At 37.3% G+C, this 288,358-nt stretch overlaps 7 protein-coding genes and 1 long non-coding RNA gene across 13 annotated transcripts in view; 5 read left to right on the top strand and 3 right to left on the bottom strand.

Moving 5' to 3' along the window:
- The window catches only part of csmd2 (CUB and Sushi multiple domains 2), a 410,157-nt gene extending 387,723 nt beyond the window's left edge, over positions 1–22,434 (bottom strand). For 4 of the 5 annotated variants that reach the window (XR_016147450.1, XR_016147451.1, XR_016147449.1 and 1 more), the window contains exon 1: positions 21,802–22,434. Coding sequence is in view for 2 of the 5 variants with exons in the window: in XM_089123227.1 (XP_088979353.1) it covers positions 21,802–21,985 (184 nt within the window). In the remaining 3 variants the exon portion in view is untranslated. The remainder of the gene's footprint in view (positions 1–21,801) is intronic. The other variant, XM_039681202.2, reaches the window with a different exon arrangement.
- On the top strand, positions 22,167–31,564 carry c19h1orf94 (chromosome 19 C1orf94 homolog). The gene is given in 7 exon segments (XM_089122658.1): positions 22,167–22,244; positions 23,205–23,267; positions 23,270–23,445; positions 24,840–24,987; positions 24,989–25,493; positions 31,126–31,299; positions 31,389–31,564. Coding segments are annotated over 7 exon segments (1,320 nt in total).
- Positions 31,565–134,281: 102,717 nt separating this feature from the next.
- On the bottom strand, positions 134,282–251,099 carry LOC148970991 (uncharacterized). Of its 2 annotated transcripts, XR_016147444.1 has the most exons (5): positions 250,971–251,099; positions 249,169–249,341; positions 136,173–136,277; positions 134,700–135,136; positions 134,282–134,602 (listed from the first exon to the last, which is right to left on the bottom strand). It is a non-coding gene; the product is annotated as an uncharacterized LOC148970991 (long non-coding RNA). The 2 variants fall into 2 exon arrangements; XR_016147445.1 differs by lacking the exons at positions 134,282–134,602; positions 134,700–135,136; positions 136,173–136,277 and adding an exon at positions 231,911–232,994 and having other exon boundaries at positions 250,971–251,095.
- gjb9b (gap junction protein beta 9b) lies at positions 244,706–247,745 on the top strand. Its single transcript, XM_039680496.2, has 2 exons — positions 244,706–244,820; positions 246,484–247,745. The coding sequence occupies exon 2, from the start codon at positions 246,520–246,522 to the stop codon at positions 247,297–247,299; it is 780 nt and encodes a 259-aa protein (XP_039536430.2). The 5' UTR covers positions 244,706–244,820; positions 246,484–246,519; the 3' UTR covers positions 247,300–247,745.
- A 36-nt stretch (positions 251,100–251,135) lies between the features above and the next one.
- pef1 (penta-EF-hand domain containing 1) lies at positions 251,136–256,601 on the top strand. Its single transcript, XM_039680920.2, has 5 exons — positions 251,136–251,223; positions 252,245–252,506; positions 254,455–254,610; positions 254,780–254,923; positions 256,264–256,601. Exons 1-5 carry the CDS (start codon positions 251,206–251,208, stop codon positions 256,491–256,493), a joined length of 810 nt encoding a protein of 269 aa, XP_039536854.1. The 5' UTR covers positions 251,136–251,205; the 3' UTR covers positions 256,494–256,601.
- A 635-nt stretch (positions 256,602–257,236) lies between these two features.
- On the top strand, positions 257,237–258,934 carry smim12 (small integral membrane protein 12). Its single transcript, XM_039680921.2, has 2 exons — positions 257,237–257,331; positions 257,789–258,934. Exon 2 carries the CDS (start codon positions 257,811–257,813, stop codon positions 258,084–258,086), a length of 276 nt encoding a protein of 91 aa, XP_039536855.1. The 5' UTR covers positions 257,237–257,331; positions 257,789–257,810; the 3' UTR covers positions 258,087–258,934.
- Positions 258,935–266,790: 7,856 nt separating this feature from the next.
- gja4 (gap junction protein alpha 4) lies at positions 266,791–270,701 on the bottom strand. The gene is made up of 2 exons (XM_039681247.2): positions 270,613–270,701; positions 266,791–268,557 (listed from the first exon to the last, which is right to left on the bottom strand). Exon 2 carries the CDS (start codon positions 268,552–268,554, stop codon positions 267,478–267,480), a length of 1,077 nt encoding a protein of 358 aa, XP_039537181.2. The 5' UTR covers positions 268,555–268,557; positions 270,613–270,701; the 3' UTR covers positions 266,791–267,477.
- A 14,101-nt stretch (positions 270,702–284,802) lies between these two features.
- The window catches only part of dlgap3 (DLG associated protein 3), a 169,112-nt gene continuing 165,556 nt past the window's right edge, over positions 284,803–288,358 (top strand). Inside the window, exon 1 of the mRNA XM_039680683.2 lies at positions 284,803–285,052. The gene's annotated coding sequence lies outside the window, so the exon portion shown is untranslated. The remainder of the gene's footprint in view (positions 285,053–288,358) is intronic.

Below are 288,358 nucleotides of genomic sequence, written 5' to 3'. Positions count from 1 at the left end.
ATGATCTTGTCTGTCTACTTTGTGGTTTTAATATGGTTGAAGAGAAATGACCAAATTATAACAAGTCAACACCATTGCATTGGTGCAGTGGATTGAGTACTTTTACTCCATAAGACTGCAGTGTACCATCTAAAAATACCAGCTGGGCTCTGTGCAAGTAGGGCTGGCGGTATATCGATATATATATATATAAAATCGATATATATATATATAAAAAAGATAAGGCAATACCGTTTATCATACATTACGATAGAGTTAGCTGCTGCAGTGAAAGTACATAACCCAAATAATCCTAAACATAAGGCATTTTTTTTTTTTATATTAAGGGTTTAAAATAACTCGTAAGATATAGGCCTTGTTAAAACGAAGGCCTTCACGGCTTCCCTGTCAGATGCTCTTACACTGACAGATACATACTAGTGCTGACAGATGGGCTAATTACTTTGCATTTAAGATGAGGCGTTTTCCTCAGCGCATAACTTACATTTTACAGGCATATTCTCCAACTGTAAACGTTAGAAAGACATGCAAATATTTCCATTTTGCTATCAGGAGTGGTCGAGCCTTTAAGCAAGCGAGTCTCTGCGCAAACATGTGAACAAGCGCTGCTGCGCACCAAAGAGACAGAGCTCAAAGAATACACGTGCCATAATTCTGACTAAAATATAGCTACACTTTGGTAAAATATTTGTTACTTTGCATTAAATGTACTATTGTATATGTGGAATTTTAAAACTACAAATAAGTATGTTTATGATAGCAGTAGGCTAAACAGTAAAATTATGTTGTGTTCATAAGTTAACATTTTTGTGTTTATATAGTTTCATTTTTAATGTTATGATTCTAACTTCTGCTTCAAAACACTTTTCCTGTTTAAAGTACTTTTTGTTTTTTGCACATAAAGCATGTCTAACCATCTAGAGTCTGGTTACATTTTATAGCCTATTTGTTTCCACAGCCTTCAACATGAACACTGTTTGTAGGATAACATTGGGCTGCATGTGAAATTACATTGTTAAATAAATAGGCAACAGATTTTTTTTTTTTTTTTTTTTTTAACCAAGTAGAAACGGTATAATATTGATATGGTATATATATATATATATATATATATATATATATATATATATGTCTGAATTGCATTATGCGGTTGACCATATCAATATTATACCTTTTCTACTTGGTTAAAAAAAAAAAAAAAAACAAATCTGTTGCCTATTTATTTAACAATGTAATTTCACATGCAGCCCCTTTGGATAAAAGCATATATTTGGATAAAAGCATATAATCCAGGTTTAAACATTAGCAATACATTATTATCTATTTGATAACTTAGTCATGCCAAAGGCTGAGAGATACATAAAACACTTTTAAATAGGCCATTCTGATTATTAAAAGATGAGTTTTAAGGGATGTAATTATTGACTGCAAGGGGGACTTTAAGGTACCACTGCATTCAAAGGACAAATCCATTTTTAAAACTGCATGCTGTTATTAGTCTAAACGATCCTGAAAATGAAATTGTATATTTTGGAACAAAAAAATGTCAACAGGAAAATGTCAACATGTATTTCTTATTAGTAAGTTGGCGTAGGACATTTGCAAACAATGATTTTGTGATTTACAACCTTCAGAAATTACGAATATGTTCATTTGCCAGTTTGCTCTGTGCTTTAGAAGGATTCATTTACATTAATTAATGTGTTGTTTGATCTGACAGGTCATTTAATCATTGGCTAGTAGGCTACAATAAAATGCTTCCATATTAAACTCCTTATAATGTCCATGTAATTATGTAAGCGTTTACTCAAGGTGCATATAATGAGACCAGCTAAAATGACTAATATTTATCTGTTTTTACCCTGCATGTAAAGTCCTAGAGCAATAATATTCAATTTCAAGAGCCAATTAAATTAGCATTTGGTCTAGTACATGGATACTGTTAGCTGCCCTTGCTATTGCCACAGCTTTATCAGTGGTCAATAAGAAGTTTCCACAGAAATTCTAAGAAGGAGGAAAGAGTAGAAATGATACCACCCTTGGTTATTAATTAGACTAATTTTAATAACTCCATATCGCCTGCAGCTCAGGCTGCACTCCTCAGCATTAATTGCATTTCTCTTTTGCATACTTGTCAGCGACATCTTATAAAATATTGCACTCAATCTGAAATTTTAATAACTGTGTGTGGCTCCATCCATCAGTGAAAAGCCTGGCCTAAATTACTAGTTCTGGACAGGTCCGTAGCCACACCTTTAATTAATTGTCCCTTCTTGCTTTAATAATCGTTAATGTTCTCCGAATTTCCTTCACTTTTTTTTTTATTTTATTTATTTTTTTATTTTTTTATTCCATCCTCTCCAGGAAACTTGCATATCTGCTACAGTCACACAGAACCCGATGGCATGGTCCAACTACTCCCTGCAGTTAAAATAGAACAAAATAAATAAATAAATAAAATAAATGAATAAAAAATAAAGAATTTAGTCAGACAAACATGTTTACACTAAAAATAAAGGAGTTTATACCTGTGGCTAATTTCATTATCTGCCAAATGACTACAAAGGCCTCCCTCTGAGTTCTACAATTATATATATATATATATATATATATATATATATATATATATATATATATATATATATATATATATAGAATAACTTGCTTGCAAAGAATTTTTTTTTAGGTAAATGTTTGCACATTAAGTGAGAAGTTGCATATGACTGTGATTCTACCACTGTAAGATGTAAGCTTAACTCTTTCCTCACCACTGTCATTTACCTTTCTAGCAAACCATGTTTTCATATGCTAGGGGGCTCTGTCCCAGATTTTCTAAGTAAAGACCCCGATATACTTAAACCAAAATCAAAAAACAAACTGATGGGACGTCATTTCAAACAAAATCAGGTCAAAATGAAATTAATTTTGTGTGACTTCCAGGAGTTCGGAACAACTTGCCAAAGCTGCCAGGTAAGCCCCTTTGAATTACCATTGGTCCATGGCGATTAATGGGCAATAAGTAGATGTGCTCTTAGGCTCCGCCTTCTTTGACATGAAAAGTCGCTTTATAGTAGAAAATGTAGTTGTAATTATAGTTGAAAGACACTGACAATGTTTTCATGTTTAATACTGTAAAGTTGATTGCTTTTAATCAATTTATTGAATAAAGTGGTAGGCAGGGCCGGATTCAGCCAGCCCCACTAGGGGGTGCAGGTAGAATATCAGGGGGGGCAGCAAGTATTTATTTATTTATTTATTTTTTTTTTTTGGGGGGGGGGGATTGTATCATTTCACAATATATATAAAAAAATATATATTGTGAAATGAAAAAATCCTATATCGTCCAGCTCTAATCTATCAGCTCATTTGATCCATTTGATTTTATGTTGGATGCCCTTCCTGACACTACCCTCTGCATTTATCCGGGCTTGGGACCGGCACAAATAGGACACTGTCTTGTGCGCTGTTGAGGCTGCATTTATCTTTCTTTTTTTCTTTCTTTTTTTGTCATCTGTCTGTCTGTCTGTCTTGTCTGTCTGTCTGTCTGTCTGTCCTTTCGTTTTTTATCTCAATCTTTTTTATTTATTTATTTATTTTTTTTTTTTGTTTTAATTTCTTTAGCAGCTTATATCAGTCATTAGCATCAGTCGTCTGCTTTTCTGTGCAAAAGTCCTAACAAATGCGTCCATATTTAGACCTGTTGTTATGGGGTCTCGTGCTCTTTGAGAGATCAAAATTAAGAGCTTCAACCCATGAACTGCTCCTTAAACAAAGATAAAGAACTGATTTGTATCATGACAATAAAGAGGGCTCAAACATTAAGGGCTCAAACATTATTAATTATGAGAGTCTCAGTCTACACATTACATTATCAATGGTGTTTTAGGATGCCAAAAAATTATTATAATAATGTAATAACGATTTAAATATAATTATTCCTATGACGTAAAATCCATATATAGCCTATTATTTAGGCTACTATATGAAAATGTATATTTTAGTCTGCATTACACTATAATATAGGAAAATTAAAATACTTTTGTCCTTATTACTACACTTGCAAGAAATAAACCTTAAACTTGTATTTAGGGGGAAACAAACACCAGCTGATCGCGTGAGCAAAGTGCACACGTTTCTCTAAATACCCAGCACAAACAGAATGCATATTCTTAAAGTCTTGTGCTCTTTTATGAAAACAAAAAGCCATATCATGGTTTCGATTTTAGTTCATTGGCAAAATATAACGCTAGAGACCTTCATGTCAGTTTATACATTTTAAGTCTCATGTTCAGCAAAAGGCGGATTCGAACTCGAGTCCGAGCGCAAAAACTCATTCACGAACGACACGCTCTACCATATACGCCACTGTCGCTGTTCCGTGACGTGCGTGTTTTGTTAAAAATTTACATCGCTACCGGCCTTTGCGAGATTGCGACCAGTAGCTAATTTGAATGAGGGATAGAGAGCAGAGAGCGCTCACTCTGACCATTTTTCTTGAAATATTTTTTAAATTTCGGATCTTTGCATGCCATCACGTTTGGGGGGGCAGTCACGGCATTTGGGGGGGCATTGCCCCTCCTTGCCCATGCCTATATCCGGCCCTGGTGGTAGGCCTACATAAATGAACGTGACTGGAATGCCGAAATGCAGAGCTGGTGCAAACGTCCACATCGCCAGGATCAGATGCTTTCTGGTAACAGTATTGCTAATGTAACGGAGGCCAGCTAGTAGTTGCTGTGCAAGTAAACCTCACTCTGATCTCAATAAGCGCTCTAGCTACAGACACTACAGTCTTTAGGCTCCTTGTTGGAGCACCTGACTCTCATGCCAGTGACCCAGGTTCAAGGCCTATTCGGAGCGGGTCAAGTAGGATGGTAACAGTATACATCTGCTCACATATTTCAAACTTTGTTTTACCCAAAGTGAAAGAATGAAAAATAACTTGGCAGTGAGTATATCGGGGCCTTAAATAAGAAGAACCCGCATAGGTGTTTACATGCAAATAAGCTAATATGATCACCAACATAAAAACAAAACAAAAAAACTAACACACACAAAATCAAAAGCTAAACCAATGTAAACGTATACCTAATCCTACAGTTTATCCATTTATTTGATTCTTAAATGGAATTTCTGTGGGGTTAGGTGATTAAAACAGCATTAGGAATGCATAATTAGGGGACATCTGTTATCACCAAAGCCCATATTCCTTGAAAAAAAATAACCAACACCCGCTAACAAATGAGAACCCAGCATGTCCGCATATAGCACATGTTTGTCTAACATATCAGAGTGGAGATTACACTGAGATTACGCTTAATGAAAAACCAAGCTCGCTCAGCATGTCACATATGCACAAATTTTCTAAACATTTACCGAAAGCAAACACAGCGTGTCATAAACTCATATAAAGTTTCCAATGCAAAGATCCTAAATGTTCAACATAGAATATAATCATGTAAGAAAAAAAAATAAAATAAATACATTTTCTCATTCAGTTTGCATACACTTTGAAGGATTTTGTAGGATAACTTCCGAGCACAACTGGGATTTGGATTTCTTAAGGCGGAAAGCGTTGCCTGCCAGCACAGAATTTTAATAATTAAGTGAAAATGTATCTGAGAAAGGAAAAACCTGAGGTGCTTTTTTTAAGCTAAGTATTTCTCAAACAACTGGAAAACAGTTGAGTGGTATTCAGATAATCCGCTCTTGGGCAGTGGCCACATTTAGTGTGGTTTTCCAAATGATAGTGGAACAGACCGTTTAGGATTTGGAGGATGTCTTTCTTTGAGTTTAAAAGGCATGGTGCCTGTGCTAAAAGCACTCGACACAAATTATTTAGGCTAGACGTGTCACAAAATAAACTGCTAAGCAGAGAAAGCCAGGATTCATTTGGGAGCTAAGATGTTTGTGGCTCTTCACGATTCATTTCAAGCCTGTTTGCTTGACTCATATTCTAACCATACTACAGTAGATTAGCATAAAACTTGAAACCGTGTACTTATTTTGAGAAGGTAGAATGTGCAAGGGAAGGAAACGATCCATCATTTTTGATCTCAATTCAATAGAAATGTTTGTGTGAGGTTGTGCCAGCATGAACCATTGTGAAAAAAACACTTGACCTCTGGATACAGACTCTTTTATGGCTCTGTGGGGTTTTGAGGTCTTCTGTGAACCACAAAAATGTCATTTCACCATTGAGAGGAATGCTGGCCAAAAATGAAGAGATTCATTCATTCTAAAATATCAAGAATCTCTGTCCAACAAAGATCAAGAACAAAATGGACACACTGCTCCAGGGGGACAGATGTGTATAAAATGAGATTCTTCCATAATTAACCTTCTAATAAGCAATGCATGGTTTTGTATGCAAAAGCTGCATTTTCTCTCTGCATCTGTTGTAAGGACAAAGAATATACATTGTCCAATTAGTACGAAACATCCTGGTCAATATACAGTAGGTCTACGATTCTTTAATTCACAACCTTTATCACAGAAGAATAGCCAATAGTTTAATGTTTTAAATGTTGTGTTTGTGAATTTTGTTTAATTTTGTCTTCTCTGCGTATGATCTTTGACGTGTACCCCCTAAACCTGCATTATATGACTGACGGACAACAACGGTTTGAGCGAAAAATGTCAAAATTGAAAATACTGTGGAAACAAAGACACCTACATCTTGGATACCCTTGAGGTAAGCTAAAACATTTAAAAAAAATAATTTGAAAGTGAACTATCCCTTTTAAGGTGCATTATACTAAAATAAGGTTTACGTTGATGGATAAATTGAAAAAATATGAAACATGTTTTCTACAAGGCATGGCATCCTAAGAAAATATTTAGACCAAAAAGGTAAAAATTTGTTGAGAAACATATAACGTATGCTTATACAAACGTAACAAGTATGGTATTTTTTTTTACAAATACAGATACCTTTGTCACATTTTAGAGCAACATCAAGTAACCTTTCCTCTGCGGACGCCCTACAGGTTAGAAGCGGAATTGTCCATTACCGCAGCTTACCGCATCCTACTGTCGCACACAAACTCGTTGTTTATCCAGCACCGGCTTTGAAATGAACGATGTCCACAGAATAGGTAGAGTGTGTTGCATGATTTCATGAAAGTATTATGTATTGCGACATCAAAAAATGAAGAAAAACAAAATAATGACTATTGTAACGCTTGACGTAAAGCAAGTCAAATTTGAAGTTTTCTCATGTCTCATTAGAACTACAAAAACTCCTGGCGATCTTACATAGCGTGGTTATAGCAGATATAGGACCGCAAAGCGAATCCACAAGTGCCTTTCACCCGGTTATGACTTAATGAACCACTGAAACAATTTTGGTTCATTATTTTATGGTAGAAAATCTTACTTAGTGTTGCTTTAAGTGAACTTAAGGAAGTTCAATTGTTCAATTGAATTTATCGAGCTGAAAGGAAAAAGGAAAAGCATAATGTAACCTTATGTAATTTCTTGCCTTGAGCCTACAGTACATTTACAAATGCATTATGAAAGTAACAATTGAATATAAGTGACATGCAGTGCTGCATAAATCTCCAAGAGGCAAAAAACCTCCATAGTACTTTCTTTTGAAGAATCAAGGAAGCATTTGTGAATAGTCCCACACAGTCAAATAATCATGTGTTCTATATAGGGCTCTTTGCATCTGTTTAGTGTTTCCCCAGCATATTGGTGGAGTGAAGTGAAAACGAAGAGAGAGCTTTGACCTTGTTTAGCATGACTGCAGAGACCACCTCCAGAGTCAACCAATGTTTGTTTTGCCTCCGCTGTTGTTTTGCTGCTACGGGGCTGCAGCGCCTCGGCATGACACTTTGATAAATCGATCGCTGCCGTGTCGTACTACGGCAGGACAGCAATCCTTCAGAGTGCCCGCAATCAGTGATCTTAGGAGGGAAGGGGAGTGGGTGAAAGCAAGAGGAGGGGGGAATTCTGTACGAACAGCTGGACTGTACTTCGTTCACCTTTTTAACTAGAAGTCAACATACAATCACACTTCCACCACCGCTGTTCCGAACCCTATAAGTGGCCTCCAAAGTAGCATTTTAAGCCACAATGGCTGTTCCAATTCCATCCAATGTGGCGGTAAAAGCAATAGAAATAAATATTCTTAAAGGTGCACTGTGGTATTTTTAGCAGCATCTAGTGGTGAGGTTGCGAATTGTAAACGTTAGAAGTTGCGGTGTCTGAAAGGCTAAGATGTTATCATCTGAGACAGCATAGTAGCCAGTTAAGCAGTGATGTTTCTTTACAAACATAAATTAAGAAATTAGGTTTATTTAATTATTCAGTAAAACGATATGTTATTGCGAATATTATTGTTACTTGTTCTTCATTGTGTCAGTGTTTTATTTGCTGCTTCTTTGCACAAAGAACAACATAGTGACGAAATGTTTGTCCGTTTCGGGCTACTGTAGAAACATGTCGGCACATTTCAATGTAAGGGGACCCGTAGATCGAAATCGCTCATTCTAAGGTAATAATGTATTCATGCACCTTTAAATACTTTGAGAAAATTGGATGTTGATCATGCTGATTTACGATTTGTGACTGGTATAAGTGTGTGTACACATCACTGTAACATACCCAGTCTTACTGGGTAAATTACCACAGTATACATCTAGTTTATTCAAATACTGTGGTAGTATCTATAATACTAGATCAACAATCAAACTTTTACTCAAGAATCCAATTTTCCATACAGAAATACGTAGATAGATCAGGCTTTTCTAGACTATGGAATGAGCTTCAGGGTATATCACCTATGAAATATGTAGCATCTCTCGCTTCATTTAAAAATATCTTAAAGGAGCAGTTAACTTAAAAAAAAAAAAAAAAAAAATTGCTGATTTACTCACCCCCATGTCATCCAAGATATCCATGTCCTTCTTTCTTCAGTCGAAAAGAAATTAAGGTTTTTGATGAAAACATTCCAGGATGTTTCTCCATATAATGGACTTCAATGGGAACCAAACAGTTGACTGAACAAACTGCAAACTGTTCAAAGTGCTTTAAATGATTCCAGATGGTGAATGAGGGTCTTACTGTTCGAACTAGTTTATCAAAATGAACAAATCTTTTTTCGTGTCATTTGGTTCATTCAACGAACGAAATGAACTAATTGACTCGGAAAAAGGATTCGTTCATTTTGATAAATGAGTTCGGACAGGAGAAATATGGAGAAAAATCCTGAAATGTTTTCATCAAAAAACTTAATATCTTTTCAAATGAATAAAGAAAGACATGGACATCTTGGATGACATGGGGTGAGTAAATTATCAGCAAAAGTTTTTTTTTTTTTTTTTTTTTTTAGTGAACTACTCCTTTAAAGTCAGTTTTTATAGAACGGTGTAAATATTTTAACAGTTGATTAGGATTTGTATTGTTTCTCAGATATGGGTACTTCTGCTCATTTACTATGTTGTGTTATGTACTACTTTGTACTTTTTTGTTTGTGCTGCCTATTGTCACGGTGTGGGTCTTGTCTGTCACATGATCCTGCCTTGTGTCTTGTCATTTTGTTAATTTTTTGATTGTTTGCTCATTGCAAACCACTATATGTGCACACTGAGACGAGAGAGGTATATATCAAATCGTCTTAATTAAGGGAATAACATATTTTAATAAGAAAAAACAATAACAACAAAAAAAAAAAAACGGTGGAGTATCCCTTTAAAGTAGTGCTTTCTATTGGATTCTCTCTCCGCTTCATTCCTGCCTCTACATCACACCTATCTTGACCAGGAATCCCAGGTAGAAGAGATATTGTATCTCAATAGTACCTTTCTGGTAAAATAAAAGATAAAAAATGAAATGAAAACATAACGGTTCATTGAGTAAGGTTGTTATGTATATAATATTGCATTTCTGTCAACAGATCCTCCTAAATATTACACAATGCACCTTTAAATATACTTGTTGTACATTTCAAATCTAATTACATATAAATGTACAAATACAATAAATTCATGAAGTTAATAGAATTATTTAAATAATCTAAATTATGTCACCCAAAATGTCTGTGTACAGTGTATATTTATAGTAATTGGAGTGCCACATAGTTTATCTTGCTTGCATCCTATATATTGTAATAAATTGCACAAAAAGTGTGCTTGTGTGTGAGGAACGCTATTACGCGATTCCATTCCAGTTTAGATGACTAGGCAGTATGCAAGGTTTTGGTACAGAACTCATGACACTCAATGTAAGATAACGCCAGTCTGTGTCATTGGCAGAAAATTTTGGTTTCTTTGAACTATTATTGCATAAAGCTTTTGATGTGATTGTGAATACATGACATCAGCAATCGCTGCCAAAGCACAGCTTTAGAACATACATTGGAATCAGTCTTTGAATGACATTGTTTGGCAAAAACATAATATCCATAATAGAAAATTCAATTTCTATGCCTGTTACCTGCACTACAGACTAAACATGCTGTTCTGCATTCACCCTCTCTTCTTCCTAACTTTTCTCTTGCTTCCAGCAGACCGGACTGACGTGGACTGGATTGGAAGATCTTTACCAAAGGCTAGATGGATATACAGACCGATGTCATTTTACTATTTCTCTATTATCTGGTAAATCTCATTAGATCTTTATAAGGGACAAGGTAACACAACGTAAAAATGTTAACTTAAATTCTTCAAGTACACTTTCTTTTCCAGGTTAATTTAGTGAGTGTTAAAAACGCATCCAAGTAAGAAAGCATAACGCAACGCTTGAAGTTGGTTTTTGTTTTAAATCATAAACAGTTTTGAATAAGAAATGGTATGTTTTTAAGTTTCATCTAATAACGTGCTTTTGTAAAGAAATTAAGTGATTTAGATTCAATGGAATTTTATTATGTACTAAAAGGATGAGCACAGTAAATAGCATATGTCTTGCTTACGGCATGATTGCCTCTTATTAGCATGTGCTTTGAAACGTGCTGTACATTGTGAATTAGGTTGGTACTAATTTCATCTGTTCTTCCTGCACCTGTCAAATGTATACATCCGGAAAAGGGAGACGTGGAATGTACGGTATAGCAAACACATCCAGGTGAAACCTCCCACTTCTGACAGAGTTAAAAGTGAGGCTAATTCTCCGCAAGCCATAGCAGATAATCTTTACAATCTCTGGAAATGCATTCCTTTTAGCTTTTCTGCCATAGCTCTGCTGTAAATTGGGCACCTAAGAGACAAATGGGTCTGACTCACCAGTTTTCATAAGCACTTCAAATCGATCATATTTCCTTTTTTTTTTCAATGACCAGTGGAAAATGCCATTAGGGCCTGAGTTCAGTTACACCACCAACAAGGCAGATGTGAATGGGGATTTCAAAAATGCCAGCACAAGAGGAAAAACAACCTTCTTAGTCCCACAAATCTCTCTATGTACAAGCAGCTGCCTTCTAATGTGTCAAAGCATTGGCTCCAGGCTCCATCATATCCGCATTAACCGAAGAATGCCCGCTATTACAATGGAAATCAGCAACCTCAGCTTTCCTTGGTAAATCCATATATTACGCTAATGTTTGCACAATGTTATTGCGGAGACCATTATTTGAAAGGCAAATGCTGTGGAAAGAGGAGAAAATTGTCTCTACTTTAGCACCACAGTGGGTCAACACAGTAGCGGTCCATGTGACAATCGACACAGCTTTGTTTAGTCAGTGTGACACTTTCAGGTGTGAATGATTTGTCTCTGATGTTTCCAATATCGCATGTTTATCAGTACAAGCACACAGATTGCTTGTTGATCTGAGGAGATGTTGTCATAGAAATTAGCCGGGCATTTGGTAGAACAGTCAAAGGACACATTTTATCAATTTATTTATGCATTTCACTTAATGCTATGTGCCATATTTCCATGATCTATGTTGGAGCTACAGCATTCCATTAGTGTGTTTGCCATCAAAACAGTGTGTGGAAGTTTCATGAATATTTAATGAGGTAAACTCTGATGCAGTTTATGACTGGCTGTGTTGCTAAATAACGCATAATTTTGTATAATCTTGTGGCACCGCAATTTTGGAGTCCAATTTTCAGTGTCCAAACCAGACATGATACGATAAGAAGAGCATGTGTTACACAATTTTAGCATTGTTAAAAATACATAGGGCAGGTATGTATGTAGCGGCGTCGTATTGCGTGTGGTTGTAAGTGGCTTTAAAAAAGGTATTTAGAGTTAAATATAAATGAAGCTCAATCTCAGCCTAATGTCAATAACCTCTTGATTACACTACCTGTAGTCTTTTCTTTAATAGAAGCAAAAAAAATTTTTTTTTTTTTAAATATGGGTTACAGCTAGCCCCAATGGAAGTGAATTGGGCCAATCTGTAAATGTTTACACATTCAAGTATTGCCAACAATATTATGTGTGATAACATAATTAAAGTAAGTATAAATGTTAAAGGGATACTCCACTTTTTTTGGAAATGGGCTCATTTTACAACTCCCCCAGAGTTTTACCGTTTTCGAATTCAGACGATTTTCTGATATTTAGAAGAATATCAGTAACCAGGCAGTTTCTGGTCTCATTGACTTCCATAGTAGGAAAAATATATATATACTATGGAAGTCAATGAAACTAGAAACGGTCAGGTTACTGATATTCTTCTAAATATCAGAAAATCAGCTGAATGGATTTGAAAACGGTAAAACTCAACTGTTTCACTCTGGGGAGGTTGTAAAATGAGCCTATTTCCAAAAAAAAATTGTAGTATCCCACTACACTATAAAATTGTAGTGGAGTATCCCTTTAACACACTCAAGTATTGCCAACAATATTATGTGTGATAAAATAATTGAAACGATAATCCAACTTTACCACTTTGTAGCCATGACAGCAAATATCATAAAAGGACCATAAAAAGGACGAAAACAACTTTATTGCCCAAACATAATACAGATGTTTTAGCAGTGGAATAAATGTGATTTACTTCCATTTACTTCCATTGAAAGTGACTCACTGCAACCTTGAATTTATTTATTTATTTTTTGAAAAGAAAAGATTTTATTGAACTTGTATTGAACCAAGAATATTGCTTTAAGAAGATTCAGAGTCATGCACAGTAACAAAACAAAAAACACACACGCTTGATTGCAATAGTCGCTTCAATAAAAGCCTTTTATCATCATGGGCATCAGTTCCAACACCACCGTATTAGGTTCACATTAAATATGCATTCACAGTGTCTATAGTGACTACTAAGATATGCTGTTGTGTTTGCATGAGGTGAATGTTTTAATTCAGCCCGGAGCGCAAAATGATGTCGACCTGCATGTTAAAGTGACTTAGATATTCATTACATTATGAATATTACAGGTTTGTGTTTTGTTTCTTTGCCATGAGCAACGAATGCTCGAAAATGGACCGGATGGCCTCAATAGCTCAGCGTTTCAAAGAGATGCTCCAAACTGAGCAGAGAGCTCACATAAGCAGTGCAGTTCAGGCAGAATTTAGTGCACTTTCAGCCCCATTATGGAGCCACAATGGCCCAGTGTTCAGATCTAACATGGGCCTTCAATGAAACTGGATTCAGTGGGCTCCAGTTAATCTCTCTGCCTCCTCCTTCTAGCACACAGGCAACAATTGAGGGCCAAACCACCGAGGAATTACCGAATTACTCATGCTGTTTCTTTTTCAGGGCTTAAAACTGCATAGCTAAGCATTTCATTTCTTCTCTCCGTGATTGAAGTTGTGTCTGCAATCAAGTTTGTTTAGATTCTCTTTAAATAAGCCTACAGTTCCTTTAGTCTGTGTCTGAATGAGGGGTTAAGAGGGAATGAATGTGGCCCTGTTTGTTTATTGTGCACTCAGACCGAGGCGGTATGAAGGTGTCCCCATGCCAACGGCCAACACACGATTGAGACAGAGGATGGACTTTTAATGAAGAACTCTGTCGCCCCCCATTCTGATAAATCTGCCCTTCTCTCTTCAAGGCTGTAATTAATGGGTTGAAATGATTCCAGGAGACCGCAGGTCCAAAGGGGCCCATAAAAACAACCACTGAATTGATGGAGGAGGATGAAGTATAATGAAATGAATGTATTTTATGTCAAACAAACAAATAGGTTTGGTAAATAAAAACATGTTGTACTTTGTGAGAGAAAAATGTAATATTTAATAAATATGTGCTCAGAAAATTATATGAAATGGGATTGAGTAGGGGTCCAAAAAAAATCCCAAGAGCAGGATCCAGTACAATTTACTTCAGATTCATGCATTTTACATTTTGTTGTATTTTTTTATTATCTACAATTCAAAATTGCACAGTGAAGAATGATTCATATTTATTGGTCAGTGTAGTTAAATTGATTCATTTTACAACTTTCTTACAGTACATCTCTACAGCGGGATGCTACTTAACACCGAGCTTTGTTTGCCTTTCACGTGTCACTGGATCGATGCTGTTTTAGTAATAGAATAATTGAAGTTCTAAAATGATCATTTACAGAATGCTATTGATTCTCTCATATGGATGAGGGTAATGACTCCTGCTTATAGTTTAATGATTTGTTCCAATTGTTCCTTGAGCTCAAATTGGCTTAGAGTGAATACGCACTCCTACAGTAAGTCAGCATGACATCACTTCCTGAATGTACACTCAGTCTGTAATCAATAAAAAAATCTGACATAATTGACTCTGTCATGTTGTTTCAAACTTGTATAACTTGTTCTTCTTCGGAGGAACACAAAAGATGATATTTTGAATATTATTGTTAGGGAAGTATGCTTTTTCGGATGTAGCCAGAATGAATACGCACTCCTAAATCAGCATGACATCACTTCATGAATGCATACTCAGTCCATATACCTTTAAAGGGATGGCTACCAATCATTTACTCACCCTCATGTTAGTCCAAAACTGTCAAAAGATTTTTTGAAGAATGTTGGTAAACAAACAGTTTTGGTTCCCATTAACTTTCATTGTATCTTTTTGTTGCATATTAGTCAATGGAACCAATATTTCTTCAAAATACCTTCTTTTATGTTTGACAGAAGAAAGAAAATCACACAACCCTGGAACAACGTTGAGGGTGAGCAAAAGATGATATTAATTTTGGGGTGAATATCCCCTTAATGAAATGTTTCTGTTGCTTACTTTTTGACCTGCTACACTGAATTGTTAAAGGAGTAGTTCACTTAAAAATAAATAAATAAATAAATAAATAAATAAAAATAAAAAAAAACTTTTGCTGATAATTTACTCACCCCCATGTCATCCAAGATATCCATGTCATTCTTTCTTCAGTGGGAACCAAACGGTTCAAGGTCCAAAAGACAGTTTCAGTGCAAACTTTAGGGCTTTAAACGATTCCAGACGATGAATAAGGGTCTTATCAAGTGAAACGATCGCTCATTTAAAAAAAAAAAAAATAAATAATAACAAAGTTTAAGTTTTGAAAGCTCAAATTGTCGCCTTGCTCTGTTCTGACTCTGAGATTGTGACTTTCCTGTTCGAACTCATGAACAAATCTTTTCCCGAGTCAATTTGTTCATTTCGTTCGTTGAATGAACCAAATGACACGAAAAAAGATTTGTTCATTTTGATAAACGTGTTCAAACAGGAGAGTCACGAACGCGCATCACACCCTAACAGAGCAAGGCGAACATTTGAGCTTATTAAACTTAAACTTTGTTCCAGTTTAATGAGCGATCGATTCGCTTGATAAGACCCTTATTCATCGTCTGAAATCGTTTAAAGCCCTTTGAACAGTTTGCAGTTTGCACTGAAACTGTCTTTTGGACCTTGAACTGTTTGGTTCCCAATGAAGTCCATTATATGGAGAAAAATCCTGGAATGTTTGCATCAAAAACCTTAATTTCTTTTCGAGTGAAGAAAGAATGACATGGATTTGAGCTTATAAAACTTAAAATTTGTTATTTTATTTTATTAAATGAGTGATCGTTTCGCTTGATAAGACCCTTATTCATCGTCTGAAATTGTTTAAAGCCCTCTGAACAGTTTGTAGTTTGCACTGAAACTGTCTTTTGGACCTTGAACCGTTTGGTTACCATTTAAGTCCATTATATGGACAAAAATACAGGAATTTTTTTTTTTTTTTAATTGAACTACTCCTTTAACATAAACTTTTGGGGCATTGGCTACTAAGAAGTTAAAAGAGAGAAAAAAAAATAAACATTGATAAACTATAAAAAGTATACCAACCGGTCAGAGTCTTTACAGTCAGCCATGGCACCCCAATAAAGCCTCAAATTATTGCCTCTTCCAATGTATCCTTGAGTTTTCCTCCCAGACATGGAACAAGCACCGGCTGACAGGTGTGTTGCAGTGACAGCACCGCCGCACTGACACGGATTAGAGCGGATAACAGGCTGCGGGAGCCGGCGCACTACGACCTGACGGCTGTCCGCCTCACTCAGATCTGTGTGTCTCTAAACCTCCATGCCTATACCTCACTCTTGTTCTCTGTCCTGAGCTAATTTCCCGCTCTTTATCTCTCGGTGTTATCTTTTGGCATCAGTCCACTTAACTCGCTACTTGGTTGTGTGTGTTAAAAGACTGGGTGAATATTACATTCTATATGAGGAGAAAAGCTGGAGGTAGTCTGCAGCAACTAATGGCACCCCTCGGTGGAGCTCTGCCAAATAAAATCAAATTGCAGTCCTTTGACTGTGATGTTTCGTGCCAAGGAGGGACGGAGTATGGAAGGGCATGAGAGCCAGTGTAATGGAGAGAAAGAGAGGGAGAAGAGAAACAATGCAGTTTTGGGTGCACATAAATCAATTAACTGTAATCCAATCACAGCAGATAAAAGATAAGAAAAGACTATATCAATGTTCTGAAGAGAACCTGGAAGTGACAGGCAGCAAGGCAAAGGGAATCTCCATTGTCAATCTACAACATAGAGGTCACTGGATGACCGGTAGAGACCTACACATTTAATTTTGCTCAATATATATTCTATCATAATTTAGGCTCAGAAAACTGTTACAAGGTTAAAACGTTTCAACAACAACAACAAAATCTATTTTAAAAGATGTTGAGCAGCAATCCATGAACTTATTCATGGCTCTACTTGAAGGCTCTACTTCTCATATACACTACGGTTTAATAGTTTAGGGTAAGTAAGATGTTTGTGAAATAGGGTTTCTATGCTCACCAAGATTTCATTTATTTGGTTACAAAAACAGTGACATTACAATTTAATATAATGCAAATATTTTCCTTTCAAATATATTTTAAAATACTATTCATTCCCGTTATGGCAAAGTTTCATTACTCCAGTCTTCAGTGTCACATGATCCTTCAGAAATCATTTCAATAGGATGATTTGGTGCTCAAGAAACATTTCTTAAGTATTATCAATGTTGGAAACAGATTTTTTTTTTTCATTAATATTATTATTGGCAATTTAAAAGAGACACATTTATTTGAAATAGCAATATTTTATAACACTTTAAATCCATTCATGTCATTTTTGATCAACTTAAAGGAGTAGTTCACCATTAAAAAAAAAAATAAATAAATAAAAAAATAAAACTTTTGCTGATAATTTACTCATCCCCATGTCATCCAAGATATCCATGTCGGTCTTTCTTCAGTCGAAAAGTAATTAAGGTTTTTGATGAAAATATTCCAGGATTTTTCTCCATTTAACGCACTTTACTGGGCACAAAAAGGTTCAAGGTCCAAAAGACAGTTTCAGTGCAAACTGCAAACTGTTCAAAGGGCTTTAAATGATTCCAGACGATGAATAAGGGTCTTATCAAGCGAATTTAAAAAAATAAAATAAATAAATAACAAAATTTAAGTTTTATAAGCTCAAATGGTCGCCTTGCTCTGTTCTGTGATGCGCGTTTGTGACTGTCCTGTTCGAACTCATTCATGAAAATTAACAAATCTTTTTCCGTGTCATTTGGTTCATTCAACGAATGAATTGACTAGGAAAAAAAATTGTTAATTTTGAACCCATCCTGGAAAGTTTTCATCAGAAACCTTCATTTCTTTTCAACTGAAGAAAGAAAGCATGGACATCTTGGATGACATGGGTGAGTAAATTATAAGCAAAAGTTGTTTTTTTTTTTTTTGTTGTTGTTTTTTGTTTAAGTAAACTACAAAAAAAAAAAAAAAAAAAACTTTCTGACCCCAAATTTTTGAACAGTAGAATATTTGTGTGCTCTTCCAGTCACCATTACTCAGAAAATCCAACAAAAAAAACATTACAATGATGGGCCCATTTGTCTCAATATGCTCCAAATCATGTTTGACCTTGAGTCACACTTTGCCCAAAAACCCCAATGCACTCCAAAGTACACTAATGAAAAAAAGACATCTGACAGCTGAACACTATCACTTCATTCATGCCATGCTGCAATGGCTTCAGCTGCAAATGTCAGATACATATTGACTACTCTTTTAAACCAGGTCTTATGTGTACCATGATGGAAGCCGACTAAAAACCTCTCGAGGCGCAATAATTGTAATATTTGCATTTCTATATCTATGTAAATGTATCTGAGAGGCAATATATGTGCATTTCAAAGTTTTAAACTCAAAAAAGAGGGATGGAAATGCAAAAAAATTGCTACAAAGAAAATAAAGTCACCCATGTTTGCTCTATTTTACATATAGAAGGTTTCACATTCCATACTTCATGTATTCTTTTTATATAAAAATTTTGTCAATGTTCTTCAATCAGAAGCATTTATATCTCCAGTGAACCCCGTCTAAGCCTTTCACATGACAAATAAAGAACCATTTCATTATTTACTCACCCACATTTTGTTCAAGATATCCATGACTTTCTTCTGTGAAAGAATATATTTTGAAAAATTTGGAATCCATTGACTTTTCAATTCTGTTCTGCAGAAGATAGAAAGTCATAGAGGTTTGCAACAACACGAGGGTGAGTAAATTACATAGAAATCAAGTCACACGCTCATCTTAGCCACTTTATTTTAAGGATCTGATGTCAAACACTGCATTCAAAGGAGGGAAACTTTTGGTGTATGCAGCTGTATAAACAAATCCACTCACTCCTTGCCAAAGGCATCCTTCAGCCCTTTGGGAGTTGCATGCAAACAGACCTGTTTTGTAGTCTTTGCCTATAAAGTCTAAGCAAACAGACTGACAGGTGTTAATTTTCTTGGAACAAGTTATTATGGAAGGAAGAGATGAATAAGCAATGGTGTGAGAAAAACAAATGTTAGCAGGTACACACAACACTATTTGAGTGTAAGTGCTGTCTCGTTTTGAGAGAACCAGCTTGTGCTGAATTCTCTGGTGGGAGCTGTCCATGGTCCTAATTGGACCACAGCTGGGGATTACAACTCTAAGAGTCAAAGAAGAGCCAGACTATTACAGTCAGACTAAACATGTAATGTTCCTTTGTTCCCTCAGCACAAAATATGTCTAAAAGCCTTTGTTTGCTAAGGCGGATTTGGAGTCGTTTGTGAAGGCAAGCAGCGGAAAAGACGCAATGAGCAGAACTCGAGGGGAGCTGTCCGTGGTGCTGAAGTCTCACAGTACTGCGCTATCCACAATCTGCTATAAGCGATTCCTTCGAGTCTTCTTAAAACACCTGTTGCAGCTTAGCTTACATATAGCACTGGACCTCAGCTTAATAAAGTGGTAGCTAAAAAGAGACAAGACTGTTTCAAAATATTTGCTTGAGTTTTGAGGGAGCTTGAAAAGTTCTCCCTAGCATTACAACATGTTATATGTTCAAACAACCAAAGGGATTGTCCAAAACTGAACTTAACATGCGTCACGCTCGCTTAAGCATGATGAAAAGATTTCTCTGCATGCTTTCAAATTCTCATGTTCAATGGAGCCTTACACCAACTTGCATCATGGAAATGCATCTGTTTTGTGACTCTGATCGACTATAAAAGATTCTGGGCAAGGAAAATGGGATTGAGCCAAATTAGAAAAATTCCATGATGAAGAGTTGTTAGTCATTATCTTTGGCTAAAATATGAAAAGCATTTCATCTCCAGAGCTTCTGAGGTTGAGCAAGAGTACATGATTACTGGCACCCGGAATGACATTGACATATTTATTCCACATTAACTAGTTATCTATCTATCTATCTATCTATCTATCTATCTATCTATCTATCTATCTATCTATCTATCTATCTATCTATCTATCTATCTATCTATCTATCTATCTATCTATCTATCTATCTATCTATCCATCCATCCATCCATCCATCCATCCATCTATCGTAAGGTGACTAAGAGTAAACCTTTTTCACTGATGCATTGTACATTTTCCCCATTAAAACATTTACAATTTTCGAACATTTCGTGCAAGTTAACCCTCTCTTCAATCAGCAATTTGGCAATACAGTGACCATAGAGCCTATGATAAGCTCAGCCATGCCCCAGTAGCTGAAGAGGCATTAAATTTGCATTTCCTCCCATCTAGAAAAAAAGGCCCGTTTTATTTCACCAGTCATAGCTTATGCGCTTACACGAAAACTCTAAAAGGCTTCCAAGATATACTCGGTTTATTAATGAAGCATGAGAGACTCCACACTGTGGAAACGCAGCTATTCTGAAGCTTTAGTGCCGCTCAATGGAAAAAGTGGGAAACTGCTTGACGGCTTCGCGAGCGCTTGACTGGCTTATTCAAACACGTTTCATTCTGCTCGTGATATTACTTATTCACGGTATTAAGGGGAAACACATACAATGTCGACCGGGTCTTTTGATTCGTTTACCAGCTTTCATTATCATGTGCCAACTAACATCAACTCCGAGCGAGGAAAACAATGCAGTTGAATCACAGTATCGAGACTGTTGATTATGCTGCTGAATTAAAGGGATAGTTCAGTTAAAAAAAAAAAAAAAAGTATCCTATATAGATTAACAAAAATTTGTGTCATATTTGCTCACCCTAATCTTGTTTCGAACCTGTGTGACTATTTGCTTGCTTACTGGAATATAAAAAGGAGATGCTAGAGTGACAGTAAAAAGGGACACTAATTCTTTTTAATACGTCATGACACTTGTTATTAGCTAAATTCGAGTTGACACCAGTAGTACGTTACTCTGACTACAACTTCTATTCAAGGCAAATGGATGTATTTGGTTGGAAACGCCACCGTATCAAGAAACGCAACAAATGACGATCCCTGGTATGATGACTTGGCTGTTGGAATAGAATGTTTTACATGAAACGTTATGGAAAAATTACTGTTTAAAATAGCGCAGAGTCAAAGACCTGTTTTGTTGGCATGAAATCCCCCCCCCCCTATCTCCAGCCTCCACATACGCCCCCCTTCCTCCCAAACTCACTCATTCACTCTTGGCTCCCACACTCACGAAATCTTGCGCCACACACATACACACACATTTTCGAAAATGGTTCTTCGACATGTTTATACATTAACCCAATTATTCCTTGAAACCAAAAGTACCATGTTTTGCCCACCCATCCGAAAAGCCAATATGAGGTAGCCTACATGTTTTTTAAAGCATAATGCAACATATTATGCCTACATGGGGCAGACCAGGGTTGGCAAAAATAACACCAAATGCGCCTTGAAAAGTACACAAGGCTCTTTTACATTTATATACATTTACGCACAAATAAAGGATAAACTTGGCTACTGTGTTGACTTGTATGTTTCTAGTGAGTCTGCACCTTTGATGCATAGATCCACATCAATGAAACGTAAGATCCAACATTAAACGGCACATAATTGACAATAAGAGCACTCCATCCACATGTCACGCGTAAAAGGGTCGTATGTAGCCTCCAAGAGTGTCGCGCGCACGGCAACAAGACCACATTCAGCATAACGGGAAACTCACCCTTAACCGATGCAGCCAGCAGCCCCATATAGAAGAACAGCACCCGGCTCCAGTGATGCGCCTGTACTCCCACCTTCATTAGCGCAAAAATCCGTATACCATCCAGTTTCCTCGTCCCGTTATATGTACATCTGCAGTCTGTCCTCACGAGTCCCGTTCTGTCAGGATTCAAAGAGGCGCTCATGGTGGGCTTTTTCACGGTTATCAGATGGTTTTAAAAGGAAGATTCACTTGGTGTCGGCGCTGAGAAAAATCCCAGTGCATGGAGACTGGACCCTCGCAGCTGGACTGAACCATCTCAAGCGAGCCGCGGGGTGAGCCGATTCTAATAGACGCGTTTTCTCCTAAAAGCTGAAGAGCTGATAATGAGAACTGTATCTGGTCTCTTCGAGCTCACATTAGCGTTACAAACGGACAAAGTCTGCAACCGATTCAAATGGATGGTGAGACATATAGGCTATACGCCTGTGCACTCCCTCGCGCGCGCGTATAAGTTTGATTTCTAGTAACTACAACGCTGATAATCCACGTTTCTGTCTTTCTCCCAATGAGTCACTATGAAAGGACAGCTAGGATACACTCACTGTCACCGCCCACTCGTGGAAGTGTGCAGCCTTCATCACTGTCTGAATCATTTCCAGGCGTGGAAATAATCGTTTAGGGATTTCCACCTCTGGCTCACTGTTTCAAGACTTAAGCTAATGAAAAGAAGAGCGCGACTGCAGTATACAAGCTCACAGCATTTCTCTCTCTCTCTATCTCCCCCTCTCCAAATAGCTCGCTCGCTCCATCACTCTCTCACCTTTGCAAGGTGTGCCAACAACACAAACACTCTAAAGTTTATGATTGTAAAAAATAATAACAATATAGGCTAATATATTTAATAGAATTAAGATAATATAGTATAAGCTAGGTGAAATCAGCGTCACTTTACCCAAAAAAAACGAGATGCTTGGAAATAAAAAAAAAAAAAATACGTTTTGTATTTAATAAAACGACTGTGAATATCAAAACCTCAGCGGTTATCATGCTGACAACTTGATTTGCATTTAAACATGATGAACTATTGCAGAACTCCAAACTATTTCAAATTGATTTAAATAGGCCAAAAATTCTGCATAGCATGTTTTAATTATTTTGTTTTGTTTGTTGGTTTGGTTGGCCACGTATTCACGCGCAAACACATCTGGCGTCACGTTTCCCACATACATTTTCTTGACTCCCGTTCAGGTGACGTAAATGAATTAAAGCTGTTTGCATAATTGTTTTTGTTTATATTTGAAATTCGATTCTAAACATTCCAAGTAAGGCCATAAAAACAAGAAAATCACGATCAGAAGAAATTGAAATATATCTAATTTTTGTTAAATAAATTTAAAACGTCTTCAAGATCTTTTGATGAGTCATCTAAAACGAAACGTTTTTGGGACGCATTAGGGCCATTTCCCAGGTCAACGTGGATTCATCCCCACACACACCAGAGGACAATCTGGACAGAGCCTGCGGTAGAGTGTTGAAGCGCTCGATTTTGGCCATCAAAGGAGTTTGGCCGCATTTACCAGAAAATGCGCACGTGTTTGTGGATGAGAATGCTGGTTTCCGGAGCTACACAAAACACATAAAGACAGCCCCACACAGTAAGTTGTATGACGTATTATATGCCAATATGCGGGAGTTAAATCTGTGTCTCCAATGCAGCACACCAGAGGACGTTCAGGTGCCACTTCGGAGTAAATTATGCAATATTGGCATTACAATATATTAAGAAATCAACTTTTATTCATCATCGTTGCATTAAATTTATGAAAGAAAGAAAAATACAGTAAAAGCTTTAATATAATGTTACAAAAAATATATCAAATTGATGCGGTTCTTGTTTCTTTTACAGCACTGTAGTGAACAGTTGACTTAACTTAAATTGTGGAAAACCGTTGGCTTAATTATTATTATTATTATTATTTATTTAAATATTTATTATTTATTTATTTATTACTGAAAATTATTATAAAAACTTAAAGGAGTAGTTCACTTTTCAAAAAACTTTTGCTGATAATTTACTCACACCCATGTCATCCAAGATGTCCATGTCTTTCTTTCTTCAATCGAAAAGAAATTGAATGTTTTCATCAAAAACCTTTAGCATTTTTCTCCATATAATGCCCTTCAGTGGGAACCAAGCGGTTCAAGCTTCCAAAATACAGTTGGAATGAGCCAAATGACTCGGAAAAGGATTCTGAAGGATCATGTGACACTGGAGTAATGGTGCTGAAAATTCAGCTTTGCCATCACTGGAATAAGTGACATTTTAAAATATAATACAATAGAAAACAGTTATTTCGTATTGTAATAATATTACTGTTTTAACTGTATTTTTGAGCAAATAAGCCTTGGATAAGCATAAGAGACTTCTATCTAAAACAAAAAGAAAAACTTACCGACCTTAAAGTTTTTTTTTTTTTTTTTTTTTTTCAAACAGAAAAGTTTAAGGCTGCACTGATCATGCATTTAAATAAAGTGGCGTCATCATGGCGAAACCCTTAAGTCAGTAATAAATTGGATTGAAGATGGGAAAAGTTTTTTACAAACTAAAGAGACAGCTTCCCTATTGTGTGAATTAGCACATGCAACATCTCGACATGGTATCCCATGCTAATAGTTCTGCCATCTGTCCCTGGTGGTCCATGGAAACACCTACCTCATCTATTTTAGACCACATTGCAATGGAAAGATCTCCTTCTGGTGTTCATTTGAACCTCACAAACAAAGCACTGTGCCAATGAAAATCATGAAATATTCATACCTGGAGACACATGCCCCATTTACTGCAGCAACATGCAAAGAAAATGGTCATAAAGTTCATGTTTGGCTAATGGAGGGCTTGTTTACTTTTTTTTTACATAAAACTATGTTGCACTTTTAGGGCTTTCAATGCATTCATCTTCACAACAATCATTTTGGCATGCCAACGGTGTAACGCGAATTCAAAATGCACTTGCAGTTTGAAATAATGCATGCTCCTACTTTTTCAGGAGAGTGAGGCATCAAAAGTCAGACAAGGTCATGTTAATGACTCAGCATAACATGACCCAGACTCCTCTGCAAGGGCATGTCGATGCCGCGTGTCCACATTTTCCTGATGATAGACACAACCATGGTCATGAACCTGACAAGACTAAAGAGATCATATATAAGCCAGAAGGATGCTGACAGAAGCAAAACTGAGAAGTTTCTTAAACAAATTCAACTACCTAACCTGGCCACACTGAAAGACATCCCAGAGAGGCCCTCAAACGAAGACTTTCCTCCACTTCCCACTCTTGCCTCAACACAGGTGGACAGGCCACCACAGCAAGCTCCTGCCAGCAAAAGAGCCTCCTATAATGCTACTCTGCTAAAGGGAAGCCCAAACATCCAATTGCATTGTGGGAAACCACAGAGGGCTCAAAAACAAAATCAAAAAGAACATCCAAGTGTCAAAACTTATACCTCAGCCAAAGCAACCACAAAGATAGAAACACAAACAGCTCAGGGCACCATTGCCCAACCTGGTCCCCCCCGAACAGAAAGTGCATGCAGAGAAAAAGTTGTCCTGAATGGACAAAGTTCATTGCCAAGGTGTCTCTATCTACCAGTGTCTTCACAGCTCCAAAAGGCAGAGGGGCAGATAATACCTAAAGATCATACCTTTAAAGGTAAATCCGCACCATGCTCATCCGCCATGTCTAGTAAAACTACAATCTAGACTCAAAAAAAAAAAAAAAAAAAATGAACTAGGAAGGTTGTGCACTTTACATATTTATAGTTTACTTATAATAATTGTGTTTTTTTTACTTTAAATGGGTTTTTTTTTCTATTAAAGGTCCATGTAATTGTGTCTCAGCTTAACAGTACAAAATCCTAATGTGTTGTCTAAACACAAACCATTTATGTTAAGTAAAACAATGTGTACATCCAGAGGGTGGCAGTATGGTGCGAGCCGACTGCCATTTTGCCCGAACTTAATTTTATTGTGTTTAATCTCCTTAAATCTATGAACAACTTAAGTTTACTTAATCCGTTTTTGTCGGATTACATGATTGATTTGTGTTGCATTAACTGAAACTGGGCAGCACTTTTAGTTCCCAGCATGCTTTGCATATGTTTGAATTAAGAGAAAATGCATGTTAAAATTAAGTGTTATTTTATGTTTTTGTTGAGAAATGTAGAAAAGGGGAAGACTTGATAGTGTGTAATAGTGTTTAATGTTAAATTATTGGAATTATTAAACCATTTAAAACCATTGTGGGTTACCATTGTGGAGAAGAGTGGAGCATTTTGTTTGGCTGTCGACTGATTTCATTATTTTATATTGCTTTGGAAGAAGGAGCATGTCAAACTTAGCATTAAAGATGCTAATATGTGCTACTGCTAACAAATAACTAGCTAAAGCCTATCAATTTAATTAAATGTCACTGAATCAAATGAAACATAAATGGATGAATGAATATAATAAAATGCCTTTGAATCATGTCAGGAAGCCTTTAAAACTTAAATTGGGTAATTTAAAATTATAGAATTTCATTATTTTGAAGTTACATGAACAAATTATGTTTGTTTAACGTAATCCAGTTATGTGGAACCTGTTGACGAAAAAAAAATAAATAAAAATTATAATAATAATTAAAGCCAACATATATTTTTTTTGAGTGTAATTCAAAACTAAATCTTAAACCTTAAAATTTTCATTCATGAATGGTTGATTCTGATTGGTTGACCAGTGTTCCAAGGTGTGCAATTATTTTCCAGTAAACGCACATTACAGTTCCAAATCAATAGGCCGGTTTATTTCCATTATTTCAAAGGTCATTACAGCCTACAGCAGCAAAAGAAACAAAACCCCCAAAGTAAATAGATTGAACAATTAACAAACAATATGATTCAAGTCGACAACCTATCCATGTTTCTAAAAATTGTTTAATTCATTATCTATGGAAAGCACACTCTGTTTCTCCCGCTCTCACTCCCAGACAAACACACACACGTTTACAGTATAGACTCACACATACACTTACGCACACACTGTTGAGAATCACAATGGCCCATAGTAAATTATTCCTTATAATAACTTTTCAGACTAAATAAAACGAGCTCTGGAAAAAGATCCACACCATAACCGTTGCAGCACCACATGACACAGTATAGCGTTTTGTTCCAAAAAGAAGCAGCATTTTTAAATGAATCAGTTGAGAGATTAAATGTTTCACTTTTAAAAACTGTCTTTTTTTGTTTATGCATCAGTGGATGTGTCCAAAATCTCACACTCTCGAGTAGAAGTAATTTCTTAGTGACTGCTAATGTGTGTATGAATGTAATCTGGACCTACAACATTATGTTATCTATATTGTCCTTATGACCTACCAGCATTCGTTGCGTTGCATCATTCACAAATCTCTCCTGTGGCCTCATGGAATAGTAAAGTGTCCATCGTAAGCACACTTCAGAATCTTGCTAGAAGAAATAGGTCATCCAGGTTTTTGCATATAGGCCTACTCTTTTCTGAGTACTGTGAATTCAGACATACTTCTTTGTAAGGCTGGTGTTTGGTTGAGCTCTTTGTTTCATGCCATGTGATTCCCACGTTTCCATTGTGTTCATGTCATGTGCTTTTGTTTTCAGTTGTGTTACATTCTCATTGGTTTATTGTTTCATTGCATTCAGGTGTTGCTCATTTGCAGTCTGTGTAGCCCTCATTTTGCCACGTGTCTTGGTGTAGTTTTGTCTTCTTTTGATGCAGTAGTACACTGTTGTGAGTTTCATGTCCATGTCATGCTTTATCTAGTCATCTAGTAGTTATCTAGTATGTTTGAGTTATGCTTATTTGCAAGTTATTTCTTAGTAGGGTCTAGCTTTTTGGGGCCTGTACAAGTTGAACAAACTCAGGGTTGCAGAATTAGTTTCGAGTTGACAAAACCAAACCAATCAAACCAGGCTTTGTTGGGATCATAATGCTGATCATCAACTTTCTGTGTCAACTCAGGCTTTGGAGTTTAGGAGTTTAGGTGTGACATCCAATCAGCCAATCACATGCTGAGAAAGAGTGAACTCAAAACTCATTGAAATTAATTTCTCACGAGAGAAGCAGTGCAATTCACTTATTAAATAAAAGTATTAAAATATTAAGAATTTAAACAAATTTACACAGCAAGAAGAAAATAGCTGTCGTTGAAAGAGGACAACTAAACTGCATATCAGTGCAAGTAAAAGTTGTGAAGTTAGTTTATACAGTTGAGAAAGGTATTGAGAGAATTGAACATTTAAGCTCACATGTCATTTTATTGATTCTAAAATGTATTTATATTACCTTTATTTACGTATTCATTTAAAATCTGCATAATAATAAGTGATGAACTGAAAGTGTACATGTGAAATCGTTTTAGGGTATAACAATTACAGAAATAATATCTAAATCATACACATTTATTTACTAAAAGCCACGATTTTGTCTTTTAAAATCATTTGCTGTGGAGTGACCTTTAATTTGGAGTGGAAACAGGTGGAGTGACTTTATTGCCTCATACATGTGTCACTTTGCTCACAGCTGATTGGTCCAAGTTCGGTTTGCAACCTCTCACATAGAACACAACCTGCCCCGGACCAGGTTAGCATTGGAGCGCAAGTTACTATGGAGATGAACACTGCTAAAAGTCAAACCACATTTGTGGTACCTAAATCCCAGGGTTGGCACAATCTAAACTGAAACATAACTGGCTAGCCACCTAAACCGGCTTCATGGTATAGGCCCCAAGAATAGTTCCACTAAAGTTATGTCAGTTCTCTAAGCTCAAATGCAGTTTGTTCCATAATTCAAAAAGTGTTTAAACAAAGCAAGAACTTTAAAACAAACATAAGCTTTACTAGATAAAGCATGAAATGGACATGGAACTCACAACAGAGGACTACAGCATCAAAAGATGACAAAACTAGACAAATACACATGGCAAAATGAGGGCTATGTATACACAGACTGATGAGCAAATGAGCAACACCTGAACACAATGAAACAATTACCTATGTGAACGCAACACAACTGAAAACAAAAGCACATGACATAAACACAATGGAAAGGTGGGAATCAAAGAGCCCAACCAAACACCAGCCTTACAATCCTTTGTGACCTACTGTTTTTTGCCTACTGCAGGGTTCCCCAAACTAGGTCCTGGAGGGCCACTGTCCCTGCAGAGTTTAGCTCCAACCCTGATCAAACACACTTGAGCAAGCTAATCAAGGCCGGGATCAGTAGAAACTCACATGTAGGTGTGTTTGATTAACACAGTCTCATCCCAAAAAGTCATATAACTGACGTCTTGGGACGTCTTTTGACCATACGTCAATATCCGCCTTTTTAGGGCCCCCTTAAACGTCGGTAGATGGCGACGCATTTTCAAAATGCATTCTGGGATACATTGAGTGGACTATATAGGGTATAATAATCATCATTATACATTCGGACAGCAAAATGGCAAGCTCACTATATAGTCCACTATAGATTTCGACACAGCCAGTGATTTTGAACGAATCGATTAAATGAATAATTGAAATAACTCACTCATAATGACACTTGTCGCCACCTGCTGGTGTAAAAAATGTAACCTGTAAAAAGTCGCTGAAATATTCTTGCCTCTATCGCACAAATGCTCTCTCATGAACAATCAAACCTTTGCACAAAGACATTTACATTCCCACAACACACGTAAGGCATCACACTGCAGCTGATCTGTGTATAAAAAAGATTATAAGCTGCATAACGTGTGTGTGTGTTGGGGGTTAATGCGATGACTAAAGAATAGATACCACCAGAGTGAGATCAACCTCCTTTCCAACTTATTGTCCTGTGCTGCTGTGAGTTGTACATATTGCAAAATGACAAGTTTCTCAGTACAAGTAGTTTTCATCTTACGGACATAAACAGATCCGCTACTCGTTTCGGTGTATTGAGTCTTGGTAGTTTATTCCAGAACAGCAATCATAGAAACACCATTTAAGGTAAGGGTTCCATAGCGATAACAATCAACCGCATACCGTCTTGTCGGTTTGGGAGTCTTTGGTGGTGTCACTGCATGGCACTGATATATGACTTGCATTAGCTCAGAGGGAAAGTGTTGTTTTTGTTTGCCAGGATGGCTATGGATGGTACTCAGTCAACTCTCTCCTCGGGGTACGAAAGGAGCTGCTCAATCCCAAAAAGCCACTCATTATTTTGAAAATGAAAAAACTCAAATAAAACAAACATACAAAAAAAAAACATAAAGAAGAGAGCATTGGCCCAAATCAATATATCCATTTCCTCTTCGTAATGGAATCCGTTTGTAATAGCAGTCTAAACACAATCGATTTGCAATCTTCATGTTTTTCTTTCTTCTCTCTCCTATCTTTCTCTTATTACTTTTTTTGTTTGATAATTCTTCTGCCTCCTAAAGGGCAAAGGGTGCAGATTTAGATTCTAATTTGTGAAAATTGCATATGGAAGTAAAGTGTTTAATTTGAATAAAGTAGTGTTTTCTTTTATGCTCACTAAAAATTACAGTAAAAAAAAAACAGTAATGTTGTGAGATATGATTACAATTTTTTAAAAAAAATGTCTATTTCAATGTATTTTAATGTATTAAATAAAATATTTAACAGTTATTAATACTTAATAATTTAAAGTACCACTTTACTTGAAGGGGTGTGCATAAGACTGACATGACATCTTCATAACCATGACATGACATATGTCATGAATATGAAATAGGGTTTATGCATGTTTATGACAACTGTCATTAAGTGTCTTTCGCTCAATAATGACATTTTGAATGCAAATATGACATTGTTTAAGATGTCTTTGTTATGATATCTTGACATTAAATGGTTTTGACATTGGCTGTTATGAGGCCATTATAACTGAATATAACCATTATAACCCCTCGAAGTAGTGTTACCTTTTTTTTGTCTTAATTTTTTTGTCTTTACTTTACTTAATTTTTAAATGTCTTTACTGTAATTTTTGACCAATTTAATGTGTCCTTGCTGAATACAAGTAAACAAAAAAATAAATAAAATCTTTGAATGACAGTGTATTTATATGGAATAAATATAAAATAAAAAAATGCATCTTTATTATTGATTCATTGATTAGTTAACCTTTACTTAAGCATTCAAAGACACATGATGTTGACATAGTATTTCTTTTTTTGTTATTATTATTATTATTATTATTATTTTTTAAATGGCATATGGCATTTAAAACGGCACTTTGGATTTGCCTAGTGTTCTCATCTGTTAATCCTGTCACCTGTTCTTCCTAAGGTGGATATGTGGAACTGGGCAGGAGTGCAGATGGTACCCACATGGCCCAGACCCTGGCTGGCAGCAGTACCGGGAGCGTGAAGAATGCAGCTGGCCCTCTTGATAATGCCCAATGCCATATATACCACAAGAACACCACTGTCACAAAGACAGAGACCACAGGTCCAGGCCCTGGTGAAGATGATTAACTTACCTTACGCTCTTATTTGTTCATTCTGTTTCTCTCTGTTTACTAAGTGCATTCTCTGTGTTTGTGGTTACAGACATATCTTTGCCAGAAAATATGGATGGAATCCAGCCTTGGAACAGCAGGGGAAGGTGTCCCCTACAAAGCGCCCCGTTCATTACAGGCATGGGTCATGGCCCTCAGAGCCCGTGGTTGTTGCCGGCCAACAGTTTCCTGCGGTTTTCTGAGGTGCAACCCAAATCTAAGCATTAACCTGCTGATTTTCAGTTTATTACAATGGTTTTGCAAATGCTATGAATGCGGGATGAGGTTGTACTGGACACACACTCTAATAAGCAAAGCTTAACATTAGTGGTCGGCCTAAGAAAACTGACATCTTCACCCTTTATTCAAATGATGTTTCATTAAGAAAGTTCGGGAAGAACTATTTTTTTTTTTTTTTTTTTTTGTACATAGCCGACTCACCTAGTTCCTCAACAGTTTTCTACTCCTCACTCTCAGCTGGTTCCTATCCTAGCCAGGGATACGGGGGAGCACTTTGGATTCGGACAGAACGCCAAATAATCATTCTCTTTTATCTGATTATTTGTAAGTAAACTTGTGAAATTTTATTAAAAATTTGTTAAAGATTTTGTAAGCATCTTGCGTAGTTTGCTTGGAGTTGGATAACGCAATGAAGCATGCTAAATTGTGCAGACAATAATTTTTGAGCAGGCTGTCACAACAAAATTAAATTATGGGAAGAAATTATGAACACATGCAAAACCAAGAGAGAACCAACAAAAAATTATAACTGATTATGTTGTAGTCTGTGCTTTTTTTTCCTGTGAGCTTTTTCTTTTTCTATGTATTCTTCTTGCAAAGGAAAATTAGACCTGTAGCTGTAATTTGCCTTAAACCTTAAAAAAGTGTAGTGTATATATATATATATATATATATATATATATATATATATATATATATATATAACCAATCACATGGCAGTTGCTTCAATGCATTTGGCCTTGGTCAAAACAATCTCCTGAATTCCAAACTGAATGTCAGAAAGGGAAAGAAAGGTGATGGTGCCAGACGGGCCGGTCTGAGTATCTGCTCAGTTACTGCGATTTTCACACACAACCATTTTTAGGGTTTACAAATAATGGTGTGAAAAGGGAAAACATCCAGTATGCGGCAGTCCTGTGGGCGAAAATACCATGTTGATGCTAGAGGTCAGAGGAGAATGGGCCGACTGATTCAAGCTGATAGAAGAGCAACTTTGACTGAAATAACCACTCGTTACAACCGAGGTATTCATCAACGCATTTGTGAAGCCACAACACACACAACCTTGAGGCGGATGGGCTACAACAGCAGAAGACCCCACCGGGTACCACTCATCTCTCTAAAATAAGAAAAAGAGGCTACAATCTGCAAGAGCTCACCAAAATTGGACAGTTGAAGACTGGAAAAATGCCTGGTCAGATGAGTCTCGATTTCTGCTGAGACATTCAGATGGTAGAGTAAGAATTTGGCGTAAACAGAATGAGAATATGGATCCATTATACCTTGTTACCACTGTGCAGGCTGGTGGTGGTGGTGCAATGGTGTGGGGGATGTTTTCTTGGCACACTTTAGCGTTTAAATGCCACAGCCTACCTGAGCATTGTTTCTGACCATGACCCCTGGCTCAATGACTCAACTCGGGTTGCCAGGCGTCAGTGTAGACAGGCTGAACGTAAATGGAACAAGGATAGGCTGCAGGCGTCACTGGAAATGTTTAGAGACAGTCTTGCCACCTATCAGTGAAGTAATCTAAAGGACAGTATAGATTCAATGTATTGAAATGTATTCAAAGATTACTTTTTGGACAAGGTTTTGACCGTCAGACAAACCATCACACAAGCCCCTGCTGCCTTGTCCACCCGAGCGGCGCAATGTGTGTTTGAGAACTTTGAGGCTGTTTCTCATGCGGACCTTATAAAAGCTGTCAATGAGTTGAAGCCTACCACCTGCACTCTAGATGCTGTTTCTGCTAAGATTTTGAAGCAGGCTAGTGACATCATAGGTCCCTCCCTTGTCCCCTTCATAAACACCTGTCTAAGTTTGGGTACTGTGCCCGATGCTCTCAAACACACCATTGTTAGAAATAAACCCAACCTTGATCCTGATGTGCTATCCAACTTTCGCCCAACATCTCACCTGTCATTTCTGTCTAAGTTAATGAAGAAGCTGGTTTCCTCCCAGCTTCAGTCTCATCTCCAATGACACGACATTGGTGACAAATTTCAATCCGGTTTCAGATCTAGACATAGCACCAAATCAGCACTGCTGAGGGTCAATAATGACATTCTGGGGGCCCTGGAGTGTAAAAGCTCTGTGGTTTTGATGTTACTGAACCTGACCACTGCATTTGACACCATGGATCATGCCATTCTCATCTCCCGTCTTCAACATGTTGTCGGTCTGCAGGGCGCAGTGGTTAATTCATATCTCACCAACAGAAACTTTTTCAGTAATGCTAAATGACTTTTCCTCATCACCTGCTCCTCTGTCCTCCGGTGTGCCTCAAGGATCCATTCTCGGTCCGATTCTATTTTCTTTGTACATGTTGCCACTTGGTCAACTCATTTCCAATCACAACGTTAATTTCCATTTCTATGCTGACGACCTCCAGATTTACCTTTCTGTGATTCTGAGTAATCGTTTTGCGCTGGTTCCTCGCCATAACGGTCTTCTGGACATCAAACAGTGGCTTTCCCAGAATTTCCTTCATTTGAATTAAGGAAACCACTGGATGGAATGTTATCATTAAATTATGGTTGTTTACAGGCACTGACAATACAATAATGTGCATGTACCATTATATGACCCCTTTAAACATGAAAGCAATGCCAAAAGTGAAGTCATTTATGTGTATATAGAACATTTTTACCTTTAAAATTGAGTCAAGGAACTTACTCTATTTAGAATTTTCTAAGAGTGGATAATCTTATTTTGCTGACTGTATGACCTTATCACTTTCCCTCAGGATGATTAGTTGCATGGTGGTGTCTGAATGAGTTTGTGTACAAGTAAAGTGAGAGATGTTTGTTACAGAATTTAGCACAGTAGCAGGAGGCCAATTAAACTGCCATCTTTGATGCCAGTCCAAGTTGATTCAACATTTGTAGCAAGCAGTGACTTTTAATTGATAGGTTTGTGCTTTTTATTAATATTATGATTATTCTATTTTTTTTTTTCTCTCAAAATGAGGTGTTACATGTTGCTTGTTGAGACTTACAAAGAGTTTAAAGAAACTTTCTTTTTGCTTCGTGACCAGCCCCGAAGAGTGTTTACATGAACAGGCTGTGTGCTTTAAAACCAGGCTGTTGCTAGGCTACACAGGTTTCTTGTTCTTAGGCAATTAGATTTTTCATCTGATTTCAGGAAAACCATTATTTCATCATATAGGCATACTTTAATACTGGACAATCGTCCTTGTTGAATTTCTCCATCTTAAATTATTTATTTGGTTGAAAAGGGATGAGATTTCCGATACTGTTAAAATCTGAAATGAAATTGCTTCGGGCACTGGGCTGATGTTCTCCTATTTAGTCATAGTTCAGAGGACTGATGGAAGTGCTATAGAAAAAGAGGAAGTGGAGGAGATAAAGAGAGAACTTTTCCTTTAAGTTACAAGATTTGAATGAGTTTTGAACTTTTTCAACTTAATAATATGTTGACAAGCAGATAGATGAAGAAAAGTATTGTTAACAAGCTAAAAGGATCATCAAGATGTTGCTAAGCTACTGCCATGCTGAACACAGAAAAAATAATTGATGACACAACTCAGAACTTTTGTACAAGAGAGTTTATTATGCAGTTTGACTAAATGGTTTACATAACCTTTCAAATAAAATACATATTAAAATATTACATTATTTTGCAATTTTTAGAAATATATGTGACTACCAAAAAGCACAAATCTAAACCAACATATTAGAGGGGTCCTATTATGCATATTTTCAGCTTTTTTAGCATGTAATGCTGTTTGAGAATGACGTACACATCACAAAATTCCTCATTTAAATAATTCCCACCCAAGGTATATTTAAAAAATAATAATAATTGGTCGAGGCTTGGCTGATTTGTGTCAGTAGTGTGTTGAAACTGACAAACTTGCAGTTATAGTAAGGGGCGTGACAATTTTTAAATATGCTCGATACGGTTGACCAAGCACAGCACACGGGTCTAGCCGACCAATCAGACCACATCGCGCTTTTCAGTAGGAGGAGACAGAAAAAAAAGGTGCTGCAACAATATCAAAATGTGAAAAATAATGCTTTTTGAACATTTAAGCATGGAAACTTATTTTAGTCAACCAAAAAAAAAAAAAAAAAACTTTTGATGATAATTTACTCACCCCCATGTCATCCAAGATGTCCATGTCTTTCTTTCTTCAGTTGAAAAGAAATTAAGGTTTTTGATGAAAACATTCCAGGATTTTTCTCCATATAATGCATTTTACTGGTAACCAAACAGTTCAAGGTCCAAAAGACAGTTTCAGTGCAAACTGCAAACTGTTCAAAGGGCTTTAAACGATTCCAGGTTAAGTTTTATAAGCTCAAATGGTCACCTTGCTCTGTTCTGTGATGTGTGTTCGTGACTTTCCTGTTCAAACTCATGAAGAATTTTTTTTCCCGAGTTCATTTCGTTCGTTGAATGAACCAAATGACACAAAAAAGATTTGTTCATTTTGATGAACGAGTTCGAACAGGAGAGTCACGAACCCGCATCACAGAACAGAGCAAGGCGAGCATTTGAGCTTATAGAACAACCCGGTCTCATCCCAAGACGTCATATAACTGACGTTTTGGGACGTCTTTTGACCATACGTCAATATTCGCCTTTTTAGGGCCCCCTTAAACGTCGGTAGATGAGGTTATGGGATCCTAACTCTACCCCAGACCTAAACCTAACCCTAAACCTAACCCGTCACCTAACTGACGTTAAAGGTAAAGCATCAGTTGTATGACGGCCCGGGATCGCCATCTACCAATGTTTAAGGGGGCCCTAAAAAGGCGGATATTGACGTATGGTCAAAAGACGTCCCAAAACGTCAGTTATATGACGTCTTGGGATGAGACTGTGTTATATAGAACGTAAACTTTGTAATTTATTTTTTTAAACGAGCGATCGTTTTGCTTGATAAGACCCTTATTCATCATCTGGAATCGTTTAAAGCCCTTGCAGTTTGCAATTTTTGTAAGTGCATTATATGGAGAAAAATCCTGGAATGTTTTCAACAAAAACCTTAATTTATTTTCGGCTGAAGATAAAAAAGACATGGACATCTTGGATGACATGGGGGTGAGTAAATTATCAGCAATTTTTTATTTATTTATTTATTTTTTTAAAGTTAACTGCTCCTTTAAAGCTTTTGGTAACTATACTTACCTGAGTTAAATTGGTTTGTTTATATTGTCTCATCTTCTCCGAGATAGAGATCAAGGCAGTCTAAAAACAAAATTGGAAAAGTTTACCGCAAATTTGGAGAAAAATTATGCGACAAACCTTTTCAGACAAACTTTAAAGTCAAAAATGATGCAGAATGCAGAATAATGGAAAGCTTTATATTCCAAAAAAGAGGCACATAATGATCCAACAGAGAGATGTGTATTCAATGGGTGATGTAAACAGTGTTAAGTTTTGGTCTTATTACCATTGTAATAAATGGTACCATTGCACTATTAGCAAATTAGTATAGTGCTATGAAAGTGTGCATATTTGCGTAACATTAAAAAAAAAAAAAAATGTTGCACAGTTCTCATAAATATGTACTTGCAAGATGTATGTAACAAACATTCAGATAACTATCTCTTCAGTCTGCATAGCCTATCAGAGATATAAAACATTTAGCATTAGTATTCAGTTCAAGTCAGTTGATTTTATATTGTACCTAAATGTTGAATGTCATCACTTCATGGATGGCCACCCTTGGGCTGGGTCTATAATTTTTATCAGACTCAAAACAAAAATTGTTTTTTTTTTTTCTTCTTTAATGCTTTAAATGGATTGCTAATGTGCAATATAAGTTGTTTATTTTTATACCTTTTTTGTTTTTCAAAATGAATCAGGAACTTTTAAAGAAGCCTCTTGACAGCTCCATCTTGAAACAAGTTCAAAATAAATTATTGTTAGCATGGTGGTTTGATCTATTTCAGTGTATTTTCACATCGTCTGCTTAATATATGATGTAGCTATCAGGATAACACTTAATAAAGCAACCCAGTTCAAATATTTATTTATGTACCAAGCCAGAAACATGTCACAGTGTCCCGGTTCCAAACAAGGCATCAGAATATCTCTGCCTGGCGTTACATTGGCATTTTCTTGGCTCTACTCATTGGCCATTGATTTTACTCTCCTTTTCTATATTCATATTCTCTATAATTTATCCTCCTCTTGATTCTTTATGCTGCTAGAGTTCACTATGATCACATTAAGCATTGCGAAAAGGATAGTCGAATTAAAAAAATCTTGTTGAACAAGTTTATTTTAAAAATAAGTAGTTTTTTTCTTGTGGGACTGGAAGAAAACCAAGTAAAACATATTTTCCTGTGTTTGCATTGTAATCGTTCCTCACATCTTTCCAGTGATTACAAGTGTTTACACGTTAATCATCATTTGAAAAATCAAATATTTCTTTTTCAAAATAAAAGGGTAAAATATTAAAACTGTGTTATTTTATTTTTTAAGCTATAGGCCTGTATTAAAGAGAGATATTTACATATATAACATTTTTTTCTTCTTCATAAGTGTATCCCAAAATGGTTAAAGGAGTAGTTAAAAGACTTTTGCTGAAAGTTTACTCACCCCCATGTCATCCAAGATGTCCATGTCTTTCTTTCTTCAGTCGAAAAGAAATTAAGGTTTTTGATGAAAACATTCCAGGATGGGTTCAAAATGAACGGATCTTTTCCCGAGTCAATTCGTTCATTTCGTTCATTGAATAAACCAAATGACTCGAAAAACGATTCGTTTATTTTGATGAACGAGTTCGAACAGGAGAGTCACGAACGCACATCACAAAACAGAGCAAGGCGACCATTTGAACTTCTAAAGCGTAAACTTTGTTATTTATTTTTTAAACGAGCGATCGATTCGCTAGATAAGACCCTTATTCATGGTCTGGAATCGTGTAAAGCCCTTTGAACAGTTTGCAATTTGCACTGAAACTGTCTTTAGGACCTTGAACCATTTGGTTCCCACTGACGTCCATTCTATGGAGAAAAATCCTGGAATGTTTTCATCAAAAAACTTAATTTCTTTTCGACTGAAGAAAGAATGACATGAACATCTTGGATGACATTATCAGCAAAAGTTTTCTTAAAAGTGAACTACTCCTTTAATAATGTATTTTTGCATAAATGTACAGTATGTCACGTCACTGACCCCGTGTGCCAATATATCCATTAGACAGACGGTCGATGTGCTATTGTTTTACCTTGTGTGACAACTGCAAAGTTACATTCCCAAAATACTCTGCTGTCATGAGAACGGCTTCTTTACGTGTCAAACCCTTCACAACCTTACCTTACGGAACAATGGTCACAGATGTGAGGATGAATAGATTCGGAAGACAGAAGTGAAGGGCAGATGGATGAGCATTAGGGTACCGCGTGAGCGTGAGCGTACCGGTAGACGCACATGTAACCTGCGCTGCGAGGGGAACTAATTGAATATGGGAGATGCTATTTGTATGACTGTCTCTGGTGATGGATGCCCCTCATAAGAGCCTTGAAATTCGAGATCATTCTTCAATCTTCAATCTTCAGTTATCTGCACTTGCTTCCTCTTTCATTCCCTGCAAGCGTTTTGTACCATTTGTTTTCACTCTCCCTTTATCATACTTCGCGTTTTATCATGTGATCATTAATCACATGCTGATGACATGAATGGAACATGAGCGCTTGTTTCTGTCCTCCGATGGCGTGCAAGGGTGAAATGAGGGCAGAGGTTCGAATTAGCTATGCATTATGGGAAGACGGCCCAAAAGCCTTTTGGGAGGAGACAATAATTGTGGACACCTCTGCCCTAAGCACCTGTGGAGGTGCGTGTATGACCGGCTGTATCGTGGCCTTGAGGCCCGAGGCTGCCTGAACGAATAAGCACTTTGCAGTAATATGATGATATTATTTAGTGAGGCGTTTGGCTTGGCTGATAGTAGTTAAGTCACGCTGGTTATTGTGAATTATGAACCCATTTCTTTGACTCGCACACAGCCATTTGTATTCATAATTTGCATTCATTCATCACACCTAAAACTTTGTGGGCTGTGTAAGTACTAGGTGTGTGTGACTGAGAGTCACTGTGAGTGTGTATGTGCCTGCACTCTAAAAAATGCTGGGTTGTTTTAACCCAACTTTGGGTCAAATATGGACTAACCCAGCCGTTGGGTTAAATTTTTACATTACATTTTTAACCCAACATTTCGGGTTTGTCCATATTTGACCCAAAATTGGGTTAAAACAACCCAGCATTTTTTAGAGTGTGTAGACTTGGTTTATAAAGATATATTATATGTATCTGAAAAGAGGCGAAGGGAAGATTGGGGTAAAAGTCATTTGGACACTAATTGAAGATCATTTCTGAGACACAGGTTCTCTGAGCGATACTGGGTGTTGACGTTCGGAATATTTTCAAACAAATCGGAGGCTAGCTAGACCCTCCCTCCTCCGCATCTCATCTCCTCCCCCTCCCTTCCGTCCTTCCTGAAATAATTGTGAACGTGCATTTCTAGCTAATTATATCCTTGTGTGGGTTTGGCGAACATAAGCGTCAATTTAGAAGAAAAAAAAAACAATTTAACGTTACCCGGACTGTAAGCCCTTCTGCCGCCGGAGTTCTCGCCATCGTTCTAAAGCTTTGCTACCGATGTAAATTCGGAACTTCGCACGTTCTTTATCCGACTCTTTCCTCTTTTTAATTTGTTCCTCAGAACGACGTCTCTTTGGTCGTGTTTCGGCCATTTTTCAAACTTCCCTCTTATGCTTCTCTCTCCTTCACACACACACACACACACCCTTCATGTGCACGCGCACTAACCCCCCAGACCCACCCTCAAACACTTCTTGCCAGTGATTGGCTGGAACACTGTTTGTTAGGTTTCGTGGTCCGGGTGAGACATGATTGTTTTTGTTGCCGTTTTTGGAGCCTGTGGTGTCTACAGAGACCGCGTTTTTTTTACAGTGTGTTTAGGGGACAGGCAGCTAGCCGACAGTGAGGAGACGTTTGATGTATGTGACAAAAAAATGTTTTGGCCCCACATCGCTTATAGAACCTTTAATAGATAATAAAGAAGTGTTGGCTCTGACTTTTAAAGGGTAACTAAACCCCTGATCAGAGCCTCACTCCACCCACTGGCAATATTTGAAAAATGCTGAAAAAATGGGCAGACCCTAGCGGAGATAGAGAGGACGAACTGAGGGCGGGGCTGAGTGGGGGGGCGTGCACCTGAGACAAGCAGTGAGTGACAGCTGCTGTCAGACTCTAAAATGGAGAACGACTGGAGTGACGAAAGTACACTCTAAACAATGCTGGGTTATTTTAACCCAATTTTGGGTCAAACATGGACAAACCTGTTGGGTTAAATTTATAAATTACATTTTTTAATCCAACAATTGGGTTTGTCCATATTTGAGTGTAGCTTTGCAAAGGCTCAATAAAAGTTTCTAAAACTGTGTAATGTGCCTTTAAGATACCAATAACAATAATTGCATTAGAACAATCAAACCCTGGGACATAATTGTGTCTGAAGTTGAAGAAACATCCATATATATTTGTTAACGGACAACGCATTCTCACCCCAAGGCGTCACCTTTGACCATGCTTCAATATTTGACGTTTTAGGCGCCCTTTAGCGTCACTTACATGACGCGATCCTACGGCGTCATCTAACTGACGCTAAAGGAAAGCGTCAGTTAGAGGACTCGGTTAGGTTTAGGTGTGGGGTGGGGGTAGGGTACACGCGATCCTAGGGCGTCATCTAACTGACGCTAAAGGGCGCCTAAAGCGTCAGATATTGAAGCATGTCCAAATGCTTCCCAAGGCGTCAGTTAAAGGACAACTCCGGCGCGAAATGAACCTTTAGTCTAATTACACATTGTTGCCTAGTCAACCGATATCAGAGATTTGTTTTCATGATTGCCGAATGTAAATAGTTTTATCTCTAAAAACAGTTTAGCCTATAACGCTAGTATAATGCTAGTATATAGGGCATAGAGTAATGACAAATAAAAATTGCTTGTTATTACCACTAACAAGGCTCAAAATAGCCCCACACCAACACGACAGCATAACAAGGGTCCCTAAATTCAAACCGAAGCATTGAGAACTTTGTCAGTGTCCATACAGTTTAATAAGAAGATATTTCATACACACAGTAAACTTCGCGAATACAGGAAGAAGCCATCTTGGAAAAATAGTCTCTACCAGTCGATCTACGAACGCCGATAACGGTTGATTAGGTAACAATGTGTAATTAGACCAAAGGTTCATTTTGCGCCGGAGTTGTCCTTTAAGTGACGCCTTGGGGGTGAGAATGGGCTGTAACGGAGGTGGGATGTTACACATTTTCCTCATAATGTGTAACATTAAACGATCTGCGCATCCCTAAAGAAGAACATGAATTTGATTTACTATAAGACCAAGATTACGTTGTTGTAGACTGTTGTTTTTTAGATGGCAGAAATGTTGAGGCCTGCTGTTTCAGCCTCCCTGAAATGCCACTCAAAACAGCATAAGTTTTCAACAGTTGTAAAGATAGATTTAAAATAAACATGTTTGCTCTTTCCACTACCTCTGAACTTGTATGCGTACAGCTGAATCATTTATGAACGGCTCTGTTTTTGTGCGGGCGAATCCCGTTTTTGAGAAAACAGATACAAAGGAGTGTCTGTGTGAGTCTCAGATCAGCTGAGGAGTAACAGCTGAAGTCTCTGATGATCTAACAACAGGAAGTAACTGTATTACCTCAACGACACTGTCACATTCATGTGAATACAATATATGTCTCTGACGATATTTATGAGATGGGGAAACCAAAAGGGAGGTATAGGGTGCTTAGATCAAGCCGCTTTGATGTCATGTCACGACTGTGAATCTGTGGTCTTATGCATCTGAGGAGCCAAGAAAAAAGAAAACGATCACCCTTTCTCACATAGATGGGAAACATGAAGGTGGTTATCTTCTCTTTATGCTTATTTTACCGAAACAGTGACATGAAACAGTGGATGAAAACCAGAAAATGGTTGAGAGATTCTGTGAGAGAGGTTTGAAGTACCTCGGTTGATGTAAATATTCACCCCCACCACCTCCATTGTTATACGGACCAGATAAACTCCAAAACAACCCCACAATGCATTAAATGTACTGAAGATTCAGATTGATTAATGTCACTGCTGAATAGAAACCATAATTACAGGCATTCAAACCATGATAGGAAGGGTGAGGGTTCATGTAAAAACTCAAGCCTATCCATAAACAACTGATGCAGCAAGACATCTATGAAGCTTTTGTTTATCCAACGACGATCATACTACACATCTCTATTGTTGAATCAGTGTTAATTCTTCCTATCATCTTATACCCTCAGTGTCATCTTTTTCCAGTCAATTCAAATCAGTCGGCGGCGGGCAGACAGTGCTTCACGTGCCGGTAGAACGGGAAGGTTGATTTGCTCTGTTCTTTGAGGGGGAAATTGTAGCACGGTCTGCATCACTGAGAAGGTGAGGTGAAGTGTGCTACATCATATTTCACGGGTCATCTGCGCTCCACAATGAAGCCCTCGCCAAGCAAAAGCACGCTTGCTCAAGTATGAGAATGTGCACGGTGACGTTTGTAACCTTCCATTGTCTTTTTTAAAGTGTGACTGGGGGCTAATTCCACTCGCGAGATGCGCCGCATTATGAATGACACATGCGATTTTGTTGCTTTTAAAGCCTTTCAACTCAGCACTTATGCGTTTATCCAAGATAAAAAAAAAATCCTAATTCTGCTTGTTTAGAGATGAAAGCCATAAAATGCTCTGCCTCTGTGTTTCTACGGGCTTGCAATAAAGATAATGGGGCAACATTTTAGGGGAAACTTCGCTGAAGATATTGTGCCGAAAAGTGAGTCATGTTTTCTTTTTTACACTAAAATTAGAGAAACAAGTCAACAAACATTTATTGCAAAAAGCTGAAATGGAATGCTCACTGAAAATGCCATTGGTAAAAGCAACAGATACATAACAACATATTTGGAATAATATCAACTCAAAGGATGATTGTCATGGCCATGAAAACAAGTTTGTAGTCATCTTATCCCCAAGCTTTTATATGACCGCTTTCTTTGTCAGTCTCAGCAATCAAGGTTGACTCACTTGAGCACAGCAAGAATGATCTGTGATATAGCCAACACGAATCCCTTGGTTTATGTGTTTGGCTTGTCAAAGACCATTCTTTCTTTGACATAAAGAAACACAGTAGCTGTGTGTCGAGTTCAGGTTAAACTTCAGAACTTTTCACCCAGACTCCAGAGAGGCCATCCCTCTACAATGCGGCAAGGAATCACAAAAGGAATTTTGACAAGGCCAAATCAGGATGAGAAAAAAAATAATATACAGTATACCACAAAACAATAAGATGAAATGAAAACTCAAGACGTTGGTTGATATCTTTATGCCGTTGCATTGCTTCAGTATGCTTCAATACGCCGTACAGTATGGTCCTGATTATTACGCCAGCGAGGAACACAAGAGCCTGTCTATCACCATCAGTTTTATGATGAGTCACTACCAGTGAGATTTCTGCCTCTTCATGGTATCTGCTGCCAAGTGCTGCATCTGTGATTTCACATTTTTTTGGGCCGCATTATAAAGCTGTAAATGTCCTTTCAACAGGCAGCCATAGGATGAGAATGATTACACTGCCAACAATTAGTCACTAGTGATTATCTGGAATCAGTTACAGTAATTATTACAATAGTAATTATATTATGCAGGATCAGGGTGGGCTTTTTGAAACGGTGATGATCCGGGGGCCTCAGCATTTGAAAATCAAGGCCCGGCATACAGTGTGAGCTTACAACTAAAGCCTCGGGTCCCTTCGGACATATAGCGCTAACTGACTACCCTTGCCACATACTTTACTATTCAAAGGTTTAAAAAGTGGGACCCTTTATTTTAAGGTGATGTAGTTATATGTTACTACATGTACTTACAGTAAAGTATGCATAATTACAAGTAACTAAGCCTAAACCAAACCCTAACCGGAACTCTATAAGTACACTTAGTTTATTAATATTACTTTGTTCTTTTTTTTTTTGAGTAAGTACAATGAATAACAAAGTGTAACTAAATATTATAGCAAAAAAAAAAAAAAAAAAATAGTCAATGCCTATTTTTATGTGTAAAGGCCAATTTACTCCTGTATCATTATTTATTTACGTAGCATTCACGCTGCCTTTATCCAAAATATTATAAATATGTTTCAAACATGATCAGGATTAATTAAAAAATAAGTTTTTTTTTTTTTTATGTGAAGTTGATACTAGTTGATTATTTCAGTTTTTTTTTAAATAAATAAATAAATATTGAACTATTATATAAAACCATTGAAGTACATAACATAATTCTCACAACATTTATATCTTTAAATCTCATGTTTAAGACCAGAAATGAAATGATAATGTAAAATTGAGTACTTGTTTAATGGTATTATTATTATATATATTTCTCATAATATTAGTCAAATTTAAAGATCAAATATAATATCGTTATCAAAAAGTAATGAATAATAATATTATATAATAATATTTATTATGTAAAAATAGTAGTTTATGGTTAAGATATGATCCAAAGGATCCCAAGGGTCTAGTTGCCAATAATAATAATAATAATAATAATAATAATAATAATAATAATTCCCAGTTACCACTTTATTAATCCCATAAGTGGCAATGATATATATATATATATATATATATATATATATATATATATATATATATATATATATATATATATATAATATGTTTAAAATTTTTGTGATAATTGTAGTAATATATCTATGTGTTTTTCTCATTATGATATATAACTGTATTAGTATTATTGAAAAATTTTATGATATAAAGAAATGTTCTATTTGAAAACCATTTATGGGCAGGTGGCTACAAAATCAAGTGCCCACTATGTGGCCCTGAGCAGGACAACATCATGTCACAATGTGAAGTAGCATCTTTTCAGACTAAGTGCCCTTTCGGCCATTCTTTTTGCGAGTTTCCCTCTGAACAAAAATTTCATCATCATGCACTCAAAACTTGATCGCTCCATCTGCAGCAGGGACACTAATAACCTGGAGCGCAGATGCGCACCTGAACAGCGGCCGTGACGAGCTGAGCGTGCGATCAATCAATAATACAGCGCCCTTGCAGTGCTACTCAGATCATCTTCCCCCTGCCCTCCAGTGTCTGAAATATTTAAAGCGCTTGACATCAAATGAATACATTAATTTTAATTGTGCACATATCAGCTCTCGATCAGAGCAAGCTGCAAGATCTCGTAAGGGACGCTGCTTTTCTCTGCATATTGGTGGAAAGTGTGTAAATAACACACAATCATTAGCACATGTTGCTTTGACCTCTTCAGGCTAGAAGCCTGCACACACCTCCAAGTGGAACAAAGCTTACTTGCACTCCCCATGTTCTCAGCCCATGTGGGACGGTTAGATATTAGGAGCCTCCAGCCTCATATAAAACATATAAACCAGCAAATAGAATTACATTGCATCAGAACAAGGAAAAGATTACAACTACAAAATGTACCCTCTCAAAATGGTATCATTTTGTATCAATTGATAATTATAAGGAAATGAATAGAAATGTAATCTGTGAATTACCTTTTGAAATAGTACTACATGGATGTTAAGTTGTGTCATATTGAACAGGTGATTTTTGTTGAATGAACAAATGATCTAATTGTGTATTGTATCCAAGAAATTGAGAAAATTGTTAGAGTTTTGAAATATGTGCATTTTGATTATTGGTTGTGAGTTTTGTGAGTCGTGAAAAATGACATCAAGGTTCTGAAAATAGTAACAAAGTGATTGTAAAAAAAAAAACAACTGTAATACACAGATTTTCAGCGAAAAATAACAAATGTTTAAAAACGGGAGGGTAATCTCACCATGGAAACTGCTTACCAATATAGTCATTTCTGCAGGCACACTTTGGAGGATGGAGCAGATGCAAAGCCTGAGAGGGGAAGAGATAAAGAGAAAAGGGAGAAAGAAAAAAAATAAGAGTGATGTGTTTTGGCCTATATGCCTTTATCAGCATTGCCCACTCAGTATCCCTGCTCCTGTGGCCTCATAAAAGCATTAGATGGTGTGAGTGAAAATATGTGTTAGGCTCCGCTCTTTTCAATCATAACTCATCAGAGATCGGCCTCAAAAACAAGAGCAAGAGCAAGCATGCGGTGCAGAGAACAGAGCGGCGTTGGACAGGCTCGGGAGAGAGAGAGAGAGAGCGGGCCGAGGTGAAAAGCTTGAGACTGTAGAGAGCATTCAATTAAGACCTGAACTGCAGGCTTCATTAAGCGTGAGAAGGCAATGAAAATGACCATCCATCAAAGCGAAGTGCCGGGGCCAAGGCAGCCTGCAGATACAGCCTCTGTGATATGCTTTTATGACAATTCGCTGCGGCCAGCTCACAGAATGCACAGTGTAGTACACTGCCACCACACAGCTCTTCACCACGGACTCTCTCTCTCTCGTTCTCATGTTTACACAGTTATAATCCTTCTTCTTTTCTCTCTGTGGGAAGTAGTTGTCCCACAGACAGAAAAAAATAATCTTTTACTCACCTTAATGTTATTTCAAACCCAACCTGATTTGACCAAGTGCAACGTGCTACTATATCAACGTTCCATTTGACCAATCAGATTTGAAGGACAAGTTTACTGTAAAAAATATTTTCAAGATTTGTTATCACAACATATTTTCTTTTGTCAAAACAACTTTATAATAATTTATTTAGTTGAGATAACTTATTATTTTGAGTTTTTGATGGTTAAATTAATCTACTTCATTGTATTAACTCACTTTTTACAGTTCAGGCAACTTAAAATTTTAAGGCAACCCAGGTTACTTACTTTTTTAAGTTAAACTAACAATATATTTTTTTTTAAAGTGTAGTAATCACAACATTTTTTTCTTTTGTCAAATCAACTTAAATAATTTATTTAGTTCAGATAACATATCATTTTGAGTTTCTGATGGTTAAATTAATCTCCTTCATTGTATTAACTCATTTTTTCCAGTTCAATGAACTTAAAATTTTAAGGCAACCAGGTTACTTACTTTTTTTAAGTTAAACCATCAATATTCTTTACAGTGTGTATGTCAAGTTTAGGCTTACAACCAGGGTTAGGTGCCTCTACATCAGTGTTGTTCATTTCCCTCTGAATTTAGGGATAATTTATGGGGAGGTTTAGGGATAGGGATATGGTTAGGATTAAATGTGATAATCTACTAAACATGTTGACAAGGCATCTGGACGTGCCACTCGTAGGGTTTGTTTACTTGGCATGTTTGGTCCGATTAAAATAAACCCTTGTGGGATTCATTTGAATAAGTGTGAAAACAGCCATCCGAAACCTGTACACCAAACAAGTGGACTGAGATTCCTGAAAAAGTGGGTTTCCTGCTTCCAACGCTTATTTCTGTTTAGTACAGGCATCAGAACTACATCTTCTTATCTAAATGAATCAAATCAGATCAGAATGATTTGTTTAAGAAAACCTCACTACACGCCAAGGAGCGCAACTGCAGAATTTATGTTTATTCTTTTTTTTTTATACCATTCCTCACACAATGCTATCGAATGGCTTTAGAAAACTTGCAGTGCAACATTTTTTTTTTTTATATTGACCATTTTGATTATATATTAATAGTGCTTTTTGGTTATTTTGACAGTTTGTCCTTGACAATTTTTCAAACGATCACCTTTTGTGTTCCACAGAATAAAAAGAGAAAGTCTTCTGGGAACCGACAAAAGAAAAAGGTGACTTTATTATTAGTATTACTATTTTGTGAACATTTTCCTCTCCATTCTAAGTCTCTACACTTTTTGATTCCCACTCTTTTTTTCTTACTCATATTTCCAATGCTTAAAATTTTAACTAAAAGCACCAGTGATGGATTCAGTCGAAATACAGAAACCATGAGACATTATTGAGAAATTTTAATGAACTTATACATGATTCTCTTTATTCACATCGGCAAATAAGAGCGTGTTTCACCATGGGAAACTGTGTCTAATGCAGTAACAGAACTGCGCGAGGTGGTCGCAGAACATCAAGCGTTTTCTCGACATGAACCTGAACACAAACGTAGTGATCAAAAGTTGAGCCTGGATCACAGGCCTGATTACTCGCAGATGGAGAGCGCTCGCGGGTGTGTGTCTGACTGTAATGCTTTTCTCATTCTGGAATGACTGATGGAGTTACTTTACCTCCCTCAATGCCTCCTGCCATCTGACATGCACAACTCTGACACGCAGGGAGCGTACAGCCTTCTGTCATTTAAATCTTCACGTGAGCCTCCAGCTCTTCACAAATGCAATACCACAACTCACTGTGACACGATACACCATATCAAAATCAGGGGCGCCTGCAGAATTTCATCTTGGGGTAAGCACATATAATAACAGGGGCACTTTTCTCAAAGCCAACTATGGTCGCAAGTTCTGTCTTTAACAATAGAGTTCAGTGGAAATTGAGATCATAGATGGCCACCAATGCTTTTGGGAAACACACTCCAGCGCATCATTTTATTGTGTTGCAGTGTAATTAAAATTTCACAGCACAGCACAGCAGTAGTTTTCAAGCAGATGTACATAATTGCCATTTTATCCATATGTGATGGATATCTCCATAGCTCTGTCTTAATGCTTTTCAAAATGTCTGTACTTTTTATGTAATTTTTTGTTAAGTGTTTATGCATTGGTTTAATATGGAAGCATTTTTTTTTTTGCTGTTTTTTTTTTTATTTATTAATGACTTGATTATCTCTCGAAATAAAAATTATGAGTATTCATAAAAACAGAGTAAAAAAATGTTTTTCAAGAAAAATATATTTCATGATTCTGAGATAACTCATTAATTCAGAAAAACAGAGCAAAAACCTTTTTTTCCATGAAAAATTATCTTGTAAATCTGAGATAATTAACTTGTTTAACAATTTTTTTCCCGTAGTTTAGCATCAAATTTCTTTAAATTTTCTAGATATAGAAACGGCTGATCAAATGCTTCATCGATATACACAGCTTTCTTTGTAGTGTAGACACATTTTAGATGTCAAAATATTTTGACAAACTACATCTAGACTAAACCTATGATCTTATGTAGTTTTGGGTTGGTAAGTAAGTTTTAAAAAAAAAAAATCATGTTTTTTTTTTTTTTTTTTTTTTTTTTTAAAGACATCGATCTCACCAAAGCTGCATTTATTTGATCAAAAACATGTTAAAAACAGAAATATTGTTAAATGTGTTTACAGATTAAAATAAACTGTTTTCACTGACTGTTACTGTTTTCTATTTTCACATATTTTCAAATGCAATTTATTCCTGTGTCGGCAAAGCAGGATTTTCAGCATCTTCAGTGTCACATGATCCTTCAGAAATCATTCTAATATGCTGATTTGCTGCTCAAGAAATTATTATTATTATCTATTCTGAAACTGATTTTTTTTTTTTTTTTTAATTCAGGATTCTTCAAAGTTCAAAAGAACAAAATTCGTTTAAAATAGTTTGTAACTGTATTTACTATCACTTTGGTCAGTTTAATGTGTTCTCACTGTATAAAATATTATTTTCTTTAAAATACTGACCCCAAACTATTGGTTTATTTAATTATTGAACAACCTTACTTGAGTTATTGTCCCTTGCTGCTTATTAGTAAATAAACAGACAATCCAAATATAGCAAACCTTTCTTTTTAAATGGATGTGGTATAGATTTCCAAAGCTGGACAGAGAGAAGGAGACAGACAGCGGGAAGCTAATGACTCATTACTGCAGCATTTAGATGTCCCATATCCATAGGACTACCAGGAACCTGTGGAGCCTCATATAATAACTTCACAAGAAGCTCATTATAGCCAAGGCTAATAAGCAAAACCAAACAATCAAACCATTCAGATCAATAAACTCCACGGATTCCCATGGGTAAGCTTGACCCCGCAGGACAGAGTCACATAAGCAAAGTGTCTGACCTCAGGGTCACAGTTTTCACTTCACTCGGTTCAGTTGCTTGGTCACACAATTACACACACACACACCACTCAAACAAACAAACAAACAAACAAATGGATTTCTCACGATAAACAAACTCAAATGATCACTATGCCCATCTCAGACTGAATCCAGGTGTGTCTAGGAGTGGATTTGATTTAGATAAATGAGTCCAAAGGATCTGTTTTCCCTTACTGATACTTTCCCAATATACTCTCTTGCACTGGCTGCTCACAGCCATCTGTTTCTCTCGCTGTCGTCGCGCACAATGTGAAGAGGTGCACAGGTGTTGTTTCTTATAAAACGCTCATTGAGAGTGACTCTTCCCACAGCCATCTCTGTCAATCAACGCCTTCAGAGGATATTTTTGTCTCCAGATTTATCTGAGTAATACTTGTTTGACAAGATTTACATCGAGTTTCTTCAAAATATATTCAGCTTAACCATGTTGTCCTCACAAAAAAAAATTCACTTGAGTAAAGCTGAAATGAGACTCTTCGCTGGCACATCCCCAGTACAGCGTATATTATATATCCACTGGTGACTGGAGGAAAGCTGTAAATCCGGGAGCAATCTTTTGGGGTTTGTTTTTAGAGTTAATGGATGAAATAGCACACATTTCACACAGCCCTGTGAGCATTTGAGTGCATGCTGCATTCTGGATGAATAATGAAATACCTACACACCTTAACGTGCAGTCCACATTAGATTGTGAACTCTCCTGCAGCCAGGTTAAAATACAAACTGCACAAAAAGTGTCGTAGATAATGATTTGCAGGCTTTTACCTATTTAGTAAATTGAAGATAGAAATACTATTTATTCTATACTACTGTTTTTGATTTTTAATAGTAAATATAAAATTGAATATACCGCTACGCCATTTCATGTTCGATAATCAGCTGATTTTAAAGGTACTCTACAGTAGTAATATTTCTTACATGCAGTCAAACGTGACACTCAACAAACCTAAAATATTGTTTTCTTATATATTTTTACTTTTAGTTTTAACGTTAAGGCGGGAATACACTGTGCGATTTTCGTCCCATTTTGAGCCGAATTCTGACTCGTGCGACTCTTTTTCGTGTCGGGACGATTTCCAGCTTTGTCGTGCGTCGTTTGTCGTGCAGTGTTCGTGCAGTGTACAGGGAGAAACGAGAGGCGATTAACCTCTCACGATCGACAATCGGATGGTCGGATGAATTTCTGGCATGTCAGAAATTTTGGTCGCTCCTCGTGACTATATCGCACAGTTGAAGCAAAGCTACGAACCGATTGCCCTAAACTCAGTGTTTTTTCCTTCACTGCACCTGCGCGAAAACAGAAGTTTAACCATTTCATCTACAGCAAAAATGAAATTAAAATAAAAACGAAAAGAGGGAGATCTTTAAGTTCTGTAGTTCAAACTAGCAACAAATTACTATTGCTTCCCTCCAGTTCGTGTTGCAAAATGAATAATATTAACATTACCCACCGTCTTCCAAGCCACCTGCGATGTAACACCTCTTATTAATTTGTAAAACAATGTTTTTGAAATAAACCTTTTTTTAATTTTCATTCATGATTAATTATGGCAATGTTCGGACATATTATAGACTGTTAATAGTTATTTTATATGTCTATAATTCATTGTAATCGACCTAAATGTTTTATACAATTTTTAATGAGGAGTAAGATTATGTAATATTTTATTATCCTCACAGCACGTTGGTTATGTGCTGTGAAAATATTGCGTGGCAAATTAATTATAATAGCCTAGCGGATCAATTTAATAATAAAATTAGCCTGTCGTCCCCTAATAATGATAATACAATAATACTAATAATAATTAAATGCATAAATTGAAAATGCTAAATCATCTTGATACTGATAGCAGATGCTTGTTTTGACAATATCTGGATACATACACGTAAATAGGTGCAATCCAGGGGGTTATCGCAGATATTACACGTATAGTGTGAGAGCAGTGAAGTCGCAGCTCGACAATCGGACCGTACAGTGTGAGCACATAAATCCTGAACTTGGGCTTTGCATCGCATGCGATTTACTCGTTGAGTGTGAGTAGGTACCTTGTTGAAATCGTACAGACATCGTACAGTGTATGCCCGCCTTTAGCACTATCGTCTCTCTTTCGTTTCGCCATTTTTGAAAGTTGTGTACGGAAAAGCTTGTTGCTGCTATTGGTCAACCTCATACAAGTGATGGAACCGTCGTGGATGACCGTTAAAAAAATTAAACATGCAAGTCTTTTTGTTTCGTGATATTGTGAAGCACCGCAGACGCGACATAGGTTTTCACCCACTATGACACCCTATGCGAGATGATACGATCGAATCTTGGGTCCAGACGCCAGTTGTCGTTTACGAATCTCCACGACACCCTACGTCAAACAGATCGTGCCAAAATCGGGCTAAAATCGTGTAATCTGAACCAGGCATAAGACAACACCTGTTTCGCAGATTTGCTATTCAGGGGGTTGAATCGTTTTTAGACTGCAGAAGTCATTAACATGCAGAAGGCATTTTCAGATGAATTTGGGGAAACCATTTAAAACATTGTGTTGATCAATTTCAATTAATTTTGTTTTATGTGTTCATTGCAAAAATTGTAAATTTTGCCAATAAACCTGTATTTAACTAACTGTATTTAACTTTTGGCCCTCTAGCAGTTAAAAAACAAAACAAAAAAACATGCATTTTGCAGAAGAACATTGTTTTGGTTGTGCTTGAGCGTTGTGTGACTGTGTGGCTGAATAAGGTTCATTCTCATAACTAAAAAGAGAGGGATATTATCCTACCTCTAATAAAACATTCAATCCTTGGCTTAAGAGTTATAAGAAGTTTATTTGGAAATGACTTCACAATAGATAATGCTTTACAATGAACTCTGTTAGAGAGCAACAGCATTTATCTTTTCAATAAAATATCTTACTCGTTGAGTAATAAAACAACGGCATCTCCTTTTACAACATTTCGCTTTTACAACATTTCAAATCCTTCAGCTCTTGGTATCTCCGAAAACCCAAGCCAATGTTGATTGATTGAAGATTGAGAGAGGCCTGGACTATTTTAATGTTTTGTATTATTGTGTGGCGGCAGTCAACCGTGAGGGACTGCCATCTTTACTTACATTTTTGTTCACATTACATGACCTAAATTGTACAGGAAAAAAAAATTGATAGGTTGTTGTGTTATTAATGTTAGGCTATTACGAAATCTCCCTTCCATAAACTTTTTTTTAGGTCCATTTGCATACTTGACTTGAATATCTATCCTACTGTTCAGTTGTTTTATATAAATGAGACTTGAAAAGTTTTCTTTCATTTCACTTAACACAAAGGAGATATTCAAATCATTTATCGTTTCTGACACAGAGTACATTATGTCTTTGGTGTGTGTGTGTGTGCGAGAAGGAATTGTTCTGTTAATCTCTGTGTCTTTTCGCTCCGCTTAAACAACTTGCAGAGAAGAATGACATTTTAATACTTTTTGCTCCTATTAACATAGATTGTTTTCTGAGCGGACGAAAAATTCATCTTTCAACCTTGCTGTTTCTTTTCGCATTATCAGAGTTGTAGCCGTGGCACAATTTGGTGCAAGGATTACATTAGACAAGCTAAATGATAACTATTCCAAACAATTCTTCAATATAATATATATATGTATGTATGTATACCATATACAAATGTTATTATAATGTAGGAATATAAATACGTAGACAGTGCACAGTGAACCTAAAAAGAGCACTAAAGGTAATCTTCTGGTCGTTGCATTAAATCATCAAATCATATATTGTTTACTTTGCAAGCATTAGTTAAGCTCTAGCAAAATTAAACATTAACCATCCCTTTTCAGAGACCATATTTGAGGGGGAAATCATTATTATTTAATGTACATGACTGGCTCTTTGGCATGATTCAATACACACGGATAGACCTTTTCATCTGGTGGCTGTCGAGGTGTGTTAAGAAAGTGCCAGACGATGCCCTGAGGAGCTCTTAACATTTGAACACAAACATGAAGCGCAGGCATATATTTTATACATTAGCCACGGTAATGCTGACTTACGGGATCTCTAAAACTCCTGACATTAAACATATAAAATGAAAGCAGCTGAAGGAATAAAATGAACAAATATATGCTCAAGTGTCTCCTTTTTTTCTTGAACTCCTTTTAGTCCACCTTCGCCATAGATGTGCACCTTTTTTATTATGTCACTCTCCTTTTCGTGCCCCCAATCTTCCTTTATTCGCTTTTTTTTAACCTGTAAGAACTCATCTTGCTCTCTTCAACCATCCTTATTGGGCTTCCCATCCTCTCAGCCTGGCCTAGTTTGAAGGACTCAGTCAGTACTATAAAGATTTCCCTGCGAGTGCTCGCCCCATGGGAACGCCATCAATCTGCACCCACTGCCCTCTCTTCATCTTCCCATGCCTTCCAAAAAATAGTTCAGGCTAATATAACACACGCTGTGGCAACTGCTCGCAGGCTTGTTGTTCCACCCCAAAACACAACCTTCAATTTCAATACCGGCCGCCCTAATGCACTCAGCAGCGGTTCAGACTGGAATTACTTTTGCATGGATATCATCAAAATGCTATATGGGTTTTCCTCAGCGCTGCAACATCTGAAATTCACTTAAACTCTCTGGCTGAGAAGATTTCATCAATGAGTGAGGGATTACTGTTTAGTTTGATCTCAATGGCAGAAGAAATATCAATCGTGGTTGAATGGAGAAAAAAACGGTAACACTTTATAGATCTACTTTAGACATTCTGCTAACTATACTGTAAGTAACTTTGCAACTACATGTTAACTGAATCTACTAAACAGAAACACCTAACCCTAACTTAAAAGTCTACTAATAGTTTTCTACTAATACTGACAGTCTACTAGTAGCCTACTACTATTGCAACGCATTCTCATCCTTTAGCGTCATATAGAACGCTATATGACAAAAACGGCGCTACTACGCACATGGCACCCGTTATCGTTAATATAACATGCGCTGTGATGGTTAGGTTTAGGTGTGGGGTAGGGTTGTCTCATATTACGCTAAAGGATTTATGACGCCTTGGTTTCGCGTAAATATTAACGATAAAGGGTGCCATGTGCGTAGTATAGCGCCGTTTTTTCATATAGCGTTCTATGTGACGCTAAAGGATGAGAACGGGTTGACTATTGAGAGTAAGTTGACATGTAGTAGTTGCAAAGTTACTTAGTAGAATGTCAAATGCATGGTTCAGATTACACGATTTAGCCCGATTTTGGCACGATCTGTTTGACGTAGGGTGTCGTGGGGATCCGTAAACCACAACGGGCGTCGGGACGCAAGATTCGATCGTATCATCTCGTATAGTGTGCCATAGTGGGCGACAACCTACTATTTTTTTTTAACGGTCATCCACGACGGTTCCGTCACATGGATGAGGTTGACCAATAGGAGCACAAGCTTTTACATTCACAACTTTCAAAAATGGCGAAACGAAAGAGAGACAATGGTGCCAATGTTAAAACTAAAAGTAAAAATATATAAGAAAACAATATTTTACCTCAAGTTCTCTTTGGAGGATTGATAGCCCATACTGTCCTCTTCGAGCAATCCAGGAACGTGTCCATTGTCGGGATTTTTTGTTTTTTTACTTTTTTTCTGAACACAGGACAGCCAATACAACACTCACCGCTTCATCCATTGTTTGTTTACGTTTGTTTCCGGAAGTCACTCGCTACTAGTTTCGCTAGCAGACAAAAAAAATAAATAAATCGAATCAGGCATTAAGTGGACCATCGAAATAAAGTAAGGCTGAAAACCTGTGCTGAAAGAGAGAAGAAAAAAGAAAGCTTTTGGCACTAGAGAATTGATTTACTTAAACATTTTCTAACTAAACTATCTGTATGTGATTGATTAGCTCTGAAAAACGATTCAGTCTATGAATGGTTTTCTGTTTGTGAGCCTTTATCACGATAAGACCTAAATAAATAAATAACGGTTGGGGACACATCACTTTCAGGCTGATAACGATGTCTTTAGCAGGAAAGGTAAATAATTTGGATAAACGTCTGATTTCATTGCAGGACAAAGCCTCTTCCAATGCCGCTCTGTCCGATATTGATTCGGTTCTTCTGGTCATTCCATCAAGCCCAATACGGTTCACATCTAAAGGACTCCAACCCTTTTCTCAATGTCCCACCCTTATCCCTCTGGAGACAGGGGAGCTCCATCCATCACTGCCCTGGAAGAGTGCACCTCCACCAGCTATCGGTCTGACCCATCAGCCCTGACTAGGAGTCTGTCTGATAAACACAATGATATGCTGTCACCCTTCTGATTTGGTGTCCCAAAACTGATCCTGCTCTAAACACACACATACTATTTTCTTACTGTCCTCTGGCCACGTGTCTGCACTCACTGTCACTTTGTCTTCGCTTTTTGCTTTCCCTTAATCTGTTTCCCTATAACCAGGCCCCTTTCAAAAGCATTCACTGTTTACGCATGTGTGTGTTTATATTCACAGTATGCCATTTGGTGGATTTACCTGTTTTTTCTGTGCATATACTTGTCAGTGCAGATCACATGAGTCTGTCAGTGTCAAAGTCAAAGTGTAAAGGCCATTGCACACCGAGTCCGAAATTCGCATCCGAAATTTTCGCACGTTAAAAAAAAAATTCGACCTCACGTTATGTCAATCACGCTTACACACCGCCTCCGAAACTTTCGTCCGTCATAAAATTAATCGGATCGGGTTCGATTTTCTGCGTTTTTCACATCCAGAGCCAGCATTTTGAGAGGTCTTTTGACAATTCAGGGCCGGAGGGAGCTCGTCCTTAAAATCATTGCACATATGCGCTGTGCTTTCAGTTTCGGTTTTCAATTCGATCAAGTGTTTATGTTCTTTTCTCTATATTGGATTATGAAATTAATAAACCCCCCCTTTCAATCAGATTGAAATTTAGGATCGAATTTAGGTGTGATTGAGCAGCCTATTCGATAACTAATGTATTATTTGGGCACAATATACACAATAACAGCCTAGCTGTTCTGTCTGCCCAGCGCTTCCAACGGGCCGCGCGCGGGTGTGTGTGTTTACCGTGTGTCCATACCTGGTCCATTTCAGACTGACACACTGCCAGTCTCCGTTCAGAATCGATTGGTTCACGGAAATTGGTGGTCTTGTTTTTAATATGTGGCTCCAGGATCGCTAGCAAAGCATCGAACTGTCCCACTGACATTCTGAGGTAAATTTTGAATCGCTCAGGATAAATTCGCAACTCCTTGATAAGCAACTCGACTTCCTCTCGGCGCAATTTCAGGATTGGATGGACGTAATATTTTCTCTTTCTTCTCTTTTCAATAAGAGAGAGGGCAAAAATCATCCTCACTGCTTGACGAATCCATTTGGTATTTTTGCGTTTTTTCCCGCAAAGGTTTAAGAAATATGCAACGGACTCGGTGTGCAAGGTTTCTATGCGTGACGAATTTTTGGGCTGACGAACACGAAAATACGCATACGAATATTTCGTACTCTGTGTGCAATGGCCTTAAAACTTGCCACAACCAAATGGCATTGTCATATTGGCATAGTCATCGTTGACAAAAATTTTAAGGTGGTAAAATATAAACTGAGGGAAAAGAAAAAATGAACACACATCTGTTAACCATATTTGTATCTATTAGAGTCATTTATTTCACTGTGTGTCGGTCAGACTATCATTGTGTAAGAGGAAAATAAAGAGATAAGTAGAGAGGAAGGGACACATTTAGAGGACAAAGTGGATAAATGGAAGACAAACTGACTTTTCAGACCTGCTGCTGGACAAGACGGATCTCCAGTTACTGTGAAATACATCACCCTTCTCCAATGTGGTGATTCTGTTTCATATTAAATAAATAATTGTTTGTATGTTTCCTTGAGACTTAACACTAGGTCATGTCTATTGTTGAGTAACTAAATTTGACTAAACCTTTGGGGACATAAAATGGCATTCTCAATTACATACCAAATAACGGAAGAAAAAGATTATGAGATTAGAGATGAAAAAAAGCCTGCGTAAGGCACATGAAGTTGCAGTCCACATGCCAGAGAAGCTCTAAAATTCCAGCCACACATCAGTAAAAGACTCACTTTCTCTAGTTCCCTGCTTTTTCCTCTTCTCCATCCACATTCATTCTTACCTGTTTCGTGAATCTTACCTTTGTGGGTTTAAAGTTTGTCCAGATTAAATTTTAATTTCTCCTTCGCCAGTCAGTAAAATCAATTCCTGGGTAAACTAAAATGGGAAAAAAAGAGAATAGAAACCATGCAAGACATCAAAAACAAGAGCATATGGGATTATCCCTATAACAACCACCACCATTGCATCATCCAGACAGTTGTAATTGTGAACATAGCGGGTTGAGGGAAGTACACAAAGGGCATTTAGGTGTAAATAAATGAAAACCACCATGATTACCCCAAAAATGACCCCCTTTCCATCCCCATCCTACTAAACAGCATTGTGGTCCCCAGCTGCAAAGTACTAGGCAGATCACACAGCGTTTGTCAGCCATTCCCACACGTAATGGCCTTTTATTGGGTCTAGATTGGTATACATGGCATGTGGGGCCAAAGAACATGAGATGTTAGTATTCATTCCCATGTTGCTCTTTCTTCTACTTTGCTAAGGGATTAGTATCAGTACCAGCTTATCTGTGGTTATGAGTCACTAAATGACATCATCCCCGGATTCTCCTTATTGGCTGAAATGAGAAAAGCTGGCAAAGTGTCAGCCCCTGTAATTGGAAACTTAAAGAGCAGGTCACATTCTGCACCACAGAGTGTTTTGGAAGATAAACTGATGAATTTGTGCATTTTTCAATGTATGAAATACATATTAGTTCCTGCCTTACTGTGAGTGTGATGTTGCTCTACACCAGTTCAACAAGTTCAGTAATACAGTGTAAAGTAACACTGAGTAACTTACAGTACATATTAATTAATAGAAACAATCCTACGACTTACGTTATGTATTTTACTCTGCCAGTGACAGTAATATGGAAGCCCATTTCTGCCATAGAAGAAAAAAAAAAACAACAACAACATTTTTTCATAATTATGCAATAAAAAATCAAAATGTCTTATTGTCAATTTGTGACTTTTTATCTAAAAATTGTGACTGTCATAATATCATTTTTACCATTTTTTTTTCTTGTGTGGTGTAAATGGGCTTCAATACAATAATTTCAATCAAGAGTGTCCATGCAACACACAAAAGTAGTGTTTCATTCCTGAATTAATCTGTTTATTAACAAATTGGTTGAATGAATGATTCAAATAATCACTCATAAAGCAGTCATTTGTCACTGTTTGGAAGTAGTTTTCAATAAATGCCATTTGAGTGTTGATGGGATGCCAAAAACTTGGATAAAACCTAAATGTTTACAACATTAACAACATGTTAATGTGAAAATTTGTTTTCTCTTTGCCACTGCTTCCTTAATTTTGAGTTCCTTGAACGGATAATGCAAGAATTCATCCTGTAGGCCATTCTTAATTGGAAGTCTATACACCTCCTTTCATTGCCTGCTGGTTTGACAGAATTAGCTGAAAGTTAAATAGCACAAAACTGTAAGTTTGTAGACTTCTGGAATTAAAAAGCTGAGAATAAAACAAGCCTTCTATTTTAATGAAGTCATTATGCAGGCTCTTACAAAGTCGATTGTCTAGTCGTTTTTGAAAACATAACCTGTCAAAGAAGAGAGTTCTTCACAAAGTCTAATCTGCCCCTGTCGTAGCTCACTTTGCACCCATCAAAAGGTGTGCATGTGTTATAATGCTTAAATGAGAACCAAAAGAAGACAGAACAAAATATGTTGGTTTCTATAACTAAATGCATTTAAATGAGGCTCGAGTAATTGGAGTAAAGCCTGCATTAACTGAAATCTAGCATTAAATGACAATGATAAATGATAAAGTTTGAAATGCAACCATAGCATCGCTCAACAATGAGTGATTGTCTTTTGGTGGATTTGAATTCTTACCTCTGACCTCATTGCAAGAGCCATTAGTATAATACAATGATGAACCTGTCGTCTTATTGCATTCTATCCACTCGTTCTCTTAGCGACTCATTTGGTTTCATCCTCCTCTACGTGTTATTGATTCCATTGATCACTGCAGACGATGGCAGAGTATTGTTTGCTGTGAGATAATTGTCCCATCTTTGGTCCTTTGATGAGATTTTGAGTTCTCTCCATTACAGTCTCACCTGACCTGCTAGGGTGACTACTAAAACAGAAAAACTGTTGTGGCATTTTTTGACACACACTCACACACACTACATCTACAAAATGTGTAGTAACCACAACAAAAACAGTTTAGCTTGTAATGCTCAGAAGCCTTTCAGTGCAAACACACCATTTCTATGTAAATTAGGCAAACCGGGCTTTGCTCACAAAATTCAGCACAGTTTGGATGTAACTAGCATTACACAAAGCTCGTATGATTTGCAAATTTCCTTTGAATCGGACGATGAACAAAGGAGAAAAAAGGTTCAAAAGGGTTCTTGACTCATTTGTAAAGAACAATTTCTGCCAAAAGGTTTCTATAGGAGAAATGTCTTAAAGGGAAAGTTCACTACATGGCGATCCCGGGCCGTCATGCAACTGACGCTTTACCTTTAACGTCGTTTAGGTGACGGGGTAGGGTTAGGTCTGGGGTAGGGTTAGGATTCGATAACGTCATCTAACCGACGTTTAAGGGTACCCTAAAAAGGCGGATGTTGACGTATGGTCAAAAGACGTCCCAAGACGAGACTGCACTGTAACACGATGGATATAACCAAACAGTTTTGTTGTGTTGCATATTCATCATCGTCTTGCTGCTCCCTTCCCGTTCTGTGATTGGTTCTCTATTTCAGTGGAAAATTTGGTTCATGGTGTCCAGGCTGCCTAGTAGCGTGAATAAAATCGCACCCATAGGGAAACCCAGGCTATACTCACCCTCAAGTTGTTCCAAACCTGTATGAGTTTCTTTATTTTGTTGAAGACAAAAGATATTTTTAAGAATGTTGGTACCCAGACAGTTGACGGCACACATTGACTTCCATAGGAAAAACATAAATAAGTCAGTGGGTGCCGTCAACTGTCTAGGTACCAACATTCTTTAAAATATCTTCTTTTGTGTTCAGTCAAATCGAACAAATTTAAAAAGTTTTAGTGTTGTTTTCTCTTTGCACCATCTTGCCAATTAACCAACATATTTTTGACTAATAAATTATATTCTACTCCAGCTATAACTGACAAAAAATAATAAATATGACATGACAAAATATTGACTTAATTGCAAAGATATTTCTGTCAAAACAGAAAACAAACAAAAAAAAATGTGTAAAAAAAAAAAAAAGAACACATTTCTCAACGCAGCAGCAGCCTGTAATCAATTATGATAATTCACTTACACAGTCTGTTACACAGCCACTGGGCGTGGGAGTAGGTGTTACAGGCCCTTTGTTTTGTGATCCCAGAGTTCTGCTCTATGTGTGGACGGCTTTGCCTTCCCCTAAGCCGGGCCTGATGAGCCGGAAGGCAGTTGTCATGAAAATGAGTGTGGCTCATCATTAACTTGTGTCGCCTTCACTGAAACGCATTTGCTTTCGCGATTCAGCATGAAGATGGTTCACCTCTTCAATTAATCTTTACTTCTACTTTCAACATTAAGTATCCACCACCCCCTGCCCACATTAAAATGACACACGATCAGAGGATGCGTTCAGGGCATTGATTGGCTTATTGATGTATCAATGGGATGAGGTCAAAACCTACAGTAAGAAGAAAAATCCAAAATGTGAACTTGTCCTTCTCCTTGGATTTCACATTCTTGTTATTGAAGGGCTGAAAATTGAGAAATCTGAATGACAAATCTTTCAAAAAGGACACGAAGTGTACACCACTAAAAATATAATAAAAGTATGTTTATTATAAGACTAAAATCAAAGACTGTATGATTTTCTAAGTCTTCTGACGCCATATGAGAGCTTTGTGTAAGTGACAATTTATCCTAACTAGTCTTTCTTCACTTAATTGGAAGAAAGAAAGTCTGGAATGACATGAGGATGAATAAATGATGGCAGAATGTGAGCAAACTATCCCTTTAAGCCATTCACATTCACACTCATTTGTTTGCCACCATAATGAGTCGTAATTACTTTGACTATTAAGGGGGGAAGAAAAATGTTTGGAAATTTTCAAGGCATTTGGTGGAAGACATTCTTCACCTCTTTTCGCAGACAGTTGAATCTGACATTGGATTTAACTTTCTCAAACGTGTCACCAAAAAAAATTTAATCAGGAGGCGATCACGGCACATATCAAACAGAGACGACGTGTCGACAATGACACCCAAAGAGAGGAAGCAGTTTCTAAAACAAATTGCTAGATTGGCAAAGGATTGTTCCATGTCACAGCACACTTGGATTCAATCCTACTATAAATTATTCACATTTTAAAGCCGCTTTAAACTAACATTGGAATCTATTATTAAGATGGAAAGGAAAAGCTAGTCTTCACCCACGTCACACGAGACAGCACGTGTCTTCATGCATATATATGAAGAAATGCAAATACCTTTAGAATAAGGTTTCTCAATGGTTCCCATTACAAAACCTGTTGAAAAGAACTTAAAGGGATTGTTCACCCAAAAATGTACCTTCAAAGTCAATGGCTACCCTATACCATCACTTTGATTGACATTAATACAGGTCAACACATATGGTTTAATTTTAATGGCATCCTGGATTGTCTGAGGATTATATGTTTGTTTGGAGCATATGACTGCAGATTGTTCTAAATGAGGCACTTTCTTGCAAGAAACGTCTAATTTACGCTGAAATTGGTGAAAAACTGTTTCAGGGTTGTTTTATTTTCCCATTATACTTTTATTTCCCAAGGGACAGTTTTGAGTTGAGCAACGGCTCACAGAGAGACTGTAATGACAGAGAACCAGAAAAATGTGTTTGTTTTAGAGGCACTTGATTACTCCTTGTCCCGCTGTCCCTTTTTTTTTTTTTTTTTTTTTTTTGCTGAAGTACTGAGCAGTCCAACTGTGTTTATTGAAAGTGTATACAAAACCACTGGCCCAGCAGTGCTGGATTAGTTACACAGAAACTTTGCATCTGATGTCTTGGCCTGAGATCTGTGAAGCTGGGTCGGGGTGAGACAGTCTGTGTTGAGATCACTGGGCTTGATGTGAAGGCAGTGCCATACCTGTCATGCCATCTGTGCCACCCAGCCCGCGGCATGCGTGATGCCACCTGCCACTGGAAAGCCCTGGATGAACTTGTCCTCTAAGGAATATCTATTAGGTGAGGTCAGAAAAGACTGAAAGGAGATTTTAAGTGGGATAATTGACAATAACAATAACAAACTACAATCATCTGATCAATTCCAATTGGACAAAAGCAAGTCCCGCCCTAAATGTATTTATTGTTCGAGAAGACATTTGACTCTGATTTACGTCAAAATAGACCAATAATGACGATCGCAACTGCTTCTTCATGACGAGTTCAAAATAGTCATTTCCGCTTCTCAATTTTGATTGGCGGAGTTTTGGAACGAAAACCATTTCAATGTCATCCCAAACCTGTATATTGTTTTTTTTTTTCTTTTGTTGAACATAAAAGTAAATATTTTGAGAAATATTATTTGGGACATGCAATAGAACGTAAAACTATCAATTTATATGGCTCTTTCAGCAGGTTACATTACGTCATTACCGCAGTAGGCGGTGATGTGTTTATGAGCGATTTTTTTTTTTAATCGTTCAGGAATGAAAAAAAAAAGGTGGCTGCATCGGAAATTGCATACTCATCAGATGCACAATTTAGAATTTTGGGAAACACTTTATTTGAAGGGGTGTGCATAAGACTAACATGACACTGTCATAAACATGACATAACACCTGTCATGAACATGAAGGAGTCTTTATGAATGTTTATGACTGTTGTCATTAAGTGTCATTCAGTAAATTATGGCACTTTTAATGCAAAGTTGACATTGTTTAAAATGTCATTTTTGATGACAACTTGACATTAACAAAGACAAAAATGTCTTTGTTATGACAACTTTAGAAATATAGAAATTATTCATTGATCATTAACAAAGTATGAAAACACTATTATTAAACGCATTATAAATATGCTTATAAATCAAGAAAAAAAGCATTTATAGCTGAATTAATAAACTACTTATTAATGTCTATTAATGCTGATGAATTAACCATTTACTCATGCTTAACAAATGATTAATAGCGTGCAGTTATTATAAAGTGTTGCCCATGAATATGAACTTTTTGCACATCCCTTGAAATTATACTGTTGATCTGAATATCATAACTTCTTAAATTGTACTCAGAGAACATAACTTGAATCTCATTTGCAAATAGTCCACCCCCCCCCCCCACCCCCTGATTTAAAGCATAAATCTAAATTGATTTAGGCTTTAAACAAGAAAAAGCTATTTGCCTGGGACCTAAGAAAAATAACCCAAATTCAACATCTGAAAGTTATTCTTAATATCCCATGCAGTTTAGACTTTTGAATATCCTTATTTATATTTTAGATATTTCTGTATTCTTAAGTGGATCACTTGTCAAACGAGACGCTCTCTCTTTCACAGACGTCCTGTTTTATTTTGCGGCAGTGACATTGTTATTATAGGTTTGCTGCGAAGTGTTCAGTAGTGCCCGTACCAATGTCAGCATTTTTTTCCCTTACTGAGCCGGTTACTGCCCCCTTGGGGACCCCTGATGAGTTTCTTAAGTGAGATGCTCCGCATTGTCACAACGTTTTCACAAAGCTACATTAGTCGAGCCTGAGAGCTCCTTTCATCACGGTTGTGTCTAAATGAGGCTTGTCAGGTTTGATAATGTGTGGTGCTTTCGTTGCCTGCATAGGCTGTTCATCTTTTTCTCACTCTTTCTTTCTCGCTCTCTGTAATTTTGCATGTTCTCTTTGGCTCTGGCTTGAGTTGCTTACAGAAATTGGTAACAATTTGAGGGTATACACAAGAGCTTTGTGTGCTCTCTATTGCACAAGCTCTGAATAATGAGCCAAACGTAATGTTGCTTTATTTACTACAGCTAAATCAGGACAAAACAACAGACAAGAGTGGATATGGGTATATGTATATTAACGTTGGGTTAGTAGTTATCAACTTTTTAAGTCAGTATGGTTATTTGACATCCCATGGTTTTTGGAAATTGCTAATGTGATATGCTAAACTCAGTCTAAAACTAATTCAAATTATGATTGAAACTTATAGTTGTTTTTGTTTGTTTTTTGGTCTCTCAATTATCACAAGGTCACATTTTTTTTGTAGAATGCAGTAAATATTTGTGCTACTTTTGAATGGTAGTTTGTTCAACATTCAAAATAAAAGCCTCTGTGAATGCATCATAAATCCAGTAATGCATTTATGTTTATAAGGCTAATAACCATTTTGCAAACACTTATAATAATAATAATATGCCATTGAATAACTGCTTAATTTATCGAAAGTCAGAACACTCTCATTTATGGTGGGTGATGGATCACTTGTTGGACTGTGTAAATCAAGGGGAGTTTGTATACTTGTACTGCCAGCATGACATAAAGAGCTTTTGATATAGTGATGGTAATGATGATAGCTATCATAACAGGCAACACTTAGAGAGTCAGCATTTGTTTTTGAGGCCTAATTTACACTCCAGGAGGGAGAGAGTCGACAGGCCACATGCTCCCTTTCATCTCTTTTATATTTTAATCCAGGGGCTCATTAAAAAAAAGATTCGGAAATAACAACAAAAAATGACAAACCTCAAGAGTGGCAATAAACATATGCATGGTTTTGTTAAAAGTAAAGAAATAAGAGAGAGAGAGAGAGAGAGAAAAGAGGGTTGGACAGCACCTGTGCATATTCTCTTTGGCAATTGCAACCAAAGTCTAAAACTGTGAATAGACCTTGAAAAATTCTTTATTGTCAGGTAAACAAAGGATGTGTTTTGACAAAGAGGTCAAGGTTTTGGTGGTCAGCATGACCCAGTTAACCCCTGCTGGTAGATGACGAAACTACACCATCTGGACCAAAATCCTTACCATTTATTCTGACGAAATAATTGTTTTTGTGCATGCAAAGTATAAATCATAAATAAATCAAATATAGACAATGCTTTGCCAGAAACCAATGTTGGAAGTCTCTTAAACGTATGAATTGGATGGGCATTTTGATATTTTTCCTTGTCTGCTGTCACTCTGAAATTGTGATGTCACATCCTTGTGGTATTCAATGACCATTAACCTATCAACGTCAAGTTTATGTTTTATCTTCTTTTTATATTGCTTTCATGATGACAAAAATTAAAAAGTTTGCTCACCCAATTTAGCCTTTTCGCACCAATAACACAATTTTCCGTCATTTATGACACAGCGAATTCCTCTGCAATTCATGTTTTTTTCTTTACTATTATACAATAAGGGGTGCTATTACACTTCTTTTGAAATAGTACAGAATCTCCAGATCTAGAAACAAATGAAAAAGAAGCAGAAACAACTGATATGCTGCTTCCAGTTACACGCATCCTGTGACTGTAAACTGGCCTGTCAATCACAGTCTTTCATGGGAGAATTTTCTTCATGTGATAATTGTGATTCATAATTACACATTTAAAAGTGAATGGCCAACCGGATCTTTATAAAAGACCACATTGTTTTTGCAGATGAAATACAAAATGGATAACATAAAAAACAATAATAATAAAATATTAAATGATTATCATTAGTCACTCAAACCCCTTTATCTAAACCTCTCAATTTAACAGTTGCATTCGCCATGTTTGTAGTTTTAACACTTTTGATTTCCTCCGATTTTGTTGCAACATGCAAGTACTGGAAAAAAAAATGCATGAAGCTAGAATATTTTTTTTTTTTTTTGTTTGTTTGTTTTTTTCTTAATTTGAGGTATTGTTCAGATATTCATACAACAAAATATTCTGGGGACCATTAAAGTTTTGCAAAAATTAAAAATGCTGAAACTTGCTGGGGGCTTAAAAAATACTGGTGGGTAAAGAGTTAACACTATCCAAATATTCATCAAATTATTTCAATGGAGTGTATCTTGTTTCTCATATTTTCTCCCATTTTCTTCACTTCTAATGCATATTAGCCTCCTTTACATACAGTAGTGGTTTGTAAAGAAAGGATATTCCAGAAACCATTTTTAAATGATCATATTTCTTATTTGATCAAATTCCTTTCATTTCGACCATTCTACTAGTACAGGAAAAAAAAAAAATCATTATCTATTAAAAAATAAACAAAAGTCATAACAAATGCTTCAATTCTGTGCGAGAGCCGTTGATGGTCAGGATGCTGCAGTTATGAAATGAGTCTGAATATGGACAATACATCTGTCATCTCATCAGTAAGCCATTAGGAGACCGTAAGCTCTGTGTATCAGAAACAACCGGGTTCACGGCCACAAGTCCCAACGTTTCCGTTTCTCTCCGAGTGCTCCTTATCTTTGATGGTGTTCGGGCATTTTTGGGGGGTAAGACATTAATCCCTCTGGTGTCTTGGTCTGATCTCTCCCTACACACCTATCTCTCAGGACTCCAGCCAGGCTTTTCCCAAACACAAGATTAAAGAGATTACACTTCTACGGGATACAAACACCCTCCCATTCTTCCAGTGGCAGTCTTTACCTTCCAAAATACCTAACTGCACGTCTTTCCTAACCCAGACTGTGAGAAGCCATCCATATTCCCATGGGAAGGATGCTCTTGTTTTTGTCTTCTGAGTCAAAGGCAAAGTCATTTGTGTAGATGTGAAAGAAGACATGTTTTCTTAATATTTTCAAGGGATTCTAGCATCACCAGCCGTGTTACATATTATTGCGGTGATAATGAAATGCAAGACGCTAGATTTCCGGTGTTCAGGGAATACTACGCTCACCGTTCAACCCCAAAGCAGCGGTAGGTTTGACACTTGAGTTTAATAAAAGAGCTAAAATCGTAAAGTACGGTAGCAGAGATGGGGTGTAATGGTCAGTGGTGAGTCTCTCAGGGGGGATTTGATGAAACACTTAACACAGGCTGAAAACTGAACAAACTGTTAAGACAAACCGAAAATCAAGAGAAGAGGCGGGGTGATTCCTTTGAGTATAATGCTGGCATTGACCATATGGGGAAAGATCTTTGTGTTTGTCAACTATTTGTTATGGAACTAAGTTGATGGGAGCTAACCTTGCCATCCACAGAAAGGACGGAGAGAGGAGAAAACAGCTCTTACCAGAAATGATGCTGGTTTATTTTTAGAGTGCAGGGCCTTGGTTTACAATGACTTTATATTTCACAAACAGGACACAGTAGTGCGAGGGACCTTTAGAAATTTTTGCCGTAGTTTTTCTGTATTTGGTTATTAAAGACAAAGGGATTAAATGAAAAGTCTGTCATCGTTTACTGTCATTTCACCTCAAACATTTAGGACTTTCTTTCCTCAAGAAAACAAGGAAGGAGAATTAGTTCTGGACTTTTTACATTACAATAAAATAGATGTAAAATATAATAAAATATACAGATATAAGATGATACACAAAATAATAGATAGAACATAAAACAAATTACTGACACATCCAGAGCGGTATCATCTACTATCACGGAAACCTGAAGCAACGATCGGAAATTTAGGAAATATCCTTTCAAAAATTGGGCCTGAAATGCAAACAAACAAACAATCAGACAAACAAACAAATGGCAGCCTACAGAGGTAAAACTAAAGTTAAGCTATTTTATTATTTATTTATTACATTTTTGCAATCTTATTACCAAACTAGGAGTTTATTTAACCAATTAAACATTAAATAAACATTAAAATTAAATAGGCAAAATGTAAATTTAATAAAATAAAAAAATAAAAAAATAAATCATTTGTATGTGTGTGTGTGCTTTTTGTTATTTCAAAACAGCCCAGTTTGCATTTACTTTAATTATTAGGTTATATGGAAAAGATTGTCCTGGATATCATATTTTGTGTTCCACTAAAGAAAGTCATGCAGACTATTCTTGGCTATAAAAGACACACACACACACACAGAGCCCGGCAGTACCACAGGGCTAGTTCTACTACAAAAGATCACAGGAACATTCTATTATGGCTGCATTTAGCCTTGTACAGCATGACAAGTTTTTGATTGCTAGGTAAGATGGAGAGGGTAATTGCTGGAGACGAAATGAGAGAGCTCTACACTGACTGCTATCTCAACGTGCACAGACAGAGGCAGGATGATTTTGTCACAAGGCCTTTTCATTACATTGTGTTTATGTTTGTTTGAATACACTTTTTAATCAGGTTCTTTTGTGCTCAAATTCTCTCTCAATGTGCAACGTACTGTAAGCTAAGCAAAATGAGCTAAATCAACACAAAATTCAGATTCAAAAGTAAGATAGGGTGCATTTATTCAGAAACCAAAAGCTTGACAATTGACTTTTAAGAAGAACAGAACAAAACAAAACAGCAAGGCAGTAATACAGAGTTTTTACACTGGACAAACATTCTGGAACTTCACCTCACAGACTGTAATATTATTTTTGTATTTATTTGTAATTTTCAGACAAAATTTTTAGATGGACATCCACAATCGCCCAAGAAAACATCCCGGTTACGTATGTAACCCTCGTTCACTGAAGGAGGGAACGGAGACGTAGTCGACGTGTCATCTGATTGGGATCTTGCTTAGGAAGCCTGTCAACTTTGAGTAGTGGTAAAACGAGCCAATGCACATTGGAGTGCGAGAATTGCATCATACACTCCGCCCCACAGTGCAGGTATAAATACGGAAGTGGATGCACGCACCAGTTGTTCCCTTTCAAAAGGGAACTCGCACTGTGTCGAATGACGCTTTGGGGAACGCCTCAGGCATGACGTGTCGGAAATCACCAACATGACATCATGACTTTTGCGTAAACATACACGCCAATTTCAAGTCAAGTGCCGTGTTATCTATACGCATTTTGAGCTATCCGCATGTATCCGTGTATGCGTGTATGTCTACACCATTAATGTCCGAGTGATTCCGCGTGTATGTACACGCCGTCAAATGTCCGAGCGAAATTAAGCAAAATGTAGATCTACATCCGATATTTTTTTTTCCCAAGGATGGTAGGGAAACACTCATAAATGCTATTAACCCCAGTGATGGGTAGGTTTAGGGACTGGGTTGAGGTAGGTCATATATTTTTATATACAGTAATAACGTTAAGTCAACAGCATTCATAAACACGCTGAAAAGCGATTATGCTGCTGATAGCACGCCAAAAATGGAAACACGAATTGGCGTGTCATAAACATGCAAGTTCATGAGATTAGTCTGGAAATCACAATCAAATCACGGCAATCAGACCTGCGGTAGCCCGTGAATCGTTAGCTTGAATGATTAACATGCGACCTGGAAGTATAAAAGGGCACCTTGCAAACATGACAATATGTTTTTCATCTTCAGGAACTGTTTTGTCTGCAAAACACTAAAAGATTACGGGTAAGAAATAATTAAAAGCACAGCGAAACCTGAGTGTTTTCTTAAGTGTGTCGACCTGTGCCCAAGGTTTTTGACACCGGATGACACACATGAACCGTATGTGGTAGGCCTGACGATCGGTTTCTCCTCGGCCATAGGCCACCAGCTCAGGTGAACCTTCCGTTCCTTCCTGATCTTCAAACAGAGATCGAGAGGGCATTGAAGAACCCGAACAAAACGGCTGGTCGGTCCACTACCAGGTACCAGTGAGCTAATCGGGGGGGCTCCACCGGCTGCGGATCAAAAGAGGAGTGAGGGATCCATGGGGCTTTAACGAGCGGATTATCCCTCACTGTAAACCTCAGGTCACCCAACCCACATGGCACTTTAGCCTTCTTCTGGGAAGTTGGCCAAGAAGAAACACTAGAGCAGGGCATGGGAGTGTGGACTCCCATCCCACTTCGCAAACTTTTTTTTTTCATTTTAAACTATGTTATTCACTTAACACATATTACACATATTCACTTAACTCAATCAGTTGACATGTTGACTAACTACATTGAACATGAGACACTGAAAGGAAACTGATAACCCTTGCATGATTTTGTTACTTGTGTACTTAATAAGACCTAAATTAAACCTTACAATTTTGCTCCAAGTAAAATACTAACGTAATGAAATTAAGATATGCTTCTGATTTTTTTTTTTTTTTTCCCAACACAATCAAAGAGCATTTCCAAATTTACACGTTAAAAAAGTCATGCCATAATATTTTGGCTTCACAGACCTTTAATCAGAAGTAATTGCTTCAAGATGTCCTTGTATTATAAAGACAGGAAGCAGTTTGCTTTTGAAATTGTGCCACATTGGGAATAGGTCAGTGTGATAGTTTTCACCGGAGTGCGAGTGAGATTTGAATTCATGACCTTTGGGAAATTGCTCATTAGTCTGTGGTGTGCAGAATGTATTTAATAAACAGCATGTGCAGTCACTGCAGTGGCCAATCAGACATTTCATGTCCAAAAAAAAAAAAAAAAAAAAGTGACAGTCTGATTATCAAAGGTTGCAAAAAGCGTCAGTTAGATGACGTCTTGGGATAAGAATATGTTGAAGTATCACAGTAACACTCTTGGAAACACACGAATGATATAATTTGGAAAGTTGTTGGAGAGGAATCACAGGAACTGGCCTCCTAGTGGAGATCGCTGATGTGTCTGTGTCGTCTTTTGTGAAAACTACAGATTACACTTCTGTATTTTTTTTTTCTATCCCCATGCACAGACAGTTGGATCGACAAAGGGTTATTAACAAAACAATTAGAGTAGGTTCATCACTAAAAAATAGTTTCGGACTATGTCTAATCTTTAAACAGCATCATGGTAAAAATGGAACCCTATGGCAACAGCTCTTAAGTGACAGGGTTTTTCTTTGGGAGGTTGGAAGATGGCAGTTTATTTCCCCCTCCATGCATATTCTAAAAAAACACACGTATTCTTATGTATGTATGTCGATCATATACAGCAAATTAGACACAGTTCGTTAATCCAGACATCTAGAAACATCTGAGTGATTTTCACCTCCAATAATTCCGTCTGACAAATTGCCTACATGCTGGTGTAAATGCCAGTGCCTTGAGTCAAACACAAATGAATGCCCCCAATGAGAACTGCTTTAAGAAAGAATTTACTACAAAATAATCTCCTCCAACATTAAAAGCATCTCATACTTGTAATATTTATGCTCAAAACTAAAAATATCACATGGATGGTGCTATGGAAGCTTTTTCCACCACAGAAAATAAATAAATAAATAAATAAATAAAAAGGTAATTGTGAGTTTTTATCTCACAATTCTGACTTTTTTTCTGAGAACTTTATAACACGTGACTGGCAGACATAAAGTCAGAATTGCATGACATAAAGTCGCTATTGCCTGTTATAAAGTCAGAATTGTGTAACACAGTCTCATCCCAAAAAGTCATATAATTGACGTTTTGGGACGTCTTTTGACCATACGTCAATATCCGCCTTTTTAGGGCCCCCTTAAACGTTGGTAGATGGCGATCCCGGGCCGTCATACAACTGACGCTTTACCTTTAATGTCAGTTAGGTGACGGGTTAGGTTTAGGGTTAGGTTTAGGTCTGGGGTAGAGTTAGGATCCCATAACCTCATCTACCGACGTTTAAGGGGGCCCTAAAAAGGCGAATATTGACGTATGGTCAAAAGACGTCCCAAAACGTCAGTTATATGACGTCTTGGGATGAGACCGGGTTGAATTGTGATGTATAAACATTTTTTTTTCTCTTTTTCTCCATTGAATTGAACTTTATAACTCGCAGTTTTGAGTTTATATCTTACAATTCTGAGGAAAAACATCAGAATTTTGAAAGAAACTCACAATTGGGTGTTAGAAACTCAGAATTGGGAGATATAAACTCACAATTGCAAAATATAAACTCACAATTGCGAGAACAAGTGAGTATATTTCTTGAAATTCTGACTTTATATCACACAATTCTAAGAAATAACAACGCATTCTCATCCTAGGACGTCATCTAACTGACACTTTTGACCATGCGTCTAAATCCGACGCACATGGCACCCTTTAGTGTCAGTTAGATGACGTTTAGGTCTGGGGTAGGATTAGGGATAGGCCACTAGGAGGCGCATCTCATATTGATGCTAAAGGGTGCCACGTGCGTTGGATGTTGACGCATGGTCAAAAGCGTCGGTTAGATGGCGCCTTGGGATGAGACTAGGCTGGAAATAAAATAAGAATTGTGAGATATAAACTTGCAATTGTGAGATAGAATGTCGAAATGTTTTATTCTGTGGTGGAAACAAGCTTCCATATGGTGCTGCTCTTTGTTAGGATTTTCAGAAATGCATTCCTCCACCCACTGGTGTTTGTCTGTGTCTTGAAGCGTGTAAGCAGGTAGTAGCTTCATCCTTTATCACTGGCTTTTTAATCGGTTGAAGTCTTGCATGAACAACTTATCTCCTTTCAATGAATGAGGTTTCTGCGCAAATTTTATAATTAGGTGCTAATTTTTCCTTGTTATAGTACTGCTCTGCTTCAGTGAGATTCAAACTCACAGCCCTCAAAAATTTAGTTATGTACTCTAGCCAATAGCTTGGGTTGCACACTAAATGCAATTACATTTTTAGTAGAGCCCGATCTACCATGACGACCCACATGGTGTTACTGACAAAATGGCTTTCCTTCATTACTATAAACTGTATAGTTGTAGCTTTATGCAATACAATATTATATAGCACTTAACACAAACACATGCAGTAACAACCAAAAAAATCCTCTAAAGGCAAAGGTTACAGCAAACTTGAGGGCCCTGAGGAGTATCAAAACAAGATAGGCCACATTTGAAACACTGTGTTAAATTATACCTACTGTAGTACAATAAATAAAAGCAAATGCATTTTTTTTTCACTAAATGCATATGATCAGTCTAAGTCATGTAAAAATGGGGCTGTTTATATTGTAAAAAAAAGTTGTTTTGTGGCTTTCTTTGTCCTTTTTTCTTTTCTTTTCTTTCTTTTTTTTCACAAATGAATATAAATCTTCAAAAATATGTCATAGTGGGATAGCAGTAGGGTATTATGGGAGCAAAAGGGACAAACTGTGTAATGTGTAACTTTTTGAAACACTTTTTGTGACTTTTTGAAACTTTTTTTTATATATATTGCATTATACCATAGTAAAATATATTAAAGATAATTCATTTTAAATTCACTAAATGCATAGTTATGATTAGTAATGTCAGTCATTATGGGGCTATTTGTATTGTAATGGTTTATTGTAAAATTGTAAACTAATTGTTCTTTCACTGTAAAAAAAAATTGCTGGGTTGTTATAACCCAATTTTGGTTAAACTATGGACAAACCCAAACTTTGGGTTAAAAATGTCATTTAAAATGTTAACCCAATTACTGGGTTTGTCAATATTTGATCCAAATTTGGGTTGAAATAATCCAGCATTTCTTAGAGTGTTTTGTGGCTTACTCTGTTAAGATCAAATATGTTATTTTTTTGTCACAAATTAATATAGATCTTCATAAATTTGTCTTAGGAGAGCAATAGGGTATTACGGATTAAAAGCTTTTAATCAAAAGTAAATACATCTTTTGAAAGCATAACATTTGCAGAGCTTAAAATGTTTGCCATTTTCAGCTCACTGAATCACTGAAGATTGAATAGAACATTACAACAATAAAAAAAGAGAAAGATGAGAAGATCCAGCTCCGTCTGCACTGACCTGCAGCACGACTCGCGATCAGAGATGAACATTTGTGGTGTGTTTTCAAGTGCTTTCAGAGGCTTCTTTCTGTATCAGTGAGATTCAATTCTCTTTTTCACTCAGTCTGCCTCGGGCTCATCAGCTGCAATGTATCCTTACTGCCTGAACACACAATATATGGATATGCATGAATGAGCATATACACAAATACATGCGTGTCCTCACACACACACATATACTTTTTTAGGTTGTTCATACAGTATTGAAGAATGAAGAAATATTCTTATGTAGGACTATATATTTTCTTTAAATGTACATGTAAATGTGAGATTTTAAAGTGTCAAATGGTTATAGGGAGTTTGTATTCTTGCGTGAGAATCAAAATTTTTGTAACGTTGAACAATATATTTATTTTTTTAACATGTTTTGTGTACCTATAATTTAAAGATGTATTTTTGTTTTACCTCTTAGACATTTTTAGATATACATATATACACAAATATATGCAATTTTATTGTGTAGATGTGTGCTGATTAAAAAATAAATAAATGAAAAGATACATTATTCACACCATCAAATGAACAATTTCTGCCAGACCTGTACCTTAAGCAATTGGAAAAGTTAACTGGTTGCTGATTGGCCGACAATATTTAAGAGGTTTCGCTGTCACTGACTGAAGAATCTCAATATGTTAATGTTATTGCAAACACCTTCAGACCATAATGGGTTTAATCTACTCATGAGCTCCTGTGGTTTATCCTCTTTTGAGGCATCTGTCGGCTTGTGTTTTTCAGACAGGTTGAGCACCTCGAAGCATTGCCATTAACAGTGTATTAGCAAAACTGCAATGCTAGCTCTGAATTGAGACCAGATGTGCTTCTACAGCCTGACGTTGATGTATGCGTAGAAGCAGAGCGATTGATCTAAATGTATTTATGATGTTACAAATCAGACTATTTTCTTCAGGTTCAAATGGAAGTCAGTCTATCAGTATGTCAGCTGGAATATTTATATTTTGCATTCCCGCAATGTCACCGAGCACTATAAATCATAATGATGTTTACCTCATCTGAGGAGAATGACAAGCAAAGTCATTGCCAGTGTGCTGTTTATCTGTGATTCCCAATGCTATTAGATGAATCTGTCTTGGGATATTTGCATTGCAAATAGGGGTAAATTTAGGAAGGTTCATATGCTGAGAATACCAAATCTGGAGCAGATCTCATCGGAACGTGGGGTACGGACTATGGAGAGCTTCGGTCTCACCCCAAAACGCCATTAAGAATACAGATGAATGCTCTGCGTTTGCTGTCAAAGGTCATACGTATCAAATAATATCCCTGTCTGTGAGTGAGCACATGTGTGTGTGTGGAAATCCATCCATGTCTCTGTGGACTTAGGGAAAACCTAGTTACGTACTGAATTTATGTGCATAACTGATACCAGCTACCCTCTGTGTGATCCGTAATTCAGTTACATTACTGATGGAATGTGACCTGTGCCAGTGAAGAGAAGCCTGCGGTTTTGAACTTATAAGTGAGACCTTGGAAAAAAAGTTTAACTTTGTGATTACAAGTGCACAATTGAAGAGGTTGGATAAATGGGGTTAATTGACTGATTTCTCTGATATGGATTTTGTTTTTGTTTTTTTAATTGCCCAACGAAAGGTCAGCTTTACCTCAAACAATAGCAAACAAAAAGTGTTCAACAGCAAACAGTCCTATACAGTATATTCACCAATTTTAATTCTTAAACGCATGCATGTTGAAAATCTTGAACGTAGCTCAGCTAAGAAAAATAAAAGCTGAAGAAATTGCCCTTTGATGGAATGAATGGATGGATGGATGGATGGATGGATGGATGGATGGATGGATGGATGGATGGATGGATGGATGGATGGATGGATGGATGGATGGATGGATGGATGGATGGATGGATGGATGGATGGATGGATGGATGGATGGATGGATGGATGGATGGATGGATGGATGGATGGATGGATGGATGGATGGATGGATGGATGGATGGATGGATGGATGGATGGATGGATGGATGGATGGATGGATGGATGGATAGATAGATAGATAGATAGATAGATAGATAGATAGATAGATAGATAGATAGATAGATAGATAGATAGATAGATAGATAGATAGATGGTTAGTTTCATGATTTCTGAAGGATCATTTGACTGAAGACTGTAAATTAAAGAGTAATGATGCTGAAAATTCACAGGAATAAATCACAATATTTCATTTTGTGCTTTATTCTTGTGATGAATTTTCAAATAGAAAATTACTGTTTTTACTGTATTTCTGATCAAATAAATGCAGCTTTCTTGAGCATGAGAGACTTTCAAAAACATTTAAAGAAACTTTTGAATGGTAGTGTAGTATCATGACTCAAGAAGTGTTTGAAACAGTTGAACTGGACGGCCACTGGGTTTAACTGGATGTGTTGCATCAGGACAGCTGCCATTACCATCCAAAGTAGAGCAACCGAGGCAGAAGCGCCATTCTTTGAGGACACTGGCATGTCCCCTGTTCCCTGGGGCTTTCTGGGTACACGCCATTTTCCCAAAAGACCAGATTGTCACAGTTCACGCCTGCCACCTCTGGGGCGTGATGCCATAAATCAGCCCCCTCACAACCCCCAGGCACACACCCACACCTTCCCACACTGCACCACAGCAAGACAAACGAGGCCCTGTCAGGGCACCAGAACGGGGTATAGATGTACTCACTATGAGCCATCACCTTGCCCTGCGACACTAATGTCAAAAGTTTCCCTGTATTTTGTGCCCTTCCTCTTCCCTTGTTCTCCTGCCAAGCCCAACCATTCACATGATATGTATATTGTTTAATTTGTGTCTTCGCACATTTTTTTCAACGAGCAACATGCATGCTTCTTTAAATGTTAAGGAATATAAACACGTACAGAGGGTGTTTCTACACTGTAAAAATTATTTTCAAGATTTGTTATCACAACATATTTTCTTTTGTCAAATCAACTTTATAATAATTTTTTTATTTGAGATAACTTATTATTTTGGGTTTCTGATGATTAAATTAATCTCCTTCATTGTATTAACTCACTTTTTCCAGTTCAATTAACTTAAAATGTTAAGGCAACCCAAGTTACTTACTTTTTTAAGTTAAACCAACAATATATATATTTTTTTACAGTGACTAAAATAATTTATTTAGTTCAGATAACATATCATTTTGAGTTTCTGATGATTAAATCATTCTCCTTCATTGTATTAACTCACTTTTTCCAGTTCAATGAACTTAAAATTTTAAGGTAACCAGGTTACTTACTTTTTTTAAGTTAAACCATCAATATTTTTTTACGGTGTACATTTACATTTACTTATGCACAGTTTCTGAAACACCTTTAAAAAATCTTTAAATTAGATTTGTATATGTTTGTATAGTTACAGTTTGTTATATATAAATATTAACTTCTCAAAAACACACACACAATAAGCAAATAGTAAATAGGTACAGTTACATTTGATTAATGATGACAATATTTCATTCATTTTAACATTTGAAAGTGATAGACTTGACCTCAGATGCATTAAACAAATGAGATGTTCCTTAAAAAATTTAATGTTGTGAACTAAATACAGTTCAAAATTCCATTAATTAAAAATTGTATTTGTATTTTTTGTTATGTTGTAGAGTATGTCTGCTAAAACCAAACTTTATGTTCAAATACGAATACTAATAATAGTAATGGGATTAATTTGCAACATACCATGCACTGCCCTAACAGAATTTGAGGTTAGCTCATCTAATTGAGTTGCTGTTGTTTGAGCTATTACACCTTTGTAAGACAAAGAGGGATATTAGTGAATGTTTGAACATATATGGCATAATATCTTATGGAATAAATTCAAACATAAGACTACAATAACAGAGTTCCGGTGAGTGAGCAGCACAAGACATTACTGACAAGACATTCCATTAAATGTGCGTTTGGGACAGTATTTGCAGTGTGTTTTTATTGCATACCTCATTGTTTTTCATGGATCCATGATTTTGACTACTTGTTGAAACATTTCTGTGAAAGTCAAAATACCCTCTAGTGGCAGCAAAGTGTATCACAAGCCAATGCGAAGAGGGACAACAAAGAGATTCCGAGGATCAATGGAAAATGTGAACACAACTCATAGTTCCAAAAACTTTTTGTTTTTTACACTATTACTTTGTTATGGACTTCCAGGAGAGGTCATGAGGCCATATAGTGGATATTACATTGATTTATTCCCATTCCTTCTCAATCCACTCTAACTTCAGGACTAGAAGAGAAACAGAATGTTCTGGAGACTCGCCCAAATGGGGTTGTACGAGGTGGGGGTCCATGTTGCTGTGGCATATCACTGGGCTGTTAGTTTTAATTAGGCCCCAGGCTAGGGAACACAGAATGACTGCATCAAAGGTCAGATATACATCAATGGCTGCTGTGGAAATGTCGGCCTGCTCTGGTGGGCCCGGCCCGCAGGCCTAGGGGCCAGAGGGAAGTGAGAGTGAACTTCAAAACCAGGAGCCTTTCCACTGCTTAATAAGGACAAGCTGTTGCTGGTTTATCACTCTAATAGGGAATACTATAAACAAGCTATACTGGTTTATCACTCTAATAAGGAATACACAGACTTCCAGACCAAATACAACTGATAGTGTGAGAGGAATGATGGGGTAGAAGAGTTTTGTTTTCTCTTCTTCAACCACTTACTTTGCAAACACAAAGTTGTCTTTTACTAAACCTTGCTTCTCTCAGTTTATATGATAATGTCTTCGCTCTTCTCTGCAGTCGTTTCCTAGATTTATTGAATTTACCACTACCACTTTATACCTCATCAGTTTTTATATGGCCATTTCCACAATATTGATCAATACATAAAGCCCAGCCCGTTCTCATCCCAAGGCGTCATCTAACTGACACTTTTGACCATGCGTCAACATCCGACGCACATGGCATCCTTTGGCGTCAATATGAGATGCGCCTCCTGGTGGTCTAACCCTAACCCTACCCCAGACCTAAACCTACCCACATCATGTAACTGAAGCTAAAGGTTGCCATGTGCGTCGGATTTAGACGCATGGTCAAAAGGGTCAGTTAGATGACATTAGGGAATTAAGCATTAAGCAGAATTAAGCATCTTATGAAATCATGTCCTGCGTTGGTTTATTTCCATGTCTTTTAAGCCCGTTCTCATCCCAAGGAGTCATCTGACGCTTTTGACCATGTGTCAACATCCGACACTTTAGGGACCCTTTATACCAGTGGTTTATCCCTAACCCTACCCCAGACCTAAACCTACCCGCATCATCTAATTGACGCTAAAGGTAAAGCGTCAGTTAGATGACGCCCTAGGATAGCGCCATCTATCTGATGCTAAAGTTTGCCTAAAGCATTGGATGTTGAAGCATGGTCAAAAGTGTAAGTTAGATGATGCCTTTTGTGTGTATTGCATTCATTTCATATGAACCGCACCAGAGTTCTCTTGGAGACCAATTTGTTCAGGGGTCTCTGTCTGCTCATTTGGTGCCCAACAGGGATCAGATGGCAGCGTTCACACTCATTCGAATGAATCGCACTAACAAAACAACCGTTCAAGGCCATGTTTTAATCCAGCCAAACCTGCCAACTGTGAACACACCCTTGACTTCAGAATAGATCCAAATCTTAACTTCAGAACAGAACAGAAAATGATATCAACGTCAGAACAAAACTGAAACTTAACTTCAGAACAGGACAGACCCGAATCTTAACTACAGAACAGAAATACGTTTCATTGCCTTAGTTGTAGGTGGCACGTTACTTACACATAATCAAAGCAATATCAGAGCTTACTTTGACCAGGGGCTTAGGTGAATCATATCCTTTATGTGATTCACTTCTAAGAGTTATATTATAATATAAAAACAGCACTTTAGAGTTATACAAAAGCGATTACACAAGACTTAACCTAGGACACCCTCACACCTCTGCAGTTTCTTTTTTTTTTTTAGCACCGAATGTCTCTCAGAAATCACCACCTGGTTTCCGCTCACTCTATGTCACTCTAGGCATTTATTCAGGTTACTTGCCTGACATTGCAGTTGAATTTTCCTTCGGGGTCATACTGATGGTAAACACCAGTTTGCTTGCTGGGGCACCTCTCAAGTGTGACGCTGGCAGTGTGGTGATGAGCTTCTTAGATAAGATGACAACGCGTAACCTTGCTATGGGAAACACAAGTCCCAAGCTGCCAGTTCGGCTTGTCCTCCCACCAGCCTCGCAGGCCTGAAAAGTAATTGATTTGTGCCCTTCCTTTAGCACCATTGTGCGCGTGATATGCTTCTATGGATATACCATGAAAACCAATGAGAGGGAAAAGCGAAAAAAGAGTGGAGGAGGAGAGTAAAAAAAAGAGAGAGAGAGAGCCCGAGCAACAGTTCAATGGACAGAGGATAAACTGTCAAGGAAAAGACAAATAAAGACTCATTGGCTCTAAACGAAAGCAGAACCTAGAGAGCTATAATGGAGAAATTAAGGAAAAGGAAAATAAAGAAAAACAAATTTTGTATTATTTTTGTTTTCTTTTTATAAATAATATATTAAATATGTATATTAAATAATAATATATTATTTATATGTATATAAATAATATATTAAATAATAATATGTAAATATATATATATATATATATATATATATATATATATATATATATATATATGTATGTATATTAGGGGTGTAACGGTACACAGAAATCACGGTTCGGTACGTACCTCGGTTTTAAAGTCACGGTTCGGTACGTTTTCGATACAGCAAAAAGAAAGAAATGCCAGAGAAATTTCCCATTTGTTTAAAGAAAAAATATTTTTAAATAAGTGTGAGTTTTCCTAGATCTTGAAACTTTCAGGTTTATAAATAGGGGTCATCTTTGAAGGATGAACAAATAATGTTTTGGTCATCACATTAAAAATAACATTTAAATATTTATTTATATAATATTTGAATTTTGAAGTGCTGGAAAAAGATGTGTGAAGTACTTGAAAGCATTTCACCATTCCAGCCAAACTGGTTCCAGTTAGTGTTACTATATTAAATCCATGGTGAATGTTGCTGGTCTGTGGACGAAAGTATTACTAGTTCATTCACGGCACAATGTTCTCCTGGTTTCCACTACAGCGCTGTTTGATCTAATAGAGATCTACGGTTAATAACGGAGAAATGTGAATGCATCTCACTAGGTCTCGCAGCGATGTTATTACCTCAGTGGAGAATTCAAATCTTTTCTTTACCGGATCTCTTAGCGCTGTGTAGTAACAGTGTTGCTTGATCGAGATCGGCTCGCGCTTTACAGATGTTGCTGGTCCGAACTGATAAACGATCCAAGAAGCACATAACGAGTAGTTTCGTTCTGTTTTCATTACGCTTGCGATTTGATGTTGCGCAACGTTGTGTTGGCCGCGTCAGCACGAATTTTGCCGGCAGGAAAAATGGTCCAAGCAATCGTTCGGTTTGTATGCGTGCCGAACCGGAAGCCTCGAACCGAAACGGTTCAATACGAATACGTGTACCGTTACACCCCTAATGTATATACATATTTACATATTTGAAGATGCTGGTCAAGAAACATTTGGAGCAAAATAGAGATAGAGAGATATAGAGAGATATAAAAAATAGAGAGATATAATCCGGAAAAAAAAAAAAAAAAAAAAAAAAAAAAACACACACATGTTCTCTACGTCCACAACATGATATCTTTGTGAAGATCACCTCTGGGTTGCTGACTGTTAAATGTGATACCAGTCTGTGTGTGTTCAGTAATCAGAGGCCTGGGGCTCTGTGTCTCCTGTACGTGTCATACTCCATCAGTGCACCGGCCCAGGGACTCAGCTCAAGCTCCCAGTCCCACACTACTCTACTGTCACAATGATTTTCCCCAGCTAGCTAGGCATGCCTTGGCCTTCATCACCTGCACACATGGAACGCTTCGACAGGCATCGCCAGGAAGAGCGATGTGACAGCAATAGCGCTTCCTACTGTAACACTGCCACCAATGATGTGTCGTACAACAAGTCTTGTGAAAAGTTTATTGGTTGAATTTAAGAACTTGTGTCTTAGCTTTCTGCATCTTTCGACATGTCCCAAGGCACAGATGATGATATATTCTGATAGTGCTGAGCGCATGAAATAAACATTCCCATTTCTACAGCCAAAATCTGGCTCTCCAGATGTGGTGTTGACAGTTAAGATAGAAACTTGTGAGTTTATCTGTTTTGTGAAAGTTTGAAAAATTTTTGGGGAGCAGAGATAAGAACCACTGAGAAGGACACTACGGCAATCGCTGAAGATTTCTCTTTATGATCATTTTCAATTACAGACACAACCAATCTCACCAACAATTTCAGGCACAATGCTGCTTGAATCTAGCCTGGATGCCAGCCCGAACCCCACCCACAATATTTTTTGGTCGGGAAGTTCGGTCTGGACTCGATCCACTGAGGAGTAATTATGATCAGTCAAAAAATGTTCGGGCCAATCAAATTGCCAGTATAATGCTTTAATTCACGATAAAACCAAAACGGGTTAATAATGATGTTTTGAAAACAATATTAAAGACCAGATAACTTCTATCGAACATTTTAAAAGAATGTTGACAACTTTGAGAGAACCTTGTCAGAACATTAGCCAAAGTTTGGAGAATGTCCCCTGAAAGATAGCAAAGACTACTGATAGAAGTTGGACACCAATCCAGCAGGGTTTTGTTCCAATCAACTCCGACTTACCTGCCTGGAAGTTTTTAGTGATCCTGAAGACATTGATTAGCTGGTTCAGGGCATTGGAGCGAAACTGTTCAGAACAGTTTCCCTTCAGAAACTGACTTTGACATACATGCCTTACATGAATCTCTAATGAAAACTGCAGATCTTCCAGACAAGGTAGCATTACCAAATGAAACGGTTGTATTCATCCAGCAATTTCCGGAAATGTTCTACTCTCTCAGAACTGTATAATTAAAGGCTGAGGGTTATCCACTGTGTCTGCAGAGTAATTGCAGATGAACGTAGAGAGTAAAACACTGATATAAAGAGAGCTGAAGGTTAAGTCCAGTGAAAGGGTCATTGTTGGCTGATTGAAGAGACTAGCACATGGAGGAGAGTCATGTCTTTTACGAAATCAAATCTTTCTGAAATCCCTAATCCCAAGAGTGCAATATCTTGAGACATTTTTTTTTCTTCATTTTATCAAGGTTAGGAACATGGGGATATTGTGGTGCCTGGGACTTCAGCGTTGAGAATGTGTGTGGTATATGTGTGTGTGTGGAGGTTTGGGACGATGGTGGGGTTAAATGAAAAGAACTGATCCGCCGCTGTGTGCCGGAGCCATGGCTGATTACAGGCAGGGAAGTGGAGGCAGGGCTTTACAGAGTAAGAATGAGCTGGAAACGCCGGATACGAGTGTTGCAGTATTGCGCTGACCCCTGTTGCAAAGGTGCACGGAGATCTGGGGTGAATTACAGTCAGTGGCAGCGGGAGAGGATACGGTTCACATGGGCTGCTGGGACTGCAGGAGAACATACAAAAGGCTCTGAATATGAACACGAGCTTCAGAAAATGAACACTATCACAGTAGAGATGCGCTTTCCCTTTCATACTCTGTTGAACACACTCTTAAAGTCTCTACAGGATATTGCACATGGCATCACATTTATGCATAAACTGCTTTTACATGTTAGTGAATGAAGCAATTTTTTTAAAAGAGATAGAGCATTAAAAATTTATATATATATATATATATATATATATATATATATATATATATATATATATATATATATATATACTTGTCACTTGTTATTTAAGTGAAATTACTGAACTTAAATATACAAGTTTGATAAAAAATCATCATTAAAGAAGAAACTTTTTAAATGGCATTTAGAGGCTTTTGCATCTGAAGTCTTCATATATATATATATATATATACAGAACAGAAGAACAGACAGTCCACAACATGTCTTCTTTTGTGTTCAACAGAAAAAAAAGAAAGTCATTTCAGGTTTGTAAGTATTATGCAATCTCTTTTTAAATAACATGTCAAATTTACACTTTTTTTTTTTTAAAATAAGTAACACTCTTATGCAAATTTATTTACCACCAATTACAATTGACAAACTCTCTGCAAAAAAAAAAAAAAATAAAAAAAAAAACTGTGGGAGTTGTAAGTGTGAGCATGATGGATATTATTGTTATAGAATGTGTCATGCCGCAATGTTTTCTTTCAGCCGACCTGATTTATGATTTGTAAACTACTCTTTTATACAAAAAATGCTTCTGGTAAGTAAAAGTAAATTCTTCGTTAGAGAGTGTGAAAAAGTTACACAAATGTTTGTTTATATTAGTTAATGTATTAGGCATCAATACTCAACAGCATTAATTTATATAAAAAATACAATAAAAAATAAAAACTATGTTAATTTATACAACTTGAAAATTAAAAATATATATACTACAATATGTAGAATTGAATATAAATGCTGCATACATATTGTTAATTGTTAGGTCATGTTAATGACTTACAAAGTACAACTTGTGAACTGTTGCAGCTACTGAGTAACACTATTTCATTTAAAAAATAACCTTCTCCAACACTGACTGCCTTTGTGTCCTTGAGAAAGGCACTTGACCCTTTGGATACTCTGGAGTCGTGTGTAATTGCTCTGTGCTTTAAACCCATCTTCCGGTCTGTGTGAGATAATAGTAAGGTCTGTGAGGGATATAGACTTGTTCACATTTTTCAACACTTTTTTTTCCAACACTCAGATTCTCAAGCACAAAACAAAAGCTACTATTAGCCTTGATTAGTTTCTGACGGCATGGTGGTTTAGATGGTGTTCCATTCCTCCAGGGGAGTTCGTATTTACAAGTTGGGAAGTCGTGTTTTACAATGTCAGGTGTGTTGAAGTAACTTTTGTAGGGGCAAGATGGTGGTGTACCTTCTCTTAAAGGGATAGTTCACCCAAAAATGAAAATTCTATCATCTTTTACTCACCCTCAAGTTGTTCCAAACCTCCATGTGTTTATTTGTTCTGCTGTACACAAAGGAAGAATGTTTTAATCAAACAGATCTCAATCCCCATTGACTATACCAGTATGTATTTTTTGGAAGTCAATGTAATGAAATGGCCAATGTTATGAAATAATGCGATGTACATTTAACTTTATTGATGTCATTTGACATTTTGTAAAAAACTTAACTTAAAACTACTGAAATTATACAGTAATCCTAGACTACAGGCTATTCACCTTTGATTTAGCAGCAATCATGTAAAAACTTTATAAGCCAGCAAACGTGATAGGCAACTTTATTATTATAAAGTATTTTTAACACTTGACATATAGTTATTATTAACCTATTTCCATCATCAGCAGTTCAGTAGACTATGCAGCAACAGGGGAGTTACGGTCATTTACGACAGTGCAAGTACATCACAGTGGCTCTAGGGGTCACTGTTTTACAAAAACATCAGAGCTCCATAGTGTGCCTTTAAAGGGACAGTTCACTTTTTTTCATTAATTACTCACCCTCATGTTGTTCCAAACCTGCAAGACTTTTTCATCTTCGGAACACAAATGAAGATCTTTTTGATCAGTCTAAGCCACTACCATTTTGACGCTTCAACCGAACATAGTTGACACGCGAGAACAAACCTCATTGCTTCTTGTGGAAGCTCGAACTTGCTTCGTAACACAAGAATGAACATCATCGGTTCTTACGGAAGCTGTTTGTCATATAAACCACTCAATAAAAAAAAAATTAGTTTTTATAATGGATTAGTTTTACAATCTCTACAAAGTTTCAAAGTGGTAGTTGTGTAGCTGTTTATGGATGGACAGAAAGCTCTCAGATTTCATCAAAAATATCTTCATTTGTGTTCTGAAGTTGAACAAAAGTCAAATGGGTTTGGACAAAATTCAAATGGGTTAACAAAAGTCAAATGGGTTAATGACAATATTTTAATTGTTTGGGTGAATCATCCATTTAAAGAAAATCCCAAGCTTCTCACTCATATATGCGACTTTGTGGTGACGTTCATGATTGTTCAACTCACAACTATGATCTTTCTGACAGGAATGCACCAAGGCTGTCTGTGACAGTGGACTCGCAGATAGAAGCCCAAGAAGGGATCTCCAGAAGAGGCCGAGGGGTGAACGAGGGGCTTGAGCTGAGGTGAATGAAAAGGTTGTAGATGGTTTTAAACAGAAGAGCGCACACAGCAACTGTCTGATTGTCCAACAAGCACACAAGTCTCTCTCTGAGATTGCATTGTGTCTCCGCCTGTATGGTGGAACATCCATTATTCAACACTCCCAGGATGCCTCGCTGATGAGTCACAGTGCAAGCGCTGAGAAAAGGATGAGAGACGGAGAGAAAGAGAGAGTGAGGCCGACGGAGAGGAATGCCCATTTAATTTCTGGTGAATAAAACAAGAGCTTGAACAATTCTGTAAGGGCACCATGCAATAGAGTTTTGTTCCTTATTGTGCAGATGTCTTTGAATTCTTTGCAAAGCGTTTTTTTTTTTTCTTGGCTCAGAAGCGGAGATTGCTCTGTCAAGTTATCATGTCTTTTTTCATACGGAACCACTGGTAACAAAGGAACATACATATCAATAAATACCAGTTAGAGAAAGAGATCAAGTTATTTCAGAATATGAGATGACAGGCTGACGTATTCCACAAGGCGATGGGCTGGAACAATTGCAGCATGAATCCTGAGTTTGAAGGAAATGTTCAAAACCAAAGCTTTGCTTCGTGAGTGAAACAGACAAGGGCAGTGTTCCACTTTAGTTTGCATGAGTGTTGTAGTACGGGACATGCAGACTGCAAAGTCACTCTGAATTCTATCGGACTATCATTGAAGTGCCTTTTAAATATCTCATGCACATAATGAGAGTCAAGCTAATATCCATCATTTCCCTCTCCCTTTTAACCTCAATGTCCCTTTTATATAGCTCACTGTGCTTGTGTGGATGTGTGTGGGGCAGGTTTTGCCTACCTTACAGAGACCAAAATGTCCTCACAAGGATAGTAAAAGCTGTAATGACCTATATTGTAAGGAGCAGCCTACGGTCCCCATGAGGGAAACTGCGTAATAAACTCGGGTGGTTGACATTATATACTTTTGGGACTTTGAAATGTCCTGTGAGGAGACATGCTATACTCCATCCAATACTATTTTAAGCAACTATGCATTTTTTTAATTATTATTATTATGCATGCAACTTGGTCTTATTTGTAATTGTAGGTTATATGTAAAGTGTTGTTCTATTATACTTTCATCTGATGTGTAGACACTGAATGTACATTGTTAACGTGACAGTTTCCAGTTTCCAGTTTCCAAAACATAATCATTGCAACTTTACATATGTAAAATACTTGGCTTCAAATATATATACTGTATATATCAGCCCATTCTCACCCCCAAGGCGTCACTTAACTGACGCCTTGGGAAGCATTTGGACATGCTTCAATATCTGACGCTTTAGGCGCCCTTTAGCGTCAGTTAGATGACGCCCTAGGATCGCGTGTACCCTACCCCCACCCCACACCTAAACCTAACCGCGTCCTCTAACAGACGCTTTCCTTTAGCGTCAGTCAGATGACGCCGTAGGATCGTGTCATGTAAGTGACGCTAAAGGGCGCCTAAAACGTCAAATATTGAAGCATGGTCAAAGGTGACGCCTTGGGGTGAGAATGCGTTGTATATATATATATATATACAGTATATATATATATATATATATATATATATATATATATATGCACTAACATTCAGATTTTTTAAAAGTTTTTGAAAGTGCTCTTGTGCTCAACAATGCCGCATTTATTTGAAGAAAAAATAATATAGTGATTTTATTTTTATAATGTAAAATACCTTTTTAACATTTTAATATATTTTAAAATGTAATTTATTCCTGTGAGGGCAAAGATGACTTTTCAGGATCATTTTTCCAGTCCTCAGTGTCGCATGATCCTTTAGAAATCATTCGAATATGATGATTTAGAGCTCAACAAACTTATTATTATCAATGTTGAAAACAGTTTCACTTTATGTTTTTTTTTTTTTTTTTTTTTTTTTTAGAAAAAAGAGAACTTTATAGAAACTTCAGAGAAGAGAATTTTATAGAAACCATGTTACACTTTTTTATTTAGGATTCCTTAACCCTTGTCCACTGGTCGATTTCTGTGCACACCCTTTATGGACTGGGACAATCCTAATTGGATTAAATACAATTCCTAAAAAATCACATCATGAAAAACAACAAAGATTTAATTACAAACTGTAAAATTTTAATATCAACATCTAAGACTTTAAGTCTCATGACACACTAAGCACAATTGTGGGAAAGCTCATTATTCACTCACATGGGATTGAGAAACCAAACATAACAAAACCATACAGTACATTTAATAAATGTTTTTTTTTTTTTTTTTTTTTTTTTATATGAATTGTTTGGCACAGTTATGCTGCATTTGAAAATCCTACATAAAAGTTTTGGTTAAAAGCTATAGGTATTTCAGAGTCCTCTGTTATGCCATACGGAACCGTTTGCCACTGAAACTGCTTAACGCACCAGTGGGGCTCGGCAGCCTTTTAGACAAACGGGTCGGCGTTTGAGAGAAATGAGAGCTTATTTTACTCTCTGTCTGACGAAGATTTTCATCTGTAATTTGCAAATTTGATACATTTTATAAATAATAAAATTCTTTGATTTTAGCTTTTTCAAGTGTGTTTGGTTAGAGCACTTTTAGATACACTTGTACATTAGAACTGGAGTTGAAGTTACCTAACATTCATAAAATAAATGCTTTTATGTTGTGTCTGTACAGTTGCTTTTGAATGGCTCCCTATGAAAGTCAAATTGACCCATGAACACCACGAACGTAATATTATTATTTTTTGTATATGTCAAAACACAGCAGCATGTTCAATCTTTGCATGCATGTTCATGATGATCGATGAAAAAAAGTCACAAAATATCAAGAAAAAACAAAAATCAGGTAGCTTGAACAAATAAATGATAGCTCATGTTTACCATCTGTGGCTGACAAAATATTTTTCTGTATTGAAATAAGTATGGAAAAGCAATTTTTTTTGGCTTCATACGGTTTTAAAAATACAAAATAACAAAATATAACCAAAAAATGTTATTATTTTGGGTCAGTACATTGCTTTAGAGCTTTAAAATAAGTGGGTCAAATTGACCCGGGAACATTATGAACGTAACAATAATTTTGTTTGTATATGTCAAAACACATCAGCATGTTGAAACTTTGCATGTATGTTCATCATGATAAATGAGAAAAAGTCACAAAATATCAAGAAAAAAAAAAAAAAAAAATGTTAACCAATATTTCCAACAACTAGAAAATGTAAACGGGCCAAACTGACCGGCAACTTAACACTTAATGAATATAATGGAATTAATGACATTTGTATCATATAAACGCTCTGATTCATGTTGCTTGTCAATTGATCAGAATCATGATTCTACATGAAGTGAAATAAATAAATCAAACAGAAAATGGAAATACACTCTCTGTATTTTAGTCCCGGTGGTCTTACAGAAGCTCTTTTATTGCTTTGATGTTAATTGAGTTATATAACTGGGGCATTTTCAGTAATTTCACTCCTATAATGAGAGTAAAGTTTAGGATGTTTCTCGATGCAACCCTCCTCAATAATTCAGTCTGTCTTTTTTTTATTTATTTATTTATTTATTTTTTTTATAAATTGTGAATCAGTTCCACTTTACCTGGCTGGGCCAGATTCTTATCATTAACAGTCTGGTTGGCACATTGATTTTTTAAAAGAAGAACCCTAAAGAGACCCTGATTATTCAAATGAAGGCCAGGATTAACAAACAATTATCACAAGGTCCCTCGGATGCTAATTAAGCACGTCTATAGGTAGTCAGCCTTAAAGCAATTCCGGGGGCTATTTAAACAAAGCGAGTCATGCAGACTCGTTTAAAGAACGAGGCATACAAACTTTAAGATGAGGTTATGTGAGAATTGCTATGCGTCTTGATTAGGATATCGCCCTAGGGTGACAGGAGCTGTTAAGAAACATAACCATGCACGACTATCGAATGGCAAGTTGCTCTGTCCAATCCTCCTTCAGCGTCTTTCCTTGTTATATAATGGTGATTATGGAGGGCCGCTGTCTTGATTCAGCATCGCAGCAGCCTCGGTATTATACTAATGTTCAGAAGTGACAGCTAGTTTTGTGATCCACACTAAGCAGTTCTGCGAGAAAGGAACTTAGCCACGAAATGGCATTTTTCATGCACAATTGCTTCTTTGACCTCCTCTCTCGGTATCCACCCAATAAAAAAACAAGACAAAAAACAATTCAATTGTAAGAGACGAGTGAGAAAGATCTTAAATCTGCATAAATTGCATATAACAAACAACCTTGGTGAAATTAAAAAGTTAGTTCACCTAAAAATGAAAATTCTGTCATCACTGATTTATTCTCATGTCGTTCCAGACGTTTGTCTTCTTTGAAACACAAATGAAGATATTTTTGATTAAACCTGAGATAATTCTGTTTTTTGATGTAAAGTCTATTAAGAAATTGTAAAATAAATCCACATACATCAAGCGGTTTATTCCAACTCTTTCGAAGAGACACGATTGCTTTACATGATGAACACATTTATTTTAAGATTTTATTCGCACTCTACATGCACTGATAAATGCATATGCATAATGCACATAGTACAAATATGGTAAACAAAAGCTCAAATATGCATGTTTGATGCTCAAGAACCACTCTATATCTTAATTTATGAATGCAAATCCTAATTCAAATAAGAACAAAAGTCTTGTGGGTTTGGAGAGACATGACAGAATTGAAATTTTAACCCTAACACAAGAAGCATGCAAAAAGCATGCAAAAAGTGAACAGTATTTTTATTTTTTTTATTTTTTATTTTTTTGGAACATGGCATCATGTCTTTTACATATCATAAATGTTTGCATATTACAATATTTGTTGATCAAATATATTATATAACTTAGAAGAAACGCCTGGCAGGTTCCATTGTGACAACGTGCCCAACGTGTTTTTTCTTGGGCAATAATGGTGGAAATGTTAAAACACTTTTTTTATTTCTAGCCAATACTTGAATACTTATTCATAAATTAAAACTTAATTTAAAATTTCATAAATTATTATTATTTTTTTATTATACCCAGAAAAGTATTCACTAGAATAAAAATTGTAGAAAACCGCATTAGTCTCCTCTTTTTTTTGTTCTTGTTTTGCATTTTTGTGTGTGTGTTTGAAGTCACCAGTTAAAGGCACTCTCACCACAGGCTTCTAAAAAGCTCTCTGCACACCTCGCTCAATCTAACCTCGTTTCCCTTCCGTGCGCGATGAAAAGACACAGTTTCAGACATGTTCTTAATCTGGAACTATTTGGCTCCAGACAATTTCCTTATTGTACCTCTCTGGTCTACTGCATTCTCCATCACCTGCTTCACCAATCTGAAATAATAAAAGAGAGCCGGCAACCCAGGCCTCTTCCATTTTACACATCTATATGAGTCCCAACGAAAGAAAAGAGTGAGAGAGTGTGAAAATATGCCAGTGTTCCTCATCCACACTCATCCCTGCCCCCAACAAAAGGGGAAAAAAAGCAGAATAAGAGTTTCCTAAATGGATGAAAGAAGGTTCGGTATTCCTGATGCATTCAGGAACAATGGCTTGACTGGAGGGAGCCAAAAAGCAGCAGGATTGAATTTCTGAAAACCTTCATTAAGGATATGAAAGGTTGTGAAATTCTTCACGGGGACTATAGGCGTCTATTCAGAGAGGAACACTTTGACTATTGTCTTTTGTGTAACCTTTGCTGAGCTTAAACATCTTAATACTGCTTGCAATTCAAATAGCTAACACTTACCTAAATTGTTCTTTGTATGATCAATAAATGCCCCCACCTAAACGCCATTTTTAGCACATGAATCAGTTTAACCGGCTTTATAAAACTGTTGACAGTTTCATGGTACATTAACAATTAATCTGAAATGTGAAACGGGTTCTGCTGCATCACCTTTTGCAATCCACATTAAGTTCTTCATTGCACATGTAATGCTGCACCATGAGATAAAAGTCTGATGTAATCCATATAGTATTGGAAGAAAAAATTCAGGGAACAGCAGCAGATCCCAGAGCTATCAGGCAAAGAATCAAAGCTTTATGAGTAAACAATGTCAAACCTCAATATTATGATCCACTGGTGGCTTCTAAGACAATACAGCTGGCACAATGGTGCCTCGGAAAAACAACTCCTCCCCCAAGAATTCACTTCCTCATAGATAAACTGAAGGGTTTCTGTAGACTGGCTCTTTTCTGAGTTCCAGAAAGAAAAAAAAAAAAAAAAAAAAACATTGTGATCTTATTACATGAAGATTTAGGGAGATTAGTTCACCTAATAATGAAAATTCTGTCATCACTGATTTACCCTCATGTCGTTCCTGACTTTTGACTTCTTTGAAACATAAATGAAGATATTTTTGATTAAACCTGAGATAATTCTGTTTTTCGATATACGGTCTATTAACAAATTGTAAACTAAATCATTAAGTGGTTTATTTAAAAAAAAAAATCTAGCATTTCGAGATTAAATTCGAAACATTTCGAGATTAAAGTCGAAATATTTCGAGACGAGAGTACGAGAATAGTATTTTCGTTATCATACAGTATACATTCACCTGTGTTCACATTGCTGATTGTGAAAGATACACGAATACTTAGTGAAATGCCTTATGCTAGATAACACACATAGACTGTAAAAAAGGATAACACCACATGCCAGCTAAATCCAGTCTATGTAATATTATCATGGTACCAGCATGAAGCATTATAGTAACGTTGCTGTGGGAGTTTACATGAGTTTGCATGTTGAGCCTAATTGTCGACCCCCTGCCAAATTATTACCCTAACCTACTAATACTAGGCGGGTAATAATTTGGCGGGGATTGAAATTTGGCACAACACCGGTATGAGTGCGCTCATGTGTTCGAGAACACGCAAGAGCACGAGTAAATCTTGTAAAAATGAGTTGCAATCTGAAACATCGCCGATAGAAGGCGCTAAAAATAATAATTATAAAAAGAATGATTCAAAAAAGACAAATTACTGAAATTACAATGCACATTAGCTTATATTTTATTATTAATAGTAATATTTGGTCTGATTTTCCCGTGTCGTCTGTCGTTGCTAAGCAACCATGCACTGCACAACAAAGAAGATTTAGTAGCCTATAGATTTCCACAACGAAAAACGCTTGCTGTAGCTCTGCTACAAGATTTATTTACGGAGAAGAAAACAACACCCACGTGTTTGGGTGCACACCCATACTGAAATTTTTTTTTTTTTTTATCTCACTGCCCCTGGAAAAATGAGCGCGACGCTTCAATTACGAGCGTGATCACCCTGTTTGGTTACATTTTATTTTGATAGTCACTTTAGACGTTCTACTAATTATAAGTAACTTACTTAATAAATTAAGTACGATTACTCGCGCCGCCCCCCATGTGACATGAAAAAATGTGCCAGAAACCGTTACTGTTTGCATGATCAATAAATCATTTTCAAAATTATATAAAATTGCATGTAGTTGCTGGTGAATCTACATTACCAGCCAGGGGTGTGTTTCCCAAAAGCATCGTTAGCCAACTATGGTCGCAAGTTCCGTCGTTATCAGCATAGTTCAGCGAGTCGGTGTTTACCGAAACAATCTTTCCAACGAACATTCGCAAACAGCATCGCAAAGTTGTATGGTTTGAACGACAGCTCTCGACTTGTGGTTAGAGGCATAGTTTCTACTGTGTATTGCATCACATTTGGACGTAATAAATCCTTATCTCGAGCAAAATAAGCATGCTGACATTCAGTACAACCGCTGCCTTTTATTTAGAATACATACAAATGTAATTTACGTTTTACGTAATTTTAGTTTTTCAAAAGATTTAAAGTACCGATTTTGAAGAGTGCACATGTGCGAACGTGCTCTACTATGTAGGAACGAGCCAAATATTGAGTCTGTTAAGAAAGAAAAACAACTGAGAACAGTTAGAAATAGTCCTCAGATAACATGTCTGTAATTTATATATATTAAAAAACCTAGCGTTAAATGGATCTTAAACAGTTTCATTAAAAGTAGTTATTACTGCACCACGTGCGAAACCAACGTGGTTGAATGATACTTATGGGTTTCGGGCAGCCCGTTCTCATCCTTTAACGTCATATAGAACGCTATATGCAAAAACAGCGCTATACTACGCACATGGCACCCTTTATCGTTAATATAACACGCGAACCCAAGACGTTATAAATCATTTAGCGTGAATATGACACGCACACCCTAACCCACACCTAAACTTAGCCCTCACAGCGCGTGTTATATTAACGATAACGGGTGCGTAGTATAGCGCCGTTTTTGCATATAGCGTTCTATATGACGTTAAAGGATGAGAATGCGTTGTTTCGGGAAACAGTCGTGACTAGCTAGTTGATTTCTCCAATGATGCATCGAACTACATAGTTGTACGGGAAACGCACCCCAGTGTGGCTTGTGGACAAGAAAATCCCCACCCTGTTTGCATGGAAACAAACACTGCGAAGCTTCTGAATTTGGCCCCTTAAAAAACAGAATAGCACAGGATGCGGCTAAATCCACAAGCTCAACAGTGTCCCTTCAAATAGCCTCTCTAGCAGAGAGCATGACAAGTGGGTTTCCAGGGTTTATCATCACTACATCTACTCTGTGTGGAGTTGCATCCTGTATTCAATGCAGAGATTGAACACACTTTTAAATAGTTACCTATACAGTCTTGTCTGACCTTATAACAAGACAGTGACAACTTGCACTTATGTCTTGCACATACATGCACGGTGTGAGTAGCTGTTTCCATATAGCTGCAGTGATTCAGAAGGGGAGGAAGCTGCGGACAGCCATCTGTATTCTCATCCTCTCCTTCACCTGCTGGTGGGTTCTTAATCCTTCCCTGCTGTGCATTTCATTTCCTCTTAACTGGAATGCAAATATGTACAATAAGGTTAACAATCTGAGATGTTTGTGAGCAAAAGAAGTGTACATATACTCTGGAAATAAACAAAGGTTCTGTAGCAGAAATCATGCAGAGTGATACTGGTTAAGATCTTAAATTTTTACAACACTTTTTTGTGCCGCGTCTAATCATCCATCATGATTCTATGGCACCATGCCCACTACACGTAAAACAGTGGCCGTACGTGGCCAGTGTGTTAACATGCAGCTGGGATAAAGACAAGAGTGGGAATCCATAAGGGATCAGGCCGGGGCACAGTGCAGTGAACTCATCATTTTCCCTGTATGCTTGTCAGAAAAAGTGTGACCTCCAAACACACTATGTTCATGCATCATGCATGTGTTTTAGTAAGTTTAATTGCTTTACACCACAGGAGAGAAGTCATCTGGTTTGTGGTCATTACAAGCAGAGATTTGCTCAACATTACAAGACAGAAGTGACGGTTTGACTTAGTATCCCCACAACACAGTGCAACAAGGTTAAGCTCACCTTAATAAAACTTTAAGGAGCCATCAATGTTTAAATATCAGTTTTACAACACACATTTGTCTAACCAGTGCAAACAACATGTCAACCAAAAAACAATTTAGAATTATAACACACATGGTTAAGATAATAAATTCCGATTAGATGAGCAAAATTTTGTAAAATGCTGATCAAACTTATTGCTGTAAGTAGTCAACAGTTATAGTGAACTATATGACGTTGTAGAGAACGTCTCAGGTTATGTATGTAACCCTGGTTCCCTGAGAGGAAACGAGAGCTGTGTTAGAACGTGGTGGGAACGCTCTGCGAGATTACGTCGTGAAGCACATGCAAAATCAGTCCAATGGAAGCCCGAAACATCAATGCGGGTGACGTTATAGACCAGGAAACTATAAAGCACCCCTGAAGTCAGACCTCGCCAACTTCTGATAAAACCTGAAGCAAGTCGATCAGGGCAGGCAGGAAGTATGGCAGGCGAACGAGCTCTCTCAGGGAACCAGGGTTACATTCGTAACCTGAGACGTTCCCTTTCAAGGGAACCTCGAGCTGCTTTAGAACGTGGTGGGAACCCCATACGTCATGCTGAGAAATGCCCATTCTGTCTGAAGTCCTTGCACACACTAAGAAGCAAGCAACCTAGCCCCTTGAGTGGAGAGGTCAAATTCATAAAATCTAACAAATGTATGCAGAGAGGAACATCCTGCTGTACAAATGTCAAGAAGGGAAACACCCGAAATTAAGGCTGTTAAAGGCCGCCATACTCCTAGTGGAATGGGCCCGAACAGCCATAGGTGAAGGCTGTCCGGCCACTTCATAAGCCAATGTTATAGCCTCGACTATCCATTTGCTCACAACCTGTTTAGATGCAGGGGACCCAATTCTTGAGTGACCCAAAGTAGACAAATAATTGTTCAGACTTATGCCACAGGGCAGCTCTGTGAACGTAGGCATCTAATGCCCGAACTTGACTTAACAGGTTCAGTTTTGGTTCCTGATCTGGGGTATTAAAAGGTGGAGGATAAAATGCCTGCAGCACTATAGGGCCCCCAACCAGTGCAGGTCTAAACCTCAGTGTACCCCGGAGAAAACGAGTAATAAGAGGATCTCTACTAAAAGAACTCTGCCCTGGAGTCCAGAGGAGCCAGAGATGCATCCACGCATACTGTAAAGGTGTGGGGTAAAAACCTAGGCAAAATAGGAGAACCCGATAATGGTATGTTTCGCTCCCGTAAGCAAACCTCAGGAACCTCCCTCATCCTCTTTCGGAAACAACAAAGTAATGGCTGTCTGCTGGGAGGAGGAACCCTTTCCACAGCTCCTTTTGCAGAAGTGTCAGTGCTTCCTGCTCCATATCCAAAGCCTGCTTGGGGTTCACCAATGAGAGGAGGACCCCCAGAAATCTAGGCAGACGAGAACCGAAATGAAGTCTGTAACCCGGTTCTACAATCTGCAGGACTCCATGAGATATATTCGGCAGAAGTTTTCCACGCTGCCAGAAAATCTACTAAGGGTACCAGTCTCTTGAGTCTGGCCTCTGGATTTGATTGAACAGCCACTTCGGTGGCCTAAAACGGATAACCGGCAGGGAACAACCGACTTGACTATTCTACAACCCTCCTCGGAGGACCGTTTGGGGACGCGACACCTCGGTACCCTGAAACGGATAACCGGCAAGGAACAACCGAACTGACGGCGCTGCGACTCCCCTCAGAGAATCGTACCCAAGAGGAAGAACGATTTCTCAAAACCATCCCTTGGTTGCACAGTCACTACGGTGCCCTGAAGCGACGAACCGGCAGGGAACAACTGAACTATCCAAAGCCTGCTTGGGGTTCACTGATGAGAGGAGGACCCCTAGAAATCTAGGCGGACGAGAACAGAAAGGAATTCTGTAACCCGATTCGATAATCTGCAGGAGCCAATGAGATATATCTGGCAGAAGTTTTCCACGCTGCCAGAAAATCTACTAAGGGTACCAGGCTCTTGAGACTGGCCTCTGGATTTGATTGAACAGCCACTTTGGTGCCCTAAAACAGATAACCGGCAGGGAACAACCGACTTGACTATTCTACAACCCTCCTCAGAGGATCTTATGGGGACGCTGACCCCTCCTCAGAGAGTCACACCCCAGAGGTCGTCGAGGAAAAACAATTTCTCAAAACTGTCCCTACCCCAGAGGAGCCCTCAGAAGCCCGATAGCCTCGTTTTTTGTGACAGAACTTTTTGTCTAAGCTTTATTAGAGATGACGACAGTCCTCAGATCTTGCCTACCTCTAACTAGCTTAGTTCCTACCAGTGGCGTAGGCATAAATTGTATTTTGGGTGGGCCAGTGAAAATGTGAGTGGGCCTATAGTTTTTCATAGAAAAAAAATACTTCAATAATAATTAACCTTAGAGAATAGAAACATTTATAGACTGGCATTTATGATGGCTGGTGGGTAACGTCGGGGTTAATAACGATGAAACCGACTTTGGAGAGAGAAAGCTTGCAAGCGTCTCTTTAACCTGAGGCACTGTCATGTTGTGATACTTAATACCCAAACATTACTATAGTTAGACATCTGGGGATTAAACACAAAAAAATAGTACAAACCGGTTTATTCCAAAATCTCGACACCTCAGTGTGGAGATAAGGAAAAAAAAAAACGCAGTCCCCGACGAGGAGGCTGAGATCAAGGGTTTTTTTCTGTTTTAAGATACATTTCATCTAAAAAAACTCTTCGATATTTCCAATCTCATAATGTTCAGCTGGACCGTAAATATTTAACTGGCAACAGCACAGATAAAACCTCCTTTTAAAAAAGCTCCTCTTTATTCAACAGAGATGAGCGGACTTATTTATTCATTGAAAACTCAAATATCTGTCTTTCTCTTAATATTTTTTTTTTGTTTTGTACTCTTTTCTTTTTTAAACAAAACACTAACGATACCAATTCCTCAACTGGAAATCGCTAGATCTGGCAAAATTCGTTTGCGAACCCCGAAATGCGAGTCGTCTCTGCACCTCGGCAACAGAGAGACCCGCGCGGGGACCGCGAACCGAACCGAACCGAACCGAACTGTCCTGTCCTCCTCAAAGATTGCCCGGCGGGAGCAAAGAGTCCTCGCGGACAGCTTCTCGCAATGCTCACAGTCAGCTCCCTCGAGAACTGACTGCTGGCATGCTCCACTCCCAAACAGCAAAATAATAGCTGATGTGTGTCCCCACCCGTGAAGTAACGAGGGCAGGGAACAACACAACATCTATAATCTTGCTTGCTAGCCATAAAGAGAGATAGTGATATATATTGGGCTTTGACAAACAACAATAAATAGACAAGGACAGATTTCACAGAGAGCGCTTGCTGAAGGTACAGAAGCTGGCACAGTCTGACTTCAGGGGTGCTTTATAGTTTCCTGGTTTATGACGTCACCCGCCTTCACATATCGGGCTTCCATTGGACTGATTTTACATGGGGTTCATGACGTAATCACGCAGAGCGTTCCCACCACGTTCTAGCTCAAGGTTCCCTTGAAAGGGAACTATTAAATTAACATAGATTTGTATCATATTGTTGTTGCTGGTTAAACAGTGTAAAACACGTGTTACTCTTTATAAAATCACTGTACACAGCAAAAAAAAAGAATTAATGTCCTTAATTTGTATTTTTCTGTTCCAGTAAAAATAGCTCAATATTACAGAAAAAAACATGAGATTGGAGAAAAAAAAATCTTTTGTCTTTTAATTGTCAATGATTTTACTTTTGCAAGATAGTTTTTTTTTTTTTGTTTTTTTTTTTTTCCTTCCACAATTAGTTCCACCACCATGCCCCTTCAGGGACTCCATACAATATTAGTACAAAATATTTTTTTTTTTTCATGCAAAAATAACATATGTAATTTTATATAGAATATATATTTCCACAGCTGATTGCAGAAGAAAGCACACAAAGACGAGCAACTCAACAAAGCAATCCTTCACTCTTTCCCTGCAGTTGACAGAAATTTCTGTCAAAGTAAGGAAAGTCTATTTTCTACTCCATCTATGTTTTTATTATCGTTCTCAATATGATTCAGACGTAGTCTGTGATAGAAACACAATTTTCTCAGCTTTAAAAAAAAAAAAAAAACTATCCACATTCAAGGATAAAAAAAATGTATTGTTTAAAAGCGGAGGCTCTGTTCTTTCTTTTAATAGGCGTTAGCATTTTTTTCAGATATTTATACAACAACATTTTCTGGAGGCCATGAATATTATTTTTTAAATGATCAAAAATGCTGACGGTGGCTGGAAACATGGGCTGGGAAAGAGTTAATAATGTAATTCAACACATTCAAGTCACTGGAGATCATGGTGGTGTGTTAACAAAATCATAAAAAGACAACTCCGAACAATGAACACAGGAAACAGAGGGCTTAAATAACAAGAAGTACTAATAAGATAATTAATAGAACAGGTGAACGGAATTATCAGGGGTGTATGAATTATCGGAAAACTGGGAAACTGGGTGAAATGACAGAATGCAGGGAAAAACAGAACCAAAACACAATGAATTTCAACCAAAAAATAAAATAACCATTACACAGTATTCTTCACTCTGGAGAGTGAGAGGGGGGAGAGGACTTTTCACCAGTGATGATATTACTGCGCCGAGTCGAAGTGCTCCAAAGCACTTGCTGTGGTATTCCACCATAAAATATAGTTTAGTTATCCATTTTATATAGTTATCCATATATCCATTTTACATGCAACGTTTTATTTTTTCACCGTCCTAGGTCGAGTTACACTACTCTGCATAACTGTATTTAAATAGGGAAAACGTGGAGGTGTTTGGTCGCTTCTCTGCTTGAACCATATTGAATGAACTGGGCTAGTTAAGTGCGATCAAAGTGTCTCGCGCCCCAGAGCGATTCAGCGCACGCATTGAGACGACAAAGGTATCAACTCGTCTTAGTTAAGGGAATAACACAGTTTAATGTGAAAAAACGGTGGAGTATCCCTTTAAAAGATTTTGTCTAAAGGTAAAAAAAAAAAAAACCCTGGTCAATAAAAAAAAAAGCAATTTTAGGCTTTACTGGGTTAACTCAACACTATCTCACGACCAATTCGTACGAATTCGACGCATGATTAAAAAGTGGCTAATTCGTACTAATTCGTACGACCTCACTCGTACTAATTCGTACGATTTGTCTAAACCCACGTGATGGTTAAGTTTAGGGGCGGGGTAAGGGGTAGGTCATTCGTACGAATTCATACGAATTGGCCAATTCGTAAAATATGTACGATTTAGCAAAATCGTATTAATTCGTACGAGTGAGGTCGTATGAATTGTTACGAATTAGCCACTTTTTAATCATTCCTCGAATTCGTACGACTTGGTCGTGAGATCGGGTTGGTTAACTTATATATTATGTCGTGATATATCTTACTCGGTTTTACAAATGAATCGATTGAAGTACCTTGAGATCTTTTTTACAGGAAAACAAGTCAAAAAATAAATAAAGAAATAAAGAAATCATTAATAAAATCATTTTTGACATGGCCTCTAGTGGCTTCTTGCTTTAATAGAATGCAAAAATCTACAGTGTGATAGACAACGAATGACATTTTGCAGATTGATGCATGTCGTAAGGTGATATCTTTTAATCGCAGCTTGGAAATATTGCCCAGACTTTTCACCCCCCTCTGCCATGATTGATAGGTTTTGTAAAAATTAAAGGCTAAACTCGGAGATCAGGAAGAATGATTCCCTGTCAACAGTTCTTTAATACTAAGAGAGAACGCTGAGGAGTCATTTCTCTAGGGGCCAGGTGGGCAGAGGAAGAGCGAGTTGGACAGACGGAGGGTTAGAAAGACTGAGAGGGCCATAGAATCTGAATCAATACTGTTTGCCGTGAAAGGATGATTGGAAAAACAAAAGTAATCCGCTGCTATGTCTTTCTTCGCATTCTGTTTTTCTTGAGTTTGAGGCCCATATCTGCTCTTTTCATCACTGATTCACAATACATGTTGCCACCCCCCCCCCCCCCCTTGATCACAAATGACATGAACTTGTGTTATAGAATAGATAATGGCTGGAGGAACAATATTTGTTTAAAATAGAGTGAGGTATAATGCGGAATGCTGAAGGCAAACTTTTCCATTTTTCAATAAATAGTTGATGAAGCAATAACTAGATCAAATTATGGCTATATATCCATATTATTAGAACAAGGGAAAGGCATTTGAACAGTGGACTAAATCCCTTTGATAGCCGGTTTAAACACTATTCCTGTAATCATAAAATATACATATTTCATATTGTTAATAAAACATGGTATGGTCAAATGGAGTCATCAAAAGCGTTAAACAATTTCCCATTCATCTGTTCTAATGAAATATTAAAATGTACCTTTGTTGTTTGTCTGAGTGTGCCCACTTCAGACCAATTACATTTGCGAAGTGCTTACTATTACGTCTGAAATAACATACTCAAATGCTTTCATGCATTTCCCTCTCCAAAGTTAACAGTTGTAAATCTGCAGATTTGGACACGTTGTGCCCTGAAGCATATTTTTATACTATTCTACCCTTTTCACAGGGTGTAAAAACAAACAATGTCCCCTTCTAACTGATCTGGAAACCTGAAATTTGTTCTTTGAAGAGTCTGACAGCATGCAGACATAGAGAATGCTTTGCTGAAATAGACCTAAATCATTTGGGCAATTGTCTAGAAAGATCCTATGACTACAGATGGAGCACATAATTGGTCTGGCATATTAGCTCAAATCCTACTTATTATAGTCCTTTCACAGTTTGTCCGTGTAGTTTCGCATGTCTGTAAAGCATTTGTGCTCCTGCATAGAAAGGTTGGTGCACCTGAGTAAACAGTCCAAATGAAGTATTTACACAAACACTGTGAAGAAGTCAATATATATTGCATGTAATCTTGATGCATCCTAAAAAAAAATATGCTAATTATAATCGTGCCATCGTGGTTTTCTGGCCAAATGGAATTTCAAATAAAATATTAATTAATTGAACATAAAAATAAAAAAAATAAAATATATATATATATATATATATATATATATATATATATATATATATATTTCATCAGTCACTGACGTAACTCGTAGTGACTTCACAGTGTGTCGCTATTCTTCTTAAGTAAAATGTACATTTCAGCCTTTCAAAAAAGTCTCTTTTTATAAAACAATTTCACATAAATACATTAAGGAATGCCTATTTTCACATTGTCCAAATGTATTACACTAATTAATTCAGAAACATAACAGTGCTATATTTCTATTAAGGACTCATGAGGGGGTTGCAAACATTTGTGCCTTTACATATTTAAACTGTAATTATCTATTTAATTTGCCAAGATTAGTTAACCATTTACGCAATTGCATGCATAAGCCACCCACTAGAGTAAAAATAGTAAAAGAAAAAGAAAAAAAAAAGAGCTGTTTTATATGGTATATGTTGTTTAGTTATGTTTCTGCATTTTAGGGGTCTCTTTTCACATTAATGAACAAAAGGTTTTAATGGACAAGGGAATTTGCTTGTAATTCTGCTACCAATTCAGGTCAGAATAGTTTCTGCCCCAGTGCTAAATGAGAGCAACTCAACCCATAGCTGCTAAAAATGATGACCTGCATCTGTGGAATTACAATAGCTAAACAACTGGAGTGCTAAAAATCCCAGCCTGGCATAAGGTGGATAATGGGTAATAGAGAAATTGAAGTTATATAAAAAAAAAAATAAATAAAAGCTGAAGGACCAGCATTTCTGTCATCACCTCTGGAACAGAGCAGCTGCAGATAGACACAAGGTGAACTGCCATATCGCTGGGAGGCCTAGAGTACGTGTCAAGTTTTTTTGTGAGTCAAGGGCCAAAATGATGACCCACATCCTCATTACAAAGGGTTACGAGGAATTCGCTTTACTGGAGTGGAAAATAAAGGCAAATATCCAACACTACCACTCACGTCTGCCCACTCTCTCTTTCCCTGCTCTGAAATAGTCCGCTGGCTTGCCAGACTGGGATGTCAGGTGCATGAGGTGTCCCTGGGACAGTAAATCGAGTCATTGCTTGACTCAGACTCTGCATTTCAATTTAAGATATTCACGCATAAATCTGTCAAAAGCTGTGCAAAAATAGTGACATAAAAAACCCCAGCAGACTGTGATTGAAGCAGGCAACAGCAAGCATGCCCATTCAATCGAGGAGACAAGATTCTTGCCACTAGTTTGAGAAAGACCTACTACAGCATGTCTTCTCATTTTCCACACTTATAAGTAGGCGTGCCAAAAGGACAGAACATTCGGGATCAGAATGAGATTGTGTGTAAAACTGGCTTTAGTCCAAACTCATAAATATACAGGAGGGCATGTATGAGGTTTGCAGAGAGTTCTGGGTTCTATGCAGATTCTATGAGGACCAAACAGCATAACTTGTCATTGGCTTAACCCTGAAGTGTAGATTTTCATACAAGTCAGATATCATGAAATTCCGAGATAATTTACCACTATTGACGAATTAAGACTAGCTGTCAGGGTTGTGTACTACTGTCAGGGTAGCTGTCAGGGTATTACTGAATTATTAAATTCCAAACAATTCCTGAATTGAACTGAATTTGAGTTGAGGGAGCAAACATGATGTATGAATGAATTTGAATCGAAAAAAAAAAAATGTTTGTTAGGGATATACTCCATTTTTTTTTTTTTTTTTTGGAAATAGCCTCATTTTACCACTCCCCCAGAGTTAAACAGTTGGGTCTTACCGTTTTCGAATGTATTCAGACGATTTTCTGATATTTAGAAGAATATGAGTTACCAGACAGTTTCTGGTAATTTTATATTTTTTTTCCTACTATGGAAGTCAATGAGACCAGACACTGTCTGGTTACTGATATTCTTCTAAATATCAGAAAATCGCCTCAATGGGTTCGAGAATGGTAAAACCCAACTGTTTAACTCTGGGGGAGTTGTAAAATTAGCCTATTTCCAAAAAAGTGGAGTATCCCTTTAAAAGTTTAAAAGCCTTGAAGTTTGAATGTCTAAGATGTTAACAAAATGTTTTTTAGATTTTTTTAAGAGATGTTATTGCATAAGCATATTCTGAAACATAATGAAGATCTGAACACACAAAAAATTAAACGCCTCAGTGGCAACGCAATACACAGCAAGCATATATTAAATGGCCTATAATTTTGTTCTGGATATGACTTTAACTGTACAAATTTGAACTCTCCAGTGCTTATCATTTTGGCAAAGGAAAAGGGATTCTGCAAATTTACTGCATAAATGGTTCACCACAACTTTCTGAAAACAACTCTCCTTATTCTGTAGCCAATATTATGGAGGGAGAAATAGCATATTTTGATGGGAGAAAGAGTGAGCCAGGATATTAGTCATTCAAGCTGGAGATAAAGAGTTATCTGGTGTTGCACTGTGCCCATCAAAAGGCTGTTTCAAGAGCTATTCAAAGACGCTTTTAAAGCAAAACATCCACTCTGCCATATGTACACACACACGCACACAATCACATGCACTTGTGCACAAAATATGACAAAAGGCCTCGCATTTTCACCGGCATGCTCATAAGGAAGTTGAGTTAGACCTCTGCACATTCAGCCACTGCGAAAATAAAAAGGGCTTTGAGACTGACTGTAAAGACTATACAGAGCCACCTCTCATTTTCTGATTTCATGGCATGCATAATAATCCATGAAGGATCATCACACCTACAATGGATATTGGACCATAATTCAAGCCCTTGATGCAACTCTATTTGTTTCCCAGGAGCTGGATGCAGCATTTAAGATGAGGCTGATAATTTCTGTGTAACTGTCTTTAATCGGCCTGACAGTGCAACACTTGACCTTGGGGTGAGGTCGGTGTAGCGTGGATAAGAAGGCAATTTAACCATGTAGATGGCAGCTGAAGATAATGACCCCATATTGGAGGAGACAAATGTCCCAGGGGCTGAGAGGTGAGCGATTACTCAATGTAATGTGAGACAACTGATCAAATCACTGAGGGATGATATGGAGTTTATGAGTCCTCATACGCAACATCAGCTTGAAACATGCCGACAGATTCTGTTACTCCAGTGCTATAGTGGATTTTTACAAGGTCATTATCACCCACTTGTTTACAATTCCCCATAGCAAGGTCTTCAACCTTTACAGAGCCTAGCTATAATTATAATTATATTTAGCAATAATTAAGCAATATCACATGATTAAGACTGCGGTTGTTCTAATTTTAACCAACAACAGCACAATTACTTGCGATTATTACTTTTATTGAAAAGTTCAATACACTGGAAATAGCAGTGATGCCAGTTACTTTAACTATTTTAAACAGTTTTCTCTAAGCAACACAAGCAGGGCTTTAGTTCCTGAATGAATCAGTGTTAAGACAAATAGTTGAGTGAATAATTCAATGACTCAATTCAATGCAAAGACAGAACTGCATTCTAGTATACAAATCATACTATGCCTGCCATTGAAAATATGGTAACTTTAGTAAGAGTAGTATGCTATGCGGTTCTGGATTCAGTGGTTCTGAATTCAGCAATTCTATTTTGTTTTGGTTTTTAAAAGTTGCCAGCCAGGGGCAGAATTTTTCATCATTTTCACAAAACTTTTATGGCCTCCAGAATATTTTGTTGTTTAGATATCTATGTACATGCAGTATTTCAAAAGAAAGATCAGAGCCTCTGCTTAAAAAAACAAATAAAATTAAAGCTGCAAGCAGCGATGGGCGGGCCCTCGCACCTGTAGCACGTCGGGGTCTGAGGCGGCCGCGTTTCATTTTCTGCAGCTCAGCCAGTGCGGCTGTGCATTTGCCACACTGCTTCGTTAAAGGCCACTTCCTGTTGCCAGCAGGTGGCGCTATGACTGTGGGTGAATGTCGGCATGTAGATTTGATCAGGGCGGGACTCTGGTCAAAGGTGTGAAATTTCTTGCAGATCTGGGCATTTACAGCCAAGTTACTACAACTTCCTGTTTCATGGCGAATCATCGACGCCACGGACACGCCCATCGACGAAAACGCGCAGATAGCACAACTTTTCATCGTCAATGCCTTTAGAAGGCACAGCAGAAATTTGAAGGCGATCCGACTAAAGCCCTAGGAGGAGTTAGTTAAAGTACGTAATGAGTAAATCATCCAAAAATGGCGGTAAAATTAGAAATGGCTGACTTCCTGTTGAGTTTAGGGCATCGCTCCAAGAGACTTTTCTGTGCGTCTGGACATGGTAGATGTACCACAGAAATTTCGTACATGTCGGTCAAACATGCGACGGGGGCTGCTTCGTTAAATGTCACTTCCTCTTGCCACTAGGTGGCGCTATGAATGTGGGTGAATGTCGGCATGTAGATTTGTTCAGGACGGGACTCTTGTCAAATGTGTAAAATTTCGTGTAGATCTGGGCATTTACAGCCAAGTTACTACAACTTCCTGTTTCATGACGAATCATCGAAGCCACGGACACGCCCATCGACGAAATTGCGCAGATAGCACAACTTTACATCGTCAATGCCTTTAGAAGGTACAGCAGAAATTTGAAGTTGATCCGACTAAATCCCTAGGAGGAGTTCGTTAAAGTACGGAGTGTGTAAATCGTCCCAAATCGGTCGCCGAATTCAAAATGGCGGACTTCCTGTCGAGTTTAGGGTATGGGTTCTTGAGGCTTTTTTGTGCGTCTGGTCATGGTAGATGTACCACAGAAATTTCGTACATGTCGGTCAAACAAGCGGCGGGGGCTGCTTCGTTAAAGGTCACTTCCTGTTGCCAGCAGGTGGCGCTATGACTGTGGGTGAATGTCGGCATGTAGATTTGTTCAGGGCGTGACTCTTGTCAAATGTGTAAAATTTCGTGCAGATCTGGGCATTTACAGCCAAGTTAGTACAACTTCCTGTTTCATGGCGAATCTTCGACGCCACGGACACGCCCATCGACGAAAACGCGCAGATAGCACAACTTTACATCGTCAATGCCTTTAGAAGGCACAGCAAAAATTTTAAGTCGATCCGACTAAATCCCTAGGAGGAGTTCGTTAAAGTACGGAGTCTGTAAATCGTCCAAAAATGGCCGCCAAATTCAAAATGGCGGACCTCCTGTCGAGTTTAGGGTATGGGTTCTTGAGGCTTTTTTGTGCGTCTTGATATGATACACGTCCCCACCAAATTTCGTGCATGTAGGTTGAACGTGGACGAGGGGCTAATTTTTTCCAATTTTCTAGGTGGCGCTAGCGTGCCATTTTGCCCTGCCCATCTGCGAAACCCACAAAATACGAAATTTTTCACCAGTCCTGACATGCGTGCCAAATTTGGTGAGTTTTTGAGCATGTTGCGGCCCCGAAAATGGCACTTACTTTGCAGAAAAAAGAAAAAAAAAAATAACCCTAACAGTTTCAATAGGGTCCACGCACTGTTAGTGCTCGGGCCCTAAAAAACAAGACATTTTATTCTAGATTCCCGCATTCTTTTTTTTTTTTAAAGTTAAACTCTTAAAGTTTAAGAAATTTATCTCAAAGACTATGTCTGGATTGGATTCAGAAGGATAATCGAAACCTAGGCCGGGTAGAATGAGCCCATCAACATCCCCAAAAATTACATAATTCTATACCTACTAGGGCTGATATTTTATTCAGTAATGTTGGGCAGTTTTGATTTATACACTGTTGAATTTTTGATGATCACGTTACCTTACTTGTGCTTCTATCAATTGTTTTAGCTTCTTCCTTGCTTGCTTTTGGATCAAAAGATTCAGTGCTCTTTCAGAAAATGCATAATAGCGCTCCCTACCAAATAACAGTGAAAACAAGGAACGACATCAAATTGTTATTGGCTGGGGAGCTTAAATGACGAAAAATTCTATTCAATGAATCTGTTGAGTGAATGAATCAGAGACTTGTCACCACATTCTGGCCTAATGATGTAACAACTTTAATAATCCCCATCACTAATGCATAGACTGAAACAGGTGCAACATAAAAACGGAAATGTAATACGTATTTTTGACTTGTAGACAAGACTGCCTAAACTGAGACCAAGACACTACCAAGACCAGAGGGTATCGAGACCAAGACAAGACCAAGACCAGAGGGTATCGAGACCAAGACAAGACCAAGACCAAACAATTTGAGACCAAGACCGAGAACAAGTCGAGACCAAGACCAACCAAGTTGAGACCAAGACCAACCAAGTCAAGACTAAGACCGAGACCAAGTCGAGACCAAGACCGAGACCAACCAAGTCGAGACTAAGAACAAGTCGAGACCAAGACCGAGACCAAGTCGAGACCAAGACCAACCAAGTTGAGACCAAGACCAAGTTGAGACCAAGACCAACCAAGTCAAGACTAAGACCGAGAAGAAGTCGAGACCAAGACCGAGACAAACCAAGTCGAGACTAAGACTGAGACCAAGTCGAGACCAAGACCGAGACCAAGTCGAGACCAAGACCAACCAAGTTGAGACCAAGATCAAGACCAAGTCGAGACCAAGACCGAGACCAAGTCGAGACCAAGACCAACCAAGTCGAGACTAAGACCGAGACCAAGTCGAGACCAAGACCGAGACCAAGTCGAGACCAAGACCAGCCAAGTTGAGATCGAGAACAAGTTAAGACCGGAGGGGGAAAAAAACAGACTAGTGTTGTTGAAGCTAAGCAATTACTTGTAAGATTTTGTTTTGCATTGCCTGCCTATCTCTACCGAATTCGAAGTCTTCAAATGAAACCTTTCTGCAACTTTTAAATACATAATGATATTTTTAAAAACAAAATTATAAGCTTAAGAGCAGAATCCGAAAGTTGGTCGTTGTGTTGCTAGGGTTACACACACACCGTTGGCCGTGCGCTCAAAGTCATCTGTCAGTTGTGCAGTTACCCAAAATCTTATGTAACTGATATGTGTTTTACTAAATATTAATACATCAAAAACTGTACATGATATGTGTTTTTTTTTTTTTAATCAAGTGATTAAAGTGCTCATTGTTGCTGCAATCAGTTGCGCGGATACAGTGTTTTCTTCCTGTCTTCACTTGGACGTGCACTTTAATCCGTTGTGGATATCGTTGTGAATATTGTAGGATTGTATTGCTAAAACCCTGGCCACTATGTCGGTCTGAGACAGCGAGACCTAGAGAAGATTGAGAGGTCCGCGACCAAGAAAAGACCAAGACCAAAGACAGTCAAGGGCAGGCCGTGACAAGACCGAGACCACGGTCTTGAGACATACATCACTACGTATGGTAGCTGGGATTGGGTGGACTAGTCATCCCTCTAAATGTGACGACCATTTAAAGAGTCAGAAATTAAAGAAAGTACAACTGTTATTATATTATTATTATTATTATGGTTTGTTGTTTCTTAAAAAAAGAGTAAAAAATAATGTTACCATGCTAACGTTAATAACAAAAAAAAAAATAGTAACTCCACTGCCTCATTATAAAGAATAACCCACACTTAATCCTAATGTAGGTTATAACAAGATTTCCATAGTGAGTATTTACAGATGCTCCCAAAGAATATCTCTAGAAAAAAAAGAAAAAAAGAAGTGATTTGCTGAATTAAAAGTACATACAAAACAATGACACATTCTGCTCTGGCTAATGCCTTCAACAAGACACCTGTCTCCCTATGGACATCACAGGCATGAGTAAATATTAAACATAGTGAACTATTAAACATGGGTGAAAATTTTAAAATTCACACCTTCAGACTAAAGTGTGTTTCTATGCAAAAGATAAAACTGGTGATTAATGGGGTAATATGCAGGCAGTATAACTTACAATATAAAATAATAATGTTACCATCCAGAACTAAATAATCGTTACCTGATAATTGTTACTGTCCAGTGATTTTTTAACTGACTATTTGTAAGGAAAGAAAAGTGTAGCTTAGGTTTTAGTTGGTAAGTTTAAAAATTCACATTAATTAATTAATTAATTTATTTATTTTTTGTTATTTAATTATTGTTGTTGTTGTCTCTTTACATTTGTTTACAGTGTTCTTGGAAAACCACAAAAAAATTCAAGTTCTGTGAAACTGTTTTTCTCTACTCGCTCACTCACTCCAAGCAATTCTGTGTGACAAGATTCCTCATAATGCCCTGTGCATCATCAGCTCAACAGCCTGTGAAGTAGAGAACTTGCAGTAACCTTGACATTGAGTGCTACCTGTGTCTGTTGTGTGTGTGTGCTGAACAAAAACGCACAAATAACACTATCGATAACTCAGGTTAAGAACTAATACTAGAAAAGCTTTGAGTTTGCTGGTGGCAGAGAGTGTCACAGTAATTGTAGGCTGTTCCCATGAACCGGTGTAGGAGAAGTACACGAGAGAGAGAGAGAAAATGAGAGAGAGAGAGAGGGGGGGGGGGGGGGGGCTATCGCTCCATCCTCTCTCACCCTCTCTCACCCCTGAGAGATAGAGCCTGAGGGTATTAAGAGAGAGATTGAGAACTGGAACAAAAAGGAAGATATGAGTGCTTCTCTTTCCCTTTTATTTTGGCTTGTGACCCAATAATGTGAGTCAGAACAATATACACATCTCGCTGATATTTATCTATTTGCATCTAAACCAGACACCATAACCGCATCAGATATCCTCTTTTCCGAAGTGCTCTATCAATTATGTTACAATCAATTAGCCTCAGAATTGTCCCGAATGAGAACGACGAGTCAGGCCGGATCTCCTTAAGATTAACAAACCTCTCTGCGAGTGAGACAGTCCGTCAGGGGAAACTACTTCCTGACTGTTTTCACACACCTCCAGTTCTATTAGCATCCTACTCGGCTAACATTACAGGGGATGTTGTGTTCATGTTGTATTGTAAAACACTGCTGCTGTTGAGGTGTGGTACGGGTAAAGGTTAGGTACAGGTGTGGTGGTATGGGTAGGTTTAAGGGTGGGTACATTGTGACATTTATAATGGTATAAAATATTTCTGAATGATACTGAAAAATAAGCTTTGCTTGCACAGATGTAAATTACATATTTAAACACATTTTGTTTGTTAAACGTCATTTTGTTGTGAAGGTTACTTTGGAAATGTCATAGGTTTATTACAAGTTATTGTTTAAAATGCAATACGTAGTTTAACTGTTTCAATTACTCTAGTAATGTAACTGATTACATTTGATTACTTTTTGATTACTTGAAGAATGTTTTCAACTGTCAATCATTTCCAAACATCAGGCAGGGTTTAGTACTCAACACTGATTACTTTCAAAATCCTTCATCACTTGAATTAAGATTGTAATTATTTAATTTTAAAGCACAGACACCACAAAATCAGATCGTTCTGAGGTATTTTTTTATTTTATTTTTTAATTTCCAGCACTGGAAGGCAATTTTATCACTTGCTATGGCAACTTTTAGACAGGTAAAGCTTTAAGCGACAATGTGGATTGAGGTAATTGGCAGACGTGGTGCACTGTAAATTCTAACAAGAGAACTGGTCAAAAGCATCAGAATAGCATAACAGCCTTTAAATGGCAGGCATTTATTAAAATCCATGGCACCCATGGTCCAAAAAGGCAACACAACAAATTAATATTATATCAACATACTGTATCCTAGCTTTTTCTACAGAAAATATTCTGATAACCCACTTTTTAACTATTAACATTTCCATAAGTAACTAATTTAATTTAAATTGTTTCTCTCTCTCAGTGACTGTAACAAATTACAGATAAATGTATTTTATAATTAAGTGACATAATACAGACTTGTAACTTGTTACTCCCTACATTGTGGTTAGGGAGTAACCACTGTGTCCTAATGTTCATATTGTAAATGATTTTTTTTTCCCACTTTATATTTAAGTCTATGCTGAAAAAGAAGTTTCAAATTATTTAGATTACACCACTTGTGTAAGATGTTACAAATTACATTGCACAGCATGCAATCTGTGGTGTCTGTGATTGTCAGAACTACTTAATTTCATGCAAACAGATATGAAATGTCTCTCTAAACAGTATTGATCAGTGCCGATGGATACGAACAAGCAATCTTGAATAGGCTGAAAACTGGCATGCAGTGAAATATTACCGTCACTTGACAAAAAAAAAGAAAAGAAAGCTGAAAAACTGCCAGAGGGATTATGTTGTCCTGCGATAACATTTTAATAGCCTTTAATCTCCACTGGTTTTGGCACATAATGAAAAACTTTACAAGAAGTTTAACAGCCATAACGAAGTGCGACGCCTCGGCTTCCACCTCATCCGTACGCCTTGTTAAATATTGGTTCCATCGCCGTGAAAGCACGCTTATGTATAGAAATGAATTAATCCATAAACTCATAATTCAAGCATAACCCCTGGACTGAAAAGGGCGAGATGGGTCATTGATTACACAGGAGTGAGTGGATTGATGTAGAATGGGGGAGGGGCTCAGCGGTGATTGCCTGCTTAGAGCACAGAGATAATTTGGACAGTTATTGATTTTACCCTGAAACCCAGTGTGGATCGCCATCGTTTTTTTTTTTTGTCTCTGTTTCTCAGATGATGGCGACCAGTACGCATATAGGTGGGAGGAAGGGTTTTATATCAACAATAAAGGCAGCATTATCAGCCTCACCACACAGCCGGTAAATAACACGCCATCATATTAGTAAGGCCGATGATTTAGTGCTATTTGTTTTCAGCTTCTATTTGTTTTGCATGATAGCGGTATTTATGAGGCCCTGGACGAGAGTGCCTCGGCGAGAACACTGTCAGACATGACAGCAAGACGCACGGCACACCTGAAAGCCAATTTCCAGGTATTAGACTACTTTAAGTTTTATGACCCCACACCACCGAACCTGATGTAATTACCCGGCAAGGACACTATGTCATTCAGGACCGGTGGGGTGAGGGGTGCTAATGCTGGAGAGGAAGGGGCGGGTCAGATATGTGTTACAAATTATTGCTTGTAGTCATTTTATGTTGACTTCCCACTCATTCAGTGGCCATCTCATGATGAGAGGTGGTGACCTTACTAGTGTTGTTATTAATTACCTTATTATTCTAATTAAGAAATAAGGCTCTGTGCAAAGAGAAGCTGATGAACATCACTAAGCGAGTGTGCAATTAATAGATTGCATGTTGAAGGTCAGACTGCAGGTTATTTGTAATGGTGCTGGCCAGGGAGAGGACAGCGATTCAGAGGAGAGTCTGAAACTCTCTGTTAGTCTTTGGTTGAGATTTCCACAACCTTTGATTCCTACACCTTTCTTCAGCGATGAAAACACAATAAGTAAAATTCACTTAACTTGTGTGCAAGTTTTTGCACGCAGATTTGTTGAGTAATTTCTACTTTTTTGAAATGTATTTTGCCATTTTACTTAAACAATATAACACTGAATTAAGAAATGCTTAAACAGTGTATGCTTTACTTAGAACATCTAAATAAATGATACAGTAGGGATAACCGTCTACATCCAGCACAGACATCTCAATACTTGGTACGCAATAAACAATAACGGTAGCATTTGATGTATGTATGCATAATATATATATATATATATATATATATATATATATATATATATATATATATATATATATATATATATATATATATATATATATTGTCAATTTTGAGTAGAAACTCTAGATGTCACAAAAGACTTAACAACAAAAACAATGGTAAAACAGTATAAATACAGCTGGGAAATGCAGCCTTATCAATTATTACAGTCCATTATGGGAACACCACCATCAGAGAGTTGAGTAGGTTTTACTCAACATTAATATTTACGCTTTTATTTCTACAAGCTTAAGTTAAGTACTAATATACAAATGTATTTGCCTTTTAAATTCTTACCTGAATCTAATCAGGGTAGAAATTATTATTTTTTATTTATTTATTTATTTTATTTCACCGCAGAATCATTTTTATAATTGTGTGAAACACAATAGAATTTATTTATTTTGTCCATACAGTGAAAATCCAATTAACTTCAGTGTTGTTTGGACCTTAACATTACTTAAAATATTCTTTGTTTTTCACTGAAGGATGAAAATCATACAGGTTTGGAACAACATGAGGATGAGGGTCAAAGTGTAATAAAATGTTAATGAAACATGTAAATAAATAAATAAATAAAAATACAAGTTACAATTACATTTTTTTTATTTGTCAGAGGACAATTTTCTACAATAAAGGATTATAACAACAAAGTAGACTAAATAAAAAAGAAATTTAATTCTGATCAAGTAAATTTATATAAAAGAAGACAAACACTGTAAATGATTTCTGTTGTTTTCACAGGATTATACTGTTTTTCTCAACAGTTTCTTACTGTATAATCTATGTACAGTAAGTTACAGTAGATTTAGTTGTTTTCACAGTATTAAATTGTTTTTTCAACAGTTATGTACTGTGCACACAGTTGACAGTATGTTACTGTAGAATTGCAATGCATTCTGGGAAATTATCAGTTACTGTTAATCTAAATACAGCAGTGCAATTGACCGCGAAAAACACCACACACAGTTCCACGGGTCAAATTGCTAGCCTACTAATGTTATTCTTACATTTAAAATAAAAATGTAGCACTGGTTGACCATTAACAGTCATAATTAATGACATAATTTATGTCAGTGGGGTGAGAGCATATTTGACTTTGGAAGAGTTTCTCTGTCGTGTCAGTGGTGCTGATGTCTTTTCTGCCGACCTGCAACTTCTTCATCTGGTAAGTAATAATTCTTATAATGTGTATGCAAATGGATTCTAGCTAATAACTTTAAAGTTATTTAGAATAGCTGACCACGATTTCTATATTCAATTTAATATATTCTAGACATTTTAATATAATATGTATATGATAGGCTACTCTTCAATGTAGCCATTTGGGATGTTACTGTAAATTCAAATACATTAGTACGAAATGACCGCGAAAAATAACCACAACAAGCTGCCATTTTATGAAGAACTCTTCAGTTCCCTTCCCTCTGTAAGAACACGCAGGCCGTGCATCGCGTCGCTGTCGGTCGGCAACGTTTTCGCCATACATATCTGGTTAGTAATTCATATTTTTATGCAAACCATATAAGTTACGTACGTTAACAGATTAACGTTAGAAAGAACTGGCCGCGGAATGTTCTATAAGCCTATAAGTCAGACGCGGATTTCTTTCATCTTGATAGCCTAACTTACTTGATTAAATATGTGATTTTATTAACATATATTTCATATGTAACCTCTTATAAGGTCAAAATGGTCTAATCATTTTGTTATTTACCACGTTAAGTCGGTGAAAGCGCCTGCACGTTCATTATTTTATGACTTACGTGGGTTAGGAATTGCTAATCGATAAATGTATCCTGAAATCGGACATCCAAGGTTAGGATTCGGATTTATTGTTATAAAATTAAAGTGCCGATTCCTCTTATTGATTTTTTTACGCTTATTTTCGTGTAAATCCTGACCTGGCGTTCTGCCATTATAACGTTACCTCAGTGATAAAGTTGGACCGCGGAAAGCGCCCAAGGTGTATTTTTGTCCAAAATACAAAGCTATGTGTGACATTTACAGTATTTGTTGTGGTCTTTGTTAATCTTTGGTTATCATTAACGACACATACACGAGGGAGTTAGCCTGGTGTTGAACACTTTACTAGCGAACTTAGAATCAACAACAACAAAAAAAACCCGGGTCATACCAACTACACAAACTGCCTGGGGGTGTTCCGGTAGGAACCATTCACTGCATATACTACAGTATTGTCGGCTATAATATCATTTTTTTTTTTTTTTTACTATGTGTAAACTGACATGTACTCATTTGAAGGGAACGATGCCTTGTCAATCTTTTTTTAAGTCATGTAACTTAGTATCACACAAGCAAGATTTAGCCTACGTTTTCACGTGATCGTAAATGAATTGATTTTAAACAACAGTCCATCAAACAAGATTTTAGTATTAAGTGAATTACACTTTAGACATCATTTTGTCTGTTTTTGCTGTTTAGCCAAAACAACAACAAAAACGTACTATATTTTAACTGTCTTGTCTGTTCTCCTTTTCCACAGGTGTGAGCTGTGCATGTTAAGAAGACCCCTATCCATCTTGATGACCGATGAATTGTAAATCTAATCTAATTTAATTATTCTATTTATCTAACTACTACTAGGCCTACTATACCTTGGTCCAGTACTGACCCACTGAGAACATTTTAAACGGATTTTTATCCATCTGTGAATTTTGTCTATCTGCAAGTTGTTTAGAATTGTTGTGTGAAAATAAACGTTACTGTACAGTTTAAGGTTTAATTGCATAAAAGCTTGGATAGAAAAATTCCTATTGCAAAAGTTAGAACATAAGTCTGCATATAAATAATTATTGATACCGTAATGCAAGTTTTTCATGGCACATGTGCATGATGAGGTTGTTTTGTGTTTATTTATTTTTTTTTAAAGGACACTGGATAACTTGTCATTTTGTAATACTCATCTGGATTGGTGGTTTACTCGTCAAAGCTTTTATAGTTTATAAGTTTATATGTGTCTCCCAGCCCTGCAAATCTGGTCCCTTAGATAGAAAGCAGCCAAAAACCCTTTAAAATCAGCAACTGACCAGTTAGACGGTCTATCTCAAACCAATAGACAATCTTAGACTAGTTTAAGCTGTTTTACCCCAGCAGGGAGTGGGTGGATGAGTTGTTATGAACTATCTTTCTAATAGATTGATCAGATAGTACCCCTTTAATCTTTTCTATTTTACTTGTTCATGATAATTTTTGCATGTATTTATGCATAATTGTTCATGATTGTCATGCATGATTTTTATTGTATTATATTACATTTTTATTATTAATGTATTTAATTGTATTAATGTATTTAAATGTATATTATGTAAATGTACTAATGTGTTTGAAAATACACAATAAACCTTGTGCAGTTAAAGCTTCAATTGTTCTTTTTTCTATTTCCCATTAACAGTTAAAATAATATTTCTACGGATTTTCTACAGGTTACACAGTAGCACTATAAAATAAATACAATAACATTTCATACTATACAGTATTATTAAAAATTAACAGTGTAATTCTGTACTTTAATATGGTAAGAAATTACAGTAAAATAATGTTATTTAATTTGCAGTATGCTTAACAGTACTGTAGTTAGTGTTACGGTAATTTTACTGTTAAATGAAATACAGCAAGTACTGGATAATTGTTGCCAGTAAGTTACTGTTAATTTGACAAGAAATTTTTTACAGTGAAGTTATTTTAATGTAATATATAGCTCAATTATATATAACTTCATTGTTTTAGTTAGTAAAATCAGTAAATTATGACTTGATTGAATATTTAAGTAAAATGAAATAATATTTTCATTAAAAGACAAAAACGAAAACAAAGATATCACAATTAACAATGGAAATCTATTGCAAACATGTTCCATTAAGAAGCATTATACAGAGGTAAGAGGATATCAAGTTACGTTCCCGTAACATCATGTCTATTAAGATATCTGGTCAGATATAAAAGAGTCAGCATAGATGTTGTCTATCCATGGTCCATTTACTGCTGCTTTCCCTCTGTATAGTATTTCTCCTTATCTTTTCTCTCTCTAACCCTCTCCTCTTGCATTTTTTCTGTTGTAAGAGCCTCTCTTCAGGCTATAAATGAAACATGATGGAGGCTCTCAGACACAGAAGACCAGATGTGCTTGGAAGAACAGTATACCTGCATCGACTTCTTGCAAGATACACCAAAGTGTGTTCTGCTTATTTCCATACCGATGTTCTCTTATCATGGTCAGCATGAGGGCAGGATTTGATTATTTCTGCTGCAAAAAGCACAACTCGGGCAGCATGTTCCTGGTTGCCTGGTGTAAATACAATGCAGGCGTAAGTGTTGGACAGTGATCTACATGTCCATTACAAATGTCATAAAAATTGCATTTGGTTGTGAAGGGCAAATGATTGTCTTTTGTGTGCCAAAAGGTCATCTTTAGGATGTGAGGGATCCAGTGAGGCAGCAGGAGGCAATCCATCAAAACACTTGCCTTGTGTTAATGCAGGTTTATACTGTATGTGTCATCAATTTATGAGGTGTTTCTCACAGTAGTATAACTGAGAGTTATGTGTCTGAAACTTCCTAAAGCGAACAATTGGCTCATATATGTTTGTAAAAACAAAAGTAAAAGTAGCGGTCTAGTTAATTTCAGGTAAATAACAGCATTATAGTGTAACAAATAGGATTGGTTAAATTAAGGCATTCCTAGATATATTGCACTTTTACACTACATACCATTATAGGTAATGGTTTTAAGGTAGATTATACTGGAGATGGAGTGCTAGATGCTCTGTATTTTACTCCTGGTCCTTCACCTAAAAAAAAGTAAGTAGAGGAACACAGGAAAAGTGCAAAGAAGCAAGAAGCAGAGAGGACAAGAAGAAATTAATAGGAGAGAGCTACAGCTTGTAAGACCCATAAGCCTGTAAATAGTTAATGTTGGACCAGCAGATGACTTTAAAGGTTAATTACTTTCTAATCTGTGTACAAAGGCCGTGACAGAAAAGGGGATATTAATAAGACATGACACGGCAGGGTCTCGCTAGGCCAAACGTCTGGACATTCAGGGGGGGCATTAACATTGAGCTTGTCCATCACTTCAGATACAAGATAAAAAGAGAGTTAACAATCGTCTGGGACTTAGAGCCAAAAATGAGGAAATGGAACAGGGGATACAAAAGAGAGAGCAAGAGACAGATATACCAACTTTATATTTTATACTGGATTCAAACCTTGTTTTGAATTTAAACAGTTTTGAATCTTTTAGCAAAACCACTTAGGAACTGAGCACATTCTGGATGGATAGAATATTGAGTGAATCACATTTTCCAAAGTGCTGTGTTATCATTTATAATATTTGTGTGTGCAACATTGTGCTAAATTTCTAAATTGCATAGTTTTGCTTGACTAATTGCTGTCTCTGAACACTAATTGTATGACTGATTACTTCATAGTCCACTGAGTAGAAATTGCTCAAATCATAAAATCAAAAGACAGATAGCTAAAACTGAAATAGTTAAAACATGTCCTTTTAGGATTGAATTCATTTGAGACCATTTAGTCCCATCCCAAGACGTCATATAGCTGATGCCTTGGGACGTCTTTTGACCATACGTCAACATTCGCCTTTTTAGGGTACCCTTAAACGTCGGTTAGATGACGTTATGGGATCCTAACCCTACCCCAGACCTAAACCTACCCCGTCACCTAACTAACGTTAAAGGTAAAGCGTCAGTTGTATGACGGCCCGGGATCGTCAACTAACCGACGTTTAAGGGTACCCTAAAAAGGCGGATGTTGACGTATGGTCAAAAGACGTCCCAAGACGTCAGTTGTATGACGACTTGGGATGAGACTGTGCTATTTAGTCCAACATAGACTCACTGGGAAAACATTCCGGTAATACTTTATTTTAAGCGACATAGACGTAATATTAATGAACTACATACTTACTATATAGAGTTCCGGTTAGGGTTTGGTTCAGGGTTATTTACTTGTGATTATGCATAATTATTACCATAGTAAGTACATGTAGTAGTGTATAACTACGTCACCCTAAAATAAAGTGTTACCAATGTGCCTCTACCTACATTTTTCAGTCCAAACAATTCACTGCATTTTCCAGCTCACTGTAAAAAAATATTGTTGGTTTAACTTAAAAAAGTAAGTAACCTGGTTGCCCTAAAATTTTAAGTTGATTGAACTGGAAAAAGTGAGTTAATACAATGAAGGAGATTGATTTAATCATCAGAAACTCAAAATAATAAGTTATCTCAACTAAATAAATTATTTAAGTTTATTTGACAAAAGAAAAAATGTTGTGATAACAAATCTTGAAAATATATATATATTTTTTTTTTTGACAGTGCTGAATTCACCACTAGCTGCAGTAAAATACCAACTAGTTAGGTTTGGGTTAGGTTTAGGTGGTATGTTACTTTCAAACATGATATTAACTTTTTAAAACTAAAAAAGCTCAAGTTTCAGTAGGACAGCCATTTATTTTACTAGACATTTCTGAAAATTGTGACAAAGGAGTGTAAGCGCAGATCTAAATGCATGACAGAGGTGCCTGACATCCTTTTGATCCCATGACATTATATTTGAAGTGAAGGCACAGATGTTCAAAGAGGACAAAAAAGAAGAGAATCAGTGCCACTCAGCAGATAAAAAACTGGAATTATTTCCAGGGGCTATGAGACGAGTGTAAGATAAGGATTGCGTTCAATTCATCCAATCGGCACGAGATGGAAAGCAGTCCTCATCATATCCACTTCTTTCTCTCTCACAGTTTTCGATATGACACAGGAGAAGACAAATCAGAGGGCATAAAATTAAATGGCCCCTGCAGGAAAACTTTAGCAGATGTTTATAATCTGCCTTTCAAGAGGTTATTGCTTCTTATCATGGGCGATGCTTCAGTCTAAATCTGTCACAGGCCTGTCCCTCTGGAATCCGAACCAACACCTGTGCATCCCGATCAGATGATATGATAGATATTCTGCAAGAGCATAAACACAGGCACATCTTGCTGTCACCTGTGGTCATGACAGATACTCTTGAGTGGATGGGGACCTCGGGGATTTGAGCTCTTGTCTCTAAACCCAATCGATATAGGAGGAGGTGGATGTTCAGACTGAGAGTGGATAGCAAAACTCTCTATACAGTTTCAGCTACTATGTGAAGTGGGCCCTCAAGAGTTTCAGCAGATCCAGACCCATGGCCGCTCTTAAAAATGATAAAAGGTTTTGTTTTTAAATTATTTTAAACTTAATAAATGGCTCAAGTTCTGAGTTCCCACATGGACCTAAACTGGATTTTAATCAGTTTAATCAAAAACAAAATGTCTGAGAAAAAAGTGTGTTTTGTCAAAGACTGTGTATTTAGTTTCCTTCTGTTCGTTTAGTCTTTGGCGGTCGTTATCAATGTATAGTTGTGTAAATAGAAGTCCTGGAATGTCTTCCTTCATTTCTGTAAGTTAAAGTTTGCTAATAAAGCATCTACATTGACTTTCTTTTGTCCTCGTCTTCTACATCCTGCACAACGCCTGACAACTGCATTGTAAGAGCAGTTATGGTTACATTTAAATTATTTCTGTAATTACTTAAATACAGTAAGTCATGAATTGGCTTTTTCAATGTGCATGCTCATAATCCATTATACACTGATTTATAAGTATTAATTAGTCAGTCTTATGGTTCCATGAATGTATTTATAGAGATGCAGCTTGCATTATAATGTTATTATTATACTTATAATTACTTTTTAGTTATTCAGATTCATTTCCGTCAAATAAGTGAATGTATTGTTATGAATAGCTAATGTTGTGCTCTAATAAATATTTATTGTGTGTGAAAATACAGTTACTAACATAATTTAAGTAATGACTTTAAGTAAAGTCAAAACATAGAATGCGAGAAAATGTTAAGAAATAATGAGGATGTGCTCATTATACATTTTAAGTTGTTTATATGTAAGTGTAACTATTGATAATTCCTGAAAAAAAAAGAAATCATTAATATAAACAGTTGATTTAAAACTGAAATATATTTATAATGTTATAGTAAAATAATGCAGCAATATTTTTCAAGTATAATTGCAAACTGCTATAAGCAATGCCATGCATAGCCTATGGCTGAGGAGATATAGATTTTTTAACAAAACAAAATTACCATCCATGACCTCTAATGCAAATATTAGCCATTAAAGACATAATTGATAGCTAATCGGTACTTTTTCTATACATTTGTTGTATTATAAATCAGTGTATAATAGATTATAAGCATGCACAATGAAAAAGAAAATGCATGCCTTATAAGTCATTATAAAAATTATATAAATGTAACTATAACTGTTCTTATAATGGTGACTTAAGACTTAATGAGTCTTTATAAATATATTTTTTATAAATATATTTATTAAGCATGGTCTCAAGTGTTCCCGAGTCCACTATTGTAGTTCAAACATCATGACACCCTTGACATCCTTACAATTCATAATAATACTGGCATTAAAATAACAATGTATTGCAGACAAAAGGTGCATTTTGCAATCATGATTGGGTTTAGGTTTGAGCTGTTAACTGTTGGCCCAACTTGTAATAAAGTATATCTTATGAATTCACCATCTTTCTTATTACCGGTGTTCAATTCTGCTCTTGGAGAGCCAATGTCTTCCAGAGTTTAGCTCCAGCTTGCTCAAACACACCTGCTTGGAAGTTTCTAGTAATCCATGACCTTGATTAGCTGATTCATGCATGTTTAATTAGTACAGGAGCTTTTTGAACAGTTCTGCAAGACAGTAGACCTCCAGGAGCAGGATTGGACAACTGTGTTCCTGCAAGTCTTAGCAGTTTTGGCCTCCCCAACAGGCTTATTACTTACTAGCATGAACAGTAAGACCTCACTGGCTATAAAAATGTAGCATAACAGATAGTATCAGCTATTTCCTTTTTGACACCAATCTGTAGTTTAAAACTTTTATTTAGGGCACATTGAACACTATATAAAAATCCTCAGTTAGAGAACAATTAATGTCAGAAGATAAATCCATTGCTTTTTCTCTTAATGCACTTGTCACTTACATTAATTTGATAAATTTGGGTTCTGCTTGGCATATTCTCGTACTGACCTTCACAAGCGAAGATCATCCGTTCTCACGGGCTTTCTATCTGTGTGAAGTGTAATTTAGAAGCTGTGCCTTGGACCTTCAACCTCACAAATGAAGCATACACACAGACATAGAAGACGTCACAGATTGAGAGGTTCTGTTTCACATGGCCATGCACTGAAGGTTAGATTCAGGGTCAGTCAGAGGTTTTTGAACCCTTCCAAGAGACTGCCTCATTAGTGAGTTTGCTCAGTGAAAGTAACTCCCATTTCTCTGTAGGAACCCTTAGACAAAAAGGACTAGCAGATTAATGACTTAGACATAGATATAAAAGAGGTAACGATGAGATTGCTCTGACAGAGTTGTACATTTGCAGGTTTTTTTTGTGGGAACTTTCTTTAAATAACAATATTATTTATTTAACTCACACATTTAGCTTGGGAAACGAGAAGAAGAACAGAAAAATAATACAATGTGTGTGCAAGTCCTTGTTCCTCGGCTTCAGTTTGCAAATTAGTAAGAGACTTTTTGGTATTAACATGGATTTGAAATAAGAGAGGGACATAATTGGATGTAAATAATGGAGAAAACCCAAAAGAAATCATTCTCAAGTAATGGAGGAGACAAAAGAGCATAGCAAATTAATTGTCCAGGGTTGGAAGTAATTAAATTGGACATGGCCAAAGTCACACAAGGATTAATGTTGGATTTGATGTTGGAAAGTGCTAAAGGTTTTATGTACCCTTGGTTTATGCCGTTCACAAGCCCGTCAGATAATGTTCATTGTACTTGGCCAAGAGACTAAACCCAAGAAGCCTGTTTATCCACCATGATGTAAAGAGAAGTCAGTGCATTGAGTCATCATGGATTTTACAAGTATTATTTATGACAGTCATGAATTGTTCATTCTTACAGCCTGTTGATGAGTTTTAGTGAACATATACTGTATTTTTTTATATACTGTATATGAGCACAATGTTTTCAGCATTGATAATAATAAAAAAAATTCTTGAAAAGCAAATCAGCATATTAGAATGATTTCTGAATGATCATGTGACACCGAAGAACAAATTAGGCTACATTCTATAATATAGTGAAATGGAATATAACCCTACCCATAAAATATCCATACTAATCAGAAGGAAATTATAGTTGAAAAACACAGATGTATAGAAGCACCTATCCCTTGTTGTCCCTCAAATCTGATTGGTTGATTGAAATATTGTTCCAGGAACATGTTGCTCTTGGGGAAATCATGTTCACAATGTAGATAGACTGTATTTTGGTATATTTACCACTTGCATTAGTTGCATCTTAATGCTATTATGGTAATTCTAACCCTGTGAGGAAGTGTGTGCACGTTTGGCTAAAGATCATTGTAAATTTGGATTATGAATGTAGAAACATTACTCCAGTTAGAAGACCGCCAACAAGCTAGTGCTTCTAGACTATGCACATACATAATACAACAGTTGTTTAAGGGAGGGATGCAATCTGTCTCAGGGCTGTGAAACTAGTGAAGCTAATGTCTCTGTGTGATGTCTCGGTTCAGTCATGGACAAGTACAGCAAAATGGGCTTGTGGAACTTGGTGTCATGACATGATCTAATGTGCTGGAAGGAACTCTATCTGAAATGAATTCAAACATGTTTGCGGGTGTAAATGTATTAGTTCACTAACAAGACATATTTCCAAATCTCCAATTAGCTTACTTTCTTTAGCACAACTTTTGTGAAGGAAACTTCCATCAGATTCGAGTAATGGTTCTCCTGACAACCTAACAAAGTAAGATCAGTGCCCACGAAATTTAGATAAAGGGGGCCGTCTTATAGATGTATAATGATTTCTTTTGCACATGGCTAGTTTACATAATAGCATCTAATTAACCTAGCCTGCATGATATATTGGACGATTTGTTTCAAGCAATTTTCCCTTGATTTTCATTACTGTGTGATGTGCGACCAGGAGTTCTTAATCATACTCATAATGTTATGACTAGAGTCACTTATACGGCCAATGAAAGTCATTTCTCATCTCAAGCACTTAATGAGACTGAAACAGGCATGGTAAGACATCTCTACTACAGGAATGGGGTCTGGGCTTCTGACAATTGTCAAATGAACTTTTCAGACCTTTCCTTCAGGCATGAGAAAGGCACCTTAATCTGCAGTTAGTCAATGAAAGACATTATATAGTAGTTCTATTCTATTTTAAACTATTTTTGTCCTTACAATGAAAGTCAGCAGGTTTCAAACCAGCAAAACTTGACAACATGGACTTCCATTGCAAGGACAAACTCAACTCCATCTTTCCGTGTTCAACCTCCTGGAATGATGTGAGATGACTGGTGGGTAAATTTCCCTCTACACTTCCTGTTAAGTGTTGCACCAATGTACCTGTATTCCCAGTGCCATTAACAGTGCCGGTCAAACTGAACATGTTTGCTCTATTTGGATTGGGATCTCACTTAAGACGACGGAATACAGTGTGAAATACACCTCGCAGGGCACTTACACAGCAACTAGACAGTTGAACATTTTTGTGTAGACTATAGAGTATAGGCTTAAGCTAGAAAACTGCACAGCTAACAGTTGGCCTGTTCTGAGCAGGTTGCTTGAAAAACATAACAAAGAAAAACATAAAAAAACAAAAAATGTTAAAAAAAGTCACCAAAGACTTTTTGTCTTTGATGGTTTTTAACAATCACAGCATTTCTTTTCTATAAAAATGTCTTTCAGTCAGTTCTTCTATGAGGTAATAGTATGTTACACTGATGTCAGATCCTGCAAAGAAAAGAACAATTCTATATAAAATTCCCTTTACACAGATGTTTGAAAAATGCTTTTGAGAGAAGACAGAGGTGACAGGGCTTAAATCTTCCCTAGTCCCAGATGAAGGAAGTTGTCAAGCCATTTTTTAGGAGCCTTATCAGCCACTAAAAATGTTTTAATGGAACTGTGTTTTGGGACTTGCCCATCTTCAGTTGCTGTAGAAAGTTGTGCAAGCTCTTTGAGTGTTAAGGAGGGTCTACTGAGATATTTCCTAGCATATATCTTTTGTATTCGTGAACTCACAAAAAAACATTTCACAAATCCATCTTAAAGGTCCTGATTAACACGTTTGAAAACACACTTTTGAATTTGATTTAGATAATATCTGCCATAATTACAGTCCACACATGTTCCTACTTGTACATGGTTATTTAATTCTCTATTTGTTTCAACCTCCACATATATACATGTTCAGCCCAAATTAAATCTGTCATCATTACTCACACTCATGTCGCTCCAAACCTACTGCATGAATTTCTTTCTTCAACAAAACTTAAAAAATAAATAAATAATAAAATCAATACTCTTTGAGCTGTATGTCCCATGGTTCGTCACTTATTGAGGTCCCCTGGAAACATTTCCGTTGTGGTCTGGGCTATTTGCTGTGTTTCTGTATGTGGTTGTGTTGTGAGTATTTGGAGCTTTTTGTTGAGTTTAAGACCTGACTTTGGACATAACAAATGCTTCCTTTTTCTCTCATTTTATGTGAGCCAGAAGTGACATGTATTGCTCGACAACATTTCTTAATCCTCCAAAGTAATACCATCTAATTGAATTTACTGTCAGAAGTGTGTTTTGTTCTTTTTTCTTTTCCCCTGTATATTTTTACTTCAACTATGGTGCCACGAAGGTATTAGTACCATTTGCTAGATCCCTTCTGGTGATTATTTCTTCTGTTGTTATATAATTGAATACTTTGTTTTTGTCTATGCATGTAAATATAAATAGAAAGCCATATGATAGAAAACAAAATTATCTCACAACCCTAATTCATGATTTGTGTGTGTAATTACACTGCTTATAACATCTCCCAGGGAAATAATGATTCACAAATATGTGCAATTCCAAAATATATATCAAAATATAAACTAAACATTCACTGGCAATCTCCTTCAAATATGCCTCTTTTTATGGCATATTTTTTATCCTTGATATTCTCCAACATTCCTTCACAGGAAATCGATTTCAGTATTTTGCAGACATTGATATATATATATCTCACACCAACTAACGTTTCTTGTCTTTCGAAGCATGGACAGTTTCAGTGTCAGCCAGATCGATTTTGGTTCCCAATGATTAGACTCTTCTACCTAAGTACCAGACTCGAAAAGGCCATGGTTATTTGGTTTGAGTTTAATGCCATGCTGTGAACATGGTCCTCCAAATGTTGCTCAATAACAGGGTTTCATCAACATATGATTTGAATAATTTGTATATGGAATAATTGATGCTACTCTTTAGCCACGAAGAGTTAGTTTACTTGGTTAAGAAGGAGACAACAGTGTCAGCGAAGAACCTGCAAGTATCAGGGTAAATAAACTTATTAAAAATAAAGTTGTAATTTTATTAAATTATCCAAAAACAAAGAGGGGTTGGTATAAAAAAAAATACTAGTTATTAAATATCAACTGATTCATCCAATTTATTTAAACAATATCATTAAAAAAATCCTGTTAAACACAATGCATGTGGTGGAAATGATTAAATGATTACACAAATTAAAAAAATGATCTGTGAAAAGTGTTGCAAGTGTATGTTATTTCTAAAGGTCTACAAGGCCAAAAGTGTCCGTGGTTAATTAAAGGGCAGCCGCTCATGTGGCCATCAGAAGATCACACATTGCCAGGTCTTTAGTTTCAGTTCAATCTGTTTATCTTAATTCATGTAACAATGTAAAGCTTTTTTTTCAGCAGACTAGCTTTGCAAATAAATCTTCTTTGATTCCACCCCTAAAACCATATAAATCCAGCTCCTATTATTTTTATCCTGTAAAACATAGACCTCTCTACTGTTGTAATTTCTCATACCAAAAGACACAAACTAACATGGTGAATTTATGAAAGGAAGAACAAGAGAGTAGGAAACCATTGTTCATTGGGGTTTCAGTGAGTAACAAGTCCTCAATCACCTTGTAGCACCTCCTGAGAAGTGTTTTCCTGCAGGAACATTAATGTCCTGTCTTTCTCTTTCTCTCCGGGGGATTTTCACTAAAAAGAATTGCACCAACTGAGAGTAGCTATGTTTTCATCCAAAGTTGCAAGTATAACTTATGTTCGAAATTGGAATATTGCAGAAAACACTAGGCTTAACCAATACCCAGGTCATGATTAACACATTCCTTCCCACAAAATTCAATGTGAGCTGATTAGTCATACAGTGATAGATGTAAAACATGTAGTGTATTGCTTCAAGACAACACACACAAAAAAAAAAAAAACCTTGCTAGTACAAACAATGAAATGTCACATTACTATATTGACCTTGTTAGTTGACCCAAAGGAAAATGTGGAGAATAGTTTTATCTGAATGAAGGCCAGTGCTTTCACTGCCTGAGGTTGTTTTGTGTCTAAGTGAGAGGAACTGGGGATACATCCAAAAATTTATCAAATAGTAGTTGAATAACTGAATAAAGCTGTGTGTCTTATAATAATATAATAATTTAATTTTAGCACATATACAGTGCTTATTTATCTGACTGCAGTTCGTCGTCATAAATGACTTGAGTGGGCAAATGCTCACATTCGATGGCTTTCTGGCACTTTGGATTGGTGTTCTCTTCACAGATGAATCCCGGTTTTCACTGTACAGGGCAGATGGCAGACAGCGTGTATGGCGTAGTGTGGGTGAACGGTTTGCTGATGTCAACGTGGATCGAGTGGGCCATGGTGGCGGTGGGGTTATGGTATGGGCATGCGTATGTTATGGATAACGAACACAAGTCCATTTTATTGATGGCATTTTGAATGCATATAGATACAGTGACAAGGTCCTGAGGCTCATTGTTGTGCCACAACCATCACCTCATGTTGCAGCATGATAATGCACTGCCCCATGTTGCAAGGATCTGTAGACAATTCCTAAAGGCTGAATTGCATGGCCAGCATGCTATATGACATGTCACCAATTTTGAGATTCTCTGGATCGGCGAATACGACAGCGTGTTCCAGTTCCTGCCAATATCCAGCAACTTCTAACGGCCATTGAAGAGGAGTGGACCAACATTCCACAGATCACAATGAACAACTTGATAAACTCTATGCAACTCTATAGGATAACAAGTCACAACTGTCAAAAATAAAGTCGCAAAAGGCATATTTTTTAGAAATAAATTTCCAAGAAACAATGTCACAATTGTGAAATATATTGTGAAAGTCACATTTTCAATAAATGGTAAAAATGACATCTATTTATTACTCTGAAGCAGAAATGGACTTCCTTAGATATTAGAAAGTATCGTAACACTATAAAAAAATCAGTCATTTAGTTTAGTTGGAGCTGCACTCAGCTTTTATCTTCACAGAGTGGCGTGCCAGATGGGAACAGTTTAAAAACACTCTGGGGACATTTAAAAGTGACTGTATAGGGTTATTTAAGACTATTGCTGTAATAGTTCTTGCTTACAGATGGACAACTTCTCTCTGTGACCATCAATAACTGCCTTGTCAGAAAGAGCTTAGTATGAAAACACACCCACACGCGCACACACACACACACCAACCAAAAGTATAACTGTCAAGAGATGGAAATAAAGAATCTACAGCAGTTATGATTGGAGTACACAAGTACTAATGGATCAAATAAACTATAAAAGCATAAAACAGAATGTAATCCCGAGGGCAACAGCTTCAGTGAGTGCCTGATCAAAGAGATGATGCAGGCTCTTCTCATTTTACTGCCAGAGTGCTTTCAATTGCAATTCCAAGTATCTTTAAGGGGAAAGCGAGATATTTAGTGATTTCAGTAAAACTGCCATCAAGACAATTAGGAAAAAAAAAACACATGGTACACTTAGCCCATCACATGTGCTGTAAAATATACTTTTAAACTTTTCATATATTTAAAATAAATGCATCAAGAAATCCTGCATCCTGAAATTTTTAAATGGTCTCCTCAAAAATATTAAGCAGCACAACTGCTTTTAAAATGGATAGGAATAATGAATGTTTCTTGAGTTTCTTGTTACTTGAAAATTCAGCTTTGCATCACAGGAATAAAATACATTTACAAATATAGTACACACTTTATTTCGATAGTCACTTTAGATATTCTACTAACTATGCGTGACTTTGCAACTACATTTCAACTAACAGCCTACTAATAAGAGTATTAGTAGGCTGTTGGGTTAGGATTAGGGTTAGTAGAATGAGTTGACATGTTCTTGCAAACTAAGGCCCCGTCCACAGTACCGCGTTTTCGTTTAAAAATGGAGAATTAAAACGAATAAAATCTCCGTCCACACTAGAGACAGACCGATATATCGGCAGGCCGATATTATTGGCCGATATTAGGCATTTTCCAAATTATCGTTATAGTTATAATGGCCGATAAATGAATATTTTGTATCATATTTTGATAATGAATGTTTTAACAAAATTTGTGACTATCGTGTCCAGTTTTGCTGCTGTTAAATAAGCCGAGAATAAAGCAGAATTAGCTAATAATAGTTACATTATGTTGTTACAGTGTAGTCCTTTTAACTTTTGACAATGTGTGACAAGTATTTCTTTAATAGCGCGTGGCAGTTATAGCAATGAGACGTATCATCTCTCCTTGGCCTGTTATATTGTAAATGTATGTTTTACAATTTGTTGCACGTTTCTGAAATAATAATTAAGAAAAAATATCTGCCGATATATCGGAATATCGGATTTTAAAACCAATAAATATTTGTATCGGTATCAGACTTCAAAATCCTGTATCGGTCGTGCTCTAGTCCACACCAGCGTTCTATCTGTGTATTAAAATTGATCTCCGTCCACATTAAAATTACTGAAAACGTGGATCACGTGACCATTCACCAACACTGGGCATGCGCTTGCCGGTGTAAACAGTGGCTGACGAATCAGGTAAAGACACGTCATGACTGATGACACCCAATCATAGAGCCGAGCGCCTCTGCGTCATCCTTTCTAAACTCCTCCATTTTGTTCCATCTACACTAAAACGTCCTTCGGAGATTCAAAAAGCAAAATGGAGCTGCAGCGTTTCTAAACGTCTCCGTTTTAGGTCTTCGTTTTTTTCCGTTTTAGTCTGGACGGGAGGTGCAAATGTAGCAAAACGTCTACGTTTTTAAACGAAAACACAGTAGTGTGTTCACTTACAAAGCTACTTATATTTAACAGAATGTCATTTAGAATGGTACTGTATTTATCATAATCCCAGGTGGGTGTCTTTACGTGTTTCTATTTGATGACATCAGCACTTAAACTAAAACCAACAGCTCATGAGGCATTGGTCACTGTTCCAAACCTGTGGTGTAATATTACTCAAGTGTGTGCATGCTTGGAGTTCAAGGGATAAGTTGGACACCATAATCAATAAAACATGTTATTTCAGGTGGAACAAACCATTACTGCAACATCACTCTAAAATGTCATTGCCAAAGCAGAGGTGCTGTAAACTGGGCTCGATGAAGTCCCTCGTAGTCCTTCTGCTGCTCTCTTACACTCAATCATCCCATTGTGTTGTGCTTATTAGAAAAGCTGCACAATCACAGTGGAACAAAGCCAGGTTTTGCTCCAGTGCCATTGCTGCAGGGTGATATTTAGAAGAGCTACAGAGTTTGACGCGGACCTCTGTTGCTTCATTAATAAGTACTGAATCGGACACTTTTCAAATCGATCAATAAGCTATTTGTTCCTACGCATCGATTCGAGAATTTCTTCCAGTGGGCTTACACTGACCTTTTGAATGTCAATGCCACTGCTAAGAGAATTTAGAGTAGTTTGAAAGAATAGGTGGAATATTGGAGAAGAATTAGGTGCCCATGTAACCTGAGGACATACAGTCGCTCAAAATGCATTTCTGTATTCAAACAAAGTTTCAGTCTCAGTCTTGTGTGGCTATCTAATGATAAGATAAATGAACAGAAACATCTGAAAGCAGATAGAATAAGAAAACTTATTTGTAACCTAAATCCAGCCACAGCTTCTCTGTTTTTCCAGGAAAATCGATCCAAATTTAAATGATTATTCTTTATTCTTAAAAATAGATATAAAAGAGGGTAACTTTGGAAGCCCAATTCCATTTTTGTACCTTACAATACAACTTTATTTATTGTAATGGCTCTATTTCTCTCAGTTATGATTGCATTTTCTCATACTGTGACAAATCTTTTATTTCTTATAATTGCAACTTCATTTCTCCCAATTATGACTTTACTCAATATTTCACACTGTAAAAAAAGTATTGATGGTTTAACTTAAAAAAAGTATGTAACCTGGTTGCCTTAAAAATTTTAAGTTCATTGAACTGGAAAAAAGTGAGTTAATACAATGAAGGAGAATGATTTAATCATCAGAAACTCACAATTATATGTTATCTGAACTAAATAAATTATTTAAGTTGATTTGACAAAATAAAAAATGTTGTGATTACTACACTGTAAAAAAATATATTGTTGGTTTAACTTAAAAAAGTAAGTTACCTGGGTTGCCTTAAAATTTTAAGTTGACTGAACTGGAAAAAGTGAGTTAATACAATGAAGGAGATTCATTTAATCATCAGAAACTCAAAATAATAAGTTATCTCAACTAAATAAATGATTATAAAGTTGATTTGACAAAAAAAAATATGTTGTGATAACAAATCTTGAAATTATTTTTTTTTTACAATGCATGACGTAACTCAATCTTCATATCTCTCAATTGTCACTTTATTTCTCTTAATTGTGACACTTTAATTGCAACAGGCTTTCATAAGGCACACAAGTGTGCATTGCAATTTACCATAGTGCACAGTTTAACAGTGGAATTCTATAGACTGAGAGGTGTTAACCTTCACATAGGCATTACAAGAGAACAGCGGACAGCAGTGTGGACTGGGATAACTAATGGCTGCCCTCCACTCCACTGATTGTACTCATTCATTTCCAACAATTTATTATTTCCTACAACTCTTTTCTCGTTCTTCTACCTCAGAATCTCCCCAACATCTGCACCCCTGTTGAAGACAGAAGCATCTCTTTAGAGCACATTAGCTCTTTGCTTAGGGCATTAGGAAAGCAGCAGGAAAGCAATGGTGCAATGCATTTACTTACTCATCCATCCTGACAGCAATGGGTCTTTTCTCTCTTCGTCTTTTTCTGTTAGCTCCACTTTTGTGTTGTTTCGAGATTGTAATATTTTGAGAGTTATTCAAACACTCCTTAGGAGATCTGAACTTCTTGGGAGCTTTGGTTACCCACTCATCCATCAAAACAGGAATAGATGCTAATCACTTATTTTTGGTCTGTCCCTCTCTCTTGTTTTCTGGCTACCTGTCTTTCTCCTTATTTTTATTCATTTGCTTTGTGTTCTGGGCCAGAAACATTACACCAGAAACATCTTGAGAGATGCATGTGTATCTGATGTAAGCCTGGCTAAATGCTTTCTTGCAAATTGGATGAGCTGAGAAAACTCTAGGGGTCTGTGGCAATCAGAAAATGTGAGCGGTGTGAATTGGACTTGCATAATTTTGCCTGGAGCATGATTATGCCTGAAAGTTGGATGAGTATAACACATGTTAACTGCACATAACACAACTGCATGTCAGAAATATAATTCACCGCGCATGAATCATCTTACTGACGATAAAGGTTGCTATGTGCGTCGGATTTAGACGCATGGTCAAAAGCGTCAGTTAGATGACGCCCCAGGATGAGCATCATCTAACTGACACTAAAGGTTGCCATGTGCGTCGGATTTAGACGCATGGTCAAAAAGTGTCAGTTAGATGACGCCCTAACATGATCCTTAATAATGTTTTAATATTGAGTATAATACAATATATATATATATATATATATATATATATATATATATATATATATATATATATATATATATATTATATCAGCATCATCATAAATAACAGCATGTTTATTATTATTATTATTATTATTATTATATTATATTATAGCAGGGCTAATCATCATCATAATCATCATCATCCCAGGTAGCATATTCTGCAGGTAAGCCATTCATATCAAATAGTCATCAACAGATGAAACATTAAAATGTAATAGGTTACTTTAAGGGATAGTTCACCCCAAAATAAAAATTATGCCATCATTTACTCACCCCTATGTTGTTCCAAGTTTTGCTGAAAAAAATAAATAAATAAATAAATAAATAAATTGAAGAATGTCGTTAATCAAACAGTTGAAAGTCGGTATTGACATCGCCATAGTATTTATTTATTTTTTCCTAGTGTGGAAGTCAATGGCTATACCGCCAACTGTGTGGTCATCACCATTCTTCGAAATATCTTATTTTTAGTTCAACAGAAGAAAGAAACTCATACAGTTTTGGAACAACATAAGGGTAAGTAAATGATGACAGAATCTTCATTTTTGGGTGAACTATCTCTTTAAGGGTTTGCTGTCAAATTTGTTACTTAAAGGACAAGTTCGGTATTTTACAATTAAAGCCCTGTTTTAAAATGATCGTTTCTGATGAAATAGAATGGTTATTTAGACAGATGCTGCTCATAAAACGCATAAAACTTTAGTTTACAAAGACGTGAAACTCACCGAGTGGTCTGAGGTGTTCACTGATGTGCTTACTCAAAAATCTCTGCAAAAGATGCTTTCCAACAGGTTTTATCGTAGTTTAAAACGGCCCAACTTTCAACTTGGCTGGGGAATTGAAAAATACAAAAATTGCATGAAAAATATTAGGAAATTTGCATGAAACTTGAGAAATAATATAAACTTAACACTGGATTAATAACTCAATGCAAATTTCCTTATGCAACAAATTTGGGACTGGGTTCCTCCGATTTTTGCAGGTCATGGATTTTCTAGGTGATCTTGATTCACGTTTTCTCATGCAGATGTCAAGGACAAGCTCTTTTACTCAATGATTTTACCCTGAAAAATCAAATCTCTGAATCGCAAATCTCTGGGCAGCTTAAGTTCATTTGTCTCTAAAGAAGAGCAGACCGTATCAACAGGCTGAATTTAACTTCACACGAAGAGCAAAATGAGTTCAAATTTATTCGAAGACTGCAAGGCTTTTAAGCCCTCTTCCCAGCTATTTACACAAGTCAGTCTATGCAGTCAAGGAAAGGAAAAGGACTATGACAAAGAGAGAGAGAAAAAGAGAACTGAAGAGACAGGATGAAGCTTTGGCAGTTGTCAAGGCAGAGAGTCCCAGGAGAGCCTCATCCATATTGTTATTCTGAACTGGATCTAAAAACAACCTCTCTGTGAGAGGATCAGTCTGGTTAAGTAAACTTCAGAGTCTGATACATTCATGTCAGTCAGGCATTGTGGACATCTATGCTCAAGTGAGACAGAAACATCATTTAAATGTCAGCACTTGTGAATATTCATGCATACTGAACATGGGACGTTAGTTTTTTTTTCCATGACTCTTAAATGGATAAATGCTTTATTGTTTCATAATGTTTCCTGGGGTGCACTTATAATGTTAGAATGGTTCCAAAAAAAAAAAAGGCTTTTTCCTAGCCTGATTTTACCCTCTGACTTGAACACTGTGTTTGAAGGGGCTTGTCTGCTGAGAGACTTCAGTGTAAACGCCCACTGCTGTGATTGGCTGACAGCTTTGCATATGAAATAGCTAGTATCACATGTGGAACTCTTGTCGAAAACAATTAGCACGTTTTTTTTCTATTACTATTTTACTATTACTACCTGTCAACATTCCCATTTTCCCGGGTGTCTCACATTTTTTAGTACTGGACCCCTTCCCGGTTTGTTGTTATTTATTTTCTGTTGCCCAGTCGCGGAAAGCCGAACACAAAAGCAAGCAGGTTTGATTCTTTATATCATGATCATGTCATGATTACTGTCTCGTGTTTACCTGTATTGCGTTTTGTTCCTATTGTTCCTACTTCCTATGTTTAGTTCCTGCTTCCTTTCTATCTTTTGTCTGCATGTTAGTCTCTCGATAACATCCACTATGGTTTCGGACACCACTACAAATGGCTGTCCCCTCAAAAAGAGCCTTGCAAATTTCCTATGCACTTGGATCCTACCGTCACTTTTCTCTCTGTGCACTCGGCGTAACAAACCCTCTTTGATACCAATTCTATTTAAAAGTTTATTTAATATCACTTAAATTATGCGTAAAATTTTCAGCATCACACGATCCTTCTTTGTAATATGTTGATTTGATTTGATTTTGATGATTTGATGATAAAGAAACATTCCTTAGGCTACTATTGTCAGTTTTGAAAAAAAGTTGTGCTATTTTTCAGGATTAATACAAAAGTTGTAAAGTTGAAAAAATAAATCCTTTCTAATGTTACAAATGTCTGTACTGACGCTTTCAATCAATTAAACGCTGAATAAAAAGGATTTATTTAAAATATCAATAACAATATATATATATATATATATATATATATATATATATATATATATATATATATATATTGTACATATATATATATATATATGCACTTTGGTGAACTTTGAATTAAAAAAAAATTTATCACAAAAGTTAGCATATTCAAATGAACTTTACATATATCCACACTATACCCCTGGTGTGAGGTTCCTAAATTGAACTATACTTCATTACTAATTATTTTATTACTTACATGGACCCTTTTTTGTACTTGAATTGCCTTCCATCAACCTGTAGACAGGCCAAAAAACAGAAAGGCAAGAGACAAAGAAACAAAAAAAGAGAAGAGGAATGTCATTACAAAGCTTCTATCATTTCTGTGCCACTCTGCTCTGTGGGAATAGTTGAATATGTCTGTTTCTTTCATTCTTTCTTTGTCTCCATTTCGATCTGCTTTTCATTCCTTTCTATTTCTTGCTGTCAGTTTGCTGGTAAAGTGGGTTTGTAATGAGCTGGTATGAGAGTTCAGACTTATCAGTAAAGGTGGTTGTTGAAATCTACAATACATTTTTATTCAAAGAGACTAAAAAAAGTACAAAGAAGAGCATAAATAATTCTAGAGGACATCTAATCACCTTGCCATGATTAAAAGTGGGTTGAAGAAGACCCATTTTATTCCACTAAAAGAATATTATTGTGGTACTTAAAGCCCTTCAATGCAATGTCAAAGCCATGCCAAGAAAAGTATTATGTTGACAAATCCTTCAAAGCAAGTATGAGATATGATAAAACAAGTGATTTTTTTTACATACTTTTAACTGTTTTTATTCAACTTAAAAGATGACCCGAGCAAAAACTTAAAAAAAAAAAAAGAAAGAAACTAAACTTGATAGCCAGTGAACACCAGGCATTTTCATTGTTTGTGAAACAGCAGCGTTGACATTTTGCCCACTAGGAAATAGTTATTGTAATCTAAAAGCAAATGATCTGTGGAAAGTGCTCAACAGACATGAGACTGCCTCTACCACTTAGTTTCAAAACAAACCTTGTTTAACCTATAATAATTATCTTATTTAATCATCAGATACTGTTTATACAGAAAGTATGCAGCTTGAATGGACAGGATGCTTCTGATTCTCACATTTTTCAGGTTTACATTGACATATAAATGTCATTGTCATGGCGGGTCTTACAAGACGAAGATAGGAGGATCTATTTTAAATTAATATTTTTTTTTAGCACAAAAACATAGAAGATAATCCACAGTAAGAGGAATGTGACATCTTTGTAAACCAAAGACAACACTGTGCCAAGAGGTGAGGATTTACATACGTAAGATAATGACCAAGCAGACAAGAAACAGATGGGACTTATTAACCAATAAGTAACTATGGAAACATAGAAATGGGGGGGGGGGGGGGACCAGCTTATAGGGATCAGCTAAACTCTGGATTTGTAAAAGTATGTGAAATATGTAAAAAAAGCCTTTTACATGGTCTGTTTTTGTAGGGACATCAGTTTTACATTTTCACTACCCCTAAACCTGTTGTTGAATAAAATGAATTGTGATTGGCTGCTTCACACCTCAGATGGCTTCTTGGGCGGTCTTCTTTGGCCAATGAAAGCTACTTTGGAGTCCTGACCTTTTGCAGTCAGTCTGAAGGCATGGCCACGCAAGACTAGGCTAGATGAGACTTTCCCCAAGGTCTTTAAAGTCTCTTGTAGTTACAGAGCATTTACTCATTATTCACAAAGTAAATAAGACAAAAATCACTGTACCATATGCATTTGTCTCATTATATGCTGAAACCTTCTGCAATGTTGCTCCTGTTGTTCAGTAACTGAGATTGGACTGTTGTTCTTGCTGTAGAGACTGACCTCGATACCTGTCGAAGTGTCACCAGTTAAGTTTGTCAAGTATGCTTGACTAAATGCATATAAATGATAACAAATCACAAATGGATTGTAAATGTTAATCCAGTTAATGATGATTAAATGTTACATAATAAATAATGGATTTTATTTTCTTTCAGAGGAATGTGTCAAGCACCATTTCTGAGTTAAAATAAACAAACAAACAAACAAATACAAATTAATATTAATTCTCCGTTCAACTAAACACTATGAAGGCTTTGTTAGTGGTCTAGATGTCTGGTTGTTGGCATTAACAAGCCCGTTCTCATCCCAAAGCGCCATATAGGACGCTTTTGCAAAAGCGTAAATATCCAACGCACATGGCACCCTTTAACATCAAATGAGACGCAGATATATTTGGGCAGAAGGCGCCCCCTAGTGGTCTAACCCTTACCCTACACCATACCTAAACTTAACCATAACCGAAGCGTCTCATTAGACGTTAAAGGGTGCCATGTGCGTTGGATATTTACGCTTTTGCAAAAGCGTTGTATATGGCGCTTTGGGATGAGAATGCGTTGCAATACATGTACAAGCATTAGTTGGAGTGCTTATTTGAGATTAGAATAGCTATTCTGTCTTTATACTCTTCTATGCTATTCCTGATCCTTAAAGATGTAAAATTTCTATAATTTTCTCCCGATCAAGTTGTTCCAAACCAAAATGAAATTAAATTTCTGAACAGGCAAGACATATATTTTTAAGAATGTCAGTAACCAAACAGTTGATGTACCCCATTGCCTTCCATAGTATTTTTTTTTTCCATCAAAATGTTTGGTTACCCAAATTCTTCAAAAAAACTTATTTGAGTGTTCATCAGAAGAAGTAATTTAATTTATGTTTGGAACAAGTTTAGGGTGAAGTAAATAATGACAGAATATATTTTTGGGGTACATTATCTCTTTGACTCAACTGTTGTCAGTTACAGTAGTTTGAATAACTGTAGTACGATGACTATATTCTGCATTTCAAAAATGTGTGACTTGAAGCATCTCCTAATAAGCAAAGAAAATATCACAGTTAAAAAAAGAATGAGAAAATCAGTTATTTTTGTTGAGGCTTATAATAATTATTACATGATTGCTCGTCTCCCTGGACACAGCCCAGAGAGCCTACCAACCAAACTCAAACATCTGTTGTCTCACTGTCCATAATTCTAAGTTAAGCAGAAGATAATTATTGTTTTGGGCGTTCTGACACACAAGCCAAATTAGATGTTTTTGGTTTGAAAGTTTTTCAGTTGCATACAGCAAAAAGTAGCTGTTAGTTTAAGTTTAAGAAAGATAGAAAGATATATTGTCAGTCAGAACAAAGTGTTCCCCAAGTGCACGTCTTAGTCCTCCATTTTTCCCACTTTAAGGTGTATCAAACGGACTAAGAAGCTCTGAGAGACGTGAGGTTGATGCTTTATTCATTCTGATCGGTGTATAACGATTCATGGAAATATTTCCTAAATCAAGACATTTAACAACCTACATTATCGCGACTTCTGATAGCCCGGAAAACGATTTTTGGATGCTCAGTCTTCCCCCATTTCTCCAATTTTTCTGTGTCTGTGTTTTGAGGATATGATTCAACAGATTAAATAAAAATTTGCAACAAGATGCTTTTTTTTTTCTCCCTGGTGATGAAGTTGAAACAGCCTGTGTGCAAAGAGAGACACACTGGGTTTGCGGAGTTCTGGTAATAATCTAGCTTAAAGATATGTGTTTATCAAAGTGAATTTTCAGTCTCTGTTTTCTCAATGCAACCAAAGCTTGTGAGATGTTCTGATCTCCTAGATTCAAAGGCTTGGTTCAGAGCGTTTGAAGAGCAACCCTCACACCACATACATCACAAAATTAGAGCTGAGAGAGAGAAGTTCAGGAACTTAATCATAGGAGACTATATAGGCTGGCCTCATCTCAATATTTTACTTTATGGATTACACAGAATTACTTCCAAGTCCTGTAAAGATCTAAAGTTTTCCCTCTCTCTCTGACCTCTAATCTAAACGGTGCAACATGTAATGACACATCAAACTTGGGACAGGCCAACAAATTGATTCAATGGAAAAGTAATCCACAAGGCTTCAGTCAACTGTGCGCAGTCAACAGAAAATCATTGATTTTTCACAATATATCCCGTCATGTCACACTCCATCTCAGACAGGAATTTGGGCCACATTAATCATTTAACACCAGCAGTCATATAAGAATAGAACTGTAGTGTTCTCACTTGAATCAACACTAATGACAATATGAAGATGTGTTGCCTCGATTTTTGCATAAATGGTCACCTTTAGACAGAGGGTAATCAGAAAAGAGTAAAATTAGCTTACATTGGTGGCAAAAGAATGAAAGACCCCTTTTCTTCCTAAACACTTAATAGTACAATAATATTGCGTTATTGCGTCTTAAGGTTGTCTGTACGTCCAGACGCTAACCGCACGTTGCCGTTTACATTGCGATATTGCAATTCCATTTATACAGGACAAACTCTTATTCACAAATACTTTGTAAACGTCAGATATGATAGTGAAATGTGTGTGTGTGTGTGTGTGTGTGTCTGTGTGTGTGTGTTAATGAATTTCCAACCAGTCGTAAATGGGATGCGTGTGCACGTTCATTCTCAACTACCATAAATCTCGCCCATTACATCCGACTGACATCTATATATAGGCATATAATAACATGAATACGAATGGAAAAGAAAGATTTCTCGGATACAGAAATTGAAGTTTTATTATCAGAAGTTCATTCAAAATGGCAATTTTATTTTCAAGCGTACATAGTGGCGTATCAGGTCCTAAAAAAAAGGAAGCTTGGCAGCATATTACAGATGCAGTTAATGGAGTTTCATCTTTTAATCGAACAGTCCCAGAAGTGAGAATTTAAATGGTTTGACATTAAGCTTGACAGCAAAAAACGAATTAGTTCACTTCGGAAAAATCGTATTCAAACGGGGGAAAGAAGGACCAACATCGATCACCAGATCTGCTATTACTGGCTCTCATAATAAAAGTAAAAACAAAAAACATCTGTAATTACTATATAAAATATATATATTTTTTTTCAAAATGCTGTTTAAATATGTACCCGATTAAGGTGAATTAAAATGCAGCCATATTAATGAGCAAAACGTTCGGATGTTAAACGGACCATTTACGCGTGGCTGGGAGCAGGTGTAGACCAACTAACATTTGGAAAATACAAACATTTTAATGAATCAAAAAATTTACGCCAGAACCACTTTACACACGAATTACACAAAAATTCGTTCTGCTCATGTTTCATGAATGAGACCCAATGAGTGTGTAAAGAGGAGTTGAAAATATAGGGAGGTATATAGGGAGATGAACTGATGAGGTACAGGTGATGGTGATTAAAACTCAGGGGACTGTGAGTGGGAGGAGTGAAGGTGGTGGAATCCTGACAAATACAATGGGCTATTATGCACGCATAAGTTCCGCATTTGACGCAAGGATGCTCAACAGTTTCCGGTTGGGGAGATTAAAGCGGAGGAAAACCAAGGAAAATGGGATTAGCTATTGAATACGGGATTAGCTGCGAAGCTCGACACCACATTTCCAAAAGTAAACTGATCGCCCGCGCACTCTGTTTCTGACGCACTTCACATTTGGTTTTACTTGCTGCTTCAGTCATGACAATATAGAGAGGTAAAAAATAAATAAATAAATAAATTAAAAAACGCTTGTTGGGCTCTTGCGTCGGAATTTGAGGAAGTGGGGGGAAGTGACATATGCCGTAAAGCAGTCGAATTTTGTAGTTCTTTTTGTACTCGGGTTCCTACCCGCTCCTCGAAGTTACAGAGTGCCAGTAAAAACGATAGAGACACTGTCAGGCTATGGCAAACCTTAACGTATTGTTAGTCGATGTACCATCTCGAGGGTTTTGGGAAAATATTATAAAGGTTGAAAAATCTACAGAGTGCTGCTTTAAATAAAACAAAACAAAAAAAGATTATTGATTGATTGATGATTACATCCCAATGTTCAGATTGTTAAAAAAAATATACTGATTTATTTAAAAATGATATAACAACATAATTTATGTAAAACTGAATGGCAAATTATATTTTATAAATAATTCTAAAAGATTGCCAAATATACTTGTCAAATCAAACATTTATGCACTGTCTCTGTTAGTTATTTTTAGGTAAAATGATGAAAAATTTGTCTGGAAGGATGAACCTGCTAATCTTTCTTAACACTGGGCCATTGAGGGCCACTTTGAAGCGCACTGTTTGGATTTTTCAAATGTTTTCCAATAATGTAAGCAATTATGCGACATCTACAATTGTTAGAGAGCTGCAAATGCTCATGATGAGTTTAAACGCACTGTGTTAGACTACTTTTGACGGTCGGGGCACGAAAACGTCCTCTCTCTGCTAAAGGACAGCACTAAGCAGGTCTCAAGGGGGGCTATAGGTCCATGGTTAACAGCAGGCATGCTGCCCACTCCATTAGAGCCTTAATTAGACAGGCACAATGCCCGCTGAATGGCCACTGGGGGAAAGCAGTGCCCCAGTGTTTTGATTGCACTTGCTGTCTGGATAAAGGCTGCATTTGATGGAGAGATGGATGAAAGGCATTATTTAACGGTTGGTGTTCATGTGGAATTGACCCGACACCTCATGCTTATGCAGTCAGGACTATTCCCCAGCCCTCTGCTGACATAATGGCTCATTAGCATGGTGTTAGTAGCAAACATTGGCTTGTGAACGGGAGTTGTTCTTCAGTGGAGTCCATAATCCCTAAGGAAGAGCAGCAGAGAAGAAGAAGAAGTGCACTGATACCAAGACTACCACATTGAACAATTTAATTATATATATATATATATATATATATATATATATATATATATATATATATAACAACCAATACATTTTATAAACAATATGTTTAAAAAAATGTACCTGTCCATTGAATTAAACAATAAAAATAGATAGATAGATAGATAGATAGATAGATAGATAGATAGATAGATAGATAGATAGATAGATAGATAGATAGATAGATAGATAGATAGATAGATAGATAGATAGATAGATAGATAGATAGATAGATAGATAGATAGATAGATAGATAGATAGATAGATAGATAGATCAAAATGACACCTTAATTGGGATTAAAAAAAAATATCAAATATGGATAAACCCAGCCATTGGGTTATTTTTTTTTTCTAATTTGATTTTTAACTCAACATTTGGGTTTGTCCATATTTGACCCAAAGTTTGGTTAAAACAGTGTGTATACATACACACATACACACATTTTTAACACATTTGAACATTTTTAATTTTAGTTTTATTTTCAGTTAACTATAACAACCCTGTTTTAGATCTTATTTAAAAAATATGCTATGTGATCTGTCCTCTCACATTTGCCAAAAATGACTGCATTAAGCCACCTTACCAGTCGCTAAAAACTTAAAGGTCATTACATTAGGTATCGCATGCTCCACTACTCAACCGCTTATCCACCAGCTCTGTTTTCCTGTTAAGTCACAAAATAAAAGTTCAACCAAATATGCCAGGAACATCATTACTGATATACAGCTACAGACAAACAGATGCCATTTTAATTAGTTTATTTAAAATTGTCAGTTAAGCAAGATTTGAACTTGTGACATCTCACACTGCAAATACACCAAATTATATTCAGATCCCCAAAGGCTGAAACCCGATTTGTCGCTGGTTTAAAAAGTTCAACAAAACAAAAGAATAAACCAAAATCTACGGCCTCAAAAACACATGCATTTTAGAACACATTGAATCAATAAATAATGGATCATGCACAAGCAGCTACCATATTCATTTTCTTAAAGTGAGACTGAATCATATTCAGTCTCACTTAAACACAGCTGGCTTCACTAGCTTGAGTCAACAGCTTTAATGATGAGTTAGTGAGGTACTCAGTCTGTTAAAGATAAACACTATATATCCATGCAATATGACAGCAAATGAGAGATTGTATGGGTGATGTACCATAAAAATGTAATGTGTTTTCTGATATTACATGTAGTCTATAATCTAACATATCTCCATCCAAGTTAAAGCTCCCCTTAATTCACTGAATTCTGAACCATCACAGCAGTTCAATTACTCTCGTTCTTTTAATACACCTTCATATCACACATCATAAGCTCTCAAGGTGAAACTTCTATCTGCAAAACAATACACCCCCACACACAGCGAGGAGTCACGAAACAACATAAAATCAGCAGAGAACAATTTACAAACAATGATAAAAGTTAATGGGGAAATGATTCAATTATTCTCACGTCATTTTGTGTAAAATTATTGACAGTGTATTTGAGTTTGTCAGTGTAAACTGCTTGTTGACCAGTGCTGGGTGTATCTAATTACTAAGTAACTAGTTACTGTAATTGAATTACTTGTCCCTTAAAAATGTAAAATTTAATTACAGTTACTTCTGATGTAATTGAGGTAATTACTGTGTATAGATCAATCCGATCTCACAGCAATTCATATGCATTTTATGAGGTGTCTAAATTGTACGATCGCACTCGTACAAATTCATATGAATCATTGTACAATATGTATGAAAAAAGTGTGAAATGTCACGAGATCAGACATGAAACAATAGTGGGTTTAACATCAAAATGTATTGTCTGATGCTAAAAAGTATGTATTTATCATGTAACCTTCTCCACCTTGGCCAGTTTAAGGATAATTCATGCAATTTTACAGTATTTATTTGAAATAATTAAAACAGATTCATGTCTATCCTTGTATTATTCAGCTGGTTGAGATTGATATGGGATTTTGAAAGTAATTAGTAATTAAACTTAATTAAATACGTTTTAGAGAGAGTAATTAGTGCAGTAATCTAATTACACTATTGAAGAGGTAATTAGTAACTAGTAAGTAATTACTTTTTTACAGTAACTTACCCAACACTGTTGTTGACTCACACTCAAAAGTATGAGAAAGTGTTTCTAACTAACTATCCAAGTGATTGGTATCTTAGCATCTTAAGATTGTTTTTTGACAAAGTAATTTCTGAGTCATCTTAACAGTTTCCAGAACCTGTCACAAAGTAATCCAGTGCCTGTCCAAATCTGGTAACCCTATGCCTTAAATACACACACCATACAGAGAGCCTCTCAGTTGAAACGTTTAGTTTGAAGGAGAAAGTAGCAATCTATTAGTGAAGTTTCCTGTGGCTTCTCACTGTACAATTATCCTCTTAGTCTTTTATAGTGTTGTCAATGAGTTCGAATCATCCTCTGCCGCATCCTGTCATCTATCAGTGACTTCTATTCACTTCACCACACTGCTAACCATCAACACACCGGCGGCACATGAGATCGTCTCATGACGGGTCCTTTACACCGGCCTGCGGGGGGCCGTCTCACTCATTAATTAAGCAATTATTAGAGAAACATTAGGAAGACACATCACCTCTGGATGGGGGGAGGTAGGAAGGAAGGGAGAAGGATTGAAAATGGACGATGAGGACCTGGTTTGTGGTGCTTGCAAAATGACGAGGAAAAATTGAGGTGTTTGCACTGAATGGTGCCTTGTTCACCCTAATTATCTTCCTCTCTGGAGTCCCGCAGCAGAAGGGGGTTGAAAGCACCAGCTCAGCGCTTGAATGTGGTGTAGACTGCCACTTCTTGGCATGTTATGCACCATGACTAATTATCCTTGGAGGCATTATATTAGTTGCTTGATTAGCAGCCTGTTTTCGTTGCTAATTACAAGTGCTCTTTCTCGACCTCTGACAGAAATGCTACATAGCTTTCGCCTCTATTAGTCTTATTAGTTTGCTGCTGTCTGTCTCGTTGAGCACCATTAAATGGAATTTCTGATAAGTATTTCTCAGAAAGAACAAGTCAACAACTTATTCCCACACATAACTTATGCAACTCCCTAACCCCATGGTTTCCATAAGAAAAGGTCTGATCTACTGGCACTATGAATGTTTTATCAGCCAAATGCCTCTGCAATATGAACTACCTCATGCCAAACTGCAGCGTGTGCAGAGGCTGAAGGTAAATTGCTTCCGTCCATAGATAATGGATGCTTGGCCCAGCGAAATTACAAGAACAAAGACTGTAATAAGTGGACAATGTCTGGAAAGAGTCCATTATTGCAGAATTAAATATACTTGCATGGTAAGTTCATTTATGGATGCACTGTGTTGAATTTTTGGGGATTTTTCAGTGACTGCTCTCTTTTAACAAGTTACATCAATAGGCAGCTTTTACATCAATAGGCAGCTAGATGGCAGCTTTATAAGTGAGTCATTGAATCATTAATTAAGATGATTAGTTTAAAACTCTCATTCATTTCAAAAAGAATATTGTGACTGTCTTTACCTGTAATAGGCCTAGATAAAAGCAACCGTTATACTGAAATATTTTGTGAAGAAAAAAAATCTTGATGGAAGTTCTTTCATGGAAAGAAGACGATTGGACCACAGACAAGTTCATGTACATTATTACAATTGTTACATTAGTCCCACATTGTTCAAACACCTCTCTGTTGGCACTTGCTGGGGCTCGAGAAGCTGCACCAGCATTTAACAAAGGACAAGAAAAATGTAATGTAAATAGAAGGATAGCAAGAAGGATGTTCATGTCCTTAAGACTGTCCACACATCAACAATGCCAGCTAGAGAGAAGTCTGATCGCATAGCTTGGGTGAAGCCAGCTGGTGTCTTCAAAAATAATAAAATGATGGAGGCAGTCTACAAAGCTGACATAATGAAAGGTTTTGAGGAGTATGCCAGAAAGACCATCAAATGGCATAATATGATTTTTTTTTTTTTTTTTTACCTGATTGATACTGCTGCACTCAATGGCCGCATTTAGCCATGACAAAAAAAAGATAATGAGGTAATAAATTGGGTTACTATGTCTCCACTCTTAGTGCCTCAATCACTGCTTTTCATACCTTCTGATCTAAAATTGGATGGTTCAAAGATGATATCCACAATTTAAAATGAAGAGCCTATTTGACCTAGAAGCCAAATCAAACTAAATATTCCACAAAAAAAGTCAACTATATCCTTTGGATCACAGTTTTCTGGAAAACAAAGATCTAGAAGACTAAAGAACTTGTGATTGATTATAGAAAGAAAAAAGAGAAGGTCCTTCCAGTTACAAATAATGGTCAGTTGATCGTAGTGATGGGGACGAGACTGCTTATGCCGAGTCCGAGTCAAGACCGAGTCTTTGAAGGGTCGAGTCCGAGTCGAGACCGAGTCCGTTGGTTTTCAAATACAGTCGAGTCCGAGTCAAGACCGAGTCTTTGAAGGGTCAAGTCCGAGTCGAGACTGAATCCGTTGGTTTTCAAATACACTCGAGTCCGAGTCAAGACCGAGTCTTTGAAGGGTCAAGTCCGAGTCGAGACCGAGTCCGTTGGTTTTTAAATACAGTCGAGTCCGAGTCAAGACCGAGTCTTTGAATGGTCAAGTCTGAGTCGAGACTGAATCCGTTGGTTTTCAAATACAGTCGAGTCTGAGTCAAGACCGAATCTTTGAAGGGTCAAGTACTAGTCGAGACCGAGTCCGTTGGTTTTCAAATACAGTCGAGTCCAAGTCGAGACCGAGTTCGTTGGTTTTCAAATACAGTCGAGTCCGAGTCAAGACCGAGTCTTTGAAGGGTCAAGTCCGAGTCGAGACTGAATCCGTTGGTTTTCAAATACAGTCGAGTCCGAGTCAAGACCGAGTCTTTGAAGGGTCAAGTCCGAGTCGAGGCCGAGTCCGTTGGTTTTTAAATACAGTCGAGTCCGAGTCAAGACCGAGTCTTTGAATGGTCAAGTCTGAGTCGAGACTGAATCCGTTGGTTTTCAAATACAGTCGAGTCTGAGTCAAGACCGAATCTTTGAAGGGTCAAGTACTAGTCGAGACCGAGTCCGTTGGTTTTCAAATACAGTCGAGTCCAAGTCAAGACCGAGTCTTTGAAGGGTCGGGTCCGAGTCGAGATGGAATCCGTTGGTTTTCAAATACAGTCGAGTCCAAGTTAAGACCGAGTCTTTGAAGGGTCGAGTCCGAGTCGAGACCGAGTCCGTTGGTTTTCAAATACAGTCGAGTCCGAGTCAAGACCGAGTCTTTGAAGGGTCGAGTCCGAGTCGAGACGGAATCCGTTGGTTTTCAAATACAGTCGAGTCCAAGTCAAGACCGAGTCTTTGAAGGGTCGGGTCCGAGTCGAGACGGAATCTGTTGGTTTTCAAATACAGTCGAGTCCGAGTCGAGACCGAGTCTTTGAAGGGTCAAGTCCGAGTCAAGACTGAATCCGTTGGTTTTCAAATACAGTCGAGTCTGAGTCAAGACCGAATCTTTGAAGGGTCAAGTACTAGTCGAGACCGAGTCCGTTGGTTTTCAAATACAGTCGAGTCCAAGTCGAGACCGAGTCCGTTGGTTTTCAAATACAGTCGAGTCCGAGTCAAGACCGAGTCTTTGAAGGGTCGAGTCCGAGTCGAGACCGAGTCTTTGAAGGGTCAAGTCCGAGTCAAGACTGAATCCGTTGGTTTTCAAATACAGTCGAGTCTGAGTCAAGACCCGAATCTTTGAAGGGTCAAGTACTAGTCGAGACCGAGTCCGTTGGTTTTCAAATACAGTCGAGTCCGAGTCAAGTCCGAGTCTTTGAAGGGTCAAGTCCGAGTCAAGACTGAATCCGTTGGTTTTCAAATACAGTCGAGTCTGAGTCAAGACCCGAATCTTTGAAGGGTCAAGTACTAGTCGAGACCGAGTCCGTTGGTTTTCAAATACAGTCGAGTCCAAGTCGAGACCGAGTCCGTTGGTTTTCAAAAACAGTCGAGTCCGAGTCAAGACCGAGTCTTTGAAGGGTCGAGTCCGAGTCGAGACCGATTCCGTTCGTTTTTAAATACAGTCGAGTCCGAGTCAAGATTTTGTCCCAACAAATCAGTTTTGATATTCATGATTTAATATCACCCCAGTTAATAATCAACAGTTAGGCCAACAGACTAAGCTAGATTGGGAATTGTTTAGAGCAGTCATCATAACATCATAAAGGGATAGTTCACTTTGAAATAAATGTTTTGGTATATTTTAGCTTACCTCAAGGGCATCCAAGATTTAGGTGTCTTTGTTTCTGCAGTAGTTTCAATTCTGATATCTTTAGGTCAAACCGTTCTTGTCTGTCAGTCATATAATGCAGATGTATGGTCACCAACGGTTTTTGGTTCTGAAAGGTGAATTTGATGATGGCAGACTCGTTGCTCATCTTGCCGCCACTCACACCAGGCAACTGAATACAGTGATGGCTCTGATGGCAGTTATATTTGCATTGCACCATGGGATGTCATTTTCAAATAATGCCCGTCAACATTGCATTTTATTATTATTGTTGTTACGTGTTGTGTGTTTTTTTATATTTTTTATATGAACATAAAAAAAATGTGCTGGTGAAAAAAAATCTCAAGAACTGAAAATTACGAGTCCTTCTCTTCCCACTGTGGTCCGAGACCGAGTCAAGACCGAGTCTTTGAAGGAACAAGTCCGAGACGAGTCCGAGAAAGCAGAAATCGGTCTTGATACCGGTCTCGAGTCCGAGACCAGACTCGAGTAACATATTACTAGTTGATCGGAATTGTATATCAGTATATCTATATATCTGTTGAGGACAAAAAATAGGACAAATAAGCTGATCGAGAGAGCTGGTCCAGTTATTGGTCTTAACCTTGATGTATTGGAGGTTACTGTGGAGAAGAGGATTAGTTGGAAATTAAAAATGGGTTTGATGGGCCTGTATGGTAAACCAGTTTACATATTGGGATCAATCAATCATTCAGGTCAGGATGTGATGCATATGTAATGTCATAAAATATAAATACGGTGAACTATGTGTAATTGACTATATAGCGAATAGAGAATGAGTGAATGAGTCAGCTTTTTTTGGACACAGTATGCATGCATATGAATGCATGAAATGCCATGATAGACATGAGCAGATGTAGAATTTCCACTTATCCACTTCGATGATGTGGAAGAAAGTCTTTTGGCATTGTGTTGACACGTGTTTACTATATAACAACCAAAGTGGATACACTAGATATTGACTTCATTCTCTGAACAAAGGATATTATTTCATTAGACCAGACATGAAAAGTCTAAAAGACTAAAACAAATAAGGAGAAACAACACAACATAAAATACTACCGCACCTGCAAACAAATCCAACAAACAACTTTGAAATCATTCAATAGTTATGATGGCTTTCAACTGTATAGGCCTCCTCTGCTTTTCAAGTTTACAATAGACTGTAGCCTACTGTATTTTGTCATTTTATATTTAAAGCTTGTTTGAACCTTGTGATCTGTTATTTACACACAGCAGTGCTTCTATAAACTTACCCATGAGTAAAGGGTTAGGTGTGGGGCACAAATGGAGTGGGTTCGTAAGAGTTATAAAAGCAACGGTACTCCATTTTCCGGAACTGGCTCTCACACATCACAGTCATGTGGCTTTAATGAGATTTGGCTCTTTAACCAATGAATCAAACAACATTTTATGATGCCAAATAAAGTCAAACTCCATTTACTTGAGCAGGGAGGTAAACATGACAAGTTATAGAGTCAACTGAATACTGTACTAGTATTTCCCCCACTTTTTTTTTCAATTGAATAGAAAGGCATTTTTTAAAACTTTATTCTGTACATTGCCAGTTTTTAGTGACCAATCTCTTGAAATAACAATGAGCCACCATTTAAGTAGTCCATTTGACGTGTGCACAATAGTCCAAGTCTTCAGAGGCAATTTGATAGCCTTTTATTAGGAACAGGCTACATTTTAAGAAATGATCCAGTATTATCTACCCCTGTTGGGCAGTTTACATGGCAACTGCTGTTAACGCATCATTAAGTCTGCAAGAAACGTTTGTTGTAATGAATGATTCACTTAGTTCAGAATCGATCAACAGTTCACTGAAAAGAACCAACTCAAAAGAACAATTCAAACCAAAACCTCAACATTGTCACAATGGGTTTTAGAGAAGCACACGACCGTAGAAAACAAAATTAAATCCACAACGAAAAACTCAAAAGATCATAGGGGATAAAGTAAACACAACCACAACATGGCTTGCTTCGAGGGGGCCACTTAATATTCAACAATATTATTGATCTGCCTTACGTAAGGTGGACGATGACACAATTTTCTTCTAGAAACAAACTTTGTTTTAGAATTTTAATGTTATCACTGTGAACCTGTTTTGATACAATCTGTATTGTAAAAAGTTCTATATAAATAAAGGTGACTTGACTTGACAATAACATTGACAATACCAGACAAAGAACTGAACAAAACACAGGGCTTAAACAGGCTACATGGGGAGTGTAATCAAGGATAAAACAGAACAGGTGTGGCAACTGATTAACAACCAGGGAAACTAATGTCGCGTTCCAGGCAATCTGTAACTCGTGTTTTTCCAACCTTATACTCGTGAAAGTGCACTGGAACGGCAGTCAAACCCGTGACTTCCCACCCGTGAACTCGTACTAGACCGATGTACTCCCAGTTACGAGTTCTGACGTCACATAGCCCACGAACATATACAAAACTACAACGACAGCCCCTAGTACGGATGCAGTGTTTCTGCAGGCGGTACACGGTGAGAATACACTTTAGGACAATATAACGTTAACTAGTCTTCAGTCCATTGAGTGCAAGGATAAATTACCAATACATTTCCAAATATACAAATAAAGTAAAATAAAAGGTATAACAGCTTATCTAGCCTCATGTGCTATTTTTCCTCCTCAGTTTTCCACAAATAACAACGCATTCTCACCCCAAGGCGTCACCTTTGACCATGCTTCAATATTTGACGTTTTAGGCGCCCTTTAGCGTCACTTACATGACGCGATCCTACGGCGTCATCTAACTGACGCTAAAGGAAAGCGTCTGTTAGAGGACGCGGTTAGGTTTAGGTGTGGGGTGGGGGTAGGGTACACGCGATCCTAGGGCGTCATCTAACTGACGCTAAAGGGCGCCTAAAGCGTCAGATATTGAAGCATGTCCAAATGCTTCCCAAGGCGTCAGTTAAGTGACGCCTTGGGGGTGAGAATGGGCTGCAAATAAACAAAGAGTAAGCACCTTTGGTGTTAGAAATTATTACAAATGCGCGTGAGCCCCGTAAGGTCCGCCATGCTGGTTTGTTTACATCTAGGTAGTTTGGCGTGAATGACCTGGAATGCTACAAAGTCGTAAGTCGTGGTTTGAAGTCGTGATTTACGTGCTCAAAAACCTGCCTGGAACGCAGCATAACTAGAGAACACCATGCTGAATTACTGTAGTCTCAAGATAACAAGATGTGACGTTATATTCATAGCTGTAATTATGTGTTTTTATGGCACCACTATCAACGCCAAAACGAATCTGCAGCAGACAGGTGGCACAAGTAGAAGCTCTCAGACAAGTCCGTTCTTACAAGCTGTAATTACAATCTCTTAAGGAAGTGAAAGCTTTTTAGAATTTAAAATCAAGTAACTACAGTAATTATATTAATCTGACTGAATCTGGAACGATCTGGGCCCGGTCCCCCGATAACGCTCACTCTTAGCGCGCTAAGAAGACTCATGGATATATCTTACCAAAGTCGTTTATGTTCCTAAGTGTGTTCCTCGAAGTGTCACTTAGGAAGCTTCTTAACACGCTGCCTCTCATGTTTAATGTTACAAAGGCGCTGTCCCAAGTGAATGTACTGAATTAGTTGGCATCGATTGCTCAGGAATCGATTTTCCACTACGCGAAGGTGCATTATAGCGTTAAGAAAGACAACACGTTCTATGCAAATGAAACATTACTCAAATTATTCTAGTAACATTTATTTTAAATGTTATTTTAGTTTAAGGTATCAGTAAAATATAGACTATTAATGAATTTATTATTAAATTAAATTAAATCAAATTGTCAGTAATATATTCACATGATTTGTTGTGACGGGTAGACTAATGGGTAGACTATCCTGAGAAGGTTTGAGAAGGTCCAGCAGCTCCATAATGAGTTGTCTTGGGAGGCATTTTTTTAATATAGTCATGTCTAAAAGGGCTCACGTTTTGTAGAATAAAAATTGCCATGGACTAAAAGGCTTGGACTAGCCGACGCCATCTTTGATATAATATAAGGACACGTTGGATTGCTGCCATAGTTGTTCGCTTACTGGACAACACCACTTACCCATTTATAGATCTTAGCCATTTAGAGCTAGCCTGGTTAAAACCAGACCATTCTCAGTTGTAACTGAGTTATGGTTTGGCAAAGCGTCATAGACAGATCATTTCCAGAGGGGAGTCACAAACGGACGTCGCGGGTAGACCTAAAACCAATCAGAGCGATGAAGGAGAAGACGTTTGCAGAGCGGCGGAGAAACATCTCCGAGTGTTGTTCTTTGCTCGGTTTTAAACAAAAAGGAAACGTTTAAATCGCTTAAAAACAGACGCGATAGCTGATTCGAGCGAGTGATGTTCGACGGCGGCATCCAGCTTTGTAATGTAGGCTACAAAATCTGCTTCAAAATCCCAGCGCTGTCGTCATCGTGTAAAGCCCGCCCCAACGTTTCTGATTGGTGCCGCGATTTCGACGGATTGGAAATGGGCTTGAATGAACTCTTTGCCAGACTAACTTTCAGAGCAAATCTAAATTTAATTAATTTAGAGCCAAATTGTTGCCAGATTTTAATTATCAAAAGTGATTACCAAATTAAAAGCTTTAATGACATTAAGAAATTGCCTACACTAATAAACACCATATTAGTTCTGATACCAAATAAAGTCAACTTCATAAATAGGCCTGTATCCATTGCAAACATATTTTATTATTATTCTTAAAATGTCCATAACATAAAATCAGTGTTGAGCCACAACATTGTCAAGTTTGACTTGTGCTGCGCTGTGCTGATTTCTAAAGACTGATGCACAGTGGCGGCGACTAGCGTCTTGAACTTAAACAACGCTAAGGGAGAGATTACAAATGGTCCAGACCAACCTTACTAAAGTTTGACTTAGTGAAGATATACTTAGCATACAAACGTGTAGGGAATCGTGCCATATGGTAAAGAGAGAGGTTAAGGAATAGGTTAAGAACTACTTAGCGATAAGAACATTTTGGGAAGAGGGCCTTGGTTTTTGAAGTTGAAAATGTTGGTCTATTCATCACACAAAGCTATTGTACAACTTCAGACGAATTGAAATTTATTGACTTCCTTGGTTTTTTTTTAAGTAATGTGGACTACTTTTATGGTGCTTTTTGGAGCTTAACAGAGCAAGTACCAATGAACAGTTGTTGAATGGAAAAGAAGACAGTGAAATTTCTCCTTTCGATTCGATTTTTGGGTGAACCTTTTGTCATATTAATTTCAGCATGGAACGAATGACCTTATCAGTTTATCTTTATGAATTTATTTATTGATTTATTCTTTTGTTTACAAAATGACATTTCCTCTGTCAAGGATGTTTGACCCTCTCTCAAGCATTTCAAACCCCCTAAGGGCATCTGTGCCTGTCTGAGGTGAAGCTGTCATGCTGATGCTGTACCTGACAGAATACAGGCTGGATTCAGAGAACACAGTAATATGTCTGATATGCTCGTTCTCACAGCTGTGTTGTCATCTTGGTCTATCATGGGAAGTTTGGGATTAAACATCAATGGCATTGAAAGATACTCACACAAGCAACCTATTTTAAACCTAGAACAATACCAGGTCGTGATTTTACCAAGTAAGACATGGTCCTGGATCCCCCTTTATATTAAGTGGCTTTAAATATTATGCACTTACATCGAACAATAAGTACAATGAATTATTGTGTTCCTGTTGTGTTGAAAAACACTTTTGCTGCTAGTGTGGTGGTATGGGTTGGTTTAACCCTTATGCTGCATTAGGGACATTTTTGGTCTTTTGCAGTTTAATTTCTTTGACCATTTTGGCTGTTTTAATGCAAATGGTATGAAATTTGGCAAAATTGTGACTTTTTGGATACATGTAAAAAATGTGATCCCATTTTGCAAAATATGTATAACACACACTGTGTAAATAGTAACACTCAGCACCATAAAGACCAAAAATGGCCCATTGAAACCCATTAAAACGTTGTTTAAATCTGAGGCTGTCAGTAATACATGAAACATGATTTTTGCACAAACATCCTTTCATTTTGAAGCAAAAGCATTATATTTGCATTATATAGTGTATTCCACCAGATGACGTCACTACATATGTATTCCCTATGGGTGGAAATGCACCTTATTTTAGGCAATAGGCAATGTCTAATAGGTGGCCATTTTTGGTCTCTAACGCGCTAAAGTGGGATTTTTTGCAAAGTGGGACTGTGATAATCCAAATCTAAAGTTTTCTCTTTGCATTTAGTTTATTGAAAATAATTGAATTTTTGTGTTTTTCCCTCTTATACAAATCGATGGTTTCGCAAACAAAACTGGTAATTAAAGGGTTAAAATCCTGAAATTGAATACATTTTTGGTAGTTATGATGAGGACTGATGCTGGTTAAAAGATTTAACTTGGTAAAAGTGGAAAATAATAATAATATATAATATTTTAGGCAATGTTTAATATGTGGCCATTTTTGGTCCTTAATGCACTCAACGGTGTTAAAAATCTAATGCAGCACAAGGGTTAAGGGTAGGTTAAGGTGTGAGGGGAGGGTCAACTGTGTGATTACAAATGTAATTACATAAATTAATCACAGCTAGTATTTTTAAAATTTAAGTACAATGTAAAAACAATAAGTACATTGTATCTAATTATTAATTTCAATGTAAGTACAAAGCCACTTAATATAAAGTGGGACCCTCAACTCATAACTAAAATAAGAGGGTAATGAAAGGTGAATTGCACTGATGTTTAAGTACTTCACCCTGGTTCTAAGCCTAAACTTGACATAAACTGTAAACTTGTCCCTCTGATAGTCTGATTGGAAAGTTGATCCAGGATCAACAAAGATGTTGATAAAGGAACATGTTAAACTTGGTGAAATCACGTTCACCAACAATACCACAAGAGTGAAGAGACAAGAAAGAGAAAAATAAAGAGATTACAAAAAGAGAAAGGTTCTAATTGTGATCAGAATTAGAGCTTGTGTAGAGCCTGCTAAAGCATGTGTTCTGCAATTACAGCCAACAGCACAAATAACGGTCACAGGTACTCCATAGGGACTTTTGTATCTAATTTAGTAGTGCATCAGTAGAATAAAAATACCACTAATCAGTGTTCAGAACATCAGCCATAGGGATGGCGATTTATACCTTTTGTTTTGGACAGAGAGAACTACCACTGACAGCTTTGGATGTGCAATATCAAACTTAGAGTAGATTATGCCTAGCATTATCTAATTGATGACAAATGCTCTGTGTATTAAAATAAGTTTCCATAAACATGCATTATACTGTAAGAGCACCAAGGAGGTCTATAGTCATCCTTCCCATTCATCTCAATGTGACAAGTACGCGATCTTTGCTCATGGAACCATGCACACATTTGAGTGAATCACCACTAAAAGACAGTGACTAAAAGTTTATTTGTAACACTTTACAGTACAATAAGGTCTCATTTGTTAACATTAGTTAATGCATAAACTAACATAAACTAACAATGATGCATATATTTGCACGGCATTTATTAACATTTGGTAATGTTAATAATAATGTGCATACTAGTTCACAGTGCATGAACTAATGTTAACAGATACAACTTTGGATTTTAATAACGTAGTAGTAAATTTTGCGATTAACAATACTTACGAATAATAAATTCTGTAGAAATACTGTTCATTTTTTAGCAATGCAGCTAAATGAAACCTTATTGTAAAGTGCTACTAGTTTATTATTTTTCAACATTATTAGATTAAGAATACAATACAACTCAAACATCAAAAACTTAACTAATAGTCATATAATAGTCTAATGGTCTTAACTTATGGTCAATATAATATTCATATCTGCAAACCAGGGGCGATTCTAGGGTCAGAGCTTTAGGGGTGCTGAGCACCCAATGAGCCCCACTGCCACCACCCACATTTTACACCCATATACGCTCCCCCTCTCTCTTCATTTTATTTATTTAATTAGTTATTTGTAAGGGGGGCAGTGTACACATTAATCAACATTAGAACAATGAAAATGTACCTGAGTTAGCTAAAAGAGTTAATTTTCATCAGTAGTTCCCCAGCCAGCAGTAAAAAAGGCAACCTTAAAGATATTAACAAATTTGTTAAACTATGTTGGGTGGACTCTGTTCCTCTAGGGGGGTTCGGGGGCATGCTCCCCCGTTAGAAAATTTTGTACATTTTAAGGTTAAATGCATCAATCTCGTGCTCTCTGAGAGATCGAAATTAAGAGCTTCAACCCATGAACTGCTCGTTGAACAAAGAAAAAGCATTGATTTGTACCAGGAGGGCTCAAACATCTTTTTAGTTGAGTCTCAGTCTACATTACATTATCAATGGTGTTTTAAGATCCCAAACAATTATTATAATAATGTAATAATGATTTATATAATTATTCCTATGATGTAAAATCCATATAGCCTATAAATGTACTATATAATGAAAATTAATATTTCAAAAGTATATTTTAGTCAACATTACACTATAGGAAAATTAAAATACTTTTATCATATTTCTACACTTGCAAGAAATAAACCCGTAAGCTTTTATTTAGGAGAAAATACCAGATATATAACCATGCTGATCGCGTGAGCAAAGTGCACACTTTTCTTTAAATCACCCAGCAAAATTTGTGCTGTTTTATATAGGCAAAAAGCCATATCGTGGATTCGATTTTAGTTTGTTGGAAAATATAACACTAGAGCCCTTTATGTTAGGTTATACATTTTACATTATACATTTTACATCTCATGTGTGTTGGGAAAAGAGAGAAGAGAGAGTTATTCGAACTCAGGTCGAGCGCATCTAACTTCACTCACGCCTACGACCTACGCCACTGTACTCCGTGACGTGCATCTATTTAGAAAGACAGGCACTTCTCCGTTAGACAGGCAAAGCTCCGTTATCAAAAATGCAAAAAAAAAAAAAAAAAAAAAAACATTTTTTTCTTCCCCTCGCTTGGGCGCATGGCGAACTTGCAATGTATACATTTTATCAGATCGGCCCTCGCGGCCTCGAAACACCACCGGCTCACCGGGAAAACTCCCGACTCTCCCGATTGCCACTCCGCTAACGTTACTCCACAGCGGAGGCGACCCGCTAGATTAAAACAGTCCGAAAATAAACACTTATTATAGGTGTACCAATGATTCAGGATACTGACTCCAGTACTCACCGATATGGTTTCGGAATCGGAACAACAGAAAGGAAAAAAGTGTGAGACAGACACAGCTCTGGAGCGTCTCAGTTGATTCACAAAACTACCTAACGGCCCGGATTCTCATAACTCTTGAGTGTTTCGCGCTGGATGACGGCCGTGCTGAGCGGTGCAGGTATAAAGAAGTAACGTTAGAAGAAGAGAAATGTTTTCTTTTTCATTTCATTTTAAACCACAAACTACTGAGTATGTTTTGGACATTATTTAACCGTGTCAAAGACGAACACAATTTTTAGAATAACAACATTCTTGCTCCAAGTTTTAGGGGTGCTGAGCTCCTCTTTAGGGGTGCTGAAGCACCCCTAAAAAGGGGCTAGCCTCGCCCATGCTGCAAACCCATCAGAAATGTGTTGTGACCTTTCCTTTGCAGGCAAGTACAATACTTGTAGGTCTACACAATTATATGTGAATGAGACCCCAACGCTAGGACTCTTTGATAGTTTGTCGTGAAGTCACCAGTATAACTGAGAAAATCCTGTTTCGTATATTCTCTTCTGACAATCTATCAGTCTGCCTCTCTCTATCTTTGACTGTCTCTCTTCGTATCACTCCTTCTTCTCTGCCTCCCACTCCTTCTCCCTTCCTGAGGTCAGAACCCCAATGCAGATGCTTTCTCTCTAATTAAATGGAAAGGGAGGCTGCCAAAGCTTGACTTCAGGAAGACTGCAAATTTTGAGTCTAAAGAGCCCTCCCCCAACATACAGCACACGCATACCTGCATGTGCACACTTCTACACTACTGAGACAAAGTCCTTACTGAATCAGTACAACTGTGCATATTTAAGATGTCCTATACACGCACACATTCTTACCCCCTGCTCAGACAACCCTGCAGTCAGGGAAATTGATTATTATGATAATGCAATAGCTGTCCTGAAAACACAGAAGAGGTAATGACATCTCTGTAATGATGAGTGGCCATAACATAGACTGAATAATTCAATAGCGGAGACCGACATACCCCACACGCTAAAGTGAGTTAGTCAGAGTGATGTCATCCTTTCAGAGCAACCTGCTAATTACCTTCTCTTCCACAAACAGATCCAGAAGACGATGGAAAAACACTAAGAACAGCACTTCTTTATTCATAGAAATGTTTCCGTTTGACATGCTGTTAATGTAAATTGACACACTGATTTATGTCACAGAGGTTGCAATGTGTCAATGAAAACAGCTGATCACCCTACTAGTTTTTAGTGGTTCACAGGTTTTTAGATGGTTAACTACAAGCTGGAGTTTATCCCGCCAGCTGGTTTGTCCAGCCAGAAAATTGGCCAAAAGCAAAATCCCGCTTTGCACGCGTGCAAAATAGGAATGAGACATGCGTTTGTAAAGTAATTTGCGCCGGGTGCAAGATAGAGCCCCTACCCTTTATTATGGATATTTATGCGCTTTAGCGTCAATATGAGATGCAGATATACATGGGCATAGAAGGCGCCTCCTAGTGGTCTAACCCTAACCCTACCCCAGACTTAAACCTACCCATGCTCTGTGCGTGTCATCTTGACGCTAAAGCGTGCCATGTGCATTGGATGTATATGCATTGGCAAAAGAGTGAGTATATGACGCCTAGGGATGAGAATGCGTTGGAAAACCAGGCTGAGAAACCAGTAAAGACCAGCAAGATAGATGAATGGATGGATAGAAATGCAACAAAGCAATACATAAATAAATAAACCTGTCTGATATAAGTCAGCCATGAGTGTGGCACTTTTGGATACTCAGTCTGTTGGCCTCTTGACATTGCCAAAGGCTTGAAGATTACATCCCATAGAGTTATTTTCCTTCTCAGTTTTTAATGTCAAGATAATCCCAGCAAATCCCCTTAACTAAAATAAGAAGGTCCCATGTGTCCTTACAGTTTTTCATTGTCACCCTTCTCCAATTATGTATTTATAACATATAGCCCGACAGCAATGGCCCTAGTCTATTCAGTGGTGCTGATGGAGAGATAATTCACTGGATTATGAGCAGCCCAAAACAAACACAGAGTCCCTCGTTGTGTAAACGAGTTGTATTCCTTCTCCTCCCACTGTAGGGATGATCTCGAGGTCCACTTAGCCACACAAGCTGCACCCGAGCTCTCCTCTCAGCCACTAAATCCAAAAGCCAAATGATGAGTGAAGAGGCAAAAAAAGGAGACAAAAGAAGAACAGACCCATAGAGGGAGAGATTCTGACAGTGGCCCAGATCTGCTGTGCTCAGATTTGCTTTCTCATGTAAATATAATGGCTGTTCACTTATATTAATCTTGATTCTTGGCGAGTGGCAGAAGCAAAGCGTGTATTAGAATCTCGCCACCGGGTACAGCAACGGCCATTAAAATATCATTACCATCATCTCCCATTATGCCAGATATGTGCCAAAGGAATTACCTACATAATGAGACCAACCTGAATATCACCAGAGGACAGCACAGCACTATCCTCTCATATATTCCTGCACATTTATTCCCACATACAAAGGCAGATAACTACACAAAGGTGCCTCCTCCATTTAGAGACCTCAGTGTATCCACCTGACATAACTATTCTTCAGCCTTCCTCCTTCAATGTCTCTTAGACAGGAAGACAGTGCATTGGTAATAAGAGTCTGTTCATCTCCCATCAGTATACCCTCTCTCCTCCTGCTCTCTCTGACTGCGCTTTGAATTGAGGCCTTGTGGGGTGCCTCCAAAAAATGGCTTGTCACAAATCCCTCGAGTTATCATTCTTCCCTCCTGCCTGTTTAGAGATGCCACAAAGTCACATGCTGAAACTCACAAATTGTACAGTCTCTGTTTTAAGGGGAAATGTTCTGCTCTTTGTATTAAGGGGAAATAAACACAAACACACATACTTTTTGGGGAAACTATCACTTTAAGAGGGAACGATCAGCCAAAACGAGAAATAATAATGATCTTTCTCTATCTTTCTTATTCTTTTTTTTTTTTTTCACTTTTAACATCTCAAGACTTTTAAAAACAACCAATTAAGAATTCAAGGAAAAGTTACAAACCCTCAAGTTTAATTTTCCAGAAATTCTCATTTGGTGTTTAAAGGAACACAAATTTGGAATGATAAAGTATGACGGCCTTTTTTGTAAATTTTTGGGGTGAACTATTTTATTTTTACTATTTTGTCTGGAAAAGGAAAAAAACAGAAGGACTCTTCAACATGGCACCACTGGGATATAAAAAGAACCACCTCAAAATTAGCATGGTAATTCTTTAACTTAGACTCTAATGGGGTAACGGAGAGGTCACAGTATAAGACTGTTCTAGTCTCGCTATGTGGTTAAACTAATCTGAAGGGATGTAATTCGGTGGGATAAATTAGCAAGCAGACTAAAAAGACAAATTAGTCTACATTTACTTGCTACAGAATGTTCCAGAAAAAAAAGCCAGCAATGTCTCTTCCAACTGTTTTCCAAAAAGATTGAGGTTAAGGAGTGTCTCAAGATCTTCTTAATTTTCCCAATCAAGATTTCCACTCAAGGTTTAGGGCATGATTCACAGCGACACACAGGTCATCTTCAACAGCCACTTTGGGGCCAGACTCACAAAACAATCTTAAAGAGAAGGCATACATATTATTATTAAGTGTAGGCATACACTTATTCATCGTCTGATATCGTTTAAAGACATTTGAAGCTGCATCTGAAACAGTTATTAACTGTCTTTTGGACCTTGAACCATCCTGTTCCCATTGAAGTCCATTATATGGAGAAAAATCCTGGAATGTTTTCATCAAAAACCTAAATTTCTTTTCGACTGAGGAAAGAAAGACATGGACATCTTGGATGACATGGGGGTGAGTAAATTATCAGCAAAAAAATTTTCAAAAGTGAACTAATCCTTTAAGTGTGTAATGTAATGGTGTTTCAAGGAAACTAAACCAGCCTTTTCTCACTGAAATGTGTATCTATAACACGGATTGTCTTTTTTCATGTAATTTATACGTGAAAATGAGTCTTTACGTGCAAATGAGAAGCAGTTTTTTTTTTTTTTTGCGTGTAATACACACACACCCCACACCACTAATTTTACCCAAACGTATAATACACGCACCCCACCCCACACCTAAACCTACCTTAACCAACCAATGCATATTATATGCACGTAAAAACTCACTTTAGCGTATAAATTACATGACAATTCACATGCGTGCTAAAAAGACGCATTCAGTGTGACCGGGTTGGAGAGCATTGCTAACAGACTGGGAAGAGAGGTGCTGCAACAATGTAAATTATGTAAAAAATAAGGTTTTCTTGAAATAACATTCAAGCACAAATTCTATTAGACCCCCAAAACAAAATCAAGACTTGCTAAAGGGCATAATAGGCCCTCTTTAATTTTAAATTTAGGTTAACCTCCAACTTGCATTAAATTACCAAAGGTAAGATGTATAAAGAATTTATTGGGTTGTTTTACATTTGAAGCATTGACTACACATTATACTTTTTACCTCAATGTATTTTTTTTTAAATTGTACAATCTAGCAAGTAAATTATCCTGTGACCAATTATATAATTATACCAAAACGTGCACTTTACGTAAAAAGGTAGGTGCTTGCTACTAAAATAGAGAGTTAATATATGGAGAGATATTTTGTTAAACTTTAAGTTACCAAAGTTTTAAATGAAACAAAGCAATATATAGGCTAATATGAGCAAATACTTGACTTTTCCAAGAAATGGACAATTGAAACAGAGCTGACACTATTTTGTTAGTCCACTTTAGACATTCTCATAACTTTAAGTTAATTTGCAACTACATGTCAACTACTAGTCATTAATAGACAGTCTACTTAATAACTGCTATTTTGATGCTCCCCAACAGACATACTGACTATAAGTAACTTTTCAAGGAGATGCCCTATGTATTTCCCTAACCTAACAGTCTATTAATACACTATGAGAGTTATCTGACATGTAGTTTCAAAGTTACTTATAATTAGTAGAATGTCTAAAGTTAAAATAAAGTGTAACCTACCTTTGTGGTGCAGTGAATCTTGATGTATGATGTATGATGACCCTTGAGCTAGAGGGTTATTAGAGGATTTAAGATTGCATGAGTGAGCTGGAGAAGTCTCGGTATAACTGACCGCTGCAGTGACGCAGAGAGGGCCCTGTGTTAAGAGCAGGCCATTTCAAATTAACGAGTGTACCATGCAGCGTGTGCCAATAGGACTTTATGATGCTCATAAACAGAATTAAACTACGTCTTCAAGAGGAGAATACTTCACCCAGCTATGAAAGTAGACCAAATTCACCAAACTTGCAGTTTAATTACTTCCTGGGGGCACACAAACAAAGGTCATCAAAGTTAGTACACCTCTACGCGTTTATGTCCGTATTTAACAACACTCTGAGTGAAACCAAAGTAACATGAACCTTTATTAAAGTAATCTGTTTGTTGATAAGAATGAGGTGACATTTAATATCAAATCAGCATGCTTCATTACTCGTTCACTCAAGTTTTTCTCCAATCCGGGTCATTTGCCACAGTGCTAGACATCGTCTCACTTCTTCCACATTCAGGCGAGCAAAAGCACGGGAGAGTGAAAAGACGAAGCGCTCGGGCATGCGAGCCAGATGAAAAGTGGTGGTAACACAGCGAGTGGTAACGTTTTTTATTTGCCCGATTAAACACACCACTGAGTTTCTAATTATCCCGCTTCATCTGATAGGGGCAATGAGACTGCTCCATACACTACCCCATCCAGGGGCTGGAGCACAGAAATAATGGATAGCACTTACTTTACAAGGAGATGCATAATAAGACTCAACCATCCCTTGCCTATAAACACAGACTATGGCAGAGGAATGAGGTATTTCTGCCATTACATGTCACAGAATGGGTACTAGTTAGGAGTATATTAGACTGATATCAACTTCACCTTGAGCTGACACTGCACTGCCAGCTACATATTAAGATCCGGCTTATATTTAAGGAGATAATTCGTACATTTTACGTATTCGGTTATTATTGGCTGTCATTTTTATACTGGCAATAATTGCTTTGTGAATTTTGAGCAAGATCTTTTCCATTTTTACACACTGCATTAAACAGACTTGATTATGAAAGTTCGGTTATAAGGCTTCATGTTGATAACTTCTGTATGACTTGAGGTAAATGTGAATCAGTGTGGCATGATTGTAAAAAAAAGTTATTTTTGTGTGCTTTAAAGGTACACTGCAAGCTTTTTTATCCTATAGCTGGGTTTTCACCATAATGTTGCTCAGTCACAAACATTAATCAGGGTTTTTGAGCATGAACTCGGGAATGGGCCATGACTCGTCTCGAACACTTTCATCTGGTTGAAAACAAGAACAGGGTCAGATAGCTCAGAACTTGAACGCAGCTTTTAGGAATTAATACTGGTGGTGTGTGAGAAATATAAGAAAATATGAGTGAAAATATAAGTGAGGATAACAAGGTTGAGTATGACATGAGTGGAACTCTTCTGGAACAAAAAAAAAAAAAAACACAAGACCAAACAAACAATTCATTGATTTAACGCTGAATTATAGGGTAATTACTGGGTAAAAATGGCCAAAAAGGCAATTCCTACCTGTTAAGCAGAACAATCTGATTACATGCAATGCGCTTCCAAGCGGAAATTTTGCCTGAGCTTTTTCCAATGGCTGCATCAATCCTGTGTTTAGAAAACTGCTTAAGTGTCTCCAAACATCATTTGTCTCCCTGCCTTTCCCTCACTTGAACTCAGATCACTCTCTTTAAATGTCTCTGTTGGACAAGCCAGTCCCCCTGAGGGTGATAGGGTTATTGACCTATTCTCTCCAAAGCTGACATTCATGGGCATGATGCTAGGGAAAGTAATCTTGACTGAGTCGCAGGCAAACAGTGAGGCAACAGTTCAAGCCTAGTTTAGTTTTAGCCGTTGAACTTAGAAAAGAAAGAAAGAAAGAAAGAAAGAAAGAAAGAAAGAAAGAAAGAAAGAAAGAAAGAAAGAAAGAAAGGTTTAATTTAAAAAAAATAATTAATCAAGGAGGAGATGTATACTGTTGATATACTGTTGGAAATGTATACTGTTTTCAAGTGAACAACATAATTCATTATATATATATATAATCTAATCAAAAAATGGAAGAAACAAGGTGGAGAGGGGAAGAAGTATGTTTTGAAGGAAGGAAGGAAGGAAGGAAGGAAGGAAGGAAGGAAGGAAGGAAGGAAGGAAGTAAGGAAGGAAGGAAGGAAGGAAGGAAGGAAGGAAGGAAGGAAGGAAGGAAGGAAGAGAAGTGTTTGTTATAAAAACAAGAAGTGAAAGTAGTTTAGTAAGATTTCCTGGAAGGAAGGAAGGAAGGAAGGAAGGAAGGAAGGAAGGAAGGGAAGAAAGGAAGGAAGGAAGGAAGGAAGGAAGGAAGGAAGGAAGGAAGGAAGGAAGAAGGGAAGGAGTGAAGATGGGAATGAAGGAAGGAAGGAAGGAAGGAAGGAAGGAAGGAAGGAAGGAAGGAAGGCAGGAAGGAAGGAAGGAAGGAAGGAAGGAAGGAAGGAAGGAAGAGAAGTGTTTGTTATAAAAACAAGAAGTGAAAGTAGTTTAGGAAGATTTCCTGGAAGGAAGGAAGGAAGGAAGGAAGGAAGGAAGGAATGAAGGAAGAATGGACGGAGTGAAGAAGGGAAGGAAGGAAGGAAGGAAGGAAGGAAGGAAGGAAGGAAGGAAGGAAGGAAGGAAGGAAGGAAGGAAGGAAGGACGAGAAGTGTTTGTTATAAAAACAAGAAATGAAAGTAGTTTAGGAAGATTTCCTGTGTTCAAGTGAATAGGAAGGAAGAAAGAAAAAGGAAAGAACTGCTTGAGTGTGAGATTATCTGGTACAGTAGTAAAGCTAATGTCTGTGATCATCTGACCAGTATTACAGTATTTCCCTCAGTCTTTACACATTTGACTGGATGTTTTAAACAACAGATGAGACGCTTCACACACACACACACACACACACACACGCACACACACACACATCTGATCTCACGGCTGACGCACAGGAGAAGCAGCAATGCTCAGTGACAGTTTAGTTTGATTATCAAAGTGTGACCTCCCCTTAGACTTCAAATGCCTCCAGGCAGTGTACACAATGCCATGATCAAACTCCTGACTGTGATTTCCAGCTGTTCCCTGATGTCTCAACACCATTTAAACACTTTCCTATTAATGTCCCCGGAGCTCAAGCAAATCCGCAGCACATATTCAAACCCTTCCGACAGCCCATGTAAATAATTAAAGCAGCTCTGCAGTACATTCCCACCCGTCTGTCCTGGAAGAAACTTCCGACACCCACAAATCTCAGCTTTCTATAGTAAGCTCATCTTATCACATGTGAGAAGAAGCTCCCATGGCTTCTGAAAGGTGCGCTGTGGCCCTGCTCTCTGCTCTTATCTGCGGACGGCCAGTGAGAGAGAGAGGAGCTCTGACACTCTGTACATTAGGACAGGAGCTGCTCACTCCACGCTCTGTTTATCCCATTGCTCTGCTCAGGCCATGCCAATAGAAACCTCGTAAAAGAAGGAAAAAGTGCTTACAGGGGGAGACCCACACTTTTAAATCACTTTGGCTCATTCATGCTTGTTCTCAGCACCTCTCTTTGTCTCTTGCCCTCTTACACAGTGAGGTCCACAAGTCTGAGACCATGATAAATCCAAATATTTTGCATTCTAGCATAAATACGTTTTAAATGACAAATTATATTTGCAGCATAGCAATTTGATTATTAAAGATTTGACATTACAAATGGCCATGAATTTAGTTTTCCTCAACTTTCGCTTTAATGCAGAATCTGAGCGTCTATTTGACTGCTGGTAAGCTAAAAAAATAGTTTCGTTTAGCACAAATCTTTTTTAAATGTTCAAAATAAAGAATCATTAGATTTAAATAGACAATAATAAATAAACAAATACATATTTTTATAATTTAATTTAAAATGTGTATATAAAAGATATGCTAGATTATGTACAATTTTAATACATTAATTTTTTTTAAATAATTGCAAAATTACTTATTTATTAAACATTTTTAGTAAGACTATTAAAACATACTTATAAAAATATAAAATATGAGAAATACAATGTTTATAAACAACTAAATACATTTTTATAATTACTTTAACTATAATTTAGTTTAAAATTAAATATAATTATGATTATATACAACTTTATAAAAATGTATAATTATTTAAAAATCTTTTAATTTTATTTTAATGTATTATTCAGATTATTAAAACAATTAAATATATAAAATACAACTTAAAATTAACAAATCAATACATATAATTTAATTTTAAAATAAATATAATTATGCATTATTTTAATAATTTATAGTTGTTTGAAAAAATAAGAATAATAAAAAAAATACTAAAAACTAATTTGAAACTGTTAAACAGTTATAAAATATATAATGCACACGAATTGAAAATATTTTAAAACAAACAAACCATTTTCAATAACTTTCGGTACAAACAGCACGCTGTCTGGCCAAAAAATGTCTTAATTAATTCTAATAAATGTTCATTTAAATGCTTCCCAAACATAAGTATAGCTGATCAGGACATTCAGAAAAAGTTACTCCAACACATATTTACTTTTTGAAACATCTTCAACATCCCCTGATATGGGCAAAGCAGCTTTGTCCATGCTTCACCTGTGCAATTGAGATTCACTAGAAGTGAAAACACTGCCATCTAGTGAAAGCCATGAGAACACAATCAAAATGCATATCTTTTTTTTTTTCATAGGTTTCAATGTGAAAAACCTCCAACTGAATTTGTGTGTTGTGCATAAAAAACAAAAAAAAAGATATCGAAAATATGTTAGTTAGAAAAAACCTATTATATAAATTTCAAAAGACACTATTAAATGAAACCAAAAAGGTGCAGGAGTAAACTGCATGCATTTGTAATGAGAACAAGCATAAAATACATTTGCATGATGGTTTTAAATTTCATGTAAAATTTAGGGCATCTGGATTCCATTTGTTGCGGGTGACTGAATATTTGCATTGGCAAAGCAAACAATAGATTCTGATGAATAAGCCTAATTACTGCACATAAAGTAGGCTTCATAATGAGCCATGAAAAATGAAAACTATACTGCTCATATGTCAGGGAAGGGGATCCAAATGCAATGTAATAAATGTCCTCAAGAGATCAGAGTCAGAAATCTGTGTGCATTGAGAAGCGTCTTATAGCCCAAATGGATTGTTATACAGCAGGAGTAGAAACCAATGCAGGTTTTTAGCATGATTGACCTCAGCCATTTGCCTGGAACAGGTGGTAACTTGAGAGGTCAGACTTGCTTATTTAAAGGTGTCGTTCCCATGGAGCTGTACAGATCATAAACAGAGGCAGGTTATAACCCATGATCTCCTCTGTGGTCTCAATACTGCCCTGTAGTTTGGCCTGTGAGCATGCAGATGCATCTCAATACAAGACAGAGATTGATGAGGGGAGTGTAGGTGAATAAAGATAATAATTCGATTATCACTTGTTTGGAAAGGCAATATTTATGTTGGCATCAGAACTACAGTAAATCAATTTCTATGCCATTCAGCCAACCTTTGCAATATTGCTGTCCCATATGTGATCTTTTGACATTAATGCATGCATTTAAATGTAATCTACTTATTTTCTGGTGGTGACAAACCAAAAACAAAAAAGTTTTTATCCATAGATTATCCATGAGAAAATCATTCCATATGGACTCCACCATAATCTACTTCTTTTTTTTTTTGTAGCAATATTAAACACTGTAATTTTGGTCACACTTTAGTTCAGGGTAAAATTACCAATATTCACTAACAATACGACTCAATGAACTCTTAATTGCTGCTTATTAAAGGGATAGTTCACTTTGAAATTAATTTTTGATGTTTTTAGCTTACCTCAAGCGCATCCAAGATGTAGGAGTCTTTGTTTCCACAGTATTTTCAATTTTGATATTTTTAGGTCAAACCGTTCTTGTCTGTCAGTCATATAATGGAGGTCTATGGGGTCCACCCTGGGTTCACCTCAAAGAGCATGCACAGAGAAGTCAAAATTAAACAAAATGAAACATGAGACTGTGATAAGAGGGGAAAAAAAAGATATAAATACAGTTCGTTTTCTCACACAAAACTAGTTGTTTCGTGTCTTAGGCCATCAATGTGTACTTACATTTACGAGTCAGTAAATCATGTTTAATTTTGACTCCTCTGTGTAAATATTTTACTTTTTATATAATGTGGGGACTGGTTACATAAAGGGAAAATCAAAACAAAACGTGAAACACTGCTCTAATGAAATCACTAAAGGCAGCTATATGAATGAAAGAAGTAATGGAAAATGCATTACCATAGCATTCCAGCATTATTCCCTGCTGATTCCAGCATTCTCCAGAGAGAGAGTGAAAATCACTGAAGTGTGCTGCACATTGACTTTCTTACCGCCCAGGACCTGGGGGTAAATGACTGTGGCGGGCAGTACAAAAGAGAGAGAGAACCAGAAAGAACATCGACTACGCCACCCTGGTCGCTAAGCCAGGGAAAGTGTCCTATTAAAGACACACAGGTTCGGTGTCTCCCTTATATAAAGACTCTGAGACGTGGATATAGAAAAATACAAAAAAAGATTCTTTATTTAGACAAAGATAAAAATGCTGGTGTGCCAGTCAGTTAGGTTAACTAGAACCTCACACAATAACAGCTCACAGGGCTCGTGATCACCAGAAGCAGGATGGGCTAGTGCCAGACGTCGCTAGTCTTAGCGATGGTAAAGGAGCACCCACACGTGCACCACACTTCACACTCAATCACGTCCACTAAGACCAATCACTATGGATTGCAGACCACACACTGTGTCTCATCAGGAACCGTCACCAAAATTGGACAACTAGCCCTCCTGCTCCGGGCTCACCGTGCCTGAAACACAAGAAATGAAGAATTACAAAAATAAATCAAAAAAAAAAATTAATTCAAACAATCATACTCATGGGTACCCAATGTACAGGACACCACATACGAGACATACAATACTATGCGCAACTAGACAAGACACTCCACAATCCACTCAAACCTGCACTCATCAGTGTCAGTGATTGTGAATGGATCGCTACGGGCCCACAGGAACAGTCTCCCTAGGCCGGTTACCACTCACAATCCCTCGTTTCCTTGGAACCAGTCAGGGATAAATCACAGTGAGCAAAGAAAAATAAACATTATTCACAATCCAAACAAAACACAAAACAAGCACCCAAAAATAATAAACAAAACAATACATCAACGAAATCACAAATAATAAAACAACCCCAAGAAAAACACAGAATGTAAATTAATTAATTACCCCCACCCAACTAATACAGCCAAATCACTCAACAAAAACAAAATAAAACATTAGCAGTGCGGAGGCGTGCTCAGACGTGAGCAACTGCACTGAAGCATGTTGGTAAAGGAATGAACACAAAAAAACTAAATGAAATTGTAATGGGAACAAAACAGCAGCGACGACAAGTCCTAGAGCCGGTAAGTGTAGTCTTCAAGTGCCCTTAAAACGGCAGATCAAGTCACCAAACATGCGGAGATCGCGCCACTCGTCCAGTCGGCAAGAGATGAACAGTCATGATAAGCAGGAAGTCAAGCAGCAATACACCCCCGATGCTGAATGCAATTCATACCCGAAACGGTCGTCTACGGCAACCAGCGCGGGTTGCCAGGCATGCAACCCTCAGCACAACGAGTGCTTTTCTGCAAACAGCCCAGAACCTCAGCCAGAGCACCAGACAGTCGCAAAAATAATGACGTGCTAGAACGCGGTCGCACATTCACGCAATCTCCGGTGACACCACTTTAATATACCCCTTGGAATGAATTACCTTAATCTATCAATGAATTGAGTGCTGATTACCTGCGTGCATCTAGGGCGGAGTCTCAATCTAGAGAGAGAACATCAACAAACAGCGGCACTTCACTACAATCTACCCCTCCCCTTTGCATCGTCGCCCCGACGATGAACCATCCAACCATCACGTTATTCAGATCCAAGGTCTGAACACTGCAGTTACAGAATGGGACGCTGGGGATGCCACATCCAACAGAGACCTAGGGAGATGGTAAAGATTGGTGTGACGGCCGGCAGTCACTCTTCCAGTCCTCCGCTGCTGTACCTCGCCCCCCCCGGCCTCCCTACCCCATCGCATGGACCCCACCACTGAACTAGTTTCGTCCCGACTAGTCTCATCAGGGATAACCACTCGTCCCCTGGGGATGGGGTCTAAAGACCCTGCTGCCAATGGTGGGGCAATTTGCTTAGGTGAAGCTAGCTGCACACCACCAGGGCCACCAGAGAAACTTCCAGTAGACACTCTCACCAGATCCATTTCCTCTTCCTCCTCTTCCTGCAGTGACACCGGGACCAGGGGACCACCCGAATTACTGGGGAGGGCAGGACCCGAGGGCTCCCTCTGGGTCCGACTCTTAAGCAGCGAGCGGTGAACAGTTTTCACTGAATTAAGATCTTCCACTGGTGCTATAGTGTAAACCGCACCCCCCTCTCGAGGCCCTCTCACTACCTGGTAGACAACTGGGCTCCATAGATCGTGAATCTTATGGCGACCCCTTACCCCATAGTCACGGAGGTACACTAATTGTCCCTCAACCAGAGGGTCATTCTTGATATGCTGATCGTGCCTTTCCTTACGCCTCGCAGCTACCATCTGTAAACGTTGCCGTGCTCCTTCAAATGCCACTTGCAGCCTAGTTTGGTGTTCGACGACCCATTCATGCACTTTCCCTGCCACTGGTTCCTGCACCCTACCCAACAAGAAATCAACTGGCAAACGGGGTTCTTGGCCAAACATTAAAAAATGTGGAGACTCCCCGGTGGCTTGATGAGGGGTGGTATTGTAGGAAAAGAGGAGCTGTGGAAGACAAGCCACCCAGTCCCTCTTTCTGGAAACGGGCAGTGTGCGCAACAGATTGTGCAAAGTTCGATTGAAGCGCTCACACTGGCCATTACCAGCTGGGTGGTAGGGTGTGGTGCGAGACTTATCTACCTCATACAGGCTGCAAAGCTGGCGAAGCAAGAGAGATTCAAAATTTCGCCCTTGGTCAGAGTGGAGACGACTGGGCACCCCAAACTTATAGAACCACTCAGTTACCAGGGTCTGGGCCACCGTTTCCGCTCTCTGATCCCTAGTTGGCACAGCAAGGGTGTATTTGCTGAACACGTCTGTCATTACCAACACATTTTCTACTCCGGACCTAGAAGGTTCCAACAGTGTAAAGTCTATGGCCAAAATTTCGTTAGGCCTAGAGGCCAACAAATGACCCATAAAGCTTTGAGCCAAAGGATGCGAATCTTTAGCTACCTGACATCTCTCACACTCCTGGCACCACCGCTCCACATCTGATGACAAGCCAGGCCAATAACATCGCTGTCTAATCAGTTCAGTGGTACGCTCGATGCCCTGATGTCCGTGTTGTTGATGTAACTGCCTGAGGACATCAGACCTCAACACCGCGGGCAATAACAATTGACAAATCTCCTCTCCCCCACTCGGAGCCCTAACCCTGCGATAGAGTACCCCCTCCCTCTCTAACAGGCGATCCCACTGACGGAGAAGTACCACGGCTGGAGTAGACATGCGTCGTCGCTCCTCAGACCCAGGACGTGCCTTGCGTCTCCAAAAAGTCAAAATCTCAGAAATCACAGGGTCTTCTTCCTGTAACAAACTCAAATCGACAGGTGAGTAACCAGGCATTGTAGTGATCACCCGCTGTACTGCTTCAACAATTGGCTGCAGCCCCACAGCTTGCTGCAATGACACTGGTACCACCGTCCCTGGGACTAAGTCGCCTACGGCCCCTTGCTCGGGTGGATTCTGCCTGGAAAGGGCATCAGCATTCTTATTGCTCCTTCCTGATCTATACCGGATCTCGAAGTCAAAAGCCGCCAACTGGGAAGCCCAGCGCTGCTCCACCGCCCCGAGTTTTGCCGAGGTCAGATGACTGAGAGGATTATTATCCGTAAAGACCACACACTTATTACCCAACAGATATTCACGAAATTTCTCAGTCATGGCCCACTTGAGCGCAAGAAACTCCAACTTCATGGAGCTGTAATTATCCATATTACGCTCAGTGGGCCTAAGACTGCGACTCGCATATGCAATGGGACGTACCCTACCCTCGTTTTCCTGTGAGAGGACGGCTCCCAACCCTCCATGACTAGCATCCACCTCCAGGATGAAGGGCAAGGAAAAGTCCGCGTATGCAAGCACTGGGGCTGAGGTTAGTCTCTCTTTTAATTGCTCAAAGCCTGACTGGCACTGCTCATCCCAGGCGCCCTCCAAACTTAAACCGTTTCGTTTCCTAGACTTTGGTTTGTCCCGAGAACACTCAGCCACTAGCCTATGCAGGGGGGCTGCCAGCCTAGCAAACCCCTCGACAAAACGCCGGTAGTAACTGGCAAATCCAAGAAACGAGCGTAATTCGGTGACCGTGTTTGGACGACGCCACTGAGCCACAGCTTCAGTTTTACTAGGGTCGGTTGCCACACCCTGGGCGGATATAACATGGCCCAAATACCTCACCTCGGTCTTGAAAAACGCACACTTCTCCATCTTAACCTTCAGGCACTCATGTTCCAATCGGCTCAAGACCACCTCCAGCCTCTCCAAGTGCTGCTCTACAGAGGAAGAAAACACCACAATGTCATCCAAGTATAAAAGTAATGATTGGCACTGCTGGTCACCAAATAGTCGCTGCATAAGTCGCTGGAATGTGCTGGGGGCATTGCAGAGCCCAAACGGCATTCGATTCCACTCGAATAACCCGAATGGGGTGCAAAAAGCAGTCTTTGGCTTATCCCCCTCTGACATGGGAACCTGATTGTACCCGCTGGTTAAATCCAAAGTGGAGAACCAGCGGGCACCAGTCAGGGCGTCCAGTGACTCCTCAATCCGAGGCAATGGAAATGCGTCCTTCCTCGTCTTAGAATTTAGTTGACGGTAGTCCACACACATGCGCAGACTACCGTCCTTTTTCTTTACAAGCACAATTGGAGAGGCATAGGGGCTACAACTCTCCCGTACCACCTGAGCATCCAACAGCTGATTAATGTGTGCTCTTACCACTTCATACTCCGATGGGGGGATTCGCCGATACCGTTGTCGAACTGGGGTGTCATCTATAAGTGGAATATCGTGTGCAATGATATTAGTACACCCCAAATCCCCTTCAAAAGCAGAAAATACCGACTGATACTTCACCAAGAGAGCCCTAACCTTACGTTGCTCATCGCTGGACAGGAGGGACAAGTCCAACGCATCAATTTGGCCTGGAACCGTTGGAATACTCACTTGCGGGGTGATGGACCACATCCTACAGGAAATAGACTTCACTTCAGTGACGCCTGGGGGCAAACTGACCACATTCACATTCGTTAAAGTGCCTATTACTCGGCGAGGGAAAAGCAAAACATCAGCACTCCCTACATTAACCACTGGAACATAAACAGTGCCCTTAACCACTCGAACCAAAGCAGGAGAAACCAATAACCCCATAGGGAGCCCAAATTCTGGAGGTTCAAGGAGCGCAGTAACGTTAGAATAATGCTCCGAACAAGTTGCGGCTACCAGCTTAATGGTGCCACCAGGTATGCGGTATGCCCGAGGGCCGCGGGTCCTAACCGGACCCGTTTCCACAACTGGAGGACAAGCGCTGGTTTGGTGACAATATTGCAATGCCCGAACAACAGAGCCGGGAGCATTCGCTACTGGCGGAAATTCAAAAAGGGAGGGGCCATGTTGTCCCAAGAGTCCCTGGTAACACCTACCCAGTACATTCATCCCCAAAACTCCAGGGACCTTAGCACTCATGCCACCCGGAGGATCTTTGACCACTAGCACACCACATTGCGGTACTAATTTCCCGCAAAGCTCAACATCCAATTCCATATATCCTATATATGGAATGGAAAGTCCATTTGCAGCCTTAAGTTGCAACCATTGACAGGTCCGAAGGCGTTCCTGTCCCCATGGCTCAAAGTACTTTAAAAAGCAACTCTCCGTAAGAGTAGATACCATTGACCCAGTATCGATCAAACATGGTACTGGAATGCCACCCATAAGAGCATTAATATGAGGGCAAGGTGACATCAAATTTAACATGGGGTCAGGAATCTCCAACACATCTGAGCCGATGTTCCCTCCCACCGAGCTGTGGCTCTGCAACTCAGTGGGGGCTAGTTTTCCGATGGCAACGGGCCTGAATGATGCAACTCCCCCTCACTGGCCCCCGGATCGTCTCTTCTAGAAGCGGGAGCCCGACATGGAACGCGTTCCCCGTCGCACTCCCTCGCAAAATGCCCCGGTTTTTGACACCTTCTACAGATAACCGAACTGTTGCGAAAAGGACGGGTTTGACTACGAGAACGCTGAAACGGGTCCTGTAACCGAGCTAGATTTTGTGTGAGTTGAGTTAGCTGCTGTTGCTGCAATTTTAACATCTCTCTCAACTCACCCATCTCAGACCGCTGAGGAGAGTCACAACCACCCGGACGAACACCCTGTACACCGTATTGAAAACCATGTGCCGAGGGGAGAGAATGACTGCGGCCTCTTGCCCCACCCAGCATGCCCTCCTGCTCCCACCTAATAGCTTCCCTGCGAACCTCCAACAGAGTGGCACTAGGTTGACGCCGAACCAACTGTTTAAGCTCGCGGCGAAGAGCACTATCGGCCACATGCTCCACGAATTGATCACGAAGCAAGGTTTCGGTATTTGACATGACCGTAGGCGATTGCTGCTTGACTTGCTCCAAAAGGCTCATTAAAGCAAGTGAAAACTCCAACAGAGTCTCACCATCATGTTGCCTCCTGGAGAAAAAGGCCTCCTGCAAGGCAACATATGATTTAGAGCAGCCATACACTTCTTTCAAAGCCGTAATAATCTTTTCGGGATCTTCCCGCTCCCCAACAGGCCTATACTTTATCTCATCACGTGCCTCCCCCTCTAAATGGTCGAAAAGAAAGAAGGCCTTGTCGGCTGTGGAAAAATGACGGGACCGCATGCAGGCCTGTGCCTCCTCAACCCATTCGTTAATTCCTATACCAGATCTACCATTAAATTTAGGGCACCTTCGGTCCCTCGGTATAAAAACGTACCTTTCCGTAGGAATAGTACCCACATCAATAGCCTGAAGAGGAGCAATTGACGGACTAGGTACGTTGGAACCATGGCCTAGATCTGAAGGCCCTGCAAGAGCTTGATCTTGCCGCAACTTTGCATTATCAGCTCGTAATTGGGCCACGAGCTCCCTCAATTCTTGCAACTCGTCTTCCATGTCCACAAAACCCAATAGAAGGAAAACTAGTCAAGAACCCCCAAATAAAGTTACCTGTGGTCACTGTCCCCGCTGCTGTCCTGCTCCCAACACCTAAGAAAAAACAACAACAACAAATATATCCACGCCTCAGATCAAAAAAAAAAAAGGAAACCCTGCCGACTATACGCCAAATGTGGCGGGCAGTACAAAAGAGAGAGAGAACCAGAAAGAACATCGACTACGCCACCCTGGTCGCTAAGCCAGGGAAAGTGTCCTATTAAAGACACACAGGTTCGGTGTCTCCCTTATATAAAGACTCTGAGACGTGGATATAGAAAAATACAAAAAAAGATTCTTTATTTAGACAAAGATAAAAATGCTGGTGTGCCAGTCAGTTAGGTTAACTAGAACCTCACACAATAACAGCTCACAGGGCTCGTGATCACCAGAAGCAGGATGGGCTAGTGCCAGACGTCGCTAGTCTTAGCGATGGTAAAGGAGCACCCACACGTGCACCACACTTCACACTCAATCACGTCCACTAAGACCAATCACTATGGATTGCAGACCACACACTGTGTCTCATCAGGAACCGTCACCAAAATTGGACAACTAGCCCTCCTGCTCCGGGCTCACCGTGCCTGAAACACAAGAAATGAAGAATTACAAAAATAAATCAAAAAAAAAAATTAATTCAAACAATCATACTCATGGGTACCCAATGTACAGGACACCACATACGAGACATACAATACTATGCGCAACTAGACAAGACACTCCACAATCCACTCAAACCTGCACTCATCAGTGTCAGTGATTGTGAATGGATCGCTACGGGCCCACAGGAACAGTCTCCCTAGGCCGGTTACCACTCACAATCCCTCGTTTCCTTGGAACCAGTCAGGGATAAATCACAGTGAGCAAAGAAAAATAAACATTATTCACAATCCAAACAAAACACAAAACAAGCACCCAAAAATAATAAACAAAACAATACATCAACGAAATCACAAATAATAAAACAACCCCAAGAAAAACACAGAATGTAAATTAATTAATTACCCCCACCCAACTAATACAGCCAAATCACTCAACAAAAACAAAATAAAACATTAGCAGTGCGGAGGCGTGCTCAGACGTGAGCAACTGCACTGAAGCATGTTGGTAAAGGAATGAACACAAAAAAACTAAATGAAATTGTAATGGGAACAAAACAGCAGCGACGACAAGTCCTAGAGCCGGTAAGTGTAGTCTTCAAGTGCCCTTAAAACGGCAGATCAAGTCACCAAACATGCGGAGATCGCGCCACTCGTCCAGTCGGCAAGAGATGAACAGTCATGATAAGCAGGAAGTCAAGCAGCAATACACCCCCGATGCTGAATGCAATTCATACCCGAAACGGTCGTCTACGGCAACCAGCGCGGGTTGCCAGGCATGCAACCCTCAGCACAACGAGTGCTTTTCTGCAAACAGCCCAGAACCTCAGCCAGAGCACCAGACAGTCGCAAAAATAATGACGTGCTAGAACGCGGTCGCACATTCACGCAATCTCCGGTGACACCACTTTAATATACCCCTTGGAATGAATTACCTTAATCTATCAATGAATTGAGTGCTGATTACCTGCGTGCATCTAGGGCGGAGTCTCAATCTAGAGAGAGAACATCAACAAACAGCGGCACTTCACTACATGACTATTGCTTGTACTCCCATTTTCCCCACACACTGACAGACTCCTCCATTCTCCTGTCCTCCATTCACATTCTCCAAGTCATCAAGACGCAATCAACACTCCAGACAGGGAGGAGTCCGTATTACATCAGACCAGCCTAAATCTAATAAGATCCCCATGAAGACCCGCACTCTGACCCTTTGATCAATCAGATTAGGCATTAGCAGCTCATGTGGGAGTCTAAAAATGAAATAAAGGGCCATCAATTATGAGTTAGACAAATCGGTGCTGGACTTATATGCTGTTATCGCCATACTGTATAAACGTAGAACTAGTTTAAATGTGAATGAATGTGCCATATAGTTCTGTAATGTTGGGAGTCTCTGAGAGTAAGAGGTTATCTTGTTCTGGATTTTGGGGTGTTTCCTATGAAAAGGAAAGGGATCTTCATGTCTATGACCTGTGTACAAGCTTTGTGACAAGCTTAAACATATTGTTTTGTTTGCATATTGCCTTTAGTTATAATTTTGGAACAAATGTGTAAAACACAAATTTGATGACTTTTTTTTAACCAAAATATTTAAAATAGACTAGAATATTACATAATCAATGTGAAAATAAAAAACAAATTGGATTTGGTCTCTCTCTTGTAATGTGTATTTAACCAGGAAAATTAAGTATAACAGGGACATACATTTACATTTTGATATCCATAAAAATGTGAGGACTTACTCATTTTAAAACAGTATATATATATATATATATATATACACACATACATAGTATGTACATAGTACATAGTGTTAAAAATAAATAAAGCAGCACTTAGATCATCAATCTTTTGCTTAGAGTCTATTGCAGGCTCATAGACAGGTGCACATTGGTAATTGTCTACAAAGAACATTGGAAATACTTCACTAACCAATGTCATGTTACTCAGAATTAATGGGCAGGAAACAGACGAGATCCATTAAACATGTTGTGCCATTCTGCATTAATTTAGATTTTGTCTTTGGGGAGACTTTAAATTATTCTTAAATTAAATGTACCATGTCAAATTGAAGACTCATTATGATATTTAAAGGAGTCTTCAAGGTTCAAGGAGTGCATGCAAACACAGAGATTTATTTAACCTAAAAAACTGCAAGATAAATATGGAATATATATATATATATATATATATATATATATATATATATATATATACTTTGTATATATCTATATATATATATATATTTTTTTTTTTTTTTTTTTTTAATGGCTGCTCCTTTTTCATTTGTGAGTGAATCTAAAAGATGCCGGGTCTCACTGATTCATATCATGTTTTTATCGATTTATATCAAAAATAGCAAAAATAAAACAAAATGCTTTTATATGTAATAATTGATTTTCTGGTGGTGCTAAAAGAACATTAGCTGAAATGTATTACATGAAATTTACACAGATTTGTTGTGTGACCTCATGGAATATCTATCCATTAAGGGCTGTTGCCACGACAGTAAGACAACGTGTTTCACCTGAATTATCCACATGTCGACATCACACTTGACTCAAGCACACAATATTTCCATAATAATTAGAGAGAAGAATAAAATTGAATACATTCATGCAGCTAAAGAGTTACACGTGCTATTCTGTTCAACATGTGTGGCAAATCCCACAAGACTGTTAAACATCACAAGAGCCATTTATGCAGCTAAAGTCGCATGATTGATTCCATTCCTGCCTTGTTCTCTCTGCTGTAGAGCACGACCCGATGCAACGTGCATTGTGTCCGAGATCATGTGACTATTTCATTTTAACGAGCCTGACTCAATTACTCACAAGAGCGAAGGAAGAAAAAGATGCATGGCAATGTGATTACCTGATCCTAATCACTTGCTCTCCTTTTAATACACCGCAGAGGCATTGAGTTTTAAAATCAACAGTTCATAGGCATTGATTCTTCTTAATTATTTGGACAATCAGGGCAAAAGCTAATGGAGAAAAGTCTGTCTGACCAGGTTAATTTCTGGCTCATTGAATTACTTTAGCAGGGTGTTATAAATACTAGGGCCTTTGAATCATAAACGAAATTGGAAGAGGGGATAAAAATTTAATTGAAGATATATTTCTGTCCCTGCAATTAAATAATGTCAATTCCGCAAATTAGAAGCTCTTTGTGTTCTTCTAAGGGTCAACTGGCAGCAAAGGCAAGCAATATGAAGCAATGGGGGTGTAGGACATGGAAATCCCATCCTCTCTGTTTTGTGATTTGTTAAAGGAGTAGTTCACTTTAAAAAAAATAAATAAATAAATAAATAAAAATTGCTGATAATTTACTCACCCGCATGTCATCCAAGATATCCATGTCTTTCTTTCTTCAGTCGAAAAGAATTTAAGGTTTTTGATGAAAACATTCCAGGATTTTTCTCCATAATATAACTCACTTTACTGGTAACCAGATGGTTCAAGGTCCAAAAGACAGTTTCAGTGCAAACTGCAAACTGTTAAAAGGGCTTTAAACGAGACGATGAATAAGGGTGTTATCAAGGGAAATGATCTCTCATTTAAAAAAAAATAATAATAATAAAGTTTAAGTTTTATAAGCTCAAATAGTCAAATGATGCACGTTCATGACTCTCCTGTTCGAACTCGTTCATCAAAAAAAACGAATCTTTTCCAGAGTCAATTTTTTTCACTTTATTCGTTGAATGAACCAAATGACACACACACACACAAAAAATGACATGCTGACGCTTTTTGTCTTCCCGGTAGGAAGCGTCAGCATCTGCGAACTCAGACATGTGTAAGTACCTCTTTTATACCACAAGTATTAGAACACGATTGGATACGTAACAATTGAATCTTCCCGGCAGAACTTTTGCTAAAGCTTTCATTAATTTGAATTTACTGGCTCAAACATTTAAATGGTAGCTTGATTGCCTGAGAGGCCTCCAAAAGTCCTGATAATCCAGCCCGTTCTCATCCCAAGGCATACTGACACTTTTGCCAATGCGTAGACATCCAACGCAAATGGCACCCTTTAGTGTCAATATGAGACACAGATATGTATGGGGCAGAAGACGCCTCCTAGTGGTCTAACCCTAACCCTACCCCAGAACTAAACCCACCCATAACAGAAGTGTGTTATATTGACACTAAAGGGTGCCATGTGCGTTGGATGTATACGCATTGGCAAAAGCATCAGTATATGACGCCTTGGGATAAGAACATATATATTTTACAAACCTATTTAAATAAGACGCTAAATGTTCCTTTTGGGAATTAAAAACTCTTTGCTATGCTGCCGAGTTGTTACGATTAAAGTACACTGATAAATATTGACAAAAGCATCATGCTGCATCTGCAGTTTATCCCTTTCTGCATCATTCTCCATTACACTTTTTCTTATACTGAACTGAATATCTGATGTCTCTCTGGCTTATGATATGGTTTATGTGGAGCTTTTTGTGGATGCCCTCAGGGACAGAGTTGTTTGGTGTCTTGGAGAGGGGGTAGAGGCTTTATTGCTTGTTTGTGCACATTTCCCAATGACATCGACTTTAATTAAGATAATTATCTCGCCTGCTTCTCATATCCCCACTGAAGATCCTCATGCAAATAAGAACTGCCCTGTCATCCCCTGTGATCAATCACCAATGTGCTGGGTGATTACTGTGATAAATAAAAGTCATAAACGATAGAAACACTGAAACACATTTATAATATATTGCATGCAACACATTGATTCAAACATGAAATTTTCAAGTAGAAAAACTGAAATAGTATTTTATTGAAGAAAAAAAAAAAACATTACATTACAGAGAAAAAAAAATGTTAAACCCACAAAGAGGTACGACAGTGAAAGCTTTGGGAGTGTTGAACTCTTTGACATAACACTTTTTTTTTTTTTTTTTTTTTTTAAGAAACTCACTCACATTCAAGTGCTGATAAGAAAAAAAAAAGAATGCCGACAGAATACTGGGGGCCATGAAAGTTTTGTGAATATCATCAAAAATGCTGGTATGGCTGCCAAAAGTAAACGCTGGAGGGGAAAGGGTTCATTTTATTGGAATTCATCATAATAAACAACAGGCTAATTAATGTAACAACTATTAGTTTACCATCAGGCATGGAGTTGGTCACTGGCTGTAATATAGCTCTGTTGGAACCTCTTCTGAGTCCCATTGCCAAATTCAAAGGAACAGTAAGTCCTGGAGACAAACTGGAGCTGCCATTTACCCAGACAAAAACACTTTCCAGGGTTACTCCTCTATCTTATAAAGCAGACGGATGCGTTTGCCCTGTGCCAGTGTGATTAACTTTGGGAGGCCTGTATACAGGTTGGCCCTGCCTCAGAGATTCTCTGTATTCCCTTACGTGTTTCCTGATCATTTTCCAATGGGCTCTTTGACAGCCAGCCAGTTCTAATGCCACTGATGTAATGCACCTTGTCAACTCCAATGAACTCATGTATCTATCACCGAGATGTCCCTAAAAACGTTTGTCATCCAGCTAATTAAAAATTAACCTTGATTTTGGAGCTACAGGTGAACCATTTGGTTCCAAATGAAGTCCATTATATGGAGAAAATCCTGGAATGTTTTCATCAAAAACCTTAATTTCTTTTCGACTGAAGAAATAAAGACATGGATATCTTGGATGACATGGGGGTGAGTAAATTATCAGCAAAAGCTCCTTTAAAAAAAACTCAGTTAAATGCGCCCATATACTAACGTTATATGCTAAACAGTTTTAGAGATAAAACTCTTTACATTCGATTATCATGAAAACAAATCTCAGAGAATGCTCAACTAGGTACCAATGTGTTATTAGACCAAAGGTTCATTTTGCGCCAGAGAATTCTCCTTAACCACTACAACTACCTTACCATCAATAAGCAGAAATTAGGAGTTTATTGAGTCAAAACTCTTTGTTAATTGTGAACATGTGTCCCCTAATTTAAAATGCTTTTGTTCTCACAAATCCAATATCGAAGTCATTGCTTAAGACGTATTCCAGCTTTAATTTTTTATACTGTGACATTCTCTACGGTGTTTTTTTTTTTTTTAGCACTTTGCATTTTTAGCAACTGTGGTTGTTTTTATTATGCACACAGATATATGTGTTGAACCCAAAAATTGTTCATTTGAACCCAGTGTACTGTATGCTGAATCAAGATCATACTTACATTGAAATTACATTGAATAGAATTTAGGTATGATTCATATATGATTCATATATATATTATGTAAAATCCTGATTTTTTTCAGTGTGATTAAACAAAATATCTGCATATTTCACAAAAAAAGATATTCACCAAAAATAAATAAATACGAATGACATGTTATACAGTAAGTGCAAAGTAATGTGGGCAAAACTGATTTAATTGCTATTACTGTTTTTTTTTTAAAACATAATCCTCAACGCTACACTGTAAGACAATAAATGGGGTAATTCATAATGGCACTAACTTCGACACAGTAGTTATTCCTCTGAAAGAAGGCTGTCTTTAGTCTTTCTCCTGCTCCTCCCTATAGAGAGGAGAGGACACACCGAAAACCCGGTTGCAGCATGAACGTGACGGCCTCTAGTACATTTTCCAAGGTGAGGGAAGAAAAGTCTGGCTATTCAGGAGCTCCTGCACTTGAGCTGAGTTAAATGCAAAGCAGCATGCTTAATTAGAAATATTACAGTAGGGGCCACAAAGAGCCTGCCAGGGCCACGGGGTCATCCAGCAGCGCTGAGCAACGCAAACCCATGATTAATGAAAGGCAGAAAGTGATGACAGCACATGTTTCTTTGGTGCGGGATGGAGGGAGTGGCAAATCACAACTTTAAAAGAGATGGCCTCAGAAAATTGATTACAGAGAATAAATGATCAAGAAGCTTTTAAAGGTTGACTTGTATACAAGGGATGCACCAATATTAAAATTGCGGTCGGTACCAATAAGCAGATTACTATTTTCATGTTAAATGGCCAATAATTAATAAATGGCTGATTTTAAAATTCCACAACACTATTTTGGCTATATTCACACTGTCAGCTCTTAAGATTGAGAACCACGTTTACTTACAAGTGTGAGTCTAGAAATGTCCCTTTCAAACAGCAGCTCAGGGCTCCAGACTAACTTTTTTTACTAGGAGCGCTGTTGCCCCTGACTGAAAATTTTAGGAGCACACTCAGAAAATTTAGGGGCACACCTTAAATCAGCTCGCAAAGCAATTATTCAAATTTCCCCCAAAACAACTGTAATACTGACAAATTCTATAATAATAAATAGACTTAACATTATGATATGCTGTTTTATTTCAAGTTCACAGGGCTCCAGACTCAAATTTGAAAGCAGCACCACCTCAACTGAGAACTCACACCGAGTTCTACAAAAAAAAAAAGAAAAAGAAAAAAAATCTAGTAGCACTGGGGCTGACAATAAATCACTAGGGTGTAGATGAAATTAACTTTAGTTATCATTTTTACTGTCTTAGGCCTAATATTAAATAAAAAAAACTATTAATTTGAAAACATGGAGTGAAAATAGCCAATAAACATTATACTGTTTACAATGGTGTTATTATTTTTTAAATAAATGTTTAAATAAGAGTCTTAAAAAATCTTAAAAATGTTTATTTTAGGACAATCTTTGAAGGATGAACAAAAAATGTGTTGGTCATCACATAAAAAATACAAAAAATGTAATATTTATATATGATATTATAGTTTTGATTTTGAAGTGCTAGAAAAAAGATGTGTAGTAGGCTACTTGTAAGTGTTTGACTATTTCTTCCACATTATCATATTTATGGTTAGAATTAAGTTACTACATTAGCCTAAATCCATGGTGAGCTGCTGATTTAGTGGACTGAAAGCCTTCTATAAGTGTTTATCCTGGTTTCCACGTCAGCGCTGTTGATATGATAACTTATATAACTTACTTATAACTTACTATATATGGTTTATAACAGAACTCTGCGCCGAATCGGAATGTTTGTCACTGGATCTCGTGGTGTTGATGTTATTAATTCTGAAGCGAATTCAATGGATTAATTCACTGGATCTCCTAACAGTGTCGCGTGAGCGAGATCGGCCCGCGACTGGCAAGTTCGGGGCTTTTTTTAACTGTCAGTGGTTCTGGTCGCTGGTGCTGCTGCTCGACGGTCCTAATCACGAGTATCGTATTTTAGTTCCACTTTCATTTTGTTTGTATTCGCTGCTAGGTAACGAGTCGATAGATCGCTTATTGCTCAGACGCACGTAGCAGCTTGTGATATTTGTCTCCGTCTCTTTCCCACAGACGTTTATGCGCGCTTAACCATGCGTTTAACGTGTGGCAAATTTACTGGTCGCACATGTGCGACTGGATGTAAAATTCAGTCGCACACTCTCAAAATTTGGTCGCAAAATGCGACCATTTGGTCGCAGTCTGGAGCCCTGCAGCTTACAGTAGCGTGTCAAATTCTGTCTGTATGAATATGCATCAGGAGTCAAGGTCATATTCTCTTACCGGTAACCATAGTGACAGTGACCGAAGTAAAATCAAAGATGGCAAGATCACTTTGTTTTGACACGACAAGAGTCCAGTCGAGCTGCGAGTTCATTCGTCAAATCTTGATTACACGACAGCAGAGTTTATATCAGAGTGAGCGGAGGATTTGAGTCGCGCGTAAAACACAGAACTGACTGAAGCAGCTTCGGTGGAGGACTGGTGAATGGATCTAAAACCTTCAGATGACACACAGCTCATATGTCAGTCGCTTTAAGTACCCGAAACCACACATGAAAACCTGTAACGCACAATAGACGCACAAGCACAATGGCACAGATTTCCACTGTGTTTCGGATCATCTGTGATGAGATCGCACCCAGAGAACTTGCTTTCCAAAGTATCCTTGAGCACATGGGGCTGTGTTTAAGAGAGTAATCTGAAGGTGCTCGTGCAATGCCATCTGAGAGCTCGAAGGTCAAGCTCATTCAACAGAGGTTTCATGTCTTGTCCTACTGAGATTTTTTCTGAATTCTCTGATGTATGGTCGAAGTTGAAAGACCTAATTCATTGCAATCTTGCATTTAAAAAACCTATTTTTTTAATTGTTTGACAAGTCATCAAATGATATTTAGCCCAAAGTGGTGTGTCATGGCCCATCTTTGCTTCAAAAGACAGAGAAGCTCCTTTTACACCCAAACATGATGCCCTCAACTATACTAAAAAAAGGCATTTTGCTGCTTGTTCAAATTGCTTAATTAAAATGAACACAGTTGCTATACATTTAGTCCTAACTTAATTTGATTGTGTTCAATCTGCTTAAATATATGTAACATTTAAGTTTACTTAATTCGTTTGTGTTGGATTGCATGAATGATTTGTGTTGCATTAACTAAAACTGGGTGGTGTTTGTTAGTTCCAAGCATGCATTGCATATGGTTGAATTAAGAGAATACATGTTAAAATTAAGTGTTATTTTATGTGTTTTTAAGAAAATTTGGTAGTGTGTATTTGTGTTTGATGTTCAATTACATTGTAATTATTGAACAATTTAAATTACAGTGGGTTGCCATTGCGGAGAAGAGTGGAGCATTTAGTTAGGCTGAAGATTGATTCTGCAACATTCACAGTATTTGGATTAATCAAATAAATCTTATCATGTAAAATGCTATAAAGTAGCTAATAGATGGCTAAAGTCTAGTAATTGATTAGTGTGACACTAAAATAAATGATATTGCATTGGATGAATGAATATATGAATTTGAATACCTGAATCATATCAAGGGAACAGGGAGCCTTTTTTAAATTCACTGGCACTATTAAATTAGGCTGTGCCCAAACATAGTAAATAAGTTGAATCAACCTTAATGAATTAAGTTGACCCAACGTAAGTATAATAAATTGGAATAACATAATTGCATAATACTGAAATAAAGCAAGCTAATCATGTGGAAATCATTTCCATGATTTTTTTTATGTCCATTCAAAGAGTTATTTTATTTGAGTGCTACTTATTGTGAACCGATTAAAAGAGTTTAACTTGGATATTCTATAGTCTTGTCACTTTTTTTGCCTCTGTCCCAACTTTTTGGAGTGTGTTGCAGCCATCAAAATAAAATAAAAAAATTTATACATTTAAAAAATACACTTAAGTTGGTCAGTGAAAGCGTTGGAAATATTTTCTATGTACTTTTGTCATTAAAGAGAATAAACAAACTCACATATTGTTCAATTGATTTATTGCATTTTGCAAAATGTCCTGACTTTTCTAGATTTGGTGTAGTAAAATCTAGCAAATTATTAGCATTTTTAAAGAATTAAGTCATTATGAGATTATTAACATAGGGGAAATTAAATAGTCCAGTGCATGCACAATTAAATATCCAATATTGACCAATAGTGATAAAATTACTATAAAATATAAATAAATATTATATATTATTACAAATATCTGTAATAAAACAAATATGGTACTGATAGACTGTGCATCCCTATAATTTGCTTTAGTCTAAAGAGGATGGCTATAGACCAAATGCTAGAGTCCAGGCAAACGAAAGACGGCTACATAATCACATTTTAAATGAATTGCTCAGTGCTCTGTTTTATTGACTTGTCATGCCAGTTATGACAACAATGTTATATAAATGACAGTGACAGTTTATGTCAATTTGTTCCATTGCTAGTTTGATTCCCACATCATTCCAACTCAATGTAAATCCATCCTCCAGCATATGGCTAGATAATCAGATAATTATGACTTAAATTCCTGTATATCACACAAAGATATCATAAGACTCCATACGACTTGAGTTATGAGTGTGTCATGGACTACATCCTGTAACTCTTGGTTAACTTAACTTTCTTTAACCATTCCGTCTTGACTTTTTCAGATTTCCAAGTTCACTTTTATGTCTCCTCTCTTCCTTTCACTTCCACTTTTAACCAAGGCTGAGGTGTGTAGTTCCACGGAGAGGTTGACCAAACATCCAGCCAAGCCGTCAGCGCTTTACACAGCTACTGATCTGCTCTCCACGGAAAAAAAAAGAAGAAGAAGGAAAAAAAAAAAAAAAAACGGTCCTGGAAGATTGAGTTGGACAGAGTTCACGGGGCTAGCTTGGGCAAAGAACAGACAAGCTATCAGAAGACTCTGGTGCTACCTGGCCTCTCGATGAACGTTCTCCAGAGATGGAGAGCGCCTTAAGAAAGGTGACATTTCTATTCTTAATACAACCTGAAAGACTCTCTCAGATCTGTCATTCCAGCATTAAGTTATTCACATATTGAGTTAATAACACACACTGTCATTACAGATGATGTTCTATCGGCCTGTTTGTCTCATGTGCATTTGACCTCTCTCTGCAGGCCCCATCCCATCTCTCACACTTAAAATATTCAGTATGACACTCATGGGAGCCCCCATACTATACATGGATGCCTTCTCAAGGTCAATCCACTGTTGTACTTTCTAAGGAAAATAGCTATAGCCTTCCCTAAAAGTCGCTAAATGACGCCAAATGACGCCATACGCTAATTAGCATATTAATGACGTCATCGCGTCGTACTTGCGTTCTGTCAGCCTAGTGCGTTTTCTCTCTAAATTAATGCTCTATTAATATAATATAATATATCTGAATGTCAAATAGCTGTTTCCTATCTTTTTTGTTGTCAGACAATAGAACGAGTAGCTATAATAGTGAATGATTACATTTTTTATAGGCCTATGTGGAACATTCTCTGAATTGAGAGAGTTGGAGAACCAGATGAAGCTCTGGGATAGTGATTGTTACGGTTAAAAGTAATAGCAAGCACAAGAAAAGAAATAAATTGAAAATGGTCAAACTATAATCTTTAAATATAAAACAAAAGAAAAGCAGATAAGTGATAAGTCCGTGGAAAAACACTGCTTGTTCATGCCTGTCAGCGGCCAAGCGCTTCTCTCAGCCATTCACTGAACAGGGGAGACACATCTAGAGAGAGTGACGACAGAGAAAGCAAGAGCTCGCTCTCACAGGACAGTACTGGCAACATTTGGAGGTTACTGAGGTTTGTCCAAAAAGGCGCTAAAATTGTCGCTAGTTGCTTTTTTGAAAAAACTTCGCTAAAGGGGTCTGAAAAGTCACTAAAAATAGCGGCAAAGGAGCTAAGTTGGCAATACTGGGTCAGTCTCAAAGCACATTTAGAAAGCAACAACAACTATAAGTTCTGCAAGCATTTTCATTGGTTGTTCTTTTTTTTTTTTTTTGCTTCTTAACAGGGTTATAGATTTTAGAATTGATATGCTGAAGCTAATCAGTGGAATATGACCCATTATTGTCTATGCATACTTTGACGCATCTAAAAAAAAAACATGTCCGCAATCAATTACTGTTAAAAAACGTCATATATTTCCTATGGTAAATGTCCTATATTGGCTGTAAATGGCCATTTCCATCTATGATTGAGATGGTAACAGGCCAGCCCATTCTCATCACAAGATGTCATCTAACTGTCATTTTGACCATACGTCAACATCCGTCGTTTTAGGCAACAAAGTCTCATCCCAAGACGTCATATAACTGATGTCTTGGGACATCTTTTGACCATACGTCAACATCCGCCGTTTTAGGGAACCCTTTAATGTCAGTTACGTGATGATCCTGGGACGTCATACAACTGACGCTTTATCTTTAACATCAGTTAGGTGACGGGGTGGGTTTAGGGGTAGGTTTAGGTCTGGGGTAGTGTTAGGATCCGATAACGCCATCTAACCGACGTTAAAGGGTACCCTAAAACGGCGGATATTGACGTATGGTCAAAAGACGTCCCAAGACGTCAGTTATATGACGTCTTGGGATGAGACTTCGCTGTTTTAGGGCACCCTTTAACGTCAGTTAGATGACGCTATCTAACCCTAACCCTACCCCAGACCTAAACCTACCCATGTCATCTAACTGATGCTAAAGGTAAAGCGTCAATTAAATGATGCCCTAGGATAGCGTCACCTAACTGACGTTAAAGGGTGCCCTAAAACGTTGGATGTTGACGTATGGTCGCAGCCCTATTTATTATTATTATTATTTTGACATATTTTAGTATTCAATGTAGTTTAACTATCATCAATTAAATAAATATATTATAAATATTAATAAAATAATATTATTATATTAAATTTAGGGCTGTCAGTTTAACGCGTTATTAACGGCGTTAACGCAAACCCATTTTAACGGCGTTAATTTTTGTTTATCACGCGATTAACGGTTAATCGCGAGTTAACTATGACATTAATGCGATTAATCGCGATTAAATATTTTAATGGTTTGACAGCACTAATTAAATTTAATGACTTTGTAAACATCATGCATCATGTTTAATTTTGGACAACTGGTTATAAGAGGGATTCACAGAACAGAGCCTCTGGTTCGTACAAAAGCATAAAATTGTTTTAGATACGGCACTTTAACTTTTTTTTTTTTTTTACAGACTTCACTTATGACAGCACCATGTTTTAGTCCATCTCTGATCGTATGACCCTTGGAAAGGACTCCCCGAAGAACCCCGATTTAAAAACGTGTGTAAAAGTCATGCAAAGACCAACAGAGAATGTGAAAGTGCTTGAGAAATGAGGAAGGAAGACCGAGCATGTCCTGTGCTTGTTCCTTGGGTAATTGTCTGAAGTATTTGACAAGCTGCATTTCTCTCTCAAATTACTTTTATGCCTGACTGAGTTCCCTCTACCCGGTGTCTTTTTGTGTAAAGTGAACAATGTGCTGGATCTAGTCCTCTGCTCCTCTCAATCACTGGTCCCAAGAAATCATCAATAGGAACGGATATTATCATCAGCTGGAATAAAGAACATTATTATGACAGCTATCTGAGCATGGCGAACATCTGCGGAGGAGTGACTGATATGACTATACACTATATTGGCTTGTATTGGCTCAAAATGGCTTGCTTTAAATGATGGGAAGTGAATCTTCTTATAATTCAAAGAGACAAAGAAACAAACAAAACCTTGGCATTTATACAAAATTCTGACTGTTTGAAACATGCTCGGGGTGACATTAGCACATCTGTGGGAAAGAAAAAGTCGGCCTAATGGCTTCAGTAAAAAGCTACATTAATACAATTACGCATGCAAAAGGCTGTTATCAGCTTCTTTCTGCATTTCCAAAAAAAAAAAAAAAAAAAAAAAAACTGTCTAAACCTTTAATGTCCTTTTATGTACTTTAACCATTAATGAGGCTTTTAAAGAGTATTTTGGCTTAATATGCTCAGTTTAGCACTTAGAACCAATTATCTGTGCTTTTTTGTGTCTAAGTGTGGATTTTATAATGCATACCTGATAAGGGAAAGCAATTTTCTGTGAATTCAAAAAATAAATGAATAAAGCACAATTCACTAAGAAAGAAAGAAAGAAAGAAAGAAAGAAAGAAAGAAAGAAAGAAAGAAAGAAAGAAAGAAAGAAAGAAAGAAAGAAAGAAAGAAAGAAAGAAAGAAACTATTCACTTGCTGTTTGTCTTTAAATGGATAGAAAGTTTTCTCCTCCACAAATCACACAAGAAGATTAAATAAAGCCCTTGTCATTTAACTGCAAAATTTGGAAACAATCAATAAGTTAATTTTTACTGAATTAAGTAACAGCAGGGTAGAGAACAGCTTCTTATTTTCTTAAGTATTGATTGTAATTGGCTGATCTCAACAGGCCTGCAACACTGCACTGCTGGAGGTTCGTCACTGCACAGCAATAACGAAGATTTCTTTCCTTGAATGAATTAAAACAAACATGCTAATAAGGTCAGCTTGCCTACTGGTTAAGTGCGTAATATACTTTCAGATATAGTTTTTTTTTTTCCTTGCTCAGAAAGTGATGTTACAGAAATCATACAGTAATCTTGCTCCTCCACTTAACCCCAGCATGCTCCAGGGGGACTGTCTCTGCAATTAGCACTCTCTAAATCAGTTTGAATGAAAGCCATTTTCTAAATAATAAATAATTAAGCGAAGCAACAGGGATGCTTGGAGCAATCGCAAATTCATCAGTTTAATCTCTCTAATGAAATCACAGTGAGTAAACATGTTTGATTTGGAGTTACATCAGTGCTTTTAGCAGTTATTTGTTTATTAATTGATAATAAAATTAACATTATTTCTGCATACACCTATTAGATCAAGTCTGATTAATATTAAAGCGGCAGTACATAGCTTTTTTGGTAAAGTCTCCATCAAATGCACACTTTAGAATCTTGCTGGAAGTATTAGGTCATCAGGGAACTTTTTTCCTATACTCTTTTATGATTACTTTGAATTCGGACATACTTATTTAGTCACATACTGTTTTTCGCCTACTACGTACAGTAGTAGGGAAGGATGTAATTTGGGATGCAGCCCTTGTTAAAATAAAAACACTTCTATTTGAATCTTCTTCATCATCATTGGACTGTAACGTGAGAATTACTGGCTTTAACTGGCAAAGCAGGGTGAGTGTCATCCAATTAAATACAGATAAAAAGTTCAGAAGTGAAAACCAGAGGCTTCCAAGCCAACTATTTTAATCACACCAACAACACAAATATGAAGTGTTATTTAAAAATAATCAAATACAAAAATAGCTTGTATGGAAGGATTCCATGGTTTAAAAAAATTGGTTTGAGAAACCCTGGCTTAGAGAGCTCTTCTCATATCTTCTGAAGAGATTCAAAGGTTCACAGTCATTTCAAAAGGTGTGCAATCAAATACACTAGATCAAAGACTGAGGTGACAGATGAGAAGCTTCACTGTGATACACAAAATAAGATCAAGACAATTATACAGCTGAGTGATCTGTACTATTCTTTATCACAATATTCCCCTCATCCAACATATGATACAGTTAATCACATACTGTAATATGATTTTGCACATACTCACTGTGTCAGAAATCAAATACTTCCAAACTATGCCAAAAAAAGTATTTCTGAATTCATAGTATGCAAAAAATATTAGATGAAAAGTACTGGCTTCTGAAGTGCATATTCGATGAACACTTTACTATCCAATGAGGCCATGGGAGGGGATTTATAAATGAAGCGACACAGCGAAGCTGACGCTGGTACGTTACATGAAAGCAACATGCATGGACCTATATATCCGGATTACATTCATACTACCCATGTTCATACTATATAGACGGTAATTTTTTAAAAATTCAAATTCAAAATGTAGTACCTACTCAGTCGGTGCATCTGAAATCGTGTACTGTCTGTCAATGGCAAAGGCCACTGTCTTATCGCTGTCTTCGATATTAATATCCTGACTGATTTCCATTCGGCCCGTTCACACCAAAGACGATAACTGTAATGAAAATCCACACAAACAAATATGACAATAAAGACACAGAATATCATCAATCACAATATCAACACTTTTAGATTTTTTTTTCAGCTGATGAATAATAAAAACTTGGACAGTCAATTAGAATCCATTCCCACTACTCCGCCCATCAAGCTCCACTCTACGCTACCACCTGGAAATCATTTCGCACAATGAAAACAGATAATGCGCGCTAATATATGACGACGTAAGAGCGCAAAGGCGGTGCCCATGCCATCAGCCAATGGATTGGCGTGATTCTGTATGGGCTTCAGACAATCGGCACACTTACTCTGATGCATTTTGCACGTAATGTACACGTAATGTACACGTAATGTACACGTACACGTAAAATGTCCCTTCGGAATCTATCTGTATACACATAAAATGCAGCCAAACCTGCATTTTGTCTTCGGCATCTTCTTTAATTCCCTCGCTATCAGACGTTCTGGGAGTGTCCCGCATATTGATAATGACTCCTGCAAATTAGTTAAAATCTCCCAGAATCTAGAGCGAGTGAGCAAGAGCGCGCATGCGAGACCGTATAGTGCGCACACAAGGGAGAGACTTTGCGCGTGTTCGCCTCATGACACAGAGACTCAGGCACAGAAATTTTCGTTGTTATTCGGTCTGGTAATGGGCTACATGCACGCATAAATTCCACATTTGACGCAAGGATGCTTGTCCATTTCCGGTTGTGGAGATTAAAGCGGAGGAAAACCGAGGAAAACGGGATTATGGCAGAGTCTTCAAAATTTACTGTCCTCCAGTCTTTGAAATGAAACGTACATACGTTTAGATGTAATTTTATATATAGTTATATTTATTTAATATAATTTTAAAAAGAAGCATAAACACAACGAGGGGTGTCTGTTTTATCTGTTTTTGTGACTAACGTTTCTTTAGTATAACCATGGAGTATAAAATTCAATATAAATTCTCGGTATTGCATTGGACTCTACGATCGGCGGAAGTTATCGAGCATCCCTAATGCTTCACCGGAAATACCGCCGTGCATAGAGCCCATTACCGTTTTCGTCGGAACCGGTTCCCTATTGGCACCGCGTAGGCACCACCGTGCAGAATCCACACCACAACTATAACAACACATAAACAATATCGTTGGAATCATTCATTCTAGCTGATGAAAGATGAAACAGCCGATCACAGTCCAACTGATTTTAAAGAGCTTTAGCATTTAAAGGGACAGATGACAACAGCAATGTGTGCTTATAATAAACAAAACAATGTTGTTTGTTACTGTGGATGGTCATCACCACTTCTTGGTGTTAACAGGCTTTAATCTCCAACTATTTTCAGGCTTGAGACACTTATGTTGAGAAGATCTGTGTCTTTTCTCTAGCCTCTCCTGGTAATAAACATCTGATTGGCAGCGTGTTATGAATTCATTACAGTGTCAACAGGCTGGGGCTGACGGTGGGCAGGAAGGGTAATGTCATCTGCTAACAAAAGCCTTGGTTTAATTTCTGCCCAGTCAATCTGGAAATCCAATCAACCTTGCTTTTCCACGCAATAAATCCGTGATGAGAAGCACATGTCAAACAAATGTTGGAGAGAAGAGAGAAACGGCGAGTTTCTCTCTTCTTCCCTCCACAATTACATGTTTTGTCCTTCATCCTTAAAGTCTAATCGCATCTTCAAAATGGCACTTGGCATTCAATGGGCTAATGGGGATCAAGATGTCAGGTGCAGCTGGAGTCTCACCTGCGCCATAACACATATTCTGAAGAACACAATGCTTGAAGCAAGGTCTTTTCTGAAGCAAAGATGGGCGAATGTTAAAAAAAAATATTATCACTCAAAGAGCTGAAAATGGGGGACAAACACTGTCTTGAATTGTTACAGGATTTGGCAGTGCATTATTGTTGTTGATCCAGCTGTCTATAGGTGAAATGGGAATAAATAATTACTAAAATTATAATGCAAAATATATATAATCTAAACAAGCATTTATAAAAATGAAAAATGCTACGTTTTTTTTTTCTAAATTAATCAATTAATTAATTAAGTATGTTAAAATGTTTGGGTTTTTACATTCACATTTAACATATTTTGATCATTTTTTATTGTATTCACTAATTTTGTTGTCTTTGGAATTTAATATGTTTTTTATATTTTTATAATACATGTGGGAAAATATGCAATAGCATATAACGAGGACAGGCATTCTATAGAATCATGTAACCCTGGATGGTTAAAAACTGATTTTAAAAGCTCTGACCACTACAGTAAACCTTATTCACCAGAGGGTTAATGGTTTGTTACTCTGCACATGGAACTCAAGCATCTTTAGCAGTGCAGTTCTCCACAGCTACATTCGTAACACTCCTGCTGTTAATCCAATTGCATCTTGTATCTGAAATCAACAAACTGCCAGTAGATTGACAAGTGGAGACAGACCCCCCCCCCCTTCTAGACTTCTTCATGAGGTAAATAATGAAGAAAAAAAAAAGATGCATTAGGAGGTGATCAATTATCCATGTCACTGGATGCATGGGAAAAGATTTTAATCAAGACATGTTTTAAGGATGCATTCCAATCGTTGTCCTAACATCCATTTGTTGATTGATGACAAAAATCTATTATTATTTAGCCTCACTCAGGTCAAGGACCTCTAGTGAACAGAATATTGTCCCCAATATTTTCATTTTCCACCAAAATGATTTTCAAATCAAGTAATAATTGGGGGACCTGCAACCACAAACCCCTTAATGAATAACTAATGCAGTTGACATGACATCTCAGCATTTTCAGGACATATGTACGATCAAAACAAATCAAACAATGCTGAGCACAGTTAATGCGGCAAAGTCAGTTGAAAAAAAAGAGAGAGAGAGAGAGATCCCACACAGTTTCTGCAAACGCCAAGGCACTTGTGTTGGTTTAGATTTAAGTGTCATGTAATTGGGCCCACTTGTCTAGCCATAATCGTCCCTATCATAATCAGTTTTCCTCTATTCTCTCAACTACTTTGCACTCCCATTGTGATTACATCTGTAATCTTTTTGTCAGATGACTCAGATTTAAAGAGAGTGGGTGTAGTCTGCATCTATTTCTACCGACTTATTAATGTTAATGATGGACCAAAGCCTTGTCATCAGGAGGTGTGAGTTGACCTACAACGATAGTGTGTCTCATTTGTCAAGCAGCCAGGGAATATAGAATTATAAAGCTAATAGAAACATTTTGAGTTTAAGGACCTCCACAAACTCTTGTGTGCTCAAAGCAGAATGAACTAAACTCCTGTGGAGACGTAGGAGGAAGATAAATCTCCCAACTCCATAGGTGAGCCTCACCTCACAACCTTGTTTTAATTATAGAGACCCCCCACCCCCACCCCCTAGTGCAAAAAAAAAAACCTTCGGAATGTATCTGTGATTATGGATGACACTCAAACCGTTTCGAGCCTTTCAAGAAATGAGAACAAAGTTTTGGAGCTCCACGGCAGTCACGTATGAATATCTTTTTAGACTAAGAACTCAGTCTTGTCTTGCTGTTCTAAACCAGCCCAGTTTTTGCAGAAGAGCCTCCCGGTAATGAGTGGGAGTTCCATCGCCTACAAATGCTCCATCCAGACGCATTTAGCATCCACACAAACTCTGATATCAATCTCAGTTGCATTCTAAGAAGTCTTGGCAGGTTTTTTACTCATCAGACAGATCTAATATGAGTGCACTTAAAGGGAAAGCACACAATGGATAGACGTGGGGCTCAATCACACCTCAGAGCCCCGCTGGGATGATGGGAGGTAGGCATCAAAGAGCAGAAGGACTGAATATGCCTTTTCTCGTTCTCTCTCTCCGGCCTCCCGTAGTGAGAAAATGCCCCCTTCACTGGGAGCGAGGCAGATGAGGGAGGGTGCAGCAGGGGCCGATCTCTATGGGCTGGCAAGAATGAAAAGTGCCACATCGTTGAAGAGGCTGGCTCGCATGCAAAATGAACATATTTCAGTTTGATTCCCGGTTAAAGGAAAGGGGAAATGCGAACTCCGCTTCATTACAGAGTGCACTGTGTGGCGCTTTTTCATGCTGGTGGTCTTAAATGCCACATTGATCACATCAACTCCACATTAAACATTCATGACCTTAAACATGATTGTGTATGGTGTTTTCTTTTCTTTTTATTTATTTATTTATTTGCCCAGATGGGGTTCATTACCTAAAGTGAAACTGCAGCAGCAATGATCTGTGTTTGTGTTTGGAACAAGAAGTGGGTGTGGCTTAAACTGAAAGTTTGTAAACTCAAAACTACATAAAAAGCCTAGACTTTCCATGTAGCACATATGTGAGACACTGAATTATTTTAATTTTACTTAAAAAAGCTTAGATCTATGGGATGTGCACAAAATAAAGCCCCTGTACAAAGTAGCTATATATAGTTTAAATGTGGAAAAAACAAAAACAAAACACATTTTCATTCAAAAACTTAACCGAAGGTCACACTTTAGTCCTATTGGCTTCACAATCTCCAAATTGCATTACATTGTGGAAATTTTCATTTAAAATATGACTATTGTTTTGACAAATATTTATTTTATTATTCGGTAGCCTACACTTGTTTTGTTTATATTTTCAACTCATTATTTGTGCCTTTCCAAATAAGATATTCGACTTTGGGCAGATCCTTATAATTTCCACAAATAAGAGCATTTCCTGCTTCTAGAAGTAGTCCCACTCATTTGCTGTGCATGCCTGTCCTCGACAGTATGCATAAAATATGAAGCCATTAGAAGTTGGTAATGAATGTGCTGAGTAAGGACTGAGCAAAGCAAATGGGTTTGGAATAATATCCTGTAAAATAATATGAAGAGGAGAAATGATTTGTGCATAATATCACTACCAGAAAACCTCTCAGGTGCGCTTTAAATGCTCTACAGAGGCGTCAAGACTTCAGAGACTAACTAAGCTTAAGTACCTTATTTATAATAAGTTTTTGTAGTACAACTAGATGTTTTAGTGAGTCAGAAGTTGAGCTTTCACCTGTAAACGAAGCAGAGTTGCAAGCCTTTAAAATTCCAATTGAATTCCTGACTTTGCATATAGAGGCAGCAATTGAATTTTGAATGTAGTACAATTAAATTAAACTAAAATGCTAACTTTATTTTGTAACTAAACAAACTTTGAATGTTGGTTTGACAAAGCCTTGTTTGAACAAAGGCTTGAATTTTCAAGGTTTGGATGGATGAATGGATAGATGGATGGAAGGATGCTAAAATTCTACAAGCTCTCTTAAAGGGATCGTTCACCCAAAAATGAAAATTAGCCAATGATTTACACACCCTCAAGTCATCCTATCTTGGTTCACTTCCTACCTTGGTTCACTTCCTACCTGTCTGGTCGCCAGCATTACATCTTTATCCGCCAGGCAAAGTCCACAACTGCCTCTATCCCACACAGTGTTCCCCAGGGTTGTTCTTGGGCCTCTTTTCTTCATCATATACTGTACATGCTCCCAGTAGGTAACATCATCCATCATCATGGCTTTAAATTCCATTGCTACGCAGATGAAACCCAACTAATCCATTCACAATGCAATGCTCCTTTCTCCTTTCTCCACAAATTCCATATCAGCCTGTATTGAGGATAGAGATTCTTGGATGACCTGTAATGGGCTTTATGCACAGCTGTGCTACTTCCTGAACTTAAGCCAGCTCCTTGTTTCCTATCAGCCATTATTTGACAAATTAATTCAGGTGTGCCTGACCTCAGTAGGCATGGCAAAAATAATCAGACACACCTGAATTAATCAATTTGGCCAATAATGACAGACAGGAAACACGGTGCTGGCTTAAGTTCAGGAAGTAGTGCAGCTGTGCATAAAGCCCATTGTCTCAAACTCAACACTGATAAAACAGATCTACTACATACTGGTTATTCTGAATTTACATCCCGTTTCTGTATTGACAATGTTAATATTGGTTTGGGCACTGTCAAAAACCTTGGTATAATCTTTGATTCCTCTCTTTCCTTTCTTCCACACATTCCTTCCACACTTCCTTTCCTTCCTCTCTCACTAAGTCACTAAATATATATTCAGAACACTGCAGCTAGGGTCCTTACGTACACACAAATATCTTCCTACATTACTCCGGTTTTACGCAGACTTCATTGGCTACTGGTATGTTTTCATGTTAAATACAAGATACTCCTTATCAACCAAATGGAACTGAAAAACTGAAAAGCACTCACTTTTTTGCCCTCACCCAGCCGTCAAACACACAAACATAAAAACCTGCTTTGCTGTTAAAACAGCAGTTGAGAACTCAAAGCTTGCGACTACCACTGCACTGCATTGTAGAAATCACCAGCACTGGGAGAGTCTTTCCAAAAGAACACCGATACACTCGCTCGTTGAAATCAACAGCACTCTTCAGAGACATCAATACGAACGGCTTCGAAGCGTAAGGCAACCACTGCGTGCATCCACTTCTGTATTTATACCCGTGCACGGGGTCGGAGTGTGTGATGCGAATCAATAGTACTCAAAAAACATACACTCTTAGAAAAAAGGTTTCATTGAGGTTCTATATGAAGCATAGGGTTCTTTACTCAACTCCAAAGAACCTTTTTATGCTAAAAAGGTTCTATAATGACAAGAAAGAACCCTGTTGGCACAAAGGTTCTATATAGAACCTTTTCTTCTAAGGGTGTAGGCTCTGTGACGCAATCCCCATTCATTAGACCATCGACTACGTCCAACGTTGTCGACTAAAAGGAAACTATCCCTTTAAGGCTTTCTCGGAACAGGAAGAGCTGAGAGCAAATGAGAGATGATGCGCACCTGCCACAGGCATTTTCATCCCAGCTATGCATGTCAGTGTGCCATGCCCCTATTCTCGTTTACTATGTTATTCTGCTTAATGGTCCACTGGGTACAGATGTTATCACTGAAAAACATGCACCTGAAGAATCTAGGCCTGTATGCGCCTGGAGCTATGTTAATGTAAAGCATGTACCCACTAGAGTGTCATGGTTCATAGGGGGCACTGCCAACTGTCTGTGGTGTCTTTTGATGAATGTGCCTCATTGACTGCAAGACTTTAAAAACCTGATTGTAGGGGAAAGATTATACTCCTTTATTTTAAATCCCAATCGCGTTGTCAGGGTCATCACACCCTTCAATAAGCAGACGAGGACAATGAAACGCAGAAGAAGCCGCAAGCTTGTCGACTCTCAAAAATCACTCAGTGTCCAATGGGACATGATGGGTAAAGAAGCTAAATTAAAATAATCGATCTTCTGCCAAAAACATTGCTCCCAGTCAGAATGCTATAGCGCAAAATTATTCTCGAAATTTCAACAAGTCAGTCATGACAGTGTTAAGATCAATAATGTGCTAAAACGTCAGCATGATTTGCAAATGCAGACTGCTAGGGACTTGGTTTCAAAATGTAACTTTATTGTTATTTAATATGCAACATTCCAAGTTACATTTTGAAACCAAGAGCCTAGCAGTCTGCATTTGCAAATTTTGCTGACGTTCTTTTGTATTTTTTCTTTTTTGATTCATTGTCTTTAACAGACATATGAATTTGTATAAATAAGCACATGGTCTGATGGGTAAGTCTCAGAGTGATGTCCCCAATGGGAATAAGATGATCAGTGTGTCCTCCATACCTCGAAGTGGAGTGAGGGGACACTCACTGAAAATATCAATCACTTCTCCAGCATAAGATTTTGATCTATCATGCCTGACAAACTGAGCATGATTTTTACAAAAAAATTTCAAGGAAGCTATTTTTAACATCCAATATCAGTGACCTTGTAACCTTTGCCATGTTTTCCATGAACATGGATCACTGCCATCCTACCCATCAACCAGCAGAAAGGTCTCCGTCACCCCTTCACCTCTTGTTTGACCCGATATAGATATTTCCTTGTCACAAGATCCCTAGAGCCATCCAAGATTTCACCTTCCACTTGACATATTTTTACACAAACAACAGAAAGATGCCAAGCCGATCTGACAGTAAGCATGAAAACTCTGGGATAGTCTGACCAGACGAAACTTGAGCATTCACTAACACTCAAATGTAACCAACTAATTAAGATTACATCCCATTACCAGAAAAAAACAACAATCATCGGGCAAAACTAAAAGTCCTACAAGCGCTTCTACACAGCAGTGGAGGCTGCTGCTTTTCAAGATTGGGAAGTGCAGACATCACTTATGGCAACACATGAAACTACAACAAAATAATGAAATTGCTTAATGAACTAATATCAGAATTTGTTTAACATTATTACAAAAAGCAATATTCAAAAGCAAGATTCTGAATGTTAAATTAAATGTCTTATATGACTTACTAATAAAAGTATAAGTGAACCTTCAGGACATAGAAAAGAAATCCATGGTTTTTTGTTACCATTTAAACACCCATTGAACATTAACACTTTTCATTACTACTATTATTATTATTACAGTTGCATTCATGCTGCACCTTGGCAGGAGCATTCACACTCCCACCTTGTTCATTCACTGAGGTTTTTCTCTGAGTGGTAGCAGAGTGCCCAATGCCGGCACTCAGACCTTGCTTACCTCTGAACACAAGGATGATTTGTGTGTTGGCTATGCAACAATGTATGATGAATTTACAATCCCCATGCATCAGATACTCTTTCTTGCATGTCCTTAAGAAAATTACTGCATCAGAACCAAAGCATTACTCAGACTCATCCACGCTGCATCATGTATACAATACAGGGAAACAAGAGCCAGGATTCTGGTGAATTGTGCAAAGAAATGAGAATCTGTTATTCTTACAACACAAAGGCTGGCTGTCTGGTCTGGTCCTTAATGGAGCAAAACTGCCTTTTCTTACAAATATAAAACCATACAGAAATCTTCAAAAGCAAGCCTTCACGCTGACTGAATATAAATGTTGCCATTGCTTTGCTTTCACACATGGGTTACTGTATGTTCTTAATGTTGTTATATGATCGCATGGTGCCTTTCACAAAATGACAGTGCAAGACATGAAGCATCCATTGAAAAGGTTTCATTGTGATCTAACTGATAGATAACATACTATGGGGAAAAAAAAGAATCAAAACTAAACACCAAAAAAGAACATCTTGCAGGGAGATGTGAGTTATATTTAGTGGGAGTTACTGACTGAAGGACAAACAGACAGATGGATGGACGGACAGACAGACACATGGACGGACGGACAGGCAGACACACAGATGGTCAGATGATGGACAGACTGACTGACAAACAGACGGACAGACAGACAGATGGACAGATGATCGACGGACGGACTGGCGGACAGACAGACATACAGACAGATGGACAGATGATGGACTGACAGACTGACAAACAGAGACAGACAGACAGATGGACAGATGATGGAAGGACTGACGGACAAACAGAAATACAAACTGATGGACAGACAGACATACGGACGGATGGACAGACTGATGGACAGACAGACATACGGACGGATGGACGGACAGATAGATATACAGACTGCGATTTGTGGAAAAAAAAACAAAGGGGGAGAAGTTTTTAAACATTTTTATTCATAAAAATAAATCATGAGAACCTGAACTTTATCACTATATATATATATATATATATATATATATATATATATATATATATATATGTAAACGTATAGCTTTTGAATGGAACTCAAATAGGGGTTCGACACATGCCATGAGAGATAGTGGCCCAATTAGCTATTGTCTAAGCGGAGTAATAGCATTTGTATGTTGGAATGCTTATTCAAGCTGACCAACTGATATTTTCCTACTAATGACCATTTGTACCGCCATCTCCTGGACTTCCTTGACCTCAGAGGATATCTGAACTTGTTAATGGGGTGTTGCCATTAGCAACAAAAGCAGAAAAAGGCATAATGTAATGAGGATGATCAAATTCTGAAATGTGTTGAGATATCGCATAAACATCTGACCCACATTTTAATGACTTAGTTTGATCCTCCCCCAGCTTCAACATTTTTTTTAATAAAAAATAAGGTTTAGATTAAACCAAGGTTTGACACCATTTAAAAAAAACAGAATGCTATTGATTCTTATGTTCAAATCAATAATTTTTAAACAAATTTATTACAAACCCAGATATATAATTATTAGTATATTACTGTAAGCATTTTTACAAATTATAAAGCATGCAGTGACACATTTAGAATAGATTTTTTTTTTTTTTTTGTCTAGAGATCAGTAGGATATTATCGCGCTTAGACAGCTTCAACACATCGTGTTTATGGAGATTAGGCAAACCTCATCACTTCATTCTACAGGTGTTTCCACGGCAACCATCAAGTCAACTCTCACAGGACTTGCCTTCTAGTGTCAGAAAGTGATTAAGACACCCGTCACATCTCCTTAACGCTATGGTGACAGCACAAGGTGAAAATATTTACTCAAAAAACGTTGAAAATTGGAGAAGAGAAGCGAGACGCTGTTGACAGAACTGGGGCTAGTTAAGGCCCACTGATCCGACCGGCATATCAACAGTAAATCGCCTTGGAGTGGTCCTATCTTTTCATTCACTCGCTCTTTTCTCTCCCTCCTCTAGGCAGAAAATTGTGTTAATGCTTCACTAACACATGTCAGGCAAACTAAGTGCTGCCCTGATAAAGACGTGAGTGGACAGTAAGGCTGTGAGGAGAAAACAAATGCGGGGCCAAAACAAAAGCAAGTGCTCTTGACATTGCGCGCCTTTCACAGCCCTGCAACAGCCGACATGACAGGGGTGGAATATGAAGGCTTTTGGTTATCCGGTCTTCAATCAAATTAATTAAAATGGAGGATCCTTAACCTTGTCAATCTATTCAGCTTGTTGAAATCACCCAAGTACACTACAAATACATGATGTCTGCGACTGAATTAAATCTCTAAGGCTTGCTACATTTCATGGGTGTTATCTTGCGTCACATGGCTCTTACAACAATGGCTCGTAAATTTGCTCTAGACCTTTGCATTTACACGCATTGTACAATAGGACCTCTTTTATTTCATTGATAACACAAGGCTGAGCGGTGGCATAAAATGGCTTTGATAATGAATTCTTAATGGGATAGTTCAGCCAAAATAAAAAAATCTGCATTCCCGTGTCATTGTAAATTAGATTAAAATTTTCATTTTTAATTAGGAAACAATTACTCAATGTGTCATTTCGCTCCTGTGTGAAAGAACACCACATTAAAATAAATAAATAAACAAACAAGCTTGCCTTACACTATACTTTTATTAATAAATATTAACTAAGAATGTCAATTTACACAAAATCTCATTATAAATTGTCAGTTTAATTAATAATCGATAAATTGTCAGCTTAAATATGCCTCTATTAGTGGCACAAATTAAATTAATTAAATTACTTATTTAACAATCCAATATAACAGCTAATGCAATGTGTCAAACAACAAAACACAACTCTGGCTCGCTTGCTTCATTTTTCCTCATGTCTGCTTTATGTGTTTTGCGGTTGAGCAACACACATGCGCATGACCTTACCGATGAGGAATTGATCGTTGATTAATTGTTAGCATCCCTAATATTAATAATTATTATTTAATGATTTAAGTATCCTGCAGCCCCCTTGGGAGTGTGCAGAGGCCTCCAAATCGGTTTAGAACCATTGCATTAGGACTAAAACCAGTGAAAATAAATAAATCACATTATTTATAACACACACAAATTACAAATAAACACACACAAAATGAGTTTTCATAAACGAGGACTTGCCATAATGTTCTTAAACTGTATATTCTATCCCCGTACACTAACCCTTCCCATCACAGAAAACTTTCTGCACTTTTTTTTTTTTTTTTTCATTTTTAAACTTTTCATTTTTAAAGTTTTTAAACTATGATTTATAAGCTGTTTTCCTCATGCGGACCAAAAATGTCCCCAAAAGGGAAAGGATTTTGAATATTGTCATTTTTGTGAAGACATTTTGGACATCCCCATAATGTAGGATTTACCTGAATGACACACACACACACACACACACACAACCTACAGTACCTTTATGAGTACCTTGATAATCTGAGAAAGCTCTTTAGAGAGGAAGGAAAACGTCTCGGTTACGAATGTAACCCTCTTTCCCTGAGTAGGGAACGGAGACGTTACGGCAGAAGTGATGGAGATTGCGAAACCCCCATTCTCCGTCACTTCTGACGTAACTCGAAGTGACTACGAAAGGGAACGTCTCGGTTACGGATGTAACCCTCGTTCCCTGAGTAGGGAACGGAGACGTTACGTCAGAAGTGACGGAGATTGGGGGTTTCGCAATCTCCGTCACTTCTGACGTAACTCGAAGTGACTACGAAAGGGAACAGTGGTGTACCATTGAAAGAAAGCAGATCAATCCATCCCTTTACTAGACTGTCTACAGATTACGAATAACTGAATGAGAACTGATGAAGATCTTGCAAGCCCGAGAAGCTATCCACCATCATCAGAACATCTGCTCTGAATGCAGTCAAACCATCTGTCCCAGATACGGCCGACCTCCCAGACTCAATGGATCGGGCCTTTACAGATCAAGTAGGGAGATACATCAAAAGAGAATATCACCCATTTTTACTCCCTTCTGAAGGTTTATTGCCATTTCATTTTTTTTTTCTTCATTCCAAATGCTTACTGATCAGTGCAGAGTAAAAGCTTCACTAAATGGTCTGCTCTGAAACTGAGCTCTTGAGTCAACACTGAGAGTGACAAACAGGTCATCATAGCTGTTAATGTGTTTGCTTTCTTTCCTCCGTCTCCATGTACATGAATGGAAAATATTATAAGAACTATCTTAAAGGGATACTCCACCCAAAAATGAAAATTCTGTCATCATTTACTCACCCTACAAGTTGTTGCAAACCTGTATGATTTTCTTATTTCTGCTGAACACAAAGGAAGATATTTTGACGAACAACTGAACCATTGACTTCCATAGTATTTTTTTATATTTTTTTCTACTAAGGAAGTCAATGGTGCCAAATAACTATTTTGTTCCAATTGTTCTTCAAAATATATTCCTTTGTGTTCAGTAGAATAAAGAAACTCATAAAAGTTTGCAACAAACTGAGGGAGAGTAAATGATGACAGAATTATTATTTTGGGCTGTAGTACCCCTTTAATAAAAAGTGATCAAAGAACGATGAATAAAAGAGTGTAGCTTGTATCATGGAATACAATTTTAAAAAAAGGCAAAAAAAAAAAATAAATAAATAAAAAGATATGTCTACTAAAAGTGACAATTTTATATGGAGGATTGAGGAATTCACTGAGCTCTGGAAATACAGACGGTACTAATAAATACAATCACTGTATAAATCAGGAAGCCACGTGAGGATTGGCCATGAGCCACATATGTTATATACAGTATATCAAGCTTTTCACTTCCTAATATTAAATATCCAATTTCTTTTTTAGGAAAAAAACATAAATTGTCTTATTATTTACAAGGTTGTTCAAAGCATGGTAGAAAGGATTTCACACATTTAGGAAAATGCTATCGATTCATAATTCCTATGTACAGGAGTACAAAAAAGTCACACATGAGTCTTCCATTCTACTATGGTCATTAGCGGTAAACAGAGGTGTAAAAGTATGTTGAGCTGGATCACAGCCTCGCGCTCACATCATTATACTGGAGCAGAACCACATTTGCATCACAATTGCCACCAGCAACAATTCTCACCTCCAGCTCTTGCATGTGTGCACTGACACACAGTCACACAGCTAAAGGCAGCCGCATAGAAGAGCATTTTAGAGTCCAAATCTTCTCTCTTGCAGCTGAATTTTGTCCATATTTCAGAGGCTTAAATCAATATTTAATATACCATCAATGCATTTCTTTATTTCTTTGTGAAACACAAAAAGAGAAAATTTGAGGACTTTTTACATTCTCGTTTATGTAAAATACATAGATATACTGAAGGTCTTCAAACTGAATGATTTAAAAACACATTACAAAAATATTATATCATAAAAGCATTCCACACAATAGTCCATAAACTTAATACAAATATTTATTTACAAATTGCAATACCATATAAAAAAGAGGTGTCCTTAAATGTATTAAACGCAATGTAGTGTATGTCATAACTTAAAAGTACAGTATATTATTATATTAAAGGTATAAAAATTGTACACTGTAAAAAATGCTGGGATGTTTTAATCCAACATTGGGTCAAATATGGACAAACCCAAATGTTGGGTTAAAAATGTAATTTAAACATTTAACCCAATGGCAGATTTTGTCCATGTTTGAACCAAAGATGGGTTAAAACAACCCAGCATTTTTAGAGTGTACTGCAAATAATAAAATATAAATGAAATGAAAGGCCATTTTCAGGACTTTTTTGTGATACACTTAAGTAACTTTTAATTTTTTTTTTTTTTTTTTTTACTTTAAAGCAACACCAAGTAACCTGTCGGTCACCCTACAGGTTGGAAGCGGAATTGTCCATTACCGCTGTCATAAATAATTTAGCTTACCGCATCCTACTGTCGCGCACACACTCGCTGTTTAATGTTGTATGATTTCGTGTATGATGTATTGTGACATCAGAAACGAAGAAAAACAAAGTAATGACTATTACAACGCTTGATGTAAAACAAGTCAAATTTGTAGTTTTTGTCATGCTCATCAGAACATTAAACAGTACCTATTACTGTATATAAGACAATAGAAGTATAAATTACCTTTAAATATATAGTGCTTCCTGTGCAGTCAATAGTGAGTGTGAGAAAAAGCCAAAGTGTCTGTTCATATTTAAATACATTTAAACAAATGATTTATTTCTAAGAGCCAGAAACTATCATTCGTATCTCGTATTGCAACTTTACAATTTAACTCCTGTAAATGGGCATTTAAAGACTTCCTTATATAATGTAAATGGACCTAAATAAACCCAAGCCTGCTCTCTGGGGCATATTCGTTATAAATTGTAGATGACAGTCCTGTTCTGTATTCCAGATACCACAGTTACTTTCAATTGAACTGCTGAAAAATAAAATCACACTTATTTTCTGGCCAGGAGGTAAGTCTGTCATGTATAAAGAGCTTGGTGGATGCATTAAAGAGCTAGGCATTGCAAAGATTGAATGTTTTTATCGACTGGAGTTCGTACTTTTGGAACTGTACTTATCATTTAGCAGAAACTAAAGTTAAGGCCAATATTAAATACCTCCAATTCAGTCATGAAACTCTTTTAAACAGATTACTGGTTTTCATAATTGTTTCTTAAAGATTGGTTTTCTTAAAATAGATCTATCTGTGTGTATGCATCTATCTGTTATCAATCTATATATTTGTCTCTTTTTCAAAATATTTAAAAGCTTTTCTTAATCACTGTAATATGCATTTTATTGAAATTTAAATAATTTTAAATCTGATTCTTTCCATGCAAAATTAGAATTTGATAATTCTGCATCCGTTTTTCTTCCTCAACTCCTTTGAATTTGAAATTGGAAATTGAATTTGAAAGGTGTTCTCATTCCAACCTCATAAAAAGTGGTCGATGAGCTTATTCCTCAGTACGTTGTGCACATGACACCATTACTTCACCTCACATACTACAGGGAATCAATTTTGCCATTTACTGTAATGGCGTAACATCCCCCTTGAAATATTTAAACTCATGCAGCACAGGATGACACCATTCAGTCAAAGCAACAAGGAATCAAATTGCCCCACAAAATGAGAAGGCAAGAATAGCGAGTGAAGTGGTATCAAACCTCCACATGCATGAGTTTGTCAAGTTACAAGGCGTATGAAATAAGGTTTATATATCCATGTCATACTGTAGATTAAGCAAGCAAGTACATAGCAAAACAAAGCAGAAAAGAAGCCGACTGACAGATGTTGAATGACACCAGGGCATGGAAGCATGCAGGGAACGGGTCTTTGCATGATGACTGGTGCAGGTTCTCAAGGGGCTTCCTCTCCACTCTCTTTTGTGAATAAACACAAGCTGCTTTTCACACCAACAGTCATAACAACCCCACAAACGTGTGTATTGGTCTGTGTTTGTGGGTATGTGTGTGAATGGGAATGTGTTTGAGTGACTGCAAGGGAGAGAGAGCAGGATATAATTTCACACCCTGTGACTCAATAACAGGCCATCATGACATCCACTGATAGACACAGAGCATCTTTAATTCTGTCAGTGCTGAGCCCACGGCTGTCCTATAAATTACAGATTATTTTCAAGATTCAACACAAATTCCCACTTTGGCTCAGTCTTTTCTTGATGTAGAATAAGACTCTTTTAAGATCCTTGCAGATCCCTACACCCATTAATGAATTCGGTAGCACGTTATTTTACAGTCCTGTTCCGAATGTAATTTTTGCAATGTTACTTATATTTAAAATACATATTGTTAATTCACTAGCAACTGGCCATCGTTTCATTCAAGTTCCATGTAGACACCGTTTGTGTGAAGTCTGGCAGAACAGCTTTCACTGTAATTTCTGCTGATTGTGATATTCATATATTTCTTTTAAATTGTAAAACAGCAGCATATCGTAGAGGGAAATGCTGATATCTCAATTAAGAACTATGAAAGAAACTCCGATTTTAGCAGTTTTGCGGAAACATCCGCATGCACAAAAGCAACTTAATGCGTTTCAGCCTTTGAAAATTTCTCATTTCCCCTCAGCTCTGAATCTTTCACACAGACAGAAAAAGTAATTTAATCCCTTCTCATCATTTATATTGTGTTTTTGCTGTTCTACATAATCTCTGCTTGGGTATTGTCTGAATATAATGGGTCAGATTAATCTCTTTTACACCTAAAGACAAATGTCTGTTTCTGTTGTGCATGGAACAATAGAGACAAAAAATATTTAACAAAAGCAACACGCTCTATGTCCTCAGGTGAGATGTTGTTTCAATAAGCTTGCATGATTGACAGTTTGTGGCTCATTGTGCAAGTTCTATAAATGGTGCATATGAATATTATGCAAAAAAACAAACCCTTGTTTCCTCTTTACAAAGAGCAAAATCACTTAATATTTCAAAAGCAGTATTTTTTAACATAATACTTTAAAATGTACAGAAACAGTGGAACAGATAATGCGAGGGCACAGTGATTTTTTTTTTTTTTTAAAAAGTAGTTTCTAAAATGATACAAAAAGCATGTTATAACTCAACAACAACAAACACAGGTTTCTAAAATGTACTTATTTTCTTGTGAGAGGAAATGAACAATATGTCTTCAGTCCAAACTAATTCTGCAGTAACAAGATTATTTGATATAAATATCCAGTTCAGTTATGAAACTCTAGAGGATGTCGGCTGATTATGACATGCAATCTGCAAGCAATCACATCATTACTGCAAGCTGATTGGCCTCTGGTCCTGAAGCCAATGAGATTGCTTACTCAACATTTAAATAGCCTGCTTAATTTTTCTCTGTAAGCTAATCTTGCAGCGCACCATCAGATTTCCTCTGAAAGCCTCCACCTCCCCCAGCTCCACCTGCCTGGATTTGCTACAGGATTTATCTATTTATGCACCAAAAGCATGTCTTACATTCTCATAGCGGTATCTATGTGTATATATTAACAGTAGCGATTCCATACTTGCTCTGCAGTATGTTAAAGAAGTAGTTCACTTTAAAAAAAAAAAAAAAAAACGTTTGCTGATAATTTACTCACCCCCATGTCATCCAAGATGTTCATGTATTTCTTTCTTCAGTTGAAAATAAATTAAGGTGAAAACATGAAAACATGAAAATGAAAACATTCCAGGATTTTCTCCATATAATGGACTTCAATGGGAACCGAACGGTTCAAGGTCCAAATGAGAGTTTCAGTGCAGCTTCAAAGGGCTTTAAACGACACCAGATGATGTATAAGGGTCCTATCTAATGAAGACAGTTTGACAGTTTGTTCTAAAGACAAATCAAATCTTTATAAGATATAAAATGTATCTAAAAGATCTGATTGCAATGATTCTAACCAAATCTTATATCCTGTAACTTAAGTTATTTCAGTTGAAACTAAAATCGATGTGTCATATGTCAAATTGCTGTAGGAGAAAAAGTACATGTATAGAGGATGTCAGGGATACCAGGTTTGAGTGACTGCTGCACGGCATCGAAGAGGAATCATTTTCTAATGAGACATTTGGCAGTCAGATATTGTCCTGAAATTCAAATGAAACTTGACACATTCCGGGCCAATAACTGTCAGTTTGTGGGCCAATAGCATGGCTGAATGGAATAACTAAAGGCAGACTTACAAGTCAACTGTGCACAGAATATTAGTGCCGTATTCCTCCAGAAAGAGTGTGGAGACCGTTGAGGGTGGATGAGGAGAATGACTCAGCCTTGTTACTCAGCATGCAGGTTATTTGCTGATGCCAGTGGGAATTATCCCCCTCACTACCTGGACTTCTCGAAAGCTTGAAATATTTAACCGGACAACACATTCATTGTCAGATCTTACTGTTGTATTTTATGTCACTGAGTGTGTAGAAACAAAAGACCAGGGAAATAAGGTCTGGATCAAGTAAAAAGCCCCCAAAGACTCTTTTGTCTCTGAAGCGAAGCAGATTTGCATATGCTGAACACTGGAGTAAATCAGGCCTCAAATCTATTGTTTAGCACTGAGACAGTGTAATTATTAGTAAAAACATTTTGTAGTCCACAATCACTGCAAAAGATAGGCTAATCTTGATGAGCGTGCCACCAGTAAAAAAAAAAAAAAAAAAAAAAAATGAAAACAAAGCTTTCAAGCACATAATATCAAAGCACAACCCACCAAAATTAAAAGAAGCATATCCAATAAACACTGAATTTAAATGAGAGCACGGATTAGTGTACTCTTTTGTTTTTTTTTTTTTAATTTTTTTTTTTTAAATATTCAGCATAAAGCCGTGAAACCACATTTCCGAACATCCATGGCATGTTTGAAAAAGCCCTTTAAGGTCAGAATATACATATATATATATATATATATATATATATATATATATATATATATACATACACACATATATATATATATATATATATATATATATATATATATATATATATACACACACATATATATATATATATATATATATATATATATCAGTTAATATACAAAACATTACAACTAGATGCATCCTAAAACATGCAGCATATGCTTTATTTGCAATATTAGACTAAATGTAAACACACAACAAAAAAGATGATGTTATGTGGAAATCGTCTCGGTTACATATGGTAACCCTCATTCCCTGAAGGAGGGAATTATTATTATTAATATCTTTATTGTCCACCTGGGTGGAACATTGTCTTTGGCTCAAGCAGAATAAATATACAGACATATAAAACACAGTCTTAAAAACACACAGATCACAAGTTCAATAAAAAAAAAATAAAAAATAAAAAATAGATGAGTCACATTTCCTACTGTTGTCATTTGGATAATCTTCTCACTTGCTTGCCGAGTTGAGGATTTTAACAGCATTTGGAATAAAAGACCTCTTAAACATATTTTTATTTGCTAGAGGGGTTCTGTAGCATCTACCAGATTTCATGGGCTCAAATTGGCTAAAAAGAGGGTGAGACCTATCTGCAAGAATAGACCCTGCCTTCTTCTTTACCCTTTCAGCATAGAGCTGTACTAGTGGCCTCTGTTGTCTGCCAACTATTCTGCTTGCCATTGTCACAATTCTGGCAAGTTTGTTCTTAGATCTGCAATTTAAATGATCATACCAGGCTGTGAGATGAAAACTTAGTATGCTCTCTACCATGGATTTGTACACAAGTTCTAAAATATGCTGACTAACTCCAATGCCTCTAAGTTGTCTAAGAAAAAATAAACGTTGCGAACACTTTTTAAAAAGGTGGTCTGAATTATGTGTGATTCAAGGATTGAGCCTAGATATTTAAACTTCTCAACAATTTCAACTTGTTGACCCACAAGGGAAATTGGCTGGATTGACATATCTAGTTTTTGACAGATGATCAATTATTTTGTCTTTGCCACGTTGATTTCTAATTGGCTAAGATGACACCAATTCTCCATGGCCTTAATGTGAGCTAGATAAGCAGCATCCCATAATGCAGAATGGAGATGCCACGTTGAAACTGGCAAATATGAATCTCGCTAGAGAGGCCAATACACTTTGAGTGAAACTAAACAAGCCAATGCACATTAACGTGCAGTCATTGGCAACAGCTGCTCTTCCATGCAGCGCGGGTATATAACGAGCAGAAGGTGCGATTGCACTTCAGTTTTTTGCTGAGGAGCCGAGTCGATGAGCTGGTTCCCCCGGCGGGCCGCAGCAGATGTTGTGACGGGATGGGGCGTCTCCGTTCCCTCCCTCCTTTAAGGGTTACCACATATAAGGTCAGTCGTTGGTCAGTCAACACCACGTCGAGTCCGTCAAATAGGAATCCCTACCAAATGGCCACAGTTGCTGATCCCATCCATCTCCCTGTGCAAGCATCTTGCCCTTTCTTACCTGGAAGGACGATAGGAGAGAGCTTACATAAAGTATATCCATCACTTTTGTTCTGTGAAAACCAATTCAATGAGATTCTTGAATAACACTGGGAAAGAGTCTGGGACATGGGGGAGTTAATGAACCTCACTTTGTCGGTCTCCCTCATGTCAACCAGACATACATCGCACGACCCACAGACCGTGCGGTCACCGTCACACAAACTGCAAGGTCCATCGCGGCATAACGTTTCTGAAGAACTTGGGGGTCACAACCACCCTCGTACAGGTCCTTCAGTGCCTTGGCCTGATGGACCTTCAACAACTCCATAGCGTTTATGTAGAAGCGGCTTCCCCACAGACGTTGTAAGCCAAGCCGGTTAACTCCGACGACTACTTACAGGCCCGGGAAGGGAGACATGGCTCTCCGTGCCAATTGGAGTTAGGGCACAGCTGTATTGTAACAGCCTGCTCCACTGGACGGATGCGCGTGTACCCTTTAGTCACCCCGCCATCAAGGCTGGTGAGGGAGCAGAAGCCCCAGTAAGCTCCCCATCCAAGCCCCAGTAAGCTCCTCATGCACCTCCGGGAAGAAAAGGCACCGGGGTGGGTTGCTGAGAACCAGCGTGCACCACCCTGAGAAACCAATCATCCAGCCTCGAGGGCTTGTGACACGGTGGAGGGTTCTACCCGAGCCCGATCCGGTTGGCGGTCCGGGAAAACATGGCCATCATCTCTGGGTCCGATTTGGGGACCGCTGTCACTCCTGAAGGGGGCAGTGGTACCGAATCGTCACCCGCAGAGAAGTCTTACCCACCCTCCGATGCAGCAATCGACATCTGTTCATCATGGGGAGCGCCAAAGAAAACGACTGGTACACACCTCGTGGATGGTCCAGCACATTCTGTCGGCGGCTCTAGTGGCTGTGGAGCGTGGGAGGGATGAGGGTTAAATTGCAGATGTACAGACCTTAATGAGTGCAGGATGTGTCAGGCTAGGTCTAGAGGTAGAGTCGCATTCAAAAGCAAGTGAAACAAGTTTATTTAATCAATATAGTGAGAAACAGAGTTCAAGTCTGAAGAAATGTTGGTCTGCGGTAAGGAGCAGCGCAATGGGCAACAATCATCTGTCTGAAGTGATCAGACAATCAGCAGACACACCCACAAGTAATCACACACACACATCCACACAGGACAGGGAATGAGTCATTGAGTCCATGAACCATGACAGGATGAGTACATAGTGCATTAAGTTATTACCAATGTTACCATAGCAACTTGATATTTAATGGTAAGTGGTATTGTTGTGAATGCTATTATTTTAGGGTTTATTAACAATTCTTTATGCAACCACGATACGTTGTCAATGCAAAAAAAAAAAAAAACGTAATATTTGCAATCATTCTACAGTAAAAAAGCAGTTATCAACCATCATCACATGGGAACATATAACTTTAGTGAACACACACATGTAGAGTCACAGATGTGCCAAGCCTGTGTGAGCAATTTATTTTGAACATATGACATGGAGCTTTTTTGATTATGAGACATTTTCCTCATTACTGAAGTGATGTAGCCTCGTTTCATATGTTTCCTTTTTGATAGTGTGTAACGCTGTTTCCCTTGAGCTTGACTGCCCCCTGAACGATTCCACCCCCCTGGCACCACAGGCCTTTATTAGAACTCTATCGGTGCTTTTAATGTGAAAATGCAATAAAGTCATTTCACGCCGTGTTGAGCAACCTCCACTTGTTATTGTGGGCCTTCTGTGTTATTGCAGGCCCTCTGTGACTTACTTGCCTCCTCTTTTCTCTCTCTCTGATGAGTCGTCCATCAGAGAGGTAAAGCTACGGTATGTTTGTGCAATTAATATGAACCAAAAGAATAATCAGCTTAAACTTTATATTAAACATAATGAGAAAATGTAGATTAGTTGAGTGTTCTGAATGAACTGAGGCTCATAGCACTCGCATACATTTGTTTTTGATCCAAACCAGAGTTTGACTCCTCCATCACCTTGCAGGCCTCTTTTCATATTCTACTTTTGGGTTCATATGTTTGCGTGATTATTATTACTACTTTATCTAGGTTATGACTTGAAGAGAAGTTACTGAAGTATTTTCTTTTAGATTTGCCAACAAAACTTTACATGCACAGGAAGGTACTGTTTTTTTTTTGTTTGTTTGTTTTTTGAGAGCAGCTGTGAGAAATGCACTGTGCTTAGTGTGAGAGGGAGCATGCAAAGAAGCACGCAAGTTATGCTACTTCAATAGCTGTTCTGAAATTTGTTTTCATACCTGCCTACTGGTCCAGAGTTCAAATTAATGTACTATATCACTTATGATATAAAACAGAAATGGCTTTAAAATATATTTTTTTTAATAAAATAGATATACATACACAAATTATAATAAATATCAATATGTATGTTTATAAATATAATATAATCATCATTACTCGTTCTTCAGTTACATGATGCTTCAGAATACATTTTAGTGCTGATTTAATTGGTGCAAATGAAACATTTCCTATATTATTACTAGGGCTGTGCAAAAATTAATTGCGATTAATCGCATCCAAAATAAAAGTCTGTGTTTACATAATATATTTGTGTGTGCTGTATATGATTATTTTGTATATATAAATACACACACATGCGTGTATAAATTAAAGAAAATGTGTTATTCATATATAAAATATTTATATTTATATAATATAGATTATACATATATATATATATATATATATATATATATATACAGAATTTAAGCGCAAATAATTATTAAATATATACATGCATGCATAGGTATTTATATATACAAAATAATTATATACAGCACACACAAATATATTATGTAAACACAGACTTTTATTTTGGATGCGATTAATCGCAATTAATTTTTGCACAGCCCTAATTATTACTATTTTTTTTTATATAGATAATATTTTTTGTGGAAACTATCATGCCCTTTTCAGGATTCTTTGATGAATTAAAGAATGACCAGCATTTAATTGAAAAAAAAAAAACATTATAAATGTATTTACTGTCACTTTATTTCAAATAAATGCATATATATATATATATATAAAATATAAAAGTTTACTGCCCCTAATATTTCCAGTTTACTTTTTAAGGTAATACAACTAAATAATATGAGCAAGTTGTATCTGGTTGTGTGGATGAACATGCTGTATGTGTACATGTACATAAAAACTCGAGACAGAGCCAGATTTCTGCAGCAGTACCCTTTACTTATCTCACTCACTCTTCTCAACATAAAACTCTTTCCTATTTCCAACCTGTCAAATATCTCTGCAAACTGCTTCAGTTTAAGACAAAGGTACTGTCAAGTTTATAAACTACAGAACCAATTGTAATAACTAAAAAGTTATTACAGTTATCTTTTAAATCACCTCCAGTATAATACAAGTTGAAAAAGATCATAGTTCTGGTTTGGAAAGACAAAGAATGACATCTAATGGATCTATAGGGGTATCTAAGGTTGACTTCCAACAGACTCAGTGAAACTGCCAAAAAAAACCTCAAGTTTCCAATTATTTTCCAATTCATTATTTCATGAATCATAACAAACCTTGAATTGATATCTTTTCTCATTATCTACTTTAAGTTAAAAGTACAGCACAGCCACAGCAAACTGATTTCCTCCTTGAGCAGCCTTTATCTATTTCCTCAAGCTTTAAGTGTGTAGATAACTCTGTGCGTAACACTATCTGCATTCAGCACTTTCAACAGTCAAGGCAGTTTGCATAATTTGGTGACCAGTAACTGCTCGGCACTCTCTAGAACGGACATTAAGAAAGATGACGGGGAAAAAACTAAGAGTCTACATAAAAATGCACTGAGGTGCATCTTGCAAAACTTTCATCAATGACCCTAAATATATGATATAGCAGGGTACAAAACAGGTCATCCTTCATTGTACACCACAGAAGAGGTGTTTAAAATTCTCTCAGGACAGAGTTATCCAATGTGACATTTGAGAGCTCCCCACCTGCTTTAGTATTTGAGCAAGCATTCTGCTCAACACAAGATGTCAAAATCCTTTAGTCAGTAAAGTTGACATGTGATAGCAAAAGCTACAGTTGCGGACCCAAAAAACACCATCCATCTGAGCGGGCTCTTTTTGGCCGTTGCATCAGACAGGGCAAACAGAACCGAATTTGCTTGATTTGAATGTTCATGAGGGACTAAAGGAGGGGCAGAAAATGATGCCACCAAGTGCAACATGTTTGCTGATCCTGGGACAACATTCTATAATCAACCAATCAAATTTGAGAGACAAGATTACAGTTTATGTCAAGTTTTGGCTTATAAACAGGGTTATGTGCTTCTACATCAGTGTTATTCACCTATCATTTCCCTCTGAATTTAGGGGTATGGGTAGGGTTATAGGTTTAGGGGAAGGAATATGGTTAGGACTACATTTTTGGACCACTGTAAAAAATAATCCTGTAAAAAAACGGTAAACTACTAGCAGCTGTGGTTGCCAGCATCATCACCTACACAGTGTGAGTGTTACTGTTTTTGTGTTAGAGCATAGATCTGGTAAATTAAAGTTTTATACTACAGCTGACAATACAGTATCTAGCTGTTAGTTTCAAAAACAGTAACACATCGTATTTTTACAGTATGATGCATTGCAATCACAGCTGCCAGTAGTTTACCGTTTTTTTTACAGAATTATTTTTTTTACAGTGATGAACGAGTCTAACTCTGCCATATAAGGACGTGCAAAGAAGGGCATGATATGCAAAATGGCACCAACACAGTTGAAATGCTCTCTACATTTCACTCAGAAAGATATAAAACGTTTATGGAAAGAAAGAAAATACAACCATAAAGGACACAAGTCATTACTGAAAATGCTTTCATTTGTGGAAAAAGTCTTCGGTTTGAATACAATATAGCCTGTAGGGGACAACAAAATCATCTCTCTGGACCTTGTACCCATGAAGTGAATTGATCAAAAGAGAATTGAACATTAAACACCTGCATAAATGTCATCAATCTGTCCCTGAGTATGTCAATCCATTGTTCAACTCCATATAAGCATACATACGAAGTCAGCAGCACTAAAGTCCCAAAGCTTTCCAGGCAACATTAGAAACACTATACTAATATCATTACTGAAATGCACTTTTTATTGATTTTTTTTCTCCCAGTCTGCGCTAGATCGTAAATAGGGACCTGAAAAACAAGCACATTACATCTAATTTGATGAAACTGCTCCTTGTGACCATTCAGACGTTTCTGTCAGCACTGATTTCAAAATTATTCAATTGTATGCACAACTTTTAATGGTTTATGAAATTCATGCATCTTTTATTGTCTTCAAACTATTCGTATGAGAATCAAGCTTATTGGAAATCGTTGGAGCCGAGCTGATTTTTTTTCGCATCAAAGCGGACGTAAACCAAAAGTAAACTCGCAATCATTTCATTTTTAATTGACTTGATATTGTCATTTTATTGCGCTTTTCAATGTTCTCTCGATATGCTTTTGTACTTTATACTTGAGCATGGTTCTTAGGGCTGTTTTGTCAATTTCTATTTTAAATTCTTTTGTTATTGTTGTTTTTAATTCAATAATTGTGATTAAAGCCGTGCTGTCAGCACCTGAAATTAACATTTACCACTAACCATGAATTATAGCAGGAAAAAGATGTCCATGATTAAATAAATTGAATAGACTTTAATCATCTCTTATTATTAAACGGCCTTGATTCGGAATGGTGTAGAGAGGGAAAGTGAATGACAATGGGAGAGGTGAGGGGTTGAAAGCTTCTGGAGAGGGAGCAGAGGCTCACATCAGTATCGTATCATGGCAACAGAGACAGATGGAGAAGGGGTGGAAGACGTGGGTGTCAAAAAAGTCCATGCTTTTCACCGAGCCTGGGTTTAGTCAGCAAAGACACACTTCGACGGATAGACGCACATACGCTCAGAGAGACTCACACGCTCATTCGCATTCAACACGACACAAGCCGCCAACTTAGATAATGAACTCTGAGTCACCATCTTCCCTGACCATCACCAATTCTCTGGAACGTTCTTAGGAAAAATAGTGACATGAAGAATGAGAAAGAATGTGCTTGCTGTTGAACCCCACCAAAAAAACCCATCTACATTTACAATTAAAACCGAAGCCAAGCAGCACTGATTGTTCCTACAAATTGTTCCTAAATTTGTTCCAATAAATCAGTGCCAGACACGGAACAAAATAGCAGACTAGATGTTTCCACTTGAACTCTCAAAGATCCGAGGAAAGAAAATGAAGAAAACAACATACTGCAATGAATTTAGATGGACTCGTTTATTTAAAAAAAAAAAAAAAAAAGACTATGATGCGATCATGTTACTATTCTAGGCTACTTCTAAGGGTTTTTCTGCAACTGTACTTTCATGACTGATTATGTTATTATATATTTGTTTTACCAGATATATTTGTATATAATGCATATAGAACATACACTATTTGTGTAAAAGTGTTTGTACAAAGTTGTGTATGTTTTTTGTTTCTCTTTTTTCTGGTATGACTGTTTGTGTGTTCCTTCACAGCACTGTTTGCTCTTCCCTGCATTGTGAACCAGCTGTCCCCTCGAGGAAGCATGTCTGAGGAAGACAGAGAGAGAAAAGAATGGAAAGGCAACTAGGGCTTTCAAAGTTAACATGTTGGGGTATATGATTAATTACATTTGCTTGTCAGGTGGAATTTAACATCAGGAAATTAGCATCATCAAAGCTGAACAACAATGAAATGTCAGCTATGAGTCAAACACAGCAGGTCAGCTGCAACACAACTTGTCATATGCAAGTCCATAAAGTGTTGGAAAAGTAGTTGATATGTTCTTTAATTATTGTTTTGGCGCGAAGCAACCTTTCTTGAAAGAAAGAGCCAACTATAAATCATATAAACTATATATTAAAGGAGTTCACTTAAAAAAACAAAAAACTTTTGCTGACAATTTACTCACCCCCATGTCATCCAAGATGTCCATGTCATTCTTTCTTCAGTCGAAAATTAAGGTTTTTGATGAAAACATTCCAGGATTTTTCTCCATATAAAGCACTTTACTGGTAACCAAACGGTTCAAGGTCCAAAAGACTTACTAAAGAGTTACAGTATAAACTGTTCAAAGGACTTTAAACGATTCCAGTTGATGAATATGGGTCTTATCAAGCGAAACGATCGCTCATTAAAAAAATAAATAAAAAATGACTCTCCTGTTCAAACTCGTTCATCAAAATGAACTAATCTTTTCCCGAGTCAATTCGTTTATTTCTTTCGTTGAATGAACCAATTGACTCGGGAAAAAGATTTGTTCATTTTGATATACAAGTTTGAACGGGAGAGTCATGAACGCGCATCTCAGGACAGAGCAAGACGAGCATTTGTGCTCATAAAACTTAAACGTTGTTATTCATTTTATTAAATGAGCAATCGTTTCGCTTGATAAGACCCTTATTCATTGTCTAGAATCGTTTAAAGCCCTTTGAACAGTTTGCAGTTTGCACTGACACTGTCTTTTGGACCTTGAACCGTTTGGTGCCCAGTAAAGTGCATTATATGGAGAAAAATCCTGGAATGTTTTCATCAAAAACCTTAATTTATTTTCGACTGAAGAAAGGATGACATGTATATCTTGGATGACATGGGAGTGAGTAAATTATCAGTAAAATTGTAACTTTTTTTTTCCTTTTTTTTTAAGTGAACTACTCCTTTAACTTTATGAATCATACAAAATTATGTTTTTGAAAATGTAAAATGAAGAAAGTTTTCTGTGAGGGTTTTGTGTGTGCATGTTTAAATAAATACATTATATATATATATATATATATATATATATATATATATATATATATACAAATAAATACAGTAATATAGCAATAACATTTTAAAGGATCTTTGTTTTTAAATAATAAATATTTAAAAATTACTGAGCCAAACATTTAAAGGGTGGAGCATTAACATTTAAAATCTGATTGTAAGGTGTTATCCTGAAACTATTTGCACATATTATTTTGTTTTATTTCCTTAAAGAAATCTAAATGTGTTAACACATAATCTACAAAAAAAATAAAATAAATAAATACATTTTAAAAAATCCTAATTACTATTTTAATAGACTGACTGCCCTAAATAAACACTATGCATCTAATATCAAATTAGCACTGTTGCACGAAAATTCAGGCTTTTCCTCTTCCAGGTTTTAAAAGCTCATTACAGCTCTTACAACTCCGCAACCCCGTCTCATTTTCTCGAAACACTATGCCGCTGTGGAGTCACATCTCACAAAATGTGTCTGAAAATGGGAAATCATTTAGTTCATAATGAAAACCATTTCTGAGCCACATAATTAAGAGGGCTCTCTTTTAAAAGGGACACATGATTAATTTGTTTCTCAGGAAGCATGCGAAGGTAATTAAAACAATGACACTTTTGCCCCAATGAACTTGTAAAAATCTTCCTTGTACATGGCTTGAGGGATGATGTGCGTTGTCGGAGCTCGGGGCTGGCCGGTTCGATATCATTCTTCGCTTTAGTTATGACCTTACGCTCATTTAATTTAGCCAGAGAATATTTATGAAGCATGAACATTTCTGAGGATTTTTTGCTTGTCGTCAGCGCCAAAGCCATTGGTGGTCATAAGTTTTTGAACGTTAACTTAAATTACATCACTTTTCCACTGCCCTGTGAAATAGGATATGAACCAAGACAACTGCAGTGGTACTTCCAGTAGTATTTCAATCCATAATGGAATTATATAAAGGAAAAGCAAGGTATGTTTCATACAAAATGATCCAGTATCCTCAAAATACATGTTAAAGGAACAAAATTGGCAAATTGTGTTGTTCCTATGGAACATAAAAGATAATGTATTCTTGACCATACAATGAAAGTCAGTTGGAAGATTTAAGCACTTACTTTCATTGCATGCACAAGTATATTCTTCAAAAAACATATTTTGTATAACACAGATCCACAGATAAAATTCATTCAGGTTTGAAATGACATGAGGAGGAGTAAAAATATGACAGTATTTCATTTTTGGGCAAACAACGCTTTCAGACCTACGCTTTCTGCAAATTTGTCCCAGAATTTGCTGCATACGAAGACAGGAGATATCACAGGCGAACCATCAAATTTCTCAAGAGCGGAAATGAAAGGGGGTGGATATAGATTTGTGAGGACCAGCAATTAAGATGAATTGAGACAGGGGAGGGCTGAGATCCCAATAAGAGCCTGTCGTGTAATTATACTTGCTCTTTGCTTCTATTCGAGTGGATCCAAAGATCTCAGGCCTGGTGTATTTATGAGAGGCCAGTGTGGCGGTAGGGGGCACTTGGAGGTAAAGTGTCATCCCTGCTCGACAGCTGCGACCAAATTTATCCACATCTGGATTTATGAGAACGGGCAAGCGTCCCTAGGGCTGAAACCAAAGGAGGGAAGTCCAGGAGAGCGAAGACAGACAGGAGAAGTCATGAGGAACCGACCCCGTGCTACGATGCACGTTCTGATGATAGCTGTCTCGCCGTTGAATGTCAGAGACTCATCATGCCAGCAGAATTTCTCATCCCTTGAGAAATCAAGCTCAATGAGCTCTATTCAAACATACTCAGATGCAACAAGAGGAGAGGAGGGAAGAGGTTTGAGAAGTGTGAAATGGAGGATTAAACAGAGGTTGCTATTCCAGGAACTCTGCGTGGATGTTTGCGTGGTTTCATAAGATGCCACTTTAGAAAAAGCCATACCTGAAGGGCTTTGACGCCTCGTGCTCCCTATAGACCGCAGCCAAGGAGAGGTGTCTGGGGTCCTGGACATCAGAGACAGTGGGAGAGGAGGACTCTGAGAAATTTGGCTGAAAAGATAGCCAAGAGAACGGGGAGAGAGGCGACTGGAGAATGGGATTTTGTGAAACTGCTAAAGGGAACAGGTAACGAGATTTGGAGGGAGAGAAATGGAGAGTCTCACAAAAAAGGATGGAGGCAAGAAATGCGAATCTCTTCCATTATAATAACCCACCTCTGACTCTCGGTAGTGAGACTCCTTGCTTATCTCATCTTCAACCCAGAATAAAACCCATTTTCAAGCCTTAGAAACAATATAAAGAAAGGTTACCATGCCCAACATCCGTGACACCCCTAGTTAGAGCGAGGCCGAGGAGGAGTATAAAAATGCATGACGTGCCACGGTCCCGCGTGTACCATCCTGATTGTCAGGCAGCACAGAAGAGCAACAGATATCAAGCTGTGTCACAGTAATTTGGTGCAACAGACATGGCGAAGGATAATCATGTTCATGAATCCATCTCATTTTAGTACTTGATTTTGTTATGTAGGTCTTCCTTTCTGTCCCCGTTCTCTTTTTCTTTCCTGGATTACAGGCATTTTTGACATTAATGTCTCTTTAGGCTAAACAGATTAAGGACTGTAATGACTCTCGACAGTGCCTGCGAGCACTTGAGTCACATATTTGAGCAGGGATGGCAATTTTGGATGAAATGTTCCTACGACGCCAGATACACCGCAATGATAAGTGCCTTGTCTTTTCTCATCTGAGCTGGATATCAAGGCTGCAAACCCTCTTGCCCCGGGGGAAGATGTTTAAGCATTGAGATGGGGGCTGTGGCTTAGACGCCTCTGCTCATCTATGCCCACAAGTTCTCGATTTTCTAAGCTGCTCACAGAGAGTTAGAAAAGAAAGTGGTGTACATGCCAAACAACTCTAACTTCCGGGCACAGAGCCTGCTAGCGCTGATAATTCTGCCCCTAAAGTGCAACATTCAACACCCTTTCTCTTCTAAAAACAAGTCAGATGAGAGCAGCATCACACCAGCCAGGACACCAACCAGATCTTTAGATGTTAAAGACAATTAGTGCACAACAGATTGATTACCCAAAGAAGCGACATTCGCATTGAATTAAAGTAACTACTTGCAAATGTGAATAGAAGGGGTAACTATTATTTCTAATATCGCTAGAAATGGACCCGGTCATAAAAATGGATTGAGTTAAATGTGCTGCATGTCATTTCTACTAGTGCCATTGAAATTATGTGTTTACACTTTTTGGAAGAATAATAAACCCATGAACGGCTTACTTTTAGTTGTTTTTGTTTATTTGATATCAGACTATTCCCATTTAAGTGAGTGCACAAGTTTTTACTTCGATGAGCCAATGAAATAAACTGTCTCTAACTAAAAATTAAACTAAAAATAAAATGTATTTTCTAAAAGGAAATATTATTCATCAAGGACGTGGTAAGTGAAAGTGACAGTGAAAGCCATTTATGTTGTCACTAAAGATTTCTATTTCAAATAAATGCTGTTCTTTTAAACTTCTCATTCATCAAAGAATCCAAAAAAAAAAAAATTATCAGAGTTTCCACATTTTTTTTACTAAGAAATGTTTCTTGAGCAACAAATCAGCATGAATGATACCTGAAGGATGATGTGACACTGGAGACTAAAGTAATGGTGCTGAAAATCCAGCTTTGCCATCACATGCAATAAAGATTTGTAAACTGTAATATTTCATAATACTGTTTTTACTGTATTTAAAATCAAACAAATCCAGTTGGTTGAAAAAAAAAATACTTAATAAGAATCAAAAGAACATTGCAAACTATAGGTTTACTAGCAGCCAATTGCTTGGAAAGAAGAAATGAAAATCCCAAGAATAAATGCATTTAGTTCTTTGAATTTCACATTGTTACTTAATGTAACAATACTTTGAAATCGGGGACTTTATTTAGAGATTCAATAATGGAATCTCTTATGTTTCCCCACAGGTTATACTTGCGATCACTTACATTTATGCATGTCCTGATAGCAAGATCGATAAGACAACATTGTTAAATGATACTAAGAGAAGAACAGGAGAAAGTATAAGAAATACATAAAAGATACACGTCACCCTTACCCTTAGAAGATTGATTTTTACAAATTCTAATCATGTCTCTGAAAACCAATTTTTCCGTATTTGGCTTTTTAAGGAGCAGATCAAATTATCTTATTACTATGTGAAGAATGTGATAATACAGTACATGGAGTGTTATTGGACTTGTGATTTCAGAGTACGCCACTGGTTTGACAGAAACATCAATTCTTTTTTTAAACCACCTTTATGTTGAAATAATGAATGACATTTTTAACAACAGGAAATAAAAAGGCACCGAAGAAATTAGGACTTTTTACTGTTGGGTAAAAATAGCAAGGCTGAAGAATTTGTTCCTCTATATATAAAGAGAAAAGGCTTGATTACACTTTGATTTGACTCCTCTTTACCAAGTTAAAACAGTATTGTAAGGTTTAATTTAAAAATGGAAATATCCGACTTTGTCCAGGCTACATATTTTCCTGTTTGTGTCAAAACAAGCGACAGAGGCCTCCATACTTTTTTTTGAGTACATCATTAGACATGAGTATATCATTACTGACTGTGAATTTGCCAGGGAACAGGACAGGATTATTTCAGTAAAAATGCATTTTGTCCTGTGGGGAGATTGCCTACAGAATCAACAAATTTCAAGAAGAACCTATAAGGCAAACACGACGCCACTGATGCCTAAGGATCCACATGCTAATGATCTGAGCCAGTACACCAGACAAACAACAAGCACCAGAGGCCTGCTCATCATCCTCCAAGGCATTAACCCAGGAGAGCTAAACATACTTATAGATGGGAATGTGGAGCTGCCCGTTTCTTTATTTGAGTTTCATTATTTCTACATAATAATTGACAGAATCCAAATGTACAAACAACAACTTTATTTCGATAGTCCACTTTAGACATTCTACTAACTATAAAAAACTTTGCAGTGTCAAAATATGGCACCGTGGATAAGACACATGCCTTTGGTGTGAGACACCCGGATTCGAATCCACAGTGTCCCTGAGCAAGGCACTTAGGCCCTAGTTGCTCCAGAGGCGTGCGACCTCTGACATATATAGCAATTGTATGTCGTTTTGGATAAAAGCACCAGCTAAATGAATAAATGTAAATGTATTCTACTAATCCTAACCCTTATCCTTACCTAACAGTCTACCAATACTCTGAGAGTTAGTTGACATGTATTTGCAAAGTTACTTAAAGTTAGTAGAATGTCTAAAGTAAATTATCGAAATAAAGTGTAAAAAAATGTTTTAAAAAAAAACATATTGTATGCACTCTCAGAAAAAAAAGGTACGAAAGCTGTCACTGGGGCTGTACCTTTTCAAAAGGTACACTTTTGTCCATTTTAGGTACTAATATGTACATTTTATGTGCATATGTAAATTTTTGGATCTAATATGTACATTCTAGGTGCTAATGTGTACATTTTATGTGCTAATATGTACATTTCCGGTGCTAATATGTACATTTCAGGTACTAATATGTACATTTTAAGTGTTGATATGTTCATTTTAGGTGCTAATATGTACATTTTAAGTGTTGATATGAAGAGTTCAGATGCAAAAGCCTCTAAGTGCCATTTGAAATTTTCTTCTAGAATGATAATTTTTATCAAGATTGTATATTTAAGTTCAGTGATTTCACTTAAATGGCAATTAATTGTTATTTAAGTGAAATTACTGAACTTAAATATACAAGTTTGATAAAAAATCATCATTAAAGAAGAAAATTTCAAATGGCATTTAGAGGCTTTTGCATCTGAACTCTTCATATGTTCATTTTAGGTACTAATATGTACATTTTAAGTGTTGATATGTTCATTTTAGGTGCTAATATGTACATTTCAGGTGCTAATATGTACATTTCAGGTACTAATATGTACATTTTAAGTGTTGATATGTACATTCTAGGTGCTAATATATACATTTTAGGTGCTAATATGTACATTTCCGGTGCTAATATGTACATTGCAGGTACTAATATGTAAATTTTAAGTGTTGATATGTACATTTTAGGTCCTAATATACCATTAAGGTACCAATATGCACCCTTAAGGTACAAAAGTGAACCTTTTGAAAAGGTACAGCCCCAGTGACAGCTTTTGTAACTTTTTTTTCTGAGAGTGTGATGTAAAAAAAGAAAAAAAATGTTTAGCTTTAGACCTTGGTAAACAAATGCAAAAAAGCTAGCAGTCATCACTAACAATAACTCATATAAATAGCTAAAGCAATTAAATTAAAATATTATTTGCATGTGTAAAAATGTTCCACTATACAGACTTTTTTTGGCCACTGATAAATAGCTGAATTTCTTGAGACATTGGCCCTCACATCAAACCACTCATTAAAACATCTACAAAATGTGACTTGAGTTCAGTGAAATAAGGAGAACTTGCTAATTAATGGAAACGGTTGACCTTGTTTTCCTATACAGTCTTGGTCTCTTTTCTGACCTCCTCGCATTTGATGACTTGGGAGGATGAAAAATCAGGAGAGAGAGAGAGAGAGAGAAAAAAATACATTACATAAACTGAGAATCAACTGCTTCAAGAAGTTTTCAACAGAATAGATGATAGAAGCCTCCCAGCCAATGCTAAGAATAATCACTTCCAAACAACTCATAAACATTGAGCTCGAAAGCAGCCGTAAGGACTGAGCCATTCTCACCCCTTCCAGATCCAGACCATGGGCTTCTGTCTCGGCCAATCAATCCACACGGTAAAGAGTCTTTTCAGGCTTTAAAGACAAGCTCCACTCATCCGTGGCTCAAAACCTCAGGAGGAAGATCAACAATCACCGGGTCCTAAGTGTTAACTGTGAAAAAGTCTCAACTATCTCTATCAAGAGAGAGCTTGTGAATGAATTAATCTTGTTTAAAGACTGTGAGCTTGTTAAAAATAATTTACAAAAACATAGACGCGTCATATCTTATCATTGAAATACAACAGGCTGTTTTAAAGTGCTATTTGCTCCCTTTGGGTTTTTCTCGGAGCTCTTGTAGAAGAGAGGGAAGAGAAGCTTTGATCCACGCTTAGCGCCCTTCCTCTGCATTTTCATATAATCCCGGTGGCTGAAGCCAGAAGCCCATTTATCTGACACTGCCAGTGCAGGTGGGATCGATAACACCTTGGCCTGCAACTGTGAGACAGTTCCTGGATCACAGCCCCCGTTCCATCCTAACTCCTATTGATCTTCATTACTTCCACAGGACCTCGCTGGCTTTCCTAAACCCTGACCAGCCATTGCAAACCAGCCCACTGTGTCCATCCCACAAAGTTACACCCGTAATACACTAGTGATCGATCAGATAGTTACATTGTCTAATTTGGGTGAAATCTTGATGAAAAGCTTACATTAAATTTTTCAAGTTTGGCCAATAATGACCGATTGCACTTATCTTCAATATCTGAGTTCACAAATTGCGACACACGTGCAATAAATAAATACTTTTTGTATGCGTGTGCCACATTTTATATATTACATTAAAAAGTAAACACAATACTTTGGAAGAAGCTGAAAGGTATATACATTATATCTAATAGGAATTACAATTAGGAGGGAAATATCAAATATTCATTATGTAATACAAAGTAATTTAACACATCTTGCATACTTTTTGTCGACCCAGGATGTCATTCACAACTCCATCCCCCCTCATTCATTTTCACAGTTAGACTTCAACCATCTTTGAATTCAATCTATTCATTATTAACACTATAGCAAGAAATATAAATAATACTTGTTTTCTAATTTTCTATTAAAAAAGTATATAGGGTCACTAGCAACCCGTGTAGTGTAAGTATATATATATATATATATATATATATATATATATATATATATTTAATGTATTTTTTTAATTTAATCTCTGATGACTCAGTGCAATTCACCTCATCAAAGTGGCAATCTCTGATACACAATGATGGAGTGATGTTTGATTCATCAGTTTTAGATTAGATCCGGGTCACTAAAGACCCAAATATGTAATAATGATTGGTGAAACATTCATGCATTTAAAGATTAATACAATATATTATACACACACACACACACACACATAAAGCACTGTAATGTACGTTGTGAATGCACATTAAAGTGAATATCTTGGAATTTGGCTTGCTAGCTCTTTAACTTTCACAGATCTTTAGAAGAAAGTTAAATCTAGCCTTGGTTTCGAAATAGATCTATGTTTACAACATCAGCCAAGAAATATCTTGTTTACCATTATCTGACTATGGCGATGTAGGAAAGCACGTAAAGGTGTTTTAGAACATTTAGATGTGTTATATCATGCTGCTATTAGACTGATTTGTAACACACCTTACAGAACGCTTAACTGTGAACTCTATTCCCTTTTAAAATGGACCTCATTATAGTAGATGGGAAATACACTAATGCACTTTTATTAATGAAGTACTGTTAGGTCTATTACCCAAATATATGTAAAAGTTGCTGCGACCACATGTTAGTACATTTTCAACCTGTTCATCTATCCATATTCGTTTGATTATGAAAAACTGACTATGGATGCTCTGCTTTTAGTTTTGCTGCTACAATTGAATTGAATTTACTACAAAAGTCATTAAAAATAGAGTCATTTATTTCAATCTCTGCATTTAAAAAATGACTTCTGTGTTTAGATTATTTTTCCTTTTATGTTTTATCTTTTTTTCAAATTGTGCAAAAGTTTTCATTATTAATAAACTGATTGTAATCAATACATTTTATCATGCCACTGTTGGACTGACGCAAATCCCCAACAAGGTATAACCATGTTGACAAGGTGACTTTCAATGTGAAATTATTTATGCATTCACACAGTGAGCCAAATATGAGATTGTCCTGCACATAAATCTTGCTTATGAGCCATGACTGTCTGGATTATCACACTCATTCCTTCTTTCAACGTTCATTCAATACACTGGACCCCCCACAAGTTCAAACCTGACCTTATAGTTGTATCAAGGCATGATGTATTGCCAAAGAACCAGCACAACGTGATTTGGTTGCCAGCATTACTCATATGATAGCATGAATGATACCTCAGTTGCATGTGGCACCTGGAGACCCTGATAAAATGATGATGACTTGCACCTAATAATTGATGATAAACCAGTCCACAGCATCTTTATATTAGTCCACGACTGAGACTGCAAGTCATGTCCACCCCTCTCTCCCATCCCGAGACCGCAGCTGTGAATGCACAAGGTGAAATAAAAAGACCAGTTAAGAGAGAGTGTGATAAACAGAAGGCACAGCAAGTAAATGAGAGCAGTTTATTGAATGGCAAAGCTCTAAGGTGCCACTCTTCTTCACCGAGCAAGGCTAATTCAATTCCCTCCCATGTCCCATCAAAGAGTGCTTAAGAGTGTTCCGTATCAAAGCCGTGCCGGAAAACACCGAATGATTGTAACTCAATTGTTACCGGCCCATCATTGATTGCACACTGGCATAAAGTCGAGTATGGAGACAAAAGACTTTCCTGTCCTTCCCTGGACTTTTTAATCACCTTTCTGATGTTTCAAAACTGTGAATCATCCAGTAATGCTAATAAAGCCTGAGGGCAAGTCGACGCTGGTAAAAAAAACACCTCTCAGGTATGAAAAGTAACCAGACTTAAAAAGCTCACAGAGCGGCTCATGTGAAGGGGTGTGGGGAAGTAAGGCAGCACTCCAGTAATTGACATCTAGTACAATGAATAAAGCACTGGGCGGTTTGAGTATTACAATTTTTTTTAGTGGTCCACTGATACAGTATATTGCCAAAGCCTATCTTTCCCAACCCTTTGGTCAAAGTTTATTTCAATAGTCCACTTTAGTACATTCTACTGGGGTGGTGATGGCACAGTGGATCAGACACATGCCTTTGGTGTGAGAGACCAGGGTTCAGATCCACTGTGAGACACCAATGTGTCCCTGAGCAAGACACTTAACCTCTAGTTGCTCCAGAGGCGTACAACGTCTGACATATATATCGATTGTAAGTCACTTTGGATAAAAGCGTCAGCTAAATGAATAAATGTAAATGTAGTAACTATAAGTAACTTTGTAACTACCACATATCTCTCATTAGAGTATTAGTTGACATTAAGGTTAAGGTTGGGTGTTAGGGTTCAGGTTAGTAGAATAAGTTGCCTTTTAGTTGCAAAGCTACTTATATGTGGTAGAATGTCTAAAGTGTTACTTTGCCTTTTTTAATTATCAGCATTGGGCAGTAATTCTGTTTGCCCGATAAGTGTCGAAAGCGGGACTTTTATTTTGACAACTTTGAGAATGCTGTCAATGAAAAGGTATCATGTTAGATCCTCTGAAGTGTGCATTTGTAGACCGCAGAAATACAAGTGTACTCCGAGCGCAATGGTTGGTGTGTGCGAGAGCGGACAATGGTGGCTCACAGGCTCACAAATACTCACAGGTGACATTCTCTGAATCCCTCAATTCAAACTATGATGCGCTATATATCTAGTTGGACCCTGTCACATGTCATTTTTTCTTCGTTTTCAGATTATTTATTTCTAATTTAGAAAATATTATATATGCAAGTAATGCAATGCATATACATTTCATTGTAGAATGTGTTATGTATGCTCTTTAAAAGGGTATTCCAAAAATAAAAATGCAAGAATAAAATAAACATGGTGGTAATCCATATAATCCAAATTGATGAATCAATGTCTTCTGATGAAAAACAATTGGTGTGTGAGAGAAATGTACTTTAAAAGTATAAATAATATAAATATTTTGATCCGCTCAAGAGGTCCAAGATTTTTTTGGAACAAAAGACTAATTTTCTGGCCCTAGTAAAGAATCCATTTGGCTTAATACCAATTTGCAAAATTACGGCTTAGTGGTTCAGACTCTTAAATTTGCACTTCCAATTGATCTGCTTGGAGTTTTCCATTATTGAGATGCCAGTTAAAAGGTGTTTATGTGTTACAATGCATGCCCACGAACCTTCACAAACCTGTGTCCAAATGTGTCTTATCCCTAGAATCAATGGCATCAACTTCTAAATGAGGATCATTGTCTGAATCAATGGCAATGGCATCAACTTCTAAAAGAGGATCATTGCTTGAATCAATGGCATTAACTCCTAAATAAGGATAATTGTCTGGCTCTGGAGTCTATTATCGTGCTAGGAGTAATGTATGCATTGAAGAGCATGTAAAAATAAAAAAATAAAAAACACGTCAGAAACAACCAGAACTCTCTAATGGGCCATAGTTCATTAATAGTCATAGTCCATGTGAGGGATTGTCTACAGGTTGCATCAGGCAGTGTGTTAGCAGGTGGGGGGTAATCAGACAGAATTTTGTTTAAAGGAATTTAAATTACTCAACCTAGACTGTTCATTGTTTCTGGAGACATTGAGCAGCAGCAGTCATTAAATATTAAAGGGGTGACTGAGAAATCAAATTTTCCTTGAGCTTTTGACATCTAAGAGGTCATCATATTATAAGAATATCCTGTAAGTTTCGGAACTGAAAACATCCTTGTTAGTCCAATACAAGCTTTTATTGACACCAGGCTCAGCAAACGACTCGTTCAAAGTGGGGAACTATGGCGTCAAAGAGGATAAAACACCACCCCCACAGAAGAAGATCAACGCCTACTTCAACACGGCCGGTTTAGCCCCGCCCACCGATTCGTGCATTGCATGCATAGCTAAATAACATAGGCCGACCTTGTGATGACAAACCGAATCGAGAGTGAAACTCATTTTAATATGCAAAACTGTTATCCACTCACAGCAGTGGGTGTTCACTTCAAAGCCTTCAATGCGAGGCACCCATAAAAACCGAGCGTTTTTGAGCTGGGCTCAAAAAAATAGCCTATTACTTATACATTTTTATGTTTTTTAATGTAAAAAAAAACAAGCGAACGTCATAAGTTGACCTCAGACAACAATATAATAAAATTTAAAAAGCCAGTTCATGACTCCTTTAACATTTGCTCTTTTACATATCCCTTTCATGTAAGATTTTTACAAATGTTTTTAAAAGAAGGCTCTTATACTAACAAAGGCTGAATTTATTTGATCAAAAATACAGTAAAACCTGTAATATTATGCGAAATATTTAAAATAACAGTTTAAAAATACATTTTAAAAATTGTACCTTATTCCTTTGACGTCAAAGTTGAATTTATATCATTACTCCAGTCTTCAGTGTCATATGATCCTTTAGAAATCATTCTAATATGATTTGTTTTTCAAGAAACATTATTAATGTTGAAATAAGATGTACTGCGCAAGGATTCATCAGGATTCTTTGATGAATAGAAGATCAAAAGAACAGCATTTAATTCATTTATTTATAAGGGCATTGCATATACATAATCTATCCCCTAAATCTACCAATAACATAAAATTAATTTTACAGATTTTTTTTGCATTTTTAGATTTTTAAAAAATATCACTTCCTGTAGTATGATTTATAAGCGGTTTTCCTCATTGGGACCTCACAAGGACAAGGATTTTGGATTTTGCCATATTTGCGAGGACATTTTGCACCTAATGTAGGGATTACTAGGACCACACACACAAGTAATGCAAAATATGATTATTTTGTTAACATCATAAGCCGTCAACACAACAGATTTTTTTGTCTGATAGTGACAGTTCAATGAACGGAGATAAAAAGAATGCTATAATAATATTTATAATAAATGTCTGAAATGACAGAACACATTCTTTTCTTATCTGATATGTTCCATGTTGACAGACAGACAATGAAAAAAAAAAAAAAAAAAAAAAACACATTTTGTGCCAAACTATAAATGAAAAAAACAAAAACATTTCCAGCCTGTTTTGCTGGACAACAATACGTTCTCTCACAAAAACTCAACCCGTCTGCCACTCTCTATCTGTGTCCTCTCTTTGACAGCTAAACCTCGAAGGCTGCAGATGAACTGAAGTCCTCTAATCAGCTGACTTGGCTGACCGTGTCGCTCTGATTGCCACGACAATTACAATTCTGGCCACATATTGCAGTCTGCTAGCTGAAGCCAGACCAAAAAGAAGGATAGAAGAGAGAAATACAAGCTATAGATTATAGGGATTGCACACCAAATCAAAAAGCAATAACAAACCACCTCAAAGATGCTTGACATGTATATATATATATATATATAAACTTGATTTTTTTATTAAGGTTTTTTTTTTTTTTAACACAGAGTAAAAAGTATATTTGGATGAGTAAACATACTGTAAATATAATTACTAAAATAGCGTGATATATAAACTCAGAATTATGAAATGTAGGTTAAATGTTAAGTTGAAATTGATTTGAATAATATGTCAACACTCTATTAAGTCAGAATTATGAGGTGTACAGTCAGAATTGTAACATTTAAGTATATTTTTTGTCAAAACTATGAGCTTTTTACCTCATAATTTTGAGTTTTTAACTGTCAATATAGAATTCTCAAAATTAAAACAAGTTCAAATTATAATATGTTCCTGATTATGAAATAAAAAGCCACAAATGAAGATACGATAAGACATAATTATGAGATATAAAGGCGAAAGAGTAAGGCAACAGCACAACGGAGCCAAAGTTTTAGCTATAGATTGAGGCCTAATTTATAAATGAAGCGTTGCATCTAAAAAACAACAACAATATGTCGGTCTATGAGAAATGATCAAACTTGAACTTTAAATCAACCAAATAAAATAAAAAAAAGTTAACTAACAGAGTCTGCACATTGAGCGGTTTGGGCTGAATTCATTGCAGAAGTGTAATGCTTGGGTTTAGAGGTACAGAACAAACCGTAACCAGAATGTCTGAGAATATCGATACAGGAACACCTTGCAAGCGCTGTTAAAAAGATATCCATGTTCCTGAAAGCAGCAGAATCAAAAGATAGTGCTTCAGCTTCAACAATCAAAACTCTCTCCGAGTAAAAAGAAAGACTCCAGCAACTGGAGTCGAGTCCAAACACTGTTCAGTCTAGGTGATGTCCTGAAGGCTAGAGCAAAACACACTCTCACAGTCCACACACTCTTACAGCCTCCTGCAAAAAGTGAGCCACAGATCTGTCACAACACAGGCCTACAGAGACATTACCCCTTTGTCATAGCGGCTCAAGAACAGCTCAGTGTTCCAGCTGGCATTTGAGTTGCCAGGTATGACAAGCGGAAGCTCTGCTTGAGCAGGACACATCTACATTCACCCGAAGTCTGGCTGAGACGCTTCGTGACAGCTCTCCTTTCCTCGCCCCCTCGACACAACCCCATCCTTCCCCCGGTTCAGAAGAGCACAAGTCTTGACTGCTAAGTCTCTCTCTCTCTCTCTCTCTCTTTGCAAGGTTTCCCTTTATATCTAGTCATTTTCTCTTATTTTTGTCCATTCTGGTTTCAAGGTCTTCACTCTTTCTCCCACAGCTACGACCTCTGGTAAATCTCCTCGGTGATGCAGACAGTCACGGAGAATTCGGTATATACCATCACATGGTCTGCAATGTGCTGCCTCTCTTGAGATCTTGTACTGTATTCACGTTTGTGTTCCTTAAATCGGTCATAAAATGTCATTTTCATACAAGTTAATTTGATTTGTTAGGGTCTAAATGAAGAGTTTGGAATATACTCTAAAAAATATAAAAAACTATAAAAAACCCTACTTTTACCTGGTCAAAAACAGCTGTTTCCAGCACGCCGTTTCAGTGCATATGCCTTTAAATGATAATGAGCTTCGCTCGCTCACCCCGCCCCTCTGTTCTACTGGTGTTTTGACTGGTTTTGACACAATGCACGTGGAGTATTTCCTTGACAACAGTTGAGGTTATATTTTGGAAAAAGAATGGCAGCGGGAGTCTCTGAGAACACATCTGTGCGATTGTTTGATCAGTTTGAACCGGAGTCGGACCCGGAACAAGATGACGGCCCGAAGAAGTCCGACAAGTAAGGCATTTCTGAATGGTTGGTTAACATAATGTCACTTTCATCTATCTTTGTGTACTGGCAGGGTAACAGTAGAGTAACTTAGCGTGATGTACGAACGCTTATGTGTTTACTGATATACGTACTCAGTTTGACAATAACCATAACGCATTGTTCATTATAAATTATATTGAGAACGTCGTACGTAGAAAACGTACCCTGCCGTAGAAAACGTACCCTACCCATGCCGTAACGTATCCTGAGTGTAAACCTTAGCCGCATTCATCGTGAAGCGTGCAAGCGATTTGCAAAGATTAATATGAAGGTTAATCAAATTTTACACACTTCTTCTGGAGGTGCAGCAAGGACATGAATAGTTGGTACAGATTCTTTTTTTTCTTTTTTATTAGCAAAACTAGCTTTACACTGACCCTTGTTTATAAAGCAGTCTGGTGAGAAAAGATTCGCGAATCAAGCAAACATGAAAGCATTGACGTTGCGTGTGGGGAATATTCCCTTCAAAAACAAAACTCAGCCGCTGTGTCTCCAGTGGTTCAGATTTAAAAACATCAAAATGACTGATGTGTTCAATATTGTACACAAGAACAGAACACCAAATTCGCTTAGACGCCATTCTGCTCCAGCGTATCAACAATGGCGGACTATGATGACAGATCGCTCAGGGCGGGGATGTGTTGAAACACTGCGGTCAATCAACAATTGTGGGAGGGGCGTCCGACTGTGTGACATCACACGGTGGAACGGCTCAATTTGTGGACAAAACCAGATTTTTTTTAATCATTATATGATGGTTGTGTACAGGCACTGACAACACACATTTCAGTACAATCAACTTGAAAAAGTCCATGTACCATAATATGACCGCTTTAAGGTTGCTTTCTTACCCAAAGCTTCCCACTGTATATAAAGTAAAACATGGTCTATGTGGGCAGTTCAAAGTAAAGGCTAGTCAAGAAGTGCAAATGAAACACTGGGAAGATACAGGTAAAGCCGAACAAGAAATAGGTTAGGTTCAGTTCAGACGACGTGATTTGGATTATTAATATTTACGTCTAGCTGACAGTTTAATTAAAATCTGAGTCTCAAATATAGAATTACTCTGCAGCTGTGTTGCTTCTGTTCTCAGCATGAGGCTGAGTTGTAAAGCTCTTTCCCAAAGCTTCAGCAATAACCTGCCGGCTTCTGAGAAAATGTTGATGGACCGTAGTAGAGCTTCAGCCCTCTCTAGTGGTGCCTTTGTGAAATATTCAAAGACTTCCGTCTTTCTCTCCTTCATCATTCAACCAGCATGATCTCCATAATGGTAGTAGTGGCAAGCCTTTTTTCATGAAACTCATCCAATCAAGAATTTTCAGATTATGTTTTACCAAAGAATCAGAAAACAAGATGTTTTTAGAACCTTTAGAAATTATTTTATTGTGACATTATTTTGAAGTACTCTTTAATGAAATGCAAATGTAAAAAAATAAATAAGTAAATTAATTAATACATTTACATTTACATTGTATTAATAATGTATATTAAGTGCATGTATACACTGCAATTCAAAAGTTTGTGGTCAGTATTTTGTAAAGAAATTAATATCAGGCCTATAATACAGTATATTCAGCACATTACATTGATCAAATGACAGATAAGTCTTTACACTGTGACAAATTATTGTTCTTTCGAATTTTATAGTCATCAAAGATTCCTGGAAAACTGTTCCCAACATTGATAATAATAATACATGTTTCGTGAGCTCCAAATCAGCCTAGGATGATTTCTGAAGGATCACGTGAGATGGATCAACAGCCATTGCTTTAATCTTTAACTTGGCGTCCCATTTTAAAATCTAATAAAAATGTTATTTTTAAATGTAATAATGATTATTTCACAATTTTACTGTTTTTCAAATCAAATAAATGCAGCTTTGAAAACATTTTGAAAACATAAATCCCCAAACTTTTGAACAGTAATTTGTGTAAACTACTTTCTGTAACGAGAATCACCACTGAGAATAATTGGTATTGGAAAATAATATGAATTAGCAATACAAAGGATTTACTAAACATATTATGGTAATAGGAATTGGTGGATGTGCTTAATTATTAAAATATTAATATGTTTTGATTTACTCAGGGGTGAAATGCGACCAGGACATGTTTTTTGTTTTGTGAAATTAAGATTTCTGATAAGCAGAGAGAATGAGTGACAGGGCATAAAGTACAAAGAGTTTCAGCTTTTATAATACCATGTTTTATGCATCACTGTATAAGAAACATGGGTAACATGGTGCTAACAATGTGTATACCTGGGTTATGAAAAAGTCATGGCAAGTCCTGCTCTGTATTCAACATGTTAGAAGTTTAATCTAAAGGGAAATACAAATCAGTGCAAGGATATTGATTTGAATTCAACTGTTGTGGGCAAATTTGTGGCAAGAAGGAGGAGAGGGAGATCAGGCCATAGTTTGAAAATAGAAACATGCCAAATCAGTGAGGATTTCGAGAAACATGTTCTGCATAAGCTGTTATGTGTTATAGATAAACAAACTTGCAATACTGTACTGTACATCTGCATGCAAACTCTCAAAGATGGGTATGGGGTATGCAAGCTGACAGCCCGAGGCATTATTTTTGAAAACAAACTCAGTTTGACAGCACGGAGGTGAAAGTTGTATCCAATTACTCTCGGAGAGCCTTGCAGAAAAAAACAAAAAAACAAAAAAACATGACAAATATTCGTTCATATTCACCCACAGACACACTAGGCTATAACAATGGCAGTACCAGCCTAAAGGAAGAAATAGCGGTTCAGCCCACTGCACTCTCAGCTACTTTGTCCTCATGTCCTTTGTGAGTCTTTGAAGTAGATACAACAAGTATTTTTTTTCCTTCTCCCATCTTCTCCCACTGTCTACCTGTATATCTGCACTTAATCATATCCAGCTGTATGATATTCACCTGATATACTCCCAGACTAAAATGCATGTTTGAGCTGATTTAACTGAAAGCAACTTGCACTTAAGCAGTATAGCTTTAAGGGGTGGTTGATTATGATTTCACTTTTTTAACTTTAGTCAGTGTGTAATGTTCCCGTTTGAGCATAAACAACATCTGTAAAGTTAAAGTTCAAAGCAAAGGGAGATATTTGCTTTTAAATGGGGGGTTGATTGCGATTTCACTTTTTTTATTTTAAATAGTGTAATGTTGCTGTTGGTGCAGTATCTGCAAAGTTGCAGCGCTGAAAGTTCAGTGTAAGCAGAGATGTCGTCTTTTAAAAATCAGGAAGTATATTGCCTACAAAAACAAAACAAAAAAAAAACGACTCGATTGGGAGTACAGCTGGATTTTAGACGTCACTAACCCACACATTTGCATCAACCCCTCCCTCCGGAATAAGCAAAAAAGGGCATGCGCATATTTCTGCGGCACATCGATGTGTTATGTTCGGTCTTCCCACGGACGCTGTACTTCGTCAACAATGGATACAATTTATGTTTGATTATGTTCCTGAAAATGACGATCGTAATCTAGCTCTCTGTGCTGCGCATTTTACGGAAGACAGCTTCCAGAATCTCCACAAATTCAACACTGGATTCAACAAGAAAATGTTACTAAAACATGAAGCAGTTCCAACTTTAAAACCAGAGGCAGCAGTTGTTGGGCCACAACCTGTAAGTAGGCTAAGACGTCATCATTTTAAATGTATTTGCATGTGTAATTCCAGACGTAGCATTGTGTTTTATTTATTTTTTTCAAATGCCAGTGCTGGCTTCATAGCCACTAGGCTACTAGTTATGCTATTTTGTGTCTACGACAAACGCGTACAAACATTATGGACCTGAATTTTGTATAAGTACTAATGTTTTAAACATATTTTTCATGTATATATGCTTTATGACGTGATTTTCGATTTGATCAAGTACGTAAACTAATGCCAACGCTGTTTGAGTATAACGTTAGTAGCCAGTCAGTTGCTATTGTTGCCAGTCAGATGCTATTGTGTAAAACAAACGTGTATAAAGTTGTTGTAAAAATGTAGCAAATTATCATTCAGAAATGTTTAGTAAGAGCCATGTGTGGTGAGGTTCTGTTTGACCCTCTTCATCGCCGCTTTCTCTGTCTGATTCTGCCTCATTCTGATACTGCAGTTCGACACATATTTACATCTGGACAGGAGCTCATGACTTGCACGTTTCGCCCGTAAAGGTAATGGGCGTTAATCTTCTGGACAACGTGAACGACAGTTTAGCCAGTCACAACACACTGGGCCAAACTAACAAATCTGAGCCCACTGCCTGTTTCTGAGGGAGTGGTTTCATAGAATCAGGAAGTCGACCGGTCGTTTAGGGCAGTGTTTCCCAACCCTGTACCTGGCGGCACACCAACACTGCACGTATTCTTTGTCTCCCTAATCAAACACACCTGATTCAACTCATCAGCTCATTAACCCATCTGATTATGAGCTGATGAGTTGAATCAGGTGTGTTTGATAAGGGAGACAAAGAATACGCGCAGTGTTGGTGTGCCGCCAGGAACAGGGTTGGGAAACACTGGTTTAGGGGACAGAGGAGAGCGCGGCTGACAATAAAGGTGAAGTTTGTGAAAAATAAGACTTTTAAAAAAAGAAAAACCACGAATACATGTTATATTGCAATGCAGCCCATAAATACAATCATGCAAAGAAAAAAAACAGTCAACCCCCCCCAACCCCCAAGGATTACAACAAACGGTAGGAACTAACCAGGCATCCTCCCGGGTTAGTGACATCACTGACCCTAAAATGTACATAAACCCCGTCCCCGGGAACACACAGTCCATGTTGAGAAGAGTTGCTCCACATTTGTGAGTCAGCTTAAACTGTAGCATGTCTTTTCACATGCAATTGAAAGTCACTCTGTGTGCATCTCACAACACTTCCTATATAAGTGATTTATAAATTATACTGACAAAATATCCTAAGTGAAGACAGTTAACTCCACATCAGCAACATAAATTCATCAACCATTCAGAGATGTCCTGTTGCATTCTACATGTTGTCACTTCTTCTTAGTCTCTACATCTTTGTCTGACTTTAAACATAAAAGGCAGAACAGTTTATGACATTTTAGCTTGTGACTGCATAAGGTAATCAGAGCTGCACTCTTGAAGCTCCGCCCACTGTGTCGGGACATTTACATATTGTAATAAGGGCATTATACTACCCATTTAAAATACGTCAGTGTTTTTTTTTTGTTTGTTTTTCCTTTTTTTTATATATTTATACAAGACACTTAAATATCCTAATTAAACTAAGGACTACTCTTGTCTTGACTTAATCTGTGAAAACAGGCCATTAAGTGTCATCACTTGTCGAATGAAAACACAAGACAAACATACAGTGATCCACCCTTATGGAATGTTGTTTCCATGACTAGGATTCCAAAAACTCCCGCAAGCTAGTATTACACACTTTCAGTTTAAATGACTCCTGTTGTTTTGAACTTTAGTTTCGATTTTGTTTCCTCTTATTCTGCTGTGGTTTTTTTGTTTGTTTGTTTTTTTTACCCCACGAGTATTTATGTGTGACAATATAAAGCAAGAATAACCGACTTTAATCAAGATGCACCATAAACGTGGCAGGTCAAATATCTAATAAAAAAGTATTGGAAATGTTGTCTAGCTTTATGACTATTTAGTTATCGCAGCAACATAATGGTGACTCTATACATTTCATGCAGAGAAGCACTTGAACAGTATAGTGAGCAAAGACACACAGACCTGCATACACCCACAACAAACACACACACCTATAAGTAACAAAATTATTGATATCCATTGAACCGTTTTAAAGTTTGTTTAGTTTTAAACAACCTCGACTAGCTATTAAAGTTGCTTTATTAAATCCTTGTTTTTACACAAAACTAATTACAATAGCAAACCCTTCACTGTGAAGTGAAGTAGACACAATGATGTTTCACTAGGTTGATTTTTTTTTTTTTCATTTGGTTTCATTTAAGGTTTACTCTGGTGAGTCATGGATATGATTGGGCACAGCTCTCCAAAAAAAATCAAGTCTGTCCTGAATGTCAAACAGGAAGAACTTTTCCGTTTGATTCCAGTATACACAAGCGTCATAACTCTCAAACTCCAAAAGGTAAGGACATATATGATGTGTTTCTGCTATATTAGGTTGTTCGTCGTTAAAGGGATAAATGCACATACAGTAAGTGATATTTATCTGATTGTTAAAGATAAAAATATTTGCATTAGTATGTTCTAAATTACACAATTTAACTTAAAGTTAAACTAAAGTGCATTGTGTTAGTCGCTGTAGACAGTAATATCTGCTAAATAGTAAGACTCCTGGCTATGCAGCGTTTTCTGAAAGAATATTATGCGAAAAACAACACACTACGTGAACTATTTTAATGTAGTAGAACAATCGAAAGCAATCACTTGCGCTTCAGCCTACCCAGTGCTCTCGGAACAGGACACAACAATCTGAGGACAAGGACCCAAGGTCTAACTGAGACCAAGGAGCAGGACCGGAGCACAGAATTTTTTAATATATTTTATTGGTAAACAATGACTAACGTTTCGACGCACATGCTTCTTCTTCAGAGTCAAAACAGTTTTGATTTGCAGAGTCAAAACTGTTTTGACTCTGAAGAAGATGCATGTGCGTCGAAACGTTAGTCATTGTTTACCAATAAAATATATTTAAAAATTATATTTTAATGTAGTGTTTTGAGCATAATGGTGTTGCAAATAACATTCAATGGTAAATACATTATTGGGCATGCTATGCAGAATACAAATAATGTTAATCAACGAAAGTATAATTAAATATATAAATTGCAAATGTATTGTTGTTGTTTAAAAACATTGCTTGATATTGGCTGCTGGAAAATAATCAAATATGAAAGCTTCCACAAAATGAATCTCACTGCTGCTTTAAAAAACTATTTAATTGCATCTTGACATGGAATCCTTGTCATGTGAGTGTTTTCATAATAACCTTAAATATTGTTATTCACAGCTGTTATTTCCAGCTCCGTCAACTTAATCCTCAAAAAGCCATTCTGATTCCGAATAAAAGTTTGAAAGTAAAAAAAAAAAGTGGATATTTAATAGTGGGATTTGCAAATGTGTATAGCTCATATTCTTTTTATAAATTGAAAGTGAAAGTAGACGAGACACGAGACCCCCTGAGACGAGATATTTATGTATTTTTTGTTTGTAAAAAAATCCTCAGATGACGCTGAAAAAGCTGAATCTGGATTTTGGGATATCTCAAAATCCCGGTCAGACTCGTCACTAGACTTGTTGTTTAACTACATTAACTCTGTTACCGGTAGGCGTGGCCTCCTGCAGCGAAGCAAGTGGATTCGTTGTCTTTCATCCACATAAGCCAAAAATACATTTTCTACCAATCACAAAGTCAGTATTGTTGCGGCATCCATGTTGCCAGCTCTGCTCTAGTTACCACAGCTGCAGATACCAACGTGTGGGATAAAAAATGTTGGATCCTGCAGCCTATCTGGCAACCTCGAGTCAGGGGGGAGGGGTAGGGGATACACTGCTCTACAGCAAATTGAAACTGATTGCAGTACCAGTTTTAGCCACAATCTCACATACATCTCCTTTAATGAATTTTGAAAGAAAAAATCAATAACTTTGACCCGTACAATGTATTGTTGGCTATTGCCACAAATATACCCATGCTACTTGTGACTGGTTTTGTGATTCAGGGTCACATATTTGGTAACCAAATTTAACCACATATTTGGTAACCAAATTTATTTGTTTGTTTGTAGGACTCATATCTTGGTATGACTTAGACACCTGCCAAAATGAACTGGATGTCTCTAGAAGTCCTGCTCGGCGGGGTCAGCCAATACTCCACTGTGTTCGGCCGCGTCTATCTATCCATAGTGTTCATCTTCCGAATCTTGGTGTTTGTGGTGGCTGTTCAACAGGTGTGGAATGATGAACAGAAAGACTTCGTCTGCAACACCGCCCAGCCGGGCTGTACTAACGTCTGCTACGACAAATTTTTCCCCATCTCCCACGTTCGTCTCTGGGCTCTGCAGATCATTTTCGTCACGTGCCCATCTCTCATGGTAGTGGCTCACGTAAAGTATCGTGAAATGAAGGATGAGAAGTACGCCACTCTTCATGAGGGTCAACACCTGTACGCCAACCCTGGGAGGAGGCGTGGAGGCCTGTGGTACACCTACATACTCAGCCTGCTGTTCAAAGCTGGCTTCGATGCAGGCTTCCTCTATATTTTGTACTACATTTATCATTTCGACATGCCAAATGTTACCAAATGCACTGAAGCGCCTTGTCCAAACACTGTTGACTGTTACATCGCCCGTCCTACGGAGAAGAAAATCTTCACCATCTTTATGGTGGTCTCCTCTTCTGTGTGCATCCTCATGTGTATCTGTGAGATATTCTACCTGATTAACAACAAAGTTCGCAAATGCCTGCGCAGACGGAGAGACCAGAATATAGGGCTTAAGCGTAAATACACAAGAGTGGATCCAACAGCCTCATCCAACCACAACATCGCCAACTTGGAAAAGGCAAAAGCCGCAAAAGATGAAAAGCATTCAGGACCGACCTAGTAATGGTCTGAACTCTGATTCTGGAACAAGCAGGTGTGATAAATGGTAGTGGACATGTTGGATCTTGGACAATAATGTAGATAATCCAACCATGCCAATACATCAAAGGAATATTGCATTTAAAATATTTTATGGACAATTACTTATCTATGATAACTTCAGAGTGTCCTTTTTAATTTGAAATGAGAAGGTTATTACGTTGTTATTTTTGAGTCTCATACCCTAAAGAGCACACTGCTCCCTAGTGTACACATATAACAACATGGTGAGATGAGAACGCATCTATTCCTGTCCCTGGCCCAATACAGTAAATGAAAAAGTGTCCACACTTATTTAAGTCTGAGATCATCTACCAAACATTGGGACTACAGCATTCTTCAACTCAGACACCCTTAAAAGCCAGACAGAAGGCCAACTAACCATGGGAACTGGGATGTGTTTATTCATGATTTTCTAAAAAAAAAAAAAAGAAAAGAAAAAAAAAAGTTAATGTAAATTGTTTACAAAAACCATGCTTCCAGATTTCCCAATTCAACAAAACTATCAGCACATACTTCAAGGTAAAGAACTACTAAATAGCCTATGCTACGAAGCACCAAATCACACCATTACTGTGTATTGGTTTGCCTTAATTCAGTTGTCTCTAAATTTGGAGAGTGTGCCTAGAAGCTACATCCACATTTAAGGCACATAATTTACAATTAATGTTGCCAAGATTGTTGATCGTTTTACATTACTTTTTTTTAAAAAACTGAAAAATTAAAGTATAGAATATGTGTTAATCCATTTAATGTTATTCCCTGGATTTTTGTTTTGTTTGTTTGATATTGCTATGACTAACAGTGAGTAAACTGTAAATCATCTGTATATTTTGGTGTATGATGTTCTTCTTGTGATATAAAAAGAGAAACGATGATGACGTGAGTCACATGATGTTTCTTTTTTTTTTTTTTTACTACTGGAAAAATTACATTTTTATGTTAAGTTATAAATCAAGTGGTCTAAAACGAAACCCAATATAATCCAGTTGATGATTAAAGTTAAGATTTATTTTGAAACAATGCATTGTATTTTCAAGATGTAGAGCTATATATGGGCAACTACAATTACATAAATCCCTCCTTTTAAAGGTGCAGTGTGTGATTTTTAGCGACATCTAGCGGTTCGCTTTTGAGTTTACACTAAGGACTCAGCCCACTGCTCACCCCTCCCTTTCGAAGAAGCTACGGTGGCTAAATCGGGACAAACATATCGTCGCCTGAGACAGCAGAGAGTAAGCCAAGAATGTGTAACATTGTCACATTTTCTGCACCGCAGTCCATTATAAACAACATCATGGATAAAGTTTACAAAGCCACAGTCAGGTGAGGATCAAGGGTTTTAATATATAATTTAATATAATAATAGTAATCAGCTGATTGTCTCACAAACGTAACCAGCACATTTCTCCCCACGTAGCAAACCCATAATACAACGAGGGAGAAGAACCACATTAAACTATGCAGCTATTTATTTTTTACTAACAGGGTAGCAAAAGTTTAGTTGGCTAATAAGCTGTTACTGTGGCTGAACTGGTTAAAGCGTAAAGCCTTGTTTAAACTCGACGCATCTGCATGAGCCCAATCTATGGGATGCGGAGGTGCGCACTGTTACAATCATGTCATTTTTCGTGATCGACTTAGATCTCTTCCAAGATCGACGGGTTAGTGATTCCTGTAACATACTCTTACGGTCAATGACATGAGTAAATAATAAGCTGTCTCACGAACGTAACCAGGACATTTATCCCCACATAACAAACCCATAATACATTGAGGGAGAACTAACTACATATTTTACACCACTCACAACAGAAAAGTCACTACTCACGGTGTTATGGCTAGCTTCCAACTTTCTGCTGCTTCTCTTTCAAGGTAGTGACGAAACGTGTTCTTTGTTCGCGTTGTTTGTTTGCGTTCGGCTACGGTAGAAACATGACGTCACAATATGTCGACCTTCATAGAAGGGGAGTCCCGCGGTTATGGAGATATAAATGTCTCATTCTAAGGGAAAAATAAATAAAAAAACATTACGGTTTATTAAGCAAGTTCTTTATACACTACTGAAAACATAGTTATGGATGTCATATTGCATTTCTGTTAATAGATACTCGACATTTTTACACATTGCACCTTTAATTTAAATATACATATATGCCCTCTTCTGACTTTATTTGTGAATTACTATTGATTAATGATCATATTGTATTGTATCGTTATGGTGTCTTTAAAAAAGACAGTAATGTGTGCGTATATAACATTAACCTGTTAACTGTCACCCCCCCTTTTTTGAATAGACATGAAAATGCACATTTCGAACTTAAATGGTTGTAATTCAAGAATGCTTTGGAATATAGACATATGATTGGTCTTGTTTTAAAGAAGACATTTGGCAGATTTTTGTAGAAGTGAAATAAATTAAGAAAGTAAAACAGAAAAAAAGTTATAGAAGTTTGAGTTTATGGAAATGTACAATGTAAAAATATTAATTATTCATATTTTACATAACATATATATTTTCAAAACCTGGGCTACTCTAAAATGGCAGAAAGATCAAAGACAAAAATCTGAACAAGCTGTGTTTCAAATTTTAGGTTGATATCTCAAAAAATGAGCTTTCAGTAAGATTTTGTTTGAGCGCAGTACCAAACTTTTTCACTAGGGCACAATCAGACTCCATTACTGCCCATATAAGGGCGCCTGCATATCCATTCGTGTTTTAGGTGATATGAACCATTATTTTCACAATTTTCATACAATTTCTGAAGTAGAGATCCTATTCAGAAGTAGCATGGGAAGTTTGGCAGATTTTGATATGAATTGAACCTCTAAGAAACAAATACAAAGAACACGCATGTAAGTCATAGCTAGCTGCCACGTCACAAATGGTGAATTTATTATTTTTTTCTTGATATTTCAAACTTTTCAGACCTTTTTTTTCCAAAATAATTGAATGGATTCTATCTTTTGAACTTTTGGCATGAAAACAAACTGAGGTATCTACCATTTTTTCATGATTTTTCATGTTTACTGCTATTTTAAAATAAAGGTCTGAACACGCCTTATGAGTATAAAAATATTCTTGTTTTATATTGATAAATTATGGCTCCTCTGTAATATGTTTTGAAAATCAGTCACCAAATATGGAAACTAGAGATTGTAAGCTTTCAAATGATATATAGTTTGTCAATATTATTTAAGGTATTTACTAAGATATTATTGTTTTAAAAATATAGTGGCAAACGTCCCACCTGTGGGACGGTGACAGTTAAGTGGTTAAAAAAGTATATGCTGCGGATGCTGTAACAGAAAAATCATTCACTATTCTTGACTGAATTAGTAGGTTTGGTAATACATTTCTTACTTGAATACTCTGGCAAGGAGATTAACTGGTTTAGCTGCTCTGGTTTGGGCTCTTGTGAGGAGAAACTAGTTAAACTGGGGAAAAATAGTATACATGTGTGTATATGTACAACTCATTCAAGGGAGGATCCAATATAAAATAGGTCAGATTCCGTCCATTGTCAATCGTGACATCACTTGGAGCACATATCTGAACAATTCATTTTGATACATTGTTATAAGTCTTAATGGCACGTGTATTAAATACACATACATAAATCACGCTCTTACCTCAAAATAACAACTCTATCCACCCGCCTTCATAAATATGGTTACTAAAACAAAACACCATATAAACAGTGACTCAAAGTTTCTAATATGAGAGGTTTTCCATTGTTTTAACCAATCTGATGGAAAATATGAGGCTGCGCCTTTGACAAACGTGATAGCGAACCAATCAGCTTCAGGAGGCGGGTCTTATTAAATACAGCCGGATCGCTCCATTTGCTGCTAGATTCTCCGCGGAATGAGTTATTACGGACAGGTAAATCTTTCTTCCGGGTTTAGCCTTTTGAAATATTTATGTATATATACAGTGTATATTTAATGTTTATATGATTCTTTCATATGTGTCTCACGGTCTAAACTCTTTCTGTTTGGTGTACATGGAAATTATGCATAACTATGGTCGCGTAATCGCCTAAAACAAGCTTTTTACAGGCTAGTCAGTTAGCCCCGTAACGTTAGCTACTCTGATTTGAAATACATTCAAATTAATGTTTTGTTTGTGTTGATTGCGTGTTGGTCAGTAGTTTGTCACATTTAATGAAATGATTATGTGTTTTACATCTTTATCTTAATTAATGTCATTCAACAAAGATGCTAAATGGAAATGTGTCACTTTTGGGTCTTAACGTTAGCCACTGTAACGTTAACGTTACACTTTTGCCATCATTCACTATAACAAGCCGTTTTTGTTACTGCTGTAAAACCTAAATTAAAGAATATGAGATTACCAGTATCAGTACCATGTTATGGTCCGAACTTTTCCTTCCTTAACAGAAAAGATGATGTTAGACAGTCAGTCACCAATCACTTTCACTTAATGGAAAAGCATCCATTGATGGTGAATGGTGACTGAATGTCTAATTCTTCCTAAAATAGTTCCACTAACAGTAACACTTTATTTTAAGGTAAAATAGTTACATTTTACTACCATTTAACCCTAAACTAAACCCTAACCATTACTCTATTGTAAGTACTGTAGTTAATGTGTAACTATAGTTCATATATATATATATATATATATATATATATATATATTAGTGTTCCACTTAAGAGATTTAGTTGGTACAACTTGAGGGTAAGTAAATGACGACATATTCACCTAAACATTCATTCATGATGCACATATTCACCTAAACATTCCTTTCATTTTGATTATAATCCTTTATTTATGGTTTTAGTGACATAGTTGCCTTTGGTATGGGCCACAGCTGATTCTCTGTTGATGTTTCATACAAACATTTCCCCAATACAAGCTTTTCCTTATTTGTTTTTCAAAGGGTTATCCGGGACCAGGTGGTAACGCTCCCCAACGCCACCCCGCTCCAGGGGCGCCGTATGGAGGTGGTCCTGCTGGCGGGCAGTATGGTTCGCATTATGGCAGTGCCTCTTTTGGGCAACAATATGGTGGAGGGGCTCCTTACGGGTCTCATGGTCAACCGGGACCAGGAGCGGCGTACGGTGGGGGCCAAGCTCCTGGTGCTCCATACGGAGGTTATGGACAACCCCAGAGAGGACCATATAGTCAGCAGGCACCTGCAGGTTAGATATGTGTAACTCTATTTCGTTTTAGTTAGAGTTTTATATTGGGAGCATATATAAATATATTACTAAATTACAGTATGTATGCAAATGTGTTTGTGTCTGTGTATGTGTATTAACAGGACACTCAAGCTTTTCTTTTTTTGAAAGAAATTAATACTTTTTTTCAGCAAGAATGCATTAAAATAATCAAAAGTGACAGTAAATACTTATACATAAAAGTTATATTTCCAAGAAATGCATGTTGTTCTTTTGACCTTTGTTCATCAAAGAATTCTGAACAAATGGCCTATATCACAATTCCCTCAAAAATTTTGATAATAATAATACATGTTGCAACAAATCAGCATATAAGAAGGATTTCTAAAGGATCATGTGACACTGAAGACTGGAGTAATGATGCTGAAAATTCAGCTTTTACATCACAGGAATAAAATGCATTTTAATATATATATATATATATATATATATATATATATGAAGAGTTCAGATGCAAAAGCCTCTAAATGCCATTTGAAATTTTCTTCTTTAATGATGATTTTTATCAAACTTGTATATTTAAGTTCAGTAATTTCACTTAAATAACAATTAATAGGTAATTATCATTGCCATTAAAGTGAAATCACTGAACTTAAATATACAAGCTTGATAAAAATGATCATTCTAGAAGAAAATTTCAAATGGCACTTAGAGGCTTTTGCATCTGAACTCTTCATATATAATTAATTTTCATACTAAAAAATATTTTTGTATATTTTAAATTAATATACAATACAAAATTACTTGTTTCCTATATTTTTTAAATTAATAAATGCAGCCTTGATGAGCACAAGTGACTTCTTTCGTGGGCTTTTAAATGGTAGTGTAGGGTATATCATGTTCATTTCTCACCTTTTGGTTAATAGACTGTGGAGGAATAGGAATGTATAACTTTTTTTTTTTATCAGGATGTTTTGCACAGCTTCATACATCTTCAAATGCACCGTAATAGATGTTGGTCCAGCAGGTGAATTTTTCAACATGGTGTCAGGAGTGGTAGGCAGCAGCTCCGGGCTGATTTGACTGATGATGTCTGAGTGTCAGGGTTGGCAGCTACGACAGCGCGAGCCGCTGCCGTTCCATCAGGCATGCAGTGGCTGAGGGCTGTGAATAAAATACGAAAGATAGGAATTTATGAAGGTGCTGCAGACAAGGTCCTTGATCCTCCTGCACTGCAGCTGTGTCACATGCCCCTCACTGAATGACTGATGCTGAGACACTGCAGGATGGCAGAAGCAGCTTGTACTGATCTGGTACAGAATGTGCCCACAGGAGAATTAGAGTGATGAGTGTGGTAATTCTGAGCGAAAGGGTTCGTGTGTATGTGTCCTTCTGCGTTTATGTCGGTAAGTATTCTGTAATGTCCTGTGGGAAAGGCTGTCAGATTCAAAGAGTGTCCTCTGAACAGTGCTTATCCCTCCCGAGGGATACAGTGACCGCCTGCGCTTCACCAAATTGCACAACTTATTCTTGTCCCTCTTGGGACCAAGATGACATATCACTGACAACCTAGGCTTGTTCACACTGGGCCCATTTCCAAGATGTTTTTCAAATCCGACCTATAGGCCTGCTTGTTCTTATCATTGTCCTACTGTCTTTTTTCAAGTAATGAACAACCGTTTGCACATTTATGCATATGCTGCATCTGAAACTGCTCCGTTCAGTAAATAGCGGAGACCACATGTGAATATAAATGAACTGTTTATTTATTTTCTTTCTATCCTTTTTTGTCAGTCCATAAAACGACGAAAGGTATTTTTTTGATACCTTTTTTTGAGTTCATTCCTAAATATTATTTTGACCTGTGGTTAACTATGGTTAAGTAATCTGCTTTTAACTGACCGAATAATCTCATGTTGGAAATTCATTTGCATCTAACTTACTAATGCAGGCCGTTTTCATGTTGTAGGTAACATTCCTCCCGGTGTGAATCCTGAGGCCTACCAGTGGTTTTCTTCTGTGGACACAGATCATAGTGGCTACATTAACGGAAAAGAGCTGAAGCAAGCGCTCATGAATTCCAACAACTCTGCTTTCAATGACGAAACCTGCATTATGATGCTCAGTGAGTGCTGCCATTGTTAGCATAACCCTCCTGACAGAGGCTAAATTATTGAATGGATGTTTGTGTCACCATATAACTCAATTCAGAATGCTGCAATGTCAAAAAAATACAAAAATAGAAGTGCCAAAGGAAGTTGAAGAAGGAATCAGTGCTTTGTCTTCATTTCCAGATATGTTTGACAAGACCAAATCCGGACGCGTAGATGTCTATGGTTTCTCTGCACTGTGGATGTTTCTGCAGCAGTGGAGGGCAATGTTCCAACAGTTCGACCGGGACCGATCGGGATCAATTAACAGCAATGAGATGCACCAGGGTGAGTAAACTAGAGGTCAAAAAGGACCTAAGACAACATGTTTGCAGTTAAGGCCACATGGTACACTGTTATGACAACAGTGGTAGTCATCAAGCACAGATTAGAATCATATTTTTAAAATAAAAGTATTAAATTCTTTACAAAAAAACAACAACTTTTGAACAGTAGAGTATCTCCACATGGAATTCTGGATGAAAATCCTAGTTGAAAATTATTGTCCTTACATGTATCCATCACAGAAAACTTTCTGCATTTTTAGATTTAAAAAATCACTTGGTTTATGATTCATAAGCTGTTTTCCCCATGCGGACCAGAATGAGATTTTTTGGGGGACATTATGTCTTTATAACTTTGGGCTTACTAGGGCCACACACACACACAAGATATAGCAGTCACAGAAAGTTTGTAAGGAAAAGACAGTTATGGAGCTTGTGTTCTCTGCTGTTAAACCCTTTTTTCATCCTGCGCAATTTAATGTATTATTAATGTTGGGATGATTTCGCTTTTGAGACGTCATGGAAAATTGCTGTTAAAATAACCTTAAAATTGTAGCTGTTATCTTGCAGTGTCTTTTTTTATCCTCATTGATTTTGTTGTACAAACAACAATAGCAGAATCAGGTTCTCAGGCTAACTATATAGTGTATGCCATTAAAAAGATATGAATAAGTCGGAAAGTGCATGATTGATTACTGGTGTGTGACAGTGTATTGAAAACACGGTGGATACAAAAACAACAGTAGAATGGTTCAATTGAGCCTAAAAAAACCATACATTTTTGTGTCAAACCATAGGTTAGCAATGTAATAATTCCCAGTTTTATCATGTATATTACTGTTCAAAGGTTTGGTATTATTATTATTATTATTATTGAATTATTTTTTTAAAGAAATTAATAATTTTATTAAGTAAGGACGCATTCAATTGATCAAAAGTGACTGTTAATGTTACAAAAGATTTCTGTTTCAAATGCAGTTCTTTTGAACTTTTTATTCATTAAAGAAGCCCGAAAAAAAAAAAAAATACAGTTTCCACAAAGATATTGAGCATCACAACTGTTTTCAGGATTGATACAAATAAATGTTCTTGAGCAGCAAATTATCATATTAAAACGATTTTTGAAGGTTTGCATCACAGGAATAGATTCAATTTTAATACATATTCAAATAGAACAGATTTCATTATATTACTGTTTTTACTGTATTTTTGATTAAATAAATGTAGCCTTGGTGAGCATAAGACTTATTTATTTATTTATTTTTAATGTAGACACTAAACTTTTAAACGACATAGTGTAAATGTAATGTTTTTTTGGTTACCCATGTGTTTCTTATTTTCCAGCATTATCTCAGATGGGCTACAATCTGAGTCCTCAGTTTATTCAGGAACTGGTGAACCGTTACTCTGCACCCGGTGTGAACGGGGTTCTCCAGCTGGACCGCTTCATTCAGGTGTGCACGCAGCTCCAGAGCATGACCCAAGCCTTCCGAGAGAAAGACACCGGCATGACTGGCAATGTGAGGTTGAGTTACGAAGACTTCCTGTCTAGTGCCGTTATCAGACTGATGTAAAGAACTGCATGAGCAATTCAGATGACCTGACTCTGAATGTGTGGCACGACACTTCAGCCTCTCAACAGTGCCTTTTACTGCAGCTCAGCCTGATTTGTTCAAATATAGCACTCATCGCAAAAGTCTACCACACATATGTAATCCAGTTATTCAAGACTAAACTAATGCCAAAATTATCAGTGGTACGCCATTAGCTATGCAACAAGCACTATTTACTAATTAATGGGTGTTTGTCATGGAAGTATGAATATTTTAGATTTTCTTTTTGATTTTATAAAAATTAACATTTCTGTTATTTTTGAATATTAGCCAAAATATGAAAACTTGTGATTATGAAATGTTTAGTTCCCTCTCGCCAAAGTTTTTTTTTTTTTGTATGATATTTATGCTATCTTTAACGGTCCACACTCATTTATTTCATATAAAAAAAATAAATAGTGAATATATATATATATATATATATATATTTTTCTGTTGTTTTGATTACAATTAAAAAAATCCAGTTGTATTTGTGAAATATTTTCTCATTTGTCTTTTTTCTTGTTTGATTAAAACCAAGATATCTAAAACATTGTCTAAAGTGACTTCACTATATTCGTTATTGCTCAAAAATAAGCTTAAATTCAAGACAAACCCATGCTGTGTGTTTCATGGTTTCAGCATTGGTCACTTGGTGTCAGCATTGCTTTTCCAGGACATCCTGCATTAATTTTTTTTTTTCCCCTTCCCTGAACGAATGAGAATTTACAACGTCATTCTGACGTAATCATATAGCCAATCGGATTGTTGCTTATAGTGACGCAAAGAGGCAGGAAGTGAAATCGCCTGGTGATTAGAGGTATGTACACTCATGAGATTTTATAAACGAACGCGCGAATAATTTAACGAATGTATGAAATATTACGAACCAAATCGTAAGCGCGATTCTCTCTATGGTTTTAGGAACCCATTATGTCTTATTAATGTATTTTTATTGCGCCATTTCACACATGCTTTGACTGACACCGGTACCCTTGTAACAGTTACATGACTTTTTTTTTTATAATCATAAATATAAATGGACTAGCAATGTCTGAGAGTGTGTGTGTGTAGTTGGACACATTAACACGACCATGTGCATGTCATTATATTCCTTCTACCTTCTAAAAACAACATTTACAGTATTGTTTCCTTGGTTGTTATGAAAGCATGTCTATTTGTAATCCTGTATTTTGCACTGGTTACCAGAGTGATGAGGCATTGTCAGCTTGCCAAAGATAAATAAACTTCTAGAACTTGAAATTACTTTTTTTCAGGTGTATTTCTGAGTCTGCAACCATGTGGCCATTGATCTGGACTGCCATGCGCACTTATGCACCCTATGTGACCTTCCCAGTGGCCTTTGTGGTGGGAGCTGTTGGATACCAGCTTGAGTGGTTCATCAGGGGCACCCCAAATGCCCCAGGAGAAGAGAGGGGCATTGCAGAGCTACGGGAGGATAGAAAATTAGAGGAACTGACTGGTAAGGACAGTACACAGGTCCTCAGCCTGAAGAACAAACTGGAATTCACACCTAGGGCAGCGCTGGAAAGAAACCGACCGGAGAAGAACTAAGTTTTATTAAATGTCATGAAGTCCTCCAAGATTACTATATAATGATGTGCAACTTCTCAAACTTTTGGCTCATTTGTCAACCTCTACGGCCCCAGGGACGGGAACTTCATCTGGAAACTTTTGTGTGTGATATCATGTCCACTTCTGCTACTTCATTCTGCCATCCTAATTAAATGGAGTCTTACTGTAATATTTACCATGCCAGCTGGTGGAGCTTGACTGCTGAGAGAATATTTTACAACTTTCATTCTTTTGAGACTTTTTAATATTCATCTTCTGCCCTTAGGCGTCCAGACACATGACTATATGAGTCCTAACTTGGAAAGCTTTAATAATTTTTCCATTTGTGCTGCCTGTCATATGCTCATGAGACTGAAGCTCAAAGAAAGCCCACCTTTGTTAAGTTTGTGTCTGTGTGAATAAAAGTGCTTCTATGCAAGGCAACACTTGAGTTAGGCTTGAGATGTTTAAACTTTGCCTGGCTGAAGTGATTCAGATTCAGAATGCTCAGTAATTCATATAAGCTCTGTTTTCATGGTCAATTAGTAATAATGGACAGAGTGAGGAGTGAATGCGAAGTTTTGCCCCAGTGTTAATCTTTCCGGTTAATGTAAGAACTCACTTTGGATATGTGGAACAAAACAACGATCTCATATTTAAAACCAATTATCTGTAAGTTTTGAGTCCATTTACCTGTACAGTACCGAGAACTCATACTATTGTGGGAATCATTACGCATGCAGTGCTTTCATAAGCATCATTATGGCAAAAATGTCAGTGATAATTGCACAGCTAACGTGGTGAAGTGTGTGGGAGGCTATTCATAATAAATGTAAAGTTACCCTGTACTTTTGGTACTGTTTGTCAAATGATCTTTCCAGCTAATATGAATTTTGCACATTGCATAACGATAGAGCTTAGTCAGGTTAGATGCAATATTCAATTTAATGCAGATGAAATTGAGGTGAGGGACAGACTATAGGCTTTACAATGGCATGCACTGTATAAAGGTCCTAGATCACGTAGCTCGCATCTTTTAAAGCAGTTTTATCGAGTTTAAAATTTCAAGGTTTTTTATTTTTTATTGAACACACTTTATCCTTCATATCATCGTTTTCATTCCAGTCCAAAATGAAATATGGCGCTGCTGCTACCATGAATTACGTCTATGCCAGAAATAATAAATGGGCTGGGTGTTGATATAGATGTGATTCATTTCAATTCCTGTTCACAATCTCTTGATTCCGTTCAATTCCATTTGAAGTCATTTAGCTAAATTTATTCTGTTAATATCTATATTGCTTACATATGGCGGGGACAATCAAATTGCATATGTTATTGATTCACTACAAAGAGCCAGCTCATAAAGTCATTTATTTATCAATCAAATTAAATTAACTGTGCTGTATGTTTTTGTTTCACCTGAAAGGATCAACTCCTATGAGTTGTTTATGAATTAGATTACCCTCATCACATTGTAAGGCAACACAATAGACATTCCATACATTTATTTTGTGGTACACACTACCTTTTTATTGAATCGGATTATATACAAAAGTGTACCTTTTGAAAATATATTTGTACCATTAAGGTACCAATATGCACCCTTTAGGTACAAAAGTGTACCTTTTGAAAAGGTACCGCCCCAGTGACAGCTTTTGTACCTTTTTTGTGAGATTTTGTTGGACCAATGCATTGTCTGTTTTCTGCGCTGTACATTATTTTTTCTTTCTGCACGCAGCTTGTTTAATAGAAACCAGAAGGTCAAGACTTCACAAATCCCCAGAGAGTACTTGATCGAAGTAACCCTAACATTTTCCAGCAAAAGTTTTGCTTCACTGCTGCCAACAAGCTAGTGAAACTTTATGAGTGCTGATCCAGATTTACATCAGCAGAAATGCCGATACCAGGCAGCTTGTTGGCCCAAAACATTTTACTATAAAAGGTTATATTTGAAGAAATATTGCCATTGAATTCAGTGCATGGCTTCAAGCTGGCCCTAAAACTTTTACATCACCATAAACTTAATGTAAGTTTTGTTCCCCATGGTTCTCAATCCTTTTTGAGCATGTTGTTCATGATTCACTGGATAAGGATAAAAGGAGTAGTTCACTTTAAAAAATAATAATAAAAAAAAAAAACTTTTGCTGATAAGTTACTCACCTCCATGTCATCCGAGATGTCCATGTCTTTCTTTCTTCAGTCGAAAAGAAATTAAGGTTTTTGATGAAAACAATCCAGGATTTTTCTCCATATGATGGACTTCAATGGGTACCAAATGGTTTAAGGTCCAAAAGACAGTTTCAGTGCTGCTTCAAAGGGCTTTAAACGACTCCAGATGATGAATAAGGGTCTTATCTAGTGAAACTATCAAAAAATGAATAAAATTTAAGTTTTATAAGCTCACATGCTCGCTTTGCTCCACTCTCCTGTTCGAACTCGTTTATCACTCGTTTATTTTTTATTTATTTATTTTTGAGTCATTTGGTTCATGCAATAAACAGGAGAGTCAGGAACGCTCATCTCAGAACAGAGCAAGGCGAGTGTGCTTATAAAACTTAAACTTTTGTATTTATCTTTTTTTAAATGAGCGATCGTTTCACTAGATAAGACCTTTATTCATAATCTGGTGTCATTTGAAGCTGCAATGAAACTGTCTTTTGGACCTTGAACCGTTTGGTTACCAGTAAAGTGCATTTATATGGAGAAAAATCCTGGAATGTTTTCATCAAAAACCTTAATTAAGAAAGACATGGACATCTTGGATGATATGGGGGTGAGTAAATTATCAGCAAGTTTTTTTTTTTTTTTTTAAAGTGAACTACTCCTTTAAGTATTTTTCAATTTTAGAGATTTACCTTTTTAGAGGAAAAGGTAGCAGATTTAATTCTTGTTTCTAAATCTTTTCGTACATAATTTTAAGTCATCATGAAGCCCCCTTGGAGGTTTTCTAAGGCTCCCTAGTGAGCCCTGGCTGAAAACTATTGCTTGATTTGTCATGGACGTCATTTTATCTAGCAGCTTTTGACACAACACATTTGACCTGCAAGGGAAGTAAGCTATTATACAAATTAGAAACTAAAGAGTAATGTTTGGATCATTCTGTTCTGAAATGTATAGTTTTACTTTGGCCAATTACGCAATCATTGCAATTGCTCAGACTGCATTTGAAACGTGCTCTCTGAGGTTCATTGTATTATGCGGCCTTACGAGAATATCATATGTGTCAGATACGGGGCAAATACGGGGCGCTGTATTTGTACGAGCACTCCTATTCCCGTGCGTCCAGTAGTTGTGTTAGAGAGGATGTCGTCTGGTTTGTTTGTGCCTAACCAGGTAGGAGACTGTGGGTTTGGTGCTGGAAAGGTGCTAGTTTGTCCCAGAGGACAAACGGCCCTATTGTTCCTGAGTGATAGGAAGAGGGAACGACGCCTGCCAGCCTCTCTCAGCCCTTCAGTCAGGATGTGTGCAGACTCTCTGCACAATTACAGCATAATTATTCACTGTAGATTCCAATCAGCAACAAAAACAATGGAGAGACACTCTAAATCCTCCCCTTTCCCATGGGCTCAACTGTTCAGTTCCCACAACCAGTTTGCTCTGTCCCCCCTTTGAAACGTTTTAGAGAGTTCCAAGACTGACTTCCATTTCCCTCAGTATGGGCCCCTAGGGTCTTATCAATACCCCATTGTCCCATTCTAGAGAATTTGATGTGTTACACTGTTAGAAATGAAGTTGATGTGTCCTGTCACTTACTTTGGTATATTTGTAAGAAAAAAATGTAATTCCAGAGATATTATGGTTCATGTTTATTATTTCCAATAAATAATCATCAAGGTCAAATATTGACCTTTATACTTTTCAAATTAATCACATTAATGTAATTTGTAAGAAAATACTATTATTAACAAGAAATAAAATTCAATATTGATGCATGGTATTAATCATAAAATGGCATATTGAAGGTTGGGGGAAAATGCCACAAGTGCCTGATTTATTTTTGATCGTAAGGCAATGTTTGTCCTGTTTGATCAGCTCCTTATCTAGATTAAGAAGCAATGTACTCTGACTAATATGTTTCTCTTTAAGAGATGAGCTGTTCGTGATAGAATGGGTTTGAGGAGCTGGACATCCTGGAACTCTGCTAGTGGGATTTCAGCAAAAACAATGTAACAATGCCCACCGCTGGTCCATTGTAAGGGGGATCAAGCCTTTTAGCCTTTGCCTGGAATGACCAATGGAAAAATCAAGAAGCAGATAAGCTTATTTCCTCCAGGTTGTCTACATTAAGGATCTAGTTAACTTTGAGTTTATTTGACCACCTGACAGCTGGGCATTTGTTCTATAAACCAATATGATGCAGACTTTATTTTTTATGGTTCTACATAACAGTTTGTTCATTATTAGTTTCTAATGTATTAAAGGGATAGTTCTGTCATTCTTTACACACCTTGGTGTTGTTTCAAACCTATATGACATAATTATTATTTATTTTCTCTGGGAAGAACAGAAAGTCATTGAAAGTCTTTCAAAAGTGGCTTGTAATGGCTTGAATAATGTCTTTGCCATCAGAGGAATAATGGAAATGGGAATAAACAACGCATTCTCACCCCAAGGCGTCACCTTTGACCATGCTTCAATATTTGACGTTTTAGGCGCCCTTTAGCGTCACGTACATGACGCGATCCTACGGCGTCATCTAACTGACGCTAAAGGAAAGCGTCAGTTAGATGACGCGGTTAGGTTTAGGTGTGGGGTGGGGGTAGGGTACACGCGATCCTAGGGCGTCATCTAACTGACGCTAAAGGGCGCCTAAAGTGTCAGATATTGAAGCATGTCCAAATGCTTCCCAAGGCGTCAGTTAAGTGACGCCTTGGGGGTGAGAATGGGCTGGAATAAATTGCAATTAATGTTTCACAGTATTACTCTATTTTTGGTCATATAAATTAAGTCTTTATGAGCTAAAGGTATTTCTTACGAAAACATTTAAAAACCAACCTTAAACCTTTGAACGTTAGTGTAATTTCTTTACATTGTGTGGAAACACAAACACACTCATTTTCAATGGCAATGATCTAACTGAACATTCTTGTTATTTTTAGGCCTCTGTTTTCCTTGCTGAGTTCTTCTGACTTCTTGTTGTGGCTATAACTGAGAAGACATGGATTTTAATCAGTTCAGCTGGCAGGAAGTACGTGTGACCGATTTGCACCGCATACACTGGCATATTTGCCTGATACTGCGGCCTTCAGATCCCCTACAGAAAGAAGTTTGGCACTCAGTCTTAAGTCCCCATGGGAAGCAGGTTGACTGGCCACTCGAAGCCACCTCTCATCCAGAAAACACCCACACACGGTCCCAGCACAGCACAGACTGCAGTGTCTAAGGTACGTACAGCTCATAAGAGTTCTTTAAAACCAGTTTGTCCTGTGTGAGGTTGGTAAGCAGGGAAAGGGAAACACATCAACGTACTTGGAACAACAACAATATCTGGATGCAGGAAGAGGCCCGCAAGAGTGACAGCTCTGTGCAAATCACCTAAGGGCAAGCTGACCGACAGTGTCCCAGCTGGGTTTCACAAATAGAATGACCTTTGTCGAAAAAAAAGACTGTATTCAGCGAAGTATCCACTGTGTCCATGACTTTTGGTGTTTTTTTTCTTATCTAAAATGACAGACATCTGTTTGCCTCGTTTAAATAAGTTTGCTACTCTGTTTGATGCATGTGTGGGCATATTAAAGTGCAGCTGGCAACTCCGCGATTCAGCTTTTGAAGAAAAACAAAAGGAAACACTCCATGATCAAGGGTTTCTTCGCACCCTAATGGCTCTATCAGAGAGAGTTTGATAGTCCACCAGTCAGTCTCTTGATCGCTGTCTTTCACTTTTTGCTTGGAAACTGAGAGGAACTAAAGAGGTCAGTCCTCTCCAGCTGTTTGCTGACCCTCACATCTTGTGTTGCACCTCTGATGCCTTGTATTGGCAAGAGATGACAGGCTAACTATTCGTGCAGACCAGCTGCGATACAGAGAACTATGCATTGGGCAAAGACTGCAGGTTATGGTTGGCAAACCCACAAGCACAAGACTCATTAATCTTTCATAGACTAGAGCCCAACAGTGCAGATAACACCCGCTAATAAAACGCAGTTTCCATTAGCCAGCAAAACATAGCTTTTGAGAGTGGAAAGCACTGTTGAGCACTGTTCTTATTATTGCATTGTTTTGATTCTACTCTTTCTGGAAGAAACTGTCCCACCTCATCATTCCCTTTATCCTGCTACAGATCAGTTCTTATCATTGTTCAGACTGCTCAAAATTGCTAAAAATGACTGCTGTGGAATGTTCTGTACTCAAGGCAGGAAAGTGAAGGCCTTGATGATTTAGGAAGGCTATCTACTGACTCCAAAAAGTTTGGAAATAGTTTGAAACAACCAACAAATAGCATTAGTGAGGTAATGAAGCAGTTTCCCAATTTGTTCATAGAAATATTATGCATTTTGACCATGCTTCAATATCTGACACTTTAGGCACCCTTTAGCGCCAGTTACATGACGCAATCCTTAGATGACGCGTCTAACCCTAACCCAACCCCAGACCTAAACCTAACCGCGTCATTTAACTGACGCTAAAACCATCGGATATTGAAGCATGGTCAATATGGTCAGTAAGATGACGCCTTGGGATGACAATGCGTTGATATATTAAGTGTTTATTAGGGAACTGCTCACTTTGTATATATAATTGTGAAAATGTTTGAGATTGGTAAAGTACAGTAATATGCAGTTCTATGTAACCCAGGCTCATTGGGAAAATATGTGCCTATGGTGAAATTTTTGTTACTTTTCTTCTTGTTTTTTTTTCTTCTTCAATTTTATGACACTTTCAAAGTGAAATATCTAGAGAGTTGCACTAAAAAGCAAGTTCAGTTTTATCCAATTGAACATTAATCTGGCAACTGTTTATTATGTTGGTTGAATGAATATAAGGCCTATACATTTTTGGAGTTTTGCAAAGATTTTGAGGCACATTTTTCCATTGAACTTATCTTATAAGGTCATGTGGACACTCAAAATGGCAGTGGCTCCAGCATAATATTTGTAACATTTGTAATATTTTTGTTTAATAATCCCTATATCATTGACTATTGTTAATCCCAAAAAAATCTAAATCAGTCATTAATTACTCACCCATGTCATTCCAAACACGTTGTTCATATTTGAAACACAAATGAATATCTATTTAATTAAATCTGAGCTTTCTGTCCCTTCATTGACAGCTTGAGCAACTACCACTTTTAAGCACCAGAAAGGTAGTAAAGACATCATTAAAGTAAACCATGTGATTACAGTGTGTTATCCTCAATTTTATGAAGTGCTTTGCATGCAAGTGCTTTGTTTGTGCAAAAATAATACATAATTTACCACATTATTTACGAAATAATTACATATTGTGTTGCCGCGAGAGCAGACATTGTTGCGTGATTTTTTTTTTTTTTTTTTGTAAATAAAGTGGTAATTTTTTTGCACAGGTAAAGTACCTTTCTGGGGCTTGAAAGTGGTAGTTGCAGGCTGTCAATGGAGTGACAGGAAGTTCTCAGGTTTCAGTTTGTGTTCCGAAGAAAGATGAATAAATATCTTACAGGTTTAGAACGACATGAGGATCAGTTATTAATGACAGAATAAACATTTCTGGGTGAACTAACCCTTTTACATCTTAATAATAAATAATAATAATCATTTAAAAAATAATTAACGAAAGACACACAATTTAGTTTAACATAGCATAGAATAACAATCTAATATCCCTATCTAATAATTGATTTGAATTACTTGTATTTTTAGGCAGAGGGTGAACCAACTCCAGGATAAGGCTAAGGAGATGTGTTTCCCTTAAATAACACATACATTTACTTGTAATAGTTTCAATTCACGTGCCGGTGCACAAGCTACACATCCTAGCATAAGTGTTCCTGTTAAATTATTTGTTATTAAAGCATGTGCATTCACAAACCACTGTTTGACAACCATTCAAACAAGTATAATGTACTGTATGGCAGAATGCGTGAAAAAAAAAACCCTTCACACTAATCACTAAAAAGCTGCATCTTGGCATCAATTAAGCTGACTGCACAATGAATATCTTATGTGTCTACACTTTGTTTATTATAATTAGGGGATTTGTGAGTGTGCAGAACTCTGAAACCACTTAGAGGTTTTTTTGGTTTGTTTTTTTGTTTTGTTTTTCTCAATTCTAACTTTAACTCCTCTGATTGGCCATTGCGTTCAAGAAATCATTCTACTTCAGTTTCAGGTCTGTTGCCAGGGGAAGGCTAAGCTTTGCCAAGCCTTACACACACACTCAGCCTATGCTTGTATTAATTTTGACCATTTTACTGTTATTTTAGCTGTGCAAAAACACACTAATATGTAATCAAAAACGCACTGCTTTTTAGCACACATAGTTTTATTGCACTTTGTTCTTCTATTTATTTAATGACTAATCGGAAGTCTCGCACATTAACAGGAAATACCTCACTTCCTGTTGAGAAGTAAGATTACTCATATTACACATTATCTCTTTTTTATAGTGTTGCCATAGAAAAACATAATTATGAGTCCGACGACATGAATGGTTCCGAGTGAAATTGGCATCAATGCAACATGTACTGTATATCGACCTCTCTAGCAAAGAACTACTTAGTCAATTCAAAATCACAAATCTTTTAATAAAAGGAATGATAATAAATATTAAATGAAATATAAAACAATTCTTAAATACATTTTAAATATAGTAGGCCTACATACAGTTGGTTGGTATAGTAAAACTTTGATTTTGGTCTTAGTTACAGAACATTATTATACTACCTTATCTGTACCATACAGTTCAGCACTTGACTTCGCATTGGCATTCTTAGACATTGTACTTGTTTCTCTGAGGGTCAGTGGTTTGAGTATTTCTTGACCTTGAGCCTCTCAGATCTAATCACTACTTGAGAGGCTCCCTTATCTGGCCACAGATCACAAAATACAGGTTATCCCAAAGCACAGGCCATTTCCCTGCCTATTTAAACAAAGGAAATAGCTCTCCAATGGCTCATTTCCACTGAGCGGTACGGTACAGTTCGGTACGGTACGCAATTATTTGCGTTTCCACTGTCAAAAGTTGTGAATGGTACCAAAAAGCCAAACCGTACCGTACCACTTTTTGGGTACCCTTCCGTTGGGGTACCTAGCACAATGGTACGGTACTAAAAGGTGGAGCTAGACTCTCTGCAGAACGGTGATTGGTTTACAGACCCGACCCATACTGTACTGTACCGCACCGTACCGCTCAGTGGAAACGAGCCACAATGTACAGAAACCACTAATGTTCATTTACACATGGTTGTTCCTCAAATTGGAGCTCTGGTTCTCATTTTGTGCTCTTCATAATGTCTCGGTTTGTCTTCCGCCTTGTGTTTTTTATGAAGATGTTTTTTGTTTGTGGAATGTTTCACATTGTTTATGCAATTTGAGTAACTAGGGAGCATGTCCTCTGTTAAGGGAGGATTTTTTTTGTCCCAGTCCAGCCCTGATGCAGGGTAGCCGTCGTGTGCTACAGGAAGAAAGAGATGGTTTCTTTCCTCAAATGATGGTAGTTGCTCTTTAGCTGATGCTGTTCTAGAAGAAGTCACCCTAATCAGTTTATTCATCTCATCCTCTGCCCGATATTTCTTCTTCAGTCGATGTGTTACTGCTAGTTGAAGGAGATGGAAAAGCTCCACAACGTTGAGGAGAACAGAGACTACGGCGATAACCTGGGTGTATATGGTAAAGATCGTTTTTTCCGTGGGCCGTGAGACAAAGCAGTCCACCGTGTGAGGACAGGGCGACCTCTCGCACTCATACTTGGCCTGGATTACAAACCCATAAAAGAACCATAGACCAACAATGAAGCTAGCTTCAATGAGAACCTTCAGCACTATGCTAGTTGCGTAAGCGCACAGCAGTTTTCCTTTGAGCTTAAGAGGTTCTGGAGCTTTGCGCTTCTTATGCGTTTGTTTCTCCTCACCCTCTTCATCTTCCTCCTTTATTACCTCCAATTTGCAGTCATTGTTTTTTCTATGTCTTTGTCTTCTGCCCTCCTCCTCCTCCGTCTTCGCCTCTTGCCTATTCTCGTTTCTGGTCCTCAAGGCCACGTAGCCAAAGTAGAAAATGGTCGGTGTTGAGACGAAGATGACTTGCATAACAAAGTACCGGAAGTGGGAGATGGGGAAGGCCTTGTCATAGCAGACGGACTCACAGCCAGGCTGTTTGGTGTTGCAGACAAAGTCAGACTGTTCGTCGTCCCATGCAGATTCCACCGCCGTGCCAAGAACAAGTATGCGGAAGAGGAAGAGCACGGTCAGCCACACACGCCCCACGCCTGTTGAGTACTCCTGACCTTCCTCTAGCAGGTGCTCCAGAAAACCCCAATCAGCTCTGGACATCCTCTGCACAGGCAGAAATACAGGCTTGAGTATGTGGACCATTTATAGAAGCATGATGATTTTCCTCTAAATTATCCAGATAGACATCAGCATAACAGAATGAGTCACTCTTAAGACCACCTCATAGAAATATGCCTCTGATCATTCAGTTTGTCCAAATTTAATTGGGAACAGACAGATTATGTTTTTTAATACTTTAGCTATATTGTTTTTTTTTTTTTTTTTTTTTTTTTTTGCATGGGCAATTTGTACATTTGTTGAGGTGAGAAAATTTTATGATCAGTTGTAAAATGTAGTGAAGTGATTCCAAATCCCATGGGTAAGTGTGGCCTATGTTAAAAAAATTCCCCACACATTGACCGTATAGCCATTTTATGCCGAGCTGTAAACATTAACAAGCTTTAATGAACTATATAATATTAGACATAAAATGTCTGGTGTGGTGAATTTTACTATAGGCCACCCAATATATATTCTGTTATAGGCCAATATTATATATAATATTCCTATCGGTTACTATATATATATATATATATACTATATATATATATATATATATATATATATATATATATATGTATATATACCAGAAAAGGGTACGAACACTTATGTAATGTAACTATTTCAGATTTTTTAATTTTTTTTTATATATTTGCAAAGTTGTCACAAAAAGTTGCAAAGCTTTTGCTTTGTCATTATGCTGTATGGAGTGTAGATTCAAGTGAAAAACAGAAATTGAAAGTAGTTTAACATAAGGCAGCAACAAAAAAAAGGGGTATAAAAAAGGTGTGCTTCTGTGTGTGTGTAGCTATTGTACATCAGCAATGACCCTATATATATATATATATATATATATATATATATAAATACTGTATATATATATATATATATATATATATGTATATATATATATATATATATATATATATATATATATATATATATATATATATATATATATATATATATATATATGTGTGTGTGTGTGTGTGTGTGTGTGTGTGTGTGTAGCTACATCAGCAATGACCCTAAACAATGCTAGCGAGGATTAAGCATGGATGACCAGCTTTGGTCTCTGTGATGAGAGTTAGTATCATGGACAGAGAGTTTAATAATGTGTAATCAAGCATGTTCTTCTAACGAGAAAGCCCGTCTCTTTTCACAGAAAGCCCATGGGACTCTGGCCGCAGTCTTCCCCTTTGAAATGATTCGCATTTGTGTAAACATCCCATTGCTAGTTAGCGAACTTCTTATCTGTTTGCTTATTTATTTTCTTATTTCCTTTGGCTGGAGGCCTGGTTTGTTTGCATTCGCTTTCATGCACACCAGGCAGATCTGTTCTAAACTTTTCAAAATTGTTCTTAAAAATTATTCTTCTGCGTCAGGGCCAAGGGAGTTATCTTAAATAGATTATGCTCCTTCACTTGTTGGCCCAAGGAACTGTCTGAAGCTGTTATGTCTTATATAATAAAGACATATGAATTTATAGAATTTAGTTCTCAGACATTTAACGCTGTCAGAAATCTGGTTATCAGCATTGATCTATATCAAACAACACTAAACATCTTTCTTCCTTTCTTTCTTTCTTTCTTTCTTTCTTTCTTTCTTTCTTTCTTTCTTTCTTTCTTTCTTTCTTTCTTTCTTTCTTTCTTTCTTTCTTTCTTTCTTTCTTTCTTTCTTTCTTTCTTTCTTTCTTTCTTTCTTTCTTTCTTTCTTTCTTTCTTTCTTTTCTAATATATATCTAGTATAAGATATATATGAAAAAGTATATATCTAATCCTAACCCTCCCAAAAAGTGTTGAAAGTCAGTAACAAATTTACAGCTCCGAAGTATTCAAAAATTAATAATATATCTTTTTTCAACATTTCAAACATATCTATCTACATATTTCAAATATTTCATGTTTCACATCGATATGTCAACCAATGTTTAGGTTATGGAAAAAGTTATTATATTGTGGCAGAACAGGTAAAATTTAATATAGCTTCTCTCTCATTACATTGTCACGATAGACTATAAACTCTAAAGCACAGTTTATCATATATGAGCTGTCTTACCTGTCAACCCTGTTTTATGTTTATCTTCTGTTATCCGTGTGAGGAGAGTTTTAAAAGCACTTGGTCGAAGCACAGCCGCTTCATCAGAAAAACAAAAAGAAACAAATGAGGGAAAGGAAACTTTCCCATGCCTTATAGTGGCCCTCCCACAGGAACTCTGTGCAGGAAAAGGAATGGATGGATTCAAAAATAGAATTTCTGTACTGAGCCTTTCAAAGGCCAAATCCGTCATGGAGAATTACAGCGTTTGAACATGCATAACACAGTCTGGCCTGTTTCAAACGTATATTTTATTTATACACACACACACACACACGCACACACACACACACACACACACACACACATATTTCTAAGCTTACCCTAATGAAAGACACAAGTTTGGTTTAATTCGCACCTAAAAAACTTATTGTGTGATTGTGTGTGTGTTGTGTCAGAAGCCTACGTCATGGTTTAAAATAATTAAATATGCAATGATGTAATTCTGCTTCTCCATTTAACCTTTACTTAATTTGTAGGAGATTTGTAGGAGAGACGGCAACATCTATGGAGAAATAGGTCTGTGTATTATCTGTGTTCACCACATGGAGGCCCTATAGACTAGCGGTGAAGTGGATATGCAGTTTAATATAAACACTAAAAGTGACATAAAAATGTATTCATGTATACAGTAGTTGCCAAAAGTGATGTGCAAATGTTTTAATTCTGTTTTAATTGACCCTACATATATACATATCATGATTTGTAATCACAACATTTTTTCTTTTGTCAAATCAACTTAAATAATTTATGTAGTTCAGATAACATAATATTTTGAGTTTCTGATGATTAAATCAACCTCCATTGTATTCACTCAATTTTTCAATTTCAATGAACTTAAATTTTTAAGGCAGTCAGGTTACTTATATATTAATTTATTTATTAATATGTTTTAATTCTGTTTTAATTGACCCTATGTGTTGATCCTACACACACACACACACACACACACACATATATATATATATATATATATATATATATATCAATATGTTATTATATATATATATATATATATATATACAGATATGTAAAGTATATATATATATATATATATACTTTATATATCTGTACTTTATATATATATATATATATATATATATATATATATATATATATATATGTATATATATTTATATTAATTATAAGAGAAGAACAAAGCACTGAACTAGGCAATTTTCTTAGGCCAGCATTCAATCAATTCAGCATCCAGCATCAATTTTAGCATTTACTGATCTTTATCCTTCCCCATGCAGAATGTGAAATGAGATGTTGCAGATCCTTAGCCTGAGAAGGCATACTAAATGGAAGGCCGGAGTGTTTTAGATGGATTACATAAAGCAGACAGTCCCATATCAACAGCAAGCTGAATCCACGCTCCATAATACACCATGCATTTGGTTATAAAAGAACAGTTTATCCTTTAACTTAGGTAACTATCATGCCCCCATGGATTTAGTTTTTTTCTTGAATAAATCCTTAAGTTTATAGCTCTGGGGGAAAAAAAAACAATGTTTAAAGTGATTATTTAATTTAAAGTGCAGAACTTGTTGTGGCCCTGCTTATGACATTTTTAGGGGAATAATATTAATAATTCATGCACATATGAAATATTCATTCTTATAATGTTTTTCATCCTCTTCCATTGTTTACTGCATTTTGAAAACATTTTAGTAGGCTGCAGTTAGCACAGGCCTTAGCAGGGAAATCTGGTAATTCCTAGATAGGCTAACCCTGTGAAATATTGGCGCATTATTTCTTATTTTTGACTCCCTCCATTTTTTATTTGCACTAACGACCTGAGTGTTTATTCCCCGTGGTCGTCTTTTGCTTGTACCGAGCATCGCAGAGAGCAGAAACAGTTTTCCAGTGAACCATTCCAATCAGTGCTGCACCATAAAAAATGTCAATATGCTGATAGGTTACTGACATAAAGACTTCTGTTTAATCTGCCGGCAGGTTACTGGCAAGAAAGCATTCCTAAAAGCCGGTTAAATTGACAGTGAATCACCCTGACAAGCTCATAAATGTTTGCTTCGAGCAGCACTAACAAAGGTGCTAACATTTATGATACCCAACAATTATCCTATAACACTTTATTTATCTACTAGGCATTAACAGTCTCATAAAGAGTACTCTTTAATAATGCCTAATAATACTTTTTATGGTTGCATAAATATTATTTTATAATATAAACGTATTGTTAACATAGCATTATTATGCTGTCAAGCATCAAAACAATCATAAAAGTTTACTTTTTTCATTATTTCATTGTTTATTTATTCATTTAAATTAATATTAAATTAAAATATTTCTAAAATATTTTCTTCTCCAAAATCGCATACTGTCTGAATAGGTAATTTACATTTATTCATTTAGCTGACGCTTTTATCCAAAGCGACTTACAATTGCTAAACATGTCAGAGGTCACAAGCCTCTGGAGCAACTAGGGGTTAAGTGTCTTGCTCAGGGACACATTGGTGTCTCGCAGTGGATTCGAACCTGAGTCTCTCACACCAAAGGCATGTGTCTTATCCACTGCGCCATCACCACCACATTCGAATTTGAATTTACTTTGCGACCATCAAAAAAGTACATTCTAGGCAGGCACTTGCAGTCTTATGGACTTACAATGGCCGCCACATATGCATGCACGTTTAGTCCACAAGAGAGTCCTATTTGTCATTTTAGTTTTCAGAGGCTCATGAGCTCCTTCTTTTCCACCGAAATGTGCCATTGATGGGCACTTTTGCAGAGTCTTTAAGAGTAACTAAACCCTAAACCAACATTTTTTAGTTTTTAGTTAAAGGGTTAGTTCACCCAAAAATGAAAATTCTGTCAGTATTTACTCACCCTCATGTTGTTCCAACCCCGTAAGACCTTCGTTCATCTTCGGAACACAAATGAAGATATTTAAGATATTAAGATCGCTCCTGCATACTAGTCCATAGGCTTCTTGAGGGAAAGACTATTGCTGGCATCGAAAAGTCATCAAAGACATCGTTAAAATAGTCCAAGTGACTACAGTGGCTCAATTTTAACTTTATCAAACGACGAGAATACTTTTTGTGCGCAAAAACAAACAAAAATAACGACTTTATTTCAACTATTCACTTCCTTCTCCATGGGCCTGTAGTCAGTTAACGTAGTGTGATTGCGTAGAGCTACGTCACACGTAGGCTCACTATTGGCCAACGCTGGTCATGTGTGTGATGCGTGTGACGTACAATAACAGAAGCTTACGCTATTAAACTAGTAACCTGACTCGAGGCAGAGGGAGAAATAAACGAATAGTTGAAATAAAGTCGTTATTTTTGTTGTTTTTGCTCAGAAAAAGTGTTCTCGTCGTTTGATAAACTTAAGATTGAGCCACTGTAGTCACTTGGACTATTTTAACAATGTCTTTAATGACTTTTCGAGTCCCTCAATGGACTAGTATGCAGGAGCGATCTTAATATCTTAAATATCTTAATTTGTGTTCTGAAGATGAACGAAGGTCTTACGGGGTTGGAACAACATGAGGGTGAGTAAATACTGACATAATTTTAATTTTTGGGTGAACTAACCCTTTAAGGATCTGTACGAATGGATCTTTATTAATACCAGTCATTGATTCAAGTAACTTTTTTCACATTTGTGTATAAAGTGTTTTATTTCTACAATATGGTGTAAAAACGTCTTAGTGCTGCCCTCTTCAGGTTGAACGGTGGCTACTGCAGTTGAATTTTCCTAAAGGATGTTCCGCACTTCGTGACGTACTCAGGTTTCAGCTCACCACACTCTTGGTACGAGCTACGCCCTTGGCAGTACAAAAAACAGCTTGTTTCATCAAAACCAGTCAGGAGTTGGAATTGTGAGTATTGAAATCTATCAGGATAGAGTGTCTGCCCACTTTTTCAAATATTGCCAGTGGGTGGAGTCAGGCTCTGACCAGGGGTTTAGTTACCCTTTAAGCTTCTCAGAAGACTTCTACCCTTCAGTCCAAGGTTGAATCTCAATGGCACACTTGGAATCATGGCGTCGTGGCCTTAAATTGCGCATGCTCGCTGAGTGTACAATTCTGTAAACCGTTGGGTGTGCCATTTGGCATCTCAGCACTGAAGTGTGATAAACAATAATAATTTTCAGGGAGAAAGGGGAGAGCTGGACAGACTAAAGAAAAGAAATAAACAAAAGATACCCCACTGCTAACCTATTCTTCCAAGATCCAATCAGCCGTTGATGCCAGAACTGTTACAGAAGCCAACTTACCTGTTAGAAGAAATACAAACACACAAACCACAAACAATGCCAGAAAAAAATCACTATAATACGTACTCAGTGCTCTGGTGAGGTAACAAGGGCAAATTAGCATGAGAGCACAATCTCCAAAAAACACAGATGGGAGTGATCTAGCCTTCTGAAGATGTGCAAATTAAAGGAGTTCTAGTTCTACTTCTTTTATTTATAAAGCACATTTAAAAACAGTCCCATGACTGACCAAAGTGCTGCACACAAAATAACATAACAAAATAAGAGCATCAACATATTACAAGTCATATGACCTGGTTTTATATAACTTTTAATGCTTTTCTCCTTAAATTCTTATTGCGTCAAAAAGAATGATCAGTACATTATTAAAACTCGTACACTCTCAGAAAAAAAGGTACAAAAGCTGTCACTGGGGCTGAGGTGATAATATGTACATTCTATGTGATGATATGTACATTTTAGGTGCTAATATGTACATGTACATTTTAGGAGCTAATATGTACATTTTAGGTGCTAATATGTCCATTTCATGAGCTAATATGTCAATTTTAGGTGTTAATATGTTCATTTTAGGTGGTGATATGTCAATTTTAGGTGTTAATATGTCAATTTTAGGTGTTAATATGTACATTTTAGGTGCTAATATGTACATTTCAGGTGCTCCATTTCACGAGCTAATATGTCCATTTCACAAGCTAATATGTCCATTTTAGGTGGTAATATGTACATTTTAGGGGGTAGTATGTCAATTTTAGGTGTTAACATGTACATTTTAGGTGATAATAAGTACATTTTAGGTGCTAATATGTCCATTTCGAGCTAATATGTACATTTCAGGTGCTAATATGTACATTTTAGGTGTTAATATGTACCACTAAGGTACCAATGTAGCCTTTGGATACAAAAGTGTACCTTTTGAAAAGGTACAGCCCCAGTGACAGCTTTTGTGCATGCACTGTACAGGAAAGAAAGTCAAGCAGGTTTTGTAACTGCATGAGTGTGAATAAATGATGACTTGTCAAGTGAATTACTCCTGATATTTTAAGCATGATATAATGTTCAAGTCAACCAATCGTTTTGGAGGATTGTTTAGGCCCAGGCAAGAGAGGTAGAGGACAGCTGTGTGGGGACGCTTGTTCCGGGATTGAATAGCTAGCACATTTTTTTCCCTGTCCTCTGATTCAAACTACACATGGGAGGTGGAGGCTGTGACCGCACACTAAATTCAGCGGTGACCTTTAGCTCTGATTTGACACAAGCCTCAGTGGAAATTTGATTTCGGTTTTGTTCAGTCCTGCCATTGCCAGGACACAATGTGTGATGGAGATGTGTGTTGTGATGTGCCTGGTGTATTACAAGGCCATGTGATAGCTTGAGTAAATATCAATGTCCCTGCTACCTGTCCCAGAGTGTGCGACAAACATGCAAGCATGATATGAAAATATAACCATGTTTATGAATCTTGAAATAGCTTTGAGCTTATGGATGAGCTTACCAGTGCTATACTAGCCTGACTGTGATTTAGAAATAACTCTAAACTGTGATGATTGATGAAATTTGCATTATGAAGGTGTGGAGCCTTGTGTGAGTTTGAACGCTCTTTATGTTATTACCCCGTCAGACACTAAGCAGTCATTACTCAACCATGTAATGGCAAATGCGGCTTCTTTTCTATAATTATGGGGCTGCTCTCGCATTGCTCTATCATATTTAACTTCAAACTAAAGGAGAAATAAAAGTCAATACCACGCAATACCTCTCTAAATAATCATTTCCTTACTAAAATTACACTCCACCAGATGTGTTGTGCCCATTACAAATGACCACTTTCATTGATTGCTTATATCACTGTCATCTACAATTATAGAGCATAGTGGTGGGGGACAGTCTCTCAGGTTCTTAATTGAATCTGTACTGAATGAATGATGCAAAATGTATTGAGGCGGCACTGTTGCTGAAACTTGCATCAGAGATTCATATGGGAAGCATGCTTAATGATGTTTTTACAATGATATAATATATTATTTGCAAGATTCTTATAAATGAAAGTATTTTCAGAGTATATTTTAACTGGTTCAGTCAGTGGAATTATAATGTTGGGATTACTTTTAGTGGATATATGGTCCTCGAAATGTATAATATAATATAATATAATATAATATAATATAATATAATATAATATAATATAATATAATATAATATAATATAATATAATATAATATAATAATTGTATTATTATAGTGCACTACAGTGCAATTGGGTCTAGTCACACCAGGCTCTGTATTTGTAAATATAATATTTATAAAATTTAATATTATAAAAAATATGAGCGCACACACACAAACAGTTTTTTTTTTCTGTACGTTTTTTTTAAGTATTAATAAGAAATTAATACTTTTATTTAGCAAGGATGCGTGGGTCAAATATGGACAAACCCAAATGTTGGGTTAAAAAATGCATTTAAAACATTTACAATTGAAAGTTGAAGTGGGGTTAAAATTTGAAATTACATTTTTAACCTAACATTTGGGTTTGTCCATATTTTACCCAGATTTAGGTTAAAACAACCCAGCATTGTTTAGAGTGTATTAAAGCGATAGTTCACTTTTTTGAGGGAAGCCTCACCCTCAGAGTACTTGGACGTGAATGATTACAAGAGGTAAAAAGTGATATAAATACTATTCGTTTCGTGTCTTAGGCCATGTACTTACAGTTTAATCATGTCATTAAATCACATGTTTAATTTGGACTTCTCTGTGCATGCTCTTTGAGGTGGACCCCATAAACCTCCATTATATAACTGATAGACAAGAACAATATAAAAATTGAAATACTGTGGAAACAGACACCTACATCTTGGATGCCCTTGAGGTAAGCTAAAACATATAAAACATTAAACTATCTCTTTAAATATTGACCGTGAAGACATTGTTGCAAAAAAAAAAAAAAAAAAAAAAAAATCAAATATTTTACTCTTAACCTTTATATTCATCATAAAATCCAGAAAAAAGTGTCACGAGAGAATGAGAGAGAGAGAGAGAGAACCATGTCATCTGAATGTTTAATACCAGTCACTATATGTAGTATGCAAATATTACAATGACATCACTGTTGGCTGTCAGATTTGCAGTGTTTCATCAGTATACGTCTGAGTACGTCTACGATCTGAGATGCAGCAGTTCTTTGTAATCATTTTTGTGGTCGCTGGCCAAGGTGCTGAACATAATTAAAATCTCATGCTCTAGAAACAAGAACTCTAGTGTCCTCCTTGTTTGATTGTTTTCATGGATATGTAGCTGTTTATTCCTCAAGACTTGGATTTGGAGTTTTTGAAGTCATATTCCTGTAGGCCTGCTTGCTAATGTGTCTGCAAAGTTGCACTGCATTCATTTGCACTGAGTCTGAGTTGACACCGGAGGCTGTGAAAATAACACTCATTGCTGCCAAAACGGTGTCTGAGCCAGATTAAAAAAAAATCCCCAAAGTGTTATACTCGTTTTTTTGTTTTTTTGTTTTTTTGAATATTAAATGGATGGTGATGACAATGTTAGTGACAACACTATGGAACCACAAGGCTGAAAACAAACAAAAAAAAGAAAATAGGTCCAGTGATTAGTCTTCATTCTTCATCTGGTTCTGGGTCTTTGACTGTAAACCCCTTACACTTTACTTTCACATTACTTTTTTAACTTTAATAGTTCTACAGTTTATTTCATTAGAATGACAACTAGTGTGAAGACCAGACAATGATTGAGATGAAGCAGCATTGAGTAGAAGAACAATAATAAGCCTACCATACATCAACATTACAGTTAATCTATATCCATCCATCCATCCATCCATTCATCCATCCCTCCATCTGTCTGTCTGTCATTTGTAATGACAGATAAAATAGGCTATAATCGATTCCAAAGAAATTTGCATTATTATGTGCATTGTATTGTATAAGTTAGTCTTATATAACTCTGCCATTTACACTGTGCATACGACACCACACGCGAGTATCATTTAATTCAGACTGCCCACTGTTTTTATAACCCTCATGTTCTGATGACAATTACTCTATTTCATAATCCTTTCCTTCAATAGGCTATATCCCTCTGACGTAGGCCTATGCTAATTAGCCCGATATTACAGAAGCTTTATCCGTGTGTTCAGAAAAGTGACTGGCATTGTATTGTATTTTTTTGTATTTATTTATTTCTTCGGTCAGTCATTTAGAAATCATGTCATAAATCATGTAACACAAAAAAGAGAGAGAAAAATAAAATAAAATTAAAATTAAATATAGCTGCGAGCAGCGATGAAGGGCCCAAGCCGGTGGCACCGCAACCCCGGTTCCTTAGTTACCTAAAAGCACCAGGGTGGCCATGCCACTGGCTTTGGCCCTTCATCGCGGATCACAGCTATATATATATATATATATATATATATATATATATACTGTATATATACATATATATATGAAGCCGGTGGCACCGCCACCCTGGTGCCTTTAGGTTTATTGTGCACGACATGCAAAATGTAACCCTGCTTTGACTGATGCAAGCTCTACAGCACAGTTTATAGTAAGAAATAATATAGTAAGAAAGAAAAGTAAGCTGTTACTCTGAGATGGTTTGGGAAACAAACATTCATCATGTCGCATTGGTTTTAGTTACTTGTCCTCAAACAGAGCCCTACTCTGTTTATATTTCAGTTACACATTCTACATTGATTAAAAAAGAAAAATCAAATGTGTTTTTAATTGATACAGAAATAAAATATTTATAATTCAGCTGAGAATAAAGTTAGTTCAAATTTTAAGAAAAACAAATATATGATCTGAAATATAGCACATTCATTTTTAAATTCATTCAGGTTCAATTACCAAAAATACAATCTTAATTTAATTTAAAGCAAATAATAAATCTAAAATATATGGGTTATATGCATATTTTGTAAAAAAAAGAAAGAAAGATATATATCCAAAAACACAAGGCCTTAAACTTTAACAAGGGTGCAACTCTTTTCACTACAACAAACATAGTCACACACACAAGTCAAGTCACTTACATTTTATATGCAATATTGACTTTTTAGATGCAATATTGACTTTTTTCTGTTTCAGCAGAGAAAATAGTTAAACAAAGATCACAGCGACCCATCGCGCATCTCAAAGCAATGTGTTTTCTCATTACTGAATGATTCAGCATTTTGAATCCATGACTCATTCATTAAGACGGTCATCTGGCGACACCTTATGGTGATTTAGGGTTATGTTTAAAAGTATCGTTCTTTACAGCGATTTTTAATTGACTCCTGTTAAACCAATCTCGTAACATTATTGTGTAACCGATTTAATTTGATCAGCCTTACCTAGGGTAACAGCCCTATAGTGTCTTATTATTCTAAATTATTGAATTTATTGATCAAATTTACTAATGAAAAATGAAGCATACATTTATTAAGACTAGGCTGCCCTGCAGATATTAGGCTACAATATGCAGATTTAAATATACCATTTATCAAATAATCTGTTTATTTTTAGGTTACACATTACATTGTTTAAAAAATAAAAATCAAATGTGACCCGCTCTGGCGAAATGAGTCGGAAGTTGCAACCTTCCATTTTAAGATATGGGCCGATTATGTGGAAAAACCATGAAATAACAAAAAAAAAAAAAAAAAAAATTTTTTTTTGCTAATTTCAAAGAACAGACATTCAAAAATAATCTCACAGGGTTTCGTAGTCGAGATAATTGAGTAAAGGTATTTAAATAACGATTAAAGTTGTCAAAGCTTTAAATTCACTGAAATAAACATTGCTCTTCTCAACTCCCTTCGTCACCTCTGAGCATTTCCTATCCCCTGAAACGTTGAACTCACTGGAGGCTTCTAACCTAAACTGCGTGAGTATATTTATCTGCAAGAAGAATATAGCCTATGTAAGGCTGTAACGATCGCGACACTCAGATCCACGAACCTGTGTCGCGGTGTGAGAAGACAGAATCACGACACCGACACGTCCCTTCAACTCCCGAAGTTATCCTTCACGTCCAGACCCAATGCTAGCTACAACATCTTTAAATTACTAGGCTATTAGTATTATTTGAAGTTAACATTATAAAATACGTAGACTTACACCACAAAACTTAAATTATTACTAATTTTTTTTTTTAAATTGGGCAATTTCAGCATTATGGAGGAGATCCAATTCCCAGATAATTAAATATTTTAATAAATTGGCCTATGTGAACCACACTGCACAAACCAAAAGTAATACTCACCCGATGAAGAAGGGTTGACTCTCTCCAGAACATAAAATCTTTATTTTATTTTCCGTGTTCGCATTTATGAGGAAAAACAATCCGAACGTGACCGTTCTCTGGAAGCAGCACTAAAACTTTCACATAGCTTAAACATGCAAGCACAAAGCCTTTCTTTAAAGTAAATTTCGTTTTAAAATAATTATCTTAATTTAAATCAATGTTTCATCAACCAATTACTAGGATTTAATAATAAGAAATAAATTGCAGACAATAGGCTAGGCCTAATCACGACGCGGAGACGCGCGGCACGTGAACTCTCATGAACCGAAAGTCAGCGTATAAGGTATCCTCACAGACATATATATTGAAATGTCTACTTTTAAACACAACCATTCAAAATGAAAGAAAACAGACTGCTCTCTGCTTATGTGGGCTAATCCGTATGAAAACTGAATTTCTCTCTGACTCCTCTTTAATCTTTCTGATTTTAGAACATTTTTGTAAAAGTGACTTTTTAATTATTTATTTCAAAAAAATTAAAAATAAGTTGAGTTTCAGCCTCGTTAAATTGCATTTATATATGTTAATCTATTTGGTCAAATTAAGCTATATAAAATAAATAGTTTATCCCTTAAAATGCTATGGATTTTGAAAGATATCAAAAAAAAAAAAAAAAAAACGGGCAAAAAAACTTTAAAAGCGATTTTCTTAGGTTTTCAATTGGAAAAAAAAGGGCAGACGACCAGAATTCAAATCTGTATATCGTTACAACCATTCAAGGTATGACCAAGGTATCATTTGAAAGCTTACAGTGTCCTCTTTCCATTAATATCAAAATCTCAATTTTTAAATTTGGGTCACTGTGACTAATTTTGCTGGATCAGGTCGGTCACAAATGTGTTTTTTATTGTAGTATTATTTTATACAGAAATACATTATAATTATATATAATATACAAAATATAACCGTGGGCGCGATTAAACAGTGTTACAATAAAACTCAACATTGTGTTTTTTAAAAATAAATTCAAATAATACAAATCCCGAAATTGCGCTAATTTTAAAATTAAACTAAAACTCATGGCTGCACAAGCATTCATAACTGTGCGCGCCAACAGCGAGGAACCAGCAGAACAGAGTGAACGTTCATTCTGTTTAGTTCAATCCTACTTAATAGGAATTTATTTAAAATGCTTGCTCTACTCCACAACATGTCTTGTGCGGATATCTGTATTTTGACTTTCGGTTTTAAGTAAGCGATTTAAAAGTTCCCGAGTCCCAGCGGAGTCACACGTTGATTAACCGGTGGGAATATACACAATAGGCCTACCTGATATTGAACACAAGAGGGCAGTATAGCACTACGTATGACTCAGATTATTTTTTCTTCTTCTGAATTTTAAAACCATTCTGGCTGTTTTTGAACGTAAACATAATTCTTAAATTAAAAAAGGGAAAAACTGGTTTAATTATAATATTTGTATAATTTAATTTAGAAACAAATGATGTATAATTACATTTTTAGAAGATATGAGGCTTTTAGTGTTTACTGTTTACTTTTTTGACATTACTTTAATCTTTTGCCAAAGTTGCACATGCCTACTGGCTAATAAATGTGATGTATCTGTCGAGCTATCTGTATCTATCTGTTTCAAGCAATTTCAAGCATGCTAAGAGTCCCAAAAGTATCAAAAAAGAATGTTAAAGTTTGATTTGTTGCCACAGCAACAGTATCAAAGATATCAAAAATCCATTCACAGGTCTACATCTGCTGTATTTTTACATTATACAGATGAAGTTTGAAGCAAATCGGTTAAAAATAAGAGGGTGATATCAAAGCATTTTGAAAGTGACACACTTCCTGCTGCCAGTTGGTGGCGCTATAACTCTGACTCACAATAGTCACATCCATGTAATCAGCCTCTTACAGTGAACACACTGCTGAAGTTTCATCAAGATCAGTTAATGTATGCTGAAGTTATAACACACTTCCTGTTTCACGTTTCTCGCCATAATTTTGTTTCCTCGCCACGGCCAAACCGTTCGAGATATCAAAAATCCCCTCGCAAACTTTCATCCTCAATGCCTTGACTTCATGCTGACCGAGTTTCGTGCCGTGTGTTTGAATTCTCTAGGAGGAGTATTGCACATTCCATTGCGAGCGTTTTACAAACAAACCTCAATAGCCGACTTCCTGTTTGGCTGGGGTAAAAAGTAAGAGCGTGAGGTATAGATGAAACGATGAGATCAACATGTGTACCGAGTTTCTTATTATTACATGCAAGCGTGTTTGATTTATGGACCAAGTGTTCGGACCCCGTTCCAGGGGGCGCTGTCTAGCCCCCCTGCCACACCCAGGTACCATCTTCAGCCCGGCTCTGATGGCTGTGGGATCTGACCTGTGTGCAAAGTTTCAAGAGTTTTCAAACCCGTTAAGGGCCCCAAAAGCCGCTAAGAGTCTCAAAATCATAAAAAAAAAGAATTTTAAAGTTTGATGCGTTGCCACGGCAACAGTATCAAAGATATCAAGAATCCATTCACAGGTCTTCATCTGCTATGTATTTACATTATACAGATTAAGTTTGAAGCACATCGGGTAAAAATAAAAGGGTGAGTTCAAAGCATTTTGAAAGTGACACACTTCCTGCTGCCAGTTGGTGGCGCTATAACTCTGACTCACAATAGTCACATCCATGTGATCGTCCTCTTACAGCGAACGCACTGCTGAAGTTTCATCAAGATCAGTTAATGTATGCTGAAGTTATAACACACTTCCTGTTTCACGTTTCTCGCCATAATTTCGTTTCCTCGCCATGGCCAAACCGTTCGAGATATCAAAAATCCCCTCGCAAACTTTCATCGTCAATGCCTTGACTTCATGCTGACAGAGTTTCGTGCCGTGAGTTTGAATTCTCTAGGAGTAGTACTTCAAATTCCATTGCGAGTGTTTTATGAACAACCCTAAATAACCGACTTCCTGTTGGGCTGGGGTAAAAAGTAATAGTATGAGGTATATATGAACGATGAGATCTATATGTGCACCGAGTTTCATATTATTACATGCAAGCGTGTTTGATTTATGGACCAAGTTTTCGGACCCCGTTCCAGGGGGCGCTGTCTAGCCCCCCTGCCACGCCCGGGTACCATCTTCAGCCCGGCCCTGATGGCCGCGGGTTCTGACCCGTGTGCTAAGTTTCAAGAGTTTTTGAGCATGTTAAGGGCCCCAAAAGTGCCCGAATAGTCGTATAAATAATAATAATAATAATAATAATAATAATAATAATCCTAAGGAAAACAATAGGGCCTTCGCCCTTTCAGGGCTTGGGCCCTAATAATAATAATAATAATAATCCTAAGGAAAACAATAGGGCCTTCGCCCTTTCAGGGCTTGGGCCCTAAAAATTAAAAATAACACATAAAATAGCATATGAATGAGCATACATTCTAGTATGTCGTTTCTGTTTAATCTCCAACTGTTCCACTGAGGGGAAAAAGTAGCATCAGTGCTCCTTTGTCTCAAAGCACTATAGAGATCCCGTTTCAGCATGTCATCGCATTGCACGCGCTGAATTTATTCTTTCGTTTTACAACTCCTAAACCACTGTAACATACTTGTATATTCATTCATGCAGAAGCAGATTCGTTCTTCGGATGTATTTGCATGTTGTCGCGTGCAAGAGCGCATCTCTCTGCCCCTCCTCCCGGTAAGGTGCTGCAGGGAGATCCGCGGACCAATGGAAACGCGTGGCTGGGACAGAGGGAATCCTGAGAGCTGCTGTCAGGATCTCAAAAAGCGGCGAGTAACGGACCGTCCGCACGCGCACCGAGCCCTCAGCCCGGAGGAATATTGAGTATTTTCAGTAGGGGAATGCGAGTCTGACCTGCCAACTTAAACGCAAGGTAAGCAGAATGCGGGTGCGTCTTCAATGCATTGCATGAATAGCGTGGTTTTGTTGTTTTGCTCCTCCCCTGCAAGTTAAAAGCTGGATATAATATGGATGCAAATATGGCTTGGAAGCTATCACAGTTGACGGAGACTTACCTATTAGGCTGATCTACCCACATTATAAGCATGGCTTTGACGTTAGGGCTGGGGGTTATGCCTCAAATGATATTGCCCATGTTTGGAAGCATGGTTGTTCCTGCACGATAATATACCCTGTTTTAATTTTTTTAAGATGACTAGGTCATCAGGACTTGTACTGAATTAACCGGTCCACCCGGCTTCATTTCACAGGGGTTTAAATGAAACAGACCCTTACAGCTGTGCAACTTAACAGCACTTGGAAGTTTTGTCACGGAGCACTGGTCACGCAGACGCGTTTCGAATCAGAGCACTTTGAGGGCTGATATGGGACCTCTGAACCTTGGGGCAACTTAAGTTAATGAATAATTGATTGCTGACTGTGAAATTATGTTCTGGACAAGATGGGCCAAGCTACATCACACTAACAGTTGAACCAGATTGCGGTCTGAGATGAATGATATAGTTTCACAGATTGAACTAGACTGACAAAGCACATCATATGAAAAGACTTCAGAGCTATAGGGTTGTGGTTTCATCATAAAAAGGCTGTATGCTTATGGGACCTGGACAAACATCATGGGAGCAGATATTGATTGAAATATATCTCCTTGCCTGGTTTATTGCATTAAAGATCACTGCCATGCGCCGTGTAAGTGGAGAGTTAATGAACTCACTTGATAAAGGACAAGAAAAAGGCTTCTGTGATGATGACGGTGTGTTTTTCAGGGTCTTGTTTTACAGTTTTTCCCTATGCATTTAGTGTTGAAAAAATATAGGCTAGAATATTCTCAATGTGACTCAGCTACCAGCCTATTTTCCATATCATGGGTACATAAAATGGAACGCCGAGAAGTGGGGATGTGTCACAAGATCAGTTGTATTGATCTTGCTGTTGTTTGATATCTTGATGTTACTGGCTTGCCAGTGTGCTGTGTAGTTTCTCCATGTGCAGCTCGAGCCGAGGCAAATTGAATAAGTAGGTTAACTAACTGCTCATTGACTCAATTATATTTCGCCCTTATTTAGAAAAAATGACACGTGAACCGCTGTGTTTTATTCATTTCACTCTGGCGCCATAGAGGCTTGTGCTTGGGGGGGAGAAAGACAAGATATACCTAATTGTTGGGAAGGAAAAAAAAGGGATCAGAGCTAATTATGCCAAGATAAACGCTTCGGTTATTTATATCCTCCAAATCCGTTTAATTCATCTCATTGTCACAAAAAGACTGAGATAATTAAATCTGTTTATGTGTTCATGATTATGTGTTTTATTTAATGTTAATGTCTGGTGGGATATTTCGCCATCATTGGCTTATTTTGGAATCTTTCTGTTTCCCAATAGCGGTCCAATTATGCTTGTTTACACTTTCAACTATATTTAGTGCGTAATGTTGCTATTTGAGCATGAAACAAATCACAAAGTCACTCCAAAGGAGTTAATCTCTATATCAGCTCTGTTTCTAAACTCCCTGAAACGCCTCGATTGTAGTCTTGAGTTTTATTCCTGGAATGTACAAGTCAAAATATTCCTCATTTAAATACAGTAATTACCACCAAAGGCATCAAAAAGGGACAAGGCCTGGTTGAGTTGCTTTAGTAGCGTATTCGTGTGACATTTCTGAAACACGCTCAGAGCAGTTGACCAATCACAACAAACGGGTCCAGCCGACCAATCAGAGCACAGTGCACTTTTCAGGAGGAGGGGCTTTATTCATTGGGACAGGAACTAAACAGGGGTGCGTTTCCCGTACAACGACGTAGTTCGCTGATTCACTACCATAGTACGATGCATCGTTGGAAAAATCAACTAGCTAGTCACGGCTGTTTCCCAAAACCCACTGTCGCAAAGTATCGTTCAACCACGTTGGTTTCGCACGTGGTGGAGTAATAACTACCTTTAATGAAACTGTTTGAGATCCAATTAACGCTAGATTTGTTTTATATAAATTACAGACATGTCATCTGAGGACTATTTCTACTTGTTCTCAGTTGTTTTGCTTTATTACCAGAGTCAATATTTGGCTCGTTCTTACATAGATATCACGTTCGCACATGCGCACTCTTCAAACACGTTACTTCAAATCTTTTGACAAACTAAAAGACGTAAATTCCATTTGTATGTATTCTAAATAAAAGACACCGGTTGTGCTGAATGTCAGCTTGCTTATTTTGCTAAATATAAGGATTTATTACCTCCAAATGTCATGCAATATTGAAACGATGCCGACTCGTTGAACTATGCTGATATTGACGGAACTTGCGACCATCGTTGGCTAACGATGCTTTCGGGAAACGCACCCCAGAGTGTTACTGACAGACTGTGAAGAGAGGTGCTGCAATAATGTGAAAAAATAATGTGTTTTTGAACAATCAAACTTGAAAACCATATTCTAGGAGAGTCAACACCAACATCAAGACTTTGGGTATAGTAGGTCCCCTTAAAATGAAATTTTACTATAGACAAATTAGAGGGAAAAGGTTTAGATTTGAGACTGATGTGGAGCAAGCAAATGTCTTTGCTAGTGGACATTTCCTCCCTCCATAATGGACCATTGCCTTAACACTAGTGCCCTGCCTATTTATAAGAGAAGCCTTTGGGGAATTACACTGCAGGCTCTCAGCATGTCCATTTTTATTTTGACCACCACTGTGAAGTTTGTAGTAGCTAAACAGACATCCCCTCATGCTCTCAATGCACAGAACAGTTCCTACAGCTTTTTTCACACACATTCATGCAAGACCCCATCTGTACTCGGATTCAGTGAGTCCTTATCCCCTCTGAGATTCCTCCTTTAGTTCCTGATTCCTCTTGATTTAACTCAAGCACTCAGCACTGTAGCCGTATCCAGACACACTGATTAGGAAGCTTCTCTCCGGCGAGGTCGTGGATTTACACGTTGGGACGTGGATGTATACGAGCAGAATGAATCATTCGAAAAGCGGCTCTGGCGTAAACGTCCAATTTCATGCTAGTGTTTGTATTTTCAAACTGTTAATTGAAATGAGAAAATTGTGCACCTTCTCTCAACCATGTGTAAATGCATAAAACATCAGATGACAGTTTTTGGGTAATGTACTTTTTAAAAATCTGTTCAAATAACTGTTATGAGTTTATTTAATGTGATGCATAAAACCCCGTTCTGTCTGACACACAATAAACCACATTGAGCATCCCATAA

This window comes from Pimephales promelas, chromosome 18 (assembly GCF_988280905.1).
Source record: "Pimephales promelas chromosome 18, fPimPro1.hap1.1, whole genome shotgun sequence".
In the NCBI taxonomy this organism is placed as follows: Eukaryota; Metazoa; Chordata; class Actinopteri; order Cypriniformes; family Leuciscidae; genus Pimephales; species Pimephales promelas.
Note: the sequence above shows the minus strand (reverse complement) of the source record. Positions and strands in the feature narration are given on the sequence as shown.

Bases quoted from the DNA above. Each gene is read 5' to 3' on its own strand.
- gjb9b (XM_039680496.2), top strand. From the start codon at position 246,520: ATGAACTGGATGTCTCTAGAAGTCCTGCTCGGCGGGGTCAGCCAATAC.
- pef1 (XM_039680920.2), top strand. The intron at 254,611-254,779 runs GTGAGTGCTGCC...CTTCATTTCCAG, and splicing joins AACCTGCATTATGATGCTCA to ATATGTTTGACAAGACCAAA. The intron at 254,924-256,263 runs GTGAGTAAACTA...CTTATTTTCCAG, and splicing joins CAGCAATGAGATGCACCAGG to CATTATCTCAGATGGGCTAC.
- smim12 (XM_039680921.2), top strand. From the start codon at position 257,811: ATGTGGCCATTGATCTGGACTGCCATGCGCACTTATGCACCCTATGTG.
- gja4 (XM_039681247.2), bottom strand. From the start codon at position 268,554: ATGTCCAGAGCTGATTGGGGTTTTCTGGAGCACCTGCTAGAGGAAGGT.